General features: G+C 32.6%; 19 protein-coding genes and 1 long non-coding RNA gene across 30 annotated transcripts; 8 read left to right on the forward strand and 12 right to left on the reverse strand.

Annotated features, from left to right (window-relative positions):
* The first annotated feature begins 21,854 nt into the window (after positions 1-21,854).
* Positions 21,855-25,446, forward strand: LOC123714158 (protein hunchback). The gene is made up of 3 exons (XM_045668327.1): positions 21,855-21,986; positions 22,559-22,653; positions 23,138-25,446. Exons 2-3 carry the CDS (start codon positions 22,561-22,563, stop codon positions 24,893-24,895), a joined length of 1,851 nt encoding a protein of 616 aa, XP_045524283.1. The 5' UTR covers positions 21,855-21,986; positions 22,559-22,560; the 3' UTR covers positions 24,896-25,446.
* A 21,505-nt stretch (positions 25,447-46,951) lies between these two features.
* LOC123714147 (proteasome subunit beta type-6) lies at positions 46,952-48,623 on the forward strand. The gene is made up of 4 exons (XM_045668311.1): positions 46,952-47,045; positions 47,176-47,444; positions 47,698-47,832; positions 48,318-48,623. Exons 2-4 carry the CDS (start codon positions 47,183-47,185, stop codon positions 48,593-48,595), a joined length of 675 nt encoding a protein of 224 aa, XP_045524267.1. The 5' UTR covers positions 46,952-47,045; positions 47,176-47,182; the 3' UTR covers positions 48,596-48,623.
* A 1,204-nt stretch (positions 48,624-49,827) lies between these two features.
* LOC123714720 lies at positions 49,828-71,909 on the reverse strand. 5 transcript variants are annotated; one of them, XM_045669136.1, is made up of 18 exons: positions 62,963-63,264; positions 62,654-62,883; positions 61,949-62,329; positions 61,426-61,558; positions 60,848-61,092; positions 60,192-60,581; positions 59,766-59,938; positions 59,047-59,562; positions 58,093-58,236; positions 57,351-57,445; positions 56,463-56,712; positions 54,994-55,108; positions 54,093-54,806; positions 53,174-53,325; positions 52,640-52,851; positions 51,715-51,974; positions 50,195-50,335; positions 49,828-50,092 (listed from the first exon to the last, which is right to left on the reverse strand). In XM_045669136.1, exons 2-18 carry the CDS (start codon positions 62,880-62,882, stop codon positions 49,965-49,967), a joined length of 4,278 nt encoding a protein of 1,425 aa, XP_045525092.1. In that variant the 5' UTR covers position 62,883; positions 62,963-63,264; the 3' UTR covers positions 49,828-49,964. The 5 variants fall into 5 exon arrangements, with proteins under 5 accessions (XP_045525092.1, XP_045525094.1, XP_045525096.1 ...); XM_045669138.1 differs by lacking the exons at positions 62,654-62,883; positions 62,963-63,264 and adding an exon at positions 71,750-71,909; XM_045669140.1 differs by lacking the exon at positions 59,047-59,562 and having other exon boundaries at positions 62,963-63,266.
* LOC123714721 (small G protein signaling modulator 3 homolog) lies at positions 68,405-71,049 on the forward strand. The gene has a single exon (XM_045669142.1). It carries the CDS (start codon positions 68,529-68,531, stop codon positions 70,914-70,916), a length of 2,388 nt encoding a protein of 795 aa, XP_045525098.1. The 5' UTR covers positions 68,405-68,528; the 3' UTR covers positions 70,917-71,049.
* A 3,610-nt stretch (positions 71,910-75,519) lies between the features above and the next one.
* LOC123714697 (60S acidic ribosomal protein P1) lies at positions 75,520-76,550 on the forward strand. Its single transcript, XM_045669080.1, has 3 exons — positions 75,520-75,682; positions 75,879-76,131; positions 76,451-76,550. Exons 1-3 carry the CDS (start codon positions 75,611-75,613, stop codon positions 76,462-76,464), a joined length of 339 nt encoding a protein of 112 aa, XP_045525036.1. The 5' UTR covers positions 75,520-75,610; the 3' UTR covers positions 76,465-76,550.
* A 620-nt stretch (positions 76,551-77,170) lies between these two features.
* LOC123714696 (28S ribosomal protein S14, mitochondrial) lies at positions 77,171-78,435 on the reverse strand. The gene is made up of 3 exons (XM_045669079.1): positions 78,163-78,435; positions 77,701-77,924; positions 77,171-77,328 (listed from the first exon to the last, which is right to left on the reverse strand). Exons 1-3 carry the CDS (start codon positions 78,229-78,231, stop codon positions 77,226-77,228), a joined length of 396 nt encoding a protein of 131 aa, XP_045525035.1. The 5' UTR covers positions 78,232-78,435; the 3' UTR covers positions 77,171-77,225.
* Positions 78,436-78,458: 23 nt separating this feature from the next.
* On the forward strand, positions 78,459-82,686 carry LOC123714694 (Fanconi anemia group D2 protein). The gene has a single exon (XM_045669077.1). It carries the CDS (start codon positions 78,582-78,584, stop codon positions 82,635-82,637), a length of 4,056 nt encoding a protein of 1,351 aa, XP_045525033.1. The 5' UTR covers positions 78,459-78,581; the 3' UTR covers positions 82,638-82,686.
* An 890-nt stretch (positions 82,687-83,576) lies between these two features.
* LOC123714695 (60S ribosomal protein L10a) lies at positions 83,577-85,519 on the reverse strand. The gene is made up of 5 exons (XM_045669078.1): positions 85,395-85,519; positions 85,105-85,260; positions 84,446-84,601; positions 84,081-84,246; positions 83,577-83,778 (listed from the first exon to the last, which is right to left on the reverse strand). Coding segments are annotated over exons 1-5 (651 nt in total). The 5' UTR covers positions 85,397-85,519; the 3' UTR covers positions 83,577-83,607.
* Positions 85,520-86,634: 1,115 nt separating this feature from the next.
* Positions 86,635-87,795, reverse strand: LOC123714497. Its single transcript, XM_045668761.1, has 3 exons — positions 87,610-87,795; positions 86,857-87,024; positions 86,635-86,775 (listed from the first exon to the last, which is right to left on the reverse strand). The coding sequence occupies exons 1-3, from the start codon at positions 87,751-87,753 to the stop codon at positions 86,635-86,637; spliced, it is 453 nt and encodes a 150-aa protein (XP_045524717.1). The 5' UTR covers positions 87,754-87,795.
* Positions 87,796-89,252: 1,457 nt separating this feature from the next.
* Positions 89,253-89,840, forward strand: LOC123714312 (single-pass membrane and coiled-coil domain-containing protein 4). 2 transcript variants are annotated; one of them, XM_045668533.1, is made up of 2 exons: positions 89,253-89,452; positions 89,520-89,840. In XM_045668533.1, the coding sequence occupies exon 2, from the start codon at positions 89,534-89,536 to the stop codon at positions 89,714-89,716; it is 183 nt and encodes a 60-aa protein (XP_045524489.1). In that variant the 5' UTR covers positions 89,253-89,452; positions 89,520-89,533; the 3' UTR covers positions 89,717-89,840. The 2 variants fall into 2 exon arrangements, with proteins under 2 accessions (XP_045524489.1, XP_045524488.1); XM_045668532.1 differs by having other exon boundaries at positions 89,260-89,452; positions 89,527-89,840.
* Positions 89,841-90,689: 849 nt separating this feature from the next.
* Positions 90,690-98,109, reverse strand: LOC123714592 (thiamine transporter 1-like). 6 transcript variants are annotated; one of them, XM_045668926.1, is made up of 8 exons: positions 97,884-98,109; positions 97,461-97,707; positions 97,000-97,130; positions 96,675-96,819; positions 93,309-93,448; positions 92,658-92,843; positions 91,474-91,691; positions 90,691-91,046 (listed from the first exon to the last, which is right to left on the reverse strand). In XM_045668926.1, exons 2-8 carry the CDS (start codon positions 97,693-97,695, stop codon positions 90,800-90,802), a joined length of 1,302 nt encoding a protein of 433 aa, XP_045524882.1. In that variant the 5' UTR covers positions 97,696-97,707; positions 97,884-98,109; the 3' UTR covers positions 90,691-90,799. The 6 variants fall into 6 exon arrangements, with proteins under 6 accessions (XP_045524883.1, XP_045524882.1, XP_045524880.1 ...); XM_045668924.1 differs by having other exon boundaries at positions 97,461-97,718; XM_045668927.1 differs by lacking the exon at positions 97,461-97,707 and having other exon boundaries at positions 90,690-91,046.
* Positions 98,110-100,240: 2,131 nt separating this feature from the next.
* On the forward strand, positions 100,241-102,517 carry LOC123714641 (zinc finger protein 37 homolog). Its single transcript, XM_045668997.1, has 7 exons — positions 100,241-100,412; positions 100,539-100,673; positions 100,748-100,869; positions 101,106-101,315; positions 101,556-101,690; positions 101,793-101,867; positions 101,937-102,517. The coding sequence occupies exons 1-7, from the start codon at positions 100,408-100,410 to the stop codon at positions 102,476-102,478; spliced, it is 1,224 nt and encodes a 407-aa protein (XP_045524953.1). The 5' UTR covers positions 100,241-100,407; the 3' UTR covers positions 102,479-102,517.
* A 143-nt stretch (positions 102,518-102,660) lies between these two features.
* Positions 102,661-153,081, reverse strand: LOC123713994. Its single transcript, XM_045667950.1, has 7 exons — positions 152,966-153,081; positions 141,906-142,083; positions 115,125-115,475; positions 108,100-108,224; positions 107,679-107,903; positions 107,081-107,267; positions 102,661-106,919 (listed from the first exon to the last, which is right to left on the reverse strand). The coding sequence occupies exons 3-7, from the start codon at positions 115,451-115,453 to the stop codon at positions 103,331-103,333; spliced, it is 4,455 nt and encodes a 1,484-aa protein (XP_045523906.1). The 5' UTR covers positions 115,454-115,475; positions 141,906-142,083; positions 152,966-153,081; the 3' UTR covers positions 102,661-103,330.
* Positions 153,082-168,756: 15,675 nt separating this feature from the next.
* Positions 168,757-180,994, reverse strand: LOC123714605 (MFS-type transporter SLC18B1-like). The gene is made up of 10 exons (XM_045668947.1): positions 180,769-180,994; positions 176,780-176,949; positions 175,389-175,536; positions 174,707-174,893; positions 173,911-174,032; positions 172,025-172,218; positions 171,747-171,842; positions 171,052-171,220; positions 170,245-170,393; positions 168,757-169,607 (listed from the first exon to the last, which is right to left on the reverse strand). Exons 1-10 carry the CDS (start codon positions 180,877-180,879, stop codon positions 169,436-169,438), a joined length of 1,518 nt encoding a protein of 505 aa, XP_045524903.1. The 5' UTR covers positions 180,880-180,994; the 3' UTR covers positions 168,757-169,435.
* Positions 180,995-181,885: 891 nt separating this feature from the next.
* On the forward strand, positions 181,886-191,726 carry LOC123714472. The gene is made up of 5 exons (XM_045668727.1): positions 181,886-182,157; positions 188,072-188,312; positions 189,537-189,670; positions 190,300-190,449; positions 190,899-191,726. Exons 1-5 carry the CDS (start codon positions 182,058-182,060, stop codon positions 191,048-191,050), a joined length of 777 nt encoding a protein of 258 aa, XP_045524683.1. The 5' UTR covers positions 181,886-182,057; the 3' UTR covers positions 191,051-191,726.
* Positions 191,727-192,690: 964 nt separating this feature from the next.
* On the reverse strand, positions 192,691-196,324 carry LOC123714475 (protein takeout-like). The gene is made up of 6 exons (XM_045668729.1): positions 196,238-196,324; positions 195,754-195,843; positions 195,141-195,288; positions 194,598-194,731; positions 193,349-193,501; positions 192,691-192,889 (listed from the first exon to the last, which is right to left on the reverse strand). The coding sequence occupies exons 1-6, from the start codon at positions 196,311-196,313 to the stop codon at positions 192,735-192,737; spliced, it is 756 nt and encodes a 251-aa protein (XP_045524685.1). The 5' UTR covers positions 196,314-196,324; the 3' UTR covers positions 192,691-192,734.
* A 1,315-nt stretch (positions 196,325-197,639) lies between these two features.
* Positions 197,640-200,231, reverse strand: LOC123714425. The gene is made up of 5 exons (XM_045668665.1): positions 200,126-200,231; positions 199,456-199,702; positions 198,972-199,105; positions 198,343-198,483; positions 197,640-197,791 (listed from the first exon to the last, which is right to left on the reverse strand). The coding sequence occupies exons 1-5, from the start codon at positions 200,229-200,231 to the stop codon at positions 197,640-197,642; spliced, it is 780 nt and encodes a 259-aa protein (XP_045524621.1).
* Positions 200,232-201,013: 782 nt separating this feature from the next.
* LOC123714479 lies at positions 201,014-203,333 on the reverse strand. The gene is made up of 4 exons (XR_006754312.1): positions 203,241-203,333; positions 202,757-202,846; positions 202,144-202,291; positions 201,014-201,734 (listed from the first exon to the last, which is right to left on the reverse strand). It is a non-coding gene; the product is annotated as an uncharacterized LOC123714479 (long non-coding RNA).
* A 1,309-nt stretch (positions 203,334-204,642) lies between these two features.
* On the reverse strand, positions 204,643-207,234 carry LOC123714428. The gene is made up of 5 exons (XM_045668669.1): positions 207,129-207,234; positions 206,459-206,705; positions 205,975-206,108; positions 205,346-205,486; positions 204,643-204,794 (listed from the first exon to the last, which is right to left on the reverse strand). Exons 1-5 carry the CDS (start codon positions 207,232-207,234, stop codon positions 204,643-204,645), a joined length of 780 nt encoding a protein of 259 aa, XP_045524625.1.
* Positions 207,235-208,292: 1,058 nt separating this feature from the next.
* Positions 208,293-213,261, reverse strand: LOC123714477. Its single transcript, XM_045668731.1, has 5 exons — positions 213,200-213,261; positions 211,561-211,801; positions 210,118-210,257; positions 209,202-209,345; positions 208,293-208,973 (listed from the first exon to the last, which is right to left on the reverse strand). Exons 1-5 carry the CDS (start codon positions 213,255-213,257, stop codon positions 208,816-208,818), a joined length of 741 nt encoding a protein of 246 aa, XP_045524687.1. The 5' UTR covers positions 213,258-213,261; the 3' UTR covers positions 208,293-208,815.
* Positions 213,262-217,364: the final 4,103 nt, after the last annotated feature.

A 217,364-nucleotide genomic window follows, 5' to 3' on the forward strand; every position in this document is an offset into this window, starting at 1 on the left:
ACTATTGACGGTGAAATAAATATATACAACAGTCCTCACGGACAGGAGGTGCACCTGATGTTAAGTGATACCGCCCATTGCCAAGTGGCTCGCAAGTGTGTTGCCGGCCTTTTAAAAATTGGCACGCTTTTTTCCTGAAGGACCCAGAGTCAAATTGGTTCAGTGGGCAGCTGGTTGCACGTAGTGCGCGTCAAAGCGTTCCTTAAGAACGCTCAGTTGTAGACGGTCGGTAAGGTGATACGTGTGGACGTACGTATCGACGACCGATGATGAAACTCAGCTGCAGTTATTAATCTAAACAACTCATCTGTATATTCTCCAACTAGTAAGCAGCTTGGAAAGTGACTGGTCATCGACGATTCGAATCGCAAAACGAACTCTTTGATTTATCTTCTTCTTCTTCGATGTCTATAGTAGATTAATACATATAATAATAATCTTTAAGTACTTTCCATTGATTTTGTCATTGAATTCTTTACAAATGGCAAAAAGAGTAAAATTCCAAATTAACGATAGCTGTTCCACTGTATCCTAAGTAATTTCGATATGTAAGCTCTCTTGTAGGATAAATATATTCTTATTATAAAGAGTAAGGCTGTGTCAATATTTCGTAAAGTATCAAAACTCTATACTATACTACCAGGAAAGTATTGAAGGCTACAGAGTATTAAACAAGAACACAGTCGTCAAACGGAGACCCTTGTCAAAATTTGACGACTGGCTAAATAAAAATCAAATTAGCGCATACATTTGGAACTTAACAAAATGTTGAATTTCTTTTTAAAATCCTTGATTTTTTGTCAATTAAATCATATTGCGTTAATAAACAAGATTTGATCATCTTCAGGCTTCCTATATTGAACAAATTGATAAAATCGTTAAGCCTAAGTCCACTCAAGACTGGTCGATTGACACAAATCGCCAGACAAAAGACCTTTTATCGCCAACATCTGCAACCGGACACCAAGATAACACCACAATGACTCCCGAACATAAATCTCCATCCAGAAAATTTATAATTATTTTACGCAGTTGTTTTTTTAAGAAGCGATTATTGATCGTCCACCCTCGCATCATGAGCCCATTGTACGCGAAAGAGTGCATTTTTTCTGGTCATTTTAAGGGCTATTGTAAAAAGATGGACGAAATGGGGGACATTTTTGCTTAATGGCGTACAGCTGAAGCTTTTTGTCGCTTCTAACCTCGTGTTTTTGGGTCACGATCGTTAGAAGTTACGTGTAAATAATATTGAAATTATTGCAAAGGTAAAATTTTCTTCATATCATACTCATTTTTCTACTGCAATTGTTACAATGATCTTTTGAAGGAAACGGGAAACTTTGGGTACAAACCCGAAACAACTGTTGTTTCTATACTAACAACTAAGAACAAATATACACAATTAGCTATATCTGTTAACCTTTTACAATAAACGTGTGTACCTTTTTATTAAAAAAAAACCTTTTCTTCACTGTAAATGACGGTCAACTACCTAATGTTACTTTGAAATCAATGACAATTCAACATATATAATCTATAAAAATGGTTGGGTCTATTTTAAAAATTATTTCGTTAATACAATTCGAATTACTCATTCCAAATACGAAAGTTACAGAATTGCAAATTACAAACGAACCTTTTTGTTTCTTTAAAATCAAAGACAATTAATCTTCATCTGCCAAAGCAAACAGTAATTTGCGAAGTCTGTGAGGCGAATAGATGTTATCTGTGCGCCACCGAGGAAGTTCCCGGGATTGACACTTAATTACGACCACCTGTAATTTAACGAGATATTTTAAAAAAGTCTACCTAGTACAATGACGTACTAGGACCGTGTCAAACAAAACATTACTTTTTGTTTAGAAACCAAACAGTAATAGTTTTCGTGACCAAACAACGTGGCCTTCTAATCAGTCTAGTACTTACGTAGGATATAATTTATTCTTTAATTTAGTAATAACAACGGGATGGGTTCTATAAACTTATAAGTATTGCTCTCCAATGAGAGAGGTTTCTCCTAAACAAAGCCGTGTCATAGTACATCTATCGTTAGTATAAGTATTGTTGAATTCTTGACATTCCTCTAGATCACAGTGACTAGATTCACAGTGTAGGAATAAGGATTGAAACTCTACTCTACCTTATAAACGAATTAGGGATTCTATAACTTTAATATACTTTATTACTAAGAAGTTTGGCACTAGTACATAGATAAACATTTAAAAATCCTTATCTATAATCTTCCCCCATTTGGCAAATTGTTATCTAAAACAAATCTTTTGTGAAAATAGCCAAGTTTAGCCGCACATATAATTAAATTATAAAAACACCCGCATCTGCCTTTTAAATTCATTATGTAGATAATTTGCTCTCCGTTGTTAATAATAAAAGTTTCTCAATTTTTCCCGCACTTAAACATAGCATTACCATAACAATTAACGACCAATTACAGGAAATTTAAGCGGCAATGTAACTTATATTCAAGATATTTCTTCGTTATTTGTTTATACATAGCTTTTTATTTTGTTTTAATGATAAAAAAGCGAGTGCTACAGCCCTTGCTATTGGCGTCACATTTCTGTATCTATTTCGTGATCATTACTTTTTTCTAATATGCAAGAAGCTCGCGTTGTTTTATATATATATATATATATATATATATATATATATAGATGTGTGTGTGTAAGTTAATGGGCACATAGAAAAGTCCATTGGTCCACCCCGGGATGGCACTTTCAAGCCACATAGCTTACTACATAATAAACATTACGAAAATAAATGAAAGCATAACAACGACGTAAAATACCTAACAAAAACGTCAAAGTACATACAGGTGCAAATCATTTTTTATCTATAGAGTTTTTCATCGCGCCATATGTACAGGGCGTAAGGTTTTCGAAATTTAAACTGAACAGCTGAACTCAGAAATAAATAAGAGGCCATGACACGCGCCGCGCCTCCCCTTTTATAATTATTTCATTTTATTTTTAAATTGTTTTTTCTACTCCACAAATTCCCCTAACTTTCCCCGTTTGAAAACAATGCTCCCCATGCGCCACGCGGGCGTTGTTTTAAATTGGATACGGGTATAATAATAAATTGACGGTTTTAAATGGGCTTACGGTATGTGACTGATGGTAATTAAATTGATCCGCTTTTGTCTTATATATTTTAGTTACATAACAGTTAAATAAAAATGTAAATAGAAGTCACGGAATTATATAGTTTTCTCATAGTAAACTAGTTATCTATACTTAATAACTGTGTGTTTTCGCGGTAACTTTTGTACCAAGACCCTGTGTTATAAGTACCTAAGCTGCAATTTTTATTATATTTACACTTCATTGCAGTAATATAGAAATACTTAAATAAATAATTATATAAAAAGGATCTGGCAGCCTTATCCCTTTCGAGCGACCTCTTTCAGACACCCACTGTGTAAAAAGAAATTAAATTAGATTAGTTTGTTTGAACGTATTTAAGGACATTTCCACTTCGAAAAGTAATCACAATTGTGGGAATTTTATTGAAAAGACATAACGTTTAAAACAAAAAAACTTGGCGATTAAAAAGAGTGGCGGCATTTTATTGCCAGTTCTTCTCTTCCGTTCTACGACCTTAATTTGAGAACTGGCAGTAAATGTAAAATTAGAAGCATTTAATATATATTTCTTTTGTTTGACGTTCATAAGTGTACATTGTGTTACCTATACAAATGAATGATTTTTGACTTGACTTGACATTACGACTGGGTTAACTCTTTTAAGTCGTAAATAGTTCTTTAATTATCAGATATAGTTCTTATGGTTTGTAAACGAACCCGTTTGTTCGTCAAAACATCGCCTGTGAGTAAAGCACTTTGTGTAGGAAACTTTGAGTACAATATATGTTCGTATGTACCGGAAACGGTAATAAGATATCAGGTAATATCTAAGAAACCGGATCAGGCAACACGTGCCACCAAAATAGCCCCCACAGAATGCAATATTGACAAATCTTGCCGCTACACTGAACCAACACACGGTGTGTATTATCAAAATCCTCGGTAACACCGTCGATATATCAAGCAAGCAAGAGGGGAACTATTTTTAAACACCCCATACGATTTTTTTGGTCGCGATATTTTTATGGGCGACCACCTCACGAAGAACCCTTGAATCATTCACGTTTTACGTCGAAAAGAATACGAGGGGAGTTTATCTTGGAGTGGTCGGTTTTTAATAACTTCAAGCGCGCGTGCGCTGTGAGTGGCGCACGCGCACGACGCCTCGTTCTTTATCTTTTTTATCGCGAGATGGTGGCCAATCAGCGGTATTTTATTTCTGTTAAAAAGAAGGGGACTTTTTATTGAGAGCTTTTTATAAGAGGCGGGGCAGGGCGTATACAATAAGTACATAACTCTAGGTGGTTAGACCAGATTAAAACTATATAATTTTTGGTCTTTATTGATGTTTTGGTCAATTATAATACAAAGAACATGATTTTAAATACAGTTAATCAATAGGGCATAAATTTATATGTATTCATTGTCATTTATTAAAAGCTAAGGAAACACTTTGCACCACTAAAACCAACCAAGGATTTAGTAATGATGACGGTTTAGAGTAGTAGTTCATTAAAAGAATACTCATTAAATTAATCTACTCATTAAAATGTGAACATATTTATATTTCGTGATTTTGACCTAAAACAATCTTCGGTAAATTTGTCGAATGGCTCCACCTTACAACATCTGATTTTTTTTACCAACACACGGCAATGGAGTACCATCCAATAATGTGGTAACGCATGCTCTTTAACTCTATAGAAATTAATTAAAACATAATGATTTGTGAAATAAATGAAAGATTGTACAAATTTTTGGCCTTAACATAACCTAACCATAAACGCCACTTAGAGTAAAAATAATAAAAAAAACTTAACCTAATCACTGGGAACTGAGATAATATCATTTACATCATTCATAGAATATAATCAGTTTTTTTAATTTTTTAAGAAGTGCAAAGTCATGCGCCTACTTAATATGACTTGGTGTACTACAACAAGTCATAAATAATCGTAATTTACATACAAATCGTAAAGAACGAATTAAAAAAAATGGAACTGTTTTACCGGCCAAATTTACCGACCTACCAAGCGAATTGGGACGTATAAACGTACCAATAATCTGATATTAGATTACTTAATAAATCAGTTCTATAGAGATTGTTTTCCAATACAATTACGTTAAAATGCCTCCTACATAGTTTACTAATTGTAAAGAAATGACATTAAAATATTTATGCATACGATAAATGTATGCTATATTTCAGAACGTCACTGAAAATTAAATATAGTTGAAACTGTATTTAAAGTATGACATTTTCGATGGGACTGTTGCTTTAAACACCTTTTGCAATAATTATTGCATCTAAACAGTAAATTGCTTGAAAACTGCAAAAATTGCATAATAGTAAAAAAGTCTGTTACGCAATATATATTATCAGTATAGTTAAAGAAAATAAGGGCGCGCTGATAAGTGTTAAGTGACACTCAATGCCAAAGGGGTTTGGGAGTGCGTTGCCTGCCTTAGAGTTGTAACGCTCTTCTCTTGAAAGACACTAAGTCGAATTGGTTCGGAAATATTTCAGTGGGAATACATGTTGCTGTAGCGTTGTTGTATACTGGTTCACATTAGTATATGGGTAAATTATCCCAAAAGTACCTCTTTTACTAGTTATAATCAGTTTATGATAGTTACTGTGAAATAACAGCAGATATTTGCGAAACAACATCTGCACATTGTATCTAAGTTTCATCTGAAATTTTGATTAAAACTATACCTACCAAATTTTATAGATAGATAAGAATCTTTCCAGCTACTGTGATATATACTTCTTGTGATATATTCATAAGGATTCTGTCAAAAAATATCTATACCCAATATTGGAATTAAAATTATTCCAACAGATCTATAGAGGATGAAAATTGTCTAAAAATGGCGCTGGATATGTGAGGGACACAATTATGCATCGCTTTAACTAACCTTTCGTAATCGTTGTAATAATTATGTTTTTTCAAAGGCAGACAATATTTTGCTGATTTTTAGAATATAGCTGTTTGTCTATTTAGATATCAGCATTGTGTTACCAGTGCCGCTGCAACCGTTAAAGTCCGGGCCTCAGATTTATGTTTCTGTTTTGTGATAATTTACTTCTTCTCATAGGCAAGTAGATGAACAGACTGCTATGCACGACAATCGCCAAATGTCTTCCTTCGCCATCGAACCGTACGAGAGAATTTTAAATGTGCATATAGACAACTGGGTATCAAACTTACGACCAGACACGAGAGTAAGACACCAAAGCCAGCACTGATCTATTTACTATATATCTAAGTAAATCTTCATCAATTTCTTAATATCAAAGGCTGAGTCTCACTTAACGGTTAGAGAAATATCAATTAATTCTAAGCCATTATCCAATAAATCGCAAGCTTCATAATATTTTTTTCATAATCCTCAATATATCATAGTTTACTATCATTAATAACGAATAACAAATATATTAGGAAAACTTCAATACGATTACGTAAAGACTCCGACTCATAATTTTAGATTCCCGGCGAGGTTATTTTTTCTCTCGAGAAATGAGAGGGAGGCGTTAGAGGGAGAGGTCGATAAAATCCATACTTATAATATTTGCAGCCTCCACTCACCCACACATTGATAACGCGATTTAGCGCTCATCCGAGACTTTCGGACACTATATGGGAGGTTTTTTATAAGGAATGGAAATATGCTTAAATAATGCTTCAATTTGAATCTAAATTTGAAATAAAACAAATCTCAATTTCATGAATTCTCTCTTCATAATCTTATTTTAAATAAAACATTTGCAATGTCTAATTAGTATGCAATATTATTCGTATGTCACCTGACGCATCATATCGTGTTTCAACAGATTTTGCACTTGATATCATGTCCAATCACAATCAAACGGAACGAGCAGTCGTTTCGTCTTTTGTTTTACAATCTCATCTGTATAATGTACGGTATTTTGTTCCACGGTTAAAATTCTATTTTTACAGAATAGGTATCGTAACCATGGTAACAGAGACTAACCAGATCTAAATGGTTGAATCAACTTTCAATTGTGCTTCACATTAGATAAACAGATAAATATGTAGTACGTATGTAAGGATATAATCACATTTTTGTTTAATAAAGCCTATTTTATAAACACGAATCTTTTTTAAACTATGTGATACACCCCTTATATACACACACATAGAACATCGCTAGTCTGAAGCGTCGTGTGGAAAAAATGTATGATGCCATAAAAAATCGGCGTCCATTCGCCAGCCGAATTTTTACCAGTTTTTTCCCCTTGAGGGTCGCGCGTTGCTAGGCAACCCCACCCTCTCCCGACTACTCTAAACGCCGGACGATATTTTACGACCAATGAAGTTGAGGTTTTATTGTATTAAAAGACTGTTTTATGAAAAGATTATGCCGTAATATAATATATTGTTTATAGTGAGAGCAGTGTTGGCCTAGTGTCTTCACTCTTCATAGTTCGCTCTTATCCCTGAGATCGTAGGTTCGATCCCCGGGAGCACACCACTGGACTTTCTTTCTATGTGCGCATTTAACATTCCTCGAATCATTGAGGGAAGCATCGTGATGAATCCAGCTTGCCAATAAGTCAACGGCATGTGTCAGGTACAGGCTGATCACCTACTTGCCTTTTAGCTTGACAAATGAGCATAAAACAGATTCATAAATCTCAGATATAGACCCAAATAGGTGAGCCCGTTGGCACCCTGTTCTTAAAAAAAATACAAACACTTGGTGGTTAATACTTTTTCTATTTACATACTTGTCCAATTAATTGAGTTAATGCGACGTTGCCGCACTGCCTTTTATGTAGATAATATATATATAATGTATTTGTATTATATATATATATATATATATATATATATATATATATATATATTAATATTTCCTACTACAATATAAAGGTGCTTTCTTTATTGACCACAGATATGATACAAGCCACAAATATTTGCATTTTTATCTGTGACTGCTTCCGCTTTAGCGCATGCGTGATGTGCGGAGTTTTGGCGCCATTACGTTATACTCCTCAACTCCGCTACGAATAAATATTAATAATTTTGTGTGACAATAATAAATAATGTCGTAGACAAGTCAAATCTTATTGTTAGTACTGTTTCGTTCGCAGAAGGAAATGTCCTGATGAAAATGAACATATCAATAACCACAGATTGGGACGTTTAAACTGAATTAATAAAATCACAGATTATAATAAGCAAATGTAAACGTTAGAAGATTTGTATCAGAGTAGCAATACCATAATGATTATTAAAACTTTCCCTTACTATAAAAATGTGTGTGCTTTTTTAAAATAAAAGACACGTCAATATTATAGTTCTGTTAAAATCTATACATTTATGTAAATACAATATGAAATGTGCAATCGTATTTTCCACGAATATTTTATATAACGTTCTTAAAATCAATACATATCGGTTCACCCTCCTATCGTATTACAAAAAAGTGTGGGAGAGAATTTATTAAATTGCGAATCGAAGGGAAAGGGTTGATCCCCCGTCAACCGCCATGTTTTATTCATGACGCTCAGCGAATCACGGCTCGGTATCGCCAAATCGAAATCATTTTTCGCTTTTATTTTCTCTAATCGGAATAATACTAGATTGTTAATTCATTGCAATAAATAAAACAAAAGAGTGTTTCAAATAGAATAACATAGAAACGGACAAATTGCTTTTTTAATCGGGATTCATTGTTTCTGACGAAGCAACTAATTTAGAACATGACATAAATAACATATTTTTGAGAGGGTTTTAAAATTAGAACAATAAATAAAAATAATTATTTTATGTAGAAGCTCATAATAAAATTAAATTAAATAAATAACACTTTAAGATAAATTAAAAAAGGTTGAGCTTTGTGGCTGAGTACCTACCCTCAAAGCTGGCAGCATTTCTTATTATAGTAATCTTTGAGCGAGAAAAATACCCAACTCATGTTTGATTTATACAAACTACGTCTGTGCACTATTATTATCATATTTATATTTAAAAGAATTATTTAGGCTCAACATACTTGTGAGAGCAGTGTTGGCCTAGTGGCTTCAGCGTGCAACTCTCATCCCGGAGGTAATATGTTCGATCCCCGGCTAGACCAATAGATTTTCTTTCTATGTGCGCATTTAACATAAAACATCGTGAGGAAACCGGCTTGCTTTAGACCCAAAAAGTCGACGACGTGCGTCTGGCATCAGGCAGATCACCTACTTGCCTATCCCATTAACTAATAAACATGAAACACATACAGAAATCTGTGGCCCTGACCTATAAAGGTTGTAGCGCCATTGATTTTTTTTTTCAACATTACTTGTGTAGAAACAAATAGACAGTTCAAACATTTTAACAACTTTTGTCAACATGTTTATCATTATGTTTAGCAATACTGATCTGTAACTGCAAACATTTGGTACCTTTTAAAACTCGAAAGTCTCGATTTCTTTACATTAAGCAAGTGCGATCCAAACTGACCAGGTAGGTTAAAATATTCCAATATAAAAAACCAAATCAAAGCCATTCCCGGAACGTTTTAGCAGAATTGAACTTCATACGCGTTACTTTTGTCATTGCACGCAGGTGCGGACCTGTCCATCGATCAATTATGGCATTTACTACCGACTGCACTAAAGAAAGAACATTCCTAATCGCCTTTAAAAAGCACAAAAGAATAAAAACCCGCTTCCCTGAATTTAAACGGTCTCTTAAAATGTGTTCTTTAAAAAATGGCCGACAAGTAAAAAACGTAATTTATCTTGGCTAGATAAATTATGGTTTTGCGGATAAGGTCTGATGACGACATAAAACATGTTAGGAATTAATAAAGAACATCAAAGTTAAATACTTAAAAACTACACTTAAATGAAATGAAATACCTACTTCAAGTATGGGTACTACCCTCGTAATATTAAGTTAATATTTTTATGAAAAAAATAGGAAGAGAGTCACTCTCTAGCTATATAAAATTGGCATAGTTCAACTTGATGCTGGTTCGATTCCTAGCAAAATAATACATTATTGTAATTGCCTTTAAACCTTCAATGAACCAAATGCGTTTGCCTCAAACCCCGTTACGTTTACATGACCGGGACCAGTCGGGGACACGACATATATATATATAACGGTACGAGCAAATATATAACGGTAATAATAAAATCATACCGAAGTCCTTTTTATAGAACAGGGTATACGGTCTATGTGATGTTAAGTGATAGTGCCCACGGACACTCTCATTGACAGAGGGCTCGCGAGTGCGTTTATCGTGATTAAACAAATATAGGCAGGTACTTCACTGAAGTGAAAAAATGGTAGTCAAAGCAGCGACAATGGATCTACAAAGAACCCCCGAATTGCCTTCCAACACAAATAACATGAATACAATAAAAATAAAAATTACGAATTTTAACACATGGAATCATAGCTAAGTCACTTCCAGGCAACCTGAATGGAGGAAATTTTAAGAAAGTGCAATCCGTGCGAAATTTATATACATTAAACACTCTATTTATATACAAAAAATATTATTGGCCCATGCGGCCAAGATCGGGCGGTGAAGGAGTCTTTACCTGAGCCTTCCTAGTGAACGGAGACCAGTAGGTCGGCCTAGGTAGCGCTGGATCGATTTAGTCCTTCACTGCTGCAGCTGAAAACTATGAGGCACAGGACAGGTGCGTTGGAAGTTTCTATTTTCGGAGGCCAAGATACTGTTTGAGTCGCAGAACTAGCGGAGTCTGTGATTACATTTTCAATAAAAAATAAACAAGGTAATACCTGTAAGCATATAACAAAATCAAGAGAAAAACTTTAACCTAAATTTATGAGAACCTACAACTAACTAAATAGCCTCTAAGGTTTATAGATATAAAGGGATAAGGTGCCTATTAAATAAAATATATTATATAAAAGCCGTGTCGAATTTTTCACTACAATTAAACCCATAATGTCGTCCCATAAATCCCGACGTCAGTTTTTGAGCCATTTTTAATTTATCTGCCCCCAGCCATTATTTTGAGCGAGGGGTCAAGCAATGGTCACTGTGTCCAGTGAGTGCGTTTCATTGCCGATCTAAATTTGAAACTATATATCACAACGATCACAATTCTATTTATGTATTGCGGAATATTCAAAAAATTCTATGTACCAACTTATGTTGTGTTGGCCTACTGGTCTCTATTACGTAAGCGTACCTACTATTGTAGTCGTGAGTTCGATCCCCGGTTGTGCTAACCTTCTGTCTATGTGCACACACACATATGGTGAAGGAAAACACAACACAACCGTCGGGACAGCAATACAAAAAAACTAAAACAAATGTCAGACAGAAGACGGATCACCTTGTCTATGAAAATTATCAAAAAACTATTATAATCTAATGCCAAGACTCATAAAGGATCTAGGGCCACTGAATTTTTATATATAAGTGTATTGCTAACTATTATCGACCTATAAAATATACTAAATTCAAAAATATTGGTAATTCTAATCCCTTAGTTAGGTACATACAGAATTATTATTTTTATTTATGAAACGCAAGTAAGGCCTGTAAATAGCAGGTTTTACTGAAACGAAATTTTAAGTGATTTATTTATATAATTAATTATTATAGACTTTTTATTGAAAATACTTTCTACATTCCAATAGGAACTTCTACGGCAACAAACTATTATTTATACCGCCTGGATAAAAGTTATTTAAAATAATTCGATGTTGTTTTGTTTTATTAACGTACAGATGAAACGTTTTGAGAACGTGCTCAATACCAGAGGATTCGCAAGTGCGTAGCCGGTCTTTTGAGAATTAGGTGCGGTAAGTGCCTTAAAAACATTGTAAGCTTAAACGTAAACTTTGCAAACTTTAGTAAGTGAAGTGACAGTAAACATCTCTAAATGTTCAAGGTTACCCTTCACGTTTTAAAGCGAAAGTAAGAAAATATACAACCCTTAATTTTTTCTATGAACGATTACTTTCTCAGCTTCCCATTTAACCTTTGGCCGAAGTGTGCGATTTGACCGTTGAACAATTTAATCCCGGGCATATTCTTAAGCATTGACCCATAACCTAAACATCTTCCCGCGTTTTTAAATGATCGGGCATAAATCAAATATCGAACACAGGAGTTCGACATTTGAAAATGTGTCAAAATCGAAGCTAACGGTCAATGCACAATGTACAAAATATACGGTTTCATTTCATTCGATTTTACGCCAAAAACGTAACAATACAATTGTACGAAAAAGGGTAGATTTTAGTAATCTCCTTAATGGCGTGTGTGAAAAGATTATAAATTAAGTTTCTGCAACAAATAAAAGTGACCCCCGGCCATTGTTGTAGTGTCAATGTGTGTGACTGTGGTCATTGTGCGTGACCCCAGGCTTAACACCAATTTGCGATCGCTTCAATTCACAGCCGTGATCGTCTCTGATCACTGAGGATTTAAAATTTATACCTATGTACCATTGGGGCATTATTAGAACATTTTTTTTTGCAATATCTACAATTGCTCGAGTAACGTTTATTTAGGGTAGGGTATAAGGCAAAAAAAAAGAATATAGAAAATAACGGTATGTCTGAATAACATATGTTTATGTATGTACTATAAATAAGAATAAGGTCATATAAATTAGAATTGGCTATATGCTCATTATTTTTTTAGTATTATAATTATAATGATCATTATCAAATATAAGCTATGTATGTAGTGTGGACTCAATTTCCGCAATTACAAGCTCATTTGGTCCGTTGTGCGTAAGGTACTGGCAAATTAAACCAGCCTAGCTACTTCCAGAAGCTCAGAACTCCTGGGCACTTCGCAGGCTCGGAGCGAACTCACTGCTCCAAGGATTTCTGATCGTTGGGAACTACAACCACGTATTCCAGGACTTTATGGATGACTGATTCCTGGGCGCTGAGACAGTCGCTCTGTGATTGTGCCTATAATTATTTTGAGATTAATTCTGTTGAGGATGAGAAGTCGCTTGGTCACTAGCAGGTTTACTGTTACCATTTTGGACTGTCTGCAGTCCATATTTTGCGACCACCGGTGATGTAAGAGTTCTGTGGAACTTTAGCGAATCCAATTCGCGCTTGCAAAACATGCCTTAAAGATGCTGTTACTATAAAACGCTCGAATAAAGAAATACCTTAAGAAAACACTTTTTAAACGGATGACGGTGACGGACGCTGTAAACGCCGAATTTTTTTTTAATTTAAAATTATGTAAATAATTATAAGTTTATAATAATAATACATAGCTTCAATCCGTTTAAAAGTGTTTTCTTAATGTGTAAAAGCTATTGTTAACAAAAGATCATACAAATAAATACCTATATACTATAAACTTCGATTAAAAACGCAATAACCCAAAATGGCTGACTTTGATTGTATACCTACGAAATAATGCTCCAATTAAATAATTCTATATACCAAAGCAAAAAAATAATGAACAACAATATCACGGCTGTAATTTTTCAAAAATGTAATAAATCGTTGACCCTCGACCATTTTGACCCCGAAATGCGTTGAACAATGGCCTGCAGCGTCTTAGGGCAGCTGACCCATAATAATGGCAACAATTACAATGTTTATTGAGATAACATAAATTATAAATTACATTTGAAAAATTAATGACTAGTTGCAGCTCTTACGATAAGTGTATTGTTAAACGTATCGCATAAAACCATAGAAAACAGTTCTTCAGTCGGATCATGTCATTTGTAAATATTAAGTTCAAATAACCTATAATTCTGAAAAATTTGGGTACTTATGTATACTTACTAACCGTTAAATTTTTGCCGCGGTGGCGTTAATACGTAAGCACCAAAAAATTGTTAAAATAATTAAGACACTTTAATTCCATACTATAAAGGCCTCCTCCTGAACTTTGGATCGGTTCTTGCGTCCTCCATCCATGATTGCCCAGACACCTTCCATGTCGTTAGGCCATCGCTTTTGTGGTATTCACACTTTTCCTGGCGGTCTCGACCAGATCTGTATAAATTCTGTTAATGTTTTTTTTAAATAATTAATACTTTCCTTACTTTTTAATATAAAAAATAAAATAAATCAGTGGCACTCAACTTTTAGGTCATGATCATTTGTCAATCTAATATGCAAGTTAGTGATCAGCCTCCTGTGCCTGAGACACGCCCTCGAGTTTTTGGGTCTGAGGCAAGCCGGTTTCCTTACGATGTTTTCCTTCGGCGTTTAAGCGAATGTTAAGTGTAAAATAGAAAGAAAGTCCATTGGTGCATAACCGGGGATCGAACCTAACGACATCAGGGATACGAGTCGCACGCTGAAGCCACTAGGCTTTAATATTGTATAAATTAATATTAACGTTAGTCTATATAAACGATAAAATCCATTAATTCATAAAACGGATCCTAATCTTAACACGTCATAAGCCGATAAAATAATAAAAAAACAACCCCAAAAAAGAACAAGTGTAAACATACCTCAATCAAGTGGAATTAACGCGGCGTATTAGTAAAAACCTATTAAAAAACGTGAGAGCGATCAGTATCTCAACAAAAAGCCACCCCATAAACGCGGGGTAAAAAAGACCCCAATCGCGGGTCGTGTTTTATAACGAAAAAATGGTCGATGAACGATATGCTTTTTATAAACCTGATTCACCTGAATGAGATTAAAAAAATGGCAATGATAGATGACTCTTATTTAGTAGAATGAAATTGGTTTCAGTCAATTTTTTAAAACTGCAAATCGTGGGTACGTAAAAGTAACTAAAGCGTTTTGTACAACCCAATCTTATCTTAAGAACTTTCCATTTCATCTCATTGAAATAAAAGGTAATAAAAAATTAATTCCCTTTCAACCGTTTTGTTTGTGAACCTTCCGAGAATGTGCAAATTGTCAATCGGCTACCGTATTCGACAAAAAAAACCTAAGAATGGAACAAAAAGGTTTTATGCATAAGTAGCTGGCTAGTTTTACATTTGCGTGTGGCTAAAATGGATGGATTCAGACGTATTTTTTATGAACGTCAAAAAAAATCTATATGGTACAGCCAATTGGCAGCCTTGACCTGAGCGAAAAAACTCTTTTCTTTCCTATATAGAGTTTGTTTTAGAGGCCGGAACGCACTTGCGAGCCTTCTGGTACTGTACGTCCATGGCATATCGCTTAACATCAAGTGAGCATCCTGCCCGATTGCCTCCTATTGCATAATAAAAAGTTATAATGTAATTTCTCCTACAGCCAATTTTTCTTGAATTCCTTAAAAAAATATATTCACTTAAATTGTTGCTTTCATGCATTTTGTAAGGTGTGCCCAGAATTTAAATTACACAATAGGTGTAAAATAATATATAGGTATACCTATGCACTATACATTTGTAGGGAGTAGTCTTTAATATAAATATTATTAAAATTCAACAACGCATTGATACTCAAAATAGCAGAGTTCTTTGGTGACAGCTTGACATTAGATACTTTTTGGTCGGTTTTTACTTTTTTTCTCGGAAGAGGAAACGATCAGCAGCTGCGTCTCGTGCCTACTTGGCAATACTTTTTGCATGCTCAACTTGCAGCCATGTTTTTTTTAAACAAACCGAAAATAGAAAGCGTGCGTGTAACGTATTTTTGATAACAAAACCTGTAGTAATAAAAAAATTTACATACACTTTACAAAATACTTCAGATTTGCTTTTACATTATTTCCTACGTAGAGTTTTATTCTGCTAAATTATAATCACTGCAAAAGTTCTACCGTTTTGACCGTAAAAACATAAAAAGAATACAGTAGCATCAAAAAAACTACACACAAAACCTTGCAAATCAGGGAATTGCGCAGAACAATCATCCTCATTGCAGGTCATAAATTACTTTATTTAAACCGAATTCGCTTTTAGACTCTCACTTTTTGCTACGTATTTTTTGTTTCCGGTAGCTTGAAAACGACACGTGGCCACGACATGGCTCTTGTTTGTGAATTTGTAACGAATTATAATAATAGGATATCTTTGGAATCTTAAGTGGAGCTACTTCCAGGATTGTACTTTCACGGCCTAGTTGAAGACCTAAGTAAATACCATTTGTAAGTTTTTTTAGACCAAACAATTAGGACAAACAAAACACACTAATTGACGTACATACAAAAATATTAAAACCGTGCCTACAACATGCGGCCAGCAAAATCAAGAACAATAAACAGTGATAATACACGGTGTATTATCAATAATCTGTCTCAATCTTGACACTTTTGAATTTTGAGTATTCAACAGTCTAATCGTCTAATGTGGAGGAAATTACTCGGACAGGACATAAATACCGTTGGCAGGTTTTGTTTATATCTAAGGTACACACCGCGAAAGGGAATTTTATTTAAAATGGTTTCTTAAAGTAAGTGCAGTGTTGACCTGGTGCCTTCAGCGTGCGAACCTCATCCCTATGGTCGTAGATTCGATGATCGTAGATCCCGGCTTAGCACCAGTGGATTTTCTGTCCATGTGCGAATTTAACATTCGCTGGAACGGTGAAGGATAACACGCCGTCATGTCTTAGACGGAAAAATTCGACGGCCTAAGTCTGGCACAGAAGGTCGATCACTTATAGCTTTGGCTATGAGATTGAATAATGATCATGAAACAGATACAGACATTTGAACCACAAATCTAAAACTTTTATGGCTTCACAATAACTAACATAAGTACTAAGTCTCCGAAACCAAATCTATGACTGAATGATTCCGGTTATATAAAATAAATGAAACAGTTGAAGACTAACACACTAACATATTGTTTCTTTGACCGCAAGTTTTGTGTGTTCAATAAAATCCAACGTGTTACTTAACATACTCAATTTGACGTCACACATAATGTCCATTGTTCGGCTAAAGATAGAAGACCTTGACAATATTTTTTATATAACCCGAAAAGCGAAACGTTTCCATTATTTACATACACCAGACCATTCAAATAACATAAAGATTAAATAGTTGTACAAAAATATTTAGTCAAGTGATGAAAATTTATCGTATTCATAAATTAATTTTTTTTTAAATGTTTCTTTAAATGCCATTAAATATTTTTTGACGCGTTGCCCAAGCAAAATAATTACGCTTTTTATTTGAACAGGTGATAATTATAAGTATTGCCAGGTATTAAAGACGACTATTTATAGTGTTGCTACTAATAATAATGTTGATTTGTGATACTAACACGTAATTAATTATCTTAATACTATTTGGACTAAATGCGAAAACCGACGACAATAGTATTTTTATGATTTTTTGCTAATTATGCACGTCTTGTACATTACCCTCAGTATGTATTTCTTTTTAATTTTTCCATTTTTCCAAATGCTAGAGTGGCCTGGCAAAAATCGCTTGTTAGCGATAAGCTTACTTATGTAACCTGTTTTTCGTTTATGGTAACAAAGTGTACATATGCGTATCTACTGATATGCGTCGACGTTTTTAAGCGACTTTATATAAACCGCGTCTTTGATTAGAGGACTTAATATATATTTTTTACATATGTACATAAAGGTTCTTCATGCAATAGGAACCTGGAATTATGAGTCTTAGGAAATCATAAACTAAAACGGAGGCTGTTTTAGGAATGGTGGAAGTAATTTTATTCTCGTGTACGTTCGGCTCATTCATATAAGGGAGGACGTTAGTAGAGGGAGGGCCCTCACCCGGGATAGATTTGAAGGTACAATCATTTTTTATGCGAGGGGAATAGGAATAAAGATATTAGTACACTCAGATCAAGGCAACATCACACGATTTTTTTTTAAATTTTTGAACCAAGCCCTGCATAGACAAACAAGTGTTTACTTGAGTAAACATAAATAAATCAGTAAAAAAATACTATGTATAATTTGGGGTTTGTTGAATGACAAAATCTTTTTTTTTTTTTTTACCAAGTATGAATTTATATTAATTAGGATGAATCTATAGTTGTTATATACGGCGGTAAGTTAGAACACGAGCTACAAAAGTATTCGCTTAATATCTGACACAATTAAAGCTCTATATTACCTTCTGATCCAGAGAGTTGGCCAATAAATATACCATCTTAATGCCAATCATATCTTTCTCTATACAAGGAACGTTTGAATGTAATGTAAATCTTTTAATCTTTCTAGACTTTAGTTAAAGCTTTAATGTGTGTATAATATATGTAATGTAGTATACTTGCGTTTGACTAGATATGTTAATGAGTTCCGTCTACATGTTTGTGAACGTATATTGAAATTCAGCGGAAATGTTTTATAATTACTAGAAATAATATTATAAACTTATATATTACTAAAGTCTTACATAGCTGATAATCGTTGATAATTTAGCTTTATTGGTGAAATAATTTTTAAAATCAGTTAAGTTGTTTCAATAGCAAAATCAAGTGATATCTTTCCTCACAAACATAGTTACATATCTTATTTTAAAAATGTAGACTGTTGCGTACCTGACCTTGGCATTCCAAAAGATCTAGTCCTCCCTTGTAGTATTCACTTACTACTAAGTCAAGTACGTCCGATTTATTTAATTCCGACAAAAACTTATCTAAAGTCCCGCAGTAGGTAACCCGGTGTACCACCAGTCATTCAGCCCTTGGTAATAAAGAGCGTGTCTCGCAACTGCCATAAAGGCTGAGCGCATTACTTTTTACTCGTGCCGATAAGGGCACTTCTCCCGGGCGCTCGCATATTTCTGCCCAAACCGCGCCGCCCGCCCAACGGAGCGGTGACCGGAAAATGAGAATTTTCGACTAACATCGATTGGGCTGGACGTAGGGACGTTTTAATTGCATTCCTATAAATCTTTTTTTATTAGATATTCAAAAACTAATCTTTAAGAATACACTGTGTTCAAATTTTATTTTAAAAAAATTCTTTCTTCCACTTTACACGTTCATATGATGAAATCTCGTATTAAAGTTTTATCATTATATTTTCTTTCCAACCACAAACGTTTTAAAACGTAAAATAACCTCATTAAACCAAATCGTTTTTTTATTAATACCTAGATCGAGTCGATTAGCATTTCATATAAATCGATATTTAATTTTTACGTTGCGACGGCCTGGCGTCAAAGACCTACTTTATATAAATCTAATGTTCTAAATCTATACTTGCGACATAATTTGTCAATGTGGTCAGTTATTCATGTTGTCGGCAAGCTCCAGTACAAGGTTTTAGTTGCACTATTCGGGGACAGTTTGAACGATTTTTGTGTATAGGATTATAGGTCGGAAAATATATCTATTTGTCGTTTATATATTTCAAGTTCCTTTTAATGTACCACCGATGTAATTTGGATGAAACTGGAATTCTTACAATTTATATAATTGCCGACTAAATTTTGTATCGGTCAAATTGTGTATGACGTGTATAATCTTTTCATTCGGTACATATCGTTAATTTTACCATTAATTATCCATAACACTAACCATATATCCATTTACACTTCTTTCACGACGAATAAACAAATGACTATAGACTGAACGGTTTGATTGTTTATAAGCGGTCTGAACTTAAAGAGTTAAAAGTAATACGGTAAGTATAAAATAAAAAAAAACAAATGTGAAATAACCATTGTCATATTGTAAACAAAAATCTACATAAATTCGTGCATTACAAGAGTCAGAGGGTAAATAATATAATTAATAGGTGATACGATTAATGATATTAAAAAGATAAAACATTTATTACAAATCACAATACTTTCTTTTACAGTACAAGCAAGTATCAATTTGCATTTGACAAATGTTTCGTGATTAACGTGCAAATAAGTCAACACTTATTTATCTATAGTATAACTAAAAAATCTGGTTATTTTATACGATAAAACTATTTATATTCTTAAGAGATCCAAATAGACCAAGTCGTTTTTCTAATCCTTACAATTACAAAATAAAGAAATTACTATAGTTTAATAAGTAATTCTAAAAACGTTTCTATTTTATCCGTTATAACCTATAGTTTATGTATTCTTTATGTAAATACACTAATACCAGACATAGATAAAAAATAACATGCCAAAATTAACATAAGAGAATATTTTTTTAAAACAATTTAATACGAATAGAAACCTACTATACATCGGTTTGCTCTGACAACATTCTTAGTTCTTGGAGTAACAAATTATTAGGTGAGTAAAGTCGTAATTATGTATAGCAAAATTATTTGCGTTATTTATTATAGAACCAGTATGACGGCTCACCTGTTAAATGATACCGCCCATGGACTCTCAGCGTTGCCTTTTTAGAATTTTTGTACTGTTTTCTTAATGGACCCTAAGTCGTATTGATTCGATAATACTTGAGTGAGCTAGTTACGTAGTGTTAGAAAACTTACGTACGTAACTACCTCTTTTCATTACACCGTAAATACAGGTTAAAAAGAGATGGAAGAATGTTTTATTATGCTTTATTGGAAGGTAATATTATGATTGACAATATTAACACTAAATTCAACTGAGTCAAAAACAAGAATGTTACAGGTTCCGGTTAAAAAAAAGGTGAAACAAACAATCAAAAAACAATCGAGTCAAAGATTGATTTGTGAAGGACACTCGTCTATTATTGTATGTAATTTGAATTTTAAAACCAAAATAATAATTACTCAAATTGATTTTTTTAATGACGCTGTTGTTTGACAATTTATCTAACTCATAAATATTAATATTTTCAGCAAATGAGCTGCAATTAAAAATATTTCAATAGTTATGTTTATTATTGTTTTGTTTTTTGTGACATACAAATAACTTATTTAATGATATAAAATATACCTATACTTTAACTGATTTCAAAAATCTTAAAGAATGTAGTTTGACTTGTGTTTTCTAAAAAAAAATTGTGAATTCGTCTAAATCCATCACAATCATATAAAAGGCACTCCGAGACACAATTTTGCGTCTCTATCAACATACCTACATTCGTCCCGGATCGTATTTTGTCCTAAATATATTATAGGTTACATACATTACATAGTACAGTTCTATAATGGTGCCTTAGTTCTTAATTTAAAATTAAATAAACAGCTCAACCTCGCATTACAATTTTAAGTACTAACTTAACCTACTTGATATTGAATTCCTTTTTTAAACGCGACGTTGCTATTGGCTGATTCGACGCTTAAAAAGCTTTGACGCCCCTTCACAGCCCCTGCCCTTTTAATCTTTTTATAGTTCCCGTTTTTTATAAACGTTAAAAATCTCGTAGGGGAGTGAGTACATATTTACACTTACATTCAACTACATAGCATAAAATAATACATACGTTAAATACCTATGAACCATGAAGCTATCAATTCTGTTATAAATACAATAGTTTTTATAACACACTTTCTAATAAAATTGCTCTGATTGTTTACGATAATTCCCAATCATAAAAGTGAAAGCGACATAATAGTTAATAAACAAACATAAAAATCGCATTACCGTATTAACTGAATAGGAAAACAATCTCATTTGCCTGCGTTCCCTTTTATAGGCAATAACACAAAACATCTAGATTTATAACAATAACGGCGCGCCCTGACTTATTTTTTTATTATTAATATCGTATAAACAATAACTTAATAACTTGATCCCCACCCACAGTAGCTCGATTCGTATTGGTTCTGGTAAAAATAGGCTGTGGGGGTGAGAACGAGATAGATGCATCGCTGTCTCCTTCTCGCACTAGAAAACTCGACGGCGTCTATGTAGAATACTTATCGATGTTTGGGGCATAAAAATTGACAGATTTTTTTCAGTTCATTGTGAGAAGTGGCTTAGATCACACGGATTCCTGACACTCCCGCGTTGGCTTGTCTTAAAAAAATTCTCTATCGTAGTGTTTAATAGTGAAGTTACTGTTTGATGAAAACGATTTGTGTGTGGTTTATATTTGCTGTATTATAACGGGAAGGTGAGGAACTGTGTTTATTTACTATTTATATGTACGAGTAAATGATAAGAATTTTAAGTATTTTAGGATCAACTAAATATATAAAAAATTATAATAAAATAATATTAATTGAACATACGAGCAAGCAGTGAGAAAACGTGATCAAGCAATTTTCTATTTTTTACTAGCTTTAGCAATTTAAGCAAAACACAATTACATAAGAAGGTTGCGAAATTTCACCTACTTTTAATAAATATGCCTATACAATATTTACAATTCGAAGAATTTATAATATTTTTTATTATGTATAATACGTATAATTTGTTGTTGTGTTATTACTTGTTAGTACTTGTAGTTATTGTAATGTTTAGTAATAATGCATATCTACTGTAGGTAATGGAATTTGGACAACATTGAGGATATTTCTTGTCAATCAACTCGGTTCTAGCTAGTGCTACAATTGAGGTCATATAATATTGTAGAAAGTATATCCCTTGTACAACCAGATATAGAGTACTATCTATGAACCATATGAAAAATAAGGATACATTTATTAAGTAAAAGTTTTTTTATTTATATTTGTTTGTTAACAGGTATGCTAAGTTGTGCATCCCCCGCCGGCATGCCGCCAGCAACGCATGCGCATACATCTTCGTGGGGCAATCTTTTACAACAGCCTCCTATCATTGTAAGTACGATATTTATTCCTTCCTACACCTATTCCTATTACTACACCTATTCTTTGCTACAATATTTCTTGATGCTATTTTTTTATAATAAATAAAATACATTGAACGCGATTGCCTCAAATGGATGGAGCAACACTTAATTTTATTTAATTACAAAGGAAACCACGAGATTCTTTTTAAATAAACATTAAACATTATCATTAGTAAAGGTTCTTCAAAAACGATCAACAAATGTTCTACATTGTTTTAAACGATAATTTTATGGCTATTTGTCAATTAACAACAAGTAATTAGTCGCTTCAAAGAAAGGCCGATGTCGTTGAAATCAAATAAATGCGGCAGTTTTTAGATGCTTAATTAAGATCACATTAGTTGTCAAGTGACCCGCATTATTTAATTACTCATAAGATAAGTAACCACACAAACAACTGGTAAGGAAAATATTAAAATTATTGAGTTCTCTAAAACATTCTTTTGTTTTAGAAATCAGAGCCAATGGAAGACGGAAGCTTCGCGAAGGAACAAACTAGCGGCTTCTACTCAGAAGGTTTTCACAGTGCATCACCATCATCTTCAAGCAAGGATTCTAACGGACACTCACCAAGAAGTGTCGGAAGCGGCGGAGAGCCTGCATCATTCTATGACACCATGACACTCAAGGCTAAGGCTAATCTCGGTATGCATTTGGATGCTTATCGTAATGGACTGCCTTATAGTTTACTCACTCCGCCTGGTTTTGAGAATCGTGCTGCTGATGAACGCGGAGCTTCTCCAAGCTACGAGGCTTCGTATTCCCCAAGGACTTTACCTAACCCTGTCCATGTGTCAACACCAATATCGCGAGCAGACGCTACACCACCGAAATCACCAAGAACCCCTTCCTCGCCTGATAGAGATCATGAAAGAAAAACATTCGATCGCTTTCAAGATTCTGGCTTTGATGGTATGGGCCAAAATAAAAATGATGACGAGGGTAGAGAGGGTTCAGGATTCGAAGATGATTTCGATGATGAACCCGGCCTGCGTGTCCCAGCTGTTAACTCTCATGGTAAAGTAAAAACTTTCAAATGCAAACAGTGTGAATTTGTAGCCGTCACAAAACTAAGCTTCTGGGAACATAGTAAAGAGCACATTAAGCCTGAGAAAATGCTAACATGCAGAAAATGCCCCTTTGTCACAGAATATAAGCATCATTTGGAATATCATATGAGGAATCACTTGGGATCAAAACCCTTCCAATGTTCACAATGCTCTTATTCCTGTGTTAACAAATCCATGCTTAACTCACATCTGAAATCTCACTCAAATATATACCAATACCGTTGTGCCGATTGTAACTATGCGACAAAATACTGTCACTCTCTGAAACTTCATTTACGGAAATATAAACACAGTCCAGCTATGGTGCTAAATTTAGATGGGACGCCCAACCCTCTCCCAATTATCGACGTATACGGCACTCGGCGTGGACCAAAACAAAAGCCATTAACGAAAATGTTCGAACAACAACCATGTAGTAACAGTCAGTCGCAACATCCACCGCCGACGCATTCTCTATTTGGCAGTCATTTCCCTGTTAATTTACCATACCTACCACCACTACTACCTCCATCATTTCTGTTCCCACCGAATAACAACTTTGAACAAAGAACTTCACCCAACTTATCTGAAACAAGGGAGATGAGACAGTCTATTTCACCACAATCAATTCTACAACAACGTTTGTCATATTCCGAACGCCCGTCGGAGAACAACCCGTCTCCTCCTCCAGCGAAATCTCCGGCTACCTCTCCCCAGACACCCACATCTCATACGAACACTCAATCACAAGGAAACGGTGCTCTAGACCTAACTAACACTAAAACGAGTGAAGCAGGGTCCCCTCCGCCAGCAGAACGCCCAACACCATTAACACCTACCACGGCTTTGAAAAATCGTCGAAAAGGCCGCGCATTTAAATTGCAACCGGCAGCCTTAAGACTACAACATGAAGATAATAAAATGGAAGCTGAAGGATCAGATGCAGAATCAGAAGCTTCAAATGAAGTTCCATCGTTGTCGTCCGCCCACAATGCGTATACCTGCCAGTATTGTGACATTACATTCGGCGATCTCACTATGCACACAATACATATGGGATTCCATGGATACAATGATCCCTTTATGTGTAACAAGTGTGGTGAGCGGAGCCCCGATCGTGTGGCATTTTTCATTCATCTCGGTCGAGCCCAACATGCCTAGCTCCCCAAAATGCCGTCTCCTCCCTAGTCAGTGCGTACTTGAGCTTTTGTGTTTAAAGTAGGGCTGTAGAAATAAAAATATAATATAAATTATGCTTATCTGTAACCAAAGACAACATTGTCCTATTGTAGATTAAATAGATATTTTGGAATGGGCTAGATTATAAGTAGTTGTAAAAAGGATTTGCCACAAATGTATAAACTATAGAATATAGTCATTTATATAACCATGTGTTAAAGTATAGTTTAATATTAATGTATATTAGGTGAAAGTGACCAAACGTTTACGAAGACTGTGTCTCTTAATAAGTACAAATTGTAGTCACTTTGTGTGACTTTTCTTTAAGCTGTGTACAATGTTAACTGCGGTGAAGTTACCTATTAGTATAACGTTAAAATTAGCCATAGTTGGGTTCGAAATTGTATTTTAACGTTACGTGTAAGTCTATCAGAGTGTAACTATTTATAGAAGAGATTTATTTTATTAATTTATTATTTAGTGTACTTTTCCTATTGTTTCCTTAATATAATTGGTATGAGTTCTGTCGAAGGCATTTTAGATTGTGTAAAGTATATTTTCTTTTACGGAAACCAATGTAACCTTTTGTATTTTATTGAGATATATTGTGTGCTGGAAACAATAAAAACATCGATTCAATTTCAAGCATTTTATTTAAATCACTTAATGCTTTAAAACCAGGAGCGGAAGAGCAGTGTTGGCCTAGTCGCTTCATCGTGCTACTCTCATCCCTGAGGTCGTGAGTTCAATACCCACCTATGCACAAACTTTCTTTGTCTTTGCGCATTTAAACATGGCCCGAACGGTGTAGGAAAATATCGTAAGGAAACCTTATATGTAAAAAGTCGACAGTGTGTGTCAGGCACAGAAGGCTGATCACTTACTTGCCTATTAGATTGACAAATGATCATGAAATACGTTCACAAATCTGAGACTTGGACCTAAAAAGTTGTAGTGCCACTGCTTTATTTTCCTTCATTTTAAACTCAATAAAAACCGTCGTTAAAATGTAAAATTTTCAACTTTAATTTAATGACTCAAAATAGTCACTTTTTTTAGTTTTAGTTAATAGTAAAAACTATGAAAAAGATACCGCATACGCTAGGGTCATAAATTAATTCTAGTTTTTCGCTCACTTCAAGAGTATTAACCAAATTGGATTTAGACCTACTTTTAACAACTAGACGGTAGCGGAACATCCTAAAAATAAAGTCTTTTGTTTCAAACTTTATTGTTTTGAAGTCTATTTTTTTAGAGAACAATAAAAATTGTATGTCACCGTTACGGGTAAAAACTGACGATGAATATTCATGAGGACTGATCGTTTTCCGATGTCTCGAACGTACTGAGAATATTAAAAAAAATAACAGCATTGTTATAGCAAAAAGAGTTGTCACGGTCATAGACAAATTTTAAAATTTGTTTTACAATATAGTTATCAAATATTTAAAACTAGAATGGATTAACAATACCGTTTTTAAATTTATTGTTAATCCATTCCAGTATTATTTATTATGTCAGTTGTGTTAATTTTTGCAACGAAGTGTTAATTAATAAATAAATCCTGTCGCTAAATATTTCAAAGTGAATTATAAAAAAAAAACATTATGACATAAATGTAGTCCGGCAAAGTGTGTTATATTTTTAATGGTAAAGTAATTCTCTAAGCGCTGGGTGAAATTTTGCCGATTTATAATTACACCAAATTTGGTGTAATTATAAATGAATGAATGAATCCGCTTCAATCCATGCGAATTTTGCATAAGTTGCATTGCAAAGTGATGAATCAGTTTATAATATTATTCAACACTTAAATATTTGACAAAGACAAACAATTTTAAGCGTTTCTCGACTCCCGTGTGATGTTTCTTAGCGATGACAGATTATAAATACCTCGTAATTGTCATTAGGTTCAATATGATGACAGCCAAAGGCACTTTTAAATACTGGTTTTATTAAGATTGAAAATAACACTAAGTTCATAAAACATTTTAGTTAAATTTTCACATTTTAAAATTCTCCGTCGCAAAATAGCTCCTATCAGGTGTTGGAATAGACCTTACGAGACTGATATTATGTAAAATATGATAGCTCTACCAAAAACACTACATTACAGTATTTTTTATGTTTGTGTGCACAATTTTTTATGGAACCTTGATCACCTTACACGTTTAAGCAAAACTAACATTCGCAATTTTAATGCGTACCTCTTGTAACAGGAGTACCTTTTTGCCTTATAATCACCATCTTCTGGGACTATAATTGATATTTCTCCAAAGCCTACGTTGTTGTGTTCTACGCCTATTATTCCGCCGGTTGAATCCTTGAATTTGACGGCATGTGCGATGGATCTTTACGATGCATTATATGTTGTAGTTTACTTGACTATCTCTAATCAAAACCACATCTACAATATATCTTACACATAATATATAGTTAGATATATTATTGGACAAATACATATTATATTTTAACAGTAAACTGTGAGATTCAATAATAAGTACTATATTACAGGTTAGAAAGCGATTGACACTCATTCCGTTAATGCCTCAATATATTTTAATGTAGTTTTAATGAGGTGAGAAAAGGAGTAAAAAAGTGTATAAAGAGCAGACTTTTTCTTACAAAGTAACAATTAAATGCAATCAATCAATAAAACATATTAACGGATTTCAAATAAAAACTTTGCTAATTATTAAGTCAATGACGTGTTTTCGTTAGGTCTATAAATTAAATAATCAGTAATATCCATTGTATTTAGATGTGTCTCTCGTTTTATTTTTTTATATTTAAAAACAGTTTGACTTTTTGCTTTGCTCGAAATTCAAAAATGCCTTAGAATTATAATTCGATTTACTTTTAATATTTTAATTGCACTGCGGCCCTTTATTATTATAATGCAGCGGTAATATGTATACAGTAAATATTGTTTAAAAACTAAAAATTCATAATTTCTATCCTAATTGTGACGTGAGTAATTAAAAAAAATATGATAAGTGGCATTTTATGTTAAAATGTTTAATTTTTAAACATAAATTATTTTTTTATAATTTTCAAAACGTTTAATTTTTTATTTTAATTACATTAAATTTTTATTACACGCCATTATGAATGGTTCGTTAATTTCTAGTGCCTTTTATCGCTTATTATATTCGTTCTATATGATAAACGTTTTTGTTAAGTCTACGTGAATTCAACAACAAAATGGTCATAAATGTTCAATGTACAAAGTTCTTTTCAGATAGAATCACATTTAATTACATAGAGATATAGTATGAGTCTTTATATTGGTTTAAATAAATACAAAAACAAATTCTAAACGTACTGGCAACCCTGGACTGGTGCTTTTCTCGCTCAACGGAAAAGTATCGCAATACTGCGAGGATATACTGTCAGCATTAAAGTTACACTGCCACGGGAATTATTAATGTTATTATATTATTATCATACAATAAATTTATGAAATCAGACAATTAGAGAACTTACTATACACTAAAATTTTAATTATTTAGCCGTCATCAACTTCGTTAGTTAAGTTAATTTTAATAGAACACTTCATTATGTTTTGTCTGGCAGTCGTGGAATCCATGGTAACGTGTACCAATAGTTCCAAAACTGTTAGATACTATGGGTAAAATTATAATAGTACTCAGTACTCTGACTTCTGGGTAAACGTTATACCCCATATTAATATATATATATATGCCTTTTTTATACGTTGATAATAATACATTTAAGTTAGCCAGCGTTAAAGGTACATTTCCAAAGGGACAAAACTTTTTAATGTTGTTTAGGTTTTCTAGGTTAAGAATATTGTAAATACTATATATTTGTGTGTTGAAATAAATATTTATGTTAATTTAGGTCCTTGTTCTAATTCGTATGACGAGTCACAATCTCGACTTGAGCGCCAAATATGTCAAACTCCATACAGATAAAATCGTTTGAAGCTACGAAGATTTACGTTTTATTGAGGTCTTAGCGCCGTAGTGTTATAGTTAGATAATGTTTACGCAATAGGAATTAAAATTACTTATTGACAATCGAAAAGGCCATAATTCTTACAAAGGAATAGATTTGAGTAAAAAATCGACTATCATAATTCATCAAAAGGCGGCGCCAAAAACACCGATTAGAACACAAATGATCACTAATTTGCAATTTTTCACACACACCCACGCAATAACTGGCTTTAAAAATAGACGATCAATCAATTCGCTAAAAAACTTAAAGGTCCAAAAGAAATTCTATAGCTATTAAAACGCTTTTAATTTGACAAGAAATTTACGGACAAAAACAACAATTACCAAGCAATTAATGTTCAATATTATATAGTTCACAGCTATTATATATAATAGTTCAAAAACCAAATTATTCCTATTCAATTACCGAAATGTTTTACATTATCAGTCTGATGACGTTATAAATAATAGCGTGACTAATTCATAAATCAAATCAGTTTTATAATTTGTAGATACTATTTGGTCTTGCTATATCAAAATATAATTTCGATGCTATGAAAATCAATACATGCGTGATTTAATTTAAAAATCGAATCGAAGATCTCTGCCAAAAAATTCAATGTTCTGGCAATTGACCGGTCAAAACATTTTCGGTTTTCTTTTAGAATTACAATAGTCACAGTATGCATGTTGTAACATCAATGCGTACTATCTGCACTTTTGTAAATAACATTGTACATATTGTTAGAAACTAATATTTTTATTTTATACAGCTTATTTTCAATTAAATTCATAACACATGTTCATAACTATCCTACTCTAAGTTCTCTCGCTAAGTGAATGTACTTTAAGAAATAAAGTATCTTTGAATTACGGTGACCTTATTTTGTCCCTATATGCGTAATATACGTTAGATTCTAATAACCCACAGTGGCAAATAGTGCAACAGGTATAAAATATATCAAATACCTAAACCCTACTTAGAGGTACTTAAATGTGTAACAAAAGCCTTCATAAAACGTAGATTAAAAGCGGTAAACCTGTATTTTAATTTCAACAAAGGCATATGCTCCGTTGACCGCGCTCCCGTTTCGAAATAAAAAGTTAAATTGCAAATGTTAAGGCGGTACGGAGGCGGCACGCTTCGACCTCAAATGTACGGAATTTTTTCTTCAAACTTTTTTCGATGACAGCTGCTCGATGACCACTCATAGTGTTCAGGCTTTTTGTGAAACGGTTACGTGATACCATGATTGAAGAGGTCTTAAGATATTGGCAGCTGGTTAGCCGCGTTTATAACTAAAATAGATAAAATGTTGCAAAAGAGATACAAAAGATAAATCCTTTTCGTCTGTATATCACCGGAAACGAGAAAACTTATAAACTGTTTTTTTTTTAATTACAGCACTACTAAAATGCCGTATGTGTTAAACAATTCTTATTCATCAAATATGTCTTATTACAGTGTTTTAACTCAAGTAAGTATTCAGTGGGTGTTTTATCTGTAGTTTTGTTTAGATACGCCGCGACAAATCTAAATCGTATTTGTAGTAAGCTATGATTATTACTGTATGAATTTTTTTTTTTTGGTTTTACAAATTAAGTGACAAATCACCGAAAATGTATTTTTTTATGTACAACTGTGAAAATTAAAATTTAGGATTCTTAATTCGTTATGGTTACAATCTTAACTATTATTACAATTCAATTAAACTTAAGCTTATAATCAACTGTTCATTTTAAAAATTATCTGTTATTATTCTAGTATATTATTCTAGTTATAGTCTAGTGTAATTGTACACTGTTCAAAGTTCAAATATCTAAATAATTTGCATCAGCTTAAAGATATCTGATCAACAAAATGTTTTAAAACATAATCCTGTAAATAAATGGGGCCCATAGATTACATTTGGTTTTCTGAGAAGCTTAGACACTTGCTTAATCTGTGATCAGCCACATGCATTATTTGGTGACACGTGTTTCGCGTTCGGTTTTTTAATTTCTATAGAGATTTTTTCACGCGCTTTATGCACTGGCAGGTGTGTTTTAAGAAACTGTTTTTGTGTATTTTTTAAATATGTAGGGGTTCAAAACAAAGTACCTTAACCTGAACTATTCGTTGAAATAAACTACAAGTCGAATTGTGTATCGGATTGTCGATGTTAATGCTGCTTAGTTACATAATAAGTACATTCGTAATGATATAATTAATATGCGTTTGACCTATTCGATAACTCGCAAATATGTAAAGTTAAAAATACTAAATGGTAATTATTATTATTACTACTATGGAGGTTGTGAATATTGTGAGTACTGCATAATACAGTTAAAACTGGTTAATTTGGAACTCTAGAGACCAAATATGTACCAATTATTGAGGGTTTCCATTATAGTTGTCTCATTTACAGCTCGAAATGTATCGTTATTCTATTTCTAGAGATGTTAATAAAAATGCGTATTTTTGGTGTAACGAATTGAATTTGAAAAATAAAACTTATAATTAATACAAATAATTCCCTTGTTTTTACTTGGTCAAAACCCGAGATAGTACTAACAAACAAATTATATATGAAAGAAATTCAAATGTTTGTAAACAAGCGTGTCTAAATCTAACTCAATCCTTCTCACGTATATAGGTAATTTGAGGGACAGATTCCCAATTATAAGCCCCAATTGTAAACTTCGAAAAAATCTAAGAATCCATTAACAAAGGTAATCCAATGGAAAGGTACTGGGACCTCATTGAAACACTCAAAAATAGAGGTTTAGAGTAGAAAAATGTCGCTGTTTTGTTATCTATAACAATAAACCAGTATTTCATGCGTAGAGAATATTTTCTCTCGTCGCGCAGCAACACATACATCCTATACAGCCTGCACCTATGAACAAGTACTTAAAGCAAAAGTAAACTGGCACATACAAAATTTAAACTGATTAGAAAAGTTTTTATATAATAGGTTAACCTACGGAACAATTATATAAGGCAACTATCGCAGCCCATGGACATGTTAGCGGGTGCGCTGCCGGCGTTTCAAATAGCAGCTTTTTTCCTAAATCTCTTGTTTAAACATTAGAATCTGCTTTATCTGAATACATATCTAAAATATAAGCAGTAGCTATATTTTTTGTAGATAACACGACCTCGATACAAGACCCCTCGTCGGAATGTTAATGTCCAGATTGGAAATTCAAATGAGACTGGGCAAATTTATGAGATGCCTCCCATCCATTACTCCCCCTTGTGATGAATGTATCAAAAGGAAGCCCATTTGACCACAAATATTACAAAATTGGAACAGTTCTATTAACTATATTTCTATGGCTAAAAGGCTGTCATAACTTTGTATCTATAGTATTATTACTAATTAAAAATTTAATCTCATTTTTATACAAAATTTTATTATAAAACAAGCGTTTTTTGTTCCACGTTTAAATACCTCTAAGTAGGGCTAAGGTGTTTGATCATCTTTTATACGTGTTGCACTATGTAACACAGTGGTTATGTAGACCTAAGCTAAAAATGTTTCGACCAGTCCTGACTGCCAGGCCAGAACTGCCAGGACAGTGAATTTTGTGGCTAAGGTGCTCCATTCCATCAACGACTCGATTTTTAAAGAAAGACGGTTTAAATAAAATCACTCATGTGTCTATTTTCATAGCATTGTAAATTTAATGGTAAACACGACTGAGGCATGTACAGTTTACATTTGTTGTATACATTTTTTTCTTGTTATTTAGTGCGATTAGAACCACTTCATGGGAACCTCATCCAGCTTTTTCCTATTTTCTCTATCCATGGCTTTTCTCTTCATTATAAGACATACTTGTATACAAATTAAACAAATTTAAATAATGTGATTTCTTTTTAATCGCGGATAGCTTCTCTCGCTTAATTCTGAACATTCAAAAAGAAAAAATAAATTTTAAGTATTTTTTCGGGTTCATTAGTAACTCTCATATGCATAACGTATTCTTGATATAAATGTCTGTTAATATGATCGTATGTTTACGAATCGATCTTAACATGAGGTAAGCCTGCCGATTTGAACACTATAATAAATAAAAACTATAACAAAACGTCAGGGGAAATATACTCAGTTCTGAATCAAAATAGTTATAGAATATATTATGTGCTATTCAAGACAATATTGTGTATAGATCTTAATTTTTTAACTGTTTACGTGGTGGTATTTGGTGCGCTTTTTATTTACTCGAGTTAGTATATTTTAACCTCCTACGAATTTATATGTTTATGAATAGCCCCTTGCTGTAATATTAAAGTGAAATAAAGCGATTTAGAAATAAAAATCAGAGTGTCATCTGTCAATACCACTTTTATGATTTATGGTCTCCTTTAGAAAACTTAATAATATAATATTTGAAAATGGAATAAAGCGAATGGTTGGTTGTTCTATATGAAGTCTAATTATTTCCTTCGTAAACAAATTTAATCCTTTGGAACAAATTTTATAATCCATTTCGAATTTGGAACGCTCATCTGCATCTGTAACAAATGTTAAAAATCTCTGAAGCAAAAAGCTACATCGCAATTATTATTTTAAGATGAATCCCTGTCAATGTCGGATTATTTATTTAAAAGAAAGTTTTTACTGTAAAAAGCGAGGAAAGGAAATGCAAAAACCCTTGTACCTGCGTATTGTCCCTTACACATGCGAATTCCAAATATAGCAATCGATTAAAAAAAACTAAAATTTTTGCCGCGTGAAAAAATTCTTTGTGATACGTCAAATTTCTTTGTCCGGTGGGAGAAATTTAGAAATGCAATCTAATCCTTTTATCATTTATGTTGAAATCATTGTATTTATGAATGATTGTTCGACAGATGTTTGAAATAACTTTTTGTTGGACATATTTAGGAATTATAAATAATTGCAATACAGCTTGGAACATTTGACATAGAACCAATATTTTTCTTTCCTTCTTTAAATACATTTTTCTTATACTAATTATTCCATAAATGTTGCTAGCAAAGAAATATATCACAATAGACTGTTTCAACAATGACAAAGTTTCACAGAATCCCAATTTCAATATTTACATTTTATTGCTTAACCCTTTAAAAACGTGCAATAAAAATAAGTCTCTCAGTGCTTCGGCATCGGGATAGGAGACAAATGCAAAAATCCTGTCGTAATATGCAAATAGCTGACAAAGGCGACACCGGCCGGTAATAAAAAGCTTAGGAAATAGTTCTAAATATTGAAATTGTAAAGCAACGGTATATTGTAAAAAAAGGGTTGGATTTTTTGCAAACGAAATCCCTTTAACTTGATTAATGGACAATGGCATTAATTTTTGTACTGTTTGGTTAGGCTTTCTAAAATGTAAATAATATAACGGTACAAAACCTTCATCTCGCCGATTGTGCTTTAGAAAGAAAAGCTTTTACGGGTGTACATAGTATTAAAGAACTTAAAAATCGAATTTATATTGCGCGTTAACTTCGGACCCCAGTTTAGTATTTCTTATGTATGTTTTCGAAGGGATTAAACTACCAAACAAACAAATACATGGGAGAACGAATATAACATATTCTAAATATGTAGTAGCAATATATATATATATATATATATATATATATATATATATATATATTAATAATTGTAATATTCTAATAGGTATACGATAAAACAGTTCCTGCTCTTAGTATTTTGAGACTGTATTATGAACTATAAAAGACATGGCGGTTTCTCACAACGATTCCTTCACTGTATGAGCGAGTATTAAACATGCACAAAGATATAAAAAATCTCCTCACAGCATTGACCTTATAACCTTCAGAGTCACCTAGCCTAAAATCAATTATTACTGAATAAAACCAAACGTAGAACTTCTCCCTTAAAGACCCCAAAAGCCGCAAGACACGCGCAAAAATTACTTTAATAGGACCCCTTAAAATTAAAGAGGGTTGCACAATACAGGAAGCACGCTTGACATTACACGCCCTGAACTAAAAAGCAACACGCGAACCGCAAAAAACTAAAATAAGCTTGTTAAAAAGCTCCCCTATTGCATTTTTTACGTGGTTACGATTAGGTGGTTAATTTAATTGTTATTAACGAGATTTTGACATGTATGATTCATTTATTTACAATCTGTGGGGTTGGTTTTTTAACTATTACTTGTTAACAGATAATTCTGTCTTAATAAGCTAATAAATAGTTATTCTAACATAGTTTACATGGCGCTACAACCTTTTTTGGTCTGGGCCTCAGATTTCTGTATCTGTTTCGTGATTGGTCAATATAATAAGCAAGTAGATGATCGGTCTCCTGTGCCTGACACACGCCGTGGATTTTTTGAGTCTAAGCCCGTCAGTTTCCTCACGATCTTGTCTTTCACCGTTCGATCGAATGTAAAATGCACACACAAATAACGTCAATTTGTGCCCAGCCGGGGATCGAACTTACGGTCTTAGGAATGAGAGCTGCATGCCGAAGCAACTAGGCCAACACTAAAATTTATATGGCCAAAAGAATTCATAATTTTATACACACCGAAAGGAGGTACGATGAGTCATTCATCGTCGATACTCATGAATATTAGTCTAACAATAATTAACTCAAAATGTGGAATTAATTCTAATTTTATATTTACCACCAGTTCGCAAGTTAAGGGTGTAGAGCGGACAAGATTGTTTCATTGTTGGCCTTACCTAATAATGAAGCAGTAGGTATGTGTTTCGTAGCGTCGTTAAGCGCGTTCACAGTTTGTTTAATGTTTCTTTTGGATTTAATCAATGCATTACGGATTTAGCTTTTGGTATAGCTACGTACGAGCAAAGCAAAGGACAAGCTACGTACATTTTTTATATATCTGTGGTGGAACTGCATTTGCGCATTCCCAACCGCACCGATATTTTAAAACAAATATCGCAAATTAATTAGAAGTAGCATGTCTAACACTAGTCCCAGGCCCTTTTATCAACTAGATAATCGTTAACTTTGTAGTAAGCCTAGTAAGCAAAGATAAAAGAGCCTCTGGGATTTTATTAAAGAAGAGTATCCCTTTATACTAAAATCAAAACGAATAAAAGATGAATTATTATGACATTACGATTCTCCTAGTAATCAGTTACAAGAACTCCTAACTAGCTAGATAACAATTAAACACAAATTTGAGTGCAAAAGTGCAAAAATAAATTAACATAGATAGTACAAAAAGCACATCCGTAAAACCACCAAACCGAGATAAAAATTGTTTTACCTGCAAAAAGTCCGTGTGGTCCAGTTTTTTACGCAATCATCTACATCGTAAAATAATTCATTGTTTAACACCTCACCTCATACTTCCGTCAACATACCCTCATTTTAAACTTTTAATAAAAAAGGGCAATTAGGGTGTGGTTTTTCAAATAGGGGTTTTTATTTGTTCGCGTGAGTACTTTTTTATTTATTTTACCTTTATTGAAATGATGATTAAAACAGGTTTTAATTTTATATAACTGAACGGTCAAAGGAAACGTATGGACTTAACGTTTAGAAGGTAGATACCATAAAATATGTATTACACTAAATGCAAAATGATCGTACTATTAATTGAATAAAATAAGACACTCAAAGATAAGCGTATAGATAGAAGCGTATCTAAAGCTACTGCGCTAATTGCGCTAAACTATGTTCTAAAGCTTAAATGAAGATGATCAGGGCATGTAGCATGACTATATTGGAAAATGAAACAGAGGAAGACCCACGAGATGGGCGGACGATATTACTAAAACGGCTGGCTCGAGTTGGATGCAACTCACCCAAAACCGAGATAGCTGGAGATCCTTGGAGGAGGCCTTCACCTGCGGAAGGGTTCTTAGGAAATAGATAAAAATAGGAAAGATGGTGTAATTTGTTTTCTTAAAAAATATATATATATAAAAGGATTAAGTTAACTTTGTTCTTTTGCAAGAAATAAAAAGCCTTTTTAATTTTTTGTTATTCTTTTTTTACATAATTAATTAATTTAGTGTCTGCGGTGTAGGTCTCCCCTAAACCATTTTATATCTATTACCAACCTCATCAAGTATCAACCTGAACCAGAATGGTAACATGCCAGAAAAGAACGATCCTCCATGTGAGACCAAGACAGGTTGCTGCAACACAATGTGTTTTTGTGGTCATAAATAAGAGAACATTTCATAATTTCTTATAATTTTATTTAAATTGCCGTTATAAATATGGTAAACATATTAGTTTAACATATTACTTAAATATCGAAGGTAATAAATGATTAAATAAAAATCTGTTATATTTTCTTTCGTACATACACAAAATGAGGTAGCATTTTCATAAAAGAAAATATAATTTACAAAATACAACAAATAACTTAGAATTGCAATTTTGTTAACCGCTGACCCCATTTCCTGCTAAAAATAGTTTATAATGATTAAAAATTCCGAATGAAAACTATAATACAAATATTCTAGTTAATATTTAGCATTGTACAATTTATATAGAAACGTTTTACATACTATATTAATTAGAGAATTTACTAAATTAGAACCTTACTTAATTCAATCTTACTAATAATCTTATGATACTTTTAAAGTTTTCCATTCATTTTACATCTTCCTAAATTTCGTTATCTGACATCTGCCACGAGCCAATTGAACGCCTAAAATCAATTTCACGAGCTATCAAAACTAACGATATCTTCATACAGATTCTTATCAAATATCAAGCAAGTTAGCCCTCATCCAAAGCCCACCGTTATTTTGTACAAAACTACTCGGTCAGTCAACAGGGCTTTGTACCTTTTTTTCACTTCCACAATACAAAATAATCCCCAAAAAGTGACCCCAAAGTGCTTAGAATCGCTTGTCGAAAAAGTTGAAAATGCTTCTTTGCAAATAGTACAGGATGTTCCAGTTGGTCTACTCAAAAATATTGTAATGTGTTCCACGATAACACGATAACAGTGACATACATCTTATTAACACACACGCATAATTTATTGCACATACAAAAATTTTAAAGTAATAAACTTATATAAATTTTATGTTTTGTCTTTAAAATATTTTTGGGATCATTATAGGTTTAAAATAAAAGTTTAGGTATTTGTGTTAGTTTTTATAAATAAGCTACTTAATTGTGCAATTTTAAAGTAAAGGCACCAAAACACTATTTCGAATTCCTCCTGTAAACACACAATGTGCATGATGGGTGCTGAACAGCTTGTCCTATGGACATAATAACATAAAGGATGGACGTCGTGCGCCGGAGTCCACACACCTGCTTAGAAAAAAAACTTAACAAATCTGTTTCAAATTTTAATATTACGAGTATGAAGCTGATAACTGATGAACTTACCTCATATTTACCATTAATTATTATTATTCAGACTTTATGACACCTCTTTTCTAATTTTAGTATGATACTAGCTGACCCGACAAGCATCGTTTTGCTATTGTATAGAGTATGGGAACGAACATTGTGACTCGAGAATTTTATATATTTAGAGTACATAAACATTTGTTTAAATAACATAACCTAACTTAGTCTAATACATCAGATGTGCCGGTTTCGGTGATCAGCGTGTCGTGTGACACATAGGCCTCTTCCAGGTGATTCCATTATTTTCTAATGTTAGGCCGTCTTGCCCAAGTTGTGCCTCCTATTCTCTTCATATACTTAGTCTGCCCATCTCATCTCAGCATGAAGCTGATAACTGATGAACCTATCTCATATTAATTCTTAATTAATTTTCTCTTAAATTAAATTTACACGACATCAGGCGCCTAGGGTACGAGCTTTTGTAATCTGTTTTTAGGTATAAATATATATATTTACAGTTACATTTATAGTGTAGCAATATCAAGAATTAATTATAATAATTTATACAAATAAATCATGAAAGAAATTCTATGACTTTGAACGCTTAGTCTATGTAACCTAAGATTTTCCACATCGCCATAGTTAAATAAAAAATGCTGTTGATAAACGCGATCTTTGAGTAAAATACTATCCTTTTCTGGGCTTGCGTAAATATTTTTTACCTTGGTTATCGGTTATCGTTAAGAGATTTATGATTTATACGATGTCGCACAAATGTGACCACGACGGAAAACAACCATTTACTCGATTCTAAATAGCAATATTATCTATACTAATTAGTGCAAAATCCACTTCATCTATATGAATATGTTATTCGTTCTTCGATATTGTAGGCTTAAGAATAATTACCAACGCATAATTTTAAGAATAAACATCTTTTATTGAAACATATTATAAAATAGGAAATAATTTTATTTAAAGGCGACTTTGGTGTAATAAAAATGTATATAAGAAATCATATTACAAAAATTTGACGTCACCGTCATAGCAAATTTATGTAATAGCATAGCATAGCAAAAAATATTATTTTCATGGAAACATTTCTCTATTTTTTTACTTAATTTTCGTATGAATACCTAATTACATACGATTACGGAACAATAAACATTCACAATACAATTAGTGCGTATGCCTTATCACGAATTATAAGAATTGATAACGAAATAACAAAAATTACGGCGCTTTTTTGTATATATATATAGTTACTATGAATGCAAGTAGAATCTATACAGTTTCAGTGTTACCATTTTTTTACCACATAACTATGTATATGTACATATAAATATTATATTGAAATGTTGCAATTAAACATACATACAGTTTTTCATATTCACATCGATCTATCGATCATTTCAAACAATTATTTAATTTGTCAAGTGTCATATTAAGCTACAGTGTGTATCTATATAAATATATCTACCACAGCTTAATGCACAGAACATTGTTCCAGTGCCAAAAACCTGGAATTTTAAATTGATACATGTAATACAATTTTGCAGCAGTGTTCGCCTAGTAATTTCAACGTGCGACTTTGATCCCTGGGATCGTAGGTCTAACTAATCCCCGGCTGTACACCAAAGGGTTTTCTATTTATGAAAAAATCGACGGTATGTGTCAGGCATAGAAGGTCGATCACCTACTTGCCTATTAGAAATGATCGCGTAAGGATACAAAAATCAGAGGCCCAGACCTAAAAGGTTGTAGCTCTATTGGTAAGTGGTATATATGGTGTATATACAGTACAATTTATCAACCCGGTCTGATTTTTGTTTAATTTGTAGTTTTATCATTCAATGATAGTATCTATAAAATGTATAACACATTATATTAACACATTTCTGTTTTATATGGGAATTTGAAGTCTTTTTGAATAGAAAATCTGCTATCATAAACATCTGCTAAATGTTATACAGAGGAGAAGTTTAAATATGGACTTTGTTCGTTGTCTTATGACATGAATTTTGATAATAGGGCCAAATATTATATAATATAATATCAAATAATAAAATAATATAATATTAAATTATCAAAATATTATATTTTTATAATTTACATATAGATACATAAAGATTACAATTTATTAAAAAGCTTATATAGTTTATGTATAGATAAATATAGATATAGTTATCGCCAACAAAGCGTCTGGATCAATATCAGTCGTTTCATCACGTCGACGGGAAAAAGAGGAGAAAAAATACATAACTTTTTAGGGGTTCGCCTCCCTCGCGTCGTCTCATCCTACGACCCTCCCAGAAAAAACCTCCCGATAGCGCGTGCTTTCTTTATCCTATATAGATAGGGGAAATGTTGCAGGGGTAATTTAAAGTACATACTTAGTTTTACAAATAATAATCGCTTTTTAGAGATTTGGAAATTGATAAATTAATCCAAAAAGTAAGTCGTGTACCGATGTGTTTAGTTTTAATAAGTACTTCTTGCTATTTTATTAACTATATTATAAATTTATATTCATAAATAAAAATAAATTTGTTAAAAAATTAAGTGAAATAAGGAAAGGAAAAATGAAGGACTTAACATGTTATACTCGAAAAGAACAAATACAAAAATATTATTAAATGATATTTTTAATTCTCTATTTACAAAGACTTCGTTGAACATTACGATCTAGTCTAACTTAAGACTAATAGGTAATTTAAGTCTGATCTTATTTACTGATAAGCATATTTTACATAAAAAAAGTGTTCAATAACTAATGACGTACTTTATCAAAAAAGAAGTATGACATTCTGTTCTTGTGTACTATTTTTTCACTCACCATTGTTTAGCACTTATGACTAACGTCCACTAACACTAATTTAAATAATAAATTATGAGATTTGCGTATTGTTCCCACGAGAATGTTAGTGCGTGCTCCTATTTCACCATGCCTCCTGCTGATATAGGAAATACAAATATATATTTTTTTAACTATTATTAATTACTTAAGATGTCATGTGAAACATGGTGTAATGGTTGCAGCTCCTTACAAAGAGTGGCGGAGAGTTTATTGCCAGTTCTTCTCTTCCGTTCTACGCCCTTGATTAGAGAACTGGCAGTAAATGTACCTAAACTTAGAAGCATTTTATATACATTTCTGTTTTTGACGTTCATAAGTGTACATTACCAATATGAATAAATGATTTTGAATACAAAATTCATAAAGTACAAATAATTAATTAGGTAAAAATCATTACTAAATATAAGCTGTAAACATGTATCGAGGGCTGAAGATTTTTGATCGTACATAAATTATTTGTGCGTTAACATAACATTTTATGCGTTTCTATCAAATATTTATCCCAAACAGTGTTGCCATTTTCCTATCAATATTTCGTTAGTTTATTAAAAAGATCATCCGTAATTATTATTCCATATCTTCTTGTATATATAGAGAAACGAAATGTTTATTCATGAGCACTTTAATGTTGATAGGCTGACGCTTGAATATTAAACAGTATTGCTAAATACCTTGTATTGAGTGTCTTCATAGTTAGCCCTCGGTAAAAAAAAATGTTTTTTTGACTGGTGCCAATTATCAAATCGAAACTGAAAAATAGGTCCCAGGGTTATTTTAAGTTGGCGTACGTCCAAACCAATATCAAGTTATATAGCTTTTCACTTATGAACCTTTTTATAAAATGAACTGTTCAAGTTAAAAGAAAATCCTTAAACCCAGTAAAACTCTAATACCTAAATATATTTAAAATAGATATTTAATTCATTAGAGTTTTATCTTCCTCTGAATCTTCCATATTAAGAGGCATTCATATTTTTAATATTTACAAAATAAATAAAACCGATGTTACTCAGGGATAATGACGCATTTTACAGGTGAAATAATTTTTGCAACCGTTTTTGAGTTTATTCCGTGCAAACAAACGTATCTTTTCCCTTTATAATATTAATATAGATATTTCTTGAAGAATTCTTAATAGACGTTTTCCCAAGATTTAGATTTTCTTTGCAAAGATATTTGAAAATAATATTTACTACTACGAGATTAAACCTCGTTTATTACATATTACTATTATTCATTACTAATAACAAAGCTCCGATCATTTTACAAGAGGTGGTTACAACATCGAGACCATTTTAATTATTATTTAGTGTCTGCAATCATTCGAAACGACATAGGCAACAATTATATACATATATTATATAACCTCTAGTCTATGAAAAAAGGCACAGGCACACCGCCTGTGCGTTTGACTGAGCGTTTACTTTTTGTGAGTCAGATTTCAAAAACTCAGATTTGTGTCGTATAGATTCATAGTTTTAGTTGCTTAATTTAAAAAAAAAACATTATATTACGATAGGAATTTCTTTGTAGAAACTGAACAAATCAATAATTTTAAATAAGAACGATACAATTGTTTCTCGTGTCAAATATCAAACGAACCTTAAATATCTCGTTGGATCATGAATAGCCATTGATGCTCAACGGAAACCTATCTCCATCACAAAGCATTTTGGAACTTAAAATACATTGTAATTTAGAAAAAATATCAACATCTGGCCATTGTCTAGCTTTCGCGGGGGAGTCGGTATAAAATAAATAGCAAAATGTCGCCACCGCACGCGTCATTATTCAAGCGCGATTGACAGCCACTTCCATAGGTCGGACCGGGGTTGGCGAGCTCAATAATACGCCTACTTATACTAACTGAAACGAACTATAAGAAGTTTTGATACTTGACTTAATCGTGTAATCGTGTAATCATAATTAATGAATAAGATAAATTCCACTATTTTTCTGTGTTTAACGTAACGCTTGCTATATTAGTATCATATTGAAATTAAAATAATATGACAAACGGACTTTCTTTTGATTGATACTATATACTATATAACTACACTATACAGGGAAAATACACAATACACATATTGATAATATTGCTTCTTTTATTATCTTTTATACTTTAAAGAAATTCAACCCGTTTTACAAAACCCCTTTTGCCCCCTTTATCTTTTACCAATAGAATAATATTTATACTATTTTCTAAGTACATAAGTATATGTATAACATATCACATTTTCCTTGAATCAACAAAGTATTTTAATCGTGTCGTCTATGTCAAATCTTCTCACGCACATCTTCCATAGACAATAGAAATGCAAAATAACTGCAATATCAATAAAAAAAATACCTAATCTATCACAAAGTACATTTCTGTGCGTACGTGACTCCATTGTTCTAATGAACTAATTTACGACTAATTAAAAATAGATAGTATTGCATTGTTTAAGTATATGCTGGTCCAGACATCACAAAACGCACGATAGTTATCCAAACATTTGCTAGTTGGCGCCTATAACGATATGCTTCGAATGAAAAATAAATATAAAATAAATAATAATCAAAGTCATTAAGCAGTTTACCTTTCCGATAAAGACAGGAATAGTAAAATTATACGAAGATATATTTTGGTTTTTAGGAAGCGCGAATGAAGGAAGAATGTAATTTTTCTACTTTTATATTTTAATGATATTAGAGATATACATGAAATATAGGGATTTAAATTTACATTACATCTGTCTCTTTAAGATATACACCTTTTAATAAAATGTAAAAGGCCTCTGGAAATATGAGTTTCTATGGATGACGGTATCACTTAACATCAGGTCAGCCCTTTCTGCCCGTTAGACCCCTGTTATATAAAAAAATCCTTATTGTTAAAATAATACAATAATAACATTCTTAATTAACATATTATACATCTTGTAAGTTCGCAAAATTAAATTACTAAATTAACCAGAGGAGTAACTAACAGTTTATCAATAAAATTCACATATTATCAAAATGTGTCGATCTATAACTAAAAATTTCTTAGACGCGTGTCCTATCGTTTTTGAACAACGGTGGCGAATCGAAGTTCATGAATATATTCGATATTTCTTTTGAATAAATGTGTCGAATAAAAAAGCGATTTATCAAAAACTTTTGTTCATTCAGTCGCGTCTTTTATATCGTTTAAATAAACATCGTTTTTGGAATGACATACAAAATGGTGCGTACCAAATTTAAAAGTTCTTTATTGAAACCATTTTTAGTGTGACAAAGAGTACTAATGAGTGGAGGACACCCACGCTACGATGATACTGCGATTTTATTATCAAATTTGAACAATGTTTGCGAAAGATTGGGAATTTTATACAAAGACAAAATATCATACAATTGCTTTTTCGAGTGAGCATTTTTGATCTATAACGCTCAATTTGTAAAGAGATTAAAATATGTAGTGTTAGCGACTATTTGTTTAGTCCCGTAACCCCCTAATGGGCTAAATATTAATAAGGCAGTGGCTATAACCTTTTAAGGTCTGGCTGGGCCTCAGATTTAGCTATGTATCAGTTTCATGACCTGTTTTTTCTAATAGGCAAATAGGTGATCATTCTTCTATCCTGTCACACGCCGTCGACTTCCTAGGCCTAAAGCAATTGGAAAGAGTTGCAAAGCCGGGGTTCTATGGCAGCCAACAAATATATGGCTATATAATTTCTGATATTTTATTCATTTTTTTAAAATTTAGCCAGGTGCTTGCCTGCATCCTAATATATGGATGTGCGTGCAGATTCAGGAGGAAAATCACGCCTGGCTAATACATTCCCGTTTGTAATTTTCATGATAATCGCCGTACCTATAATTATAAAGAGGCAAAGTTGAGAGGTTGTAGGGGGTAATCATTGGATTATTATTATAATATGATATATTATTTAAGGAATCGAAAGCCACGTTTTGTGGCAAAGGTTATATATTAACCCGAAAATCTTTTGTCGTAAGTAGTCGGATTTGCAAATTAAATTGATGAAAAATCGGTCTAACGAATTTTTTACAAACGCCGCCTAATGATGAGAAATATATGATTCAGTTCTGGAGAAAAGTTGCACTATGTATAGCGCCTTTACAACTCAAACTTTTTTCAGGTAACCTTATGGCGTTTGACATAACATTTCTTCGATTACTATATTGATAAAATACATATTAAATAATTGGTTAAGCCGGCCTTATTGTTTCTTTCGGAGACCAAGATACTTCCCTCGTCTGTTGAACATTTGCACTATCCAGGCTTTTGTTTTGAGTATAATTTTAAACCACAAGCCGGTGTATGCGTTTACATTCGTAAGGGTATTAATTTCCGTCGCCTCTCACACATAGAATGTGCGGACCAGCCACGCATCTACTGTTGCCTTCACTGAAATCAACCGACTTATAGAACACGCCCAAAGTGCACTCTATCACCTGCTGTAGTTGTTATACTGGGTGATTTCAATGCCCATCATTCTGAGTGGTTAAATTCTAGTACGACCGACTGTTCGGGAGGAGGCTTCCATGATTCCTCTCTTGTATATGGTTTAACTCAACTGGTCACAACGCCCAAGCGAATACCGGACCGAGCTGATCCTCAACCTTCGCTATTAGATCTTATACTGACTTCCCAGACATCTACGAGGTTACTGTGGATGCCCTACTTGGGTCCTCCGACCCCTGCTTGGAGCGTCATTGACGAAAGCAACACAGGGAAAACTTTGTCAGCCCTCTCCACCATCTTTTCGAAAGGAGGACGACTCGATGGCTCACTCGGGGAAAGACAAAGCAGAGCGCCTTTGCTCTCTAGTTTTCAGTGCCTGAAGTTTTATTCGAACAGACTGGTGTGCGGAAGACCTTATTCTCCCTTGATACCCACAAGTCGAATGGCCCTGACAGCCTTCCCATGATTGCACTTAGAAGTTAAGACTTGTTCTGTTGAGTTGACTCCGGTGCTTACACTTCAAACTTAGAGTGTACTCCACCCTCAAAGGCCGGCAACGCACCCACTTAAAATGGGTGTCTACGGCCGGGGGTTTTGGGCGTCCCGGAGGCTCGTTTGCCCTTCTATATATAATAGATAGTAGCAGTAAGTAGTTAAATCAGAGAGTTAATTAAATCTCTAGACAGTTAATTAAATGTCTATATTGAATCAAGTCGCAATCATTTTGATTTAAATAAAGCAGTGTCGAAAACTTTTAACGATCTGTCGGACCGAAAGCCAGCGTGTTAATTAACTATGTGAAACAAGATGGTAAAACAAGACTCCACCATGATTATTTCATTTGGTATTGTTATTTCGGTGTGATCGTGAGAAACTGAGAGCTTGGAAATTCCGTGTTGTGCTTTATTGTAAATGGTTAGGTTAGGTTAGTCTTGTCGCCTAGGAACGTTTAGGAAAGGGTCGTTCGAACCCTCGCAACATCAACGAAGTAAGGGTGAAGATGTCGAGATGACCGGAAGTTGGTAAATTATTGATAATTTAAATCGAACACACCAGTTTTGCCCTGGTGGCTAAAGCGTGCGATTCTCATCCTTGAGATGGTAGATTTGAGAAGAACATCGTAAGGAAATCGGTTTGCCTTAGACTGAAATAGTCATTGCGAGTGTCCAGCACAGGAGGCTGATCACCTACTAGCCGTTTCTTAGTTATTGATAAAGGATCATGAAACAGATACAGAAATCTGAGGCCCAGGCTTAAAAAGGTTGCAGTGCCACTGGTTGTAAATGACGTAATATTAATAATAATATCTAATGCTAAACTATCTCATGTATCTTATAATTAATATACGCGAACTTAGCACCATTTTTGGAGTTAGTAACACTGCGTGATGTTTGACAGATTTTGACACTATGTCATTCTCGGACTGTCATCATCATTGGCAGACTGACAACTGAAAGAACATTTATTATAGTTGATATTTAACAAAGTTGACATCTGTCAGAGAGTTGAATTATTTGCTTGCAGCAGTGACTTTCAAAATTTTAAATTAATAATTGAAAAGAATAACAACAGGCATGTAAGTAGCTTCTTTTTTGGTTTGACTAAACATAAATAAACAATCTTTACTTTGGTATATGTTTAATGCATTTGACAACGTATTTTGTTTATAAATTCATTCCTATAAGGTTATTTCTATATTATTTCAGTAAAACAATGGCCGCATCAGTAGTAGACACTTACACTGACCCCAGCATGAGCTGGATGAATGCTCCTCACAGTACGGGAACCTCAATCATGGCCTGTGAGTTTGATGGCGGAGTTGTGATTGGTGCCGACTCCCGTACAACAACCGGCGCCTACATAGCTAACAGAGTAACGGACAAGCTGACAAAGATCACTGACTACATATATTGTTGTCGTTCGGGATCAGCTGCAGACACGCAAGCTATTGCTGATATTGTAACTTATCATCTCAGTAAGTACCATTCTCTTAAAATTTCTTTCAGATGTCTTAGAGACTTAAGAGCAGTCTGGGAAGTTTCAATATCCAATATGTTTATAGACACAAATTCTTATAACACTATTTGTTGCCTTTTATATAATATGGAGGTCTGCATCTCAAACAACAGAATGTATGTAAAGATCTGTAGGTATTATCTGATGACTGTTTGTGCTTTAAGTTTACCAAGCTTTTGTTTAATTACTCACCACTCACACTTTTCTTACAGATTTCCATAGGATGGAATTGGGTGAGCCTCCACTAGTGGAAACTGCAGCAGCAATATTTCGTGAACTCTGCTATAACTACCGAGACTCACTTGTAGCTGGAATCCTTGTTGCTGGTTGGGATAAGAATAAAGGAGGTTTGTACAATCCCTTTTTCCAGCTAGCACATATTAGTGACATGTATTAAAATATTTTTGGTAATTATATTCTAAATGCATGTCACAATAATCTCATTGTGGACATGGACATTATTAATCTATTTCACTCTGAGAACTAACCTTAGGACTTTATCCATTCAATAGGTAATACATATGTATAAAAAGTCAATAAAATGCAGAAAAAATAGTTTCTTTTCCTTCAATTCAATTCCATTACAAGAAATCTCAACCCTCCAGTAGTCAAAATAATCTTTTAGTCCATTTTGGTTCTCTAGAACACAAAAAATAAATCAACCTCTGTATCTCAAATATAGCAATGTTTTATTTTTCTGGCTCTGTTAATGTGTGGGTTATAGAGGTTCTCCTGTATATGATCAAATGGTGTATAACTATTTGAATGTTCATTAAGGTGTGATATAACAAGTGATAAAGTTAATGTTTTTAGTGATCTATTATATTTTTAGGACAAATTTATTCTGTACCCATTGGAGGTATGGTTCAGAGACAAGCAGTATCTATTGGTGGTTCAGGATCATCTTATGTTTATGGTTATGTTGATGCTAACTTTAAGCCTAAAATGAGCAAAGAAGAAGCTGTCAAGTTTGTTACTAACACTCTGACCCTGGCTATGTTGAGGGATGGTTCCTCAGGAGGTGTTGTAAGGCTTGGAGTGATATCAGAGGCTGGTGTTGAGCGATCAGTTATCCTTGGAGATCAACTACCAAAATACTATGAAGGTTAATTTTTGTATGAATAAATTTTTAAGCATATTTTTGTTTTTTAATATTGTATTTAATTCTTATAGCAGCCCACAATGCTAAATGGGGATTAACTAGAGTGTCATAGAGACTTATTGGGATGTGAAGCTTAGATATTAATAAGAAAAAAATGTTATATAATGTATACCTTTTCATCGGTGGATTATGACTATAGATTTTCAAAAATTAAAAAAAAAACTGCCATGGACATACTCGAGCGCGTCAGACATTGTTAGCATACATCTCCTTCGTATATTATTTATTAATGTACGTTTGTTAATCTGATTATTTGCATGGTGGGGGTGGTTGTACATAAGGGTTGAAAATGACAAATACAACAATAATTGAGCGCGTCAGATTTTCTAAGGGGATGTTAAATGAACCTATAAAATCGATCTCATTTAATAATCTGACGATTTGGATGCGACGCATTTTGAAATACTCAAGCGTGTCAGAATAAGATATATATGGCTCATCTTTATCTCCTAGACGTGCTGGCTCAGAAACTGAGGATTTTCTGAAAGGATTCGCCTAATCTGACAATTAAAAACAATTTTTTTTGAACTATTGAACTTAATTTAGAAATAAAAAGTGTATGTTGTTGAAGTAGAACTTGTTTTCATTATATAATAATGTTAAAAAAATCATTAACCGAAGTATTGGTTTACGTCGACGATATTCTAAAATATTTATACATTTTTCTAAATAAATATTATTGATTTTTGCAAAGAAGTTTCACAACAAAATACACACTTTATGTATGTAATATTACTCATAGCCTAACTACTATAGGAATCATACATCTCATGTATCGACGATTTTTTCTTACTTCGACTTGTGGAAACTTTCTTACTTCAGATTATATATTTTTCATCATCCTTGAATTATTTCCTTTAAAATAAAAAAATCAGCCACGCTCGAGAAAGTCGGGATGACGTTTATTTCTACAACTTTGCAGCACTCCCCTATCTTTACGTCACTTGCAATTGTCAAGATTAGTGAAATATACACTTTTTAGCATGTAATTAACTAACCCTACTTTAATCTGACGCGCTGTAGTAAATCCCGAAATCCCCGCTTGGGCTCCCCTACTATTAAGCTCCAATATTTTTAAACCAACCAAGTAAATAATTATCAACACATAATTTATGATTTAAATTATTTGAAACATGCTGAATCTTAATCTTTAAAAATGTATGTAAAATAAAACTTCAAATAAAATGGCAACTGCTTCTTCTGCTTCAGTATATATTTTTAAAGCTTCGCTTTATTTATCCTATTGTTATACACAAAAATCAAACTTAATCTACAAGTTTTTTTTAAATCTATGAATCAAAAAATTTTTTTTCATGTTTAAGTTATAACACCCAACTCTTCCATAGTTTCAAGATCTCGCATCAACATTTGAATGGTTTGTTTAGTTCGTGGGAAAAAGTCTGCGGTTTCATCATCTTCAAATGAAGGATCTTGGGATTCCAATTCTAAAAAACAACAGATTATATCATCTACAAATTCTTTTATAATATTTGTTTAAATTTTAATGTCATCTAAAATTATTTAAAAAATTACATGTTGCTACTTACCAGCAACCTGTGCTTCAATAGAGTCAAGTCTTGCATCAATAAGCGCTTGACATCTTTGTACATGCCTTAGTAATCGTTCCCGACAAACATTATTATCAATTGCTGCTTCAGGCTGTGGGGCTGACACACGGGATTCTTGCTCTACAAATAGTTTATCACTATGAAACTAGATATCCTATTATATTTGGCAGAATCTGTGCAGAAAGAGAGCCAGCGTGGCGGTAATGCAAACGAATATATTATATATCTACGCGTCATTTATTTTATTCACAAAAATTACATACTTTTAAACTTTTCAAGATTATTACTGTCAAAACTACACATACAAATTTTCAAGATTATTACTGTTAAACTCTAATGACGTATCTGTGTTGTCATAACAATTAAGATTTTAATTTAAAATTTAGCACTGCAAAGACCTCAATTCTCTATGGTTCGCTTTCCGCACGGACGCTATAACGGATTTAAAAGAAAAATATTAAGGCTTTTAACGGAATAATCAAAACAAACAATAAATTGAATAATGAGAATTAACTGACATAATTAGTATAATCATAATTTTCATGTCTTGCGATTAAATTATTAATCTATGTATAGTGTACATTATATACTAAGGAAACTGTCAAGTAATTTAGACGTTTTACAGTTTGACTATAATTGAAGTGTACGTAACATTAAGTTTGGACCAAATATTTAGAACTCGAAAAATGTCTGCCTATCCAGGACCATAGTTTTAATAGTGTCGCATCCAGCTAGCTTAATTAGCCTTTCAAATAACAGTCTCTACTAAACAGAGCCGTACAACTAACAGCCTGAATTCAGCCATTTGATCAAACATCTAGACAAAAGGCTTGAATCGATGACGTTACATTGCTTGTTTAACCTGTTCATTTCAATTTAGTTCCACTTTCCTCCTTCATCGTACTTCAAACTCACAAAACGTCAGCAAACACCAAATTTGAAGATATTTTCCAAAGTTTAATGAAAAATCGTATGAAGAGTGTAGTTGTCACCACAGTACTTACTAAGAGCGTAATAATACTTATAAGGACATTTATATACATTTAATAAAGAATTTCTTATGTCAGATATTTCAACCTTTTTACTTGTCACATTATCGTACGAATGGCCTAAGCATTAGCCATTATATGAAATGTTGTTACAAACGCTACGGCTGAACATCTTTCAGGCCACTAGTTAATTTCAAAGGCTAGGCTGTTAATTGAACGGCTTATTAAGCTAGTTGGCTGATACAGATAGCTTTTAATTTTTTTTCTATGTTAGGAAAACAATTGCTTTATTTTTGGTATATATGTAATGTCGCTTTAGTAATACAAAAGTAAAAAATCACTTGAATATTAGAACTAGAAAATGCATTATAGTATTTTTTATAAAAATTCTATAATTGCATTACTAATGGGAATGTTCTGGGTATATTTGTACCTAATAAATCACAGTTATATTGATAATTTAAATTATGATTTTTTTATGAGTAATAAAACTATCTAATTTAAGAATACCTTGTATAGACCTGGCCATTCTCTCTAACTCCGTAGTACTAATGGGAAAATCTAAAGGCACTGTAGGAATTGGCCCCGATATGTTTAGAAGTGCCTCCCTTTCATCGTCTTGACTTTTAACTGGCAAATTCTCTTTTCCAATATTATTGATGATAATGTTGAGATCAGAATAATCAGAATTCAGTCTCTCTTGTGTGAAATTCAATTCAGCGTTTTCCCAGTCTTTGGCCCAAAGGTATAGTTTTGGATGGTTCTTTTTGCTAAAAAATAATATTTTTTTAACAAAACCTAGTACATAAATAGTTATATCAAATGTTATATATACAGTGTAAACTCCATGTAACATCCCTCGATTCAACATCGAACTACCTCGACTATTGAAAAGCGTCGAAATCAATTGGCTTTGGTTGGTTTAGCTTGTCTTATATACAATGATACACTCTAGATAGCATTACACTGAATACCGACCACAATTGCGTAATAAAGTACTTTTTAAGTTGCTAAAATTAGTAAAAACTGCGCAGCTATGTACGTTTTTTTGACGCTTTATTATTCTAGGCCGCAATAATCTCGACTGACGACATGACATGACACGAAACTTTCTTTTTGTTTACAAATTGGGATTGCTTGCACATGTAGACTGTTGTTAACCATGACTAATAAGTAGGAGTCATGGATTATTTATACATTTTTCTTCTTTCCATTTAACGTGTTGTTATATAGAGTTTTCACTGTATGTATGTATGTACTTTTATATCGTTAATACAAGTGTAACCCTCAGAAAATAAACTATGGAATTGAAGTTTCATTCCTATTGCAATCCTATGGAAACGACTTATATGGTTGTGTTTTTTAACTTCGGAATTATAGATTTACATCATAGAACCGTTCTGAATTTTTCATTTTAAAATAAAAAGTAACTCACGTTGCGACATAGTACTTGACTCGCATAGCATGTAAAGCGTCCTGTATTCGCAGCAAATTGCCAGAGAGCTCATGAGAGCGGCGCAGGAATTCACAGGGCTTAGCCCCAGGGAGTAGACCCTCGTACAATCTGTCTTGATCGTGTAGGAAACGCTTTGAGCGACGACCGCGTTTTGGATTCAAGCAAATGCTGCACGTGTACTTTTCTGGTACCTGTAAATTTTATTTTTCTAGTATATCTATTTTATAATATATAATATGGTTATTGATTTATATATCCATAACTCGACGATTAGTTTTTCACATGAACAGCGACGAATATCTCTTCAACTTGTTAGTCGGTAGCGTAAATTATCAAACCAAACTAAAACCTAAATAAAAACTTTTGAAAAAAAAATTGATCTATTGGTATTTTTCTAGCTCTTCGTGGTGTTGTTAAAGCATATGGCCTAAAATCATTATCTTATAACTAAAAATATTTGGCCATACCATGCCACTATACTTAAAAATATTTTTATATAATTATTGTTTTTACCTCTCCCTCAGTGTGAATATTATGGCAAAGCGCGTGTTGCCAGCACAAACACAGTTCGCATTGTACCATTAGTCCATCTTCTTCCCGGAAGCCGCAATGGCAATTTATTATCTCTTCACGCTTCATACGCTCGATCTTAATTCGTTCACCGGCTGTAAATTTTCATATAAATTGGTAATTTTTTAGAATACGTTTAGACGTACTCGAAACATCGTGTATCGGTCGTTCAAAATGCATACATAAACTACTCAACTCCACCATATTTTTTTTCGACATACTTTCAGAAACGATGACAAAAAAATGCAAAGAAACAATGTGTTTTTTTTTTGGAGCTTTGCGACCGTATAGGCCCTTAAATAATACAGACACATTGCCAGAGGGTGCACTCGCAAGTGCGTTGCAGGCCTTTAGGTTTAGGTAGTTACTTGCTCAAGGGTGCCGAGTAAATATGTGGTTGTGTGTGAGTGAGTGTTATGCGACTGTTGTGTGTGAAATTTTAGGCCTCGTAAACTAAGTCACCGTAACTTAAACGAAATTTATTTTAAACGTGTATATTAATTAATAAAAATAAGACGACTAATAATGATTAATTTCATGAATAAATAAACCGTGATACTAATAACACCTTATGTGTGTTGTCTGCTTGCGTCTCTTTGTAAGGTAGCTTGTGTGACTAACTTTTACTTTGCCTTACATGATTAGCCGTTTGAGCTCAAAAATATTCAAACTTCCACAAAAAACTTAATAAATCTAATTGTACTATTCTAACCAAAGTACTCTTTTGTCTCCCATAGTCAAATTGTGACGCTGTTATGAAAAAAAATTATTTAGTTAAAGTATAGTCACACAGTTTTATGTTTTATGAATAATGTTAACGTTTAGGAAGCTGGAAACACAATTGAAAACATTAGTAACTTACTTTCCGTGAACATGTAAAGTTCTCCTTCCTTCGCTTCTTCGTTTGACTCTGAAGATACACCTGGGATAGGTGTGGCCACTTTATCCATTGTCTTTGAGTCCGGAGTACCGGAACCAGGGAAACTAGATCTAGTTTCAACATCAGAATTTATGGGCCATTCTTCATCTTCACTAAAAGCAGGTTTAATTTCTATATGTTTGAAGTCACTCGGCTTTGTTACTGTATGTGTAGATATGGCAGCCTCGAAATCGACACACTCCACTTCTGATTTATCGTCTTCGGAGACCTCCTGTTCCGGTTTACGAACCGGTAATAACACTTTTGGACGCTTTACCGGTTTTGGTATAAGCGCTTGGCGAAGTTTTGGTGAATCTTCTTGCGTCTCTTCCGTGGGTAGGGGGGCTATGTTGATGCGTAGTTCCGGTTGTGGCTCGCTCACTTCCGGTTTAGGATCGAAGACAACATTCGATTTTTGAACTCTTGGAATTTTCACTTTGATAACTTTCTTTTTGACTTTCTCGCCCGAGGGCCTCGTTCGAGCGTAGGCCAAATCTAACACTTTCGGAGTGTTACCCAACATTTTCTTTAATTCGCGATGATAATGCTTTATGTGCATCTTTAAGAGTGTGTTATTTCTGAAGTTCTTGAGACAACCTTCCGCGGGACATCTCAGTAAGCTGTCAATTACTTGGACTTTGAGAGATCCGACGTATACTGTAACACGGTCAAAAATAAGAATTATTAAAGGAAAAAACTTTTTACAACAAATTAATACGTTTTCGGAGGATTCAGCAAATGTTCGAACAGTGGATCTAATACCTTTAAAATTGAGTTTAAAAAAATATCTAAGAAAAAAAATTGAAGTTATCTATGGTATGTAATAAGAAAAATGTACACTTACTAAATCCATTTTCAATTGGAGGATTTTGCATATCAATATTCGTTTCTTTCGTTTCACCAGATTTTTCTGATGAACCAGATGGTTCTCCTACTTCTCCTTGTCTTTGCAAGATATACTGTAAATCGTAAAACATATATTTAACGTTTCGTTGCTATTGAACATTTTGGTGTGTTCGACATTAATTGTTTAATTTCTACAAAAAAAAAACATTATCAACAATGTGTACTAATGTTATAAATTAATTATGATTGGCTACCATATTGTGTTCAGAATTATCAGAAATCTCCGTAATTCGCCAATGTTTCGAGTTCAGCTTACCACAATACAAATAACGAAGATGTAGACATTTTGCACCTTACCAAAAAGACTGACTTTATTTAGTAGTAGTAATAATATAGCTTTTTCTTTAATATCTTAGTCAAAAGTCAAAAATCATTTATTCATATTGGTAACACAATGTACACTTATGAACGTCAAAAAAAGAAATGTATTAATTTAATGTATTACAATACATTAAATGCTTCTAATTTTACATTTACTGCCAGTTCCCAAATCAAGGACGTAGAACGGAAGAGAAGAACTGGCAAGAAACTCTCCGCCACTCCTTTTAATCGCCAAGTTATTTTTTTGTATTTTTCTGCGCGATTTTTAGGTATCACTTAGAGATCGATCGCGTGATTGGTAAATCAGTTGACATTTGTGTTCCGCGCTGTGTACGATGCGCAAACATTCCCCCACTCCCTTGTTTAATGCTCAAGAAGTTTGCCGGTGCCAGGATAGATTTTGGGTAGATTTTATTAGGATGTGTTAAAAAATTGTACCTAAATAGTGCTTTTATTAATTTATTTTGTAGTGTTTGTAAGTTAGAAATTTTGTCTTTGCATGCTTTACTTCATATTTCAATTAGATATATGAAATGAGGCTTGACTAAACAATTAAAAATTTAATGACGAACGGATTGCGGAATACATTTTGATATTGACCAAAATCTGCCTATAAGTGATTTTAGTTTGGTAATTACGTGTGATATATGAAAGTACCACTTTAAATATGTATCTATTCTAGGACCCAAATATTTATTACCCATATCCATTACCACCATACCCATTTTTTGTTAGTGATTTCAACGTATTGAACTTTTAGAGGTTGAAAGATAGGAATTAATAACTACTAATTCCGTGATCATTTCTAAGCAAGTGCAACCAATCAACAAGATCAAAATTTTGTGCCTGACACACACCATCGGCTGTTAAATACACTCATAGACTAATCTATATTGCAGAGCTGGGGATCGAACGTTGAAGGGACCAGGGATGGAACAATGCTCAACAATCGCTATGGCGCATTTCAAATTTCCAATGTAAATTTTCACACCAGGATCATTTTAATAAGGATTTGAAGTGCGTTAAATAAGAAAGCAGGTTCCTTCTGGTCGAAAATAAAATATTATATTCTCTTAAAGCACTTACATTTGGCTTCCGTATCTTCAGCCTCTTTTTCCCATCTTTAGTGGTCAATTTCTTTCTATTTACAAATGGTGAAACATTCGAAACGGGTGCATTCGAGGGGCCAGTATTGGAAACCCATCCCATTCTTCGGGACAACTTCAGATGTACCCCAAAGTCCAATAAAGCATTTTCGTAAGCTTTAAATTCGCCTTGAGTTTGATCGAGGTAGGTTCGCATCTCTTGCTTTGTATGGAATCTCTTTTGATCCGGACTGTAAAAGGAGTTTCATATGTAATTTAGACCCAACGATTTTTGTTATTCTCTCAAACATAACATGTTAAAATTAGGACAAAAAAAATATGTTTTAGAAAGTATATAAACATAAATGATATGTGAACTTAAGAAGGCACACTCCCAAGAGCTCTTTTTGTATCGAAGATGTTGCATATATTGACTATGTACGAAAACTATTCTAAAGATGTAATTTGCTTTTGTTTTTTTTTTTAAATAAAAATAAAACATTAACATTTTTATAACTCAAAGAAATCTTCAGCTTTAATTTCAATGTAATTTGCTTTTGTGTGAATAAAAATTAAAAAGATTAACATTTTTATAACTGAAATAAAGCTTCAGCTTTAATTTCAATTACATTATATATAAGATATTAAATATAAAATTTTCTGAATTAAACGACTTATCATATTGATACTTTTTGTTTAAATTAACTAATTTTAACTAAACGTTCTGCTACTTGAAACGTTTTTTGTTTTTAATTTATCGATTTAATACTCCTGAATAAAATAAAATATAGCAACATTTCTAAATATTTTTACTAGAAATTCAAACCGTTTTGTATAGAAATTTATTTATAACAAAGCTAATAATTGGTCAAACAAAAAAAAATTTTACCTGAGTAAAACGACGTCCCATTTTCCAGCAGATTGTCCCAAACTCCTCCTCACCATAACTTTCTTCCAACCTTCGGGTAGTCGTTTGTCGTCCACCTGGAAATTGAAAACCATTATTATTCATAAATGATATAAACATTTTTATGTTTATAATTGTCTTACGTAATAACACGAAAGTGAATTGCTTCGAATGAATTCTATACAAATGTTCTATTATTCAATTATATTAAATATCAACCATTATTATTATTGGTTTTTGTATGTTTGTCTGTTCCGACGGTAATGTATGTGTTCTTATGACTACTTAAAGGTACGATTCATGATACAAACATTTTGTGAAAAACTATAAGAGAACACGTACTAAGCAGATATCGGCGTTTGGCTTCTGACTCCAACAGCAATGCTGTGTGTAGCTTTTGTGAACGCACACTGTTAAACACTTCGTCACGAGCTTGTTAACTGAGTTTTTCTGCCTACAGTTGCTAATATAGACAGGACAGGAAAACGTTGTGCTCTGTGCCTGTGTTTTTATATTGTGCGCGCAGAATAAAATGTTATCGCTTTGGTATTAGCTTTTGGTAAGCAAGACTGTGTTCGCAATTAACGAGTGTGTGCAGATAGTCACGAGCCCACTAACGCATATTGAACAGAAGTCTGTATACTTTTTCATGACCGCCATCTACATATTTCCATATAAACCTAAGCACTAAGATTTAGATTTTTTTTTATTCATATTTACTTACGAGCACAGTGCGTCGTGGCAAAGCGGGTTTTTTTTGAGCGTCTCCCCGGGGCTCCACCGTCTCATGAACTTGTCCCACTGGTTCGCCATTCACCCACCGACAACACCACTCACCCGGCAACAGGAAACTTGCTGGCATTTCGTTCTGAAAATTTTAAAATCTCTCAAATTTTAATACGTACGAGACGTTAAATAATTAACGCTAACAATTCAAAAATGTATCCCGTATGTCGATACGTTTTTTATATATTTATTACGAGACCTCTTACAGAACATTGTTGTCACATAATTATTTCCCAAAGTTCAAAGTTAGAACGATTTTTCAAATTTCGTCTACAAAAACCAACGTAGGAGTTCACATTCATTGAAATTCTTCGCAAACATAACAGAATAAACACTACTTATCCAGAGTTTGATATATTTAGTAGTGAGCTGATGAAAAAAGCATTGTTAAGTGCCTATTTGATACCTAATCCGCTATTTTGTTTATATATAAGCAAAAAACTATTAGTAAAATCTAAAAATTGCAAGTTGAGTTTTAAGTGTATTTTTATCTTTTGAAACACATATGTTAACCATAATATTAATGTATTTTAGAAAAGATAACTGGGTAACATATACCTGATACAGCATTATATAAGATCCACATCATATATAAAATATACTTTATTAAATAAATACTTAGCAAAAAGTCTCAGCTCAGAACTCATTAAACGAAATGTAGCAAGTTTCAAGTTATTATAAAACTATTAAACAAACAAGCTAATTTTAATTATTTTGAAATGTTAATTAATTCCGCATCTATTATATCTTATGACATTTTAAATAAAAATTCAAAATGAGATCTACAAATAATACATTAAACAGTTAATATTTTTAATTTAACCAGACTACAATCAGTCTTTGTAATCTAAAAATAAATACCTAATCTGAAAACAAAGCCTAAAGTACATACCGGTGCTGCACGCTGCTGTTGATGCGTAGCTAGCTCTTCTGTCTTCTGCAACATTTGCTTTCGCATTTCCTCTACCTGCTTTTTCATCTCTTCCAATTCATTTTTAACCTTCTCAACCTGCTTTTTAACCTTTTTCTCCTGTAACAACCTCAACTTTTTACTCTTCTTTACTTTGGATGCTAACTTCTTTGGTTTTTCTTCCATTTTCACTGGTCTATTTAAATCGTTTGGTTCAGTTTTTTGTTTTGTTTTGGTCATCATTTCATCTTCAATTTTTGCTTCAATTTTATCAATTTCTTCCGTTTCTAAATCAATTTCCACGTCATTAGGATCGACTTGTATAACTTCAAGATTTATTTCTGGCTCTGGTGATACTTTTACGTCTTCTATACTTTCCACTTTATTCAAACCATCTTCAAGTTTACTGATTACTTCTTTCATTTTATCGATTACCGCTTCGTTAATACTTTCGTCGGGATTATCGAATTTTTCTAAAGTATCTTCTTCATTAGAAACCTATATTATGAGTTAAACTTGAGCAGATTTTCTTTTTAAAGAACCAAATACAATTAAGGTAATACCTACAGTAGTAACTGCATTTGACTACAATTTGAACATTTAATATATGTTTTAATTCTTGTCTATTATTACATAATTAATTATATCTATTAAAGCTACTGCTACAAAGCTAAATAATTTTGGATGAAACCCGCACTTACCGGGTCCGAGCGGTTAGCAGCATCAGAGTCTGACAAGTACGAAGCTTCATCCTTTGAAGTAATCAAATCATCCAAAGTTATTTTTTCATCACCTTCATCGTTACTTTCAGGTGTTTCTGGTTTTGTGTCTTCGGGAATACCATCTACTGTTCCAATAATTGATGCAACTGCGTCTGTAACAACATGTTAAGGCTTACTTAGACTAGTTAATTACTAATAGTTACTTAGCCAGTCACTGTTCAAGAACTACAAGAATATATTAGAAAGATTTCTTTAAATTGAATTTTTATTTAAATACATTTTCATATTATCTCAACGAAACAATCGAGGAGAAACGTCTCGTGAGAATAACTTTTTAAATATCAATCAAAATGGTTTACTGTGGTACATGTAAATAATTTTTAAAATTGCTATATTTTTACTTACCCGGTAATTCCTTCTTAATTTCCACAGGTTTAGGTTCAATTTTTATTTTCTTTTTTACACTTTTTGGTTCAGTGTTTTCTGGCTTTATTTTCCGCTTTTTCTGACCGATATTAAAAATTTCCTTAATATTAAGTTTTCTTTTCATTTCGCGACGCTCGCTTTTGGATCCTAAGTAGTCTCTGGTGGGATCAAAGAGGTGCGTATGGAATGCTGGCTTACTAAGCGGCCCGATGCCTGGTGACAGCGGAGATAATGCTGAAGTACTCGGAGACATTGATGTATCTACGGATAGATTCTCAAAAGGTTTTCCGGAGGAATCTTTTAATTTATGCAACCTTGTGACTGAACACTTCCACTGGAATCCATCATCAAACACAATTTTATATTGACCTGAAAAGGGAAAATACTCAATCCTCAAAGGCCAGGGCTACTGCCCTTCATGGCTGTCCGGTAGGCCCATTTGCCTCAGTATCTTATTAAAAGAGTATAAATAAACATTTAAGTGACATTTATAATAAATAATATAAATAACATTTACTATGACTAGATACATAATAAAAGCCAATGACAAATAATTTCACCGACATGACAACAATTTTACAGACTTTAATATAATGCATGACTGTGTTTGACATAAAGATATCTGAAAGACTTACCATTACCCAAATCATTCTGAATTGTAGCCATAAACCTTTTATTGTCTCTCCAACGCGCTAAACACCTCTCTCCTTCAATAAAAGTTACTTTTTTCTTTTCTTCCATCTTAATTTCATCTTTAGGAAAAACTTCTGTGCTCTGTCCAGTGGTTTTCGGAGGCATATTTGGCGTCGCTACTTCAGCGGGCCAATTTGGTTTATAAGGTCGCAAACGAGAACTAGACACGCTTATCCATTCATCTGGCCTAAATTTGTTTTAATAAAAATAAGCCTACTATTTATTATAATAATTTTTTTAAATCAATAATTAGTGCTACTTAAACCTTTCAATATAATGACAGTTGTTTATAATTTAATTTGAAATGGGGATCCAAATTTGAATTGCAAAAAAGTATACACATCAATATTATCTATGAAATAGGTTTTATATGCATATTAAAAACCTTGTAATCTGTGTAAAAATCAGGTAATAGTATCAAATATTTATTGTATGAACTGTTCTAATTAAAGATCTGTATTCTATTAAAATGTTGCCCTTTTTTTAATAAGTGGTCATTTAGTACACATGGTATACATACATATTAGTAGAATTTTCATAATGAACTAAGACCTCCACCTCATCATAATCAACTTCAACTATAGATGCAGCATGCCACTGACCACCAAAGTCTTTTGCTTCCACTTTACTGCCAACTTTTAATGACACTATTCCTGATAAATTATTAAGGACAAATGAGTTTTATATAAAAAAAATAAAAAAATATTTAAATAAATACACAGTATTTAAGAAGTCTGTAAAACCATATCAAAACCACCAGCATACTATATATAAATTAAAATATATAAAATAATCTGCGTTATGCAGATGCAAGTATATTTATACCCTGAAAGGTCTTTTTCATTCTGTATGAGTTTTTTAAAGGACCAATTTAAATTAAGAGCCAGTAAAAAGAATTAATAAGGGAATACGACCTTATTTATAAAAAAATCTATCTAATTGTAGCTAATTTGTCTCTTTTTAAAGTCAAAACTATTTTTTTAACATAGGTTTTTGTAATACAATTCCATTAATTTAGTATTCTAGAATATAAATAATCTCACCCTTATCACAGTGGTTTACGTTATATTTAATTTCTTCTTTTTGATTTACCTTCGCATTTGAACTATCAATAATCATATTCATAACACTATTAGCTATAATTGGTATCTCTTGGGACTTGTGTATTACATCTAAAGCTGTTACACTTAAGTTTAAGTCGCTTAAAGTGTTCAAATTGTCTACATTCTCTATCATTTTTTGCTGTTGATGTTGACCCTCAATGAATTTCTTTATTGATTCTATATTCTCTGGGTCTGAATCTTTAATGCTATTGCATGTATTAACATTATCATTATGATCATCCTTAATTAAACTGCCAATATGAGCCTGAGGAAAGTCATCGCCTTCTGCCATAGTCCACGGAAATATTGATGGCAATGCTCCTGAAAAACATGAATGTCATAAATATAAACATTAGAAATATGTTAATATATAGAAATCTACTGAAAGTACACACAATAGATAAATGCATTATTAACAAATATAAAGGAAAAGATGCATCAAACAAATATAACTCGCTCACTACTTTCAAAAACTAATTAAATATAAAAATAATTAATGAATATAATAATTTTACATATTTCATATAACTCTCTAGCAAATAATCATAATATGTATAAATGTAAGATTATGTGAGATATCCAATACAATACAAGCAAGCAAGTATCCATATACTACACTTCTACAAAATGTCTATTAACAGATACCTGACTTTAGTACATATTTTGATTCTTGATACATTTGAAAATCACTTTTACAAAAATGCCTTGAACACACATATAAATTATTGTCAGCGTTAGGTCTTGTATGGGTAATACGAATCCAACTATTGTAAATATCTAGATCTTTGGGAAACTTATGATATGTCACTCCAACGTCTTCATTTCTTAATGATGAGGAAGTACAATTTTCTATGCAACACTGTTTTTCGGCCATCCTATGTTATGTAAACAACTTTAGAACTTAGTAGTTTAATCATGTACGTCCATATGTGGGTATTATAAATTAATAATTACCTTAGCCAATTACAGTATACCCTTTAGAATTTATTAAGGGTTACGAGTTATGACATAGGACATACACACAATCAACACAACACTCCGCAACAAATTAACTGGTGTTGTAACAATATAAACGATTCAATTAGAAACTACAATAAGGAATCGCTTTGAAAGCAAAGTATTACAATATTTAAAACAGATTTTAGGTCAAAGGGTAATTGGAATTTGTTATTTTGTAGGAAAAAGGTGTCCAATAAACAAAGCCATATTCATATCCCTACTCCCTTGTTCATACTTTAGTCTATGGTTTATTAACTACTATACTAGACTACACTCTATAAGACTATTTAGGTTAGTTTTGGTTTAAGTTGATTGGTCCTTATTTGGTTAAATTAAAACTTCCTAATAATTCGTTGAGAAGAGGTGAAGATGGAATGTGGAATGTGTTTATTTTTTAAAACTGTAGATTTATATATAAAAGTTATCCTACACTGGCCACTAGTGGTAACATGTGGTACCAAGATGCGAAGGGTGCGTAGACGATAAAATCGAGGCGCTTTTTTTTTTTTTTTAAAAAGGAATCTCGCTGTTGGCCTTAAGGGCCTTTACAGCTCAGCTCGGGCTGTTTTGGCGAGCGTAGCTCGGCCAGAATGGCGTTTTATCCCGCGGCTAGCGCAAGGGCGTCTCCTGTGAGACTCGAACCTCGGCTTGGGCCGTCGCGGGGCGGTCAATCGCCTGAAGGGCAGGACGGAAGCTCACTGGAGTGAGCGAAGTGCGAAGTAAAGGTCCTCACCTTCCCCGGTGAAGGCGGTTTTTTACCCTAATCTGTGATTGGCTATTTTTATTATTTTTGGCCGCGCGGGCGGCTTTTAATTTATCGTTTGCTACGGTAATTGGATCATCCGGATCCGTTAGTATGTGTCGGGGCCTCCTACGAGCCTTTTTTGTCGGGAAGGGGTAATAGTTGATGCGATTACGCACCAGCGGATTGGGATGGTGTTTAGCCTTGTCAAAGTGGCGTGTGGACGCCAACTTCATCCATTGGGCTATGGTAGGGAGCTCCAGGTCGTGATGGAGATCGACGTTTCTCACATAGAAGGGCGCACCGGTCGCGATTCTCATGAATCGCGACTGAAGCACCTGTAGCCGGTGAATATAGGAGGGGGCACAATGCGCAAAGACTACGCTAGCGTATGTCATGCACGGTCGGATGCATGCCTTGTACAGGGTCACCTTGTGTCTGAGAGACATTTGACTCCTTTTATTTAGGAGGAAATGAAGGCGAGAGAGGACAAAATGGGCCTTCTTGCGAACGGCGGCTATGTGCTTTCGGAAAGACATGCCGCTATCGAGCGTGACTCCTAGATATTTGACGGACTTTTGCCATGGGATGGCTTGCCCGTATAGGGTTACCTCTGTCTTGAGGTGAAATTTATCCCTAGCGTTAGCACCGGGGTTGCCCCTGGCAAAGAGAACTGCTACGCTTTTCTCGGGATTTATTTGGAAGCCCCATTTCCGAAACCATTCGCCTAACGACGTGGTAGCGGTCTGGAGTCTGTCCACGATGACACCTCTATCTTTGTGGGTGGTATAGAGAGCGGTGTCATCGGCATAGAGGGCTAGCTCCACATTGGGAGCCCTAGGGATGTCGCCGGTATACAGCGTGAACAGAAGGGGCGAGAGGACCGAGCCCTGAGGGACTCCGGCCATGATGGGGCGAGGAGACGATAACGTTCCTTCTACGCGATAGCGCATTGAGCGGTCGGACAAGAAGTCGTGTACGATACGCACGAGTCTTAGTGGCACATTAAGGTGGTAGACCTTGTAAACCAAGCCGTTGTGCCAGACCTTGTCGAAAGCTTTCGCTATGTCGAAGAAGAGCGCACCCGTGGCTCTCGGTTTCAGGGAGCTATTCATCCCGGAGAGGATGTGCTCCGTGATTCGATGGACTTGATGAACGCACGAGTGGGCCGGCCTGAAGCCAAACTGCTCATCGGGAATGAGCCCCTTATCTAGGGCAAAGTCTAGGAGGCGCTTTTTGAGTACCTTCTCGTAAAGCTTGCTAAGCGTATTGAGAAGGCTGATAGGGCGGTAACTAGTGGGGTTGTTACGGGGTTTGCCTGGTTTGTGAATACCAATGACAATGGCCTCTTTCCACTGCGCCGGGAAGGTGCAGTTTTCAAGGAGGCAATTGAAAATGGACACTAGTAGGCATATCAGATGGGGCGGGAGGCACCGGAGGACCTTGTTCGAGATGGCGTCGAGACCTGGAGATTTACGAGGCAGTGAACTCTTTATTAGAGTTTTGACCTCGGCGATTGACGTAGGAGGGAGCGGCTTGGGAGGGAGGGGCAGTGCTACGATGCGTTTGACCTCGCGGTTCACGTGTTCGACGTGCGCCGGGTCGCTATGATCGAGATACGGGGTGCACTGCTCCACTAGGTTGACGGCTAAGCACTCGGCTTTTTCGTCGTCGTCGAATGCGTCAGGCAGATTTGGACGCTTGAGAGGGGGCATGGACGCCACCGTGTCGGTTTTAAGGGAACGCGCGAGAGACCAATAGGCCGTGTGCGAAGGTGACAATTCGCTGGTAAGACGGTCCCAGCGTTCGTTTCTAATTTCCCGCATGCGCTCTTTGACTCGGCGCTGCGAGGCGCGGAGTGCTCTGCGGTTTTCGTCGGTCGGTGCTCTGGCGAAGGCGCGAGTCGCCGCGTTCTTCTCGGTCAATAGACGCCTCGCGTCCGGGGGAAGCTCCCAGCGTTGAGCGAACTCATCTGGGACCTTCCGGGACGACTCGGCGACCTTGGTCTGAATGTGATTAGTGACCGAGGAGATCGCGTCTAACGCGTGAACGGACGAGACTAAATTGTCGGGGACATTTGGGAGGGCAGAGGTGTCGGCGGGCTTGAGGGCCTCGTCTAACTTCTGCCAGTCGACAATGGACTTGAACCTCTTCTCTCGAGTGTTAGGAGGGCCGAATTCAAAGTGAACCGGGAAGTGATCCGAGTCTAACTCGTGTAACGTCTCTACGCTTTGCGGCTGTAGTGCCACGTTACGTAAAACCGCTACATCTATGACGTCCGTTGAGAGAAGGCCGTTGCCTGTTATGCCACGGCGAGTCGGTTGTATGGGGGCAATGACGTTGAAATTGAGCACGTCTATAAGCCTATTGAGGGCTAACCCATTAGGGTTTTGTTTTGAACTATTCCAGTCCCCGTGTTTGCTATTGAGATCCCCGACTAATAAGACCGAGGGGCCCATCACAAACAGGGTTCTGAGATCGCTCTCTAGTATGTCCTTGGCGGGAGGGAGGTACACCGACGCGATAATAATCGGCTGATGGCCGGTCATGGCTACGCGCAACACAGAGCACTCTATGTTGGTAAGGGAGGGCGGGTCTAACGGCGAGCAGTGAAGCGCTCGTCTATAATAAATGAGCGTACCGCCTTTCGCCGTAGTTCGGTCGTTTCGCACTACGTTGTAATTCGCGAATCTGGGAGCGCGAACGCTGGGCTTGAGAAAAGATTCCTGTACTAGGAAAATATCTATTTGGTGGCGAACGAGGAAATCTCGAACCAAATCTGCCTGCGGCTTGAAACCGTTTGCATTGAAAGTCACTACGGACAGTGATCGAGCCTTGATCCTAGACGTGGTCGTAGCTATTGCGGTGTGGTGGAGTCTGCAACTTGTCGCACGGACTTAAGGAGCTAAATCGAGGCGCGGCAAAAAGTTGTCCTTTTCTGCGCGCAACCGTCGAAGCGTACGAACGTGTTCTCCTCAGAACATTTCGATATCGTGGTCTAACGATAACGCAATTAAGTTCAAGTTCTCCAAGTTCTCAAAGTTCAAAAAGAACAGAACTTTGAGAACAAATTATTGTTTCATGACGATAACGTTTACAACTGTCCTTGTCAGGACACATCACTGTTTCATTACGACACGTACTAATCACCTACAACTATATAAATAAATAGTGCCTTCGCTTAAAATACGTACGTATTGTAATTCTTTTTTTCTATTTATTTTCATTTATACGAAATTAGCCCTTAAATGGGAAAACTTAGTACTTTTTTTAATGGGGTCATCACAAGTAATTAGGTTTTAATTTGATAGAGGTAGGCCCTAGGATATAGATGTATTCTAGATAGATCTGGCGAGTAGATACCCAAAATACGGCGAAGACAATGGTTGACAAAGACTTGGAGCTGGTGCAAGATATCGTTAGTGACATTTCACACCCATATAGCAGCAAAGATTTGACATTGGATCTGAATATGGTAGACCTTGGGTCTACCAATATTTCAACTTCCATGACTGCCATTCAGGCCGAAGTTGTTAGAATGTTTCTTGAACCTTGGCGTAAAGTAATGTCCACCTCTGTACCTCCAGTTTCAGACACAACGCTTCCATCGTATTTAAATTTATGAACGCTTTCCACATTCTCTACACATCCACAATAATGTCCCACCGATGGTGAGGTCATGGTGAAAGGGCAAGATATTGGCAATACTCTAAACGGTTCATCATACTCCTTGTGCACTCGAACTTCATGTTTACCTATGGAAATCCGGTCTTCCGGGCTCTTGAGTTGAATAAAGCCCAGATGATTCGGTCCGAGATCACTTTCCAGTCCATAAGACTTTTTTTGCGGAGTAAGCGACAGCATATTTGAGGTCGTCCTCTTCATTTTCCTTGCCGAAGAATAGAAATGTTAGGCCTTTGAATGTTCTCAATTCATCAAAACAATTTCAACATACTTCGCTTAAACCAAGTATAAGCAGATTGTATCTAAGGATTTCTGGTTTAGCTTGTGCTATTCGAATGTCTGTGTCACTCAAAAAAACAATTCGTGTCCGTGTACAAGTCGTTGGTAAATGATGAGTCCTGTTTGTCACTGTGTCTGGATTAACAAACAAGCCAGAAATTAACTCACTATATCCTAGTCTAGTAGGGTAGTAGTAGTAGTAGTACTTCCAGGGCTTCCAGGCAAGATCGGTTTTATGCGAATTTCTCCTTAGTGAGTGGATTCTGTTTTGAGGTATAGAATGTTCGCCTTTTTCCCTGCATCCTCAGCTCAGCTGCATGTTTAGGTTGTGGGCACATATCAGCGTGGGTACTGCAGGTCTCAGGATGGACGTCTATATAACACAACGCATGGATTTTTGTTTTTTTTTAGGCAATGCTGACCTCACTTCGTCAGTTATTCCCACCAAGACCATGCCCTGATTTCGGACCCCACATTCATTAGGTTTCTTTGATTTTAAATATTATTTTTATTTGATTGTTTTTAAGTCTATATACCATATAGATTTACTTGACGAATAAAAATGTTTTATTACGGTATAGAAATGTCTAGGCGTTTAAGTATGGGGCTGAAGTTAGGTGGGCTTCTTTACTTCTACTATATTATTTTAGACTCTGTGCTCTGGTGTAAGCGCTATCTACTCTAGCATAAAATTAAAAAAAAAACGCCATCTTAGTTATTCAATAAATAATAATACAAATTAATATAGATACAGATAGTTGTTTAGAAAGTATGTGTCAATAATCTTATTTTTTGTGTAATGGTCAATTAGTAAACATGGATATAGCGAAATCATTATTTAGTTCGCGTGACCACGTCGGTTACGTTGGTCGTGAAGAACATGAACGTAAGTTAAGTGCTGCTCTAGCAGATGATGACCCAGAAGATGTAATAGATGCAATCCGTGGTATGAATGTAGCTGATGAACTTCTACCAGCACCTGGAGGATCATTCTCAGCGCTTACACCGAGTATGGTGCCTCAAGATATAATGGCTAAACTTGCACAACCTGAGTCAGAAGGTCACGGAGGTCTTCCCGACTATAGATTTGATGAATTTGGGTTTTGTGTTGATGAGGAGGATGGACCCGAGCAAAGTTCTAATAAATTACTTGCCTCATCATTTATTGAAGATGACCAACATCGCCTTCAGTGGGAATTCTTTAGTAAAGAGATTAATTTCTCTGAAAATGAAAATAAAATGGAAAAAACGGATAAGTTACAAAATATGGTTAAAGATGGAATACCACACTCGCTTAGACCACATGTGTGGATGCACCTTTGTGGAGCTAATCGAAAACACTTAACAACGGAAATAACATATCATGAAATTGTTCGAGCATCAAGTGATGATGGTTTGGTCACTAGTAAACAAATTGAAAAGGATCTGGTGCAAATTTTACCAAACAATGTGTGCTTCTCCCATTCAACAAGCACTGGAGTACCACGCTTGAGAAGAATTTTGAGGGCTCTTGCTTGGCTTTACCCAGATATTGGATACTGTCAGGGAACTGGAATGATAGCTGCATCCCTTTTGTTACTCATGGAAGAAGAAGAGGCCTTTTGGATAATGTGCACAACTGTAGAGGATCTATTGCCAGCATCATATTATTCTTCTACTTTAATAGGTATACAAGCTGATCAAAAAGTTCTTAGAAGTCTTATATCATCTTATTTGCCAGGAATTGATCAAGTTTTAAATGCTCATGACATTGAACTGTCTCTTATTACTATGCATTGGTTTTTAACTCTATATGCAAATGTTGTTCACATGAAAATTTTACTGAGAGTTTGGGATCTTTTCTTTTTAGATGGTTCAATTGTACTATTTAAAGTGACATTAGCTATGTTGAAAATCAAAGAAAACAGGTTTACAGAAATATCAAATTCGGCTCAAATCTTTAATGCACTGTCAGATATTCCTGGTGAAATTGATGATGTGGATCTTTTAATAAAAACTATTGATGAGGTTTGTGGAGACACATTAAGCCCAGCACTTATAGAAACACATAGAAGAAGACACCTAGCCTATTTAATGGCTGATCAAGGAGCTCTAGTTGGAAATCCAAATGCTGTCCCTAATCTTCCAAAGCAACAGTTACAAAGGCGTCAAATTAAGAGAAGTAAATCAGTGATCCAAACCATGCTCTTTGGAGATGATACTAATAATGAAGATGCTGTCTCTAAGAATGTAAAACAAACAGAAATTCTTGTTGATCTTCGAGAAGCTATTTTACAAGTCGCCAGGCATTTTCTTGCCTTAGAACCACAGTTAACTTCTGAAGTTCAGCTCACAGCTGACTACAGCATGCAAAGCCATGCTGCTGATAGGGAAAGGTATGTTAATGTTTCTAGGAGTAAACGGAGAAGGGCTAAAGCATTATTAGACTTCGAAAGAAGAGATGGCAATGAACTTGGCTTTAGAAAAAATGATGTCATTGAAGTTATAAATTCACGTGATGAACATTGTTGGATAGGTGAATTAAATGGGCTAAGAGGTTGGTTTCCAGCAAGATTTGTAAAATTATTAGATGAAAAAGGAGTTAAATACAGTAGAGCTGGAGATGATTCAGTTACAGAAAAAGCTGCCCATTTAGTCCGAGGAGTACTTGCACCTGCCTTTAAAAGAGTACTACTTCATGGTATTAAAAAACCAAGCTTTTTAGATGGCCCCTGTCACCCATGGCTATTCATTGAGGAAGCTTCATCAAGGGAAGTTGAGAGGCACTTTAATTCTGTCTACAGCCGTTTAGTTTTATGTAAAACATACAGATTAGATGAAGATGGTAAAGTGTTAACTCCTGAAGAATTATTATATAGATGTGTCCAAGCCATTAATTTATCTCATAACAATGCACATGCACAGATGGACGTCAAGTTGCGGACTCTCATTTGTATGGGATTAAATGAGGAAGCATTACATTTGTGGCTTGAAGTCCTATGTTCGTGTGTTGATGTTGTCCAAAAATGGTACCACCCATGGTCTTTTATCAATTCCCCAGGGTGGGTACAAATTAAATGTGAGTTACGCATATTGTCACAATTTGGCTTTAACTTAAATCCAAATTGGGAACTTCCACTTAAGAAAGATACACAGAATCAGCCATTAAAAGAAGGGGTCAGAGATATGTTAGTTAAACATCACTTATTTTCATGGGATTTGTGAGCTTTTTCTCTAGTCTATTATAAAATATTTTCACTACTGTACATATATGCTTTACATCTAACTAATTAGATTTATATTAAATTGTATAGTATTTTATTTGCTGTTAGAAATAAAAAAAAAATATGTAGGTACCTTTAATAAAAATATGTGCAATATTCGAAGTTTTATTTAAAAATATTGGATTCTAGTCAAATATATTTCTTAATTAAAATTCAAGCAAAATATAATAGTAATTTATTTCTCTGTAATTGTTTTATATTTAATTAATTTAAACAATTGCGTTTTTAACAAACTAATTTATATTTATCAAAATCTCATCCACAGATTTGTCAAATTCTATAATATGGTGATTTGCTTTCGAATTACTAGTATGCACAAACAAAAGACCAGCGAAAGAAAAGAAAATATCTACACTCGCTAAAACTTTTGGCAATCTAATATAATTTCAAACTCATAATGCCTGATGTCGATAATAATACTAGGGTATTCGAAAATAATCATAACGAAATTCTACAAATTATGAATGCATTACCAGATTATTCATGGAACTGAAACTTCAATGTTAGTTCCACACAAGAGTTAATGAAACGGTAATAGGTAGGTATCTATGTTTTATTAAGGATAAAATGACCTGCTTTCAACGTGGACTGCCAATTATGCTCGAAACCCTTTTCCAATATTTGCCGAAGCGCTGTCAATCATAAACACATATATATATATATCTTCACTTGAATAATCATAACTATATTTTATAATGCCTAAGTGTATTGCTTGCTCCAGGGATCTGGACATAAGTAAGCAAATCAGATGTACGAAATGCTTTAGAGTCTTACGTAGTAATCGATTCCTCGAACCTCTCCTGATAATGTTCCGGCCACAACACAATGATACAGGGTTTTGTGACCGCTGCGTATAGGCAGCGGCACGTAAGTCTAGGGCTGGCCGATACGTGGAGGGGATTGCTGCGCATGTGTACTGTCGCGCACGCAATACATTATATGCCACTTTGATTAATGCTTACATAAATAACGATATTAAGCTGACCGAAATGTAAAGGATTGCTGCTGCGCATGATTACTATCGCGCATGTAAGTAATATTACCTATCTATAAGATATAATAAGACAGTAAAAAAGTGTCTGTACATAGAACGTATTTCCAAAAAATACCTAAGATATTTTAACAAGTTTATGGGATGTAGAAAAATAAAAAAAAATATCTTTTAATTTGTAATCTTTTATTAATCTGAATCAGATAACGGTATCACGACTTCAATGGTCTCGCGACAAGGCCTTTTGCTTACTGAGGGCCCGGGCTCAGGACTGCTTCGTTCGTCGGCACTAGCGTCATCTTCATTGCTATCCTCGGAACTATCTCCATCGACATGAATAATGAATTGTTCTGTTACCAAATCCACGACATGATCACTCTTTGCATATTGCTCTTCTATATCCTTCACCTTTTTACACAACTTTTGCCAATCCATTTATTTTGTACCCATTAGTAAAACCTTTTCTTGTATTAGGTCTATACATTTACTGACACTCCATTTTATATTTTTGCTGCCTACATATTGTTTAATATCCGACCATGCAATTTCAATCGGATTTAGGTCGGGGTGGTATGGTGGTACCTGATGACCTCGTTCAGCAAGGATTGGATCAATCGAAAATGTTTTAAATTTATCTTTGATGATCTTTATTAAATTGTATAACTGAGGTTTCAAATGTGTTTCCTCGTACTGTATACCTTTTTCAGTGAGCCAGGCCTGCATGTCAGCTTTTTTAGAATTAGAGGTTGGGGCGCGATCCCACTGCTTATTATGTTGCCAGGTGATAGTTGTCGACTACCACGACGGAACTGGGTTGTAGGTTCGGAGCCATTTTTCGTAGTTTTCAAAAATCATATTGTCGTGATAGTGGCCTGATTTGGTACCAGCTTTAAAAGTCAGCAACGCATTAGGTATAAACCCCTGTAGCAGACCCTGCGTGGACAATGACAACTCGCTGTCCTTTCGAAATAGGTTTCTTAAGCCCCTTAGTAGTACCATCGGTCCAGGCTTTTGAAGAAGAGTGCGATGAATCTACGTAAGATTAGTCTGTATAAACAATAGGCTTTCCCTCTTGGCGATATTGCTTCACGAATTTAACAAATCACGTCATAAACCATTTTCCTGGCTTGTCTTTTCAAAACAGTATTTGTTCTGGGCATATTCACTTTAAAGTCACAAACAAACTTAAAAACAAATAACAAACAACAAAACACTAACAAATTCAAACGTAACAAAAAACAACAAAATGTAACAACAGTAACAATAATATTAATGACGCGACTGTACACGGGATGTGCGCGGGGCGTCGTATCGGTGCGGGGGACGGAATGCGACTGGAGAGTCAATCGACGCTACGCGCGCCCGCTCTTCATTCCGCTAGTCCCCCTCAGGTACCTTATTTTTTACTTATGCGCAATAACGGTCAGCGCTAGAGTTTCGTGCCGCTACTTGTAACCAGGCTATAGATTCCAAACATGGTCACTTCGAATTTCTGAAAATGTCTCTCTTTCTCGAGATAAGGGAAGAGATCAATTATATCATCAACACCTTCTTGAAGGAAACTGAGTGTCTAAGAGAGGAATTAAATAAATTCAAAAATGATATTCAAAATAATAATTATATTATAGACGAACTACGATGCCAGATAAATAAGCAACAACAGTGGAATAGAATGAACAATCTATGCCTGGCAAAGCAAAAACCATCGTGGTGCGCTTGAAAACACACGAAATAAAAGACAAAATATTATGTGGCTTACGTAAAAAACGGGTAATCCATATATCTGATATAGGAATGTCAGGGGATTCGAAAAGATTCTATGTAAATGAGCATTTGACCCCAGACAATAAGCATCTTCTAGAGGAGGCGAAAACACTGGCAGTCGATAAAAGTGTTAAATACGTTAAATAAGTTCGCAACTGTGGATTTTTTTATTCCGTAACGAAGAGTCCCCTGCTGTAACCATAAATTTCGAACGGTATTTGGCAAAAATAATTTGTTGAACCTACTACTATGTATTAATCGTATGTATCATTGGAGAGTAGTATATATTTCATGGCTGATTTAACATATTTCCATTGTTTTTTCCTCTTTAAATTACTACACGTGATTTTCTGGTTCCATATGGGCCAATATTTTGTGATGATATTAACGATGCATAAATTCACTATTAAACTTAGTATTGTAGATTACTTAAACTATTCATTTCAAAAATTGCATTTTAAGATCGCATTGTTCATTGAATTATAACTTTAGCAAGGTGCATAACAAAGCCAAATGACAAAGTTCTATTAAAAGTCTACACTAAAGTTGGTACAATCTCTATGTATTTCAATGTTTGACAAAAGTTTAACTTTTTTTATCAATACGTTTGTGGCTTGCGTACAAAAACAAATGAATTTTATCATAATCTACTTACTTGTACTTTTGATGTTATTTTAATAACCGAGTCATGGCTTAGTAACAGTTTTTATGACAATGAACTGTGCAGTGATGAGTACCAGATATTTCGACGTGACAGGACGAAATCAAGTTTAAGTAAAAATATAGGGGGAGGGCTGCTGATCTATGTATCTTGTCAATTTGCTTTTAATTGAGATTTATGTGAGGCCTGAGTGGAACTGCAAAAGTGTTGAAACACTCTGGATAACTATACCCCATAATTCATTGGCAGTCAACAACCAGCGAAATCTCCATATCGGCCTTGTCTATATACCTCCAGACTCTATGAAGGCTGAAAGACTTGAAACGTTCATTTTCTCGTATAGCCGCATAATAGACACAAATTTAAACGTGTATGCAAATCTTTCAATAACAGAAATTGTATAAAATGCCTGTAATTTGCTTTTGTTATGAAGGAGTATACTAAAATATGCATGCACTGTTTAATTGACTGCCCTATCTTGTTGTCGTTTTTACTTTTTCACACCCCTTCATCATACAATACAAGGCAAACCCAACTATTCTAAATTCCACAGTCTAATAAAAACTATTTACGGAATTCAGCCATGTACCGTATACCTTCAGATTTTAACACAAATTTCCAGTAAATAGATATATTTAATGTGACTAAAAAATGCTTAAAAATATTTAAAAAAAACACTGGTATCTTTTATTAATAATGGCTTTGTTATTCTTCCTTTATATTAAATATTTATTGTAATGATCAATGAATCTTAGAACTTATAATTTAGAATTGAGTATGTTCTAATTTGTACTTTGTTAATTTTTTTGTATTTTTTTTTAAATAGTTTTATGGCCTGGTAACGAGACCTTTAAGCCAATTTTTTTTTTGTATATATAGGTGAAACTGTGCTTTATGTATGTTTGAATCTGTATTCCGTTTTTGGCTTTTGTGTATAGTTTAAATGTTTGAATATTGTTTAATGAGTAGCTGTAGGAATACTGTAATAAAATACCATAAATATTTTTGCTGTAATCTGTGGTAGGTCCATGATGGTGATATAAATTTATCTCTGTGATAGGTCCAATAGGATTGGTTGACAATTGACATTTTCTGGTCTTACAGCTGACATTTATTTCCCTTATTTTTTGATTTCCTATTCTCTTCGAATTGGGAAGTCAAACGTGCTTGTCCTCTTCGAGCTAAGGCCACTAGGCGACTTGCACTTTTATAAACAAAAATGGCATCAAAGGCTGAATTAGCTTGTGTTTACTCTTCTCTCATCCTAGTTGATGACGACGTTGCCGTAACTGTAAGTAATCGTTGATTAAGTCTAATTTAATGTTATAAGTGAAATTAAACATGGTATTTTAAGGTTATCCTTTATAAATATCTACTTCAATCCTCATGATAAGTCGATGTTTTTACTTAAAAAGTTAAACAACTGCGTTCTAAATGTGTATTACGGATTTGCAACGTTATATTTCCTAATATGTTTATTGTTTTAGGGCGAGAAAATTTCAACTATCTTGAAAGCGGCCAATGTTGACGTTGAACCATACTGGCCGGGTCTCTTTGCCAAAGCCCTCGAGGGCGTAAATGTTCGTGATTTGATCACAAACATTGGATCCGGCGTAGGAGCTGCGCCAGCAGCTGGTGGAGCGCCGGCTGCAGCCGCCGCAGCACCCGCTGCTGAGGCCGCTAAGGAAGAGAAGAAGAAGGAAGAAGAACCAGAGGAGTCTGATGATGACATGGGCTTCGGTATGTACCGTACAATTTTTAAATTATTATATAGTATGTCTATTATAGAAAATAACCATATTGTATGTATGTATACTCTTTCTATTCAACTAGAAATCACGTAAGCCTCATTCTCTCTTACAAATTAATGAGAAAAGTATATTTTACTGGTTGGTTTGATAATAAAGTGAACCATAATAATGGTTATTTTCAATGATGTCTGCATGTATTAGCTTCAGATTACAATGACTGAAATAAAATTACCCTGAGAATTTTTGAAATAAAAATGTTATACATCTAAGTATTTAATTTATGCTTTATAATGTTGTTTTTGTTTCAGGTCTGTTTGACTAAAAAGCTTTATTTTCAAAGCTTTTATTCCATGAAGCTTTACAAAGCTTAGACATAAGAAAATAATTTTTATAAATGTATAAAAATTATCTAATTGGTTTCATTTTGTGTTGATTCACCCTTGAATTTCCCCTTATATAATAAACAATGGAATAATAATCAGTTTTTAGTAAAAATCTAAGAAATTACAAGTTTTTTAGCATCAATGAATTAGTGAAAATTTATTGATAAAATCAATAAGTTGATCTGAGTTTAAAAGTGCTTACTCATCAGCATGGGGAATGGTTATTCAGCCATAAATAATATAATAAAATAGGATATTCTGGAGAATTATGTCTATTTCATAAATTAAAATAGTTCCCCATGTATAATTGGATCCTGTTGTTTTAAATGCTGTGATTGGTTTAAGTAAAAATTATTACCATATTTGTATATTACATGCTCATTAATTATGCCACCATTGGCACTTTTTGAACTATTATGTTAATTATTTATATAACTTTCCTGTTTAAATTATACATATTTTTTTGATATTTTAATAATATTACTAAGTTACCATCCTAAAGTTGTTAAATTTAATTTGAAATTTTTAAACTTGAACTATCTAAAATTAACTTAGGTTTATTGAAAATGTAATTTTTCTTTGTTATCTTATGAAAAAAATCATAATAGAAAGAATAAATGGGATTAAGGCAAATTAATGAAAATATTGAATAAATGTCTATATTAACTAATTAAAAGTACTTTTTTTGTCACAAGGCTTTTTAACCCCACATTGCTCTTTGGACTCCTGAAAGTTTATTATAATCGGCAAGATGTCTCCAAACAATACGGCTTAATCTCCATTCTTTAACTACACCTCTAGGCCTGAAAATATGATAAAAACAGGATAAAGTTAACTAAATTCATCACAAAAAACCATGTGTAAAATGTTGGTTAATAAAAGATAACTGTCTTATTGTTCTAATAGTAGGATCTTGGCTGCATATCATAAGGCTTTGTGTAAGATTCAAATCATGGGGCATAGTGCTGAGGGCCAAAATAATAAAACATCTTTCTAATTTTCCTAAGATTGGAAGTTTCTGGTGTTTGAGCATAGCTTTTGAGGAGCACATAAAAGCTATCTGTCCGGCACCTGCATTGGTAGCATTGTAGTATGCAAGCTATGAAGTCAGCTTACATAAGATATAATGATACATATAACAGTATACTATGATATAAGGCAAGTAAAAATTATACCTTGAAGTGACTGCACATCTATTATTTATATGTGAAGGAGTAGCATTCAGTTCAAATTTGTTTATCTCTTTGTCAGCAATTTCTCTTATTTCTGTCGGCAATACAGTGTTTCGCCGCATAGCATTAATCCGTGTTCTCTCTAAAAAGTGTTCAGCATTTAATCTTCGCCGCTTTACATCTCTAATCATCCAACGGTTGGCCCATTTGTTTCTAAGCTGTTGGAACTGAGGTAGAAATATTAACTATTAAAAATTGATTTTGTTTTTTACTAATTCATTAGCTCAAATGTGGGATTTTGGTCGTTTGGCTATATTAATTATTATTATTAACAGAAACATGCTACAAGAGCTTTTATTTGTCACAATGTAGATAACTTCAAGGCACTCCTATAAGGACTTACGAATGTATTCTTAATTCTATTTATTTTTCCATGCATGATAGTACAAAATTGCATTTTCATACCCCAAATCCAGGAACTTCCTGTGATCTCCATATGAATTTAGAAAAACTTGTTACGCCGTTAAGAATCATATTTAACGATAACACAAAATTGATTTGTGCACAATCCCTGGCTCCTGTACCCAGAAAATCCAGAAACTGGCTAAAAATTGAATGTGCACAGACCAAAATACCACCACAGAGATTTATTTGGCCCCATGTGTTCTAAACTCAGTTGTTTGAACTATTTGTATTCTATGCAGTCCACACTTCACAGAAGTTTAGTATTTTTTATCTTCTGATTAAACTGTTAACAAACAAATGTTTATTGTAATTTTCGAGACGTAGCTGATTTAAAAAAATAATATTACAGTACTATATTACTATAGTGAATCGTAATCGTCATATTTATTAATTTCATCAATAGTTATTAAAACCCAAATATGAGCCAAAAACGAACGTCGCAAACTCGAAAAGTTAATTCAAATCGAAATCATAACAAAAAGCGCAAAAGTGATGATTCAGAACAACCGACATACATGCGAACAGTATTCGAAGAAAGCGGTTTAATTTTGAATGTACCTCCTGTAAAGTGCGTAAGTACATTAGAAACCGTTCATATCATACGAAATATTAAAAAAACTCTTCAAAAGCATCCGGATTATCCGTGCAATGTTTCAGAATTTTTTACAAACTTACAAAAAGACTGTGACGATTTAAATGTTTTTAAACATTATTTGTACCCTAATATTATACGATCAACTACTGAAAATAATGACGTAATGGTAAATGATAGCATTATTAAAATTCTTCTATGCATTCCAATAATTCAAACAAAATTAATGGATTATATTATTGAAAAAGCTATAGATTTGGCAACTGATTCTAAATGTGGCCCTTGGATACAAATGATATTAAAGTGCTTTTCAACATTAGACAATCTGTTAGATATTGAGAAAATGTCAAATAATCTTATTAATTTGCTAGATATAGCAACGGAAAAAATGGTTCGTTTGGAAATAATAACTTCAATTCCTGACATTATTGGAGATCAAGAACATGATAATATAGCAAATGAAATGAGCAGGATTTTATCTGAAGATCATGAATTGATTCCGGCAATTCTAGACTGTTTGTCTTACCTATGCTTGTCAGATGAGCAATATGAAAAGTTACAGAAAAAGACTTTAAATATATTAATGAGTTTATCAAAATGTAATTATTTTCCAAATTTTGTGAAGTTCCTTCTTATGCCAGGTCGCATGACTGATAGTAAATATATTGAAATAATACATGACCTAAGAAATGCACTAGGCTGGCCTACATCAATTGCTAAACCTCAAGATATTGCCTCCAGTCAAGTACTCACGGCAACTGCAATAAGAAATTCTATGGTTTCCTCAAAAAGTATTAGCAATGCTTGGTTTAAAGTTATTAGTAATTGTAAAAGTAGTAATGATCAAAAACCAATTGATTTTATAATAATGTTGATCCTTTATTCAACATCAGAAGAAAAAGAAAAACTAGTTGAAAACTTAATAAATAAACAATCTAAATTGAATATAATAAAAGAAGAATTCTTCAGTGAAGCTTTTGATAAGTTTAAACCAATATTAGAAGTCAATCTGAAATGTTTGGTAAACCTTACAAATTGCCTTTTAAAAACAAAGTCAAACCTTATGATTCCGACTCTGGCAGTACATATTTATACTTTAATGTTTTCTCAACTTAAAGAATGCAGACAGACAATAGTTGCAGAATTGCTTCAACTTGGACTAGATTGCAAACAGTGTGTGATGAACATGTTAATAATCCTTAATAATGTTGCAATAAAGGATGTGTCTATACTAAGACCACAGTGTGTACAAATGTTAACATTGTTAGACAGAATGGATGATATGAATTTAATGGAAATTCGAGCTGCCATGAACTTGTTATGTTGTCTTGCATATGCGTCTGAGAATTCTGTAATTAGAGATGACATACATATGATTATTAGAAAAGAATTAGGGAGTTCAAATCCTTCAGTAAAAGTTCAAGGTATTATTTCTGGGATTTATGCTGTAAAGTATCTTATGGCACCTAAAACATTAAGTAACAATATGCAGCTGGAAGATAGCTCTTCTACTTCTGATCATTTAAAGAAAGGAGATTTACAAGAGGCATCTCAAATAATTGAACTTATTAGTAGAAGTACAAGACAATGTCCGGATATGATTGTATTTTTTTATGAAGAACTTTGTAAAGTGGTTCAACCTTCTAATCCTATGAATGAACATTTTTTAGTTTGGCTTACTGAGGCTGTGACAAATGACTTACAGCAAAATTTTATGGTGGATGATTTTGAATCTAAAAAAATTGGCAACATTAAAATTAATATGCAGCATTGTTTAAATAGCGACAGTGAAATAGATGAAGTTATCGCAATAAATATTGGAGGTTTAATCCTGCAAACAAAGGAAGATGTAAACATCAGTCTCTTGTCTCCACTATTTCAACTTGTCCAAACGTTACATTTAAGACAGCATAAAGGGTCTTTATCCAGCATAGATGCATTATTAGGGTGTGCAATTGTAATGCCTTGTTTTGATATGGAATTTATTGATGATATGGAATCTGACAATATTTCTCTTATACTTGACTGCCTTGTACATTGCGTAAACTGGATGCGTGAATTAATTAATGCGTTTTCGTCATATAACGATACCTCGCTAGTACCTAAACTTTTTAAAAGAATTTCACAAGTCCAACAATTAGAGACCATCGTTGGTAAAATTATAGCGAATACCAATATTTCATATAAATTTCCCATAAATAACTTCTATATACACCCTTCAGAATGTTCAGTGAATAAAGTTACAAAGTCTCAAAGTAATAAACATAGAAGTCACAAGTCTAAAAGTAATGACGAAACACTTCCTGAAACTAGTAGAAATCAAGGAACGCAACGGAGTAATTCATTAAGAAATAAATTTGATTATGTTCATAAACTAAAATTTAGGCCTTTATCTTTAAGTGTCAGTAATTTACTAAAACATGATTTATGCGAGAATGATGAAATAAGTGATAGTAATCCTGAATTAACTATTGAAATTTTGAAGTATATTTTAAAAAACCTTTGTTGTACACTTGAACCTGTATTAGTTGCAAAAATTAAACATACAACGTATCTATCTAAAGTTAATGAAAATGATTTAGTTTACGACAAAATAAAAGCTGAAGAATATGCAAATTATGTAAAAAGTTTCTTACCAAATTTGGCGATTCACTTAAAATTGTTAACTTCGTACTTTGAAAACCATGATGTGAGTGGAAGTCAAAATGAGTGTGGGTTTATTTATTCTGTTAAAAGTTTAGACATAATCGATTCTATTGAAAATATTTACAACTTGTGGTCATTATACCTAAAATGGATTGGATTTCACAATAACAATAATATTGCGTTATTAAAAACTTCTCTGAGAAGTTTAGTAGTATCTTTAGGATTAGCTGATCATTCAGCAACATTGAGAGATTTATTAGTGGCTTTGGCGAAACTAATACAGGATCATACAAAATATTGCTTACAACTTTCTACAGCTGTTGCGTTATTAGAAGTTATGAACGCTCTTCAAGGGTTTACTTCCCACAATGATATTTTAAAGATTGTTAGAGATACAGCTAATAAGTTTTTATCGAAACAATGGAAAGCTTCAGATGGTGTATTAGAAAAGGGATTGATATTAAATAATAGTATTAATGGTTTTGCAAAAGAGTTTTTAATAAACAGTGAAATTCTTGAACTTAGACATATTTCTAGTTCTTTAGTTAATGAAATAGATACTTTAAAAAATCGTAATAACACACTTATTTCCTTCAAAAGCATTAACAAATCAAATTTTCCAGTATTTTTTAGAAATTTAGGGTCAGCTCTCAGTGAAGTTACAAAAAGAAAAATTAATACAGGACTTACAAACTCAGAACATTTAGAATTATGGAAAGATGTTACATTTATTCTTAAGTGTATGACTGATATATCTAAGAATTTTGATAGCAGAAATAATCTATCAGCATTTTTCAAGAAATCCTTACCTCTAATAAAATTATTTTTAACGAATGGAATGCCTATCATAGAAATGCAATTCAAAAGCGAAACGCAGGAGGTATTAGAGATATTGAAAACTCTTCAGCAAACTACAAGATTTTTGCAATCGCTTTGCTGCCATTCTAGATTGAGGAAAGATAGTGTGCTAATGAGTAAAGTTCCGTATATGAGGCAACTGCTAGAGACACTAATTTATAAAGTAAAAGCTGCATTAACTGCTAACAACTGTTCAGAAGCATTTTGGATGGGTAATCTTAAAAATAAAAATATTCACGGAGAAGTCATAGCATCTCAACAAAGTGTTGAAGAATCTGCTGAAGATTGTGATGATGAGCTACCAGATGATGACGATAGTGATGACACAGATGATGACATAATAAACCCCGATTCAAAAAGTTTAAGTGATATTGTTTAACATTGTAATATCTAGGTATATATTTAATAAAAACCTAGATTTTTGATTAGCGAAGTGTTTTTCTATTATATCAAATTAGGACCGATAAGAAAGCTGCGTCTGCACCGACTGACAGAAGCCAGTTTTAGCCCTTTTTATTAGGCAGAAAGCCCTAATAAAAATATAAAAAAAATTGTTATCGCAGGCGCTGTAGAAACTATTGACAATAGGAAAAATGCTACACAGTATTAAAGAACATATCAATATCTAGAAAATAATGTTTTACAAATGGACAATTGTATGTTGGCCTATTCCGTCTACAACAAAACAACAAAACTACGTCAAATGTTGTGTATAGGGAAGTTGTAAGGTACTGAAATTCTACAAATCCATTTCTTTAATATTATAGAAGAAAGTTTTGCGTTTTGAATTCTTTTTAACATTTTTTTTAATCAAGCTAAAAATTCCTGGACTGATTAAAAAATTATTTCGCTACCTACTACTCAAGATTTCTTCAATACATGTACTTTAATTTACTAATGTTGGACATTCAAAATGCATTAGATATACATAATATTTTCGTTGTAAAGTAAAATAAAACTTTTAGGTTAAGGAAGTTATATCTAGTCTGACTTATTAGACTTTCCACTACCACGAGAACCGAACCGAAATCGCGGGGCATTGCTAGTTAATTATTTTTATACCCTCAGTTGTCACTCAAGGAAAAATCCTTACATTTAAATTGTAGGTATACAAAACTACAATGGTATTTAATTACAAGATCATGACGCCTATGATTTCTCTCAATTAGGTCAGGTAGTTAAATCACTGCTTCATATACAGCTTGTACGTACATTAGAATAGTGTTATCGCTAATAGTGCAAGTTTATTATATATTCTTATAAACAGACTTCAGGACCTTTTATATTTGTTATATATATATACAGAAAAAATAATGCATTTAATTGTCAAATATTTGTATTGTTTAAAATTAGTACAATCTTTGGGGTGGTCCCATTGTAGATTTCATATGAAGAGACCTGACATTCTGCCAGTGTTTCTTAAGGAGGGACACTAAGAAGTTGATTGATAAGTGAACATTTTGAGCCAGCTCATCGGGACTCATACCAACATGTCCAACTGCCACAGACAGGCAAAGTACCTGAAAGAATTAATAAAATTAAATAAAAACAAGAAACATTTAATTAGATGATAAATGTTCAATTTAAATAAAATTAACATTAAATTTGCACTACTATGTTCAAACCATATTAGTCAATAAAATGGTTATCAAACAAGGTTATTTTATTTAATCGTTTTTAGTTTTCTTAGAATTCTCCTACTGTAATAATATATGCTTCAATGCAAATATCATGACAAATCAATGAATTTGAAAACTTTTAACTACACAGGAATTTCACAAAGTACTTTAAGTAAACACGATTGTTAAGTAACGTTATATACCTTCTTCATCTGGAACTTGATAGTTGCCTTGACTTCATCAATCTTTTGAGTCATAGATTCCTGATGAGATAAGAGACCGGGGAACTTGCCAGCCTTGTTCAGACCAGGACCTAACAGACGAGGGATCTGCTTGATCAGTGATTCCGAAGCAAGGAAAGCATCATATCTGGAATAAAAATAAATGATTTAAAAACTAACAATATATACCAATTTGAAGTACTTGTCTAGGAGCGATATTGGTTTAATCAAGCTCAAGTTTCACAAATGAAACCAAGGAAGTAAAACAACAGCAGTTATTATTAATGACATCTATAAATTAATTAAACATAACAAAGAATGACAATGTTAGATTATGTTTAACTCACTTCTTTGCAAGTTTCTTAATGAGCTTTTTGTTCTTGTTCAGTTTCTTTAAAGCTTCAGCATCCATACATGGTACAGTTAGGCTCTTAGCCTCATCACAATGCTGTTGGTCACCAAGCACACACACTTGCATTTTGGGTCTGGGGATGTACTTGAGCCTGAAAACAGAAGAAATCATTAAATAAAGGTACAACATACATCAACCAAATGATCAAGTTAGTTTCAAGTATCAGATTATAGTGTTCATCAATATCAGATAATACATGCAATTAAATTAAAAATCATCACGATCTTAAAGAATAACAGGGTTTAAAGGGTAATTGTACAACGAAAAACAGGGATTTAATTAGATAGTGTCTACATATCACATAATTTTTATTGAAATACATAATTATCTAAAAGTACTATTATAATATTACTAAAAAACGTTAATTTCTCTTACCCACTCTAACGGTATTGTATTGAAATAATCGGTAAGCCGAAGCAAACCTACCCATTATTTTAAGACTTCGGGTAAAGTCCCGTCAGAGGAGACTGACTCCCTGTCCAGGACAAGTTTTGTGGTTGAAAACATATTTAACATAGCAACTAAATGTTTTAAGAAGCACACATGTAGTTCAGTAAATTAAACCACAAAATTTGCCTATTCAGGTAAACATACTTGACGGTGCCGGAGAAACGCTTGTCCTTCTGTGGGTCATAGTTCTTCAATCCAATTTGGATTTCCACTGTCTCTAAAAAGTTACGCTTCTTTTCCTTGGAAGCATCCAACACAGCATTTACGCATTCGTAAAGGGTATCACGGGATACCTTTGACCTGAAAAACACGTTGTATTATAAATTTGGGTAAATATACTTTAAATAGAATCGATATCGGTCTAATAATCATTAATTCGCTGCATTACATATCATAAATAATAGGATTTTAAAGATATTTTTGAATTAACTTACATTTTGGTTATAATAACCTCCTTCTACGATAAATGCACAAACTAAAAAGGAATGTCTCAGCTCTTGCCACTTAGATAATTGATAGCTTATGTCACTGTCATGATGTGTACATCATGTCAAGCGACATATGCTATTGACAGACAGCAACTCTGATGTTGACATAAACGGCAATTGGGGGCTTAGTCAAGATGCCTTATCAGTAGTGTATGTAGAAAGACGAAAACTAAATTTGTATAAAAATGACAGCTCGTGTCGACAGTTAACTTTTAATTAATTTAAGTGTTATATTATGTACTTGAAAATAAATTTAATAACAAGGGTCCTTGTGTATGATTCTATATCAGTATTTTAAGTAAAGGACATGTTTATTTTAAGAATAATGGTTACATTACTGAAAACGGAAACAGTAACTAGAAAAAATGATCCTTATAGGTTCAGAAGTTTTAATGTAAATGAGGTATTTTTACAGAAAAAATGTATTTTTAGATTTTGGGAAGATATCTATCTATCTTTACAATAACTTTTATCATTTGAAAACATTGTGCTAAAGATATTATCAAATTGAATGAAGGTTCTATGCACCCAATGCATGTATATTTATGTAACCTTAGAAATCATCATGATTTTATAAATTAAATATTTTTTTCTATAGTAATATAGAATATATTTATTTATTAGCAATGTCATGTGCTTATACTACATGAACATGGCTGTCGACGTGAACATCATTTCCATACACATTTAATTTTTGATTTTTAAATAATTGTATTTTTAAGGCCTCTTGACAACTCAATTCGCGGTAATAACTGCTATAACTGTTATTGGTGAACGGTAATAATGTTTTCCAACATATCAGGTTGATATGAGACGTCATGATTTTAAATACGTGCGTTTTAAATTCTCACCAACTTAAACGAAGGCAAACAATTTTTTCAAAGTTGCGTATGCTGAAAAAACTGTTGAAGTGCCAAAAATAATTTAGGCAGACGCAGTATTGTATTCGATTTTATTGTGTTAAAGCTGCACAAATATATCATGGAAAGGCTTGCAATATAAGACTGTGCATTCATGATTTGTTTTTAGTTTTAATTATAATAAACAATCATATATTCTTTCCTTATTGTTACTGACAGTCCGAAAGACAATTGCAATTCTCATCGGTTTTGTTACAAAAGTAATATACCCTTTTTTATTTACGGACTTTACGAAATAGAGAGATGAAGTTATATACATTATTTTATTAAAACAATGTAGCATACTTATTATTTTTACGAACAATATCTAGAATTAGGGTATTCGGAGAAGATGGTTGAGGGCGTCGCGGGTCTGTAATATACCACGAAGTAGTTAATAAAGCAGGGTCTTGCTGCCACCATCCATACTGAAACAATATCGTACACGTTAAAATGTGTCACAAAGTAAGACAATTAATTGTTAGTAAATTTAAGTGGGTATCACTTACATCAATGGAAGTTGTGGTAGGAATTCTATACATATCTGCTGGGCCAATAGGCTTTATAACACCTTTGCGTTTCATTTTTGTGAATCTTTGGGATGACCCATAAGCAAATCCGTTAACTCTTCCAATGTAACAGTCAATTAATCTTATAACATCGATGTCATTAATACTCTGTAACACGTTAATGATGTTATCAATAATCTTTACGAATTACGATGCTATTAATTTACTTCCAATTAGCCTCTACTCTTTCATTGATTGTTCTATAATCTAGTCTATATGATTTGGATAAAATATATTTACTTATAGATCTTTACCCCAGCATGTACCTCAACCTATTCTCACAAATCTATTTTGTGAAAGTAAATGATCAAATGCTTCAAGAGATTGAGGAGCTATGACTAAAGCGTGTGGGACTCAGGGTTGTGACATGATTATTATTTACATATATTTTTTTTTGTTTTTGCAGCTGTTTCGAATTCTTGAGATAATAATTTTGAGCAAATTGAATACGCATTGTTGATGACGATCATGAAATGTATATCAAACTAAAACAACAAATAAATTTCATCTACTGTAGAAACATTAATAATAAAAAAAGCAAGCTGTTTGGATAAATTTAGCTCAAACACTTAGAATCAACTATAGGAAATTTCGGAATAATAACAATAATTATGGTCAACCTATATGTAACTAATTTTGTAAAACCAAATAAAAACTAATAAAGAAATATCGGTATGAAAGTAAAAACGTTACTTTTCCTTGAGCATTTAAATCATTTTTTATCTTTTGTATGAAATAATCTGCTTCTTCTTTAGATTCTGGTTCTTTATAATCACTTCTTAAAGTGTCTCTTATATAATTTTGCGGTCCAAATAAAGTAAGTCCAAAAAATTCCATTTTATCAAAAGTTATAATAAATATTATATAAATTCAATTCAATAGTGCTGAAGCATTAACTTTGAAGTCATTTGACAATAATGCATCACAGATAACAAATATTAGCTGTTTTGATATGTGATTGCATCCGCTTTATTTGGAGTTTCTAAGATTCATCGTTAAACCAAAAAGCAAAATCTCTTCTTTCTTTTTATCTTTATGTTTTTATAGTGAAAACTTCATTAAATTGAAAATAATTATAACACTACTAATAAAATGTAATATTCCATAGGGTACTTATTGAATATGATAAGGATATTACTTAAGAGGCTGTAAAAGTGAAACTTAGTACCTACTGAATAATGTAGGAACATACAGTTCTTTAAGGCCTGAGTAACTGTATTATAATTTTTATCTCCACACTGACCACGTGTCCCTTTGTGTCACCCCGCTACGTTATTGCTCGAAGTCAGTCAAAGGTAGCGTGGGGCGAGGTGAGAGCATCAACTACACTTTCTCGCTTGCTTCATTTACACTATAACTACTGCACTGTAAAGTAGCGCGTTTGCTTATCGTGACAGAGTCGAGTAACGAATTGTGTATGCGTGTTATAGAATTTTATCAAATGGCCTAATCATTTCGCATCTAAAAGTGGGATCAGAAAAGCAAAGAATTAAATACATAGATGTTAAAAACATGATTAATGGTGACTTTTAGAGGATACCAAAGAAAGAAAAAGTTTAAATTAAATTATATATAGACATAGACATAACATTTACTATTAACAAAACACACACACAGAAACAGATAAAATAACCATAATCAAAAATAAAATCAATAAAAAGGAATGAGAGATAGCAATTTTTTTAAAGAAAAATGGTTTAATTGTGTAATGCGTGTGTACTGTGGTTGTAATTGGCCCTGGCTCAGCATTATGCTAAGGAGCAGAGTTGTTCCACAGCGCTGGTAATTCTATCAGGACCACAGCAGCTAGTTTGTGCCTCAGTCGCAAAAAAGAATATATATATATATATATATATATATATATATATATATATATATTCTTTGATATGATATGAAATAGATATGCATGAATTTAATTATATATATGATATGTTTTTATTGTTTATTTAAATTTAATATAAACGCAAGACATTATTATATTATGATATTGTTAGGCACATAACATAGGTCGCAGTCATGTCCATCTTGTAGTAACGAGCAACTTAATAAACCGAGACTGGATGGCTGTCATTCGTGCACCCTCGACTCGCCAATATTATGTTTATTAATTACGCCTCGATGCCTCCCCCGACGACAATCTGGAGTCGGCTAAACATAAAATAATACTCTACCCTGTTCACTCAAGGATTTTAATCCACTTCTACAAGATTGTTTCTTCTTTCTTTATATCACTGTTTATACACGATATCTCACATCGTTATACTTTGTCCTTGCCTGTGGTATTTAGAACACACACTTGGTCTGTGGTTTAAAAATTACCAATAAGTTTGATTTTCCGGATGACGAACTGCGGTGTTTTGGTTCACAGAATGGTGAAGGTGATAATATTAGATATCTGTAAATTGTCTCTCCGCTTTCCACGTCGAAAATAGTAAAATTGTGTAGTTGTATTTAAATATAACGTTTATGAATTAGGTTTAAATATTATTTGATACCACTATAAACTATACTGATATAATTATTTGTTTTTAGAAAGGTAATTTCTCTACAAATTTTAATCTTAATAATATTACAATTTTTCGAGACATTTCTATCGACTCCAGTTTTTAGGTACATTATGAGGAAGCTAAAGGGACCAGTTAAAGAAACAGCGAGACAAAAACGTGAAAGGAAACAAGAATTTGCTAAAGTTCGTCAGCAAATTAATACAATAGTTCTTCCAACTGTAGCTGTCGTTTTTATATTAATATGTGTCTACGTGTATGTGAAAACGAGGCCAACAACGATGCAGGTGGCGTAATTTGTTACTGTTAACTTTTTAAATATTTAAGTAAATTTATTAAAATCTAATTATGGTTGTGAAATTTACATTTGTATAGATGATATTGTGACTATCATTTATTTATTTCTTTCCAACATATCAAACCCAAAAAATAATTGTATATAATATTGTTATTTCAGGAATAAATATATTTATTCGTATTTTACCATAGGATATTTTATTTCCTTTACTATTTTAAACTGTTAAAATTACTGGATGTTGTATTGTTAAAATATAATGTAATTTATTATATATCTCTTCTATTCTTACTATGCTTGATAGTAAAAACATATCTGAAAGTAGGCTAGAACTATTTTATTAACAGTTTTAGCAGTTATGACTCAAAATTTGTTTATGTGAATATAACCTTAATAAAACAACATAAAAATGGCACTATATATATTCATATGACAGTCTACATATCCTTTTTTATTAAAAAAACAATACAACTTTGCATACTTATACTAATAACTTCATTATCCTTTGGCTAAAAATATATTTAAAAACCCAACCAAAATATAACTAGTATAAAGTAAATCTTAATTGGCATTATTTTATTTATCATTTATTTAAGGGTTTATAAGCCTCCCAAATGCCTAACAGAATGGATAGCATGACCAAAGGTTTAATGAAACAGATGTAGTCCAATACATTTTGAAAAAAATTGTATAATCAAGAAAAACAGCTTTAAATCTGGTTACAATGTTTTATTATAAAATTGATAATTATAAAGACATCAAAATAAAAATATGTATCACTATCTACTCAAATAAATGTTCACCTACTATCATATCAAAATAATATACTTAGTATTAGTTAGTCTTGTGTTGAAGTAAATATATTAATTGATTTTTTTAATAAAAATAACTGATAATATAATCAAGCTATGTACTTAATAACAATGTCATGTATTAAGGTTTCTCTTTTACATAAATTATGACAAAAAAAAAAATACTTCCTTTTCAAGAGAGAGATTAGAGATTATAAGTCCTTGCATAATTTTAATTGTAATTTAAACAAATTAAATTTTGTGAATTATGTTTTATGAATGAAGCACAAATCTTAATACTGGTTTAAATTAATACTATGCTTTTGTTTAAAAAAATGAATTATGCAGCCAAGTAGCCAAAATGAGGCAAGTAGTAAGAAAAAGCCACTTATAAAATAATATTGGGCATGAATTGGTAAATCTAGGGTTTGTATTAGAACTAAAGTCAAAATAGACTGTAGCCCTGTACCAATTAGGGTGTTGATACCAAATATCAATCCAAAACAACTTTCGTCACTTAGTTGGCTTGCTATTTTCGCACTGAAAAACAAAAATGGTTATATATAATTAAAATATCATATTTAGTGGGAAATCTAATGTACCCTGGATTTGATTCCCAGCATTCTTTTTATAGACAAGAATGGTCTGATCACCACACCCACCTTCTTTGTTTGACACATATTGATAATTCAAATGCATGAAGCCACTAAGCCAACACTGCTCTTTTATAGTTCTATGATTAGCATTATATGAAATTAGGCTAGCTTTAATTTTCATATAAAATTTTAACATATCAGCCAGTCAGAGAATTTATATATTTACATACTTTTAATTGTCTTTGATTGAATTTAATGATTTTCGGTGTGTATTTGAGTGGGTTTAGGAAGATTAGGTTGGGTTATTTGAAAGAAATCATTTTTACTGCAGCTGTCATGGTCTATGCTTAAATAATTATTTTACTATTTACCTGGCCAAAGTAATTGTATAATGAAACAGCATGCCCATAACTATGTAGCCAGTATATGATGTGGTGATATCATTAACATACGTCGCTAGGAACATGGCAACACCCTGTACCGCAGCGATGGGCGCTGGCAACACAGCGTAGGTCCAGTATGAAGCTAGGAATGCACCAGCCGCACCAAATGCCGTTTGGAGTGCCTCTACTGCCCCATTGTATAGTTCCTAGAAAGATTATTAATGTCTTAGAATTGTCGGCCCAAAAATTACAAACGATATAGTATAGTGTTAAAAGTTATTCGGGGTCAAAAGTAAAAATTAGAGTTTTTTTTTCGCAAACGCTAAATTTTATCAAAAATAATCTCAAAGTTGTAGTAGATCTTAAAATTCCCTACAAAATGATCATCATATTTTATTTATTTACATAATACATGACATACACATTTCCACTGCACTTGTACTGTCCTCGGCACGTTTTTTTTACCATGGTTTCCCCTGTAGGTCTACTCCAGTACTTGTCATGACAAATTAGGATATTTTAAGGGAACAATACCCGACAAGTTCTAGATATTACCTAATTATTGATTATTAGGTAACTATTGTTTTAATTTCTTTAGTTATTTTTATCTCTTAAAAATCTACGTCAACAGTCATATCATCTTCGATTTCACCTTCTTCCTCTTCCTCTTGCTGGATGTTCAGAAACTATTTCCCGGACTACAAGGGTGTTTGACTTTACAATACATAGCATATTTCACATCTATATTTTGTTTTACATATTCTTAGGTAATCTTAAGATTTAAGAAATTCCCAACAGGTCTTTAAAGAGTAAACCTCGAATTTTATCACCGCAATTATTTCGCATAGACAAGCTTACTGCCGCAACCTAAAAACTGTAGAATAGCATGGCATTTATTTTTTCCTTTTTATTTCTATTCTATAACTTCACCTTTGGGTAGCAATATAAAGCCACTGGAGCTGTCTCGTTTTACTTCCCACGTAAATAAACTTTTCGGTAGTCGATACGATGTTAATTTCAAATAGCACGAACATTCAAATACACCAAAGCATAAAGTTAAAACTATTGCCATAATATTTTTAAAAAAATACACCAATCATTTTGACAGCTCAAGTTTTCCATAAAAAAATGTGTATTTCTTTTAATGCCTTTTATGTGGTGTTTAAACTCACCACTTCTTCGTCACCACCCCGTATCCTATTCCACAATAGTTGCATATAAGTCTGTGACTGTACAAACAGTGCGAGTGCCACTGCGTAAAGGGCAGACCACGCCACAACTTTGGGTCGGGAGTATGCGCTACGTGCGTGGCGATATATTAACACAGTCGCTTCGGAAATTTGAGAGCGAAATGATTTCTGAAAACACATATATATTTTATACAAAGTTTTTTAGTTTTCGAACAAAAAAAGCAGTGGCGCTACAACCTTTTTAGGTCTGGGCCTTAGAATTCTGAATCTGTTTCGTAATCATTTGTTAACCTAATGGCTAGGAAGTGATCAGCCTCCTGTGCCTTAGATACGCCGTCGAATTTTTGGGTCTAAGGCAAGCCGCTTCCTACCACTACTCTCACTTTCTCTCGCCAAAATCTGAGATAATTATAAAAGCTTCATTAGAAAACAATCTCTCAATATATAATGCACGAAAACTTGCGTAATTCGTAAAAAAAACTTAATTTTTTTAGCATTTTTTCAAAATTCTAATAAATAAAAACGTTCGTCTGAATTGTTAAGGAGCTATGGTAGCATAGATCAGTTAGGCTTTCAGGTACGCATATATTTTTCTTATTTTGAGAGCTTGTATACCAAGAAGCCATTACTTACAGCATCGTACCCGTCTTGTGGTGGTTGTTTTTCGATCGGTATATCCGATTGCGTAGTACTGGCAATTGACCGCCGATGAAAATATATTCCATATGGTACTGGAGGCAGCCAAAACGCCCAAAACGTAGCCAGAATTTGAGCTGAAATGCATATTTTTTTATAAAGTAATAGCAGCCAGTACTATTATTTTGTTATGTTTGAACGGATACTGGTTGTTCTATGAATCGCATTAAAAATGACGAATTCTACAATTTACAATTAAGCGTTAATAATATTAGTATTGTATACATTGAACGTGTACATAAAATATCTTGAATAGGCTTTCCTTCTAACATGAGTAATCGATTTAAAAAAAAACCAAGGACGGAGGTTAAATTCCTGTTTATGTAGGCGCACAGTCTATGGCAGTGCTAACTTTGGGACAGGAACAAGGACATCTAGTCCTGGGTAGTTTTTAGAACTTTTCTTGTCATATAAGAAAAGTTAAGAAATATAATAATTAATACATATTAATAGTAATGAATATAAAATACATATACAAATAATATGTAAATCTATAGAATGCACCCGTTTAACTAAAACAGGTAATTTATACTGTCTAAATGTATTTTGTAATTCATGTTTATTACCTGTAACTAACAATTATATTATTTTTTAAAGGGTTTTTACCCGATAGTTAAGGGTATTTGTTCGTTCGTTATTAATTAGTTCTAGACATTCTGAAGTGTTGGCATCACTGGTCTATGGCAAGATTGGGATGTCTAAGGTGTCAACCGTTTTGGCTATGCATTCGGAAATCAGTATTTTATAGTAATTGTTTTACATTTCATTTGTTTTTAATTTACATATTACATAGAAACCGGATACTAAACTTTGTTTTTTTAAGCGGAAACGAAGACTACAAAAATTTAAATGATCATATATGTTTTAAATAAGACGCTTTCAGTGTACGTATAAATGTTAATATCGATAAAGATAACGAAAAGGAATATAAAAGTGTGCATTTATAAAAATCAGAAGCGGCATTCAAGAATTTTAAATAGAAGCCAGTTAGAAATCTTCCATTATATTATTGATATAAATGTCATGTTACTTTCGCGAATATGATGGTTCATTTTAAAATTATTTATTTTAAGTCATCGTAAATTAGATATTTATTAGTTTTCAGATTTAATCTCGTTTAGGAGAAACGTAATTAAATTACGCATATTTCTTCCACAACTTTCCTATCCCACCAAAGCTTCGCAAAATAAGTAGTTTTTCAGTTAGTGGGCAACTACGCTAAAAAATTATACGAAACTGGGCGGGACTTGTTTTATTTTGTACAAGTCATAATAGTTAAAAAGTATTGTTTATCTTAGTAGGAAATTATATCCTCTTTTTATTTATTAAACATATAGACTTCGTAAAGAAAATATCCATTTTTTATAGAACAGGAACAAACAGGATCACCTGATGTTAAGTGTGCCAACTGCCAATGACACTCCAGAGGGCGTTGCCTGCCTTTTAAGAATTGGTACGCTCTTTTCTTGAAAGACCCTAAGTCGAATTGGTCAACTATATTAATAAAAAAATCCCTTTCCATAATGTATTTATGTATAAAAACTAATTATGTACATGCGAATGTAATAAAGATAATATGTAAACTGTCTAACAATTACACTAGACACAATCCAACAATCAAGGAAAACAATTAACACTGTTTGTTCTAATTATGAAAGGATTTTCTTGTTAATTGTTATAATTATTGTATCTTATATATATTCTATTTCGAATTTCTTTCATATATCATAATATGTGAAATTTATTAAAATAATTTTTGATATCAACTAAAGATTGTTAATTATAATTATTTTCTATAATAATTGTAGACAAAAAAATATGTTGACTATGGGAAGTATCAAATCACTTTTGTATAGAATTTCAACTGCGCATATTTAAACATTCAGAAGTGTCAGCATAAGCGTAATGGACTGACATACAGTATTTAACTACGACGACTATTATATGAAATAAGTAACATAAAATATATAATAAATAATTTAATTATAAATTATAATTCATTCTCAATACTGCTTCTTAAACGATATACGTTCATATATTTTGCACCAGTCGTGATTAGACTGAAAGTATTCATATCATCGTGTGTAATGTCATCAATCATTTAAATCCGTTAAAAAAGTTATTATTAGATTTAACATTAGCTCGAACGATAAAGGAAAACATCGTGAGGAAAAGGACTTGCCTTAGACCCAAAAAGTCGACGGCGTGCGTCAGGCACAGAAGGCTGATCACCTACTTGCCTATTCAATTTACAAATCATCATAAAACAGATACAGATGAGGCCCAGACCTAAAAAGATTGTAGCGCTATTGATCTATTATTTTTATATTGAATAAAATATTATTAGATAGAAATGGTAGTTTTCCACTGCGAGTTGCATTTCTGGTGACAGTGCGCTCCGTATATGAGGTGACGTAAATACAATTTGTAATTGAAATCGCTTTAAATTATCAGATACAAGCTTAAATTTCCAAAAAATCTACTAAATATAATAATGCGCGATAGATTAAAATGATTTAGGATATTATGGTGCGCTTCGATGGAATTTACTCGTTTCGGACGTTTTATTACAACAGTTTCAGATAAAGCATGAGCGGAAATTTAAAAAAAAGTTACATTTTTGAAAAGCAAATTGATGATTACGTCGCTCGCGTGTCCTTTACGTTTTCTTTTTGGTCTGCTAAGTTTTAGAGTTTATTCTCAGGAGTCGTAAGACATCTATCGTTACATTTATTAGGAGAGATATATCAACTGCTTGCATTCATTGTATGTGATGTGATAAATATATAAACCAACCATAAACAATTAATAACTGAATAATTAAGTTTTTCCTCTGTATTTATCCTACTTTATGTTTTTGCCACGATATCATTAACAATTACTTCACCAGGAACCGAATTTGAGAAATATTCTCAAAGTTAATTACTAAATTATCATTTTATTAAAATATATACCTAAATATAGAAAAGTTTTCAAGTACGACTAAACAAGGTCAATTAGGTATCAATTGATCTCAAATATAGGTATAAGCTATTTTGTAATGTACATGTGGTATATTAAATGAAAATTTTATGGAAAAAGTCCATGCTTGATAAATCAAATGAAAATTTAAAAAGTGACTTTAATGCATACAACGATGGAAGGTGTAATAATAATATTGATAAAAATATACCATTAGTAATGTGTGAAACTGTTCTAGGATACAATATTCTAACATATTTTATATGACATTTTTTTTCTATTACTTGTGTATCTGTTTAGTTACTAATAAATAAATAATCTACAAGACTTTCACATACATACCTGTAAGTGTTAGGTAATTAAGGTCCCGAAGATCCATGATATTAAAGTGAGTTAATAATTGGGAACTCACTCCAGAGAGAAAACGACCAGTTAGTGCAGCCATCCGAGTGTAGGATGACACTTTAGGGTACTTTGAAGAGTCCACCTTAAGCAAGGATGTAAAATAAATTCAAATATAAAGTAATTTATGGAATAATGTTATAGATGTTTATCCAAACTTGGCTAATTTTGCGATTGTAATAAACATTAAATAGACAAGAACTTAAACTTGTTATCCTTTTACAAATTTGAGAAAAATAGAAAGATGCTAATATAGAAATTTAACCTTTGCATAAATGTATGTGAAGTATGCAACTTCTGTTGCCATGTAAATTCCATATAGAACTTGAGACACTTGAAGCCATTCTAAACTTGTAGTCCATAGTAATACTGCATAAACTCCTATCCCACTTATACCTGAAAAGGAATATGTTGAATATTTAACATTATTATTACAAGATAGGTAAAAAAATAATCTTTTTATTAATATACAAGTAAATAAAAAAAAACTGTAGACCTTTTTTAAATCTTAATAAATAACAATGAAGGTTAAAGCATAACTATAAAAGTAAGATTATTTTATTTTCATATCAAAAAGATAAACATAAATCCAAATATTCATATTTAGATTAGATAAATATTACGTGACTAGATGCTTATAATGATAAACCAGATTATTTTAAGTACCTGATTAATGATATTACAGAATCAGAAGATTATTTTTATTCAAACTAGAAAAATACTTACCCGAGAGAATTATGACTGGTTTAAATCGTAAGAAATCTGTGATTAAAAATACGACGACTAAAAGTCCTAGATAGGAATACGTTCCCACAGGATAAACATCACGGTTCAATTGAGATTCTGTAATATTTCTCCACTTTCCAAGCAAAAACTCTGTTACAAAGGGTTCTGAGGGACGAAACTCTCTTAATGTGCCGAATAGACATAATATAAGAGTTATCTTTATCCAACCGTGCATCTTGAACGAGTTCTAAGAAGAAACTGAATTATTTATTAATGATGATTAAATGTTTTCTCATGGTGCCTATACTCCGTCAAAAGGATATCTCCATAAACTCTCTGTCATTAAATTAGTGATAGCCGTAAAACCTACTATAAATACATTAATTTTTACTAAGGACATATTTTTAAGATATTACAACTTACGTAATTTGAAAAATTGCGCGTAAAGGGTGCAAAAATAATCGTCTTCTCTCGTCGGAAAAATAACAAAATCACGTTTAGCCTAGGTAAGTAATATGGTATACAAAATAAAACACGATTAAAATAGATAATTCAATTGTTTTTGTTTTCTTTAGAACGTAAAATATAAAACTATTAATATTAAGTTAGGTCTCTGACAGCGTAGAACTAGACTGTTGACTGTCGAGTGATGACATTTGATCGGCGCGGCGTTCGACGTCAGTCAGTCAGTTAAGTGTGATTACATTTATCATTTGTATCTGACAAATCACAATAATTTAGAACTGCTAAACGACATTTTAACTACTTTTATACATTTTCACATATGTATGTAAAATACATACTAGGTATTTCTTAAATTGTCTATTATTTTAACTATAAGAAAGTATATTGAAAAAAAAATGCATTGTAGCCAGCGTAAGCGTTAAAAGAGAAATTCAGAAAACCTTCCAAGCGTAATTAAATCTTCCAACGTCCTATTATTTGCCGACGACGTATAAACTAGCAATGACTGTCTGTGTATGCAACATGATTTGGATAAACTGCTGTATTGGAGTGAATTAAATAAACTCCAGTTTAACTATGGCAAATGCGAAGTGATGACCTTTAGTGCCTCTCCAAATAAAATACTCTGCGATTATAGAATAGAATCTGTAGTTATAAGCCGCGTAGGCAAAGTCCGCGACTTGGGTGTTTTGTTTGTTCCCGATCTTTCATGTGCTCCACATTTGCACGATTGCGGATGCTGCATTTAGGAGATTGGGGTTTGTCCTGTGAAATTCAGATGGTCTGTCGGACACTGCCACTAGGGCGCTATATTCATCATTAGTAAAGCCAAATCTTGAAACAAGCTGCGCTATATGGTCCCCTTTTGAAAGGTATTTATTATAGGGGTGTCATTGAAAGGGTGCAGAAAAAGTTTCTTAGAAATTTGTATAAAAGAATGCACAATTTTTTTCCTTACCTCTACCCTACTAAGTTCTTGATGGGGGTTTTAGGGTACAATTCATTAGAACTTCGTTGAGATTTAGCTATAATCAAATTTGGTTTAAGCGTAATTAAAAACAAGACGGAAAGCCCATACTTGCTGGGAGAAATCATGAGACAGTACGTTCCGGACAATTATTACCGCTGGTTATGTTTCCATAACCTTTTTGCTGTGCGTTCCGCTCGCACTGTCCAGCGTCAACAAGCTCCCGTTTTTTGAATCTTCACTGTAGACGAAGCGTATGGGGGTAATATACTTGGAAAAGACAGAGAGTATAGCAGGAGGTTTACTGCCAATTTTGTAAATAGTTTAATTGTATTTTGTTTCAGTTTTATGTAATTTTTAGTTAGAATTTGGCCATGAATGGGCTGTAAATAAAGAAATAGCAGACTCAAGATAATGGTCGAGAGGCTTAAAAGCAACCAGCAACTAAATTTGATGTATGAGTTTACGACCCCAAATTAAAAAAAACACAAGTTATCTATTCACTCATACACACAAGTAATAAAACTTTAGGGTAAGATTCAGTAGCCTTTCTAAATATCACCTTTTAGTATCTATCTAGGGAGATGTGTCCTTTCTAGTAACAGAAAGGACACATAGACGAGACTTAGCGCTAAGTCTGACATCCGTACGGCAAAAATGTATGGGACTTTGATATCCAGGAGTCATAGTTCAGGCTTGATCTTGTTTCTGAATTTCACCTTTAGAGCAAAACTACAAGAGATCCATTCTTAAGAATTTATGCGGTTTCTTTGGTTTCTATGTTTTATACATAATAACAATAAATAATCAATGGCACTACAACCTTTTTAGGTCTGGGCCTCAGATTTCTGTATCTGTTTCATGATCATTTATTAATCGAATATAGACAAGTAGGTGATCAGCCTTCTGTGCCTGACGCACGCCATCGACTTTTTGGGTCTAAGGCAAGCCGGTTTCCTCACGATGTTTTTCTTCACCGTTCGAGCTAATGTTTAATGTGCACATAGAAAGAAAATCCATTGATGCACACCCGGGGGTGGAACCTACGACCTCAGGGATGAGAGTCGCACGCTGAAGCTACTAGGCCAAAACAGCTCTATATATGTATACTCGTATGATTCTTTATACATATAATATAGTCTATGTATTTGATCTTGACTATGGACAGTGCGTAATGTCAAATGAGTCAAATTATTTTATACAGGATTGTGTATGCCCTAAATTATTTATCTACAATCTATGAGACACTTGATTTAGATTCTATGTACAGATTTTAAAATTACATTATTAAATGATAATTACTATCACTAATTGGCCTGCTAAAAGCATCAAAGGCTTGCATAATATTATATAATATATATATAGCTAACAAGCCCTAATATGAAAGTTAAAAGTTACATTTCAGTTTTTTTTTACCGTCGTGCTAATTATTACTCTTTCTAAATTAGTTTTTTTTCCTTATAATACTTGATAAGACGCGATAATTTTGATAAGCTTAAAGTGATAACAGGGGTAATGATGTAAGACAATCCCTATTTTGATTTAAAATCCATTTTGATTCTATTCAATCATTGAGCTTCTGTGTGACGAGACTTAATCCGTAGAGATTGTTATACTTGCTTAATAAAATTTTCCATTTCTAATAGCATTTACTACAAAGCTATGTTTGCGTGTGGATACTGTGGTAAAGAATTTAAATATGAGAGTGAAAAGAGAAGGCATGAAATAAGTCACAATCCTCAATTTGAGTGTACAGAATGTTTTAAAAAATTCAGTTTTGTGTAAGTTTACAAGTCTTACATTTGTATTATTTGTTTTATTACTTTATTCAGAATGAGTAAACGTGAAATTTCAGTTCTGCTTTGCGACGTCATCAGAAACAACACAAAAGAACTGGAATAGTCCAATGTTCTGAATGTAATAGAAATTTTAGAGATGACACCTTGCTTAAACGTCATATTAAATACGCTCATAAAGGTGAGTAGGTACTTGTTAGATAGCAATTCTTAGTAATGTATATTTATATGCAGTATATTCAGTTAGTATCACATCTAAAAAACTTTTGTTGTTTGTCTCTGCATTTATTGTGCTACATACAAAATTGATATAGAGTGAAATTATTACTAGGAACAATGTTAAGATATTCTTTATGTGATGTTAAGTAAATTTACCCTATGTTTAATGAGTTAATAAAATGACATATAATGTTTTAGAAACACATATTTGCTCTAAGTGCGAAGCAAAGTTCAACAGCCAGCAAGCTTTGTTGTCTCACCAGAAAAGTCATAAACCAAAGTCGGAAAGAAGATATCAGTGCAGTTACAATGCATGTGAAAAAACATTTAACTTTGCACATCATCTTAAACATCATGAACAAACACATTCAGCGGAAAAACAACATTACTGCTCCAGTTGTGGGAAAGGTGAGTAAACTCTGATTCATGGTTTATATGTATTCCGTCTTTTTGAGGTTCTGCATATCTAATATCTATTTGTAATAAACAAATTTTAACATTTTGTAATAAAAGCTATAAATGTATATATAAAAAAATATACATTTTGTATTTGTTCATAATTAAAAAACAGTGTTTCTTATCATTTAAAATTGGTGTATCACTTACGTAACTTAAACTTTTATTAACTTAATCTTAAATTGTTTACAGGATTTATTCAACTACATCATTTGAAAACACATTTGAAAAAGCATAAACCAGATTCTTGGCTCAAATGTAATTTACCAGAATGTTTGAAGATATTTACAAATGATTATGCATTGAAGCGCCATCTGGCAACACATAGTGAGTATTTCATAAGTTATTTCTTTTAACAGTCTACTTGTAACTGCCTAATAATTGCTTTTACATTGAAATTTATTTCCCATTTCAAATTTGTTGTTACAGAAAATTTGATAAGTGCAGAAGACTATGAATTATATTATGAATATAATAAGATGACATCACCAACTTCATCAGAAGGTATTGATTTGTGAATAATTTAAATAGCTGCTGTGTATGTAATTGTTTTAATTTTTTTTTTGTTTTCAGACAAACATAATGATTTAGAGCAGATGTACTTGGAAGATGAAAAGGAAACATCAGAATTGTTTAAAAAGTACCAGTTGCTTGAAGATTTATCTTTGAAGAAAAGTACAATAATCACTGAGAGAATAGAGAATGTCCCTAACTTAGTTAATTATAGTTTAGGTGATAGTGCAAATTTAAATATTAGTGTGAATAGAAGTGACGATGCTACTTGTAAAGGCTGTGATTGTGCAAAGAATACAGAGACTTTAAGAAATGAAAATATGCCAGAATTTAAATATAACAGTGATGGTACAATAAAAATTAAAGAATTTATAGATACTGATATAACAATAGCTAAAAATTTTAAAAAAGAATATATTGAAGATAAAAATGACTTCAGTAACTTTGATATACCGTATAATAGTTGTAAAGCAGTTTTAGGCAAATGTATTGTTTCTGGTACTGGTACAATAAATGAGAATTGTCTTTGTGCAAAAATGGCGATTGATGATAGTCCAATGATCTATCATGAAATTAGTGAATTAACACCAATTCCAGTGTAATTAAAGTTATCATTTATAAAATATATTGCAATGTTGAAAGTTTTGTGTTTCTGTTAAATAACCTAAACATTTTTAACATAAACTTGCAGATAAATATAATTAGAGGCTAAACAAGGGTATGGGATATAGAAGAAAAACTCAAGGTTTTATTTTGATTAACTTTATTTACAACATATCTCTTTACAGTTTCAACCATATTATACAAAATATACCTTAGTTAACAAGACCTACTATAATTATTATTTTACAATCAGACATCACTTCCAAAATAAATCACTGATATAATATTCATATATATATTATATATGTACTATGTGGAATGTGTATTATAAACTTATTATTTATCACATAACACAGTACATGGCTAAGGATTTTAATATCTTCATCAATGCTGTTTTAAACTGCCCATATAGTGTTTCATTTAAATAAAATTAATATCTAGTTATGGTAACAAATTAATATGATGTTATTCTCATTAATTTATATTCTTTTTTTAACAATGGAAGTACGACGAGTAATAATTGACAATTTTTTACTTTTTATTATAAGTTTAGCAGAAGCATGTCTTAAATTGAAGCAATAAATAATCTAAAATCGACGTAATCATGACTCCCTAATTTGACTAGTCTAACGAAATAATGATTAAAATTATAATTAGTATCAATACTTGTCAAATTAATGAAAATAATTGTTCAATATACGATATAAAAATACTTCATCGTAACTACATAAAAAACGACGACAGATAAATGATAGGCAGATTGCGCATTTGCTCGACAGAAATCACAGGAAATATAATATTACAATGTACAACCTTACAACTTTAATTTTAAAACTAGTTTAATTTATTAACTACGCTTCATTATTTATTACAGAGTCATCGTTAGTCGTATCTATTGTCCTTCTATCACTTTTTTTTGGAGAATCACTAATTGAATTTAACTCTTCAATATGTTCACTGTTGTAATTTTTCTTTAAAGATTCCTTCTCAAATATAGGAACTACATTTAAGTATTCAGTTGGTGAGTTGTTACTTAAAATATCCGATTGCGTTGTCTTAGTATCGTCTAAATCGTCGGTATCTAAAAGAAATGTTGAAATTGGTAAAACTTCATAACCCTCTTTTTTAGTCGTAGCATCTAGAACAATATCTTTCAGTGTAGCCGCATTTAATTTTGAAGTCGTTGTTTCTTGGTGATTATTTAGTAATTCGTTAAATAAGTTATCGTTTTCTGTTGACTGAGGTGCCATTATGTCTGGATGCATTGTTTCTGAGGTAGCATCATCTATATGATCTTGAACAGCATTTGTTTTCCCGTCAGAAGTCGCTAAATTATGCTGCTCATCAGCGTTTTCATTTTGGGTTTCGTTCAATCCAGTTGGTTCAAGATCATGACCTTCTTGTAGCTTTTTTACAAGAATTTTATTATTTTCTACTTCTGGGAGAAAAGGATTCATTTCAGTTTCATGGTCTTCATATTCGTTAGCAGAGGAGTGAATTGCTTTTGGTGGATTTGTTGTTAGATTATCGTTTTGACTAGGTACTTCATAGATTGTTACACCAATGTTGTTAACAGGTGAAGAATTTTCGCTTAGTTCGGGAATTAATGTTGGGTTGCTGGTGTAATTTATAACTTTTTCATTTGCTATTTCTTTAATAATTATTCCTTTTTTAGTGTCATTTTCATAGTTCTCCCACACAGGTGCGGGATTGCCATTAACAATCAATGAAGGTTGGTTTAATGGTGATGCAGTTGTGACAAAGTCGGTTGTCATATCATTTAATGCTTGTTCTGCGGTTTTATAAATATATTCATGAACAGTTGTGGTTTCTGCTTGCACTATTTCAGATGTGGGAGTTGTTAATTCCGAATTAATAGTATTAGTTTTTTGGTTTGAATTTACTCTCTTAACTCTAGAATCTTCAGTGTCATAATCGTGAGCAATGCCGTATAAAGGCATATCTTGGTCAGACATTTTACTATTATTGCTACCCATATTAGTTAAGTAATCTGGTTCAAAATCATCTTTATGCAATTCTTTACTAACTGTATCATCGACTGTAGTTACGGGTGAATCCGTAATTTCCTTAATTTTAGAAGTTTTCATCACATCTTCGTAATTAACTTCGGTTACTGTTTCTGATAGCCAATCTGACTCTGTAGTTCCTTCTGTTACTTCATTGAAATTTTTATCTATTTTTGTGGTTTTTTCAGTATCAATATTTTGATCTTCAATTGACTTAGATGATCGATTATAAAGTGCATTTAGAGCGTCAAAAGTTATTTCATCGTTTTCGTGTTTTATATCTTCTTGCATTACTTCTGTAGTCGTTGCTACTTGAAATATTTCTGATTCTGTTACTTTTATAATGTCATCTATAATTTTGTAGTCTTCAGTGGTCGAGAATATCTTTTCTTGCTCAACGGTAGCCTTTGATTGTTTATTAATTGTTTCTAAAGATATTACACTTTTATCATCATTCATTTGTTCTGGTTTAGTATTTTCCTTTTCATTTAATAGTGCTGGTTCTTCAGTGGTCATAGATTGTAAAGTGGTTGCTATTATGCTATCATCAGTTTCATTATTTTTATTTATAAGATCGAATGTTATTTCATCATTGTCTAAATTGTTTGATTGCGTAGTGCTATCTTGTCCACTTTCTCCTAAAGATTTTGAAGACCTTTCTTCTGTATTTATTTTGTCGTTATTAAGAACTTCTTGTGAGTTTTCTATAGGTTTGTTAGCATAAAGAAGAGATGAATCAACATTATCATTGTTTAACCAATCGCTTGTCGTAGTTGTCTCAACGTTTGAACTGAATATGTTTTGGTCTGGCATATTGTTTAATATTGATATTACTTCAGGTTTTGGTTCATACGATGGTTCATTTCTTATATTAAGATCAGATATTGAAATTCTTGTAGTTGTTCCACCTGACATAGAACTATCGTTACTTTCACTTTGCTTTGATTCCTCAGACGACGAGCTTGCCTTAACTAATAGTGACTTCTCAATATTTTCGTAGATTTTTTGGTCTTCTTCACTGTTAAAACCTGAATGATGTTCGGTAGTTTCAGAGAACTGATTGTTGGACTCCTCACTCATATCTTTATCTGTTGCAATATGAGTGTCACCGTCATTCATAAATGTAGGATCGGTTACCATCTGATGTACTTCAGTTGAATAAGTGGTGTGGTTTTCATCAGCTAAAGATAATTCACTTTCAATTTCCGCGCCTTTTATATTTGTTCTTGACTCTGATTCTGTTTCAGAAACTTGAAAAAGGTTTGACTCTGTAGTGATATCAGATTCTTCCTTAAAGCCGGAATTCGGGAAGAATTCAGGTATGCGGTCTGGTTTATTGTTCACTTCATCTCTAGGATCCGAGTTTGGTTCAGCCGTTGGTTCTAGTGAAGAATTATTTTCAGTTGTTGGTTGGTTTTGAGGAGAGTTAATATCAATCCCTGCATTCGATTCACGTTCTTTATTGTTGTTGGTTTCAGTAGTTGGCTCCGGTTGAGCTTCAGCAACGAATGTGGCCTGAGGTTCTGCGGTTGGCTCGGGTTCCGGTTGGGGTTCTGCAGCTGGTTCAGCAGTTGGTTCTGGCTCTGATTTTGGCTCTGCAACAGTTTCAAATTCTGAAGTTGGATCTTGCTCTGGTTTTGGTTCAGCACTGGGTTCAGATTCTAAAGTTGGTTCAGGCTCTGGTTTTGGTTCAGCACTGGGTTCAGGTTCTGAGGTTGGTTCTGGTTCTGGATTTGGCTCTGGCTGAAGGTGAGATTCATCTGCCGATTCTGCACTTAAATTAGGTTCAGCTGTTGGTTCAGGTTCTGCAGAAGGTTCGGCTGTTGGCTCTGGTTCAGGCCTTGGTGGTTCCGCTTCGTCATGTTCACTATGTTGACCAAATATATGTGAGAAGTTAAGATCTGGTTCAGATTCAGTAGTAGTTGTTGTTGGCTGAGAATTTGTATCTTTCCAATCAAATCTATTGTCTGTTATTTGGACCGATTCTGTTGTTGGTTTTTGCGTTTCTGGATCCTGTTTCGACGACATAGTGTGTGCATGGAAATTAGAAGTATTAGATTCCTCAGAACTTTCTGATCTACCTTGGGTATTATCCAAAATATTAACGCATTTTTTAGGAGAGTACATATCAATGATTTGCCCGGGCGGACATGTGCAAGTAAAATCAAGACTTGTTTCATCAAATTCACAACCGTGATCGCAGTCATTGTTGTTTACTTTGCACATGTCTAGCACAGGTCTTGCATTAACAGATTCCTCAGCTACATGATATACACTTATCATTCGATTACTCCTGTCTAGATAGCTGTTTAAATTCGTTCTTAAACTATTTGCAGTCAAAAGGTCTTCTGTATTTTCGGAGTTATGTTTTGGCACCCAATGAATTCGATAGGTTACGATGACAGATCCATTTCTGAAAAAAGAGAGTGGGCGTATTTAATACAGCATTTATATATACACAAATATAAATCTATATTCTAATCGATCTAATTAATTATCTTTTTTGAAAGTAGATAGAATTAAAGTTTGTAAACAAGATTAACAATCAACGGCAAAACTTGTATCTGGACATACCTTATCTGAATAACTTCAAGCGATATGTCATCACTAGATTGCATATCTGTTTTGTCAAATATTGCTTGTTTGAGTGCATTATTAAAAATTGAAACGAATTCTCGATATTCTTCACTGTCTGGATCCTGTAGAGCGGGTACAAACTCTTCGTTATCTATTCTTAATTCACCTTCCACCGTTCGTGGTACTGTGGAGTACAAAAAAAATCGTTAATTAGCGTACAAAGGAAGAAGCATATTATTATACTTTTATGACCGATCTAGTCTTGCGATGTTGTACGTCTAAAGGTTGCTGTGAATTAAAGCCTTTCCTTTTCATTTTAACTTATTTAACAGATGAAGTTTCAAACCGTGTCTTTACTGAATATTTTTCTTGAAAGCAATTTCAGTGTCCTCTTAATGTCTATTAATCTTTACAGGATATATTTTTATTGTTTTTACAAAATGGAATTTGATGTTGTTAAATATAATTTTATTGACAAATCAATGATAACAATATCGTCAATATGTATAAAGGTTATAAGCAGGTTAGTTCCCATTCCAATCAAATTATGTTGTGCTGCTCGTAATTCTTATTTTACTGTTTGGACAGGACGTACCATACATATTTATATCCGACTCATCTGATGAAATAACACGAGCGTCGTTGTCTGATTCAATCGCAATTGTAGTCTCTTCGGGATGATGGTGATCGTGATCATGGTCATGGTCATGTGTCGCGTGGTCGTGGTCAGAGCCACTGATGCCTCCAAAAGCTCGCGCTGAACTGACAGATGCGTTGTACTGCTCCAGCGGTGTTGGGGAATTGGAAAAGAGAATGCCAGCTGAAACATTACAATTAGTCAAATTTAAAATACTGTTTGTGTAGCATTCGGTTTCAAAAGTTAATTTAGAAAGAAGCTAAGGGATCTGTCTTGTACAAATATGTACTCTTTAATGTCAACCTTATTAACATTGATTTATAATTAATATTCATATGGTATTTAAGGCATATATTTGAGTACGATATTCAATACTTACTTGCTGCTAGCACTATAAGGGCTACAACTGCTGCAACAACTAGCCCTAGGAGAGTCCAGCAAAGAGGCCGCTTGCAGCCAGCTTTTTCGCCCCTCTTGTCAGCTGTCACATATAACTTCTCTCCTCTGTAATAAAGGAAAAATGTGTTTTATTTCTACACAATTGTATTAAATAAGCTTATGCCCGAATGAGTACATATGCTGATGTGACTTATTTGTAATTTTATTAAAATATATACAAAGAACAATATTATAGATAAGAAAAACAAACAACATAAAAATTATCTAGGACATGCTCACGCTAGCATATTATATGTCTTAGGGTAAGAATTAAAGTCGAACCTCAGCGCTAAGTATGAGTCTTGGTTCTGTCTCGATTTTGTAACTTTGCCTTGATATTAGTATAAAAATACTTATTACAGCAAGATTACGTATTGTTTACCTATTTTTTTTATTCGTAATATTTTAATGATTAATAATATATTAGTAAGTATTTATTCTCAAATACAGTAAAATCCCTTGTATGTAGAATATGTATTTGTAAGTGTAAAGTTATGTTGGAAGGAGGAACAGGGAACGCAATGCAAAAAGTATGCCAGTAGGAACGAAACCTAAGGGTTATTGAACGAGATCGACTATCAATTTAGATGGCAATTACATTATTTTAGGGCTTATTCAAATATTTATTAAGCTTTACTGAATAATGTGGCGATTTTAATAAAAAGCTGTCTGTAACAGGAGGTTTAAAAATAAATACCTTCATTCATTGATATTATGTACAATTTACCAGTTTAAAATCAATCAATGGCGCTACAACCTTTTTAGGTCTGGGATTCAGATTTCTGTATCTGTTTTATGATTATTTGTAAATCGAATGGGCAAGTAGGTGATCAGCCTTCTAAGCCTGTCGACTCACGGTGTTTTCCTTCACCGTTCGAGCTAATGTTAAATGCGCATATATAAAGAAAATTCTTCGGTGTACAGCATAGGGATCGAACCTACGACCTCAGAGATGAGACTCGCACGCTAAAGCCAACACTGCTCTTTAGTTTCTATGTTTAGTCCATAAAATATCATTTTTCTATGCCTTTTTTTCACTTTTAGCTTTGAGGTCACTTTTATTTATTTTAATTGAAGTATACTATCAAGAATTGTCTATCTTTTAAGCTAAAAAGATAAATCATGCTAAAAAATAAACAAAATGCTTATAAAGAAAACCGTTTACAAATTTGCCATATGTCTTGTATTGTCTCTGTAATTTGTCTACATGGAACTCTTTCGTTTGTGGTCAGATATGTATGATTAGACGTTTTAGTCCATAAAGCAATAATTTTAAAGAGTTAATTAAGAGTTCCTAATAAAATTGTGTTTATTTAAGTTCCATATGTGTATAAATAAATGTCATTATATTCTGATATATAGTAGTAATAACGGTTCAAGTCTCGAAATATCTAAAATTAATTTAAGTTTCCTTCCTGCATGATTTCGACAATTATCGCTAGTTGCTGAACATTGACCAATTCGTTATTATCTACCATTAGAAATCGGCGCGTGAAATACAGCAACTTTTTGAAATCGACATCGGTAATTTATTACTACTTTATTATAATCTGTGGACGAAGTACAAATAACTCGAAATCCAGTTTCTATTCTGATTGTCGGTAAATAATGTAAACACTTGGTTCACTTATAATATGCAAAAAAATAAAGAGAAGTTTGAATAAGTTTTTTATACTTGTTTATGTCATTTTGTCTTAATCTAATTAAGGCCCTTCTATGCGGAAGATGTTATAGTACCCACACATATTTTAGTCGATTTCATTACACTCATAACGGATGCGACGGATAGCCTAAATGGTGAGGTACGGGGTGTCCTAATACCGCTAATCGAAATTCAGTGAAACAAGTTTCAGAAAAACAAAAAAAAATTGGAAATAAAAAAAATATGTTGATATGTTCCAGGATCACTCGACCATGCTAACCACTCATCACCCGATCAATAAAGTCAAAGTCGGACTTATCGCCGACATATTTTAAAAAACATTTCTGTGTTTGTGCATGAAAAAAAGTGTCATTATTAAGCATTTAGATAAACACTTGGAACACAAACGTTATCTAGATATAAACCAATTAATTAATTATATATGTTTTATCTATACGACAATCATTACGTGCAAATTTGCACGCCGCGTAGAATATCCATCTGCAATATTTATTCATTTATCGCGAGAAGATCAGCCAATAATGGGACAGTAAAATGATAAATTCTATACTTCCATTACTATCCACTGATAAAAATACCAGAATGCTTCTGTGTCACAACATAAATACTAATAATATACTGACTATTGATGAGCCTTTGTGGAAACCTCCGTCATAACCCTTTGATACATAAAACACTGCGTATAACGATTGTTATTTTAAATAAATTTTCAATCGAAGAAAATCCCATTAAAACAGATAGTTAAAATAAAGAAATAAATGTTATTTTAATTATTCATTCTTCTTAGTATCAAGTTTATATTAAAACGACAAACCCAACAAAACTTGTTGACTGACGTGACTAAGGTGCAACAGCTTGGGCGAAATAAAATAAATAATAATAAATATAATAAAATAAGAAAAAAGTTTTTTCATAAAAATATTATAAGGGCAATAATAAAAGTGTCCGTTAACTTGCAAACTAATGTCTTTCTAACTAAGTAACTGGTGTAAGGTTAGGTTTAAGTAATCTTGACGGGGGCACACCGTGGGGGGGTTGGGGTTACACCTGGACCGATCCCCAAACTTCCCGCGTCACTTTAAAAAGTCCTACAATAATACAGGTTTTAAACTTTGCCACTCTCTTAATATTATATAAGACAAGGAAGTGTGGCAAAAGACAATACTAATTTAGTTGTTGAGTTAATTACGTTACAACTTTTGCACGCCAAGTTGTCTAATCATATCTATAGCTTATAGGATACGCTTAGTCAATGAATCAGTTCATTGAGTAACTTTTGACATTATGAATGGGAAATATCACGTTGTTGTAACATTGTCATCACATTATAGTAACTAGGCTATGTCGTAGGTACCATGATGCGTGTTGGGCAAGGCTCATAAATTACTATTTAAACTAGTATATGCTAAAGAATGATCATTTCAAAAATATTTATTTATTTACCATACACAAAAATATACATATAAAAGAGCAGGTTACATAAGTTATTAGGCAACGGGCAAATACAGTTTTAATAAAATTTAAATTATTGTCTACTTATACTAAAAATTACCTATAATGTAAAATACAAGTTTCCTTTTAGATCTGTGCTCTGAATAAGTTGTGTCACATGTATGCCTAAGAAAATAATCCACGTAACGTTAAAAGATATAATAATCCGTGGTTCAATGCGGTACTTTTGATTTCCTTGGCTGCACGTGCGTTGAATGGTACATTTGAACAAATCATGTGAAATGCATCTGAGGTATAGGAGTGCGATTGGACTTAGACATAATAACACAAAAGGTTTAATGCAAGATATTTTCGCGTTTCCATATTAGCTAGGGCCGGTGAAGAAATATAACTGAAGTAATTGAATCTTGCTCAGTGATAACATTACGGTTCGGTATTCAATTGTTTAGTATTACTTTTCATAATACAAGCTAATAAAAGTACTCCTTTATTTGTCATAATTACTTAATAGTTTAACGTTGATTTGGAGCAATATTAGCAATATTCCGCTTACCAATAAGCGGAATATTAAAACAAATTGAGAATGTTCTAATTCTAAATTGTGTGACGTGTTTATTGTCGTGTCTAAGGTTGTAAAGTTAAGGTTCCGTTCTAAGCTTCTATGTACTAATCTTTATAGTTTTTTTACGTGGAATTTGTCTAGTAAATAGAGTGTGGGGGGGGGGGGGGTGATTTAATGAACTAGCTGCACAAAGTATGCGGTAATAGGACGTAGAGCAATAGTAAAAGACAAAAAAATCTAATGCAGCAGTTATGTTAATAAAATATAACATGGGCTTAAAATGAGACTACTACTTCAGTGTTGACAAGATGAAATGGAATGTCAGGCACGGGACAAATAACAGTCGCTTCAACTCATCCTCTATTGTTTAAATTTCTTTCAACAGAATCCTTTGTCTCTATATGAATATGCAACGGCTTTCTAAATATCTGTAACTGGAGTTTTTAGGGGTCCTGTGAAGATTTATTCCACCAGATTTATTCCGGATATAACGACGAAATTAGAGACTTCATCGTCGTTATCATACGCGAAATCCACTGTATTTATGAATTGGATTGCAATGTAACGTACATACATTTGTAATTAGGGTTTTAATAAAATATGAATTAGCGGATTACGCTGATTAAATATAATTTATAAACAGATTATGATAAGCTGCGAATTGGTCTGCGATTAGTTAAACAACAATAACCTAATGTTAATAAATGAAGAAGTTCCAAAGTTTATGAAGACTTATTGTTTGTTATGAAATTCCTTTGTTTTTACCCTACATAGTAGCCTATTAGAAACGCGATTAGGCAGATCTGTGGCCGAGAACTAGGCAGCATGGGTGTCAAATCCCCCATTTCCTAAAACGGCACTTTATATGCTTTAAAGGCTTGGCGTCTCCGGCCCGGGCTACTACGACTACGGGACAGCTACTTAGGAAATACGAAATACAAACCTGGAATTCATGAAATATAAGACTATTTTGTTTTAAGGGTCAATATTTGCTTGCCAATTTTTACCAAAATCTGATATAACGACATCGAAGGGCCTATTCATTTTTGGTCATAACTATAAACCGATAGTTGTAACAGCCGATGACGTTTTTATTAAATACTTGATAGGTACAATAGAATTCAGCCGGGACTTTTGATTTTGGTCAATATAACCGGTATGTTGTTCTAAACGATGTCGTCGTAAACGGTTGTAACTGTATTGTACTGATTTGATCTAAAACTCTTTCTTGTGCCCCGTAAAGTTATAAATTACATTTTTAGAGTGTATAATGCCTAAAAGACGTGGTTAACGGTTAGTTAAAAAATCGAACACGTACTTGACTAAAAGCAACACTTATCCAATGACAAACGGTAACTTTGAGCCGGATTTTGGTTAAACAAAAGCTTGTTGAACGATAATAATTAGCGTTTACTGTATTTTCTAAAGCCTACGTTTGGTGGAAATTTTTCGTGATGCGTGTGACATCGTATTATGTTTCGTTTGCGAGAAATACATTTCTTTTGCTGTCTTGCCACCCAATAAGAAAAATATTTATGACGTATTTCTAACTAGTTATTATTTCTCCTACATAACTATGAATAAATGATGAATATTTAAAAAATATGTTTAAAGGAGTTTCTAAGCCAACGACTCTTATAATCTCTCTCAACTCAACTACTATGTTCTACTACTAATATGAGCAGCATAGTTGGCTCTTATGAGAAACAAATTTAACTTTTGTTATTTTGTCGACTTATTAAACTTTATTATTTGTCTATAGTAATTATGGCCATATTATTTTTATTTTTAACTTTAACTAATACTTTACACCGCAAAGGTGTTTATAAAACCGCTAGTTACCGCTTTCGAAAATAGAGATTTTGAAAAAAAAATTGAAACCATTATGTTTTGCCTTTTTAGCGACATCAAGTTCTATAACTATATCTACGACTGTTAAATTGACAGTTTCACGGCCTTTAGAAGGACTTTATCCATCATGGCTTTGTAAATGTCACAATCTATCTATATGAATATTTTAACACAGATTATATCAACGTTACTTATTCGCAAGCTCAAGGCAATTTGACATTCCGCGCGAAGCTGTCAGTTGGAACATACATGATACGAATTTGAAATTAGCATGTTTGTGAATCTTATGAACCGTTGACGCCTTTACAATTGGTAACACCTTCACGCTTTTTATAATCACCTATGAGCGTTGACGAATTAAAGCATAACGATCGAACGTATGTAAATAATTTTCGCCTGTTAGCGATAAAGCCTCCCATTGTCTGCCTAATTAAATCAGTTTTCTGATTATTTGATAACTTAAATTTAGTGTTTAATTAATAATTACATCAGTCGGTACACCTTACCTTGTTTAAGGTTAAGAAACTTTATATTTTTGCGGTACTACAGTCCTATTCATGAGAGTCGGCCATATAGAGATTCTTATAATATCTTTTATTTATTTTCGAACTGCTAAGAGTGACGATATGACAATAGATTCAATATGTTTCCAATAATAGGGAACTGCTCTTAAAATTCACTTTAAATAAATTCTGTAATTCGATGTGATTGATTGGTTATTTCACGACAGTTAGTAGAACAAGGACCTTTGTATCGAATATGAGTATTGCGGTTACAATCAACACAAGTTGGGTTTGTATCACATGCGAAAAATCTAACCTTAACATAGATATAAATGGAAAGACAAGTCAAAATAATTACGATTTATTAGTAGCCTGTCTATGAGCGCGTGCTTAGTATCTAAAGGTTAGATATATTTTTCTATCTATGTAAAGGAAAAGTGAAATATTGGCGCCTGTTTGTTGCTACAAAACGAAACGTGTCCAAAATTACGCTCCTTAAGTTACTAAATGGCTTGATCAACCAGACAATAAATAAAAGTTTATAACAAATTACAAAGTAAGCAAAATATTACATCTATTAAAAGATAAGAAACGTAATCATGCGATCAAGGGACAAATTATCGCAGCTCTGAGATCGAATAATACTGTTAGCGCTAAATAAAAGCAATTGTAGGCTATCTCACCTATCACTATACTTAAGTGTTATCACCGCCATTATATATACAATGTAATAATAAAATATTTAAATTGATAAATTTATAAATGTGGTTCTTGCTTTTAAAAGATATGTAAAATATCACGTTAGTCATTGTTTTGAAAAACAGTAATGTTTTTATGTTTATTACTGTCCTTTGTTCGTTTTTTAAGTAAAAACATTCTTTGTAATTTTAAAGAACATTATGCACCAAGATTAGCTTAACTTTAAGCTTCCTTACCTCATGTATTTCCTGTGCTCGTTAACTGGAACGAAGTATTCATCATACGGGTTCGTTGCATTCATGTCCAACTCCACATCTTTTTTCTTCGCGCCGTTCTTTGGTGTCAAGTTTATTAGTTCCAAATTGACGGCTTCTAGAGTTTTCGTATCCCCATTCGCTTTGTGGCCGTTCTGTGGGAGGGTTGACGCGAAGGAATCATTATGGTTCGGGTCTTCATCATGCTGGTAGGCCCTGTTGTCGAAGCCTGCGGGGGAGGGTGGAGACGGAGGCCGATGTTGCGGCCGTGATGGCTCCCGCGGCGACGCGGATCTGCTGTGGTTATCCATTAGTTTCGGAGCTGACTGACATCTGGAAAAAAAGGTTTACCTTAAATACTTGATTCAAATCGCCTGACGTATCATGAACAGTAAAGGAAAAACAATGCGTATCAAAACCTTAACTAGTTGAGGTAAATCACAACAGTATTGCAAAAAGGGGGTTTTGTAGAATGAACAAAGTATATTTATCAAGTTTTTGTTATAAAGTACTTGTATTTCTCTCGTCTATAATAAATACTAGATCGATTAAAAAGTTATATGCTTTTGTCTACATTTTTACTGAATTCATTTATGTAATTAAACTTTATAATGTCAACCACAATAAGGGCCCTATAGATCAGGTAAACGAGCTTAATTAGCTACCTAAAGTGGATGGGTACGATCTCGAAAATATAACTATTTCAGGGTATGCTTATAAAGAAAAATACTTATTGTAACAGTTGATTTGTGTCATTAGTGGGACTTCAAGTGAAAATAGCTATAAATAAATTCGTTAATAACATGTGTCCTTACACTCAGTAGGCCACAGACGAGGCAAGCAAGCTTTTACTGATTCAAGTTATGTAAATACTCAATTATCTTTCTTCAACACTAAATCGCGCAAGACTTGTATTGCACCGTAAATAAAAATTAATGCCCCACACTAAATTACTTAGCTAATAGATATTATTGTTGATTTCTAAAACATATAAGGTATTGGGGTACGGCAAAGACGAAACTTAGCGCTCCAAACTCCTCTAAGCCAAAATGCAATACGTTTTTGACATGTCACTCTTTAGTCTCGTTTCTAAATCATATATCTTTGCAGTCTTTCTATACTGATATGTCTTTAACAAACGCGATGCGAAACCTATTTAATACTAGCATAGTCTTGTCTGTGTGATCAGTAATCCTACAAACAAAAATAATCCTTAAAACAATATAAATAAGCGGCAAACTTGCGTAATGTATTTAAGAGATGCCTTAAGAGAATGGAAGAAGCATCAAAGGTTGTAAATGTCAGATTCCTCACGTGGGCCAAGGGTCAAGGATTGTTTTAATCAACGAACAATATATTTTTTGTTCGATTTTATTGAACACTGTAGTAAAGTTTTTTTTTATATTTAGTATAACGTACTCTGAACTCAACCTTTGGCCGAAATTAGCTTATGATATTTGACTAATAAAAACAAAAATCCTTGGTATATATTATAAAATTAGTGCAAAATAATTTAAAAAGTAATCTATTTTATACCTTATCCTTGCTATATCCCTTCTTCTACTTAATGGAGAGCCAATAATAGACCTAGTGTAATAGTACCGCGCATGCGCAGACCTCGGTGTCCGCGGAGTTTTTCTATATCGAACATCCCTTACTAGATTCCCTCCACCAGTCATATTCACAGATCACAATTCCCAAAACACTTGTTTATGGTCGAGGCGTTGACATTTTTTCTTTTTTTATGGAGGGAATTATTACAACCCAGGGTTGACGTCTGCGCGATCCGACAAAACACTCCAGTTTCAGTTGACGAAGACAACAGTTATGAAAACATTAATTGTTAGTATTGTTTACAAGACACGGTGTGTTCCAATGATTATTGAAATATTGCATATTTCATTTCTATTTCGTGACTAAAATTAAATTTAGATCTGCCTATGGTCTAAATCTAAATACGTAGAAACTTTTATCCTATGGGTAGATTTAAATTCAGAACATATTCTCACTAACATATTCTCTTGAGTTAAATAATCAGAAGTCAGGATGCCGATGGAACACAAAGGTTATATTTTAGCCTTAGCCCAAGGAGATATTTCAAGGGCGTGAATTTTTTTCTAAAAATAAATACAACCAATAGGACATGTGAACCTTTGAGCCTGCTTCAAAGTAAGCATCACTTTTTTCATGTAAAAATCCCAGATATTAAAGAACATACGCAATATATCCCTATGAAGAGATCGGCCTGTATACAAATAGTTTCTTGATGAACAATCAAGGTGAAAAATAAACATGCAAATACCGCTATTCAATTGCATTACTAGAATATAGTAAATACCAATAACGTAATCATTTGCAAGATATTTTGACAAATGACTGTTCTTTTGGTAGTGCTAAACGCGGGATTCTACTTCTGACAAATTTTGAATTAGACATTTCTTATTATGGGATTAACTGTCTATGCTTATTATCCTTATCAAATACAGGCTTATTTCTAAACGATATAAGTATTTGGTACCAGATATTCATTTGCGTAGTATTGTGATAGTATACATAGATATTTGTATTAGCTATTATTGAAATCTTGGTAAGAAAAACATTTTTAACGTGAGCCTAAAGAAATCTATAGAGGTAGTTAAGAGCTTTTGTATTTTTGTATCGAGAAATTTATCTTTAAAGTTAAAATTATATAAAGTTTCTGAAAATCATTCGACAAGGTAAAAATTGTAGTATTTTCGAGTTTTCATATAAGAAATTTCATTTTACAACTGACGATATTAAAAATGAGTTTTTTTAATATATAATTTTTTCTAGGTATTAAAATCTATCAATACGTATTTAAATCTGTCTATCATAATTAAGTGTAACTTAACTGACTTAGTAAATTTATTTATTTAACCAACGGTATAGGTATAATAATTTTTATAAAGTAAATTTTTCATTTGTAAGTTTTTTTTATAGATTATATGTTATATACATTTACGTTGGTATTGGGACTACGAAATAAATAACAATGAAAAAGTAATTGTATTTTATTAACTGTAAAACTAAGCTTCATCAAATCAAAATAACTATGTTATGCAGGCATTCCAGCCAAGTAGTCTAGATGTGAAAGGGAACCTAGCCGCATACTAGACCAACGGCATACTGCTTACCAGTTTATACAACCTTAAAGGACGGTAATAATTTTTTATCATATTATTTATGTACCGTGTTGATTAGCAAAAACGTTGATCAATTAACATTTGTTTTAATACTGAAGTTAAAGTTTGTTAGGTTTAATCTTTGAATCGATTTTGAATATTCTTTAACCTATAGAAAGCAACGTTATTTGTACCGCAGACTATGCTTTAACCCGAAAGTGAAAAGAATTTTGTGGTAGTCGGATTTGCAAACTTGAAAAAATAACGATACGGTTTAAGAACGATTTAACTATGAAACACATATGAGTGACTGTGAGATAAGTTGTACAGCTTGATATTGCCTACAAAGGTCAGCTTATCAAACTTTTGTATTATTAAAAACATATTATATTAGCGTTTAAGATACAGGCTAGGCTTAGTATAAACGCTAGTGCTCACAGAAGCATATTATGTATAAGGTTAACCAAAATTAATATGTATGTATCTCAGCGTTTAATTGCCTATTGTATGTTTACAACCTTTAGAATGTAAGTTCAAAATGTAATGTTTTTTGAGTCAAATAAAGTAATTTTTGTATAAAAAAAAATTAAAAACATATCCTCCCCTATCTATCTATCTGTTCGACATAAAATCAAAAACTGTTACACGGAATTGATTGTCTTCGCCAATAACGAAAATTATTTCTAAGGAAGGTTTAGGTTTTAGAACATTATATTTAGTAAGTTAGTTTCAAGCTGTAAATCTTTCTCAATAAATAAAATATTTGGTGAAGTCTGGTTACGCTTGGCTGCGCAAAGCCATGGTGGGTGCTAGTTAGACTATGTAATTAGTTATATTATATTATTTAATATTAATTCAATGCAATCAGTAATTATTGCCGATTATATTGAATATAATGAATAACGAAACGGAAAGCGCATACTTTTTGGGAGAGATTATGAAATTATAGGCAATAATCACCGCTGCCGAAAACATAACCTTTTTGTTGTGCATTCGCACATTGTGCACTCGCACAGTCCAGTGTCAAAAAGCTCCCCCAACTCTTCGCTAGACCGACCTATTTCTGAAGCGTATGAGAAAACTTAATGTATATATAAAAAGGTTTTCTAATAATTTTTAAAAAATATCTTAATTATATACTATTTTTAGTTAAAATTTAAGCCTACATAAGCTGTAAACAAATTATTAGTTCTGCTTGAATTACGCACTTTTTTGTGTGTTGTCCTAAATTTATATCTAGTCATTCAAATTTAGGTTTATCTATTACCAAATGCTCACTAACAGTATTAGAAACAACCAAATTTCAGTAATATTCAAGGCCGAATCGATTTTACTTTCACCGACGTCATAATAAAATTCATATATATAAGTTAAGTTAGACTTAAACGTGAAATATTATATAAATATTTAAAAAAATACCATAAAATATTCTTCAGTCCACATTTATATAGAAACGCCTCAGTCGGGATTCAAGTTATTTTGTGACGAGATAAGAATACTAATCTTATAGGATGGGACGATTAATATGCAAGGTTAAGAATACAATGTAGGGGTGCCTACGTATACGAAATTGATCGAAATCCCTTGTATGAAATATATACCTTTTATAATAGAATACAAATAATACATATGTGCGTCTATTTGTTTCATATATCATGTCCTATCCTAAATTTGTAAATCTTCCATTTATTGAAGGTTCTATAGAACCTCTCTGACATTTTCTGATAAACCTTTCAAGTGGTAAACGAATAGCAATTGTATAATAAAAGATTTTCATGCAGCTGTTATTGAATTGTGCATTATTAATGAACTTAAGTTACTCAAAGTGGATGGCAATTAACAATTTCAAAAGAAAATTTATGCTCAAAAGCGTCGAATGCGAGGTCGAGTATTGCAACCAATAATTGTTAGTCAATGCATGTGTGTTGATGGTTTTAAGGTCTAAATTTGCATGAACCTTGTGTTAAGTACCTTTCAAGTGACCACAATCAAACATTCAGAGCGAAGCGTGTTGCAGTATTCAATATTAGGTAATTCCGATCATGCCTGTTACTTACGTAACCGAACAAAATCTGCATAAAATGTTGACTAACTAGTTTTAACATACGCTTAAGTCGAGGTTTAATTAAATTTTCAACGTATTACGACTCATGCTTTAGAAGAAGGAATGTTTAGCCCACGTAGAATCTGAAGGTTCTACGGTAGTGTGGGAAGCACCTGAGCATTTGAAGCTTTTTGGGTAGAGATCCTTAAATCTAGGGCGCTTAAAAACGTCTAAATACTTGCAGGAAATAGAAGATTAGCAGACGTTCTCAAGCCAATTAACATTGTGTGGATTGTCAAATGCTATCTGGATGGCAGTTAAAAATACCAGGCAAGTCGTTTTTTCGTTTGTTTGTTTTTTTAAGAAAATGCGGGAGGAAATTTCAAAAAGAAAAATCAATTGAAGGGTGGGGGACAAATTGTACACCTGTGGTATATATTTTAACTGATATTATAATAAGATTGAACAAGCTAAGCTAGTGTCACAGGTATCATTTAACATGCAACTAACTTCCGTCTCCGTCCTGGATAAAAAACCGGAAATTTTGTTCATTTGGCTACACGATGATGTAGTTAAAAAGGTTTCTTTGTTACAGCAAATCAAGGTTTTTGCCGTTTCAAACGATAAATTAACTTCACTCTTCATTCACACTATACTCATGGACTAAATCCGTTCGATAGTGAACATAAAATTATTGTTATGATAATATATATATAACATGTCTATATGTTTTTGGTCTAAACATAATTAATCCGCTTTAATTTAATTGCCGAAGAATTCATTTAATGACGTCATTTGATGATGCCATCAGTAAAAGTAAGTCATCAAAGGTTAAGTTGTGTGAAATTCCTTCCATACTTCACGTGGGTGTGTTTGATTCATGAACATATGCAATACAGCCTTAAATGAAAACTATTGTATTCATTGGTAAGGTGTTAAGCACAATGATGATTGCTAACTTTTATACTGTGGGCTGATATTCCTTGTTTAGAAGGAAGTTTGCTTAACAAAGAAATGGCTTCTGGTTAGAATTGAGTTAAATTACTATAAAACTTGGGCATTTATCAAGCTCGACCTCGCATCATAAAAAATCAACAAACCATTGTCATTACATAAATCATTAATTTAAAATGATTTAAACTAATTTACTAAAATTTGAATTATAATTATAACATCTAAAAGACTTCCGTATTCGTCATCTAGATTATTATTTTAATTCAAAACTGGTTTCTTAGTCACTGTAATATTTTGAATACCAATTGTGCACCAGCTGAGCAAATTTAAACACAATATATTCGTGACTCACGTGGAATGTACCTCGCATCCGTGCTTGTAAGGGATATCAAATACATAAACTTCTAAGCTTATTTGACGCAAAGGCATATTTCAAAGCTCTTAGTATCGTAATAACCAATATAATGAGTTGTACAACTGTGTAAAAATGTGTCAAACGATATAACTTTAAAGTAACCAAAAGTACGACAGTCACTTTGCCAGAAGGCTCGCAAGAGCGTTGGCGGGCTTTCAAGAATTGATACGCTCTTTTCGTGAAGGATCCTAGTCGTAAGTTCTTTATATTTTATTGGAAGTTTTTTGTCAAAATGTTTTTATTTTCAATTTGATGCAAGTATATATCCATTGTCTTGCTCGAGACGCGCGAGAAACTTTAAAATTGGATTTTAATATCGTAAATGAAAATGAATCCCTAACATACATGTTGCATTTGGCAGGTAAGTGAAATAAATTGAACAGGTTTCACAATCCGCCCTCGTGGTGTCGTGACACCAGCTGACCTCGTTCTGACTTTGAGTTTAATCTGAACTGAATTACAAATAGTCAAAGGCATTATGAATTGGCTATCAACCAGACTATTGTTGACAAGTGTTAATGTGGACGTTAGTACTTGTGAGCGACCGTCGTTCGGTTCATAAATCTCTTATGCAATGCTTTAGTTCTATATGCATGAAACTAGGCTCTGTTTTTACTTAGCTTGTTTGTGATTTAACTATTAATATTTCGTATCTTTAGCCAAATTTATCGGTGGTAATGTTATTACATTTAAATACGGTTAAAATATTTAAACAATTGATCAGTAAGAAGGTTACTTAAACTGACTTATTGATAAACGAACTTAGTTAAGAAGCTTAGTTCGCTAAATAATCTTTTGTCACATTAATTTTTTTATTTGGTAATAAAAAAATATTGTGACTAATCCTACAATTATCATAAATTACATATAACAAATATATAGCCAAACAAAAATGAAAGGAAAAAATCAATAAAAATATTAAACACATTTAACTAAGTAATACCTGATTCGGCTGTTGTGTGATGGTGTGTCAGTATGCACGTGAGGGTATGTATGTGGGGTGTGTTCATGATGGACGTGATTTAACTCTATGGATATTCTCATTACTCCTTTTAAGCGTATTTCGCGATTGATTAAATAAGTCGAGCTTAAGTAGCTATCACATGTTGTATTTAATTAAAATGTTTTACCAAAGATAAGAGAACATTAAATAGGTATTTGAGGTTCTGAATACATTTATTAATAAAAGGTTAGTCTTGATGTCTTTTACTCTAAGTTTCTCGCTCTAAATGTTATATAGTTGACAATGTTCACAACAATTTACGTTAGTTTAGAAGTAGACTAAAGTGAGCACAACTTGCTGTAATATGGCACGACAGCCTTTAGAGTAAACCAGCTTAATTTTGACTGATGGTTTCTATTTGATGTGTACTTATCGAGTTGTGATGTGCTCTAGAATTTGGTATTATAATAACAGACTAGGCCATCATTAAATAATTACTGAATAGAATGGACGAAATTGCTTCGTGCGAAGGACAGGCACGTAAAAACATGATTGATTATCATCATCAAGCTCGATGTTATTTTGGTTTTGATTCAGAATGAAATGCAAAATGGCTTTAACGAAAATATAGCCTTCTTATCTTTAGACTTTATATGAAAGGTTTGGTCTAATAAATAACTCATTTTGTATTAAGAAATTGCGTGTAATTATCACATATTAGATTTTTGGAAATTGAACATTACCTAAAACGATTTCGTCCGCTGTGTATTACGACATTATATCTAACATTAATGAAACATAACCACAAACCAAGGAACTGAAACATCAGTGAATAATGCCTAACCGAAGCAAACCAGACAAGCGAAAGTAACGTCTAGAAAAAGTATCGAAAAAGTAAATGCAATCATTTCGTATTTAATGGCCTCTGTAGAAATTATGACCTCTTTTTATTATTTTGACTTTAAAAAGCTGACAATGCACTTGCGCGTCAGCTATTGTCGTTGGGTGTCTATGGATTGTGGTTGATGGAGTCACGGAATAGCTTTTTCGAAGAAACGCATATAATGTTTGCATGAAAACTCAGTGTTCCAAATTTTTTATACAGACGCAGTACAGCGCTAATTGCGAGCCTAGTTGCTAATGGCGTTATAGGAGAGACACACAGATTATATGTAATTAATTAATTTGAAATTTGATAGCAGAAACAAGAAGTATATTAGTTTATTATATATGAATATTTCATACGGATAGACTAATTTTATTTTGTTAAGTACATGTTATTTGTGCCAGCATAACAAGTGCAATTAAAAAATAAAATTAGCTTCCTTTGAACCATTTTTGGTGGTGTAACTGTAAAGATGGTGAGTGACCATCGTCGCAAAGGTAAATGACCTGTAGTTGCGTGGGTTTATTGGCAATTGCTTGGACGAAATTGCAACGTTTAAAGATCTAATGCACGTGGGATTTATGGCGTCCTAGTAATCGATTTTATGTGATTTCATTTGATTTGTTTCGATAACAGGTATGTAGTGGAGGTTTATGCCTGATATTCTCTTTGTTTGGTCTTCGATGGTTTTGTTTTATTATTTACACTTCGCTGGAATAATATAGAACTATCGGTGTAACTTAAATGATTGGAGAACATCCTTTTGCTGAGGTCTTTTGATAACATACACCCAATCCGCCCGCATCCGCTTCTCCCCTTGCCCTTCTCGCTAGTTCGAACCTGGATTCGCCAGAGATCCACTGTACTCCAGAATCAACGATGGTCGCGAAGTGTAGATTGCAAACAGTCCAAAATGGCTCTGCCGGCTGTGAACCCGCAACTTACTAAGCGACTTCTAAACCTGAACAGAACCAATCTCAAAACAATCATAGGGACAATCACGGGCCATTGTCTCCTTAACAAACATCTTTTCGTCCTAGGCGCAACAGACAGCCCCTTGTGCAGAGGCTGTTTCAGCGCAGAGGAATCAGTCACCCACGTAGTCCTGGAATGCGAGGCTGTGGCTAATCAACGTACAAAAATCCTCGGAACAGTGAGGTCGCTCCGCGAAGCCTGTGAAGTGCCCGGGAGACTTCTGTGCTTCTGGAAGGAGTTGGGCTGGCTAAATTAGCCAGGGCTTCTACGCACAACGGACCGACTACGTGTCTAAGTGCGGAAATTGAGTCCACCTACCTAAACCTAAACCTAAACATACACCCAAACAAGCCTAGCAAAAATCTTATCCTTGTAACTCACATCATCGCTCATTAATATCTCATAATTTAATATCTTAGTTTATCATATAGAAAACTGTACTATAGTTGTATTTTCAAAAGAAAAATTAAGTCTATGACCACAATCTCTAAAAATACCTGAATAGGGTCAAATCAGTATACAATTCTGAAACCAAAATTCGAGTTACCCAGAAGAGATCTTTTATTACCGATGAGGCCGCCTTTATTACACTATCAATGCTCGATTGTTAATAAGTCAATAGTAGAATACAATATTTTCCCGGAACTCCATCGCTCAACATTTACACGAGTATATGTAGTACTACACAACATTAATATGACAATGATTCCGTTTCATTAAGGGTTGTGGGACTTATTTTTACCTGACAGGTAAAACCCCTTGTATACTGGGAAGTCCGATTATTTTCCGCTCGTGAATAAGATCGCAGGTAATCAGCATACGTATTCGGTAAATAATTGTTGACCGGTTTAAAACAATAGACTATCGTAACAAACGCTTTTAATGGAGCATTTTTCCCACTTTATAACTGATTCATAGAATTCTGATTTTAATTAGAGAAATCCTAGACGCAAATTGTGAGAAATGTTGGATAATATTTAAACTTGCTAATTTACGCGCAAATTCTTAGATTAAAATTTACCGTTATGAGGTTTTAGAGGCGTAAAAAATTAAATATATTATTTTAATTCATTTTTGTATATTCAATAATTATAATATTTCTTCTGAATAAGAGAATTTATTATATATTAATTAGTAAACAATACAGTCAAAACCGTTTACGACGACATCGTTTAGAACAACATACCGGTTATTTTGACCAAAATCAAAGGTCCCGGCTGAATTCTATTGTATTAGGTACTTAATAATAACGTCATCGGCTTTTACGATATGAGTAGTTCCTTCGAACAAACAGATTTTGACTGTACTGCCACAGATCTTTTCAGAGGAAGTAACTAGTACCAGAGGACAAGTCTTCTACCCTTTTCGAACCTCACCTGAGGCTTTTCAGAAGACAGTGGCTGAAATTGTACTAACAACAACAACAACGTAACATATGAAGAGCGCGAATATAATAAGGAAAGAAAGAAATATTGGGAGTAAAGAAAAATATCATTTGATAAAAGAACACACTGTTTAAACTAATCGAGTTTATTAAGTTTTTTACCTCCTTTCGGTGTTCAAAGCATAAACGGTAGATTATTGATTCTTGATTAGTCACTATGCTTGGTCTGTGGTTTAAGGAACGCGGTAAGACCTTGTTCTTAAGGCTGATTATATTGTTCACCTTTTACTTGTGTTATTCATTGCTATATTATAAGGTTGCATAGAAATTGTCAGGTTATATAGAAAACTGTATAATTAATGATGTTTATTATTCTTTTTACACAGTCAAAAATATTATTTATATATTTTAATTATTTTGTTAAAGAATGTGAGAAAGTAATAATGTTATCAATTAATGTGATGGAATTCCAGAGCGGCGTAATAAATAAATGGTACCTTAAATAATGTTTTGACGTTAAATAACTTTGGCCTAACAATGCCAATAATATTAGATGATGTTAGATGCCATCTAGAGACACATATCTATACGTAAGTAAATAATAAAGACTGAGGATAAATAAGCAGTGCTTTGCAATATGTTATAAATAACTTATAAATTATTATTATTGGCTTATTTTTAAGTTTTGCTCAGAATTATGGTACCTTCTTGTGTATCGTCTGTTCTCAATAAAGTATATCTGACTATTGCAAAATTATGTTTTATATTCGCCTCAACCACTCATGATAACAACCTCGTCGTAGGAACTATTTCCGGCGAAAATAAGAATGCTGGCCACTGCCACTGAAGTGATAAATACAATCGGCGCAAAATGTATGTCTATTGTCTATTGGCGAGAAACGGGACATCATATATGTTATTTCTACATATACAATAATAATAATAGCCTTTAATTCAGATACATTTACATTTAAACATCTGTGTGCCCTTTTTTAGCTTTGCACTGTGCCACTCTCTGCCATGTCCCTCAAACCTGTACCTAACGACACAGCTCTTTAATGTGGTCTATCCAACTTTTTAGTTGTCTACCTATATAGTTTACAGCAAACAACATCAACGAAAGACAACACTAGACTGCCTAAAGACGTTTTTGGAGTCTTTAAGGTAATACAAATGTTTACATTAAAATATATAAGAGTTAGCAATGAGAAATATTTCAATGACTTGGTGACAAGACACTAGTCATAAAGAATTTAGGCGTGGTGATCACACCATACCGGCACACAATTGTATTGAAGTTGTTTTAAATATGTAATAACTTGTTGCAAGAGTTCAATTGTGACTCGGTGACTCATAAAGTATTTCAATTTAAGAAACTTTTTTTTTCTCCCATATAACATTTGCAACAAACAATAAGATTGCAGTTAAGAAGGTATTGAGACTGGTTTCCAAACTATGTAAGAAGCTGTGATATGGATGCGGGCTTTTTTGAAATAACAAGCAATCTTATTAAAATGTGTCGTTTATTCGTAGAGTTTTATATATTAGTCTATTTTATAAACTAGAATACTTGTTTAAATCAAATATACTACTTTTTAAATCTTTCATTAAAATTGTGACAGGAGGAGGCTAGGAGTTACGTTTTTACATTATCGTTTGAGTCATTTGGCATTTTCTCCGACTTAATAAAATTGTTTGGAAAATATAAAAATAAATATTTAAGGAAACATGTATATATACACCTACTTAATCCTGAGAAGGATTTAGATGTAATGCACATTGTTATATGTGTGTTAATTTTTTTTATTTAGTTTATTCAGGTATGGTGAATTAACTGATTTAGGTATTTACCACAGATCATAAGCCGATCGCTGATAGCTAAGCATCTACATACTTTTAATTTACTTACGTAAATTACCCTGACACATAATCTAAAAAAAGAAAAATTAATCGTAAAATATCTAGCTAAGCGCTGAACTTGAAGACCTGGAAGGCTGGACCAATTCAAGTAATTTACTTTATTCCTTGAACTTTGGGGAAGGTTTTTATCGAAAGAAACGTAAAAACAAGTTTTCTTTTTCTATATTTGTGAAGGCAAACAGTCTCTATGCATAGCAAAATTTTCCATATTTCTAAATCGATAGGCTAAGTAAAAACCGTGTGGGTAGCTAGTCAATAATAACTTCCCATAAAAACTATGAATATTTTGGCTATTTCTTAATTTCTAATAGATACGTGTAACTGTAGGAGCATCTTACTGCAAAGTACAAATTGAAGAGAATATTCCCATATCATTAAACAAGTATGTGAGAGTGAAACGATTATCCATTTGCATCGCCTAACTTTCATCTCAGAACCTCTCTAAGTTCCACGACTCGTACGGACACATGAACTGTAGAAACTATGAAGCCTTAAGTAAGATTCAGAGTGGAGACTTAGCGACAATTATGACTCGCGTTTAAAAACATATTTAAAGTTTTCGATAAGAATCTACTAAATCTTACTATAGAATATTATACCGTATTGAGAGAAAACGATACTTGAAAACTCATGATGCGATTTGGATCTAAACGGACGGCAAACGCGTGTTCGAGTACGTGTACTCAATAAATATAAAAACATTATTATGTGAATGATTATAATTGTTACGTTGAGCAAAGTTCTGTTAAACGAAAATGTTTGCCTAAATTTCCAAACATAAGAAAATATCTAGAAATGCATAAATTTCTTAACAAAAAAAAGAATACTAAAAGAAAACTTGATATACATATGGTTGGTAATGGTGCCCGTAAAGAATAACAAAAATCCTATTATATTATAAATCATTTCAAAGGATGGTATATAATATAGTCCTTGATATTTATTACTTTATTTGTAATTTTAAGTGCGCATATTACTGAACTACTCCCGATTCTAAACAATAAATAATTCTAAATACCTTGACTTTGTCGACTCGAATTTATCAGTACTTTCGATCCCGATTTAAAAGATGGCGCTGGCTCTACTTACAGCTATTACAATATTCATAACACTATTACGTGATGTTTATGTGTAAATAAATAGCCTTGATTTCATCTTGTACTATTTACGATTATGAAGATTAGCAAATTAGTTGATGATTATACAAATTAATTAGGAATTTGTTAATTAAACATTAATTGCTTACTGTTAAGAAATAGGCGGTTACATAGTTCCGCAATGTCTATGTTTTTAACCAAATTAATGTTGAGTTTGTTTTTAGTATTGTTACATAAAATATATTTTACAATATTATACAAATTGTTTATCTATTGTATAAAAACATTTAATTGTATAATGTGTAATATATTTTGTTAAAATTTGGCCTATGCTGTAAATAAAAAAAAATGTAATAATTATTACACAGAGGGCTGAAAATGGTACACTAATGAATTAACTATTTTTTACAATTTGCTGACGTGTTTATTATATTTAAAAATAATAATAAAAAAGCATGATCTCGAATATATTTGGGATTTAAGTCACAAGTTAAAATAACAATTGTGATAATTCAGTTTAATAGGTCTGATCTTTTAAATGTTAAGCTTGCGGAAAGGTAATAATAAGATTTAAATAGAATAGAATGAAGACCATTCTAGTTTTAAATACTAAAATCTCTAAAAAAACTTTTTTTTTAAATTAATAAGCTACTCGGTTCATATTTTGGGGAGTCAAATTCACAGGTAAAACTAGTTATATTTAGTCAATGGCATTGTTCAACTGTTACTCAATAGGTGAAGAGCCTTGCAAAGTACTTTCATTCCACGAAATTTGTCAAGCCAAATTCAGCTTTATGACCTGGCTATACAATCTATTTTCATACTTATAAATTTAAAGCTATGCAGTCGAGCTGAACATCAGTACAACATTAGGTGTTAAAGGCAGAATTAGGAGTATATCGTTGTAACGGTATTCGTCATCAGGTCAAAAATTACATTGCAAAGCTTTTAACTGCTTTTTATAAACGTATACTAAGTACATCCCGTACTTCCGGAGTGAATTACCCTAGATCTTATATTTAAAAGAAAACTTCATGAGCTTGCGCTTTGAAGCATAAAAGAACCATTGGTAAAATAGAAATTTTACCAATGGTTCTTTTAGTTCTGAGTTTCAAAACCTTCAGATTTCTGAATCTGTTCCGTTCATTTCTAATAGTATGTCTAATACCTTCCATGTCTGACACGTGCCGTCGGCTTATTAGGTCTAAGGCAGCCTGCCTCCAGTTTCCTCATGATGTTTTCCATTACCGTACAAGCGAGTTTTATATGCATATACCGAAACTTCTTGGTGCAGATCTGGGGATCGAACCTACGATACCTGATGGGAATCGCAAGTTGAAACCGCTAGGCCGACACGTGAATGGTGAAAACCTTTTTTACGCCTGGTGTGACACTTCGGACATCCTGCCGAGCATTTGATTTAGAAAAGGAAGAGTGGTTTTCTATTGTCTATAGTCTGTTATGGCAATAGTCAAATCTGGAGAACTGTCATTACCCTTAAGGATGTGCAGTGACTCATAAGAGTTACGAAGAATCGATAATCTAAAGATCATGTCTTAAATCATCGCCATTTCTAATATATTAAAAATTAAAGTCACGACCATAAATAAAAGACTTTCCGACGCGAGATAAAAAGTATTAGAAAAAGCGCGAGTCAACGACCGATTATACATCGTGTGCTTCTAGAGATGATGTCACTTCTCATTGAGATAATACTGGAATTTACTTTCGAAGTAATAATCCTAATTGCCTACTTAGTTACGTAGATAAGTCTAATTTAAGGAAGTACGGAAAACGATTATTGTTGTATAGTTATTACAGAAAACTGTATTTATACAGGGAGCTATGAAGTTACGTTCAAATAGATTGAAAAAAAATTATAATCTGCCCTTGGTACTCTTACGTACGGTACGGTACGGTTACAGGTACATACCTGTACAGTTACATAACTGTGATGCAAAATCCTACAGTATGTTCTCCCTTAGACCAACTTCAAATACCCCTAAACAACGATTAAAACCCCTAAACTTATTGTTGTACACTCGGTTTAAGAGATCATTTCAAATGACAATTAAAAATACAGTGTAAACTCTAAATAACGACACTGAAGGGACTCTGACATTTTATAGAGTTATAGAGAGTTGTTGTTATATGTAGAGAAGAAAAACGTATAGATAATCCATGACTCTTACTTATTAGTCATGGTCAACAGTCTACACGTGTAAGCACTCCCAATTTGTAAACAAAAGAACGAATTTCTTAGAGAGTTCGTATGCATGATGTCGCCAGTCGAGATTATTGCGAGCTAGGATTATAAAGCGTCAAAAGAACGTACACAGCTGCGCAGTTTTTACTAATTTTAGCAACTTAAAAAGTACTTTATTATCCAATTGTTGTCGTTATTGAGAGTGGGTGTAATGCTATGTAGAGTGTATTGTATGGAAAACAAGCGAAACCAACTAAAACAAGATTCGACGCTTTAGGGAGTTCGCAAATCAAGGGAAGTCACTGTATATTTAAATAAAATAGCTGTCATCTTGGAGTATTATAGTTTTTTGATAGTTTAGTTTTTACTTGGTTGGTTGAGTTCGAGGCTTAATACAAATTGTATAGAATCGAATATTGTTCATGAAATTAATGTTTTTTTTAAATAAACTCCCTTAAATCCCCCCCCCCCCTTATATGAAGGAAAACCCCCTTTACTTTCTTCAAGTTCTTATCGCCTCTGCACATTGTAATTTCGTGATTTAATGGACCACTTATTCACTTACTTAATCATTTAAATTTAATAATTTTAAAATTAATAATAGTAAAGAACACACTTCCTCATTCAATACGAATCATACAATAATTTGCAATCGTAAGGTTATTTCTAATGTGTATTTCATGTTCACAAAAAATATAATTCAATTTTTGCGTGATTTCAACCTATTATTAGTTAAATTATCTAAATGGGAAATATGAATATATGATTGTTTTTAAAATGTATCACGAACTTAATTATATTTTTTTAAATTAAAGTAACTAACGAATGAGTTTTTAAAATATTCTTAATCTAAATAGTAATCATAATAATCATTAAAAATAGATAAATAGAAAACTAAAAAAAAGTTTGCTCCGTGTGGCAGTTTTAATTCTGGCAGCATTTCCTCACTGTATTATGATACTTATTCGAAGAGTGCGAAAAGCACCAGCTCTGGGGTCACCACTACCAGGCGCCAACTTAAAGCTTTGATTAGCGCCTGTGCACTTGAACCCCATGGTCCAAGAGTCCAAATTAAACAAAATAAATTAACTTGTGCATTACAAATAATGACATTTTTAAAGTTGTGTAATTTCATCCAAACCGATACGTATATTACGAAATAAAACTAGTATTATGAACAGCTTATAAAGTAAAACTTAATTATACAGGACTATAATAATGACATTATACGAATAACCTTATACAACAAATATACATAGCGCAGCATGTAATTGCTTTAATACATATATACCTGATAAGAGCGTCGCTTATAGCTTCTATTTAATAAGAAAAAAAAAAAAAGAACCCCAAGTTGTGCCTAACTGTACAAGCTTTATAATTAAAAACTGTTCTCAGGGCCGCTAGCACCCACGACAACTCTCGATTTCTGTTATCGTGTTTATTCCGATTCTTGACCTCACATAAAAAGTATTCGCCTAAAGTAATTAGCGTAGGTGTTCTACCGCCGACTAATGCATAACGGAATATCGAATTGGTTTTTATTAAGATCAAACGAAATGAGGCATCGAATTAGTCTGTGTAAATACCGCCTAACAAAGCACGAATGTGTACGTACAGAATATAATGTGACAAAATGAGTCTATTAAATATCCTTCTTCTGATTTTAATGAACGTATATACGTTCCGTTGTCTATATGATAGTTGCGATTACTAAGTAGGTCTCTTCTCCTTTCTCCTAATATTCCTATAACATGATTGGAAAGATTGTTTCATACTTATTTTAAATTCAATTTATACCTCACATCAAAGTATTTATAAGCTAGATGAATCTTACTTTATATGTCGTAATCACTCTGCCATCTGTTATATTTCTGTATGTGTGTGTCTGTGAAATAGATAGCGCCTCTGTGTCTTAATATAAACCGAAGATCGCGGGTTCCATTTCTGACTAAAGTTTCGGGTTAAGTAATAACTTGTCGATAGACAAACTTTCGCTACTAATATTTTGGTCCAAAAGTTTATATAATATATAAAACAAAGGTGAGAATTACATAACAATGAATAGTAAACTTGCATTTTGTCTTTCTCTGGTGTGAGAATTGTCGTAATGGTGCATGTTGAATTTCTCTATGTATAAAATGCGTAATGACCATATATATAATATAGTTGTGTAACACTAATTAAAAAGCATGAAAATGAAAATATCATAATAATCCCTAACAGGAGATTCTAAGTGCGATGTTTGGAGGTACCTGTATACCTGTTCAAGAAACACTACCTCATACCGAGCTTATCACTGGTCTTCCAGGCAACCCTACTCTGCCTTACAAAAATGAATAAACGTTTACGGAAATAGCAACCCATTGAATACAAACAGTCAATCAATTGAACGTATTACGTAACTTGAACTTTCAAAGCTCAACTATTCGTATCCGGTTTAAGAAGTAACGGTTCAAATGCATCTAAATTAACTGTGTATTAGAACAACACAGAAATTTTTTATACGAAAACCATTAAGTTAAACCGAAAGATTATAATTTAATTTGTCTAGTATTAGTGAAGAATGTTGAAGGCCGTCACTTGTTCGAAGGTCGTATGTATACCTCCTGTATATAACCATTTAATATGACCATATCAAAAGTATAATAAATCCTGTTTTGACAATAAATACTCACTGCATGGTATATGACAAGTGTTTTATTTGAGACGTATCTCTATCTTACTTCGACCAGATATTTGACGAAAGTGGTATCAAAAATTCTTGGCTAACTATGCCAGCCCAGTTCCTTTCAGAAGCTCAGATGTTTCCTGAACATTTCTGTTGGTTGGAAAGCCACAGCCACGCATTCAATGGGTGTCTGATTCCTCGGCGCTGAAACAGCCTCTGAATAGACTGTTGCGCCAAGAACAAAGACATGTTTATTAAGAAGACAGTAGTCCGTAATTGTCCCTATCATTGTTTTGAGAACAAGTTTAAGTGTTTAGTGACTTTGCCTACAATTATTCATTTAAATCGTGATTATCTCTGTCCGTCGTTGAAGGTTGCATACCAGCTGGTAGCAATTCAATGCCAAGTAAAAGTTGTAAGCTTAAATGTGCTTACTCAGTTTATTGTCGAATTGAAAGTTAGATTAGCGACTGATGTATAGCTTGTCAAACTTTCGAAATTACATTCAATTAAGAGGTTTCCTAACGTGATCGTGTTGTATTTATTAATTGTCGTTAATTGGTTATGGGCAATGTTCATTAGGAATATTTGAGTACGATTAAACATTTATTTATTTAATAAACTTTATTTATCTAACAGCCAATGCGATGGTCATGTAACTTAATTATTAGTGACGTAGCATTTAATGTAGTTTTTCGCGATAAGAACATATGTACCACAAAGAACGGTTCGGTGGCCGTCGATACACAATCATATACTAGAATAATAAGTCCTGAGTACATACCTCGTTACAATATCTTCTTACCAGGAAGAAAGGCACACAATATTATCAGCCGTAAGTATTTGGAGAAATTCTATTAGTTTGGGAACAAAGAGAGGTTAGACTGATACTAATACCTTGCCTCATAATAGTTGTCAAAACGCACTAAACACTCACTATAAAGTTCTAATTAGTGGACGTAACTATCATCAATTATAATTAACAAAAAGTATATATCAACATAAAAATGCGTCTAACGTAACCCGAGTAAATCTCAACAATGACTCAACTAATAAATGTGACGATCGGCCGAGATAAAATATTTGGGACCACCCTTATCAAAATTATTAAATTGAAATTATGTATTTCGAACAACATATAAAAACTAAACAACATACACACACAAATAGGCCCTTCGATATCGTTATAACTCTTTTTGACTGCACTACAGTAACATTATAAAGAGAAAAGATTACATATTTTTGTAACGAATGAAATAAAAAAACACAGATTACAAAACTTATTGACCATTACAATTCTACATTATCTAGAGTTTATTCTTATATTTATGATAGCAGTTTCATTGTCTATAGATACCTTGCGTGTCATTATTTGTAGGTAAATTTTTTAATGAATGACTTAATAACATCTTATTATTTATCCCATTCTTATTGTTTTAATTAATTATTTGGCGCCATTTTTAAATAAAAGTGTAGTCGGACGCTACAAAACACTTTTAATTGTTATTAGATTTCATTTGTTTGATCATTTAAAACTTTTGTTTGCTAATTGATTGCGCGCCTCCTACTCCTCCTTTCCTTCCTTACTAGAACTAGAACGGAGGAAGGACCATAATTTAAAATACCATACTAAAATCACTTTAATAAAGATTATATTACAATAACAAAGTTCATAAATTATTCTTGAAGACCGCAAGTAGCTACTAAGTTTTTCCTAAGTTAATTCAAAATAATAACCAGTTTAAGGCTCTTACAGTTAAATAAGTAGTTACATGCTGTTATTATTGTCTCACGGCTGTCTAATTATATACCGTTAAGGTATATTCAAGTGACATGATTTGAATAAAAATAATTCTTACATAAAGAATTAAAACGCAATAATAAGATAATAAATGTAATATAACAAGATTGTGTCTAGTGGAGTGAACTGACAGGAAAGAAAATAAACTATAATTCACATCGGACGTTCCAATATCGAGATACTTTTAAATCTACGGAAGTTATAAACAAATGATGACACTCTCAACCTCTTATAAACAAATGAGTCTCAGCGATATTGCATATTTTTTTATAACATAACGAAAAGATCACGAGCTATCATCACGACCTAAACAGATGTTTGCGATTTCACTGACGTTTTGCATTGACGGTAATGATAGTGAAACTTGCTAAATATTGGTACACGAGGTGTCGTATGAGCTGACGCAACCAGCTGGAACTAGTTTAATATTGAGGCTATCGACAAGCTGCTTCAACTATTCGTGAGCCTGACTGAACGAGGTAGATTCATTTTCACAACTGCAAATGATGTATAGTTGAATCCATTTTATTATATAAGCAAATCTATTTCTGCTATATTCACTTTGAGCAATGTTGGCCTAGTGGCTTCAGCGTGCGACTCCCTTATCCCTGAAGTCGTAGGTTCGATCCTCGGTTGTGCACCGATGGACTTTCTTTTTGCCTTAGACCCAACAAAGTCGGCGGCGTGTGTCAGACAGGAGGCTAACCTACTTATATGAATGAATATTCTATGCCTTGGAATTAGAATGGAACCATGCAGCACATCTGGATAGCACAGATTCTTAGTTATTTATTTATTATTTATGACCGCTTCGTTGCATAACAATATAAAAATTTAACATAATTCAATGGCAACTAGCGGCCTCATCGCTTTCGAGCGATCTCGTCCAGGCAATCACTTATTTATATGCAGATCAGTTTGGGTAAATACTTAGATTATATTTTGTTTTCCTATATTGAAGCTTAAGCTTGTGAAGAAGCATTAGCTAGCGACACTTAACTAAGGGGCCGCATAACAGTTACTGAAAAAATCTTATTCTAAAAAATTTCACATCTATATTTTTCACGTTACGTGTTAACACATAATTTAAAGCGAAAGGAAGATTACTTGTTAATTGCATCTATTAAACAAATACGCATATGATTGAAATAAACTTCAAGAATATTATAGTCACGATGTTGCGATTATGTGTCTGTTAGTTTGATTGGTAAACTATACATTAAGAGGGAATTACGACGCATTTTATGTAATTATTTACACTTGCATATCGCGATTTACAGTTTTTCGGTTTCTAGAACAATCCTATTATTCTGAATGTTAGCCACTAATACTGTTTTTGATTCGGACTTCATCTTATCCTCAAGCATACACTTATACACACTACACCAAAACTCATAATAGTCCATTACATGGTTATGTGTAAAAAGTTTAATTCTAACTAATATTTGCACTCGCCAGTACTGGACTTTTCTTATGTACATTTAATATTCACTCGTAAAAGGTAAACATCGTGAGGTTTATCTTGCCTTTGAGAAAAAAAACTGATTACGAAATAAAATTAATTCGAGGCCCAGATCGTTGTAGTGCCACTGATCCTTATATTATTTTACTAAAAAACATACGTGAAACAAGTTTACATACCTTGATTTAGTAGTAAACTTAGAAAAGAGCCATTCTTAGCCGGTGTCAGTGGTTGAGGGTGAACTTCTCAATCGGCATTCACTCATAGCAATTAAACTCGTCAGCTAAAGAAATTCGGCATCTGACATCCCCAAAAAATAAGGAACAGATACACATTTATTAAGAGAGACACGCGAGAGCAAGGGCCAAAGTAGTTCGCGTATTGCTAAGTTCGAACATATTCGAATCAAGCATGAATAGTGAAATCCAGTATATTTTCCCTTTTCAAAGAACTTTGAAGCTCGGTTGATGACCAGACATAGGAAAGCTACCTAGTGCCATAAACGGCTTCTACCACTTCTGGTTTCTGATGTCTTGGTATGTTACTTCATATCATGAATATTCATTACACAAGCTTATTTTTTTACTTAATTTAAATAATAATTTTAATGCTCCTTAAACGCCAGTTATATACTAACTAGCGCACGCCTACCAGAGTTATGTTGAAGTATTTTCCATTAAATGGCAGATTTGTGCAATGTCTATTTTTCATGAGAGTTTTTCAATTAATACACTACACTATACAATATTATAAACTTTAAAAATCAATAAAATATCGTAGCAATGTCGAGGTATATATTGTTATTGCCTAATTATATCGCAGCATAGATTTCGCGAGAACTTACTAATTTAAACGCTTTCGATGTTAAATACCATTCGAACGGCTTTCAGTGTGCCAAAAACCTAATTAGACTTAGACTATCGATTCGTTTACAAATCATAAGTTTTTTAAATATTTTAGAACATAGTTAAGTCGCAGTAAAGGACGGCGTCATTGTAAATGGCGTCATTCTTTTTTGTCACACGTTTGATGTATTAGAAATTCAACTAATACATTTCTTAAGTAAAAAATCATTGGTATTTATTATGATGAATTGTAAATCAAACACTTTAACGCTAGCTAATACATCTGTCATGACTGTCAATAGTCATATTATATTGTTAATCTGTGACTTCTGGCTGTCAAAACTCTTTTGTAAACACGTTTAGATTTACAATACATTTTAAATCGTTAATGTAAATAGCTTCTTGTAACGACGAGGTTAACGTTTGTGTTTTGTTTAAAATCTAATATCCATGAAACTGTATCATTTAGTGTAAAATTCAAGGAGGTAGAGTATCTGGTGCGTCGACTTAAAAAAAAACAAGACTGTCTATGACGCTTTTAGTCTAAGTCTAGACATGCTTATCAATTGTCACTGATTTAGTTTTTAATTTAAAAGTTGTTTATAACGGAGTTGGTATCTAATAATTGTATTACAATTCTATTTATTTTGTATAATTGCTATATTAAAAATCATAACTAACTAACATATAGATAAACAGTACAGGATATCCTATACATTAATCTATGGCCATTCATAGACATCATTTATAATACAGAAAAAACTGAGATACATCCAGTTAGCCACACCCAAACACTTTCTCTTATCCAATCCCTTAAAGGTATTACGTATTTTAGGATTCATACAAGTGCGTTACACATGAGCAACTTTCTCAAAATATAACTAACGAGTTTTCACTTATTGAATTGTTATTATATTCCATACAGACAGCAATAATGCATACATCCAAGATTATTGTTTGATTGTATTGCAGCTTTCACGGCGCAATACTCTTCTTATAAACACATAATAAGTACATTAACTATGAACCCCAAGGCATCAAAGAACAGATAATTCTGTATAAGTTGTACAAAAATGTCTAGTAAAGTATAATTATTGTCAATTAGAAAGTGATCACAAATGATGGTGTAAATCATATTAATTTATTATTAAATAACCCATCAACTGAGTATACAACTAACTATACTTGTACTTCAATGACAATATATGTATTTGTGTAGTATTAGATTTTAAAAAATCCGCTTTTAAACGAAAATCTAGTCGATGACAAAGAATGTTTTAACCATCGTATTGTAACCCATCTGAATTGCGGGTAAAAAGTGGTGGTTGTCAATATTATTTTGACTGGTTTTATATAAATATTTAATATCCTCAATTAAAACTCGTTTTGTACGATATTCGTGACATTGAAAGAGCATCCGGATCAGTGACAGTGAAACTAAAGGGAAATATTAATTCCGAATATAAAATTTGTGTCTGTCGGTTACATTCATATTAATAATTAAAGGCGCCAAAACTTTAATAAACTACTTTGAATAAAGCTTTACCGTCGTTTTCTATAAGAAAAAATTACGGTTATAGGTTTAAAAATAATAATATAATTATGTGCATATATTACTAGAAATGTCATTTTGTAATATGACAGTTCATGTATCGATGACAGATGCAATGCAAAAAAAATCATCTAGATGCGATACTTATTCAAATTTTTGACACGCTTTTCTAGAAAATGAAGGGAAATCATTCACTCGGTGTTTGATTTATTAATCGTGCGTAATTAATTTTAATTAATCGATTAAAAATGAAACTTTTTAAGGATTTATCTAAGATCTCGGTTTCGCGTGAATTACAGCCTTGATTGACAAGTGACTATACCGGCAATGAAACATAAAACTGTCTGGCAAAATGTGGTTTGTCTATACATAGGTTTGATATTATATACTAAAAACTAACAGCCATAATCGACTCGTTTATTAAACTATATCCGGCCGACATCTTATCATTTCATGTTTTGGCCACTGCGTAGGGGCAATAAGAATTATTAATATATTATTGGGACTTAACAAGAACTCGAGAAACTATAAAACGTGGGTGGATAAATTAAAAAAATTAACTGTGAAGGCAAAAGATCGCATGGAATTTCATCAAGGTAGGTGAAAGGTATACCTAGTTTATATAACTGTCTCAGGTAATAATTAAAGGCTCAAAAATTATCAGACTCTGAGTAAGAAGAATACATTTTGTTTTCTTACCTAATTCGGTTGTAAAATAGTAAAATGAACATTTAAATACATCTCATTTATTTTAACAACATGTTTTAAACTCAGATATCTTTTGCAACAGATTTCAAATATTAAATCATATTTGGTTATGAAACAAAATTACACTTTAATATGCCACAAATGTTGACATGAGGTAGGCAGTTTAATGAGGTTGCAATTTGCGTGTTTCGCTGATAGAAAATTGTTGTCCGGTTGTCATCAAGGTCACACTAGTTATATTTTCTAACATTCATGTAATAAACTCTGATTTATATTATATACTTTTGATATGTCTTAGTATTGAAATACAGATGCAATACTCTCAATCAATGTTTGATTAGGTTTCAATAAACTTTCACTTTAGCTTACCGAAGAGAGACTGTCTTTAATTTTGAACCCTTGCATGGATGATACACGTACCCCTTCATCATGCAACAATCCTTGCTGGGTTTTACTTTATCGCAGAATAGACATGTGTTAGAAAACTTTGTTTCATCTCTTTCTTCAGTCGGTAGCGCACGTCTGAGCATAGTGGTTAGAAAGGAAACATATAAAGCGGCCAATCTGATCCATCGCTTTCTGTCTAGCGCCTCTCTTATTACAGTGGACGATGAGTCTTTCACTTGCTAGTTTCATCTGGTTGGTTAACGGTGTTTTACCTTGTGTGTTACAAACCACGATCAGTTTCTCCAAGTTCGTAGCCTCTGCGCATTGTATGGCTGAAATATAATATAATTCTTTGTCGGCAAATGGTAGACAGGCGAGTTCGTATGCGAAGTTGAGTCAGGATCGTATTGGAGCGCTTCGCTTTATAATATGTGGAAATATAAACGTTTGATAGCTATGAAAATAACACGTTATGTTTAAAATATTACTTCCCAGAAATGCAATATCAAGCGCAGACTCTTCTAACTTAGTATGAGTTATACGTTTAATCATGACATAATATTTATTTCATGTCTCTACCCCATAAGGGTGCTTCTTAGTATATTAGTGGTTAAGGTTTCCGAATTATGAAGAAAAGTAAGAACAGAAAGCGGATGTCATAACCGGTCCAATAAGCTTTCCATTGCATTCAAAATAATTTTTGTCGTCTGATGCAATTCAGAAAGTTTAACATTTTTAATTCGGTTCAACCTTAAAGTTATGAAACTGAGAATACCTATGTCGCAACTTACAAACACGTAATTTTTTTAAAGTATTATTATATCATTACGTGAACACCAGTTCCTTTACTCATCCAGTTAAGGTTGCAACTCAGTGTCATAAGCGCCTGTATGTCAACAACGACAATTTTGACATATGTCATATTTAGCTTAAGGACTTGTTTTTGACTTTTATAGTTCACAGAAATCCATTACGATAAACCGCAGCCTTTTTTCTTACATCACTATTTGTCCCTCCATTCTTGTTAATTAATATGACACATGTTTATTTTTTTTATTAACCTTAATAACTATTTAACATTAATTAAGAATTGTTAAAGTAAGCAATGTTTCTTTAAAAATATATGCTCGCAACAATATGATATAGAGAGGATTTCTTCTCAGTATACTGTATGCTGGCAGCATTAAAGGTACACTAAAAGTACTTAATTTTTTTAATTTATTATGATAGTAATCATAGATAATCTCTATCTAGATTAAGAATGCTTTATATAATTGTTTAGCTAAATATTGTGAAGATATTGATAGATCTATCAATGTATATGTGGTTTATCAATTAGGATTTTAGTAAAATTATATATATGAAATACTCACCAAGAAGAAGCCAGAAGATTAAAGAGCCTGGCGTTGGAGCAAAGCACTGCACTTAGTCTATGGTTTATTCGAAACAGCACTCGATTTTTTGATTTCACAATGAAAGCATTTCGATATATCGAATATTTGTCAGTTTCGGTCGATTACGTGATCACAGTCACTGATCACACCTCACTATCTGCAAAAGAAAGATGTACGTTAAAAATTTATAATATTTTAATATATTAATACGACTTCAGAATCTACACTTATACTGTAAGTTCGTGAGTTTTAAATTCACTTAGTAAAAGTATCGATGTAATATATTTACTAGTAATGACTAATTTCTTTTCTACCTATTTAATCTCCGAAATCTCTACATGCAAACACATATAATGCACTTGATTTGACAGATATCCCATTGAAAAGAGATTTTTTTGGTTTTATCAGTTTTTTAACCATTGCCCGTTGGTTGCGAGTATCAATAATTTTCATTTAATTATAATATAATTGAAATGTACTTCATTGTATTAAGAATGTAATAAAATATTTGTAAGTAAGGATTTATTTCAAACATCTGAAAGATTCAAGGCAATTTAATGTTCGTGACTTGATACTTATACGTTGTTATCCGTGTACTGACTTTATTAACGGTAATGTATTTTTAAGCATACAAGAATTCTTATTATTCAGCTTAAAAGGATCAAAAAATACCATAAAGATAGCTAAGAAAACGAGTCGATGTTAATTTTTTGTTTAGTGGTTACAGGTATTGTCTATGTGGTGGCATTATGTACATTTTATATAGTATACTTTGTTAAACGTGTTTTTACATATCCGTTGCACATCATCGTGTTGCAAGCTTTATAAATATTATCCTTAAGACAACAAACATTTACAAATAAAGAAAAATTGCGTAAATGTTTTAATCACTCGGTAAAGTTGCTTTGTGAGAAAAAACAAAGGTCGATCACTGTGCTTTGTTATTGTCTTAGTTTGTTTAATTAAACCAAGTTCATTAGAGCAAAGATTTTAAAGGTTGCAGTTTTGCAATACGTAAAACTTCGTACAGCGTAATTAAGAAAAATTCATTGTAATTCAATCAATTCAAATTCGGTTCATCTGTGAAAAATGTTTTCATCTTAATTAGGTCTATGAATGTGCTATGAAAAATAAGAGTTGAACTAAAGGTCAAATACCAGGTCATAAACACAAAAAAAACTCATCTTAATTATTCACTCTTGTTTGTCTCAAGCAACATAACTTTATGCTTTATATACTAACTAGTAATAGATCAAGCCTCATTATAACGTTTAGCAGTGCTAGTGGCTTCAGCTTACGACTCATCTCTTAGGTCGTAAGTCCGAACCCCGACTTTCTATGAGCGCATTTTAACCTTCGCTCACGCGCGTCATGGAAAAACTACGCGTTAGACCAAAAAGATGACGGCTTTGTCAGGTAAAGAAGGCTGATATTAAAAAAATATGATGGTGAAGCAAATTCATTATAACGTCGCTAGTATGTTGTGAAATATGCGTTTTTATTAAGTGTCATTTAATTCATTTATATTCAATAAATATATTTTCCTCATATCTGAGGTAATTATAAATCTTATAGCCAAGGCTTCATCTAGATTATATTTCCTATTCCTATATTTCCTAGGTTTTGAGGACCTTTGCGGTCAAGAAGAGCCTTGTTTGGAATATTTTATAGTTTTATCATGAGGATCAAAATATTTTCCATATGCTATTTATGTATTATTATAAAATATGACTCAATAACTAGCAAGGCACTCCAGCCTTGTGGACTTTCTTCAACAAATACAGTTTTATTTATAATTTTAAACACAACCTTGACAAATTATAAATCATTCTGTTTATGTGAAAATCCTTGCAGTTGATTTTTAGTTTTTTGCGAATAGGCAGACTATTGCGACGGAGAACTTTGTTTTATAAGATGTAATGATATCAGATAGAAGCATTTTGTCATATACGTAGGGACTCCTTTTAATAAAATATTTTAGTTATTATATTTTAAGGTTAGTTATTGTTTTTTTAATTTAAATTTACGCAGTATTAGGCTATTTTTATCTTAAAGATTAATGTTATATTAATAATTTCTTTACAATTTTAATCTCATATCTACATATACTTGATGGTTTTAATGGCATCATTCGGAAAAGGGTGGCGTCCCTGATATATCGTGCCAGGCATAGTGCCAACGGTTTCCTGCACAACACGCATATCATTCATTTCATTGGAGGTTTTTTTATTATTTTGTTTTGTTTACTAACCAATACTGAAATAGCTACTAAATACGTATTTTTACTAACTCTACGCCACATATCTATGTGGAATAAAATGTTTTTAAGTAATCTCTCTCGGGCACTCTATAAAAATGTCATAGATTTGTAACTACTGCATTTAATACGCACTGATAATTATAAATTTCATTTGAATCTTATCTTACGACCAGTCTTAATTCGGAAAATGTTGTGAATAATGTAAATAATTACTCAGATGTTTTGCGTTTGGAAACTATATCGAATTGTATAACATTGATCGAACTCGCATAATATAAAAATATAAATTACAATAAAACTATTTTTATCTATTATATTTTTGTTTGGGCCGTGGGGTTCAAGTGCACAGGCGCACATTTAGGATTTAAGTCGGCGACTGTAAAACCTAAATAAAACCTGTGACCTCCCAGAGTTGGAGATTTCTTCGCAACGAATAAGTATCGCAATACACCGAGGAAAATCTGCCAGTATTAAAGGTACACTGCCACAGGGATCAAACTTAGTAAAATAATTGTCTAATTAACAATTTTTAATGATTATTACTATGTAGGTTTAGAATATTGTAAATTTTGTATAATTGTGAGTTAGAAACAAACATCGATTCAATATTTATAATACCTTGGTACTTTATTATAAATATTTGGTCTTTGAAGTATCTGGCTTTCATCTTCTTCCTATCAGCTTCTCTTCCGTATAAAATATAGTTACGAAAGTTCTGAATATGGATAATCTTCAAAACTGCGTAAGTCTATTCCGATGAGCAATATAAATGTCAAACTGAGCTGTTGACCTCGACTACCGATTACCAAAATTTACGTAACACGTTACGTATGGGTTTTATGATAGATGTATGTTAAACTAATAGAAAATACATGATTTTCAGAGGACGTAAGAGTTATCACATGCCTCATGATTCGGCAATGACCAGATTGCATGCTTTCGTAGGAGCCGTATTGGCACGGCTTAGGAGGCGCTAAGCTGCGAAACAATTGATCCATTCAACATTGTTTATTCCACACTAAATTGTAACTAAAATTATATACAGGAATACCGAGACCGACGCGTCGAGATGTGCTCGCCTTAACTCTCTGACCTTGGCTTAAGATATAAATTTTACTATTTTACAATTTGTATTACAATTCTAAGGGGACATTTTTAAGTAAACAATACTACTTAGGATTCCTAGCTCTTCCATAACTCTTATACACGCTATAAATGTCATCAAAATACATTATCAAATAATATACGGAAAATTTATCAGAAAGTAAAAACTAGAACCTATATAAAATAATGATTCTTTTTGTATTATGCAGAATTATTCTCGAATTTTGTACTAAGCACGCATAACTAGATTGCTTTAAGCAATAAACAGCTTATTTAATTGCTAATGTAGTGAGCATTACTTGTGTAGTGAATGTATAATTAACAACTAGTATCCTCGTGTAGATGTATAAGTACTCATAGACTAAACATACCTACTCTATCAAACAGTATACTCTACGCAACTTGACACATATCAAGAGTCAAGTACTACATAATAATTATGGACCCGTGATCGATTATAATGTAAATTGCAGGTAATTATGAACCTTGTCTTACGTACCTAAGTTTTTAGATTTAGCAATTAATTGAATCAAATAAAATATATCAAAATTAGGAAATGCGTTTTGTATTTTACGCCGCACATTCTTTCGAACATTCTGAATGACAGTATTAACTTGAGATTATCCCCCATAATAAAAAACAGAAACCTTTCTAGGTCTTCTTATTTCTGTATCTGTTTCATGATCATTTATCAATCTAATAGGCAAGTAGTAGATCAGCCACCTGCCGGAAGCCTCCTTTGGGTCTAAAGCAAGACGGTTTCTTCACGATGTTTTCCTTCACTGTTCGAGCGAATGACACGCACATAGAGAGAAAGTCCATTGGTGTACAGCCGGGGATCAAACCTCGCCCTCAGTGATGACAGTCGCAAGCTGTAGCACTACGCCAACACTGCACTCAATCCCCGATATAAGACGTATTAATACTTTCAACGGGATATGTGTTAATCACATTGGAGTTAACTAGCGGTAACTACTAAGCCCACAGTGCCTTAAATCTCTTAAACTAGCTTGACATTAAGTAAAAAGAACTTGAAATTTAGTTATAGATCCCGTCTTGAACAAATGTCCTTGCCTGCGCAGAAGCGATTTTTAGGTATTACCGGCGGCGGTGGGAGAGTGACGTGACGTATCGATCGCGTGATTGGTAAATCTGTTGACGTTTGTGTCTCGCGCACAACCCCCCCCAAATTTGTTTAATGCTCAAGAAGTTTGCTGATATCTTTACTTCATATCATGATTATTTTACGGACCACAGTGGTTTTTACCTATGTATACATTTTATGACCATTGTGTGACTATATATATTTTATAAAATGTATTAAATAGTTTATAAGTAGCATATTGAAAGATTAAAAATCTAATGGTTCCTCAAGTTTGACAGATGATATTTTTAAGTCTATGCGCATTGCTTTAATATACAAATATTTTTCATCCTTACAAAGTGTGTGCAAAACATACGTTTTAGCATTATCATGTCTAAACAAATATTAGGTTACAAGCTCGTTGAAAACAGGTTGTATTAATACCGTGTAACATAGAAGCCGTTAATTCTGTGGAATTTATATGAAAAATTTGAGAAGATGTATATCGCTTACAAATCCCTTTCGAATAAATGTGATTAAGTAATATTAGCTTAATAACTATTTTTGAGTTTTGTTTGATTTTTGTGATTGGTCTTTATAATATCCTTGATGATGCCAACATTGTCCAATTCATAAAATGCAACAAGTTCAAGTGGTTGGGAAATGTGCGGATGGCGGACGACAGAAGACCAAGGTCCTTGAACTGAACCCACAACCTGCGGCGTTGGTGGGATGGAGTTGTCAAGGAACTCGAAAGAAAAGGTGTTCGAAGGTGGACGCAAAAACCACGAAATACATTGCGATGGCGAAATATACTTGAGGAGGTTAAGGCCCATAAGGGGCTGTATTGTAATTGGACATAATGATGATGAAATAGAATGATGATAATCAATATGTTTTGTATAAGAAATAAATATTCTTATAACATATATTCAATGAAATATTATTATATAATAAACATATATGCAGAGGCGTCAATGTGTACATGTACATATGTTATTTACAGAGTCGTAGTTTATTATTTATTTGATCCCCTGAAGGAAGGGACGGGTTTGGGTATAGGACACTACTTCTATGAAAACGTTAGCCCCCTCTCACCTCCCTCGAACAAGCATAAAAGCTAACACGGCCGTAGATCAGGCGGAAAACAATAAACGGCTCAAATATCTTTACTCCAACTTTGATTTTATTCCCTTTGGAGTAGTTCCTCGTGGGACGTGGGGTTTTAGTGCACAGATGCTTAAAGATTTAGGTAGGCACCTGGTAGATAGTATCCAGAGCTAATGCTTTTCTCAGTCAACGAATAAGTATCGCAATACAACGATGAAATATATTGTCACCATTAAAGCTACGCGGATTAAACTTTTTGCATTTGTTTTAATTTTGTTAAAATTACTAATATTTTTAATTATTATTATTACTATGCAGGTTAAGAAAAGTGTATATTTGGGTTATGAGATTATTTAAAATTTACATATTCAGGCATAGCAAATCGTAAAACACTTTCAAGTTACCTATTACCAATTAGGACGGTAACGCAAAAAATATATTTGGCAATTGGAAGGCAATTCATTAGAGTAGTAAATGGTGCTTGACTGGTGTTTGTGTCCGAAATAACTCTTGAAAGTAAGTGGCGGTTGTCGACCGGTCGCGCGAAGGCCAACCGCCGTGCGCTTTGTCTAATGGCTTAGCAAGTCAAACGCGCCAGCGGGACACGGGAATTAAACAAATTTAGATTAATCAACTATATCTTGATATTTATACATTTTTGTTTAGTTAATAAAGGAACGCACGACTACATTAAATTCATTAAATATTGTGTCATTTTAGATACGTTTGTAAGATTCGTTCATATATGGCGAGGATTGGCAAATTTAGATGGTTTATTCTAATAAGGATCCATTTTTAGACCTGGTTTTAAAACCATTTAAAGATTAATCTTATGTCAGGTAAATATATCTAATATATTATGGAGCTACGAAGAAAATGCCTGACATTGTTATAAAGAGAGCAGTGTTGGCTTAGTAGCTTCAGCGTGTGACTCTCATCCGCTAAGGTCGTATATTCGATCCCCAGCTGTGCACCAATGCTCTTAATTTCTATGTGCGGATTTAACTTTCGCTTGAACGGTAAAGAAAAACACCGTGAGGAAACCAGCTTCATGTGTCAGGCACAGGAAGCTGATCAGACTTGCCCATTCGCTTGACAAATGATTATGAAACAGATACAGAATTCTGAAGGTCAGACCTAAAAAGGTTGTAGCGCTACTGACTTATATTTAAAGGTATAAAAAATTGATTAAAACATGATAGTAATAGAAAAAAATAAGCAAAGAAGAACAGAATAATGTATATATATGGAATACATTTTAAAAGATGTCTGAACGTTCTTTCTAAGGGTTCTTTTGATGATAGTCTATTATAATTGATATATGTATGTTAGCTATCGAGATAATAAAAATTAAAAATCGGCTAAGGCCGTCAATAGCCTTGACAGCTCAGCTTGGTCAAGTCTCTTCCGACATTAAAATAGAACGAGTTTTTTGATGAAAATGATTATATAACTACCTTCTATACCAGATCTCGAAATATTATTTCAGATAGTAAATATAAAACGGTCATGTCAAATATTCTACACATTAATAAAACACCTCATAAGACCTTACAGGTAAAACGTTGCCATGGTAACAGAAATTAGCGATGGATTCCATATTCAAAATTTGAAAAAGGAATCCATCGCTAATCTCACATCACTAAGACCACGACAAAAGGTGCAGAAATGTTGCAGTAAAAACGCATACTGCACCACTCCTTCCATCGACGTGCGTATTACTTGTCCCGCTCATTCCTAAACAATACCTACTACCTACTCTTTCTATCAAAGTAACTTTCCGAATACAGATCGTTCATTCTTCGTTCAACCAATACCAATAGTGTTTACGTTATTACTATTGTATTTCAACTTTTATTAAATGAACAAAGCTAGAAGTCATTTAAATTTGCAAAAAGTAGACTACTAAAACTGTGTGTTCTCCTAGTGTGTTTGTTTCATTCAGATAAAAGATTTTTAGTAAGGTCAGGTTAGGTCAGAAGATCAAAACATCACACACAACAACAAACACAAGAAAATAAGTATAAAGTACATTATTGTTCAACTAGCTGTTTATATAACTATAACTGAATCATATATCTCTATAGTGAAGGCAGCGTTTGATAAACATGTTTTCATTCGTTAGTTTTTTCTGTAATCTTCGACTATCACGGATATGCATTTCGGGTATTATATTGCTAACCTATGACTCTGGTAACGTGTTTTTTCATTGGTAAAATCGGTTCATTTGATACAGATTTATTATATTATATAATAAATCATTTTAGACAGCATACGATACATAGAATATGGTTAAAAGTGAATGTTAAGTTGTCAAGTATTTATTATGTCGATACAGGAACTCGAGAGGGTGAGTCACGAGCTTTTAACCGACGCACATACTGATCTATTGTTTTAAATGCCCATTCATTTCAGATTTTATTAAATATTTTTCCATAATAACTTATTGCTGTGTATATAAAACGAAACTAAACTCGTAATAAACTAATTTTACGCTTGCGTAAATAAATTTGGATCTCATCATCATTATTTATTGTATATTTATTATTTTATCACGCTTGAAAATAATCTTTATCGAGTAATGTTATGGAAATATTACGGTCAACTAAAGCACAATGTGGACACTTTTATAAATAAAAATGTAAATTTTGGAATTAAACAATAATTCGTGGCAGTATAAAACGTTCAAATATTTGTTTTATACATAATAACAAGAATCTTAAAAGCGCTAATGGGATTTCCATTCGAATTTTGTCGATTTAAATATCGAAAAAATATCAATGTAACGAAAATTCTGTTGTATTCGAGATGAGAAGGTCGAAAAGACCGGTTCGTATTTGATCCTTCTTGGAATTAGCAAATTTTTCATTGAATTTTATTCTTCGATTAGCGAAAAATAACAAAAAAAAAAAAAATGGAAACATCTTGAAAAACGCGCGTTTTACGAGGACGAGTACTAACAATAAATAGTAATAGGACGCGATCAACATATTTTCTTAGAAAATACAGGTAACTTAAAATTTCGTTGAAGATTCGTTTTGAAGGAATTATTTTGAGTATATTTTACGTACATGAAAGTAAAGACTTTCAGTATTTTCATATTAGTTTGATTATCTTTCTATATATACATATTACTTTAAAAGATCTGTACACATACCAATGGTACATAATATTATACATATAAACGAAAACAATATAAAGAAATCTACAATATATGACTCCCTTAAAAGTCTTTGGTTATATATTTTATTATATGTACAGATTTCTATAGCCCACAGTGAAATAACAATATAATCGTATATTTATGTAATATATCGTCAATAAATTGCAGATATTTATTAAAATAACCGAGTCGACCACACCATAAATTATCATTGAATAATTTATGTACCATAATTAGTGTGCAATAGTTTAAATTGTAATAAAAATACTTAGTTCATTCTTTAGAGGTCACGGAAAAATGGCTGTAATTTATAGAGTGATCTTGTTTCGTAGTTGAATTTATAATTACAGTATTGCATAGTTATTATAGTAAAACTGATATTAAAATTTGACTGTTGATATCGTCGTCGTTGTCGGCAAGGAGAGGTCTGACATCTGATTTGTTTATTGTAGTTTTGTGTCTAATATCCTATGTATATATTTTAATAATATTGAATATTTAGACGGTAAAAGGCAGAATAATAAAATATAAAAAAAATTTTGAAGACGAAAGTAGACCGCTCTTATATTTGACATTATTACATTAATTGTATATTTTTTAAATATTTGATTTATTTATTAACACTTCATTACACTACAATATAAAAAAAAATTGAACATAATTAAATCAAAAAGAGGGCAACTGGCGACCTTATTACTTTCGAGCGATCTCTTCCAGGCAACCACTGTGAGTAAAGAAAAAAAATGTATTTAAATTACATAAGATAGGCAAGTAGTGCAAATTATACAATACACAATACACAGTTATTAAGACAAAACTAAACAGGAACAAAAAAAATAACTAAACTAAAAAGATTTAATACATTTTCATAAATAACATTGAATTCCTACACTCAGTTCACTTTAAAGTGTTATTTTAAATTGTATCTATTAATTCCTTTTATTACGCAATAAAAATCTTTTACCAAATAGTTTTCAGTAAGTTGGCCAACACTGTAATATTTGTCAATTGAATTGATAATCGAAAAGTCAGGGAAAACGTGACGATTCTATGTTTCGTTATCGTTTAATTAGGTAATATTATATAAATTATCTAATAAATGCATTTCACATACTATCTTAGCCGATGACTTCTATGATGTCATATGTAACTCAGATGGGTTTAAAACAAAACCAAAATACCTATTATTGGGCTACAATTTTAATGGTTCTATCTGCACCTTTATACTCAATAAATTGGCTTGTTTGTTGAGTTGCAAACAGATAATTTTTTTGCTTGAAATATCCTACCATTACCAATTATTTTAGCATAATGAGGTTTAAGTAATCAGAAAGATATAATATAATTTATTGATCTTATATAGAGGATTTCAATAGAGAACAGAACATAACAAATAGTTGTGAACAGAATTTTAGTACGCTGGAAATATGTTCTAAAATTGAAAGAAAATGTATAGAAATAAATATATAATTGTTCTGATATACATGATAGGAACAAATTGAAAATAACATTATCACACCAAATAAGATTAATTAAAAACGGATTACAAGATTATGTCTATTGTAGCATAAATCTCGATTTGGTTTCTCTTTATCCTAGTTTCATGGAATTCTCAAATAATATAGGGCTTCCCTATATCTTTTAACATGAAAACACATATATATATATATCTATTCGAGTTTTATATTAAAAACGTCAGTTATTTGAAAGTTGTAACACTCAATTTATTAAATTTATAGAATCTGTTTTACGGTTTGAGTTTCATATTTCCGGTTAAGCTATATATTGTCTGGTCTCTATAACTTAGCCGCTCTCTATAAGTTAACGGATCACTAAGGATGTTTTTATAAGAATATACATCCTGTCACAATTTTATATACAACGAAGTCGCTTTTTAAAATAAAAACCGGAATAAAGTGAATCCAAGACTGTAAAAAACCAGAAAGTTTGTTTATTACAAGCGCCAAATTTGCTATAATTTCTTGATTATGATACATAACCATTATTTAAAATGATCCATAATATTTGGGCTAAAAAAAATTAAATTATTAACCTAAAGCTCGTTGAACTCTTTTATTAAGAAGATTGACTGAACGTAGAACAGATAATTTATTTCTAAATTTACAATTTTTTGTCTCGAAACAGAAATTATTTTATACATTACAGCGGAATAAAACAAAATCATAACCTCGAAATCGTCTAAAGAAGCCCGGTTTTAAAACGCAGTGTTTATGCAAGAACAGTTGAACGTCCTGTTGAGCCCTCAGGAATCGGAACAAAAGGGATATATGTGTAAAAAGAAAAATAATAAAACCAACCTGTTTACTTAAGTAACAGCACAAAATCCAATTTAGTTCCACTAGCACTTAAACAAAGTATTGGAACGCAAAATTCGGTTAGACGTTTGAATTTCGAAGCGGTTAGGTCCGCGGTGCGCGCACGAGTGGCGCCCGGTCACGTGCACCGGCCGAACGGCCACCTGTAACCCTGTCGAGTTGGAAAGGTAATACGTCATAGTCTTACCTCTTCCCGTTCTTTGTTCCTCGGAATCCTTACGACGGGACCCAACGTCTTGAGGTAATTTTGATTCGAAAAAGATTATTTTTTATTATAAATAAATTGTATGTTGGCACAAAAGTAGAGATTTTAGAGATTTAACTTACATCTGGTAAGTTTAATGTATTCAAATGCTTTCTCGATGAAATCAAGAAGAAAACTGAGGCGATGGCGTCTGAATAATATTTAAATTATCGGAATTATTTTTTCTGGAAATAAACAATGGATAGTAAAATGATCAGGGGTTATTAAAGTAATTATTGCATTTACACAAAAAAACAAGGCCACGATATTGATTTAGAAGGAAGGAAGTTGACGTTCACTTTTCAAGATTCTAATTATAAATAGTTTAGAAAATATTCCTTTGATATTTATTCATAGTGTTTACAAAACAGTTATTTTAAATTGAAAGGTTCATTCTTTTTTTGAACAAAATAAATGCAAATACTCTTATTTCGTCGTGCATGCAAAGCCGAGTTTTCAATATCAGGGTTATGGAAGTTATTATGAAGATGCAGGTAGTATTTTATCTTTAATACTCAGAAAACACACTACCGCTGATATGGCTATGCAAGATTTCACACGCTTTCATATAAAAATTATGCATGTTCTTTTAACCTTTTAACTTTATTAGACGTATATAAATATTTAAATTAGGAAAACAGAACTATCCTTGCTGTCCAGGCCACATTTTAAGAGTTGACCTCGCAGTAGGGATTGCGTATGACCCCGACTCTAATGTTGAGTTTTTTTCCGCAATCCTAACGTTGGGACATCAGCACTACGGCTATTGAGAGAACTACATTGAAATTTCATAAACGATCGATATCACTATTGCTATTGCTGTTAAGAGTAACAAACTAGTCTAAATACATAGACTTCCTTAGTCTGTTACTATGTATATACTATAGAACTTTAAATTTTTTCAAAAATAATTGAACATCAGTACAATTCTAAATTTTAAAATATGAACAACAAGTAGTTTATTATTTCAATCAGCAATCGAGCATAGGTCCTTTCTGTGCCTGTGTTTATCAGCTAGTAAACGCCTAGCAACCCGAAAAAAATATAACGCATAAGCGGATTATTATATGAACAGTAAGGGTTTACCACATTAATGTATTTTGATATTGTAAAGTTACGTTTTGATTTAGTTTTACGGCAAGAGCCGAGAATTCGATGACTCACATTTGTCAAAATAAAAAAAATGGCGATTTTATCAAAAGCTCATGTCATTCATGACATCAGCTAATAATGAAGCCGATCTCTGTTATTTACTTGTTGAGATATCAGCGCTCTATGTCAATAAAATAGTAGGCTTAATTTTTCTCTTAGTCATTTGAGATTAACTAAATATTCAGTAAATAATTGGAATCGTATTATGGAGTGGTTGATTGGGCACCCGCTGATGCAAAAATATCGCAAATGATACTTTTAAGGTAATTAAATATATAAATATTGCCAAGATTGCTTGACGATATAATTTATATAGTTGCGGAAGCATTGATAGAAAGGCGTGAAGCAAAGATGAGTTGTTTCTCAATAACCTTGGCTCATCGATAAATTATGAAATTTTAATGTTTATAAAATATTCTTGAACTTTTTACTTACGCTGAAAGCAATACTGTATATTTAGACTTGCCTATTCTTGTTTATGAAAATTGATTGAGTTTATTTTGGAGCTGGATAAAATAAAAACTCCTTTTTTTGTTTGAATACTTCATTCAGTCTTGTCTATTCTTAAGAATAAAATAACTTTTAGCAATCCAAAATGCGTTTTTATAATTTATTAAGGAAATGATTTGCGGTGTCCGGTTGAATATAACTATCTCAAATACGACAGGAAGCCTTTTGAAAGTAAATCCAATACGTAAAGAAAGTGAAAAGTTTGATAAGAAATACTACTTTTGCTGTTCTCGGAGACTGGTGTAATGCACTTAACTTTTATAAAATTTAATATTTATTTATCATGATTTCATTCTTAGGCATGTGTATTCTAAAAATGAACATAATATTTAAACAAATGAGTAACATACTTGTATTTGTTTTGGGTCTTTTATGATCTGTACATAAAGAAGTCTTAAACAACATGTCTATGAAGTTAAGAAGCTTAAACAGCGCTTTTAAATTCACTGTCACATTAATTTGTTTATCACAACAGTTTAACTATTTATTTTAAGTAAATATTATAAAACGGACGTTTCGAGTGCTATGTATGTACATACATATTAAACGTATTTTATTAAATTTTTTTACATGGAGACGTAATCAATTGATACCATAAAAACGATTGATGTGTATTTCTAGTTTGTAATGAAGACACTCAAAAACTGCTGTACAGATTTCTAAAATTCTTTCACAAATAGGATGCTAAATTACCTCTGAGTAACAAAGGCTATACTTATTTCCAAAACGACATTCAACGACTTCCATTTACGAGCTAGGACACGAGCCCCTAGTTTTAGATACAACCCATAAGCAGAACATTGCATCAACGCTCGTTTTTATCGTTTCTATATATGTAATCATATCATGATTGTTTTCCATTTAAACTCAGATAGTTAAGAATTATGTTTCCATTATATACGAAATAGTTATGGTCTATTTCACTCGATTATCGTAAGTGCAATTCCGATAGTGTGATAACATTTTTGTTAGATAAACCTGACGTTTAACTATTGTCCAATTGTTAGGTGATTCATAATTTATCCATTTGTTTCTTTCCGTAGATTTTATTTTAATTTCTTAGCTAATTAGTTACCATGTTTAATAATACTGTTTCAACATTTGTTTGATATTTTCACATTTTAGTAATGCTCCATTGGGGTACTCTATACGTATTTGTAATTAGTAAGTTGTGGTAAAATTAAAATAAATACATAAAAAAATGTAATTTTTTTATTGTTTGTGATTGTGTCATCAGCGAGAAACCTATATCTGTAGATTAAGTTATAAATATTGTTAATTCCCGTATTTACCTTAAAATAATTAATAATATTCGCGTATATTGACATTAACAAAAGATCAGAGGATTTTTTAAGAATTTCCACGCAAAGTCACGGGTGTTGGCCAGACATGTATCATTCGTTATCTCCGCATTCCAAGGCTTACAAACAGAGCGTTGCATCCTTGCTATAGCATTCACATCCTTTCATTGACTCAGGTAGACTCTATTGTGCTTAGATGTTCTGAAGATTTGGGTCACTATCCGCTGACAATTGTTTTTCCTGTTTATCTACTTCCGATATTAAACATTTGAATATTATATGCATTTTTTGTACAGAGTACTAATAACATCAAAAGCAAAATAATAATTCATTACTTACACAGTTTATTGATTTTAACCAAAACCATATGTAGGTACATATTTTAAATAAAAGTTAACCGAGAAAGGACTTTTGCTTTGTTTATCTCAAAACTATTATTTTCAGGACAGCGTAAGCGAGTTAAATTTAGTTAGAAATACACGTTTTAAGTCGAAGAACGTAGGAATATTTAAAAAAATATATTAATTGTAAGACATTATAATTGTACAAGATATTCGACCCAATAACGCGTGTTACGCTCGAGCGCCGCCCCACTTGTTTACCCCTATTTCCTGCCCATATCACGTCTCCTAAGTTGAACCTACTTGTTGTCAGATCACGTTGCTAATCTCAGGTTATAGTGACACTATTCTCAGGCAAATAACGTTTTATTATTTCCTTCTCAGTGCGGTTTTATTTAATTTTGCTAGATCATTTACATTCTGTCCACTTATAACTTTAAGTATTATTTGAACTAACATTTTGAAGTTATACTATTGGCGCGTTAGAGAAAAATTATGAGAGTAATTTTTTCTATTGTTAGTGTCGTTTTTTCTACAAACGTAAATTAAAATTTTACAAAAGATTTTTATCTTGTTTCGCCGAAGAAGTTTAACATCTAACGCGTGTCAAAGTACATACGTTTTTTTAACATACTATCTGAAAAGTATATGTGATAAAATAAATATCTACATAAGTAAGGCAAGGAAAATGTTGTAATGGGCCCAAATTTACGCTTCCATTAATGTTTTATAAGCCGTAATTAATTTACGAATATTATCGTTGAATCAAGAAATCGTACATCTTTCATTTATTTAAACAAAAGTATTTAGTATTACTAATAATTCTTTTGTTTCAGAAGGATGAGATTTTAATTTCATGAAACAATACATCTATCTTTTATTATGTGTGTTTACTGTATCTTTTGTTTTGGAATATGAGTACGAGAGGGTTTGTAGTTTTGATTTATATTTAACAGTTATGAGCAAACTCAATCGGCAAATTAGTTTATAGATATTTTATTTCAATAAGATAATTAATATGAAAATTTAATCATAAATCTTATTTTGTACAAATTATTACCGTGTCCTTACGATTTTTTTTGCGATAGAAGCAGTTTTAACGAACCATTTATAAAGGCCGATGTAACAATGATAATACTTTTTTACTGTTGTTTTTTTTGCAAAATCGTCTGTTATGAAGGTATTTTTTGATAAAAAGTATTGTTAATTACATATATTGTGTAGCTTCAAGAGGTATTTTTATAATTTAAAGTTAATACTCTTCGAAGAAGGCCCTGTTTGCGACGACGGTGTTTGGTATATTCTCTTCAATAAAGTACTTTATAACAACTATGAAGACAGCAACATCATCTCATTAAATGCGGCGGTCTCGAGTGGTTGGGAAATGTGCACCGAATAATATTTTAATTGACTGAAAGTTAAACATTATAGTTAAATATATTTATCATACGATTACGTACTCATAATTACATAATATTACCCAAATTTTCTACAATTAAACACTGCATGTCTTAATGAACTGCATAAAAAGTTGAAACACAAGACAATTAATTACACTCTAGTTTCCATCTCGCTGACTTCAGAGTGATGACTCACCCATTCAAGGCCCCGAAGAAGGAAATCTCAATCAATATCAATAACCTTAACTAATGTTTTAAATTATCAAGAAAAACCTAATAACTATTAAACGTTATATTAATGTTAATTTCCTTTTTTTTTTGCCCAAAATCATAGTTAAAAGTAGATTGAACGTCCTAATAACCCCTAGATGGGGCAGAAGCGCATAAAGTAGGTCTTAATCGCGTTTGGTTTGAGCCTCGTATTTCACCTCGCTCTAAGTCTTTTCGGCTCTCTTTGCCTCGTCTGCAACTGTTGCTTGGGACGGCCAAGCTTCCGCTTTCCTTGCGATTGATTGTTAGGTTCCAATCAATCGCCTGCTTGAGGATATAATATGAACCGCTTCCGAGTGTATGGCCTATCCATTTCCACTTGCGCTGCGTGGTCTGCTGGCTAATCGGGGCTTCTGGGCAGCGGCTATTTAATTATAAATAATTTTTAACAAGATATATGTCCTCCAGAAAGGTTTGTATTTTTATCAAAGATCGATTTGATCGATCGATAATCGATTCTGACAAAAGTGTTACTTAAGCTAATCAATAAGGTTAATTTCTAATCGACTTTTAGTTACAGAGAAATTTGTAGATATGCGATATTAGCACAAGTCTAAATAAATATGCCAAATATATTTTAACAAAATCACAGGTGTAATTGTTCACCTTCTTTTTGAAATCGGTTTAAAAATAAATCACACAAACTAGTGAAACGTCGAAATACCTGTGGTTAACACTTACATCACTCAATAACTCGTGACATTTTGACGCTGGATTTCCCTAGATATGCTATGCGTGAAAATAAATAAAAACCAATAAATTGTTGAAAACTGTTCACTTGCAGGCATTTTAAAGACGATTCATAGGTAAAATTAGATTTGGATGCATGCTGTAAAGTACTAAAATTGATTGACCTTGCGAGCAAATCTTCGCCAGCAAAGACCCAGTGTGGATGTTAAACGAAATAGGCTTTCTTAACTCTGTTACAAAGAAGTTCGTTTCTTAGGAAATTGTGTTAGTTTCAGAGTGGTAGAGAGTTTATGTCTCCTGTATATTAAATTGAACAGTGTTGGCTTAGTGGCTCTCATCCCTAAGGATTATAATAATATCCCCGCCTGTGCACCAATAGACTTTCTATGTGCACATTTAATACTGAGTCGTACGATGATGGAAAAATGACGTCTTAATTCCATAAAATCTACTACGACAGCCACAGAAGGTTGATCAAGAAATGTGAACGAAATAGACTATTTCTGTCATTATTAATTATTCAAAATCGAGACCAGTAATGACTCCTATATGCTGTGTAATATATGGGTATATAATACACAACATATAGGAGTCATTACTGGTCTCGATTTTGAATCTGAGGCTGAGGTACATTTATTTTAACCACGCTATAACGTTACATATAATTCTGTACTAAGTTATGGAGTAAGGATTTCTTTATAAACGCTTATACGAAGAAAACATCGTGTATAGATATTTATAACAATTAAGTCTAACATTCAAGAAAAGGATAATATAAACATGTATTACTTAACACGTAGAATTTAAGGCATTCCAATAAATGCAATATTATATATTATGTATCTCTAAATGTTCGACGAGTTAAATATATGTTTTATAATTTTTTGTAAGTACAATGTTAAACATGATGTTACAAGACAGGGAAATTAAAGTGACGTTTTTTGGGTAATGCAAGGTTACGCACGAGGACATTAAGACAGAGGCGTCCAACGTTTTGCCTATAAATATTTATTTAATAAAAATAAAAATTGTAGGACAGTGTTATTTGACCAAAGCACCTTGTTATATAATATTAAGTTACGTGGAATTTTAAATCCTGTATACATACCTACCTACCTACATGTAGATTAAATTGTGCGAATGTAACGAAATATTTAATCTATGGAATAAACATAAATACAAATTATCCTCTGTTTTTAAGTATTATAATATTCCGATAATTGAGATTAATTTGAATTTAACATATCGACTTGTATCACTGTACCTTAAACTAAATAGATAGAGCTCGTAGTCCGAAGTCTCTCTCCCTAAAGTATGGCGAGGGGGGCGATAGCTGGCCATGCGTGATACTCGTGAACGGGTGCTACTTGTGGTGACTGGTCGTTCTTGAATTCGTGTATTCGGTGATGTTAGTTATTTTTGACTATGTATTTGCGTGTTGTTCCCACGAGAATGTAAGTGTGTGCTCCTATTTCACCATGCCTCCTGCTGATGTGGAACATGGTGTGATGGTTGCACCTCCTTACAAACGTTGTGTAATACAAAAAACTTGGCGATTAAAAAGAGTGGCGGAGAGTTTATTGCCAGTTCTTCTCTTCCGTTCTACGTCCTTGATTTGAGAACTGGCAGTAAATGTAAAATTAGAAGCATTTAATGTATATTTCTTTTTATTGACGTTCATAAGTGTACATTGTGTTATCTATATGAATAAATGATTTTTGACTTTTTGACTTTTGAAGTTATCCAACTATGCTTGTGTTTGTTTTGCGCCGGGAATAAACTAAGGACCTTCGACATGTTATGTTTTAATATTATATTTAATACCAAGCTTTATACACAAATTACTTAATTACAATTACATAATTACGTAATGTATGAAAGATATTCAGTAATTTTATCCTTGTTATGCTCTTAAAATTCTTAAGCGTGGCATTACTACAATATTTTCAATACCATTATATGCGCATTACATTATAATAAAATTGTTAATGTATGATTACAAAATACTAGATAAACAATGAAGGAGTCACATAACAATATATTTTATATATTAGTCGCCTCGTGATCTCACATATGTCAATAATGTGAAATGAATGGTGAAAATTTGCAATCTTGATCTGAGTGTGAAATATACCTAGGTAATACTGAATATGTTTAGAAAATGAAAAATGTAGAAAGTTGCCAATACTTTTATTGTTTTTCGAAGTAATCTTCGTTCTTCTCTACACATAGTCGCATTCGATCTAACCACTGAGAAAAGCAGTGGGCCCATTCTTCCTTAGGGGATTTACGTACGCTTTTTTCGCAGCTTCAGGGCTCGTAAAGCGAATACCTCAAATTTTATCTTTAGTTCTTGGGTATAAATGAAAGTCGCAGGGCGCCAGGTCAGGACTGTATGGCGGATGACTCATTATCTCGACACCTGCCAGAGTTAAATATTCACCAGACCATGCGAAGGTATTTCTGGTTGTCGGTTAAAGTATGGGTAAGTAAGAATCCATCTGGTACAAAGATTCCTGACGCCTAAATGTTTGTGTAATATTTTTTGCACTTGACTCATGCCTAGGCTTGCCCGTACCTGTTCATATCTTCCTCTCTCATGCATCGCACAGCACTGATGTTATCTTCAGTAGTCGCTGTTAAAGGACGTCCCTCATCATCATTGAGATTGCTACGTCCATGCTTAAAACTCGTTAAACCTATTGTAAATAGTGGCACGAGATGGGGCTTCATTAAGAAATGCTAATGGCAGCCTATCATAGCTTTGTTGTTGAGTAAGCCCACAACGAAAGTCATAATAAATCATTGATCGAAAATTTTCTCGCGTTAGGTTAATTTTCACGAGTTTTAGATTTGCCGCCAATTCACAAAAACAAATGACAAATGAATGCAATATACTACATTAGCTTGGTAACCTAATAAGTGTTCTAAAATTGAAATTCAATCAAAGTTTTCATTAGCAATGTTTCAAACTGGCGCGTTCTAAAAATTTTCAGTGATACCCACGTATATATTATTAACCATGGTATAAAATAATATATACGTATAAGTACAGGTTATGGAAACAGTATTTTGGCATTAATAACATATTGTAAAGTTATTGAATTATTCATCTATCTTTTTTCTCCACAGCGTAAACATAATTGAGGAGAACGAGACGAAATAATACTTTTGTTTTAAGAGGATTATGGATATGAGATGAAGAGAAAGATAATCTAAGTACTTATATAAAAATCGATAATAGGAATAGGAATAGTACTAAAAAGATTGAGTATATAAGTTAATATTCCGAAAACGTTAATAGTTTTTAGCTCCTTGCTTTGTTTGGCCATCGGAGGTTTTTGTTATTAATACTATGCGATGTTCGAGTTGATCTGGCATTTAGTTTAGGTGTCAAGGTGATTCGGGTTTTTATTAACCGGTTCATTAAAATTTTACGATTTGTCATTCATTTTTAAAACCTTAGCACCATATTAATAATTTAAATTCGGCAGATCTAAAGACGCTATAAAGGGACGCTATTTTTATAAAGTTTTGGATGATAAGTATTCAGTAAATTTATTAATTAGTGCAGGGACACCTATAATATTCGGCAGCCGCTTTGCAACTGGTATATCCTTTAGGTTGGGTAGCACCTTCACAATCAATTAAAAAATAGGTACAAAGGTTTGTGATCTCTGGCATAAGGGAAGGATATTATGAGGCGAGGTCAGGGGTGTCTCGCACCTTGCGTCTTATGATTGGTCCGATCATAATTAGGAGACCTCTATTGTTATTTCACGGTAAAATCGGTTAGCATACTCTTTAAGAATCGCTTCTTCCATTCCAAGGATTTCTTTGTACAAAAGGTATTAAAAACTTGGTAACTGTTTACCAAGATTTCACGATATTTTTGAAAAAGCACGTCCTGGAACATTGTTGTATCAGATTAAAATCCATTAAATGAAAGAAGAATAAGAAGAACTCAAATGCCTATTATTTGATTCTGTCCGATATATTTCGTTGCGTGTCAGATCAAGCACGAATTATGAATATCTATATATATAAAAATGAATCCCTATTTCCCTTGGTCACGGCATCACACGTGAATGGCTGGACAAATTTCGCAAATCCTTATTTTTGTTGCTTTTGTTATTGTCAGGAGAAGGTCAATATTCTTATGAAATAAGAAAATTGTGCGGAAAATTAGAAAATGTAAAAATAATTACCACTATAAAGTAATCCTGACTTTTGCTGCGATAAGATTTTTTTTCAGATGTAACCTTATGGCGTTTTACATAACATTGCCAGAATGCGTGCAGCAAATATCGTCAAAGAGAACGTAAGAGAAATGAATAGAAATGCATTGATCGGAGTTATTATATTGGTAATCAATATTCGTAGTTAAGACAGGACAACGTTTGTCGGATCCGCTAGTTGCTTATAAAAACGCATAATGCTATTGAAAAAAAAAACCCTCTCCTGCCACTCTTTCCATCGTTGCCATACCCATAAGTAGTTCAAGCTGTTTCACACTGTCCTCCGGTTACTTGGGAGGCTTAGAATGCTTCCATATAACTGCTTTCTTGATAATAATGGGTTATGGTATTCCAACTCAGTTATAAGCAGTTCTTAAGCCCCCAATTTTTTAATTACATAGTTTTTGTACCTATCGTATAACATTATAAAATTAATTAAACATTCAAGAAAGTTTTCTTTTCACTGTTCCGTTCAATCTCGGAAAGTCAGTTACTCGAAATTTGAACCGAAGTCGTGACTTAAGCTGGCTTGACTGGTTTCATATAAACATCTTTGCCCTCTGAGAAACAATATTTCTGATTCGTTTTATTCTACGCTACACGAAAGAGACGGTAATATAGCTAGGCGCTATAAAGTTGTGTCAGACTAGTACTAGTATATTAAGTTACGTTATGTAATTTTAAGGTAAACGCCTCACTATCAACAACACATAATAAATGTAATATGATATGAAAGTTATCAAACTTTTTCTTAACTTAGTTAAATCTAATTTAAAAAAAGCGTCTACCTTTTCCGTTTCCCCCAAGTTTTGTTGCTAGTTACTAGGTATCTTTAGATTGAGGTTCGTATTTTTTTGTTCTGATAGGAGGAGAAAGGAGATATATTGATAGATTGCCGTTATTTGATGAGGATAAATAACAAAATAGTCTTCTTGTAAAAAAATACTTAAGTAAAATAAATCTAAAAAATAAAAAACTCAAAGAGAACCATCTTACCAAAATAATCGTTTCTGTATGTAGATTATTGTAAAAAGAGTTAAACCTAAAGTAAATGCTGTCATCAATCCCTTTTAAGAAGCGTCTATTGCTAAACGAAATTTAAATCATCTGCAAATTTATTTGAATGAATGTCATTTTGTCAGCGCTTGAGCCTAGATTTTAAGCCTAACTTTAGCCATTTGGATCAGTGGAACCATTATTAACTGACTACCATGAATCAAACAGAAAAGTGCATACTGCCAGTTTTTTATACAATTGTCCAAATGTAACAATTATAGGCCCGATAACATGTACATTTACCTCATTTTGTAGCGGCACTTAACATTGCCCAGCTTCAACAGCTTTATTTTGCACTCGTAATATGACTTTTTATCAGGATCATCTAAAATAACATTTATATCTGATCGCCAAGCCGTTACATGTTCTATGAATAGGTTTTTGTCAATTGAATTCTTTGTATTGTATTAAACCAGTAAATTAATGCTTTGTTTAACGACTGAGATATTTTTAAATAGCACAATGTAATGAGAATAATAATAATAGTGCTACGTTGTTATATTTTTTTCCTAACATATATGTAGTTCTAAGTTCAAAATGTTGCTCTGACAAAAGCTGCTTTGCCGCAGTGACACACCCCGAACACAGAATGTACCTGAAGGATCTATGTGAACGGATAGTTCAGCCACTTCAAATAAGATATACACATTCTTGCAGCCTGCGGCACTAGGTGGTCCGGCATCTATAATAAAGTCTTTTACGTGTTAGGGTCTTCCCTATGTAGCGCTACTATTACCTCTTGGTAATATTTATTTAAAAAAAAAGAACCCAAGAACAGGTGTTCAACTGCCACGGTTTCGCTGTGAACTACGAAGATTCCATGGAAATATTACAAATACGCTAAAAGACTACAAATAGTAACGCACAGTGCCATAATATAGCCTTTGTAAAGGAAAATGTTTTTCCTATACCTGGCCTATTTAATTATAAAAGATCAGTCATCTCTTTACTACAATTTATTAATCGCTTGAGCATAAAATACAGACGTGAGTGTATTTATTAAATCATTGTTGGAGACCTATACATAACAAACTAATAACAATTTCGACATTGCATGTCAAAATGAATTCTTGCATCGTATCCGGGAGTCCAGCGTGTATATTTTAAAGGTATGCTCACTTAATCAGGCTATAATGACTAAGTAATGAGGTCATAATACACGTGTTTCTTTGTGTTAACTCAATGTAATTCCTAGCAACGAACAGACTGTCAAGACAGCAATAGTGGCGCTGGCACTGCGTTCTATATGTACATTGATATAACATAAGTTAAAATAGTTTAGTTAGTAGCTTAAACCTTTTTTAAACGTAACGCCAACCGTCTAGTGGTTCAGCGTGTGACTCTCAACAAGGAGTCAAGAAAAACATCGAAAGAAAATTTGGTTTACCCACGGGCAATACAATAAAAGCTTAGATCTAGGAACACACAAAAATAATAATAAAAGCTGTAAACCCTTTACCAGGCAAACATCATGCTTTATATTTAAGAACTAAATAAATTCTTGCAAACTATACATGTGATCCAAAAACTGAGAAATATAAATAAGTTTATACAATATTTTGGAAATGATAGCTGTGTACCTTATACATCCTAGGAATGGCAGCTCTAGAAACCAGGACGAGTAAAATGTTAGACTAGAATTACTTATAAGTTTTAAGTTAGGCTAGATCGTAATATGCCATGTTGTCTCAGTGAAGATACAATGTTTTAAAAAAAACTTACCTATTACAAAAAATAAATAATCATGAAACACAGAAATCTGAGTCCCAGTCCTAAACGTAGCACTACTATTATTGTAGTAGTTTAAAAAGTTTTTGAACTGAACAATGAAGAACACTTGCGAGAGCTCCAAAACAGGAATTTACGTTTATAAAATTTTGTTCTTTTTTTACTAAACGCCAACTTTACTGAAACTTTGAGACGTCATCTTGTTTGTAAAACCTTTGGCAATTGGACACTTAACAAGAAATTATTAACATATGTAGCATACATCAGACTAGTGCTCTCACTCGGGCAGTACGTACCGATTTGCGATGAAAACAACAATGACGTCATACCCCGTACCTCGTTAACGAACTTATTCCAGGCGCTAAGGATATACACAACTTCTCGATCTTAGCTACTGGGGCCTTCGTCTTAGTCAGTGGTTAGACTGGCCCAGTATCCTCCTTTTAGTTAGGAACAGTACTTCCTTCACAACTTCAAACATTCAAACAGACAAACAAAATTGGGTTGAGTTTTTATCATTTGTTTCAGTGTTTCCATATTTTATTTATTTGAGTTTGAACCCACTTGAAAACAGCAATTTTCTGCCTGACTCATTATTACACGAGTTCAATGGAGTTCAAGGTTCAAATCTTCTGAATCATTAAGAGTTCAAATTATATTTTGTACAAACAAATTAAAAGCGTTGGAGATTTTACTAATTCTTTGTAAAGTGCCAATAAAACTCTATAAGTCTAATTAAAAATGAATTAAGCTTCAAACTTTTACGCTATGTATTCATTACAATTTCTCAAGCTACAACTTTATCAAACATCATAATAGGCTGTTTCATAATTCTATACAAATAGTTAATTAATTTTTAATTCTGTTGACCTAAAAATTAACATTCATAAACGCTTCTCCAAGCAAGGCGTCACCAGCCCCCTATGACGAACATACAAAGTGTAAGTTTTTTACATGAAATATCATTCTTATATTATATTAGGTCCTTACATATGAAATTGGCGTTTTGTCGTACTGGCCACTTTGACCTCAAATACCTCCTCTTTGGTTAGGAATTTCAAATTCAAATTTGTACAGCTATTTACTCATGTATTTGTGCTTCGATGACCGTCATTCATTTATTTTTTTCTTCTGTTTTTTTCTGTTTGCGTCACTCATTTAACAAAATGGAAAACTTAAAGTATCGCATTATTTACGAGTACGCGTTCCGCCGTGGCACTAGTGCTTCGGAAACGACTCGAAGGGTGAATGATGTGTATGGCGGTCATGTTGCAAAAGAAAACTCAGTTCGTTTTTGGTTCCAACGTTTTCGTTCTGGAAATTTCGACCTGCAGAACAAGCCCCGTAGACGGCCTGAGACCCAAGTTGATAATGAAGTATTGAAGGCTATTGTGGAAGTGGATCTATCGCAAACCACGTCCGAGTTAGCTGCAGGCTGCGGTGTTAGTGATAAAACTGTTTTAATTCACTTGAAGCAAATTGTGAAGTTTAAAAAGCTTGAAAGGTGGGTACCTCACGAATTGACTGAAGCAAACCGGCAAACGCGCGTCGACTGCTGCGTTACATTACTGAACCGGCACAATAATGAAGGTAATTCATCAGAGTATTCAAAGAGTCGTTTCCGCAGCACTAGTGCCACGGCGGAACTCCTACTCGTAAATAATGCGATACTTTAAGTTTTCTATTTTGTAAAATGAGTGACGCAAACAGAAAAAAAACAAATGAATAACAGTCATCGAAGCACAAATATATGAGTAAATAGCTATACAAATTTGAATTTGAAATTCCTAACCAAAGAGGAGGTATTTGAGGTCAAAGAGGCCAGTACGACAAAACGCCAATTTCATATGTAAGGACCTAATATATTCCAAACAGATTTAGTCCCCGACATATTAGACTCCGAGACAGTATTACTATTAGCAAGGCGAAGACACAGTCGTCTATTCGACTAATCTTTTTTTTTATTTTATAAATACAGTGAAATAGCCTTGTCAAATATAGATTTGATGAGTTTTAAAACTAAACTTTAGTTTAATTAATCACCATATGAGCTATTCGCTTACGTGAACTTTGTGATATGAATTTCTAAAGTGAATTCTCGTTGTTGAGTCTTATTAATTTTAAACACATTCACTATTTTTCTTAAAGTGTAAAAACGTTACGGTATATTCACCATGTTATTTGGCGCTTATTACATCATCTACAGATACCGGCAAACTTCTTGAGCATTAAACAAGGGAGTGGGGAAAAGTTTGCGCATCGTACAGTGTGGGACGTAAACATCAACCGATTTACCAATCACGCGATCGACACGACACTCTCCCGCTGCCTTCCCCCCAGATACCAAATCACTTCGGCACAGGCAAGGACATTTGTTCAAGATGTTTGCCGGTATCTGTACACATATTAAAATTGTGGTTTGATAGTTGTACTTTCTATAGTGACAAAACCAGCTGTCATCTTTAATAATAATCCTGATGGTCTCTTGTTTCATATTGATTTCGCTGCACCGATTTTATCTTAAAAAATATGTTTGGCCATTTTAAATTTGCACTATATTTATATAATTGTACGATAATGCTAAAGGGTTATTTATATTCAAAGATTCCATAGCAAAAACACTTTATTAAAAGTAGAAAATTATTGTAATAAAAATAAAAAATATCAAATAATATATTGAAGTAGTACATCTCCTTAAAAATAATATATACAGTAATTAATATTTACATTATATAAAATAATAGTATATAGCATGAAAAAGTTAATCTAAATAAATTTGCCAAGTAAAATGGATCTAAAGAAAATCGTTGAAATCCATATAAATTACTTAATTTTTAAATTGAGTAGATTCTGTATATAATTAAGATTTATTCTATATAGGTAAGTGATAACATCTAAAATAAATTATTTCTCCGGAAATAGAAATCAGGAGAGTCTCAATTATAATTTTTGTTGCTATAATATTGGCTTTCCAACTTTTTTTTCTTTCATTTCTATTTTATTTTATTCTCAAATGTGACATTAAAATATTTTACATCGAATATATTTTACTTGCAAAATACACATCACAAATTAAAACGCCTTACTATTTTATTGAGCAATTATATAAAGCAAAATATTTAAAAACTAGTAACTTTGGATTTAGTGTTTATAGTATAAGAACTATTTGTAATACATATTTAGTTTGTATATATATGTATTATTTATTTTCTACACAATATTTAGTAATAGAATATTTTTGTACATTATTAGTTTTAAAGCGACGATTTAGCGTACTAGCTAGTAGCTACTTTTAACGAACAATTTATTTTAAAAAAAAATACGCCTCTTATTAAAAGCAATTTTAAATGCATTCAACTCATATATAATGCAACATAAATGCACAAACATTGAATAACATCATTCAAAGTATATTTTTAATTTCCTAATAGTTGAAAATAAATGCTTCAAGCTTAAAGTAATCTTTGTATAGGAAGAACATTTTACGGCTTCATTTTAATAACCGGGAAATGGTTAAGTGCCCTATGTAATAGACACAGTGCCTCTGAACCTCGTATCCAAGCTGCCATACGAAGGCCTGTACCGTGGAGTACGCTGACTCCAGGGGCTACGACGGTTCTTATAACTCGAACAGGCGATAAGACTGTTCATCGCTGGAGGCCGAGATCGCTCCAGGCTTATGCCATAGCGACGGCTGAAATATGAAAAACTTCCGTAAAGAGTCTTGAAGTCATAATAATTAAAACTTTGTTAATGTAATTTTAGTATCTTCTTTTGTTAACATAGCTTTTACACATTGAAAGAAAAACACCGGGTTTTTTTACCGAGTTGAAGCTATGTATTATTATAAACTTATAATTATTTTACATATTTTTTTTTGTTTTTGGTCACCGTGACGACGCATGAGTTAAGAGTACCAAACCTATAGATATATGCTTTGTAAGTACGAAACCAAAAGTCCGTTGCAGTTCCTTTACTCACGCTGTAATGCACGCGAAACGTCGGAAAAAAATTATGTATAATAATTATAAGTTTATAATAATACATAGCTTAAATCCGGTAAAAAAGTGTTTTTCTTTCAATGTAATTTTATGTAAAACTTTAACCCTTATACTTGATTTTTGTAGAAAAAAACGTCCACGGAAAAATCGTTGAAAATTTAATCAGATTTGAAATTAATAACGGTCATACAAACATTCTTAACTCTAAAACTAAGTATTAGCAAAAACGTAAATTAATAAGAGCTAAAATGAGGAATTTAAAATCTCTATATTACAGATACTCTATCAAATACTCAATTATCGTTAAAATATGACAGAATAAAAAAATACCTTTTAGGTCTTGAAGCGGGTATAAAGTCCTCCCCAGTAAGCACACCCTTGTCCAGAGTCCCATCCATTTGCAAAAGGTCTCCAGCGGATACTGAGAGATCCATCTTCGAGCGGTCACAGGTCCACATGTACACCAGTACCATTAACGTCTGGAAAAAAAATCGATAAAAAAACTGATTTTGAATTTAAAGTAGTTTAAATATATGCTAAGCAGAAAGACCATCCATTTACAACCGTTATCTACTTTGGTGTTCACCTATTTTGACATATAGTGTTTATATTTTTACATTGACAACAGTAACTTTTATTTGTCTAGAGTGTATGTGATTAACTCCGGTGCTTTTTTTTATTCTACACTTCATGAATTTATTACTTATTTCTGCTATAATTATAGATACATAATATATATCTTTTAAGTTAAACAATTCTTGGTGGCTGACACTCCGACTTTTCGTGATGACTGAAGCCTGTGAAGAGGATCACATCTCTATTATGTCAACGATACTCTGCCAAAAGTTATTTAGAAGAACAACTCAATACAACAGTGTACGATTCTTGATGATAATGAAAAATTAAAAATAAGTTTCAAATTCTTTACTTGCGCATACGCACAGAATCTTTATTGTATCTGTGTCGTTATCGTTAAATATATCGCTGTTTTAATGACTTGCTCTGCGTTATCAATCAAGTATGTGGTATCAGACTCGGTGTTTCTCCTGTTTTCGATATATTTATGTATTAATATATAAAGTTCCCTTCTAATTAATTAGCGCCTTAAAAAAAATTCATGCAAGTACGCATACTCACAACAATGATATGTAGTATTACGATGAACGCTGTGCTACTTCTGAATCCAATGGAATCAAAAAGTACTCCAGACACAGTTGGACCAATAAAGGCTCCGAGGGCGAAAGTCGAGGTCCACAAACCAGAAACTAACCCATACGTTTCTATTGAGTTTGGGAAGCCATTTGAACTAAAAAAAAAGTTTCTTACACTCGTCATTGTCTATGGCTTCGTCTACTAAAACTCTTAAGAAAGTCTAAGCTATAGTTTATAAATTATGTATGTATGAGTAGTATTCATTATCAGAGTTAGTATTTATTAATATCAGTAGTCTCTATATAAGGCTGAAATTGAGTTAAAGGTCGTTTGTATAAAAATAAAATTAAATATATTTTTTTTGTTGAAGGTAAAAATCTAAATATTTATAGCTCTTAATATTATAAATAATTGTTACGCTAATTAGTTTTTTAATTACTTGGATTAGGGAATTTATTTAATAAAATAGTAACGTTCTGAGTCATATATTGTGTTTAACAATGTTATCTGTTTCGGCTTTGTATATTGTCTACGAGTTTTCTTTTATAATATAGATGTGTGTAGCTGTAAGATTATAAATAAATAAATTTTATTTAGAAATGTCCGTAAAATTTATTTGAAATAGCCAGGAATCGCAGTACTGTCTTCGAATGTTATGTTTGAATAATGTTAGGACTTACATAGCAGTACTTAAGGCGTCTGAGAAAGACGACACTAGGAGACTTCCCATTCCAAGCCCGTGGAGCACTAGACCCAAAACTGTCACCCACAATATTCTGAAATATACAAATATGTTAACAAATAATCAATATTACAAAGAATGTAAAAAAAATGTACTTCATAACAATTTGTTTATTCTTTGTATGTTTACATTATTCCACGGGAATTAAACTCAGCCATAATGGAGGTCAGTCAGAACATAATCCCCTAGGCTTTGATGAAACACAAATTAACTTACGTTGGCATATCAAAGAACGGCGCTGGGCCAATTAACAAGAAAGCGGCCACCACAAACATGTGCCCAATACTGGTTATATATTTGGGTTTAACCGCGGGATGGTCGCATAACCAACCCCACGCTGGTGCAGATACCGCATAAAAACCCCCATTGATCACGAATATTAAACCCAAAACTACTGGAGAGAAGTTGAACTGAAATTATTATTTATTCTATTAATAAAAAAATAAAAACAAAATGCGTTATCATAATAAATAGGTACTTAAAATTAACTGTTATTTTTAAAATATGCAATTTATTTATCAAACGTTACAGTTTACTAAACAATTTTTAAATCAAAACGCCAATTATAGTGTTAACTGTAGGTATGGGTGTGTATTTGTGTATCTATAACTGAAGCGTGTGTGTTCAAATCGGCTTGATTGAATGACAATAAATATCCTATAATTTTCTAAGGATATCTTAGAGGAGTTGCCTCTATTATGCATGCTTAATATTAAGTATGCTTACTTGTTTAAACAAAAGTCGTTGTATTCGTAATTTATAATAATGATTTTTTTTATAATGAAGTTATTAAGTATAGGAAGAACAAGTTACAATTTTGATAAAGTTTCTGTGTTAAGCATGTATGTATATATAGGGTTAGACACAGCTTCTAAGCGTGAGCTTTGATATATCAAATCGAAATATAATTTTCCTGTAGCTAACTTAATGCAAACTTATTAATGTCCGTAAAACAAATGCCTCTAGATTTTAAATTACTTCCAGTTCCAGTTCTAAAATCAAGGACAAAGAGCGGGCAAAAATGAAAGTTAGAAAAATCTTTATTACATACAATAAAAAGGAAATTTAGGTAAAATAAAGTAAGCTAGCCCCCACACTAAACTTCCCTGTGTCCTGCAGCTCTTCCTTTTGACATGTTAACAGTACTTAACAATAATTTCTAGATAAAAGACTTTATAATTAAACTATTATTGTAGGACAGGTTGAGAAGATGTTGTTTAAGATTTTTAGTGAATATGTATGCAATGTGAATTTTGAAATGTAAGGGAATATTTTGTTTTTAAGAAAGTGGATAAAGTTGAAAGGGCCTCTAATGGAGAAAAAGCGTCGGGCAAAGAAAATGCGTTCTGGGTTGCTTATATGTAGGTTTCGTTCTGTTTGATGTGGGTATCGTCGGTGTTTGTTTCCAATAAAGTCTGCATATTGCTGTTAAGTACAGTTGTCTAACCGTTAAAAGTTTGTTTCATTTTACAAATTTAAAGTTTAATAACGAAAATGATATCTTAAGAATGGCACTCTCAATTTTCAGCATTTCAGCAACAGCCGCTCTACCTCATACCGATATGCAGTAAGGTAATATCGACTGACCTAAAGCCAGTCACTTTCATGATTGTATGTGGATAATAAGGTTTTCTAAGGTGTTTGAATATATTTTTATGTTTGCGAACTCGAAAACAGATGTAGTTTATTTGAGGGCCCCAACATAGCCTTGAATCAATAATTAATCCCAGGAATTTGGTTGTTTTAGTGGGTTCCAGGAAAGGATTGTTGCAGTTGGTATCTTCAAACAGGAATATAATTTAATAGGCGGGATAGGGTTTGGTTTGTTGGACTTACGATTAACGATAAGTTTAAAGCACATATATTTGGATATGGACATATTGAAAGAAAGATGAACTGGTTAAATCTTCTTTCATTTATTTGAAACTAAAAAAAAACAGTTTTTCAAATTAATTACACAACATGTATAGAAAAACACGCTGCGTTGAGAAAAAGAAATGATCAGTGTTAAGAGCTCAACAATTTGGCTCATATCACAATGGTCTTCATTATTAAATTGAACTTAACTATTATTCGTACATGAAACACACGTAAAAACTTACATGAACTTGTCGAAAATGAGGTTCTAACGTCGCTTGAAGGAACCCAATACTCATACTGGTTGATATTATACTTAAGGACGCTATCAGAACTCCAGGTACTCGGAGAAGAGTGAGCATCGACGCTGAAAGAAGAAGAGGTCTTATACTTCTGTAGCAACTTATAAAGGATCATGTGCTTGGAAACTAAATAGTAATTTTATATTTAAAATACAGTGTTACAGTACGTAACGCCTGCGATCTTTGAAAAAGCAAACCTCTGTAATTCAAGCAGAAATACTTTTAAATTCATACTTTTTATTACACTTTTAGGTTTTTTAACACATTATGAAGATGAAGTGTATGTTACCCTACAATCTGCGGCTACAATTAGTACTCTGAATTTCGCTATCAAAGCTCTTCCGATATCTGAGCAACCTTTCGAGAACAGCCACTGGAACCTTCATACCTTTAGGCTGTAGCAATGTTCATTATGCTCCAGGCGTTTAGGTTTAGGGTAAAGCTTTTTGCATACTGCCACAAATGAATTGATGATTTCATGAATACGCTCGAGGAAATGTTTGTAATAAATTACAAAGAACTATATCTCAATTTTTTAAAGCTCCAGCATCTCACACACCGAAAGTGACAGAGGTGTGTGGGCCCCACTTTAAGTACGCTGCTACTTACAGAACTGGATGAATTATACCCAAATTTATTTGGAAATTTGTTGCATTATAATATTATGAATTATAATGCCGTGTATGGTGTTAAATAATATATTTTAATTTATTACAGTAAATACATTTTTGTGACTTACGCCCTGAATGCTTATAATCTTCATCGTCGGAGGACTTTGGTAAGGTGATGTAGCATAACAATGCTGTGCAAAAGAGCGTGGCTCCAAGTACGGCAAAGGGCAGAGAGTAACCCCCAATGCCATAGAGGGCGCCTCCTATCATTGGACCAGCGATTAATCCGAGACCAAAAAATGTTTCCAAGGATGCCTAAAACACAGGACTCAAAATAAGAGTTATACAGGCTCAATTCTTAGGTTTCTGGAGTTATGTAAAATGCTTAATAGTCTGCGAAACCTACGCGCATCAAGGTTAACATCTCATTTGAATTAATTAAATATATAAATATAATTAAGTATAATCTTAAATATTTATATTTTATTTTAAACAAAAGAGCACAACTATTCCAATATCATGGATAACTATTGTCTCATTGACTATGGGTATCTATAACCAAAGTATTTCAACACGGCTTGGCCAAGTTTTCGTATATTCGTGAGGTCGTAAACGATTTTTAAACCCCTAAGAGATAAAGAAAACCTTGCCCAATTTGTTTGTCGTTAAATAATACACATTACTCTTACTTTTCATCCTATTACCACCAATCCCTAATACTAATTGCGATATTACTACTGTAATAATTCTTATATGACAAAACAACGTTTACCAAAAGAGCTAGAAATAATATTACATATATTCACTTACAAACATAGTAGCCACATTATTAGGGAACTCCTTGGCAATGATGGCAAAGGAAGCTGTCAAAAACGCCGCATTACCCAAAGCCTCTACTATGCGTATTGCGAATGCTAGAGTCACGAATGGTACGTGGCCGTCCACCTTGTCTAGGAACCTGAAATATTATGTAAACGTACCATCGAACCATCTTTAACCTCTACAAATTTTTTTATATGAATTGTACAGACGTTTGTCCACAATCCCTGATGTTAAGTGAGATACGGCCTATAAGAGAGTATAAGAGGGTAGGTAACATGAAAGGAGGCAATCAGCTCCACTCCTTTGCTGTTTTTACAAGAACCCACGATCAAAATCATGCAGTGTCACACCTAGGTATGTCAACAACTGCTTCTGCGTCTGGGTGAGCGTTGTTTGAAGGAGATGACGGAATTTCTGATTTCGTAATACATACTATAGTATAGTACATAAGTATGTTTGCTTGAAGTAGAATATATAAGAACAATACAAATTAGTAGCAATAATATTCAACTTCAATGTTATTTCTGTGGTCTTTGCAGTTATCTATATTTGTTTTAGGTAAAGCCAATGTCATCGAGTAAATAAATAAACAAGGAAATGTGGGATATCAGAGAATGAACTTGATGTGGTTATCCAAGAAATAAACTGCGATTTGAAGATCAATTTATTTTTTTATAATAATATTATATTAGATACATTTTACTTAATATTGAGCAAACAAGAATTATAGGACTGATATTTTGTTATTAAAAACTCAAAACGTATACCAAAAATTACATTAGTATAATGTAAATAAATCAATTTAGCCTTGTTGTTTCACCTAATAAAACCTAATTTGTTACTTAAAAAGAATACATATGTACTCTAAATCTATCCTATCGTCCGTATTATTAGAATTGAAAAAGTGATCTCTTATATCGAATTGTTGGATATAAATTGTACTTCAACTGTCACGAAAATATATCTTAATTTTTATAGCATAATTTCCTAATTAACTAGCTGACCTGGATTTCTGAACGCAGGCATAAATACTTGACAACCCAAATATATTTCAACCCTTTTTTTACTATCTAAATCATTCAACGTTTTTAAAATAAATATTGTGGATATATTTTGTCGATTCGAAACCTTTATTTACATACGTTCTTTAATTTGTGGGTAGACTGTAACGACCGCGACAGGATGAACATTAATTGTTTGACAGTTACGAAACCCATGAACATTTTGTATTGGTTTGTTTTTTTGGTCAATTTTCCAATAAAAATTATTGTATTAGATTCACTAATGTGATAAAAGGCCCTAGACAGAGAATACTTCCTCTTCAATATTGCTCATTAATAAAGCTGCAGTAATAATTAGTACTAGACAGTATTTCTCACCCAAATAGTATAGCACATGTTGAGGTAGTCAGTATACCGGCGTTGAAGACTACTTTAGGTCCAAGCCTGTTCAAATGAGCTCCATAAAAGGGACTGATGATGAAAACCACAAGCTCGAACACTCCAAATACAAGTCCATATTCTGTTGCCGTACATCCTTTGTTTTCTGCCTGAAAATTTAATAAAATATGATAACAGAAAGGCTTTGTCTGCCTTGAAGGTATTACCTAGTTTTAATTATGAGCTTTTAAGCAAGCTAGCACTAAGGTTATCAATAACTGTGCAACGATGCTCAAATTAAATACTTAAATTCGTAAATATTGAACTTAAAACTTTATTCTGAATATATATATATATATATATATGTTTTGAGTGACCCAGACGCACATACATACATGAAATGTATATAAAATGACGTCAAGCTAATATGACGTCAAGACCATTCAAATCTTTCGTTACACTATTCAAAACACTAGTAAATAATTCTCCTCGGACGTAGTACGCATACAGCATTATGCACACTCAAATATCAAATCAACAGCATACTATGTGAAATAATATAAAATAATGAATACAAAAATAATAAAAAATACATAACAGGGAAATTAATTGCGGTTTTTTCACGTCACTTAAGCTTGAAAAAGGTTGTTATTGTTAGAATTCTATATTCAAATTTGGAATTGATGATTTCTCGCCATAGGTGTCACATTTTCTCAGTTTAATTAATAATTAAGATCCACCCAAACCTATTTCCGTAAGACCAACACTGTTGTCTACTATTCAGAGAAATGATAAAAGGTGTAAATAAGGAATGGACACAATGATCTTTTTGATCGGACCTCTGTATCACGTTAGTACTTGTAAAAATGCAACCACATTGTTGTGAAATTATAATTTTGCAACATTTTGGTGATTTCACGGTTTGGTCCAAATTCATACTTTTCGAAATAAGTATATATCCTTTAATAATTTCAGTGTGTCCACAATTTGATGGCGTATTAAAAATTGCTCACGCACTTGAGAACAAAGCAACGAATATTTATAATATTTACTGGTAGTTACGTGCGAAACCCAGTCAAGCTAGTCCTTGTTAAAATGATTAACGTTTTTAAATTGCTATGGCTTTATACGCAGTGACAATTCACTCCTAATACAATTAAATGCTATTTCTTCTTCTTTTACTGCCTCTCTATTACCGGAAGTTGGACGTCAATCTCTAAAGAAAATTTAATCATGTTATGTGTACAATGAATGCTTGTTAACACAGTTGTAAAATGCATTTACGTGATCGGAACCGTCTACATTCCTGAAAGATGAAAAGTAAGTTAATTAAAGTTAACGACGAAATTATTGCCATATATATATATATGTTATTTTATGATTTTAAGTAGGTTTTTATTTAAGGATTCGTAACAACATCACAATTAATGATTACTGTATTCGCCACTTAGTTGCATTGGCCATAAAACCTTTACTAAATCTTATGATAAAATTAAAAAATAAAATACACATACATATACATACACATAAGAACCATAGTTGGACTATCCCGTAGCAGTGCCCTAATTTTTAGAATGATTTTCGTCTCTCGTTACTATACAGATACATCGTCTAAATATATTTTTGTCTCAATACCTATAAAAGATTTTAATTATTTTGCGAGAAAATTAATATTTGGTACACTTTGTGTTCACCGTATTTTTTACTAGGTTGTTTAATTTATTTAAATCTGATTATGAATGTTTAATAAATAAATATAAGAATCCCGCTAAATTGAACATTCCGTAAGTTCAAAAAATCCTTGGAGCAGCTTTGAAAAGAAAATATCAATGAATATCCTATAGCATATACGCCAATAGCTCTGTACGTGAAAAAATCGTGTTATTAAAAATTATATCTAAACTCTATTTTAGTATATAAGGCGCCTGGTAATATTATGAGCAGGCGATAACCCCCGGTATTCTGAGGTTATCGCTTCTACGTCGCTAACCATTGACGCATTCACGCACCTTACTTATTAAATTACTGAGATTTTAATAAAAGTAATTAGGTTACAAGAGGCTCTGTTTTTAGTACAACAAATGTGGATTTAAAGACTGACCTATCTCCTCAATCAGTATAATAGCACTTTTAACTGAAGTACTCTGTCGTCTTCAGTGATGAAAGGAATTTGAAACTATAAAAAGTCGAAATAGTTTTACTGAAAGATACTAAATAATACGAGTAATTATTAATATGCTAATGAATATTATTCATTTATATTGAAATATACCTCAAGTACATCGACGTTAAAATTATATTTTTAGCATGCAAGTATTAAAGAAACGAGAGATACATTTAAAATTGTGCCGTCATTCTTAAGGAAATATAAAGGTATATGGAAAAATACAATGATTTTAAAACACAATTATCTTTTTGAATTTCAACACCCTTCACATTAAAGTAACCTTTAAATCAGGATGTACTATGATTTTTCTCTTGTACGTATGTCAAGAGACGAAAACTTAATGCAATGCTACTTTCAATTTCTTGTAAGAAAAGGAGGAAAAGAATGAACGAAGGACGTATCAAAACCTGATTCATATTTCATGAGTGTTACGATGTGATACTTTTATGATACTATGCGTAAAATTAAATACGTACAATCATAAAATATACGTACATACATTCATGTCGTCTATACAGTTTGTAAACTTAAAGCTGGATACTGACAAACGTTACGAGGTGTAATGGAATCTGTTACACAGCGAGCCTTCGTGCAATCAGTACGTCGTGTTTCGGGGAAACCAGCGAGCAACGAGCTGTTCGTTGCTCCCTGGTAACACCCTCCATAATAGACTTTGTAGAAAACGCATAGACACGCAATGTCTCTTCGTAGAAAGAGAGCCGAGTCAATCAGTAATACATCGGAGATTGACAATTTGACAAGCTCTAAGCTGAATTTGGTCAAAAGGAAGAAGCTGGTATTTGGGAGCACCAGACCAGAGATGTGAGCGGTATTCCATTTGAGGTCGTACTTGAGCCTTGTAGAGCTGTTGTACATGAATAAAATACTGGTAAGCCTTTCCACCGAAAAATTAAAAGGGATATTTCTGTAAATAAACGACAGTAATTCATACTTAAATAGTATACAAGTGTTTATTTTGCTAATCACATTTACGCCGAGAATATTATGGAATCCGAATATATTAATATATGTCAAGAAAGAATGTAACCAAAGGCATGTTATATTAACCCAGGACTGTGGGCTGCTTGAAACAGAACATATATATTAGTAAATACATAGTAAGTTATACATGAATTTTTGAATTAATTAACGTATTAATTTGTTCGTCTGCCTGCAACCAAATAATAACTGTAACTTGTTAAATTTACAAATTCTTTTACATTCCTAGTTACAACGTTTATTAGAATATTTCCAGACATTCATTAGTTTTAGATTACGTACATGCAGAATTAAGAATACTCATGATCTTGGAAGTAAAAGAAAATTTAAAAGACTAATCGTCTTAGCCACAACGTTATTTAGAACATTTCCAGACATTCATTTGTTCTGTATCTCACGCAGATTTACGGAAAAAGGACTTGCAAGAAAAATAGTCTAGATTTAAAATTGATAACATTTTAAAAAGTTTTGTGTTTTCGCTTACTAACTTGAACTCAACTTCGAAATTTTTTCTCGGTCCCATAATGAGTAATGTTAAGTAATGTATACAACAACTATTCCGCATTTACCTATTTGTGTTTGTTAATTACATATGTTAATTAATATTTAAATGCATCCGCAATTAGTTATAATGCAACTAATCCTCCCTACAATAATATTGACCCATGAATTCATCAATAAAAATGTCTATATCCGTGAATATATCCGATATTTTTTTCTATATAAACATATATAAAGTATACAACTTATACAAGAAAAAAAGCTTTTTTCTGAGATGAGCTTCCCTTTACAAATAAATACCTTTACAGATTTTTATACGTACCTCCTGAGGAAAGAATGGCGCCTGTAAAGCAACACAGATAGCATTACAAAAATCTGCAATTGAAATAACAATAATTGTGGACCACTGCCGTCTCGTGAATTGAAAACGCATTTCGAAATTTAAAAAATCACTGTCATAACTTAAAAATATCACTTAAACACAAATGATTTAATGAAGACCCGGGCGTGTCAATTTTCTTGAGGCCATCAATTTACTGAGTGGACGAAGAGGGTAAGATCCAATTATTACATTAATTATTTGAACTTTTGACCGCTTTTATCTAATTGAATACTATACATTGCTCTTGTGCAAATAGTGATTCTGATAAGGGATTCACAAATCTATCGATGTATGGCAAATAATGTCATAGAAATAATGGCCGTTTAACGCTTGTTTTGAATTGTAACAAGGCAACTGATAATAATTATATTATAAAATGTTTTAACCTTTTTAATTGCTAAGTAACGTAAACAATTTGTGATTTATATCAAGTGTGAAAGTTCATTGACTGACTAATAGCCATTCTATTACGTGTTACTACGAAATATATTTTATAAGAAAAATAAGTATTGATAATGAAATATATTGGGATTCACATCAAGTACTCATAGGCTTAGTTAAATTCGGCTGCAGACAAGTTTCGGTGAATTTTTGAAGTTATATTATGTAAGCAATAGCAGATCACATACTTGCCTGTTAAAATTGATCAATCATACTATTAAGAAATGTATTCCCAACAAATGGTAGGTAAAATGTACGCAGAGTATTTTCGAGTTTGTGAAGTGGTTTAAGAAGGATGTTCTTTGTTAAAAAACATTTTTTGCTAGTTCTGTAATTACTTTAAAATATTCCTTGCTGTAAACAAAAGTAAGTAAATATGTCTTAGTAACTGCCTCTGCTTAATATATTAATTATTTTAATTTAGAGCTAGCATTATGTCTACAAGTAATTCATACTAGTGAAAATCTTAATATACCACAAGATCTCTTCAGCACGTGGAGTTAGTAAACAGCGTCTCAAAAATGGCAGATTTGAGTGGGGAAACAGCTGAGGGATGACGAAAATCACGCCCGAATAAAACAACATCCACGCTTTCACTTCAAACAATATGAAACGCGCACCTGCCCACCGGCCGACCGAATTGGCGCCTATTGCCCCTCAAACTTGACAGCTGTCGGACGCGAGAAATTAAAAAAAAAATAGAATATAAATTCTTAAAAAAATAAAAAACCAGCTTAGAACGTTTTAAAATTGAATGTGTTTGACGCGTGTTCGATATTTAAAATAAAATGAAAATGGCTGAAAGTTGCGTTAAAATATTGTTTGTTCTGTGTTTGACTGTAATCTGTCACACTGGAGAAGCAGCGGATGAAATTATTACAACATTGCGTAAGTATCGCATTTTATTAATTATATTATTTTTAATAATTAACATATTAGGTATTATTGCATCGATGGAACACGTTTGAAAATGATATTGTATGTTAAATATGGCCTTGAAAAAGCCAGACATCTGCATTCATCACAGCGGTATCTTAAGTGTTGAAACTATCGTTTAGCAATGCTTCGAATTGTGATGAAAAGCGACCTTTGCCTTATTCCGTTAATATCTCATTCTTATACAACGGTTACGACGGTCTATTTTGAAATTTTTGTGACAATATTTTAATTCAATCGCGTGCGCTAATTAAGTCTAGACTTAATTCGGCAAATAATATTTATTATTTAAGTTCACGGTCAAGTGGTAAAGTTGAATCGCACTTTTATTAATGACCTCTATTAATATAACTTTAAATTATATTCTTTATTTAAATAAGAATAAATCAATAAGAACCACAGCTATTAGTTGAATTTTCAGTCGAGTGACTGCACTAACAAAAATTATTTAATGATTCTAGGGCTTTATTCCTGGCGAAAACAATATTGTGTCTGATTGTTTAGAGGGTAAGGAGATTTCTAACAGCTCCAGTGCCCTTGAATGAAATAAGTTTGTTAATGCAAAAATTATTTACCTCAAAAATTAAACATGCGTGATAAATTGTAAAAGGAAGTGTTATTGCGTACATTATCTCGTTCGAATGTTGTGAACATTGCTCAAATCTTGCTAAATCTGAACTTAATAGTTTCACATTTTTCATATGTTTTTGATATATTGTATATATATATATTCGCTCACATTATAATAATAATAATTGAATAACGATTGGAACAAATTCCCAAACATTATATTTGGTAATAAAAATATCATCATAATTACATCGGCTTAAGTAATTTTCTACATTCCAATGTATATTGAGCCCACCACTTCGATCCAATTTCAAATTAATATTTTGCGTGATGTGCATACAGAAACATCGAAGTTTTTTTTTTTACCAGCCTCTGCCATTTTAAAACGTATTTCATAGATTATGCATATAAATATTATGTCATACAGAAAATATTAAATCATCTATATACATATATAAATCAACAGATAGCCCTCAACCGTAAACTGTCATTTATGCCATGGTCACTTTCGAGTGTCGAAATAAGCAATGTAAAATATACTTGTCTAGCACACAATATATAAAATGTATTTACATTTGCTTATTGTGTAGTTACTGTCGCTATAGTCTTCTTAATTTATAGAAAATATACGCCTAATAGTATCATTTATAGGTGCTAATTATTTTAGTCTCTATGTATAAAGTATGTTCATAGGAGAGCCGATGCATAGCTGTCTCAACTTCGAAAGTCTAAAGATATTATCACGGCTTAATTACTATTGTCTCAATCAATAAAAACATGAGGAAGAGCCTTTTCTATATTACTTAAAAATCTTATAGAATTAAGATTAAACAAAATAAGTATGAAAGGCTCAAAAGCGAGCATTCTGGTATTGTGGGTGTCTAGTGTCTTATTTGTACTCCAAAGGCATGTCTTGTTTTATCACTAGCTTATTTAAAAACTGTATGCTATTTACTACACTGTAATCCGAACTATCTTTATGGTCACCTTAAGCTCACTTGTCTTTGACCTCGTCTGAATGATCTAAATTTGTACATTACTGTAGTATCTAATCAATTGATAATGGCAACTTCCTGCAGAATTTTTGTCGTAATCAAAAATAAACGTCAACTTGTTAGCAACTCAATTTTCTGGAATTGGAATTATTTAAATGGCATTCATTAAATATTGTTAAATCTATGTATGCCTGAGATGTTTTGATGGGAGTACTTATAGGCAGCTTTAAAATAAATTGTGGATAAAGTATATGATCACACGCAAATGTCAGCGTTTACCGGAATTAATTTTAACAAGTTGACATCTTCAAAAATAATGTCAATTACAAAATTAGCAATGACTGTCAACTTGCAACCAATGAGGAAGTTATTAGATAAAAACTAATGATACAACAATAGGTTTTTTTCTTCTATTCTGTGCCATTGAATTAGGCCTGCCTTGAATATATTAAAATCTAGTTTTGGTAAGAGATGATTGCCTCTAACCTTGCATCTCCTTTTGTATTGAACCATAAATTTTTATCGCAGACGTGCAGCGAATTTCGCGCATGCGTACATTACGTACATCAATTCTTATTTGATATGCTTGGCTGACTATACAATATATAAAAAACTGATTATTTAGCTTCAATGATTTGATTTGAAATTTAATTTGGTTTCAGCAAAAACATAGAAAAAAATTAGAACAACAGTTGGTTTTTAGTTGCTGTGAGCCAATGGTGAAGATGTATGATAGTGAATCTTTCTTTTAATCATAATACAGTTAAATGTACTAACCCACCTTCCTAGCTTCAGAATCATATGCTGCCAGCAAAGGCTACACGAACATAGCTTTATAATTTATTTAAGTGTGCTTTACTTTTCTGTGTCTATTGTTATTCTTATTTTAAATAAGCAAAAATGGATCAGAATCGTAACGGAGTGGCAACCACAAAGTGGGATACGAAAGAAAAGCAAGCAGATAGGAAGATGGGAGGACGATATAAAAAAGGTAGCTTCTCCAATGTGGAACCAACTGCAACCTGCTGCAACTGCCAATAATGGATAAAAATAATTGAGAATATTATATTACTTTATATTAGCAAGTAAGCTAAACAGTTTCTATAGCATTTTATTTTATTATAATAATAATTTTATAAAAATAAAAAATCGTATAAATCTGACTAACAAAATAAAGGAATCCCCTATATAGTTCGTTCAGGCTGACTCGTGTCGGCATTACCAAATGAGCCTGTAATTTGACCAGCAGAACTGTCCCGCAATCCGCCGAGGCCTTGACACCGCGTTGCGTCAGTTTGCGAAACGCATTGGTAGTAGCCTTATGTTCGATATATCTGACATTCGAGGCGTGCGTTGTCTAATCTCTGAGAAACAAATGAATAAACCTGTCAGCAAGAGCAGGCCTACCCCAGAGCTGGATTCATTTTATCTTACCTATTTCACGGCTTATTTTTTTTCTAGAAACTTAAAAGATATTTATATAATACATTAGATAGAGATATATTGTTATAATATCCTTATATATATCCTAACTTGATATTCATACGAAGTCTGTTTTTTTAAATACTATGCTAAGTATATATACTATAAGCCTTAATTTGTTTAAGAATGTGTTGTGGCATGCATAATTATGGTCACTTTTAGTTGAGAAAGACAAGCGATACATTCTGTTTTATTGAGACTTCTGGAACTCTATTTTTCAAAAGCAACAAAAAACAGAATTCTACTGAATAGTGCAGTAAACAGCACAAATTGTTATTTATTTTTTAGTACACAATTAATAAAAGTATAGGTATCTTAATTCGGCTCATAATAAAAATTATATGTAAAACATCTTTATTCTAAATCCTACAATTGTTATTATTTTATCATGAATAAAAATTGAAAACATCATTCAGACAAGTTTCGACTTAAATTGTTTACTACTGATGAATACTAACTATAGCGCTGACATTTTATCATTTTTAATATATGGAATATTTTATTCAAGAAGTGACGTGTACACAACTGACGGTAATTTATAACTTATAATAAATAAAGCTTAGCTAAGTAATTCAAATTATTTAAAGTATTCACAATGATATGCTTATACAGTAAATTCACGTTTTTAAGATTAATTATTATTTATAATCTGAATCAAACGAGGAAAATATAGTTTAAACTTTAACTATACACTGACATTATGTTGTATGTTGTCTGTAAGTCTCTCCTTTTCTCTTTTGTCCAAGGAGGTTAATTAGATCATGTAAATTATACAGATTATATATTAAGACATAAACAATTGTATAGTACTAAATGTTTAGTATAAGAAATATATTAATCTGCTTTTAGCACATGCCTATTTGAAACAAAATCATTATTAATTGAAGGGAAATCGAAAAATGTACTCCTGAACATCGTAAATTAAAGTCCTAATATTATTTAAGAAAATACTAATAGAAATTCAAATTGAAGGCATTTTTAACAATGGTCTTTGGTACTATGATATAACTTTTCGCGATATTATCTTTACGAGAATGCTAACATACTTCACATAATTATTATATGTTATTATTTATTGCATATACAAGATTATGTGTGATAAAAGATTTTACACAATTTCAAAACTTAGTAATTAGGTTATGTTCATGTACAACGAAGTGCCCCGAATATGTCTGTGAAAATATAACCACTAATAGAAAATAGTAAAGGTTTTCTTTTAATTAATATTTTAATACTATATTATTGAATGATAACAGAAAAAATACATCAAGACACATTTACTCCACTTGTAGATATCTATATACCTTATTGCGTATAAATAATTAGGGAAACAGATAACGATATCTGAGTACAAAATCTATAAAGGGTGCTACCGGATTATAATTAAAAAACCCACATGATACTAATTTATAATGGTAGTTAGTATTTTGTAAACTTAAAATTTTTGCCAATTCGCAAAAGTAGGTTAATAGGTTGTAATTTTATGGATTACATAATGTAACTGACCTTGTGCAAGAGCTGTGAAACGCCGTTCAAGTTCAAGTTATAGCTTAAATATATTTCGTTTATTTAGTATATAATTGAGCAAAATCGATACATTAACTACTTTTTATTATCTACCTAAAAATAAACGAGGCCGTGACTTTATAGTAAGTTTTCCTGTTTTATATACGCATGAAAAGTTACAACATTTAAGTAGTATGAATAGTATAGTATAGTCTAAAACTTCAATCTCGGAGTATTATAGCTTGTTGATAACTCAGATATAGCCACGCTTGGATATTTAGTTATTTCAATTCAATTCAAAGTCATTTATTCATAATGGTAACACAATGTACACTTATGAACGTTAAAAACAGAAATGTATTTTAACATTTACTGTTATTTCTCAAATCAAGGGCGTTGAAGAGAAGAACTGGCAATAAACTCTTCGCCACTCCTTTTAATAGCCAAGTTCTTGATTTTCACAACGTTTGTAACAAGCTGCAACCACCATGTTCCATAATATGACATCTTAACTAATTAATTTAATAAAATAAATTAAAGACAAACATTTGTCATCTATCAGCAGGAGGCATGGTGAAATAGGAGCACGCACTTACATTCTGGTTTGGTTATCAGGTAGTTTGTAGTTGTTATTTTAGAAGAAAAAAAAATTGATTAGATAATATACCATAAAATACCCAATAAATGTACCCCCTAAAACTTGAACTTGGAATCTTGATTTGAGGGGGGGGGGGAATACCTGAAATAAATACCTATAAATGAGATTTTTTTGTGGTTTTTGATATACACGAAATTCCCGCTTTCCACTGTAGGTCATCAAACAGCAGGTCACCTTGCCACACTGACCGCTTGTCACGTGATCAGTTACATAACATGACGTGCTTTTGTATTATATACAAAATACTTATCGGAATACTAATATGATTGTTACATTCAAATAATTAATAATGTTTACGCACTCCAATACGTTCATGTTTTGTAAAAATAATCCCAGAGTAACTCTTAAAATTTAGATACTTATTTCATAATTGCGGGGATTAATTTGCATGAAGGTTTACTAGTTAAAGTAGGAATGAAGCGTTATCATGCAGATAAAACTCATAAAATGTTGTTTACATTATCATTCAAAAGATAGTGGAGAGCCCTTGTTTTCCAACACATACATTACGTAAATTCGCAGATTTTTATAAGATATTTGTTATACAAAGTAGTGGATCGATCTTTGAGGGTTTTAACCCCAAACATGATTATTTCGTTAAAATTCTCAGCTCATTAACCAGCAGAGTATTACTAACCTATTTTCTCCTTTTCAGCGGAATATCTATTACCATGCAGCCGAAGCGATCCAGAATTAGACAACTGCATCAAAAGGTCTTTTAACCACCTACGTCCATATCTCGCAAGAGGCTTAACAGACCTTGATGTACCACCGGTAGAACCGCTCCTTATAGACAGGCTGGTGATGGAGAATTCTGCTGGACCAGTTCGAGTAACAGCTACCTTCAGTAACATCACTGTGATCGGGCCGAGTAATTACACAGTTACCAAAATTAGGTGAGTATTTGTTATTAAAGGCATAGAAGGCTGACCTTCTTGCTGTTAAGAAAAATAGATACACATATCCGGATAGATAGATACACGCCAGATATCTGGCGTAACTGGATTTTTATTTCAAAATTATAGTAGTAACTAGTACTGGAGGCTGATGACCTACTTGCCTATTAGATTTAAAAATGATCATGAAATAGATTCAGAAATCTGAGGCCCAGGCCTAAAGAGGTTGTACCGCCACTGATGGGATGGGAAAAAGGAATTTATGAAGAGCGACACTTGCACTAGATTTCGTCAAGTTCCTCTTTGTCTAGTGTAGAGTGTCAATTTTCGTTGTGCGTAAAGCCCTAGCGAATTAGGACAGGCACACAGATTGCTACCTCCACACTGCTCTATCCACCGCTTGTCTCAGAGATATTACATTAATGATTGAATGGAAGGTTTAATGATTTAGAGACCACACAATGTGTTGACCAATGTCAAAAAATATGTGTTGCAATACAATGTATCCACGTATAATAACCACAATTAGTTGTTTACAAATGTATGTCAAGACAAAACTAAATTGGGGATCATTATTTTTATTAAAACGTCAATGTTGAGCACGTTAATAGTTTATAAGTTTCTTGGGAACGGAAGTACCTACTCGTTTGTTTAATTGGTAATTATTATTGCAACAATTTTTATAAGTGATGTCAAATGGAAGAATCTGCCCACGACGGGCTTCCTGGTGTAGGGAACTAGTGCAATTTTCAGTACATCCTTTGTCTTGAGCGTAATAAAGATTTTTCTTCCTTTTTCTTTTCTATAATTAACATCATAGAACAATGTCACTACGAAACTAATTAAATTTAAAAATTATTTTCGTATACCTATATAGTATGTATATATAGTATTTGGTGAAATGTTCTGCATTTTAATTTATCGTTACGATAATGCATATATAGTTAGAATATTGTAGAGATTTCAATTTCATCCCGCGGAGTATTCATAAAGTGATTAATACATATACGTACGCGTACTACGTACCGTTTATTAAAGGATTTGACCCGCCTGTAAACCAAAACTTTTTGTGCTCTGAAACTTAAGCCAAGAATAGCCAAATATATATATGTTCAAATAAACTCTGTAGAAGTCAAGACAGACCGAACGCGTGAATATTTTTTTTTGTTATTTATATCATGGTTAAAATTAACAAATTTCCTTAATTTACTCAATTGCTTTCAGATCTGACTTAAAGAAGTTACGCATAGACCTGGGCCTCGTTCTGCCTCGCATCGAAGTGACTGGCCGCTACGAAGTTACCGGCCAAGTTCTACTGTTTCCTGTTCGCTCCCAGGGTGACTTTTGGGCGTCATTTAGTAAGTCTTACATATTTTATTTTCATTAAGAAGCAACACAGAGAAATTATGCAAAAAATCGTTGCTATTCTTATTGAAACAGTTCGTATTGGACTTTGACTCTATCTTAAAACGAGATACTACAAGAAGCTCGTAAGCTTCATCGGTATGATTGATGTTAAAAGAACCAGCGTTTTGAATGACGCCGTTTATTATCTATATTTTTAAAGATTAAACAAGTGCTGTACAATAAAGTTATATATATTATTCACTGGGTGCTATATTCAATATCAGTTATACTTGTGTGTTTTAAAATTTTGAAATACACATTTAAAATGATCTTGTTAAATTACTAAATATCGAATGTAATTTTATTTCATTAACTGGTATTGCATTCCTTTTCAGAATGCGGATATTCATATTCGAAAGGAGGAGGCCTTGTGTTTTATATTAAAAATTACGATAAAAATCTGTAAATCATACTTATTTTGACCACATATTTATTTTATAAAAGATTATTAAGAGTTCATACCAACAGATTTCTCTACATCACCTTCTCACTCTGGCTAAATAGATGATGTATTATGATATCTAGATCTAAAACGGTTAACATATACATATGTCTAATACTAATTTCCTATACGTTACAGCTGACGTTGCTGCTATAGTGAAGATCTTTGGTAAGGAGTTTCTTCGCCAAGACACAAAGTACATGACGGCTGATCGAATGCTGGTAGACTTCAAACTCCGGGGATCTAGATTCAAAGTCCGGGATACCGTCAACTACGGCAGTGTTATTGGTACATATTTTTAATATTTTAAAACTTGTCCTTCGTCTTTATCACTAACAATAAGTTACTACCCATTGCAATTGATTAGTACCAATATATTTATATATGCACCGTTCCGTGTGGTAATTTTGAAATAAGCTGAAGAAAGAATATAGAAAAAATTATTTTTGCCGTTCTACTAAGATAGTTATTCTACACTACTACAAAAGATGTATCTGAAACCAGTAGAGTTTCTAGGCTTTGGTTGTTAGACCTCATTTTTAAATATGCTTATAAATGCAATTTTAAACCAACTTAAACAGTATTTTACAAACATCCTTATAAATTGTTAATTGACTGATTAATTTTAAGAATTTGAATTATCGTAACTTAATTTTTCGTGAATTTTAGCACTTCGCTACAGTAAACATACATACAAAAGGTCAAACAATGTGTTAAAAATTCGTCTCCATTTCCAGGAGAAGCAATGAACCAGTTCTTGAACAACAATGCAGCTGAAATCATCGATGAAATGCGTCCAGCTGCTTCGGCGGCAATCGGCAAGCACTTCAAGGTGTTCCTTAATGCAGCTTTTGAGAAAATTCCAGTCGACCTCTGGTTGACACCCTAATGCTGTGGTGAGATTGTTATTAGTTATAACTTGTTTATAGAGAATGTGCGTGTATTTTTTCGCTATAGAGAAATGTGTAGTTCAAAATATTTTAATTGACTTGTCACAGACTAAGAAGCTAACAAGAAATGTAAGACATGCATTCAATATTTTAATGTATGGAAGTCCAAAAAGTTTGAACCGAATTGGATTGAATAAGTTTGAACTGAATTGTGCCAATTAATTTCTTTAAATCATTAAATACCTATAACATTACAAAATTTAAAAAAAAAATAATCAAAATAGTCAGATGTGATATCTTTACGGATTGTATTTTATGACGAATTCAAGGATTTTTTAATTTAAGAATTATGAATAAATACAAAATAATTATAGTACACAAAAGAAACATATTTACTAAGTAAAAATATTAAAAGGAACTGATTGTAAACAAACACAGTTAACAGAGCAGTATTGACTTAATAAATCTGTTCTATATTTGAATTGATATTTGACCTGCGATGTCAATGCCGTGTAATAAACAATAGTATGTAAACATGTACAACGAAAATTCCCCACTGTATTTTGGACTTAGTAAGTCGTATTATTTATTTAATTATTAAGTCGTGATTGTACGTTTTAGATAGAAAAGTGACGAATGTGATTATAATAAAAGTATTGTATTAACCATATTTAATTTAAACTTTTATTCAATATTATTTGCCGAAATCGTTCGTATTGGGATGAAATAAAGAGGCTGCAATATTTGTTACATACATACATACAAATAGATTTCATTAGATGTTATTAATTATAATTAAACATTACTTATTTGACATAATAACTTATTTTCACAAACTAAAATATAAAAGAAAAATAATAGTATTTACTATAATAAATCGTATATTATCAAATGTGCTCGAATATATTATATATGTTCCAGACTAGAGAGAAATGGGCGGGATTTATGATAAGTTTTCTTAATTGGCACATACAAAACCCACACACAAGCCTGGTTATTTATCGTAATAGTGGAAGTCTTGAGGTTTCCAATCTATCAATGTTATGCATACCACCAGGTGATGATTGCGCGCATAGGGGTAAAGCTAGTCTATTCAGTAAGGATTCGAAGACACTTTTTCGGGGTTGCACGCACTGACTTCAACCATAATTCTCTAGTTTTGTAATTAGTAGAATATGGTTTTTAAGTAACATAATTGCGCTATGGTAAAGTATTTCTTCTCACGTCCAATGGGACTTACCCAACAGAACTTTCGCCATCTAATCTCGTAATAAACTCATTTTCAACGTATAATTTTACGACCACGGGATGTTGTAATCGTGAAGAGTAAACAAAATGTATTTAAGGGATTAGTTAAGGTTGGTGTCATAATATTTTTGTGCATATGCTAGAGAAGATGTCATCTTATATAGATATATATCATCGGTACATGAGGCCAATTAAATCTGCCAAGGTTTATTTCCTTGCCACCTTTCCAACTTTTTATTTTCGGATATTCGACAATTTCCGAAAAGTTCTGCGAGCGTTTCGCGCGATATTCATGAGAGGCAATAAGATTGGTTAGATAGACCTACTTGGTTATATTCTGCCTGAGCTCACAAAGGTTAGTTTTAGATAACATAAATAAAAATGATCTATAAACATTCTAGTATAAATTTAATAAATAAAGTAAAAATTAAAATCTTATACTGATAAAAATATGTCATTTGCGTACAGTGTTGAAAAGGCATGGTCTGCTAAAGGCTTTAGGAAGTCACGTAGAGCCTCTTCTATTGGGGCCTGTAATTCTCCAGACATACTCTGCCAGTTTTCATTAAGGAAATTGTTCATTGTTTTACCTGAAAATTTAAATATTGTCAAGATCTTGCTTGTGATGGTATGATGTGATTCTACGTTGATTGCAAAAATCATGCAATGACAGGCCAGGTTTCAAGCCACAGGAATTACGTAACAAAAATTGCAAGGTACGGACAACACCGGTATTCGTGCCTCAGGATCAAAATGTTGACGTACCAAAAGTCCTCCTTTTTTAAAAGTTTTGAATATACCTATTTACTATAAAGGATTACGATGTTATTTTAGAATTAAATATACCTTCGCAAAATTGTATAAATTAAATCATTACTACGTTAAAATGAGATTTATGAAAAGATAACATTTGTGTGACTCTTTGCAGCCTTAATTGGCTTCCGCTGAAAATCGTCCATATCGCTTTTTATGTAGTAATCGTAACTGTCCATATTAATGAAGACTATAAGGCATATAATTAAATCAATTCAACGAATTAAAATGCTTACTTAAGTTTTTATCATCACCAAATAAGTTCTCCAGATCCATTGATACTTGTCCAGCCTGGAAATTTACATCAAGTTTTTCACAGGATAAAGCGTCTAGTCCATTTAATACATTGCGTTTGCCTAATTTTATAGTAACTGTTGCATTTATATCACCTGAAAAGATATTATATTTCCAAAATCAGAAAAATCTTTGGGGCCGATAAGGTTCTATGTTATTATGTATTATTCTATTATATTATAACTTTTTAAGCTTAGCTGAAGAAGTGAACATAAACCCAGATACTCTGTGTTATACATTAACCAACTACAAACTTATTCATAGCTGCAGTCTGAACATATATTTTGAAAAGTAAATTTTGTTATAGTTAGCGTAGATATAATTATTATATATAGGCATGAATAAAATAATAATAAATTACATTAAAAAAAAATGTCAAACTGAGTGTAAACTGAAAGCAACAACGAATTTTCACTTTCCAGACCTATTTATTTCTTTTTTTTACGTTTTAAATAGTAGTTTTATTCATGTAACTAAACATAACAAATAAATATACAGTATTTACAATTTTCCTAACCTATATAGTGATAATAAAAAAAAATTAAAACATATTTAACAAGTTTGGTCTCTGTGGCAGTGTACCTTTTACGTTGGCAGCATTTCCTCGCTGTATTGCTATACTTATTCGTTGAGCGAGTAATGCATCACCTCTGGGGACACCGATACTATCTACCAGGCGTCAACTTAAATCTATAATTAGCGCCTGTGCACTTGAACCCCACTGCCCAAGAAGACTCCAAAGGGAACCAAATCGAAGTTGGGGAACGATTCCCCCAACTTCGATTTGAAGAAGATATTTGAGCTGTTTATTATTTCCGCCTGCTCTCCAGCTGCGCCAGCTTTTGTGCTTGTACGAGGGAGGTAGGACGGCGTAAACGTGTCCATTCAAGTAGAATCCCAAAGGCCGTCCCATCTCCCAAGGGATCAACAATGGCAGCTTGCCATCGTCTCTAGCGATGCCTGTTGTTTCCAAAATCGCAAGGGAACTGCGTGAGAAAAACGATCTGCACTCGATTGGCAGAGGAGGCCAATGGTGTCCAAGGCTACATACTTCAAAGCCATAGCAACACTTATAAGGAGTACATATGGGCACTCCTAATCGGAGGCAATACAAAGTCTTTTGTTTATTTATCTGTTTCTTATTTCGTTATTTATATCTTCGAAGTTATTAAATCATGACAATATGCTTACGATATTTTGATGTGAAGTCCCCATTTGCTTCCACTGGTATCATCAGAAGGGATCCTTTCAATTTGTATAGTCCTTTCATCCTTAACTCTGGAATATATAGTCTGGCAACTATCTCATGATCCTTGGCATGGATGCTGTGAAATCGAAAACCTTTCTTTCAGATAAAATCGCAGTTTTATAAACATAATTTCCCATTATAATTATAAAGTACTATCACACTTGTAGTAATTCAAAAATAAATAAAATATACTTGGATTTAAGGCGTATATGATGTTTATTGAACCATTATTCTTTTTATCGTAGTTTTACTATAATTTGTTCTATAAATGGTACGAAAATATTATGTTACATAAATATGGTTACGAAGGTATTAATTTCCTAACAAACCGATAGTTAGTTAGCTTTATATTTCCAAATTTTTAGTAGTAGATTATGCGTGGATAGCGTAGCGTAGTGTAGTTAGTAGATTATGGCGAATTGTAGCGACACCTACAGTCTGTAGTCTGAAACTTAAATATAGAAGGGAAAATTGATGCAACTTACTCAATACTTTTTACTCGCATAGTGGAAGGCCCTCTTACATATACATCTGAGAAGGACGAGGTTACAGATATAGGTCCAGTCGTCTGCTTTACCGAGAGGGACCGAATTAGGAGTGGTTCACATGATGGTATATCTAATTTAGGTATACCTATATAGGAAATAATGTTGTTAATTAGGACAAATATATATAATAATTTTCATGGTAAACACAGATGCTTGATTTCCGTTTAGGTAAAATATGTTTAAAACAGATATTGAAACGTGTCATTCCCGTGGCCTATTGCCCTAATAGAAGAAAAAAAGTTATGGGTTGGCACAGTGTTATGGGTTTACTTTTACTAAAATTTACCCTTTAAAGGCTTAGAACATACTCTAAGAAAGTATTTTTTATATTAGCTATCCCGACGACTTCGTCTGCCTTCCTTAAATATTAAATTAATGAGCAATTGAAAACAACAATCTTGCAATTCGAATTTATAGTTCCTGATATTAGTGAGTTTATCCGAACAAACTCGGCTTTATATAATACGTGACATCAAAGCTAGTCACAGCATAAACATTTATCAACAAAAATGAGATATTTCACATTTTTTGAAAATGAAAAAATATTTACCTGCGGCAAGTTGTGGAATGTAAGTATTTAAAGCGTCCTTAAGACATTTTCCGAGAGCCTTTTCTTCACGGGGACAAATGAATCCACCAACTATATTACAAATTATTTTTGATTATTGTATACATACGCTTGTTTAAAAAAATAAAATCGCAAATCAATCTTAAGTAATGATAATGATGTCCTACTCAAATAATCAGTTGACAATTAATTTATATAAACAACAGGAATTGAATTTTTTTTGAAAAAATTTAATTTTAATGAGAAAATGTATTAAAAAGTCTGTTCTTTAAGTAGTGTAAATATTTTTTTTATTCTGTTTCGCCTTTCTCTCAAGATATAGGGGTATGAATCTCTGAACAAATGATTCTTAATATTTGTTTACATTAACTGTGTAATTATAAATTAGTTAAAATTAACTTAAATTTAAATTAACCTTGGTCTTCTTTAACCTTATGTGTTATAAATGTAAATAAATACAACTTACAATTTATATAACTTTTTTCATGACACAACACAACACTCATTAAACAAAGAAATATCACCATAGACGACCACATCATGTACTTCAATAAGGAAAGTACACATTCAATAAATAATATAATCAAAGTTTATCTTTTAGAAAACGTGATGATAGGATAGAAATTGATTACAGACACTTTCAATCTCACGTTTTGGATTGAGATAAAATATGGAAAGGTTTTTACAACAAATTTCCAATGATTTCTTTAATAATACGTTTTACAGTAATTATAGGTAAAAATATTATTAGTCCATGATAACGTCCCTTACCCTACGGGCTGCATGTCTCTCATTTCCGAATCGGTGACGCAGTATTGATTTATTAGGATTCGAATTCAGGACCACTGTCATCCGCTAAGACATGAGTAATATTTGATTCAGATATGTCGCAAAATATTGTAAAATGTAAACATTTTAATACATACTAAAAATATCTACCGTCCCAAAACTTTTATTAAAATAAAAATGTTGACCAAATAATAAATCTACCAAATTGTCTACTTCAATTATAACAACATGTTTAGTAGTACATACCTTTTATGCTTACGAAATTTGGATTTTATTGCATGTTTTTAATTGTAGGTTTTATTAAAGTTAACTAAATCAACAAGCAAATATTCGAAGTGCAATGTTGTAATGGTGACGTAAGTTTTTGTAGGTCAGTGACCGCAAGCGACTTGCTGACACACTTTTATTTAGAACAAGTATACGAACGGCTTCTTTAACGTATTGGCTAACATTTGTTTAGCAAACTAATATTAATAAAGTAATTGGACATTTAATTTATCGATAGCACTAATAATTCTATTTTTAGTGTTTAGAGAGGGTTTACAGCTATCTTTTCCTTGATAATATTCTCTTGTAGCCGCGTCTTCTGTGGTTGACTATGCCAATATTTGATAAGGAACGAAAATTGAAAGTAAAATCAAGGAAGATTTGAACCTACATCTTGATGGTCTCAAAGGCATGCTTACACCAGGGTACCAATAGTGCTGTTATTTCAAGGAGAATAATTTTAAAAAAAATTGTGTCGCAATGGAAAATTTTGCGTCGTTTGGCGAAATAAAACATATTTTATTCCAATTATTCTGTGGTGTGAAAATAAAACATCAAATAACAATATAAATAATTTAATATTGAAGCCTTTAACAATCTACGACTGTTCAAACTTAATCTAATTATAATCTATATAATAAATTAAATCACACCCAAAAAAATTTGATGGTTCCAATTTCGAAATTTAAAATTTGAATTGAGAGCAACCTTCTGCGCTACTGATAACACCAATTCCGTTTCTTAATAACTATACATAATACAATTGCACAGATAATAAAAGATACAACACAGAAGGACAGAAACAAATGGCACTAAGCCGGGAACACCATGTTCGGGGGCACATGTTTGAGGAACTTATTCGCTATGTCCTCGAGGACCATTGCAAGCGCAGTTTCAACGGCTGGCTGTACTTCCTTTGTAAGTTCGTTCGCGTGCATGTGAACAATATGTTTTGTTACCATTTCTGAAAATTTACATTACATTAGCTATAGTTCGCGATAGATATACTCTATATTATTATCAAAAACCGCAATGATAAGCGACCTTAATCCTTGTGCGGCGAGTGTAACATTTTCAATATGTAATGTTAAATATATAACAATGGAACATATTTTCAGGGTGGTTTTCGTCTAGTGTCTTAGCGTGGCACAAACAGATTGGGGTTGTGGCGCCACAGAAATATATTATAAAAAAAATCAATGGCGCTACAACCTTTTTAAATCTGGGCCTCAGATTCTGTATCTGTTTCATGATAATTTATTAATCGAATAGGCAAGTGATCAGCCTTCTGTGCCACGCACGCCGTCGACTTTTTGGGTCTAAGACAACCCGGTTTCCTCACGATTCGAGTTAAATGCGCACATAGAAAGAAGATCCATTGGTGCACACCCGGGGATCGAACCTACGACGTCAGGGATGAGAATCGCATGCTGAAGTCACTAGGCCAACACTGCTCATATAGAAACATACACAGAAATATATTATATGGATCAAATAAAACTTCTTGTAATTTACCCATTTCGCCAGTTGTTGAATGTGCTTCTTTTAAACTGGCATCTAGAGGTCCCATGCATCGTAGTTTCACATTTGCGTCTTTAATCACGATTCTCTTATGAACCTTCGCTCCGAGTGCTTCCAGTGCTGCTGAGCATTGTGCTAAAAAAAGAAATGTGTACCATGTGAGCTTTCGTGACTTTAAATTTATAATATTTGTTTTGTTGACCTTAGATTAGGTAATAAAGTTTCTGACATGATGAATTTTGACTAGAAGTTTACATTGGTTCCTTTTCACAAGACACTAACGTATCAATGTAACAATCGGATAGATAAAATATAGATCTTGTTTATGATAATGGATAATTACGAACCTATGCATAACTAAGTGTAAACATAAAATCTTACTATCTAACTAAGCGTTTCCAAAATGTAGACATCAATATCGAGGGATGTTCAATCTTATATGGGCAGAACATAATTGTTATCAATCGTTGAACAGCTCCTTAGGATTCTTAGCCTAAGGGCTTTGATCTTAATCTTTCGCCGTTGCAATTTATCTCGTGCTTTTCGCGTCCAATTTCGAGCAATTAGCTGCCCTAATGTTAAACGAAATAAATATATACTACGTTCATGTAGTGTTTACTTACTAAAGTTGGCAGCAATGAATCCAGTGGACTCTACGGGTAGCATTTGGAACTCGCCAATGACCACATACTCTCCGGACATCACCAAGTGAGGTAAACTTATATTTCCTGTTACTTTCATTTCTTCGGGATACACACTAATATAAAATAAAATGTAATCTAAATTCAAGATCTTAAATTCCTAATAAATATTTGCTACATAAATTATGTACACAATTGAGAAGCTAAGGTTTTTGTTTGGATAAATAAGATACTGTTGTAAAGTGCAACTTTATAACTTTGTTATTGCTGTTTTCTATTGTTGGAAGAGATTATCTTGTAACTGTTTTCGATTTAATTAATAAATCTTGTAAATAGAATTGCGTAATATGTGTTAATATGAACAGATTTTTATACATATGATTATAAAGTTGTCCAAATATTAACGTTTATATTTTGACCATATATTTCAAGCATAACATTATAAGGTAAGTGGAATAATACCTACTCTAACTTGTTAAACGTGTAGTTGGTAAGTCCACTAAGCTCAAGGTCCGATAACCAGGCATCATATTTGAACTTATTCTGAGGCATATTATGCTGCCTAAGCCTAATACTGGGCACCTTTAATGGTTCAAGGGGCTGTATTCCAAACGAAGGTATGCCGTGAGCAAGGAGTGTTCTAGCTTGATCAGCAACTCGCTTTATGCATTCTCCTACGTTAGGATCGCTGTAGTGGCATACTGGTTTTTGTGCTATAAATTAATTATATTATTAGAACGTATAAGTATATTTGTAAAGTGTTTTATTAATCATACATTTAAAAGGGCTTTATTGCATCCTTAGCACAATCCCCATAAGCCTCAGTCTACGTTAAGAGAAAACTTCAGTAGGCGACACAAGCCTTCGGAAAAAACTGTCTAATTAAACTAAGTCAATTTGTAATGTTTAACAAAACTGTTAATAGGAACTTGATACAAATATTAATATACAGATATCTAATGATATACATCTGTACATTAATTTAAAATTTACTACATCAAGAAATCTATATCATCATTTACGGTCACTGTATTATAGAATATTCAAATGTAGGTTTGGCTTCCCTACTAAAACTGTATATGAGCTATTAGAGATATATTATCACGAGAACTTAATATAATGTGTAAAACACTTACCGATTTCCTCAATATTATCACCAGTCGAATCATTTTGGGGTAACCGTTTCGCTATCACAACACTTAATACTACGACCATTAAAAACTTCACTATTGCAATAATCATTTTCACTGTCGATGTCGACTAGAATAATCTAGGTTTCTGAGGCATTCTGCCTTTATAATACTTTGAAGTTACTCGTATAGGCCATATGTGGCAGAAATTTAGCCTCGGGTCTAAGGTCTACAGGACATAAATTAAGTCTAGGATTAATGACCTTAGCTTGAATAGTAATTAAGTACTTACGTTAGTAGTTATTTTCTTACTTTTAGATGATTAAACACACACCCAAACATCACTCAAATATAATTACTTCAGAAAATTGTCTCTAAAATTTCTAGAAACTAAAATATTACCGTCGTCTTGATTCCCATCCTAAGAAGCAGCCCTTCTACGTAATTATTGTTTTTATTCTATTATATTATAACTTTTTAAGCTTAGCTGAAGAAGTGAACTTAAACCCAGATACTCTGTGTTATACATTAACCAACTACAAACTTATTCATAGCTGCAGTCTGAACATATATTTTGAAAAGTAAATTTTGTTATAGTTAGCGTAGATATAATTATTATATATAGGCATGAATAAAATAATAATAAATTACATTAAAAAAAAATGTCAAACTGAGTGTAAACTGAAAGCAACAACGAATTTTCACTTTCCAGACCTATTTATTTCTTTTTTTTACGTTTTAAATAGTAGTTTTATTCATGTAACTAAACATAACAAATAAATATACAGTATTTACAATTTTCCTAACCTATATAGTGATAATAAAAAAAAATTAAAACATATTTAACAAGTTTGGTCTCTGTGGCAGTGTACCTTTTACGTTGGCAGCATTTCCTCGCTGTATTGCTATACTTATTCGTTGAGCGAGTAATGCATCACCTCTGGGGACACCGATACTATCTACCAGGCGTCAACTTAAATCTATAATTAGCGCCTGTGCACTTGAACCCCACTGCCCAAGAAGACTCCAAAGGGAACCAAATCGAAGTTGGGGAACGATTCCCCCAACTTCGATTTGAAGAAGATATTTGAGCTGTTTATTATTTCCGCCTGCTCTCCAGCTGCGCCAGCTTTTGTGCTTGTACGAGGGAGGTAGGACGGCGTAAACGTGTCCATTCAAGTAGAATCCCAAAGGCCGTCCCATCTCCCAAGGGATCAACAATGGCAGCTTGCCATCGTCTCTAGCGATGCCTGTTGTTTCCAAAATCGCAAGGGAACTGCGTGAGAAAAACGATCTGCACTCGATTGGCAGAGGAGGCCAATGGTGTCCAAGGCTACATACTTCAAAGCCATAGCAACACTTATAAGGAGTACATATGGGCACTCCTAATCGGAGGCAATACAAAGTCTTTTGTTTATTTATCTGTTTCTTATTTCGTTATTTATATCTTCGAAGTTATTAAATCATGACAATATGCTTACGATATTTTGATGTGAAGTCCCCATTTGCTTCCACTGGTATCATCAGAAGGGATCCTTTCAATTTGTATAGTCCTTTCATCCTTAACTCTGGAATATATAGTCTGGCAACTATCTCATGATCCTTGGCATGGATGCTGTGAAATCGAAAACCTTTCTTTCAGATAAAATCGCAGTTTTATAAACATAATTTCCCATTATAATTATAAAGTACTATCACACTTGTAGTAATTCAAAAATAAATAAAATATACTTGGATTTAAGGCGTATATGATGTTTATTGAACCATTATTCTTTTTATCGTAGTTTTACTATAATTTGTTCTATAAATGGTACGAAAATATTATGTTACATAAATATGGTTACGAAGGTATTAATTTCCTAACAAACCGATAGTTAGTTAGCTTTATATTTCCAAATTTTTAGTAGTAGATTATGCGTGGATAGCGTAGCGTAGTGTAGTTAGTAGATTATGGCGAATTGTAGCGACACCTACAGTCTGTAGTCTGAAACTTAAATATAGAAGGGAAAATTGATGCAACTTACTCAATACTTTTTACTCGCATAGTGGAAGGCCCTCTTACATATACATCTGAGAAGGACGAGGTTACAGATATAGGTCCAGTCGTCTGCTTTACCGAGAGGGACCGAATTAGGAGTGGTTCACATGATGGTATATCTAATTTAGGTATACCTATATAGGAAATAATGTTGTTAATTAGGACAAATATATATAATAATTTTCATGGTAAACACAGATGCTTGATTTCCGTTTAGGTAAAATATGTTTAAAACAGATATTGAAACGTGTCATTCCCGTGGCCTATTGCCCTAATAGAAGAAAAAAAGTTATGGGTTGGCACAGTGTTATGGGTTTACTTTTACTAAAATTTACCCTTTAAAGGCTTAGAACATACTCTAAGAAAGTATTTTTTATATTAGCTATCCCGACGACTTCGTCTGCCTTCCTTAAATATTAAATTAATGAGCAATTGAAAACAACAATCTTGCAATTCGAATTTATAGTTCCTGATATTAGTGAGTTTATCCGAACAAACTCGGCTTTATATAATACGTGACATCAAAGCTAGTCACAGCATAAACATTTATCAACAAAAATGAGATATTTCACATTTTTTGAAAATGAAAAAATATTTACCTGCGGCAAGTTGTGGAATGTAAGTATTTAAAGCGTCCTTAAGACATTTTCCGAGAGCCTTTTCTTCACGGGGACAAATGAATCCACCAACTATATTACAAATTATTTTTGATTATTGTATACATACGCTTGTTTAAAAAAATAAAATCGCAAATCAATCTTAAGTAATGATAATGATGTCCTACTCAAATAATCAGTTGACAATTAATTTATATAAACAACAGGAATTGAATTTTTTTTGAAAAAATTTAATTTTAATGAGAAAATGTATTAAAAAGTCTGTTCTTTAAGTAGTGTAAATATTTTTTTTATTCTGTTTCGCCTTTCTCTCAAGATATAGGGGTATGAATCTCTGAACAAATGATTCTTAATATTTGTTTACATTAACTGTGTAATTATAAATTAGTTAAAATTAACTTAAATTTAAATTAACCTTGGTCTTCTTTAACCTTATGTGTTATAAATGTAAATAAATACAACTTACAATTTATATAACTTTTTTCATGACACAACACAACACTCATTAAACAAAGAAATATCACCATAGACGACCACATCATGTACTTCAATAAGGAAAGTACACATTCAATAAATAATATAATCAAAGTTTATCTTTTAGAAAACGTGATGATAGGATAGAAATTGATTACAGACACTTTCAATCTCACGTTTTGGATTGAGATAAAATATGGAAAGGTTTTTACAACAAATTTCCAATGATTTCTTTAATAATACGTTTTACAGTAATTATAGGTAAAAATATTATTAGTCCATGATAACGTCCCTTACCCTACGGGCTGCATGTCTCTCATTTCCGAATCGGTGACGCAGTATTGATTTATTAGGATTCGAATTCAGGACCACTGTCATCCGCTAAGACATGAGTAATATTTGATTCAGATATGTCGCAAAATATTGTAAAATGTAAACATTTTAATACATACTAAAAATATCTACCGTCCCAAAACTTTTATTAAAATAAAAATGTTGACCAAATAATAAATCTACCAAATTGTCTACTTCAATTATAACAACATGTTTAGTAGTACATACCTTTTATGCTTACGAAATTTGGATTTTATTGCATGTTTTTAATTGTAGGTTTTATTAAAGTTAACTAAATCAACAAGCAAATATTCGAAGTGCAATGTTGTAATGGTGACGTAAGTTTTTGTAGGTCAGTGACCGCAAGCGACTTGCTGACACACTTTTATTTAGAACAAGTATACGAACGGCTTCTTTAACGTATTGGCTAACATTTGTTTAGCAAACTAATATTAATAAAGTAATTGGACATTTAATTTATCGATAGCACTAATAATTCTATTTTTAGTGTTTAGAGAGGGTTTACAGCTATCTTTTCCTTGATAATATTCTCTTGTAGCCGCGTCTTCTGTGGTTGACTATGCCAATATTTGATAAGGAACGAAAATTGAAAGTAAAATCAAGGAAGATTTGAACCTACATCTTGATGGTCTCAAAGGCATGCTTACACCAGGGTACCAATAGTGCTGTTATTTCAAGGAGAATAATTTTAAAAAAAATTGTGTCGCAATGGAAAATTTTGCGTCGTTTGGCGAAATAAAACATATTTTATTCCAATTATTCTGTGGTGTGAAAATAAAACATCAAATAACAATATAAATAATTTAATATTGAAGCCTTTAACAATCTACGACTGTTCAAACTTAATCTAATTATAATCTATATAATAAATTAAATCACACCCAAAAAAATTTGATGGTTCCAATTTCGAAATTTAAAATTTGAATTGAGAGCAACCTTCTGCGCTACTGATAACACCAATTCCGTTTCTTAATAACTATACATAATACAATTGCACAGATAATAAAAGATACAACACAGAAGGACAGAAACAAATGGCACTAAGCCGGGAACACCATGTTCGGGGGCACATGTTTGAGGAACTTATTCGCTATGTCCTCGAGGACCATTGCAAGCGCAGTTTCAACGGCTGGCTGTACTTCCTTTGTAAGTTCGTTCGCGTGCATGTGAACAATATGTTTTGTTACCATTTCTGAAAATTTACATTACATTAGCTATAGTTCGCGATAGATATACTCTATATTATTATCAAAAACCGCAATGATAAGCGACCTTAATCCTTGTGCGGCGAGTGTAACATTTTCAATATGTAATGTTAAATATATAACAATGGAACATATTTTCAGGGTGGTTTTCGTCTAGTGTCTTAGCGTGGCACAAACAGATTGGGGTTGTGGCGCCACAGAAATATATTATAAAAAAAATCAATGGCGCTACAACCTTTTTAAATCTGGGCCTCAGATTCTGTATCTGTTTCATGATAATTTATTAATCGAATAGGCAAGTGATCAGCCTTCTGTGCCACGCACGCCGTCGACTTTTTGGGTCTAAGACAACCCGGTTTCCTCACGATTCGAGTTAAATGCGCACATAGAAAGAAGATCCATTGGTGCACACCCGGGGATCGAACCTACGACGTCAGGGATGAGAATCGCATGCTGAAGTCACTAGGCCAACACTGCTCATATAGAAACATACACAGAAATATATTATATGGATCAAATAAAACTTCTTGTAATTTACCCATTTCGCCAGTTGTTGAATGTGCTTCTTTTAAACTGGCATCTAGAGGTCCCATGCATCGTAGTTTCACATTTGCGTCTTTAATCACGATTCTCTTATGAACCTTCGCTCCGAGTGCTTCCAGTGCTGCTGAGCATTGTGCTAAAAAAAGAAATGTGTACCATGTGAGCTTTCGTGACTTTAAATTTATAATATTTGTTTTGTTGACCTTAGATTAGGTAATAAAGTTTCTGACATGATGAATTTTGACTAGAAGTTTACATTGGTTCCTTTTCACAAGACACTAACGTATCAATGTAACAATCGGATAGATAAAATATAGATCTTGTTTATGATAATGGATAATTACGAACCTATGCATAACTAAGTGTAAACATAAAATCTTACTATCTAACTAAGCGTTTCCAAAATGTAGACATCAATATCGAGGGATGTTCAATCTTATATGGGCAGAACATAATTGTTATCAATCGTTGAACAGCTCCTTAGGATTCTTAGCCTAAGGGCTTTGATCTTAATCTTTCGCCGTTGCAATTTATCTCGTGCTTTTCGCGTCCAATTTCGAGCAATTAGCTGCCCTAATGTTAAACGAAATAAATATATACTACGTTCATGTAGTGTTTACTTACTAAAGTTGGCAGCAATGAATCCAGTGGACTCTACGGGTAGCATTTGGAACTCGCCAATGACCACATACTCTCCGGACATCACCAAGTGAGGTAAACTTATATTTCCTGTTACTTTCATTTCTTCGGGATACACACTAATATAAAATAAAATGTAATCTAAATTCAAGATCTTAAATTCCTAATAAATATTTGCTACATAAATTATGTACACAATTGAGAAGCTAAGGTTTTTGTTTGGATAAATAAGATACTGTTGTAAAGTGCAACTTTATAACTTTGTTATTGCTGTTTTCTATTGTTGGAAGAGATTATCTTGTAACTGTTTTCGATTTAATTAATAAATCTTGTAAATAGAATTGCGTAATATGTGTTAATATGAACAGATTTTTATACATATGATTATAAAGTTGTCCAAATATTAACGTTTATATTTTGACCATATATTTCAAGCATAACATTATAAGGTAAGTGGAATAATACCTACTCTAACTTGTTAAACGTGTAGTTGGTAAGTCCACTAAGCTCAAGGTCCGATAACCAGGCATCATATTTGAACTTATTCTGAGGCATATTATGCTGCCTAAGCCTAATACTGGGCACCTTTAATGGTTCAAGGGGCTGTATTCCAAACGAAGGTATGCCGTGAGCAAGGAGTGTTCTAGCTTGATCAGCAACTCGCTTTATGCATTCTCCTACGTTAGGATCGCTGTAGTGGCATACTGGTTTTTGTGCTATAAATTAATTATATTATTAGAACGTATAAGTATATTTGTAAAGTGTTTTATTAATCATACATTTAAAAGGGCTTTATTGCATCCTTAGCACAATCCCCATAAGCCTCAGTCTACGTTAAGAGAAAACTTCAGTAGGCGACACAAGCCTTCGGAAAAAACTGTCTAATTAAACTAAGTCAATTTGTAATGTTTAACAAAACTGTTAATAGGAACTTGATACAAATATTAATATACAGATATCTAATGATATACATCTGTACATTAATTTAAAATTTACTACATCAAGAAATCTATATCATCATTTACGGTCACTGTATTATAGAATATTCAAATGTAGGTTTGGCTTCCCTACTAAAACTGTATATGAGCTATTAGAGATATATTATCACGAGAACTTAATATAATGTGTAAAACACTTACCGATTTCCTCAATATTATCACCAGTCGAATCATTTTGGGGTAACCGTTTCGCTATCACAACACTTAATACTACGACCATTAAAAACTTCACTATTGCAATAATCATTTTCACTGTCGATGTCGACTAGAATAATCTAGGTTTCTGAGGCATTCTGCCTTTATAATACTTTGAAGTTACTCGTATAGGCCATATGTGGCAGAAATTTAGCCTCGGGTCTAAGGTCTACAGGACATAAATTAAGTCTAGGATTAATGACCTTAGCTTGAATAGTAATTAAGTACTTACGTTAGTAGTTATTTTCTTACTTTTAGATGATTAAACACACACCCAAACATCACTCAAATATAATTACTTCAGAAAATTGTCTCTAAAATTTCTAGAAACTAAAATATTACCGTCGTCTTGATTCCCATCCTAAGAAGCAGCCCTTCTACGTAATTATTGTTTTTTTTTTTAAATTATGAAAGTACCAAAAATGTCTCGCAATGTGTACATGAAAAATCACTTGACATTTTACTACTTTGCCGATGAGTAGGGATGCCTACCGATTCAAATTTAATAACGTGAAATAAGTGATAACTGTATCTTATATTCCATAATAAACATTTTTTATTTTTACTAATATGAGTCAAATTGATATGTAGGATGTATGATCAGATAAAAATTGCCGTATATAATAATTCGACCAAGGCGTTAGATGGCACCCGTTTCTTTGATCATTTTTTCTTAGACAAGTAGGTGATCAGAAGCAGAAACAGAATCAGCTTTTGGATTTGAGGGATGCCGGTTTTCTCGCGTAATTTTCCTTTACCTTCTGACCACATTGACATAAAGCGTTCTTAACTTAACAATGAGAGTCGAACGCTGAAGCCAACACTGCCGTTCAATACATAGCATTTTATTGATTTTGAATTTCTTGTTGCTTTGAATACAAACGACGCTATCTTTTGATGTTTTTTTTTGTCGGCACAGTTATCATCACTTTGATGGTAAAGTAACACACCAAAAAGATATGTTTAAGATTAACCAAATTGTACCAGAAATTCTAGTTTGTTTTTGCGTGAATTTCGTTGTAGGGTTAAGGCAAAGATGTTTAATTTTAAAAGTTATATTTTTATATCAAGCTTTCATAATTATTACAACCTTTTGGTGTCCCATGAATCTCAATTGCATTCATTTAACAACAAGGAAATAGTTATGCAAGGGAAACGACATTTTATAGCGAATGGAGGTTGACATGTAACATATAACATGTTTCAATTACTTCAATCAAAAAGTCTTATTTCTTAGAAAACATATTCTTTGGTGTAAAGTTTTGTATAAAACCTTACGAAAATAAATAAATCTTACACTAAAGTTATACAATATATACAAGTGTGCCACAATTATTAGGTGTTTTAGTCATTCTTATATAAAAATTTCGCAATAACAATTTGTATAAAATAGTATTGTGATCGACTTAAATAATCTTAAACAATATTTTACTAGTGTTTAGGATGACTTAAACCTCACCCCCTTATTCATAAAAATCAGTCTAAGCACTGTTTGACTAAGGTAATTTCGTCTCTTTCTGCCAAATTGTGTTTACACTGTGATGAAAAGCGACAGATGACTACTAAAAGAGTGAATTAGAATTATTGATTTTTATGAAAGTAAGTATAATATGTACAAGAAACCCAAATGGTCTTAAGAATCCTCAACTAATATCTCCTTTAGGGGTATGGCAGAGAGAACCTTGTTGAAGAATGCCTTGAAGATCGTAGCGCTACTCTCTTCTATCAGTGGGTTCAGAATATCCAACACCACGCCTGGACTCGCGTTGAAGAAGGCTGCAGCTGATGTAGCTATTTCGAATAAAGTATATATGTTTTTAAGTAAATAAAGATTTAGGGTAGATTAAAGATAAGATATAGGTCAAGATAGAACTTCCATGTACCTCGCAAATGTTAAATTAGAGGGCTAACAGTTGTTCTTATATATACGATAGAAATTATATATATATATGCTAGGAGCGGTACTTCTGTCTTTAATTTAATGAAAACTGAGTATGATTAATCGTATTATATATTTACCAGCAACAGGTCTTTCGGTGTCATCAACAGCGAGCTGGCCATGGCCAATCTTCAGTTTAGTAACCATTTTCTCAGACTGCAAGTACTCCACGCCATCACGCTCTACTACCATTGCTGCACCTTTTACTACTACTGTTATTCCAGCTAAAATGTTTTAATCAGAATTATATAATTTATTATTTATCAATGATGGATTATTTAAGAACTTGAACTTCTTTCGTTGTTAATGTGAGTATGTGTGTTCCAATCGTAATGTGTAATGGGTCTTCACTGTTCAATCGACCACATGACCTATAAGTACAGGTTATAGCACTGTACATTGAAACATCAATATTGTTATTACTATTACTTACCACACTTTCCTGAATTAATATTGATTTTAACTCTCTTTATTAAAACCCGAAGAAGTTTATAAATTCGTGGTGTATATTCCGCAGCTTAATTAGCCGTTCAATTAACAGCCTAGCCAATTAACTAAACGGCGCCGTTTAACTAGCAGCCTGAATGATGCTAGGTATGACTTTGATCGATGGCGTTTCAGTACTTGCCTAGTGCGTTGATTGTTAATTTAACATTTATTCCAATCTCAAACTCGAAACGAAACTCTCCAAACTGTCAATATGGCGTCGGCAACCACTACGTTGATGTACAAGTACAATGGAAGAGTGTAGTGACAAAAATAATGAGTATGTGACAAAAGAAAGAAAGATATATATTTTATGTCATATGTTTCATCTTTTTTATTGCCAATTGTTTATTAAATGTTGTAACAAACGCTACGACTGAATATCTTTCAGGCTGTTTAGTTAAAAGGCTAGGCTGTTAATTGAACGGCTAATTAAGCTAGTTGGTTGCGACAGATAGAGAAAATAAGTATATAATAAAACTTTAAGGCGAGTGAAATAAAAATACATACTGAAATTACTCATCAACCGCCCCTTGCCACTAATGTCCAAAGTGAGAATCTTGGAGCCACGCACGTCATAATCAGCTGTCACAGATAGCTTCGGCAATGTGAGCTTCATCTGGCCTTCATACTTTCCATCTAGGTTTAATCTATAATAGAAGATAATTTTCTCTACAGAATTATGTATTGGTTTTGTGTTTACTACCTTATTTCCATTTTATTTTTTATTTAATATAAATAAATTAGTCATTATGTATTTTATTAAGTTAGTACATTGTTGTAAAGAAAATCGACGCTGTCGACGGAGAAATTATGTCCAATTTGTGTTCCAAATTTACATTTTTTTTAATAAATTCTCAAAAAATCCGTCTCAAGGAATCGAACTCTGGATATGTGCGTTAATTACTAAGTTACAGAAGTGGTTATATTTAAAGGGTAATATATGAAATACAAAGATAATATTAACCACACTTATTTTAATTTGTTTCATTCATGATGAATTTAAAAACAAAGAAAGGTCTAAAGAAAACACTTTTTTACCGGATTGAAGCTATGTATTATTATAAACTTATAATTATTTTACATAATTTCCGACGTTTCGCGTGCTTTACAGCGTGCGTGGTCACCGTGACCGTAAAGTATAAATAGCTTCAATCAATTAAATGTGTAAAAGCTATGTTAACTAAATGTGAGGTCTGTCCGTAAACATCATTTTTGTAGGAAAAAACCCAGTTTCATAATAAACCAGATCAAATCTTTGACGTCACTTTTCACTAGACCATGATCTTTAGGCAGTTAAAAATTAAGAAATTCAGTTACTAATTCATGTCAGGGTTTATTTTACAACGCAATGCGTCTGTCATAAAACATTTTAAAAAAAAGGTCTGATATTAACACAAGGGCAATTATTTTTTTATACTTTGTTATGTTATTCATAATGTGAGTTACGATTTATTGTTATTGTATTTTCTTGCAAACACTTATTACAGGTGTACGGGCTATTTTTTCAAATTACAACGACTGCCTTAGTGCAAGTCTTAGATAAATTATTAAATTGATTGATTTTAATAACTAAATATTGTTGTCAAGAATCTGCTAAACCTAACCTACTACAGGTTCTCTTAAGTTTGATAAACAAACTGTTTATCATAATTCTAATTACGATTTGAATTATATTTCTCGTATTATTTATTTATTATTTTTTTATCAATTTTTATATTTTTATTACGTAAGCTAAGATTGTAAATAATTAACCATAATAATAAATCAAGCCGATTTTAACATACAGGCTTCCATTACATGCAAATGAACAATCGCAATCTACACACATTCTGTATATACTACTGATTAGTTTGTAAATCTTCTAATTGACGTTTTTATTTAAAAATATTTTGCATTATAGTTAAGTAAGTAAGGTTTTTCAAAATAAATAAAAATAGATTTTTTACTCACTTTAACTTTTCTATCTTAAAGTTGCTTCCGCCGTAAGCTTTCATATTCTTTATAGTTGCCTTTAAACGAAGGTTGGTAGCAGTTCTGTCAAGTTTCAACGTTGGTACATTGAAAGGTTCGAGCGCTGGTGCATTCACTTCCGGTATCCCATTTAGTAAATTCGGCCGTAAAACTTCTATTGCATCTATAATGCATTTTTCGATTTCCGGATCGCTTTTCTTACATTGAGGGAAGTAATCGGCTGTAAAATCGAATCATTTATTAAAATCCCTATTTATTATCTGTAAAAATAAATACATAAAGAGGGACTTCACACTAATTTCTTGTAAATATAGTGTCATAAGAACTACTTTCTGATGATATATATATGAATGTCAAACTAATTCAAAGCAATGAAAATAATACTTAGTTATTTTATAAATCGTTTAAGTTATCGTTATGTATCGTATAATCTATTGCAGTCAAAATGCAACGCAATAGTTTCGACATTTCCCGCCAAGACTCATATGTCACAGGTATCCGCTTTGCCAATACTAATTTCATATTCTAAAATATTTATTTGACAACAATTTGTGTCCACAACGGATTTAACAAATCTAGCTTATTTAAAGGATTTATATAATTTGAAAATTGACTAATCAAAATAGTTTTGAGTTTGAAAGTATATATAGAAGTTCCATTTTATACAATAATAATTTATTTCCAAAAATACAGGTGCAAAAATGTTATGGTGGTATCTAAAGTTCACATATTCTGCCACACAATTTAAATGAAAGACATTATGACTCATATCATTATAGTCAATTCTTATATTTCTTAATCATATTACTAAAATATCCGTTTCAAATTAATATTAATTTTTTTTTTTTTAAGTCATGCTAGTTATTGAGTCGATTTAAAAGAAGTCTATTAGGAAAATTTATGAATGTGTTTGGTAAATTATTATAACCCTTGATCGCAATACAAAAGGGGTTTTTTTCTATACAATTCCAGATTAATTTTTGGCATAGGTTATTTCTACGCATGTCTACTTTCACAATGGTCCATTCCCGCCGACTTAAAATTATGTATTTATGTTTTTGTAGACGAATAATATGTATTTCATAAATTGTGCTATGTTCATTAATAAATTGTGTTTAATTATAGAGTGAAGTATTTTTACATATATATTTAAATACCCACCGTTTAAGGACTCTGGTCATAAATAAATATATTATGCTTAATATGGCGATATTGTAATAATTGTGTTCCGTATACATTCAATTTCTGAATATTTATTATGGTTGAAAATAGCTTTTATAATTAGTATACAATTTCTAATATATTATTACTATTATGATATTGTTTCTACGCCGAATGCATTGAATTAGATATGTTTATTCTGAGTCTGAAATTTCTGCATTTGTTTCATAAATACTTTTTAATGGAGTCTGCCTAACCTAACAGAGCCTGTCCTTTAAAACGCATCTTATCGCAAACCTTCGACCCCAGCTTTTAGGTTCGCAGGCCGTACACTAGTATAACTACTGCCAAACTGTTAATTAATTTATATATATATATATGGCATGGCATGATACATTGGAGTACCGTAAGCTTTTTTGTTATTTTATTATCATAATAAATAGAAAATTATACTTACGTAATATTTTGCCATAAACACTAAACACACAAAACAATAAAGCGAATAACACTTTCATTTTATATCAGGCGGTTTCGGTGAAGGGGTATACAAGAGTGCGCGGGAGTCGCGACGAACCTCATATTTGTATGGAAAGATCGCAATACTATTGAGTAACTGGAGGATATAGTAATAATTTCAAAGGTGCGAATATATATATATAACACGTAAACTGTTTTATATTAGATTATTAATTTAATTTGTATTACTTTGTATTATTTAGCTTGGCTACAATTTAATCTAGTTATTTCGGAAAAGAATCCAAGTTCCTTAAACTGAATGAAAGACAAAAAAGCTCTGGAGCCGTCGTCGACATCTAGGCCTCAGATTTCTGTATCCGTTTTGTGGTAATTGTTTTTAGTAGGTAGGGGTCGGTGTATAAAGTAGGTGATCGGCATTTTTTATGTGTATGCCGGTTTATCGGTTACCTCGCTCCTTCATATGGAAAAAACCCCACAGCTTTTACTTCACAGCTGTAATTCGACCGCTTCCCCGGTTTAGAGGCATTGAAGTAATTAAGACATAACTACTTAAAGCAAGAAATCAAATACATTATACCGACAATTAAACTGAATTTTAGGAATTACACAAATTTAAACTCTTTTTTAATACTGATAATAATGAGACTACTAACTATTATCTAAAATAATTGTTATGTAAAATTTAATCATTTAAACAAACAATATTTTCGGGAATCCCACAATAAATGTTGTTCTATTGACCTTGAATATTATACTTTTACTCAATTGTTTTCCCATAATTATTTTAAAATAAAGGTCAAAAATATTTTTATCTTAAGCTTTATTCGTTTCCTTATATGTAAAGTAAAATATAGTTCTGACGTTCACGTCATATTATGTTTATCTGAACCTGCAATGTAGTCAAAACCAAATTCGAGTTTATGTATGCAAATTCTAGTAAATCAAAACTGTATTATGATTACTCTTTTATTAGACCGTCAGCCTTAATTAGTATAAATAATAAAGTTTTGCAAGGGGAAGGTTATTCGATTTTTAAAGGCAAAGTGCTTTGAGGGAAAGATTTTAGATCATAAGTTTTGATAACAATTATAAATATCTTAACTGTTTTTATTATTATAACAGTATGATTATTACTATCGCTAATTGTGCGATTATTTTTATAATTAATCAATATAAGTGTGCCACTTTCATTGCAATTAAATGATTTATTATTAAAAACCTTTTTTAAGAAGTAACTTTAACGCTTATTTTACTGAGAAGGCATTACACTACGTATTCAGTATAACAACACGTTTAGGTTGCTATTGGACTTGCCGAGGTTCTGCAGTGCGTCCGATGTGTGTTACCAGGACCCGAACTGACCACTTAGAAACTTTAATGCCATAATTCAGAAAAGAGTGGCATGATGTTACTCATAGCACTAATTGTATCCTGAATGTGTTGACTAGAAATAACACGCATATCTTAAAAAGTTTTTACGCTCTCTATGCCCCAATGTAGGAGTCTTTTTGCTCTGGTTACGAACCAATACTAATATAGCAACAAAGATAGAATTTTTACTTACTGTAACTTCACTACATAGTGCCTATGGGTATAATCTAAAATTGGTTATTATTATATTTTTATTATTAACTGTACCATAATATACGACTTGTTTTGTATGATGAGTATTATATATCTATAAAATAGGAGCATCTACTCCGATAGTAAAAGTATCTATAAATCAACTCGTATTATTAAATGTCTTTGAAGTTCAACAATAACTACTTTTTGACCTTTCACTAAATAAAAGCAAAATACAAACATACACATGTATATGTCACTTATCAATTTTAAAAATTAAATACAGCGAAGGTTATATATATTATAGTGCTATATTATCTGATAATATATATGACATAATGACAAAAATAATTCCGTACACGTTTGGGGTTACCCACAAATTGTGTGCGGCTCCATTGCCCGCGTTTCCGTGAATCGTTACATAAAAATCTCGCAAAAGCTCGTTACACAACATCGCTCAATTCTCTTCGGCAATAATCGGAACTACAGTGATCAAAAATTAGTTAAATAATACAGTAAAACCCGCAATATAAGCGGGGATATATTGCGGGATTTTACAGGCCCAGAAGGTAAAAAAATCAAATACGCCGCCGGGCCGGTACATCGATGTGAAATAGTTAAAAAGTACCCTTAATCAGATATCTCAATATTGCTGTGAAATTTTTAACCAACCTCTACGGAAAAAGGAGGTTATCAATCAATTCATTTTTTATTTTACCCTCATAACTAAGTGAATTGCTTATTTCTATGTCAAGTTGACCTACCGAGGTTGACAAAATTGGCAATGAGGTCTCAGAAAACTATAGGGGCAAGTCGGATGTATTGTACCAGTTTTTTTATATTATCTCCTTTTTGCATTTTTGTGCCGGTATTGATTAATTTTCCCAAAATATGTGCATTTCTACATGCTTCGGTGTACCATAGGTATGATGAATTATAATCAAACTATATTATTATAACAATTCGTTTATTTATTCATTAACGTTTTATAAAATTAAATAATGCTTATTGTATGTAGTAATTAGAAATATCACTTTAACTTAAATCTACAATATAATCTGAAAAATCTTGTTTATACAAAATAATATCAACATGACAAGTTTTTTTTTTCTTTTAACAAAAATTTTTAAAGCATTTGCCATTAATGTTACAAAATTAAATTAGTATCACAATAATATTATCTTCTTTAAATGTAATTTAACAACAAAAACTCTTTATAACTTCTAAAATTAAAATTTATGTATCTTCAATTGAAATAATATTGGAGGTTTCATGCAGCTATTTTGTAACACTACCACCTTGAATACAATCCACTTTTGGACCAGTTTTATCATAGTAGTTACCGCTGCATAAGGCAGAAGTATCCTCTAATTCGTCATCATCGGTGTCGTCATCGTCAGCCAATTCTATAACTTCATACTCCGTATCATCACTGCTGGATGTAATGGATGTAACTTCTTGTTTTTTTCTTACTCTGATATTAGTTTTTTCTGTACTGGATTGTTATTTTGCTCTATTTTCTTCTTTGATTGTTTGACTTCATTATTAAGAAATTTGGAAGATTCATCGATCCTTTTTTTAACTGATGACGACTCTAAACCTTTTTATGCGGACTTGATGTTATGACTACAGCTTTTACAGGTAGGATACAAAAGTATCGCACATTTTAACATTGCCAGTGTAAACAAAACTGTCGTTTAGAAGAAATCTGGAGGTGGTACGATTCATCCTGAGGTTCCGATTCTAACCTACGATTCCAGCCCTCATTCCCCTACATGTTAAACATTTACCCCCATTCAAGTTTACTTGAAATGGTATAATCCTTTTTTATCAACACATTCATCATTTATATTACAAAGAATTTTTTTTGCTTTTATAATCCTCAATTGATATAGTAATAGAAGCTGATTTCTATATAAATTGGCAAATCATAGAGCCATATAGACGCACTGCGTCCTGTTTTTCCTTTTATTTTAAAATCGTTCATTAGGTAATGCGAATTTAATCATTAACGTTAGTATTAAAACAAATAACTATTTCGCTAATTCATTGTTCGAATAATAATATTAATAAGTTCCTTTCATTCATAGAATAACGTTTTATATTCATTTTGTAAACAACTGAATTATGTTTGTTTCACTCGCACACACCTTCAATTCACTGGCTATGCGACCCAAAAATTGTATTCGCCCCTGAGATGAAGGCAAGCACTTTCCAGCTGCAGTAGGTCCTTCTCTACTCTGTCGATCCAGCAGTAGTCTGGCGCCTAGGTACTGTTAAGGGGCGATGGAAAAAGCTTACTTGATGGCTTAATTTTTACATTATCATAAGCATTCATAGCACAAAGAAATTGCAATAACTTTAAGTAATAAATGCGTATTATTATTACAAATGTCTTACTTGTATCGAAGAATCGTAAAAATACGTGTACCCTAATTATTAAGATTGTTAAGAAAAACTAGTTTCAATGATGAAATAGGCTTATATAATACTACTAATTTTATCATAAAATCTATATTACATCCTTAGGGCACATGCTTAGTAAAGTTTAACGATAGTTAATAATAGGTCTTTACCATGTC

Source organism: Pieris brassicae, chromosome 9, assembly GCF_905147105.1.
Source record: "Pieris brassicae chromosome 9, ilPieBrab1.1, whole genome shotgun sequence".
In the NCBI taxonomy this organism is placed as follows: domain Eukaryota; kingdom Metazoa; phylum Arthropoda; class Insecta; order Lepidoptera; family Pieridae; genus Pieris; species Pieris brassicae.

What these genes read in the sequence shown, in the direction of transcription:
- LOC123714158 (XM_045668327.1), top strand. Translation starts at nt 22,561, where the DNA reads ATGCTAAGTTGTGCATCCCCCGCCGGCATGCCGCCAGCAACGCATGCG. An exon ending in TACAACAGCCTCCTATCATT is followed by an intron (nt 22,654 to 23,137) that starts GTAAGTACGATA and finishes CTTTTGTTTTAG; the next exon opens with AAATCAGAGCCAATGGAAGA.
- LOC123714147 (XM_045668311.1), top strand. Translation starts at nt 47,183, where the DNA reads ATGGCCGCATCAGTAGTAGACACTTACACTGACCCCAGCATGAGCTGG. An exon ending in TATTGTAACTTATCATCTCA is followed by an intron (nt 47,445 to 47,697) that starts GTAAGTACCATT and finishes CTTTTCTTACAG; the next exon opens with ATTTCCATAGGATGGAATTG. An exon ending in TTGGGATAAGAATAAAGGAG is followed by an intron (nt 47,833 to 48,317) that starts GTTTGTACAATC and finishes TTATATTTTTAG; the next exon opens with GACAAATTTATTCTGTACCC.
- LOC123714720 (XM_045669136.1), bottom strand. Translation starts at nt 62,882, where the DNA reads ATGGCCGAAAAACAGTGTTGCATAGAAAATTGTACTTCCTCATCATTA. An exon ending in CTGCTAACCGCTCGGACCCG is followed by an intron (nt 59,563 to 59,765) that starts GTAAGTGCGGGT and finishes CTCATAATATAG; the next exon opens with GTTTCTAATGAAGAAGATAC. An exon ending in TATTGAAGCACAGGTTGCTG is followed by an intron (nt 50,093 to 50,194) that starts GTAAGTAGCAAC and finishes GTTGTTTTTTAG; the next exon opens with AATTGGAATCCCAAGATCCT.
- LOC123714721 (XM_045669142.1), top strand. Translation starts at nt 68,529, where the DNA reads ATGGATATAGCGAAATCATTATTTAGTTCGCGTGACCACGTCGGTTAC.
- LOC123714697 (XM_045669080.1), top strand. Translation starts at nt 75,611, where the DNA reads ATGGCATCAAAGGCTGAATTAGCTTGTGTTTACTCTTCTCTCATCCTA. An exon ending in ATGACGACGTTGCCGTAACT is followed by an intron (nt 75,683 to 75,878) that starts GTAAGTAATCGT and finishes TTATTGTTTTAG; the next exon opens with GGCGAGAAAATTTCAACTAT.
- LOC123714696 (XM_045669079.1), bottom strand. Translation starts at nt 78,231, where the DNA reads ATGATTCTTAACGGCGTAACAAGTTTTTCTAAATTCATATGGAGATCA. An exon ending in AGGAAGTTCCTGGATTTGGG is followed by an intron (nt 77,925 to 78,162) that starts GTATGAAAATGC and finishes TTTCTACCTCAG; the next exon opens with TTCCAACAGCTTAGAAACAA. An exon ending in AGATGTGCAGTCACTTCAAG is followed by an intron (nt 77,329 to 77,700) that starts GTATAATTTTTA and finishes TCATATTTTCAG; the next exon opens with GCCTAGAGGTGTAGTTAAAG.
- LOC123714694 (XM_045669077.1), top strand. Translation starts at nt 78,582, where the DNA reads ATGAGCCAAAAACGAACGTCGCAAACTCGAAAAGTTAATTCAAATCGA.
- LOC123714695 (XM_045669078.1), bottom strand. An exon ending in ATTAAGAAACTTGCAAAGAA is followed by an intron (nt 84,247 to 84,445) that starts GTGAGTTAAACA and finishes TTTTTATTCCAG; the next exon opens with ATATGATGCTTTCCTTGCTT. An exon ending in TCAAGTTCCAGATGAAGAAG is followed by an intron (nt 83,779 to 84,080) that starts GTATATAACGTT and finishes TAATTCTTTCAG; the next exon opens with GTACTTTGCCTGTCTGTGGC.
- LOC123714497 (XM_045668761.1), bottom strand. Translation starts at nt 87,753, where the DNA reads ATGGAATTTTTTGGACTTACTTTATTTGGACCGCAAAATTATATAAGA. An exon ending in ATTTAAATGCTCAAGGAAAA is followed by an intron (nt 87,025 to 87,609) that starts GTAACGTTTTTA and finishes AACGTGTTACAG; the next exon opens with AGTATTAATGACATCGATGT. An exon ending in CTACCACAACTTCCATTGAT is followed by an intron (nt 86,776 to 86,856) that starts GTAAGTGATACC and finishes ATATTGTTTCAG; the next exon opens with TATGGATGGTGGCAGCAAGA.
- LOC123714312 (XM_045668533.1), top strand. Translation starts at nt 89,534, where the DNA reads ATGAGGAAGCTAAAGGGACCAGTTAAAGAAACAGCGAGACAAAAACGT.
- LOC123714592 (XM_045668926.1), bottom strand. Translation starts at nt 97,695, where the DNA reads ATGCACGGTTGGATAAAGATAACTCTTATATTATGTCTATTCGGCACA. An exon ending in ACCAGTCATAATTCTCTCGG is followed by an intron (nt 97,131 to 97,460) that starts GTAAGTATTTTT and finishes ATTCCTTTTCAG; the next exon opens with GTATAAGTGGGATAGGAGTT. An exon ending in TCACATACATTTATGCAAAG is followed by an intron (nt 96,820 to 96,999) that starts GTTAAATTTCTA and finishes TCCTTGCTTAAG; the next exon opens with GTGGACTCTTCAAAGTACCC.
- LOC123714641 (XM_045668997.1), top strand. An exon ending in GCGCCATCTGGCAACACATA is followed by an intron (nt 101,691 to 101,792) that starts GTGAGTATTTCA and finishes TTGTTGTTACAG; the next exon opens with AAAATTTGATAAGTGCAGAA. An exon ending in ATCACCAACTTCATCAGAAG is followed by an intron (nt 101,868 to 101,936) that starts GTATTGATTTGT and finishes TTTTGTTTTCAG; the next exon opens with ACAAACATAATGATTTAGAG.
- LOC123713994 (XM_045667950.1), bottom strand. Translation starts at nt 115,453, where the DNA reads ATGGATAACCACAGCAGATCCGCGTCGCCGCGGGAGCCATCACGGCCG. An exon ending in GTCGGATATAAATATGTATG is followed by an intron (nt 107,268 to 107,678) that starts GTACGTCCTGTC and finishes TGTACTCCACAG; the next exon opens with TACCACGAACGGTGGAAGGT. An exon ending in CTTGAAGTTATTCAGATAAG is followed by an intron (nt 106,920 to 107,080) that starts GTATGTCCAGAT and finishes CTCTTTTTTCAG; the next exon opens with AAATGGATCTGTCATCGTAA.
- LOC123714605 (XM_045668947.1), bottom strand. Translation starts at nt 180,879, where the DNA reads ATGCGTTTTCAATTCACGAGACGGCAGTGGTCCACAATTATTGTTATT. An exon ending in CGCCATTCTTTCCTCAGGAG is followed by an intron (nt 176,950 to 180,768) that starts GTACGTATAAAA and finishes TTAAATTTTCAG; the next exon opens with GCAGAAAACAAAGGATGTAC. An exon ending in ATAATGTGGCTACTATGTTT is followed by an intron (nt 174,894 to 175,388) that starts GTAAGTGAATAT and finishes CCTGTGTTTTAG; the next exon opens with GCATCCTTGGAAACATTTTT.
- LOC123714472 (XM_045668727.1), top strand. Translation starts at nt 182,058, where the DNA reads ATGAAAATGGCTGAAAGTTGCGTTAAAATATTGTTTGTTCTGTGTTTG. An exon ending in TGAAATTATTACAACATTGC is followed by an intron (nt 182,158 to 188,071) that starts GTAAGTATCGCA and finishes TCTCCTTTTCAG; the next exon opens with CGGAATATCTATTACCATGC. An exon ending in CAACTACGGCAGTGTTATTG is followed by an intron (nt 190,450 to 190,898) that starts GTACATATTTTT and finishes CTCCATTTCCAG; the next exon opens with GAGAAGCAATGAACCAGTTC.
- LOC123714475 (XM_045668729.1), bottom strand. Translation starts at nt 196,313, where the DNA reads ATGATGTGGTCGTCTATGGTGATATTTCTTTGTTTAATGAGTGTTGTG. An exon ending in CATTCCACAACTTGCCGCAG is followed by an intron (nt 195,289 to 195,753) that starts GTAAATATTTTT and finishes TTTCCTATATAG; the next exon opens with GTATACCTAAATTAGATATA. An exon ending in GGACTTCACATCAAAATATC is followed by an intron (nt 193,502 to 194,597) that starts GTAAGCATATTG and finishes ATATCTTTTCAG; the next exon opens with GTGATATAAATGCAACAGTT.
- LOC123714425 (XM_045668665.1), bottom strand. Translation starts at nt 200,231, where the DNA reads ATGATTATTGCAATAGTGAAGTTTTTAATGGTCGTAGTATTAAGTGTT. An exon ending in TACACGTTTAACAAGTTAGA is followed by an intron (nt 199,106 to 199,455) that starts GTAGGTATTATT and finishes ATTTTATATTAG; the next exon opens with TGTGTATCCCGAAGAAATGA. An exon ending in ATTCATTGCTGCCAACTTTA is followed by an intron (nt 198,484 to 198,971) that starts GTAAGTAAACAC and finishes TTCTTTTTTTAG; the next exon opens with CACAATGCTCAGCAGCACTG.
- LOC123714428 (XM_045668669.1), bottom strand. Translation starts at nt 207,234, where the DNA reads ATGATTATTGCAATAGTGAAGTTTTTAATGGTCGTAGTATTAAGTGTT. An exon ending in TGATAATATTGAGGAAATCG is followed by an intron (nt 206,706 to 207,128) that starts GTAAGTGTTTTA and finishes ATTAATTTATAG; the next exon opens with CACAAAAACCAGTATGCCAC. An exon ending in ATTCATTGCTGCCAACTTTA is followed by an intron (nt 205,487 to 205,974) that starts GTAAGTAAACAC and finishes TTCTTTTTTTAG; the next exon opens with CACAATGCTCAGCAGCACTG.
- LOC123714477 (XM_045668731.1), bottom strand. Translation starts at nt 213,257, where the DNA reads ATGAAAGTGTTATTCGCTTTATTGTTTTGTGTGTTTAGTGTTTATGGC. An exon ending in TTTAAGATAGAAAAGTTAAA is followed by an intron (nt 210,258 to 211,560) that starts GTGAGTAAAAAA and finishes CTTCTATTATAG; the next exon opens with ATTAAACCTAGATGGAAAGT. An exon ending in CACCGAAAGACCTGTTGCTG is followed by an intron (nt 208,974 to 209,201) that starts GTAAATATATAA and finishes TATTCGAAATAG; the next exon opens with CTACATCAGCTGCAGCCTTC.